At 40.6% G+C, this 279,275-nt stretch overlaps 4 protein-coding genes across 11 annotated transcripts; 2 read left to right on the forward strand and 2 right to left on the reverse strand.

The window, feature by feature from the left end:
* Positions 1–3,462: 3,462 nt before the first annotated feature.
* PHF21B (PHD finger protein 21B) lies at positions 3,463–137,365 on the reverse strand. 3 transcript variants are annotated; one of them, XM_063153929.1, is made up of 14 exons: positions 137,200–137,365; positions 136,642–136,674; positions 136,286–136,351; positions 39,727–39,819; positions 30,394–30,744; positions 28,421–28,543; positions 23,502–23,553; positions 17,932–18,008; positions 15,458–15,512; positions 11,319–11,341; positions 9,814–9,972; positions 9,057–9,132; positions 7,865–7,968; positions 3,463–5,705 (listed from the first exon to the last, which is right to left on the reverse strand). In XM_063153929.1, exons 1-14 carry the CDS (start codon positions 137,251–137,253, stop codon positions 5,481–5,483), a joined length of 1,491 nt encoding a protein of 496 aa, XP_063009999.1. In that variant the 5' UTR covers positions 137,254–137,365; the 3' UTR covers positions 3,463–5,480. The 3 variants fall into 3 exon arrangements, with proteins under 3 accessions (XP_063009999.1, XP_063009997.1, XP_063009998.1); XM_063153927.1 differs by lacking the exon at positions 136,642–136,674; XM_063153928.1 differs by lacking the exon at positions 137,200–137,365 and having other exon boundaries at positions 136,642–136,852.
* Positions 137,366–178,607: 41,242 nt separating this feature from the next.
* NUP50 (nucleoporin 50) lies at positions 178,608–192,297 on the forward strand. Of its 2 annotated transcripts, none has more exons than XM_063153930.1 (8): positions 178,608–178,799; positions 181,108–181,186; positions 181,507–181,590; positions 183,574–183,766; positions 185,205–185,867; positions 187,134–187,212; positions 187,666–187,784; positions 188,465–192,297. In XM_063153930.1, exons 2-8 carry the CDS (start codon positions 181,118–181,120, stop codon positions 188,665–188,667), a joined length of 1,410 nt encoding a protein of 469 aa, XP_063010000.1. In that variant the 5' UTR covers positions 178,608–178,799; positions 181,108–181,117; the 3' UTR covers positions 188,668–192,297. The 2 variants fall into 2 exon arrangements, with proteins under 2 accessions (XP_063010000.1, XP_063010001.1); XM_063153931.1 differs by lacking the exon at positions 178,608–178,799 and adding an exon at positions 179,205–179,247.
* A 1,505-nt stretch (positions 192,298–193,802) lies between these two features.
* Positions 193,803–245,515, reverse strand: KIAA0930 (KIAA0930 ortholog). Of its 2 annotated transcripts, none has more exons than XM_063153932.1 (10): positions 245,389–245,515; positions 222,642–222,790; positions 214,856–214,963; positions 213,481–213,558; positions 208,541–208,642; positions 207,979–208,119; positions 205,753–205,947; positions 202,995–203,157; positions 200,218–200,373; positions 193,803–198,638 (listed from the first exon to the last, which is right to left on the reverse strand). In XM_063153932.1, exons 1-10 carry the CDS (start codon positions 245,513–245,515, stop codon positions 198,598–198,600), a joined length of 1,260 nt encoding a protein of 419 aa, XP_063010002.1. In that variant the 3' UTR covers positions 193,803–198,597. The 2 variants fall into 2 exon arrangements, with proteins under 2 accessions (XP_063010002.1, XP_063010003.1); XM_063153933.1 differs by having other exon boundaries at positions 214,856–214,960; positions 245,389–245,510.
* A 21,409-nt stretch (positions 245,516–266,924) lies between these two features.
* Positions 266,925–277,976, forward strand: FAM118A (family with sequence similarity 118 member A). Of its 4 annotated transcripts, XM_063153939.1 has the most exons (9): positions 267,611–268,799; positions 270,174–270,229; positions 270,796–270,857; positions 271,465–271,717; positions 272,940–273,161; positions 273,700–273,828; positions 274,581–274,866; positions 276,480–276,512; positions 277,754–277,976. In XM_063153939.1, the coding sequence occupies exons 3-9, from the start codon at positions 270,847–270,849 to the stop codon at positions 277,849–277,851; spliced, it is 1,032 nt and encodes a 343-aa protein (XP_063010009.1). In that variant the 5' UTR covers positions 267,611–268,799; positions 270,174–270,229; positions 270,796–270,846; the 3' UTR covers positions 277,852–277,976. The 4 variants fall into 4 exon arrangements, with proteins under 4 accessions (XP_063010006.1, XP_063010009.1, XP_063010008.1 ...); XM_063153936.1 differs by lacking the exons at positions 267,611–268,799; positions 270,796–270,857 and adding an exon at positions 266,925–267,167; XM_063153938.1 differs by lacking the exon at positions 270,796–270,857 and having other exon boundaries at positions 267,611–268,776.
* Positions 277,977–279,275: the final 1,299 nt, after the last annotated feature.

Below are 279,275 nucleotides of genomic sequence, written 5' to 3' on the forward strand. Positions count from 1 at the left end.
TGGAAAGCCATTTCAGTGTATGGAATGTTGCAAAGGATTCCAGTGTCCTCCAGCATCATCTGAGAGCAATGGAAGATTGCAGTGAGGGGCTACAAAAACTCTATTCTGTCTTCCTTGAGAATAGACTGCCTTGAGGGTTGGTGATTTGTACAGTGAATAGGGCTGGAGACTTGTAAGGGAACTCAAACAGAACCAGGAAAAATGTCCTTTTCCACAGTGGGTTGATCAGCATCTAAGAACTGTCACCCAGAATTGTCACTCTGAGGGAAAAGTCTTTTGATTTGGTACATGAGTTCTCATGTTTCTTCCTAACTAGTGTCTTAGTGCTAGGAAGGCTGTGGAAATTGTGCACAATAAGACCATAGACCTATTATTCTGGCTGTTCCTCCCTACAATAGTTGACAAATGAAAAAACTAAAAATAAGCTGATTGAAAAATTATTTCTGCTAGAACATGACAACTCAACAAAATTTACAAGTGCTTTCTTAAAAGGCTATTTTTGTTGCAATTCTTCCAGAAATTGTGGAGTCCTTCTAGAAAGCCGCCTATGTCCCTCTGAGCTCTGGGAAACTCAATTGATGTTTGGAGGTGTGGAATTCCCTCCCTGAGCTCTGGGAAACTCAATTGATGTTTGGAGGTGTGGAATTCCCTCCTTTTCCCTGGCAATAATTGCAGCACCACGTGCAGGAGGGCAATGCCATGTCAGAAGTGCATGAATGGGAAGCAGAGATGTTTGTTCTCTGGCTCTGGAGCACTGCAGATGAATTGAAACCCATCTTTGTGGGTGGAATTTGGGATCTGGTTTGGGTTTTTTTCTTTATTTTCTTCAGTTGTGATGTAATGGAGGAAGGTAAGAAGAACAAAACACACAGTCAATGGCTCAGCACATATTTTTTTATGATGAAGTTTCAAACCACTAGAAAACTCTTTAGTTTTGCAAGTGCACTTTAAACCATAACATAATATCTACATCAGAATTTCATTTTTCTCAATTCACTGCTTTGTGAATTTATTTCTAATGTCACCCCTTCTTCACAATTGAAGTTTCCACCTCAGCAACTGGAAGAGTGTCAACTACAACAGGACTGCTGTGTTTCTAGCATGAATATTGAGGGGAAAGGGGATTTACTGCAGCCTTTTAAGCCCAAAGATGAAATGCAAAAGTGAATTAAAATATCTGTGGTAACTGCTCAATCAGTGCAGTATTTCTGCTGCATTTAAACAGCAAAGAATCATCTGCAATTTACCAGCACAAATTGCAAACAAGAACTTCAAAGGGCAGTGGTATCTCTTTATTTTTGTTCTTCCTTCTCCCTGGCTAGAATGTGTTATAGCAAGCTTGTGTATGCTTTGTAGTACTTTTTCCTGTCATGAAAATTTAGTTTTTGTTTGTTTTTTAAGGGAGAGAAAAAATCCCAACTCTTGCTATAATGATCTTCACTATGGTGAACTTTAAAGTGGCTTACAGCAGGGAAGTGTGGCATTTTCTGTTTGCATCATCAGTCACTAGTGATGGACCTCAGAAGTCAGCTTTCATTTTCTAAGCAAAATAGGCTGCAGTTGGATAAACCTGATTAGGGTGAGTAGATTTTATCTGATGTGCCTATTGCCACTCATTTCAGTGTAATGGCTTTCTTTCCAACTACGGAGGACATGCAGAACACAGAACAAAAAGTATGTGTCAGTTTATGATGCATTCTTCTTAAAGTTTAAGTGATCCTAATAGGTCATCAAACCACTAGAAAACAGCTTGGCATGTGGAATAAGCTCCTGATCAGGCTGCTGTGGTTTGTGTTGCCATCCTTCCACAGAAGTCTGCCATGAGAGAAGCTGCTTGCAGGCCCGATGTTACTGTGAAATCATCTTCCAACATCTTGCAAAAATTGCTGCTCTAATTGTAAACTACATACTAAAAACAATGGGGTGGTCTTGACTTTGCTTCCTGACTTCTGAGTGTTTGGGTCCTAGTGGCTTCTTTGCTAAAAGTATGAAACCTGAGAAACAAAGTATGAAAAAAGTATGAAACATCTGAGATCCTGACACAAAAATTGCCCATTCTGGCATTGCTCTGTGTTACTTCCCAACAGAGAGAAATGTTCCTTTTTCTCTCATTTCTGAGGGACAGGGGACAGTGAAGAGGAAGAATAGGTGACATTACGTTTGAAGAGGTGCAGATACAAAACTGACAGCCTTGGAGAAAACAAGTTTCATTCAAATGGCTATTTGCAGAGCAGGTCCTCTGCAAGATAACTTATGGTATGAAAAAGTCCTGAGCACAGAAAACAGTCTGTCATAGTAAAATAAAGAGCACTGAAGCTGTGAAGTCTGGCATAGCTGTGAAAATAACTTTCACTTGAGAGGGGAGGCTGGGAACCCTGCAGCTCCTGGTTCTTTTCAAAAACGATGCCTGTACCACAGCAAGGAACAGAGCCTATCATAACTCCTGCAAATCTGCACCAAAACCCCAATTTAAAATCCTACCAAAGATTAAAGGCTGCACTCTCTTTCAAGTGCATTAATTATCACGGCAGCATGCAGAGCTCTGTAAATGGCTCCTGTCTGATGGCACAGCACTGAGTTTAAAGGTTAGGGTGGTGGCAGACAGATGATGGTGACAACAACAACAACCTGTGATTTGCAGAGTTTCTGCCATGGGGGAGAGGTGTCTTCTCATCCTGGAAGCAAGGTTAGGAAAAATCTTCTAATACTTCTCATACTGGAAGCAAGGCTAGGAAAAATCAGCCTGCCTTCCATGCAGCAGGGGCTGGGAGGGAGGAGAGGGCAGCTGAGCTGTAGGGGAAGCAGGGGCACAGTGCTGAGTTCCCCTGCCTGTAGCAGCCTGAAATTAAATGGTAAAACTGCCAGGAGGTGAAGACAAGGCATCACACTCCCAGACCAAAAATACCCTTTTTCCTGCCCCTGACAAGAAAACCCCAGCCCTGTTTCTGCTCTGCATAAGCACTAGCCACTGTGGCAGGCTTTATGCAGCTGTGACAGTGCTCTTCTTTAATTTGATTAATTTTATTGGGAAGAAGTCCCATCCCTACCACCAGCCAGAAACCAGCCAAACCCTGTCAGGGCCTTCTCTCCCTGTTACTTTACTACAATTATAAAGCGATTTATAAATTACTTTACAAAATAGGGTCACCACACATTTGAAGAGCACCTGAGAGTGCAGGTGTGAAAGGAAAGCCCAGGCGGATTGGCAATTATTCCAAGAGGTGGGAAGATGATCAAAGGACTGGACAGGGTGCCTGTGCCTGGGAGACACACTGGCCTCAAGGAAGAGGCACCTTCCTGACAGAAATCAAGCAGAAAGTATTGTACTTGTTCTTGCAGGGTTTGAGTTTGAAAATGGGACACAGTGGTGGAGAAATTTCTTTCCCCCTCCCCACCCCAGGAGAGTCTGGCCAGGGAGGGGATCCCTCAACAGGCCCTGGGCAGCAGAGACCACCACAACAATGCCAGGAAATTCTCAGTCAAGTTTAATGCATCATAAAGAAGTAAAACTACATTGGCATATTTAAGACAAACACTTTTTTTTTTTTTTTTCTATGCACACTATCCACTGGACAGCCCCCTTTTCAAAATAACTACTTTTAACAGTTGAAGACAGTTTTTCAGAAATTCTTCACATATTCAACCTTCTACAATTTTCCTTTATTTTTTTATTTGTCTGAGAAGGAAAAAAAAGATTATGAAACCTGAAAACATCTACATTGCAAGCCACTCAGAATGCATAATTGCATACATTAACCAATGTATAACAACTGTGTTTTACTTAGTTCACTCTATTCATCAATAAAAGAATATAAAAATCTTGTTCAATCGAGAGTTGTGTATTAAAATAGATTTGTTTAGTACTGCACAGTTTCTCCCGGAGTTGTGAAAATGGTTGAAGGGACCTTGTGCTTTCTGGGCAACAGAAAAAGCCAGTCCCTCGTGTTCATTTTTTTTTTTTAATTAAAAACAAAAAAGGCTATTCGGCACCACGTGATATGCTGATGTGAGGGACCAGCCTTGTGTCCTGCTCTGGTGGCTTTCCATAATTACCTGTTTGTGCTAATTGATGGAGAACTCACAGGGACAGGGACAATGGCACAGGGGGTGGGAGCTGGGAAAAGCAGGGTGTCCATCAGCACCTGCCCAGGCAGCACCTTGCAGAATCAGGAAGACCAGCTAGCAAACAGGCAGGTGCTCTGGGATTCTCTCAGGCCAATGCTTTACACTGCCCAAATATGCTAAAATCCAAAAAAATGTTAAAAAGGAATCAAGTTTCCAAAAACAAAATCCTCCCAAACCTTTTTAATTTTCCATGCCCTGTCCCACCCCTAGAAGTCTTGTGTCTGAGTCTCCAGTTTAAGAAACAACCCCTTGAGGCAGTTTTTATTTCCCTGTACCATTTCAGCAGATATTTCTACAAAAAACCCCTACCAACCAACCAAAAAAACCCAAAGCAACAACAACAAAAAAAAAAACCAACCCAAAAAACTCCAAACAAAACAACAAAAAAATCATGTTGCATATCTTTAAAAATGCAGTACAAAAAGGTTATTTTTTTGGCATATTATCTGTACTGACAAGAAACAAAACCCAGAATATTTATTTGCTTTTTTTTGTTTAAAAAAAAATCCAAAATTAATAAAAAGACAGAAAACCACAAAATAATCACTTCAAAAAATGAAACCCAAACTGTCAAAGGTATCCACTGTTATGGTTGACCTTGCACAAACACTCCATGAGAAAAATACACTGATAGCAGAATAAGTAAAAAGGACCTGCAAAAGGAGTTTTACAGTCGTATTTTTTAAATATTTTGGAACGCATATACAGATGCATCAGCATGAAAATACTTCAATATTTTACTAGAAATGCTAACTTCATACAGTTTCTTTATTTAAATATCTGCAATTCTCAAGTCTAATAATACGGAAAAAAAAAAGATATTTTGTTTCCAAGGCTCTGTGAGTGTCCGTGATGCTGTTCTGGTCACAAAGACCCCATATCCAGGTCCCCTGAATCAATGGGGCCAAACTTGTTCCTCTGACATCCATGTCAAGGGCTAAGTAGCTCAGTTTCTGGTTATCTCACCGATTCCCCCCCACACCCATAGCTTTCAGCCCAACTACTTCTCTAATGCCTCACTAACTCCTCTCCCCTTGGAACAGAAAGCCTGTCTGCCACCACAAAAGGCTCTCCTGCCTCCTCTACCAGCCATGCTCCTCTGGTCCATCCTCAGTCATAAATACATTAAGGCCAACATAACAAAACAAAATGTGATAAGCACTGAAGGTCTTGGCAAATACAAAACTGCAGCACAACCCGCCCTGTGGGTGCCACAGTGACCTACAAACTGGGCTGCCTGCTCTGAGAGTCTCTAAGTGTATCAAAACTGAGATTGCTCCTTCTGCCCTTGGTTCCAGTCTCATCTCTCCTCTGCTGATGTGCATAAAGTTTCTCGTGGCCATTCCCACCTGCTGTCAGTTGTTGCCCTGTGATGGCTGCAGAGCTTTGTGCATGGCAGCAGAGGCAGCAGAGGGTTTGATCCAGGGGATGGAGAGCAGGGAGGTGGTGGTGGTGGTGGTCATGGTAACCTGAATCATCTGCTCGTTTTGTATCAGTCTAATGAGGGTTTTGAGACGTTCCAGTGATGACTGAGTCCCTTTCTGCTGGGCCATCAGGCTGGTTTTCAGCTCTAAGCATTTCTGTCAAATAAAGAGGAGAGAGAAGGAAAGACTGAGAATACATTCAAAATGGTGTCAAACATCTCTCCAAACATCCTCTGGTGCCTTGGGTGCACATTCTGCTCAAATGAAGTATGTTCTCCTTTGGGGAAAGCAAAACCACAGCTTAACAAATGGAGCAATCAGCAGTGCTGCACACACTGCAGCAGCTGTCTGAGGGAACAATATCCTTCCCAGGCCAAATGCATTTGGAGGGTGTTTCTGATTCCATCCTGTAGACAGGAACACCTTCTGCACTCCACAGAGATGCCTGGCACAGGAGGGCAAGAGCTGTGTTACTGAAAATACAGAAGGCACCACTCAGGTCTCTCACTCTTACCAAAGAACCCTGATAAATGCTCACCAGGATCCATTTCATATGTGCCACACATTTCAGGGAGTTGGCACTGTGAAGACACATTAATCTCACTGATATCTCAATGATATCAATATTTTTCCAGCAGAAAACTTTGCTCCAAGACACAACTGTCACACCAGAGCACTCACAAGAAAGCTTTCATCCCTCAGGGTGGCCACATTTCTCCCTGTGATCTCTTGAAATAAAAACCTCCATGCAAATGGGCACGAGAGCAGGAGCTAAATAAAGGCATCCCAAATCCTCCATTTCTCCAAGAAGAGGTGGGAAGAATCAGTAATTCTCCCATAAATTTCTGCATCCAGCACCCCATTCTTCAGTGAGGGACAGACCCACACCCTGAATCTGTCTCCACAATGAAAGGGGACAGTGGCCTCTAATACCTGAAACCTGTTTTCTTTCTCCCAGAGCACCCAGGATTCTGACCAGACCAATTTTTTCTCTGCAGATTGCTTCCCTTTGGTAATGGTCCACATTGCCCAGGGGTGGGGATTCTCCAGTCCTGGGGAACTGGGAAATGCTCACTTAAATATCAACCTGTTTGGAAAGCAACTGTGTGGAGCTGCTCAGAGGTTGGTTTAGGTACATGAAATTTCACATGAAAGATAAATTATGGTCTGTTTTTACCATTGCAGCTGTGGGTGTATGAGAGTGTTCTTTTTCACATAAATCTCTGTTAAAATATCAGAATGAAATTGCTCTGTGTGGGACACCTTTAATTTATTTTCTTCTTTCAAGTGGATACATTTCCAATAAATATAATCATTGGCTGATATTACCATTTAAATAAGACAGTGTTGCCCAGTGGAAGAACCTGATTCTGCTTAGGTTTCTTACTGATTTTGACAGCTATGACACACACCTGATAGCTGACAGCTTTTCTTTTTCCAAATTCCTCAGCTCACTGCACTCTCCTACCTATTACACACACATGTGGTTCCATTAGTGCTGCACACATGTACAGGGAATATACAGTGATGTCTTTTAACAAGTTATTGCTTTTCCTTCTACTCTGTTTTACGCGATAAATATTTTAACACGCCCCCTCTGGATAACTGCAATGGTGAAACACGCAGTGAGCAGTTATTCCTGCAGCTGCCACTTGGCTTTTTCCAGGGTAAGGAAGTGACAAATATTTATTGAGGCTGCCCTGCAAACTAACAGCTGCCTCTCAGGATGGAAGTAGCCCCAGATAGTTCCTTCGGCCATGAGGGGTAGGAATTGGGCTTTGAATTCAGCTCCTCATAGCACAATATGAGTGGAAGACACCTCCAGACAATATTTAGCTTTAAAATCAGTTTGGAGAGACAAAATAGTCATGGAAAGATGATACAACATTCAGTAAAGATGGTTATTTCTACTTAATACCAAGAGGTTTGAGCTAATGGACAAGCAGCTACCACCTGAGGACACACCTGTGACCAAACTTTTCCCCTGGAGGATGGAAGTGCCTTGAAGTCATTGGGTACCTCAGAGCTATAGATGCAACTACAAGGAAGGCAGCCATGGCTACCTGTGGAATTTTGTTGTGTGTATTTTGCCACAGAAATTCAAGTGATCCCTCCTCCTCTGCCTGCCAGAGTGGCTTACTTTTGTGCATAAAGAAAATGCACACGTACTTCCTCACAGAAAAACACATTCACACTTGAAAATCTACTGCTTGTGAGCTTGAATCATTTTCTAGCCACAAAATACAATTTTTTGGGGCTTAAATTCTTGATAAGCATCTCTTCAGGAGATTGTGTGTCCCCATCAGGTGTCCTACCTTCACTGCACTGTTGAGAAGTCGATCTTTTTCTTCCAACTGTCTGTGCTCACTCTTCAGCTCACTGCTCCTCTTTAATAACTTTCTCTTCTCCTCTTCTTTGACTGTGGAACAATAAGATTAAGGATGCAGAGGTTAAGAAAAGGATGTACTGTGCACTTGAGGACAGAAAGGTATTTTGCAGGGTGAGTTTAAGGTCTCATTAGTCTTTTATCAGCAGGTACAGCCAAAAAAATCTGGAGTTTCTGCCTGCAGGAATTTCTTCACTAAAAGGGTGGTCAGGCATTGGAAGGGGCTGCCCAGGGAGGTGGTGGAGTCCTCATCCCTGGAAGTGTCCATGGAACAGCTGGACATGGCACTCAGTGCTCTGGGCTGGTTGACAAGGTGGGATCAGGTTGGACTCAATGAACTTGGAGGGCTTTTCCAGCCTCAATGGTTCTGGGATTCTGTGCATGAGTCTGTGTCAATGGTTAGCACACAGGAGGACAACCCAAAAGGTACAGGGCATCCTTAAGGTGAATTAAAATTAATCCTTAGATTTCATGTGATCCTGGAGGTCTCCTAGAAAGAGGTGAGTGGCATTTAGGAAGAGGCCAGCCCCTTGGAATGGCAATAGTTAGTGACCCTGGCAGAAAAGCACAATTATAAGTGTGCCAGACCTCCATAAAGGTCCTTACAAATATGATCTAATGCCCCAAACAGGCTGTTGTAAGAGTGCAACAGGGAATTAAATGAAAACAATGCTCAATGCAGAGCTGTCACACATGACTCAAGTGGCTGCCATACCCTATAACACAGAAACAATGAGAAGCTGGGGTTGCTGTGGTGTCAGGGACACTAGCCTGGCATTGTGTACACACCCAATTCCATTGCTCTGCTTAGCCTGACTCTGCCTCAAAATCCTGTTTTCAGCACTGTTCCAGGGAAGGCACCCTTTGATGACAGCTTCCTCCAGCAGAGTGAAGTTCCTGAGAGATCACTTTCAACTTCCTTACAGAGAGAAGGCAGCAGAGGAGCAGATCAAGGGGAAGGGGACAGAAAAAGTCTGCTCTCCCCAGTCACTCATGGTCCCATGACCTACACCATCAGATCTGCCAGCATTGTAATGCTATTTGATATTTCAGCTAAGGACTCACACAGCGTTGCTATCAGGAGCAGGGAATCCCTTGTCAGAGGCTGAGTTAATCCCTACCTGTTTTATGAGTGACATAGGAGTGAACAATAGCCAGAGTTCCAGTCCATGGCACATTTTCATCTTTCTTTAAAACCTATAAGCTCAGGAAACAATAAAGGGTTAGGATTCCAAAAAAACATGCATTAATGTTTGCTCCAGCCTTACAGTTTGGCAGGACCAGAACTTGGGTCCTTGTCTCAGAACATAAAAGTTATCTCAAAGCTAAGCACAAGGAACTCTGTGGCACAGAACCTATACTTTAGTGTTTTAATAATTTTTTTCTTACTTGTGCAATCAGCATTATTCACAGCAACTAGACAGTTTAGCATATCTCACATAACTGTGATAAACAGTTGTGTGTAACAAATGTGATTTAAAGAAAAGGAAGTTTTCTCCTCACACCTTTCAGATCCACTGGTGAAGAGTGTCTTCTTCTGACACTGCCTCCCTCATCTCTAAGATTGACAATCTTTTGTCTGGCTGCATGCTGGTGGTGCCACTGTAAACAATGGAGCTGAAGGAACTGAAGGGACACCTTAAGAGGACAATTCTTAGCAATTACAGGCAAGCTACAGCACTCCCTGTATGTTCTAACTCTAGGATGGTGAAAAATACCATAAATAAATACTGCAAACTGTACTAAAAGCCTCTCAGTGCTTCTTTATCTAATGTAGTCCACTGAGCTACCACCATAGGTTAGATTTGTTTAGGGGTACACAAATCCGAGGTGTCTCCCATTTTCCCTTCTTGGTACACCATGCTGCATGTAGCTTACCTTCTGTTGGCACTTTGGGCAGACCCAGAGCCCTTTGGGGGCAGTTTTGAGGGGTGGGTCCAAGCAGTTGAGGTGATATGCTCTGGGACACGTGCCACAGGGCTGCAGGTTAACACCACGCTTGCAAGCAGTGCAGTGCTCATCATGGTGGATCTCGCTCTGCAAGAGAAGGGTGCTCTGGGTAAAGTCAATCCATTGAGAACTTCTCTCTACACAGCATTCAAAGCCTCTACTGCAGCAGACAGGCTCCTTCAAACACGAAATCTAACTGTCAAAAGGACCCTGACAGACACAGAAGACAGAAATAATAGATATATGATAGCAACAAATACAAACAACAAATGACCCAGAAGCAAGTCATAGAAATTGAAACAGAAACATAAAACCCTACTAATTAAACACAGGAGAGAGTCAACTAATACAGCCAGATTGTGACACAGGAATTATTTCACTTTTTTCTCTGCCAGTGCGTTACTACAACACATGTATCCCCATGCATGACTCTGTCCTGGATCAGAGTTAATGTGGGCATCACTCGTCTGTCATGCCCAAAGCAGAGGGAAGCATAAAGGAAAAGGGTTCTGGGGAAGAAGCACAGTTCCATGTTTCATTCCCATTGCCTCAAAGGGCAGCTGGGGAAACAGGAGGCTGGAGCACAGCCTTGGGCTATAAACCCTCTTTTGTGAACTCCTCTGGCCCCTTTCTCTCTGGCACTAATTGGTCTCTGCTCAGACTTGCTCTGACAATCTTTCTCCAACAAGACTGATTAGTGCTTTGTGTGAAGCAACACACAACATGAACTGAGACTCATCAACAGAGTTACAATGTCATGTAGTAGATTGCTATGCTAATCTGGTGGCAACATTAATTACTCTTTTTAATTAAGGAGACACTGATTCTGAAACTCTCCTGCCTTGTGAGCCATTACAAAAAATAAAAAATTTCCTACTGCTTTTCTAGGAAGTCAAATAGTAATTTTATGTTTCTCAATTCCAAAAGTGTGCTTTCATTTTTTGGAATACTAATTTAAAAGTTTCATGGCAGTTTTAGTCAGGTTTGTATCCTGAATTCTAAACGTGTCCTGTCAAAAAATCACTCTCCAAAATATTACTCTTCATAAACTACCTGCTCAAAGAATCCTAATTTTAACCCCAACGTAAGGAGATCTTATGAAAGAAGATCTCCCAATGTAAGGAGATCTTAATCTGTAGGAACTAGAATGGTTACTCATTTTTCTTACCAAATTTTCATTAAACTCATAAATCTGAACTAGCAATTTCTCAAGCAGTGGAGTCAACAAAGGGACTAAACTCAAGCCTTGCATGTTAAAGCCCAAGAGTTCATCTCTTTAAAATTCTAGCTTAGGGACTCAAAGATTTAGTTAAGTGGGAGAAGTGAATACTGCAATCAGGTACCTTGAGAGTGACTACAACAATCAGGGGCAAGCACTGAATACACAGTGATGAGAAAGATACCTGCTAATACACAAACTTTGCCACACATACCTTCCAGAACGAATCCTCATTTGCTAGCATGTAAAAGAAGGGCAAAAAACAGATCAGTGGAAAATACTATGCTGCAGTGGTTGCTAGTTCTCAGCTGTGGGAGTAATTTTAATCAAGATGTGGCATAGGAGATCAGGACATTGCCAAAATTAATGCAGGCAGTAAAGAATGTAACAGCAAGCAGTGAAGTTAGCATTTGAGATTTTAAAATGTACATTGCAGGAATCCCATGTCCAAAGGTCTGATGCTAAAAGATCATAGTATTTGGAATGTTCAGAAATTTTCATGCAGAGCTCCTCTCTACATGCCAGTAGTCAAAAAAGTCTTCCTGAAGGACAACAGGATGCTGTGTGTTGAAAAGGCTGGCCCTGAACCAGCAATGCACTCAATGTGGAGTGTGAAATGGGTGCCTCCAACTAATCCTTAACACAGATTTAAATGCTGAGCTGATTCCTGGACAAAATGGTCAGCTCCTGTAGGAGTGAGCGTGAGGGGATCACCAAGTCCTTCTCATCAGACTCCTCCCACCCAGAACACCAGTGACCTCTGGATGAACTGAGTCTGCACTGATTGTATTCACAGCCTGACAGGAACAAGAACCAGCAGAGCTCACTGGAAAGCAGGCCAAGCCTTCCATAAAAAAAAAAAAAAAAAAAAAAAAAGCCAGAAAAAATAAAGAGCTTTAATAGAATCACAGAATATCCTGAGCTGGAAGGTACCATCAGGATCATTGAGTCCAGCCTCTGGCCCTGCACAGACACCCCAAAAATCCCACCCAGTGCCTGAGAACATTGTCCAAAGTCTCCTGTAGCTCTGGCAGCCTTGGGGCGGTGACCGGACCCAGGGGAACCTGTTCAGTGCCCCTTCACCCTCTGGGGGTAGAACCTTTCCTGATATCCAGCCCAATATGGCCCTGGAACAGATCCAGCTATTTGCTTGGGTTCTTGCAAGGGCTGCAGCACACTGTCCCAGTGAAAAACACTTCATGGACAGGGATTTCTTTGGATTAAAGTGGAGGCAACCAAACTGATACCACTCCTGCAGAGTGCAAGAACAGGGCAAACACTGAGTAAATGCAGAAGCATCCTTCCAATGCTGGCAGTTTGTGGCTTCCCTAATGCTGAGCTTGCATCTTCATTTTTATATCTAACAGCCTCTGATAGATTTTTTTTTTTCTTCCATAAATTTCTCTCCCAAGAATTCTAGTATACTTTGGCAATGAGGTCCATAAATAATCACAGACTAATAAAATGTGTAGATGTTACTTCATATCTAAAAATACACACAAAGGTCCACCAATGTATGACACCATGATTACTCAGGGGATATAAATGTTATTCAGATAAACAGAGGCTTGATAATTGATGAATCTTTTGTACAAATGATACATGTCAGGGGATGTGACCTCATTTCAGAAAAGACATTTTCATTTAAATCAATCCTGATCAATTAACATTTTGATCAAAATTTACAAGAATTGTCCTCTTCTGTATATCCAGAAATGACAGTTGCTTCCTGGACATCATGGGGATTTTTTTTTTCAGTTTGTTTGTCTTTTCAGCTCACTTTTGCTACAAAGTTTTAAACTTCCTAAAACATGTCCACTTCCCTCTTTTAGTTGCTGAAAAATTAAACTGAAGACAATATTTTTAAAGGAGCACTTTATAAGAGAAGGGCAGCCATCTCTGCTCTGAAGCTGGAGAACTGCATCACTGCAGAGCCAAGCAATCTGGGACAGCACCTGCCTTCTGCTCAGTGCTTGCACAGCATCCAGCAAAACAGGGCTGGTGCCAGAAATATCCTTGCAGAGGTGGGGATAAAGAAGTCCATCTCAACATTCTCAGAATATGCAGAACTCCAACAGGTGTTCTGGATTCTGGAAAAACCAAAGATACAGGACTCAAACAGGAATTATGATTAAGGAGAGAGGGTGCTGATTTCCAGGAAGCTCTGAGACAGCTGCAACAGTAGACATCTGTCACTTGCCCACTTCCTTGCAAATAAAATGAGAAACATGTAATGAAAGGAAGGTCAGCGATATCAAAACCTAACTTAAACCCACCAAGGGGCTGAAGGCACAACTTGCTAATAATGCCATCCTGTCCTAATTTCTCACCTGTTTACATGGGGAAAACAAGTGCTACGATATGACAAACAATATTTACAATTTTAATTTTGAGTATAAAACTAAGCCAGGAATAATATTCTTTCCAGTGGGGCTCACATGCTTCCTGCTAAGAGGCATGTCATCATAACTGCTTACTGTAATAACCTCTCCTGTCCTCTGAGACCCAATGCATTAGAGGTAAGTAAAGTAATGCATATGGTAAGTAGGCCAAGTGTTTGTATCAAAAATGTGAAATTTTGAGGGCAGAGAGAAGCATTGCTGCCTCTCACTTGGTGCTCCTGTGGTGCAGGAAGTCAAGGCAGGGGCAGAAAGGTGAATCTCAAGCACAAAACATGACACTTGACAGTGAGATCAAGCAAACACTGAAAAACTGTCAAAACTTCATGTCTCAATTATAATTACCCCTGAAAATGCTCCTAATACTGAAATAATATTTGACTTAGATAAAGGTCTCTCTTCCCTTATCTCTATAGCTTCTCAGTAGAGAAAAAGTTATAAAGGCAAAACAAGGGCAAGGACAGAATTGAATTTCTTTACTGGCTTCTGAAACAGAAGTTTCTCACTTTCTTTCTTAAAATAGTACATGGGTCTTGTCTAAAGAATTAAACTATACGCAGCATTCTCTGTGTTTCACTTCTCATTCCCAACTCTTTGTCTTCTCTGTGTTGCACATTTTTTCCTGAAATGTGCTTCTTCCCCTGAGCTAATCATCAGCATCCCGAAATGGCTCCTCTGAGTTTGTTAATTCTCAAGGCATTTGCTATTAAGTTTCAGATATTAAGTTCTTATGTACAAGTCTGGAAGGCATCTTGAAGGTCATCAGGTCTAGATTTATGACTCTACCTCCTGGAATCATAAAAACTGGCTTTCAGTCCTTGTTACTGAAGCAAAATTTGTGGAAAATTTCTGATGCTTGAGGATGGAGAGCAGTTTCTTAAAGCCAGTCGGAAGAGGCAAAAAAAGTCTAAAATAGTAATAATTTTTTAAAATGTATTTTTAAGTACTTGGGGTTGGCAACACTACTTTCTTCAATCAGTTCTCTCACTGCATGGTGCTTAAAGTGCCTGGTTTAGGTTGCAAGATGTGGCTGGGGTTGTGTAATCTATTGCCATCTGTTAGAGGTGAGGCAGTTATCTGCTGTTAATTGGGCCAACCATTAAAACCAGGAGGGCCAGTTTTCTTTATCCCCTGCACAAACAATCCTCCCTCTAAAAAATGTCATCTGTTAATGAGCCATTGAGTCTCACTGCATAACTAATAAAAATTACACAATCCCATTATGAGACACTCTGCCCAGGGGGAGGAGCCAAGCATTCCTACCTGGATATAATCTGAGATTTGGAACACCAGAGACAGCCTTTTCCACTTCCCAGAGAAGCAGCTTTCTTCTCCACTGGATTCCCAGAGGAAGACCAAACCCATCTACAGCACCACAGGACCTTCAGAAGAAAACTCCACTCTTGTACAGGATCCCTGCTCCAACAGAACTACCCCTATCACTGCAGGAGGGCTGAGCCACCATTTAATGGGACTGTGCAACCATCACCCTGACCCATAGGGTGTCAGGGCCTATTCTGACTCTGTCAGTGTTGTTTTGTATTACTACATTACTATTTTTCTTCCCCCTAATAAAAAACTGTTATTCCTACTGTCATATCTTTGCCTGAGAGCCCCTTAATTTCAATATTATAATATTTCAGAGGGAAGAGGTTTACATTTTCCATTTCAAGGGAGGCTCCTGCCTTCCTTAGCAGACACCTGTCTTTTCAAACCAAAACAGTGCCAGGGATCAGATTTCCCACTGATTGCAGAGGTTTTGGATCCATCTCTACAAAACCCTTCCATTGTTTTTGCAGGAAAACAATTTCTTTTCACTCCATATTAAAAAATACAGTGACATTACACAAAGCAATGCTCTGTAGTATCCTAACAGTAACTCATATGAAATCCTACTAATAAATTTTCAACACATCATTAGAAGAGTAGTATATTCATTCAAAAATATGCTTACCTGTCGTTGAAAGGAACAAGGGATTATTCAAATAATTCGATGCAAGGCGTTTCCTCTGGAAGGGAAAAGAAACCAACCCCCATATCATTGCAGTGCTCTGGTTTTCTCTTACATTTCACATTATCAACCTCCATGGGCTTACCTCATACCTAACCAGCTCTCCAAAAGCTACTTAGAGACCACTGACACAGTCAGTCAAACAGGTGCATGATTTATCTTTCTAACAAGTTTTCCATACAGCAGTTTTTTGTTAAGAAGGGAGAAATACAAATTGTGAATGTTATTGATGGGGTTGCAGGATATGTGGTATGGATTAGTAAGGGCAAGACTACAGCAAAACTAACTCCAAGCCAAACAATGTCCATAAGGAAAAATTGTTGCTGTGAGATGACATTTTTATTTGCATATATAGAAATGGTGATGGGTTTCTCACCTTCATCTATATATATGCACTGAATATATGAGATATCATTTTATTTTCATAGCCTCAATAGCCTTTTTTTTTTCATAGGAAAGGGTTATATATATAAAATTAGAGGAGTTTTGCTACTGAATTTTTTATTCTGTAGTGAACAAACTATCCTCTTATAGTTGGGTGCCTGAGAGTCTGTTAATGAACTTTGAATAGATGTTTCTTTCTGCAAAAATTAACAAGCACAAAACATAACCATTTCCTATGGAAACAAGGCTACTGAGGCTATGAAAATAAAATGGTATCTCACTTTTTTAAGGAAAAAAGCTTTGAGAAGAAAAAGCACACCATTCAAGTGAAGACATAAGACTGTGATCATATTTTTGTAGTCAAAGTATCACTACTACAAATGCTGAGCTCCTGCCATTTTGAGGGGTGTTGGCAAATAAAAGGTCTAATTTACATGCAATTTCAATTTAAACAATAATGAATTAAAGATCATTCAGTAGACTAAATTAAACTGCACCAAAATGCCTGAAATGCCACCAATACCTCAACTCCCTGATTAGCAAACCCGTCTGAGCAGCTAATTGATTAGAGAAAAAACATCTGCCTCCATTTTACTTGGATGACAATCCCCATGGTCAGTAGTTAATGACAGCTCCTAATGAGGACACAGCTGATCAGCCACAGGAGTCCTGTACAGACATTTCTTTCTCTGTGCCATCCTTCATTCAAGCATATGCTTTTGAGAATAGATATTATGAGAAATATGAACTAGGGGTGCAGTAGACCTAGGCCATCTTCTCTTCCACATATCCAAGGTAGTAGAGTTTGTCACAAACACCAATCTAGCTATAGCCACAAAATTCTGCTACAAGTATTTTAATAATCAGGACAAAAATGTCTAAAAAGCCACAGATTTAATGCTAGCAAGGCTAAAGTTCCTACTGTGGTAAATACTGCTCATTTGGACATCAGTATTTGCACTGAAAAAAAATAGTTGAGGAATCCTGAAGAACTCAAGTGCCCAGAGCTGTTCTGGAGTATAAAAATCTCCAGTGCTTTCAAAAAAAGAACAACCAAACAACTCAGCAGTTTGACTGCAGCAGTGTGTTTCTTCATAGTCTCATCTGTTTGCTATCTGCCAACAAAGACAGGAATCTGAAATACTGGCATAGCAGAAATTCTGCATCACTTATGCCTAAATAAAGAATAATCACTTTCTTTAGTCCTAGAGAACTCAGAACACAGAGAGGCCTTGCTTAAATGGAGAGCTGGCTACAACTGAGTTTCATCCCAGTAGAAAGTTCAGACAGTAAACCCAAATAGTGCTGAAATTTTAAACATGAAATTTTAATTAGCTGAATAAATGCATATATGCTAGTTTAGAATCAAAAAAAAAAATCTATAAAATGTTAAGCCTATTTATATGCTGCTTTTACACCAAGTTTGCAATCCAATATTAGGCAGGACCAAATTGTAATACTTCTATAAATGCAACAGTGTAAGTGTAACAGACAACAGAGATTATCCAGAGCATTTAATTTTTAATCATGCATTATTATATTTATTATGCAGATTTCTATACCCTCTGCAGACCACAATGATTCATAAACCAACACACCCCTTTTATGAATGTGACAAATTGAAAAAAGATAATAACAATAACAATAATAATAATTTGGGATATAAGAAAAGAGAATTTCTTATTTGGTAAGAAAAGAGAAATAGCAATGCACATTTGAACATAATGCAGCACTTGTGTTGTCCAGTTATGATCTAAAGGGACTGCCTTTGTAGATAAAAGTAATTACGTCCCACACTAATTTAGTTCTCTTGGACTTTATTAAAACTAAGATGAGTTCTAGTTTGGAGCAAGTGACGTTGTGTGGTGAAAACCTATTGCTTCGCCACTGAGATATTTTCTTCTTTTCTACATCAGGATCTCTTTACAAGTAGCTGTGGTTTTGCATTCATATATATTTTTGTAGTAAGACACACTTAGACCTTTTATTGATATGAATTAGAGCTGTGGTAAAAGAAGTGAATGATGAAGTACCTCTGTTTCCAAGAGTCCACTGTAGGCTGGATTTGCTGTGCTTCTTCTCTTTCTTTCCTGACGCTTGCTCTGGATTTCTGTAACCATGGAAAGGAACACGAACTGTGAATTTCTCATTCATCGGGGACAAATGTAGATATAACTTGTAAAGCAAAATGATCTTACCCTCAGCCCCTTGATCTTTGAGTTCTGTTTCATTTTCTAAAGTACAATTGTGTTGCATCAACATTGATATTTGTTGCAGTTCAAGGTTTGACATTAATAAGCTTTTCCTTGTGAGATTCACAGGCATTTTTTTATTTTTTTCTTCTTTCAAGGTAGACTTCTGCTGCCCTACAAGAATTTTATTATGATCTCTTCAGACACATATTCAGCAAGCATCATCAGAGAGCCTTCAGAGTACTCTGCTCCATGAAGGTTAGAAAAAGTATAGTTGAAAAGGCACAGGTGGATTCAGTGATGATTTATCCACCCAGAACATAACTTCATAATCCTGAGCTTGCAAAATGTCATTTTGAGTCATATGTGCATGCTTGTGTCACTGCAAACACCAGCACACAGATGGCTCTTTGGATTGCAGCCCATTTTATTCCTTCCACTAAACTTCCACAACTCCCTTCCACTAAATGGTGACACCTACTGAAGATGACACATGCTGAGGGCTGTGTTTAGCAACCACCAGCCATGTGCACAACTCTGGAAACACAGAGAGATGGAGCAGATTATTCAGCCACAGAAATCTGTAGGTTTAATGTACTTTGAACTGAGCCAGGATTCCATTTACATCACATGGAATTTCTTTCTCCAGCTCTTGATGTCAGTTCAGAATGCTGAGATTATTGCAAGCATGTCTTTTAGAGCCTATTATTTTGATAAACCCCACACACATTTTAGCAAGGAGAACCACAGCATCCATCCCATGACATGAAGTGTGTGCTCTATTCCAAAATATTTCCGGTGTGAATATTGTAAGGTCAATTTCAGACTTGGCGCTGAGGTACCAGAGGGTATTCTAAATGCCCCCATGGTGGTGATACCTCTTTTCTATCTTGCTTTGTCTCAGAAGGAGAGGAACTGGCAGGAGGATCTTCTCCAGCCCAGAGGACCTGGAGCCCACCCAACAGAAACTCAGGACACCATCTGATTATGCAGGAGATCTGGTGTCTTTCCTCAGCATCTGAGCTGAAGAGGTCTATCTCAGAACACACTCAGCACCAGAAAATGCCCTTCAGGGTATTCAGCAAGATCCCCCACCTGTAATCCAACAGTAAGATGCAGGTGAGCTTTCAGGGTGTTTATATACTTGGGGACTGGATCCCCAGCATTTAGTTCTGGTTTCCAGCAAGTTTCAAGTGTTGATCATTCCCATATACCATTTTAAGCACTGCTCCAGTACAGAGTGTCAGTATTTTTGGTCATGTCTTGGACATAGTGTCCCTGGAGATGAGGCCAATACTTTACATGGGTTTTGTACTGGCCTAACTTCCAAGATTGGATTTAAAAACTTCCAAGAATGGATTTAAAACTTTCCCTTCACAAAAGAGTATTGGCTAAGCTGCTGTGCTTGGAGTGATGGGTGCATCAGAAGGAAACTGATGGACAAGAAAAACAGGAGAGTAACTACTAGCTGGGCTTTCCTGTGGCACAGGAACTCTCATGTTCAGAAGGTGTCTTCCAGGGCACTTCAAATAGCACAGTCACAAGCTGCCATGTGACTCAGGGGGCTGCACAGAATCTCACCACCAAGAAATGTGTGATCTGAAGCTGCACTAGGATGAGAGCTAAGTGCTGCAGCTGTAATCACTGTAACATCACATCAACATCATTCAGGCTATGCAGACTCCAAAACACAGGATCTTGTCTGGGAAACAGTTCTGTCCTGCCGTGAAAATATTTCCTATGAAATGCTCAAGTGTCTATGCTGAAATATCCATCCTGAAGCTCCCAGGCTCTCTGAAAGCCTCTAAAGGGAATTGTGCCTCAGCAGCAGGGTGAGTGCTACAGGGATACACAACTGTGACTTTCAATGGCCCAAAAAAAGAAACAAAGAATTCAATGCAGCAGAGTTTTCTTTGTAATGTAACTGGGGCAAGAATATAATAAAAGGACAGTGATGGATCTGTTGCTCTTGGTCCTTCTTAGTCCCAAGTTAAAGAGAAAATTTCTTTGGTACATGCTCTCACCAAGGCAACAGAAAATATCTGGTGGGGTCTGAATCACACAGATGGCAGATACTTGGAATGCAGCTTTTGAAGAGGCATTGCTATGGTACAGAGATAAGAGCTTGCTGGGACAAAAAGTAATAGCAGTTGGAATAGATGGAAAAGAAGAGAGAGAGAGAGAAATAAATGGAAACACCTCGAGATGTACAATACCCTATGCAGCCATCAGGGAGGGAGAGCACTTCCTTAGTGGAACAAAAATACCATACATCTATGTACATGTGGAGTGGTTCTGTCAATAATTACACCTAGACAGAGCAAAAGCATACACTGGTGTGCTGTCTTTTGTTACTTGTTACTTCTCCTAAAAAAATATTGTGCACTTTTCAGACCATGACGCAATAAAGTTAAATTAAATTTGTCTCAATTGATGAAATCATAAATATTTCAGTAATCTAGATGGACATGCATTCTTAGAGTGACCTGAACTAAAGGTCCTTCTTTTAAAGTTTTGCTTTCTATCTTTTTTTTACAAAATTGTAATGCTAAAAGGTGTTTGTAATAGCCTAGAGAAAGAGATTCAATATGTTACAACCATGCACTTCATCACAGAATTAAGCTACCTTATTCCTTAGCTTATCAATTTAAAAAATAGAAACGAAACAGGAAAAATTAAATGGTAATACATTTGACAAAGATGAATGAATTTAAAGATAGCTTTATGTTGGAGGCCAAACTCCAGTGAGCTGCTGCCTTCACCAATCAGCACTCTGCATGGTCATTCTATGAAGCCTGTGATGGCAATTTTCCTTCAGGGAAAGCTGCACCTTGCAGACTGTCAGTTAGTGGAAGCAGCTGTGTTTATTTACTGGTAAAGATGCCTCACACTCAGGCTCTGCAGAACTGAGCTCTTTCCCCAGGCAGGGAATGCTAGTGTGGAGGTCAGGTGGAAAAGCTTCTGGGCAGATAGAGAAACACACATAGAAGTGGATCACAGCCCTTCACCAGAAAATTAATGAATAAAATTGAAAAAAACTGTAACACTGTGAATTAGAGATACTATATGAATAAGCTTTTAATGATCCAATCTTGATAAAGTTAAATTCCAAAAATGTGAAATTGAAAAATAATTAGAAGTTTTAAAAATAAACTGAACTGTGTAATGACTACTGCTTCCTGATATATAGCAACGAATGATAACTGTAAACATGACACAGTAAAATAATAACCTTTAACATGTGAAAGCTATAAGGAAATCTCTGACAGTTGTAATCACCAATTCTGATGAAGAAATACCCTTTCCATAGTAAATAGCTCTTGGCTGGAACCGTTTATTTAATGCTAGTAGAAATATAAAAAGTGAATTTGTCTTCAAGAATTGATTCTGCATGGTGAGTGTTGCAGCAGCTTGGTTTAAAATGAGCATCTCCACACTTGGTGTAGAACAGAGAAGAGCACTTCTGGCATTTTGAACATAAGCAATAAATCCACACAAACAATTCATTAGTTTCAATAAAATCAAAGGGTACAGAATTATTCAAAATTAAGTCTTCTCTATTGTAAGCATAATTTGTATTTCTGCATAATTTCAAGTATTGTCCTGTTTTCCTTAGACAAAGAAAAAAAGAACCAATCATCATTTGCACTTTTTGGATTATAAATCTTCTCCCCAGATTGTTGTAGCTTTTTGATTTCCATTTCAATCCATGACCATTAAGGGATTAAAAATTATGAAGGCTTAAAATTTCTTTCAACTGCTTTCGAATTCTCAGTCACTGGGACATTAAATTATTTTTTTAAATGCAGATTTAAAGAGGAAAAACACTGAAAAATAGAAACAAGACGCACAGGAAACCTGCTGCATATACTGAGGAGATACTACAATTCAGATATATATTCTCACTAATTCACAACTTGTCTTAAAACCAAAGAACTGGAAATCTGAGTAAAAAGAAATCAAAAAAAGATAGATACCTTGAGACAGTGAGGTAGCTAAGCATGCTCCTAAGTCTAAAGCACATAAAAGTTAAACTCAGTGCACTAGAAATTCCTAAGTATTTTGTTTACTATGGTCCATGGGATGGGTGGTAAACATCTATTGCCATTAACACTTTTTGTGATCAAGAATCACTGCCAGCTGACACAGATATTAGTTTTCTCCCCTTTTACTGGTGGAACCACACCAACTTGTTGTAGCTGAACTTGTAACTAAAACCATCAGGGTGCAAATCTTTTCTTCAAAATACCTGCATCATCTTGCCCATGAGAACTATTCTGCCACCCCAACTTGTCTCATGCCACTGGAAAATTTGCTTAACAAACTCTTTTCCTCCCCCACCTCATCTCTAATTTCAGAGCAACAAAGCTGAGGCAAAGAAAGATACAAATCTGCTAAGTTTTGCAAGCTATATTTGGAAGGTTGGAGAAGGAAACTGAAGAGGATGCAATGCTGATTTTAGCTTATGTGCAATATTTGTTTGAAGTCATATTCAGGAGCCTGAGAAGACATGCTAGATGCTTTCAGGCAAACACAGGGTTTGATGGGAAGTTTGTTAAGTTTTTGGCTAAGTGGGGAAAAAGGAGGGAAGGAATTCTTTGAGAAGTAGTCTTAAGTAAGTAAAATCTTATGAAACAAATGCCAGATTTTCACCTCTGTGAAGTTCACTGTGGAACTCTAGAGGTGACAGACAATCCACCCAAAAATGAAAGTCCATCTCACATGGGAGAGAGCAGAGGGCACTTGCTGCATATCTGGGCAAACATCTCTGAACCTCATAGATCCATCAACCAGATCAGTGGCAGTCAGAGCCCTGGCAGGATTTTTGTTTCACTGTTTCTCCCAGGTCTTAACATCTTTTAGAGGACCATGGTGACTGAGTGAGCCCAAACACCAGCCTGTGCCAAGCAGGGCCAGCCCTCGTGCCCCTTGAGCTTTGCCATGGGGTGGGAGGCACAGCTAAGGTCACCCACTACTGTGACACTGAAAGGCACAACTGTGCAAAGGTAACCTTTCATCTGATTTTTTCATTTTCATTTTTTTCAGTTTTCATGCCCTTCAGAGTAGGAGAGAAGGAAAACTGGGAGGGAATCTTGTTGATGTGTATAAATATCTGCAGGCAGGGATCAGAGCATGGGCTGGGCTGTGCTCCTTGGTGCCCAGCAGCAGGACAAGAGGCAAAGTGAAGAAACTGATGCCCAGGAAGTTCATCCTGAACATGAGGAAGAACTTCTTTTCCAGAAGGGTAACAGAACACTGAACAGATTGCCCAGAGAGGCTGTGGAATGTCCTTCTCTGGAGAGATTCAAAAGCCATTTGAACACAATCCTCAGTAATATGCTCTGGCAGAGAAGCCAACAGAAAAGATTTCACTCAAAAACTGAACTGTAAATCAACATATGCCACCTTACCTTCCAAATGTTCTGTTGTAACCAGTCCTAGTGCTACCATGAAGGCAATTTTCTGAGGAAAAAATAAACAGGTTAGATTTTCTACTATAATGATCATGGTAAGAAAATAAATAAAATTAGCATTGACAGAATAAACCCAGTAAAAATCTTTTAGAAATGTATCTTATTTGAATGCATAGTAATGTAAAGAATTTTAACAGAAGATTTGTTTGAGATATGCCTGGTTCTCCTTGTATGATTACATAAACTCAAGCAGTTCAAAGATGTCTGAAGCAAATGCTCAGTGCCTGCTGATCATACACAGCACATGACCAATATTCAGTCAATTCAACCAGTTCAATTTCACATTGCTGGCTGGATTTTTACTCAATTCTGTAGTGAAGTAATTTTGTATTATTTTTTACAATCTGGTCATGACACACTGTTTTTATTGGATATGAGCAAGCTGTATGAAGTGAAACAAGTATGAACTGTACAGCACTAAACAAGACATCAGAAGCATATTGAAAGTCCCCTCCCACTAAAAAAAAACAAACAAAAAACTAAAACCAACCAACCAAATATAAAAACTCCCAAAAATTAATCTTCCCAAGTTTTAAAAATAACATCTTGGGCATGGATTTTAAGATATATACTGATCCAATATTTTTCCTCAATGGGGAGTGAACAAACATCTCCCACTGACACTGGTGAACTAATTTTGCAGCGTGAAATCTGATCTAAAATATTATTCACAATCTTCTAAACTATACATGCACAAAACATATCTTCATACCCAAAAAATCTTCAGAACATGCTGATACAGTGACAGGACAAGTATTTGAGCAGATTCTAAATTTTCTGTCAGTGATTTCTCACTGGAAAATCTTTCCTTACAGAAAGGTCTTCCTGAAGTTTTTATTGCATGTTTTTGATGAAAACTGAAATTACACTGTGTTGTTCCAAGCCCAAACTGAACTGAACTCCTTGGTTTTTCAGTCTTTGGGGCTTTGGGGGCCTCCTCTTTCTGCTGTGCAGAACAATCTTGTTGGATTGAGGTTCAATTCCACAGGAGAGACAATCTGACTGTGAAACTCAAGCTCTTGGGAAATCCAAGCCAGCAAAGCCCACAGTCCAAGGAAGTGTACAAAGACCATAGGAAAATGTAATTATCATACCTCAAAAAAAATGTATAGATTTAGGTCCAACTAAAACACAGTGTTTAAGCACTAGAACGTCAAAACATTGTTTTATTCAAAGAGTGCCAGGATAACATGTTTCAACACTTCCAAGCCAAAATTAGTCTGACCTTCCTGTTTTGTGAAAAACCTGATTTAACATTTCAGTTCAGGATAAAATCAACTAGTAAGTCACCAGAACTACAATTTCCTTTTCAATTCTGACTTTCACTTAGTGAAATTGTGAAAGCAAAAACATCCTCATTTTGTAGATGAAAATGTCTAACTATTGGATGGGTTCATCAAAATCAGAGGGTTAGGATTGGACATCTCTACCATTCATGCATCTGTGAAAATACCTTTGTCAAACAGGTGAACTAACACCCACATCAGACAGGAATACTTCTTTTCCACAACCTCAAGGGATTCATACTCTGCAGGTAGATTTAAAAATGGTGGTATAATGGCACTGGCAATTTAGATATATTCACACTGTATTTCTGCCTTCCATATCTGTGGTAATTACGCACACGTGTTCATTTGCAAGTCAGACCTTGATTTCAGTAATATTCACTCCTTACATGCCTGAAACACCAGCCAGGCACAGTGGGGCCCCACAACTGAAGGAAAATATAAATATTTGATCCACTGTGCAGATCTGAGAAGAAAATTATTCACTGAGTAGGATTACAAGCCTCACCTCAGCCCTGTCAAAAAGTAACAGGGGCAGTTTACTTCTCAGCACTGTGAGCAAAAAAATAACAATTTTAGGGATAGAACCAGGAAGCTGGAATGGTTAATGTGTGTTTTCTCAATGGAGTGCAGAATTCTTGCATCACCCCAACATCAAAATGTGGAGAAAGCACATATTTTCTGATACCTGAACTGGAATTTGTGTACTGGAATTTTGCTAGACAATTTTCTCTTTTCATGCTAAAATTGTTTGAGTATGTATCTAACTAAATGCTTGCTTGCATACTTGCTTAAAATACGAAGAGCCATCACAAGTGGACTTGATCATTATCTCATGATTAAATGCAGGAAGTGTTAGTTTTTATAGTTCCTTTTAAAGGAACTAGAAGATGGTTCCTTTTAAAAAAATCCTAGTACAAGCTGTATGTATTCTTTTGAACAAGCATATTACATTAACAGCCTATTTGTTTTTATGGGTTTTGTTGTTTCACACCTCTGCAGCTGATTGTATTCAACTCAAAATCTGACTTCCACTGCAAAACTTTTGTTTCAAATATCACAGAGTCTATTGTTTGTCCTCTGTAGAGGAAGTTACAAAGCCAAGACTCCATTTTCTCCAGATTTTCAATCCAGGCTTAATACTAGCATTTAGTTCACAATGGCCATGTGTCCCTCTTGTGCTCAGGAAAAATTAGAACACCAGTAACTAAATAACCAGCATTTATGGCAGTATTTTTTCTTTTAGATAAAATCATTTTAGAATAAAAGTGTTGCCAGATAGTTTCCTACTATGAATTTTTAAATTACCAAAACGGTTTTGGCAGAATTCTGTTTCTCTCTGTGTTGAACTCAGGTCTCTTCAAGAAAAAAAGAAAATATTAACCCCCCCCTAAAAAAATTAACAAAAAACCCACAAAAAATAATGTCCAGGGTATTTTCTCCCCAGAGGAGCAGCTCCCTTCTGTAATTAGCCCATTTCTATACAGAAGTCATCCTGGTGGGAGAAGGCCCACCACTGGATCCATCACCATTGTTCTCCATCCCCAGCTGTGCCCTGCTGATGAGAATGAGTGGGTGGCCTCCTCCTCCTCCTCCTCCTCCTCAGTCATGATCAGCTTCAGGGCTCACCAGCAGGATGACCAAACCAGGAGCTAAAGACAGTAATTATCTTTGCTTTTCTCAGTTTGTTCAGGTACACTCAATAACTACATGTGGGATTCCTGGTTATTCATAAGTCTGGTTATTTCTAGTTAGCTCATTTCAAATTTATTAAATCCCAGTCTCTCCCAACTAAGTTCTCTACAGAGCCATATTGGAGTTCCTGCCTCAGTTTTCTGCTTTGAAAATAAATAAAAGTGAGAAGTGCCTTGAGTGTCTATTTTCTTTTTAAAAATACCATGCTGTTTTTGCTTTAAACTTAATCATCTGCTTATGAGTCGTGAGTGCTTTCAGAAATACACAGTATGTCTTTTCATGAAGCAAAACAAAGATTTTCATAAAAGCATTTCATTTTGTAATTACATGTTCTATTTATGTCATTACATGTATTTATACTAATTATGATGTTAGTTCTAATTACACTAATTGCATAAATACATGATAATCAACTAAAGTTTACTTTCAAAGAACAAAAGAAATTAACTCTAGACCTACCTATTTATGGCTGTGCCACAAATATATGAAAGGAATTGTCATAGTTTAGGGCACAGTGTCAGCACCCTACCCAGAAAATTAAGGTTTTTGAGAGCTCCAGTAAACAGGGTAGGAACAGTGTCTGTGGTTAGAAAAAGGTTGTTGAGATATTCTAGTTTGCAATGTAATGAAAATCTCACATTTCTGAATCCCATACCAAAAGTGTGCCCATTCCAATTGCCTCCTCCTGCATCTCTCTGGAAGGCTTTTATTAATTATTTTTTCCATGGGGAAAAGTTACAGACAAAGAAAAATGGAAGCTTTTTTCTAGCATTCTGTTTCTAAGCAGGGCCTACTGGTCTTTCTGCCCATAAGGTGCTACAACATAAAGAAGTTTTTGGAAATACCTGCCTAAACAAAACAGAACTCTTCAGTCCCATCATTCTGTGGTAATGAAGATTCATGTAAAGGTCAGATTTTAAACTTGGGAGGTTTTCCCAAGCATAGTTTTGCAGAGCTTCTACATAGAGCAGTGATATTTTGGGCTAAAATATTTATCCTTAATACTGTTTTAACTTATGAACTTCCTAAAATGGTGAAAAAATTGACAACATGGATGCCTCAAGTAACATAATTTATATTGTAATAATTCTCCTAAACCTACAGCTCTAAGGATGCTTTTGTGCTACACATTTATTAGACCAGTGAGGTTTAAGATTTCACAGGAGCTGAGCATTTCCACAAAAGAAGTAGATTCAGTCTGTATAACTTCTCAAACTGCCCTAAAATTACACCTAATACAATGTAAACATATCCAGTCAAAACCCAAAATGTCTTTTAAGGAGACCCCATTTTTACAAAGAGTTGCACTTTATATTTCCAGTTTAAATCAAATTTATAATTCCAAAAAGAGATTTAGTCTCATTACTTGTTTTCTACTCTCTTACTCAATTTAAAGGATTTTAATGTATTTCACACTAGAATCTTTGTACATATGGGAAGACATATACCCAGCAAATGCAGGAAACTGTTAATACAATCTAAAATTTGCAAGATTCATTACAAAGATGTTAAAAGCTCAGCTTATAGGAGAAATGTTAATTCCACCTCATATACAGCCTCTAAATCTGATGCTATATGTTGGATAACATAAAAGAAAATATCTTAAGTTTGTGTACACCTTTCACAAGAAATCCAGCTAAGCCATGGGGTGCCCAGATTATTATGAGACCTTTAGGTATTATGAGACCTCCAAGTCTTACATTTTGTGACAGTGGAAGGTTTGAATGCAAACCAAATTTGTGCAAATTTGGTGCTAGCAGAACCCCAAGCACAAATAAAGGAATCACATATGCACAGAAAATAATGTTTAGATTTGGCCCCCATAACTTAACCACATTGTAGCTCATTTATTAAAAATTTAAAAAAAGAAATCACCTCTGGATTTTCCTCCTTTTTCTTTTTGGTAGCAGGCAGTCCCTGAGCTGACTCTTCAGGAGATTTCTTTGTCTCCAGTTTACTTTCTGTCTGGGTTTGGACTTGAGGTTGAATAATGATAACCTAAAAGACAATGTACAAATAACAAAATTCACTATATGAAACTGGATTTTTCTGCCTGAAACCTTTGAGTCCTCTTTGAAGGGTTACTTGATAGCCTACAAATAAGAAATGTAAGTCACAAGCCAAAAGCATAAAACAACAGGATACCTAGGTTAAGGTCCTAAATCCATACTTAAGTTTCTAAAAATTAATTATTATTGGTGCATTATAAACCTGCTGCAGCCTAAGTCACTTGATCAGTGCCTCTGAAAATTAGGACACTTTCTATTTAGAGGACTGGTGAAGGTGGCAGAGAAGGCATGCTTTAGCATTTTTGTTAGTGATCTTAAGGTCTTTCCTTTGATTTTATTTTGTGTACAAGTAGAAAAGATGAGATAACTAAGCTTTCAAACCCAGTTTGATCTCAGTCATACCAGTGTTTTCTCAGAGTAAATAAATGGGGATAGTAAAGAAGGTATTCCTCAGGCAACTGAGATCAGACTTCAGTCCTCAGCTTTACTCGTTAATAGCAGTGGATATCCAGATTTCCATAAACTAAAAAAAATTAAATTTAATTCAAATTAAATTTAGGTCTTGTTTAGAACCTACAGGAATTACAACACAAATCTCATTCACACATTTATGGTAGCATATCCAGCTGCTTATGCTTGAATTACCACATGAAGATTTACATGATGTAGGTCACATAATCCAGGATCTATTAAATTAAAAGGAATGAATTTCTGCCCACAGAACTATACATATGATTTCATACCTATAATCAAAAGGACTGTGGAAGCTTCAAAAAGACTTCCCAAGGACTATCACCTTCTAGATAAAGATTATTAGATTTGAACACTAGGCCTTTTCCATCTACTTCATTGCTAATTTTCAATCAATGTCATTTAAGTGTTAGATACATTATCTCAACTCAGTCACTCTAGAAGATTCAGGAGCATAAAAAGGGATGGTTTTCTGAAACAGCAGTCATTTTAAGTAAGAGAAAAATAATTTATGTCAAAGAAATGGGGAAGAGATGTCTGCCTTTATTTACCTCAAAAGCCATCCTACATCCTATATATTTTTTTAGCACTGTATGAGAACTTGTGCTGCCAACAAGACCAAAAGTAGCAGGATCCCAGTAGTAAACTACAGTGAATGTCTGCTTGGTACATTAGCAGCCTGTATGGAATCTGACTCTGGTATAAGAGTGGCGCAGTTCTTGCATTCCAATGCTGAAAAGCAGTACAAAGATGAAAGAAGTAATTCATAGCTTGAATTTTTTCTTTTTACTGATTCATCTCTTGGTCAGTTTTGAAACCCTGAGCTCTCATTTCATCTGATCTTCCCCTGAAAGAGCAGAAGGGAATCTCTGATTTTTTATGTACTCCCTGGCGTCAGTCAACAAATCGAATATCACTGTATCATTGAAGAGGGAGTCCTTAGGAAATCTGAGCCTGTACACAATTCAGGGATTTCATTAGTGATTCCCTTCATTACTGAAGGGAATCTCTGATTATTTTATGTACTCCCTGGCGTCAGTCAACAAATCAAGTACCAGTGTATCATTGAAGAGGGGGTCCATAGGAAATGTGAGCCTGTACAGAATTCAGGGATTTTTTTAGTGAGGATTGGCTTAAGGAAAGAGAAGTTCATATTAACAGAGGGTCCTGTTAATACCAGTCTACATAATGATGTGTTTTTTCCCCAGTAAAAAACAGGCTTGTACACAGATAAAAGTCCGCCAGCTTCTATGTGTCCGTGTAAGAATTCTCCCGTTGCTTTCTGATTATTTCCTTTGAGAAGAACCACTGCCAGCACTCCCAGGGCAGTATTTGCTCAGTTCCTGTGTCTGCTGCCCGGGCACTCACCTTGCTGTCGGCACTGATGAGGAGCGGCTGCACTTTGATGCCGTCGTTGACCACCGAGACAGCGGCGCTGGTGCTGAGGGGAGCAGCATTGCTGGGGGACGTGGAGATGATGGCATAGGCCACCCCAGCACCACTCAGAGGGGACGACAGGGCTGCGGGCTCGGTGGCACTTTGGGCCGGGCTGCTGTGCGTCTGTCCATGGCTGACGGTGTTGTTGGCGGTGGGGAGGGCAGGGCTGGGGTTTTTGATGCTCACTATGGTTGCCTTCTGGAAGGTGGGAGGCTGCTTGGAAGGTTGGTCTCTGCACGGGGAGATTGGGAGGCTGTCTGGAATCAGGGTCTTTGGCCTAACCTACAAACAGAGAGCCAGGTGTTATTAGTGAACAAACACTGCACACCATGTGGAATCTCTAATTGCATTCACCATGGACCAGGAGCATCTAGAAAAACAGAATGGAGCAACTGCAAGTAGCAAACCATTCATTTACTTGTAGATTTATTCCCAGTTCTTCTCAACTGGGTAATTCTGAAGTTCTTAACTCATTGCAATGCTAAACAATAAGAAGAGAAGAAAGTCAAATCCTTATTTTGATCAGCACACATCCAAACAAATGCTAGTCAAGTCACATCCAGTTCTCATTAGGGATTTGTAAGTCAAAGCCTTTGCGAAGAATGGAAAACCCAGATTCAAAAATTTCCTGTTCTGAAGGACACAACATTTTAACTATGAATTAAGGAGAGAGAGATGAATCTTTAAGGGAGTTGTGGGAAAGCATTTACAGGGACAGTAAAGTATAAACTAAAGTATTTGCTTTTATACTGGTGGATTGGTCAATAAACATCCTCATATGTTTAAGACATGCCATGTCAAATGGAGAGGAGATCAGTCACACAATCACTTAACTCACAAAAAAATAAATAAAATGAAGAGAGGCATACAAGAAACCCACAACCACCAAACATCATATTTGGTGGCAGTAATTAAAGAGCTAACTTGCAGCTGTGGGTGGATGCAGGAGAACTTCCATGAATGGAAGAGGACACTTTGCCCTGTTTTGCAACAGCTGGAGCTCTACCCACAGCCATGAATGATAGCAGGAATCAATTGTTTTCAGCTGATGTGATGTGTTTCCAGTGGTGTAATTAACGTTACCCAGTCAACACAGCTCTGCCTTAACAACATGTTAAGTACAGTTCCAGGACTGAAAATAAATAATTTAGAATGCTTGACATGGAGTTAGCTTCACTCCCAGCTTATTGGTTAACACAGCTGATAAAACAGTCAGTTCCCTCCGTGCTTATTTAGTCCTGTCACTTCTTGCACCTTCCATACTGTGAAACAAAATGACAAGTTCTAACAGACAAACACGGGAACAGCTGCCTGTGTCACCACGCTGGAGTCTACAGCAGCCCTTCAAATGGTGCCAGCTTCAATCTTCAGCCTAAGTAAGCAATTTTTTTAAAATGCAGGGATTTACTGGTGCACAGAAAACCATCTCTTAAGGTTGGCCATCATCCCTATTGTGTCAAGAAGGAACCATACCCTTCATATCCCCACAGCAAATATTAAGGGCAGCAACATATATGTTGCCAGCTCTCTGTCTCAGTAATTTGTCCCATAAATATCAATAGCACCCCTGTGGACACCCACAAGCCTGCTGGGGAAAGGCATCACAACAATGATGCCCTGGAGAGAAGCATCTTATGTATATAATTATCTTTTCTACTGCATGATGTAATAGCTCAGTGAATCCTACACACACCCATAATACACATCCTGCAAGTCATGGATGAACACATCTTACTTTGCTGTAAAATAAGCTCTTCCTGCACAGATAACTAAACAAACTTAATTTTCCAAAATACTAAATTCTTTATAAAACCATACTGAAGTTATCTGATAGGATGTACCAAACTGGTACATCACAGAGCACCTGCTGGGCACTTTCTGCCACCGTGTGATACAGAAGAGGGATAGCTGTTTTCATGGACTAAGCCTCTGAAAACTCCCTGCCAAGTTTACCTAACTGTGGGAGACCATATTTATTTGCAATAACAGAACAATAAAAAGGGTTGACTACAGAAACAAAAGTTTCAGGTACTCTTGAGTTACAGTTCAAATTATTTAAAGTGAAAAAAACATTTATTTCAAGGACCTGCAAGTGTGCATCCAAAACAGAAAGCAAATGTAGAAGCCCCTTGTGCTCCAATGCCTATAAATGTTTCCCTCAGAATATAAACAAAAAGTGTAAACATTTAATAAACAGCTACATTAAATACCTTTGGCAGAGTGTCACCTAAAATTCCAAACTGCTACAGTTGTTTGTGGAGATAAATGGTATCAGCTAGGAAGAGAACAAATAAGAAGGGAAAAGGCAGCATAAATTCCTTTTCCTCATGGCAAAACTGTAGCTTAAATTTGGGAGATGAAAGGCAGACAGTGGCACTAGGAAAAGTCTGGAAGCTGGCAATCACTGAGGAAGAGGTAGAATAAAACGAGAGCAGGACAGGGAGTGCACTGTGCACACACAATACCAAAAAGTAATTTTCTACTGAAAGTAGCACAGGTTGGATTACACCAGTTCCTGTCATAGAAGTTACAGAAAAAAAAGGTACTAAAGTTGAGCAAAAGAGGAGAAAAGAGAAAGAGAGAGCATGTATGTTACTAAAAGAACATTTCAACTCTTGGCAAGTGCTGCAAGTAACAATTCCCCTGTAGGCTCAACCCTTCTTTCCCCAAGTATCTTTCATTTAACTTGTGACAGCTGTCAAAACAGAATGTGATACTAGCAGGGCTTGAAATGCAGAGGAGAGAGCTGCTTCTTGAATATAAAGATTTCCTAAACCTGTGTTGTTCTTGAGTTTCCTCCATACCCACACTAACAGAAACATTTCATTTCCTGTGGCAATGCTCAGACTGGTGCTTCTCAGACAGCTGCAGGTGAGCACATTTTTCAATGAGATATTCTCAAATCTGAGCACTCACTAGATGGCAGCTCTCTGCTTTTCAGACAGGGAAATAAGAGAGTGCTCAATCTTGTGAGATGTACAGAGTGCTCTTTTGTTCAACAACTTCTAATTTAATATATTTTAAAGAGTTTCAGATCAGGAAAGAATCATCTCCTGTGACTAACATGACTTCTTGTATATCCCATATTATTAAGCTCCATGCAGATGTCCCTATATGCAGCTCAAAAGGCTGGGACTGGGTTTGGGTTCTGTTTGTTGTTAGAGGCAAAGTTGTTGTTGCTGTTTGTTTGTTTTATTATATATACTAATAAAGACCTGTTATTCCTATTCCCATATCTTTGTCTGAGAGCCCCTCGATTTCACAATTTTGAAAATCCAGAGGGAGGGGGTTTACATTCTCCGTTCCAAGGGAGGCTTTTTCTGCCTTCCCTAGCAGACACCTGTCTTGTAAACCAAGACAATCCCAACAGGTGAGCCACTCACCTGCTGTAGAAAATTAAAATAAGGTAAGAAAGAAAACCTCTTACAAAAGAAATCCTCAAGATCCAACCTATACAGGTATGGGGAAAAAGGAGAAGGGAGGAAAGTCACACAGTTCCTCCAATCTCTGTGGGCAAACCTGTGTAGTCCTAAAGGACACAATCTAATTAGAACAGTTACATCTGTGAAGATCTGCAGGTGATATGAGAATTTTTAAGGGCATTTCTGGTAAGTGTATTCTCCCTCAGGCCTGGGAAAGAAGGGAAGTTAATGCAGGGTATTTCAATTACAAAACCAAAAGGGATCACTGTGATTCTCCAGTTCACAGGCTGGACATATAATTTCTCCCAGAAACTGAAGACTGATTTTAAAAGAAAATACTAAAGATTTCTTAATTATGAGCTCCAGTAAATTGTTAAAATGTTTTTTTTTTTTTATGCTCGTGACTGGCATTTTATAGCAAGGTTGAATTTGCCTAACTTCAGCTTCTAGTCCCTGGATCTTGTTCTAGCTTTGTCAGCAACACTGAAGAGCCCTCCCCTTCCCCTGTATCAGATATCAGCTGGATCATGCTCAGCATCCATCAGCCCCTCACACTAGCAGGGCCCATCTGTATGAAAGTAAGTTCTTCAGCTCAACACAATATCACATTGCCTTTGAGAGAAAGACCATTATTCACACTTGATTTTCACTTCATCCTTGTACTCAGAGCTTGAAAACAAAAACTCAAAATGGATTTGGCACAATTCATATGTCACAGAGGCAAAGTGCTGGGAACAGCAGCCAGAGCTTTCATTCTTGAAAATTTTAGAGGATTACACAGAAAACATTAGCAATGGCTGATAAAATGAGTGCAATATGGGGTAATCATATCCTTCACCAGAATGAACAGATGCACACTGAGTTCAATAAAGCTGTGTCTATTTATGCCAGCTGAGGACCGACTCCCTCCCTCTTCTTTTTTGATCAGTAAAAATTAGACAAAAAAATTTTTCTCCTTGAATTTACAGCGATGACACTTCCTAAAATCCAGGTCGCCCCACTCACTCAAATACTTGAGTTCAGTTTAGTTCCTTTCCCAATAAGCTCCTATTATCTTCAGCCTGGTCTAGGACCACTGTCAAAATAAACATAGTTTATTTCTTCCCACAGGGAAGATTTCTTTCTTTTCTTCCTTCCCCTTGATAGGGCTACATAAAAAAAGAAGTTACTCCTCATTGTAGAAAGCCCAGGCAAGATGACCCAGAATAAGTGAATCCCATGTTCACATACAACTTAGCCCTCTCTTTAGCATATCCCTGGAATATAGCCTGTGAATATACAGAAGGACATTGTGAAATGCAGGGCAAAACCCAGGGAGCAGCTCCAGCCCACATTTTCAGTCCTCCTACTCTGGATGGAGTAGACCAGGGAAGAGACATTAGTTTGATCAAAACCAATAGCAAAAGTGAGCAGACTTCAGCAAGGCCAGAACTGCAACAAGCCCCTAAACAAATCCTGGTCTCAGTTCACACACAACACAACCCAGGAGTCACACAGCAGTATTTTCACATGTGTTCCAATTGCACGCACTCAATCAGGCATCTCCCAGGTGCTGTGTACCTGCCATGATTTGGTATTTCAGTTGTTAGTCATGGACTACCAACTTATGTGTAAAGGAGGTGACATGCAGCTAATAGAACTCCTGGACAGTTTTTTTAAGAAGGCAAAACAATCTAATTTAGTTTTCTTCTCCTTCATCTCTGCTTGATACTACAGAAATGGATGTTTTGCTGAGAAGGATGTTTGAATGGGAATCTGCCAGCTCTGCTTTTTGTGGATGTTGGCATAAGGCAGTCAGGTGGGAGCTCTTTATTAAAAATGTTATCAATGTTTTGAATAGTGAGTTGGTTTTACATGGCTTGGATTTTTTGGTGAGGAGGGAAGAAGCCAGCCACAGAAGTGATTTTTCTGTGGGAAGCTGCTAGAAGCTGCAAGCCTGACAAACCAATTGCAGGCTGGCTCTGAAAGCAGACATACTGCTAAGCCAATTGATATAGTTAGTGATACCTCTGTGATGACATATTTAAAGAGAAAGCATGTACAATTCCTCTTTTTTCTTTTGAGGTGTAGGGAGGCGGCTGCTGTAAGGGCCATCCCAGCACTGGGGGCAGCAGACCAACTTTGCCACAGACCAACCTATTTCCTCTATAGTACACAGTGGCATCCCAAAACTTATTTCTGTCTCTAGGAGTTGTTTTCCTTCCAAGAAATCTTCCAGAAGCCCTACTACTAAGGAAGCCAGGAGCACTACCTGGGTTTGGTACACATGTGAAGAGAAGCAGCAACTACCAGTAGAAATGTGACATGAAACTATGAGAACTATGAGATGAAATTTCATGAGAACTATGACATGAAATTTTAAAATGGGACTGTTTTTAACATTTGGGAACATGTGGAGATACTGGCTGGGCTCACACGGTACCCAGTGAAGAATAAACACAAACCAAGATAACAGAGCTTGTCCCAGGGCAGACAAGTGACCACATTCAGACCCTACTGAATTAAAGTATCAAGGTTTAAAAGGACAGGTGTCTGCTGAGAAAGGCAGGAGCCTCCCCTGAAAGGGAAAATGTAAAACCCTCTCTCCAAATTGTTATAATTTTGAAATTAAGGGGGCTCTCAGCAAAGATATGGGAGCATGAATAACAGTACTTCATTAAAGAAAAAATGAAAATAAAAATAAAATAAATAATGTAATAATACAAAACAACACTGACAGTCAGAATACGACCTGACACCCTGTGGGTAGCAGTCCAAATGAAATGGCGGCTGCAGCCCTCCTCGAGTGCCTGGGGTGGTTCTGTTGGAGCAGGGATCCTGTAAAAGGGTGGAGTTTTCCTTTGAAGATCCAGTGGTGGTGTAGATGGGCCTGGTCTTCCTTAGAATCCAGTGGGAAAGAGCTGCTCCTCTGGGAATCCAGTGGAAAAAGCTGCTGTGGTCCTCCAAATTACAGATTATATCCAGGTAGGAATGCTTGGCTCCTCCCTCTGGGCGGAGCATCTCCCAATGGGATGTTGGGATTTTATCAGCCATGCAGTGGGACTCAATGGCTCATTAACAGAAGATATCTCCCAGGAGGGAGGATGGGTTGTGGAAGAGATAAAGAAAACTGCCCAATTAACAGAAGATTACTGCCCCATCAGATAGGAATAGAATACACACACCCATTTCCAACCTAAGACATAAAGTTACTGCAAAAGATAAAAACTAAGCAGTGTCTGACAGCAGAACTTGGCAGAGTTGACTGAAACACACATATTTCACCTAAGGCCCTGTGAGTACCTGTTTGTTTTCACCACTAACCTGTGTGATCCCTCCAATGCAGACACTGCTCTGCTCTAAGCAGCAGAGTCATGAGCAAAGCCATCCCAAACTTTGCCTTCAACCAGCACTGGAAAGATAGGTCAGAGAGATAGCATTGTAATCTGATTTAACTGCCATTCAAAATGTCACAGTTCCTCCATTAATTTGAATGAAGATTGCACTAGGCCCAAATTACTGACAATAAAACAGGGGATTTATTTTAATATTTTCACCTTTTCACTTAAAATCTTCCTGTTGAAGCACAGAAAATCACATTTCACATTACCTCTAGGTGGCTACAGTGCGACTTAGATTTGTCTGTAAACCAGTTTAAAATAAACAGAATATTTGCTCTGCAGCTGGATATTGGAACTCAAACTGAGAGAATGCCACTCCCTCCTTAGAGCAGATGGTGCCATAAGGAAGAGGAATAGCTCCAGAGTACCACAGTGTTTAAGCAGAGGACCTCTAGGATTTTCTTCTTAGAGTGCAGTGGAGAGTCTGCAGTTTCAAAGCATCTTACTCAGCTGGAGACCCCAAAGACCAAAGTAAGAAGAGAAAGGCTATCTGGAATTAGCTTCTCAAACATCACAGCTCACTTATTTGATGAAAGCAAAAATACCTTCATATTAGGAAAAAAAAACAAGCAGCAAAAAATCCCAAATGAAAAAAGAAAAACCAACCCCCCCCACACACACAAAACAAGCCAAAGAAGCTTGTTTTGGTAAATAATGAATGCCTAAAATATTGTTTGTATTGTGCAAAGAACTTGTAAGTAATGCTTGTTTGCTCACCACTTAATTAGCAGTTCTAAGTGATGGGATTTTGCTGCCATTTGTGAATGTGCAAATTTTGAAACTTCATTTCCCAGATGGAAAAGCTTCCAGGGGGTCATATCATAAAGCCATTTAAATGAACAAAACAAATGACAAGTATCTGTACTAATGTGGAAACTGAAGGAAGCTGTATGCATTATTTTATGTAACTCTTGTTAAATGTCTCGTTTTACTTGTGTGGTATGTTTTTGTTTGCATAGGGGTAAATCAAAAGAGGCTGTCAAGATGAGGAGCACAAAAGTGTTAAATATATCAAACCCCTTTAGACATGATGAGGCCTCAAAATTGATGAGTCCTCTCGTCCTCTCTTTCTGTCCAGCCAGCATGGTAATATTTATGCCTAAACAGAAGCCTTTGCTGCTCTGGTTTCATTGTCATAACTAGACTTGTCACAACTTCACTGTCACAACTAGATTTGGCAGAGATGGACATTGAGGAAGGTTCCATCCCTTCCAGATCAATATTGAGCCATAGATAACATCTGAGTCTGGACACTGCTTTCATTCCCTGAGAAATATTCCAAATTCTTGGTAGAAGAGTGATGAATATGGTTCTGCTGTCCCAGTAATTTGATGTTACATGGGGAAACAAAGTAAAGGTTTTAGCAGGTGCCAAAACCCAGCTGGACTCAACTTGTGGTATGCTTAGGAGATGGGAATTTGCTTATCCAAAAGTCAGTCCTAGAATGGCAGGACTGTCCCAGTAACTCAGAGCAAGGTGTGGGGCCTTGCCTGTCACCTATGGTGACAAAAGGAGGTTAGTGGCCAGCCTGGTCAGTGACCAAGTCTGATGAATAAAAGAATAAAAGCTGATGACATGGACTGTGACTGGATTTAATTCTGCATGATTTCCAGCTCCTACTGGAAGATAATATGCGCCTCTTTAATTTCCAAAATAATTTTTTATTAGGTGCTTGTTTTCACAACACTACAAGGAAGAAGATGTTTTTACCATAACACCTGTGTGGTATCACATGGCCTTGCTTCCGGGAATTTTTATATTTCCATCTGAAGTTTCCAGTTTTCCCGGACCAGAGCAGCGAGAGCCACAGTGGGAGAAATATATTTATACTTAATAATCATTAATGTGAACAGCAAACCATAGAATTGCAGCAAAATGCCTATTGAAAATGACATCCAAAATTTTTGAGAAAGAGGATTGAAATGGGGAATAAAGTGCATAGTTATAGAAACAGTGATTGGCGTTCAGAAAAGAAGACATTTTGAAACATTTTAAAAAACAGTGAGTGCAACTCTCCTTTCACTCTTGCTCAGAGAATCTTTACTCAATCTGGCACCTGGGTTAGCTGGTTACAAAACTTTGTATTGGGATAGACAAGACTAATAAGTCAGTGAAACAGAACATGGGGTTAAATCTTGAACAGGAAGGTTAACACTTACACCAGTTCTTTTAATTACAGAATTGCAGATTTTCACTTCTTTGGTTTGTGATTCAACTTTAAGGCATAAATTTACATTTCACATTCATATGTATTTTGCTCTCCCACGATGAATCTGCATTACATTTTATAGCTTTTCATTGTGCCATCAGTACACACCCAGAAGAATTATTTTTTTCATGGACTGAAGAAAAACACAACTCTGCAAAATCAGTGTGCTGATTCACCCAGGCCTGGGCAGTAGGCAGAAGCAGAGAATATGTGCAAAATGACACAACCCCCTCTTTGAAAGTGTATTTTGTACCTGAGGTAGCACTGCTGGTCCTTGTCCTGCCAACCTCTGCAAGGAGCTGACCTGAGGAACCTTAATGGGCACTGCAGTGATAGTTCCCAAAGTCTGTTGGAAGAAAAACATTTGAACACAGCTTAAAACAATTGTAAAGGTTTCCCAGGCAGAATCTCTCTGTTCCCTTCCAGCTCTTTTTTTTTCCTTCTCAGCTGCCCTGGCTGGAGGCTCTCTAGGAGGCACCAAACTGTTTTCAAAATAGATCTGAAATGCACCACAGTGATGTGTATTGGTACAATGATGCATTTCATGGTAGCCAGGGTCACAAAGAGATATTTGCTGTGCCTCAGGAAATAGTAAATACTGAATTATTAAAATGGAAAGCTGCCTATAAATCTACTACAGCACACAACATTCAGCTGACACCCATTTGGGCCAACACAGCATTTATTACTATCCATGCTTATTTTTGTTACTCACCCTTTTCTTAGTTGAACACCAAATTTATTCAAAGCTTATTTAAGATAGGATGGAACAAGCAGATAACTTATAAATTTATGATTGGGCCACACATGTAAAGAAGACAGTTAACTTTTCCCATTCAATGTCTTTCATCCCTGATTTCACTTCACCAAATCATGGACTGGCTTGGATTGGAAGGGACCTTAAAGATCACCCAATTTCACCCCCAACATGGGCAGGGGCACTTTCCACCAGACCAGGTTGCTCCAAGTCCCATCCAATATGGCCTTGGACATTTCCAGGGATGGGGAAGACACAGCTTCTAACCAAAAGTTCTAAAAATACTTTGGTTAACTGGCCAATATTCTTAAGGCAAAGTTTTGTAACTTTCATCTAGCATTTTGTTATCACTGTTGGGATGATACAGAAATAAAAGCAAGCATATGACTGTCATTATAACAGCAAGAGACACTTAGTCACCAAACAGAAAATCTTACCAGGCTGTTAGAAATAGCTAATAAGGAGAAAAATATAGATTCAACTGAATTTCTCTAAATTTAACTGTGGATCACAGCCAGCAAGATAAAATATGCTATTATTACCTCAATCTGGTAATGAAATTTGTCAGTAGAAAAGAAACTATAACATAATCAGCTCAAGGAAAGTGAAACTGTGTCATATCCATACTGATATGTTCTCCTCAGACCTCACCCACAGAGTGGCAAAACAGTCTATTTCATTCTGTCTCCAGTGTTTGATAAGAAATAACAAGTGTATTCAGGCAGAATATTCTTAATAAACTTCTCCTACAGCATTTATATTTTTACCTCTACTACTCCTGTCAGAGACATTTGGGGGTGTGATGCTGCATATTCAGGAAAGATTAACATTTGAAAATTTGCCTATTAAAACAACAAGGAGAGCTGAACAGTTATAAACATGCAAGACAATTTTTCTTGAGTACTCATGGATTACCAGTGCCCTGGATTATCCATGGAAAAATATACTCCATTAAAATTCTGTCTCAAGCCAAGAGAAGGGGGGCAGAGAGAGCAGCATTTCCATCCCTGGATGATAAAAGAAGTAAGTTGCACCTTCCTTTAGAAATTAGGGATCTGGCAGCAGGGAGAGGAACAGAAGGGGGTATTTCTGCCACAGTTTCCTTATAGGGTGATACAGGGACTAAAAATAAGGGGAAGGATCTGATTAAACAACTTCATTGCCCTCACACATCAACAAGAATACCATGATGAACCACTGCAGTCTGGGGAGAAGGAGAAATTGAGCTGGCACCTGCTGCTGTGGGCATTTATTAGACTTATCACAACTTCCTGCTTAATATTGGCATAAACTGTAATCAATTCAGCCAGATTCAGATTTTTTAGGGTAAATACCAAAGTGAACTTTCCAACTCATGCTACAGAAAGCTTATCACAAGTAGGATCTATATTTTCCTACTGTCCCAAATGAGATTTCTTTCACCACCAGTGATGTCCAAGGTCTACTTGGAAGTACCAGGGGCATCACTACTTCTCCTGGGCTGCATAGATACCCTCTACAGAAAGTTAAAACAAAAAGTTCTGCCTTCTGGAAAGTTGTACTTTAAAGGCTGCTGCCTCTGACCTTGCAAACACACATTCTGATATTCCTACAGGTACACAAGGATTTGCAAAGATTTCCAAACTGGACAACAAAATACACGGTGGTTGGCATGGTGGTGTTCAGTCCAAGGCTACACTTGATGATCTTGGATGTCTTTTCCAACCTTAATGATTCTGTGATGCCATTAAAATACAAAGAGCTGACACTGAATGAAATTGGAAATTGATTATAAAGATAAGAGTCAAATTACTGAGATGTTAAGTAAGATAGAGTTATCAATTGTTAAGATACACAGTAAACTCCATGTCTGAGAAAAAAAGCTCTTCTCTTGTATTACCTTAAATATCTCCAGGAAATAAAATCCAACCAAGTATCCAGAACAGAATGAATGTCTGTCCTGTGAGGAAGGAGGTCATGTCAGCCCCTGGGTGCCTCACTGGGCCAATTATGGTTCAGGTTTCAAAACAGTGAATGATTGAGACAAAAGAAATGAGAGAACAAACAAGAAACACCACAAAACTACTCTGCACTGTTTCCTCAGCTTCACTGGAAGGCAGAGTCAGGAGGAATCATCTGTCGGTAGCGGAGAAAGGAACTACTGTCACTTCTGTCACCTGCACTTTCAAAAATTTAATCAGATTTATTTTCCTGAAGGAGCAGTTCTGCAGCAAACACAAAAGTACAAAACCAAATAATGGCACTCTTAAGTTATGAAATTTTCAGTGACAAAGATGCAACCTTCCCTTTACAAATGATTTTATAGTAAGGATCTGTCATTGAATATTCAAGGAAACAATCTCAGTATAGAAATCATATAGCCAAGGAAAAAAATCAGAACTTCAATTTCATGTTAATATCAGCACTACAGTATGTTCAGATAGAGAGAGATGTAAGAATCTATTTTATTTTTCACTATTTACATTGTTTTGTTATTCCTTCCCAGCTTGGGCAATAAATGGCGCCAGCTACTCAAGAATTCAATGACCTCTGTACTTTTCCTGTAACACATTTCATCTCTTATGTTTGCTGAGGTCAGTATTATTGTCTCCCTTTTAGTGATTAAAAAAATCTAGATTTAGAGGTGAAATGATAATGGTCAGAGCTAGACTTTGTGCAGGTGGAAATTCCAGTGTTCAATCCATGTGACTGATTAACTTCATCTCATCCATGCATGGAGACCTCCATCCAAATGGCCTAATTTTTAGGCAGACCAGGATGTTTCCATGATGACAGGTGAAAGAAGTGAAGTATGAAACAGGGAACCCCAGTTGTGCTCTCTGCAATGAAGGAGGTGCCAGAATGGGTGGGTGGGCAGTTTGTCTCTGGGTACAATTTACACTGCTTTGTTCTTGTTCAAGTTGTACATAAACAAGAAAATAAATGGGAAATAAAAACACAAGTGTCTTTATCTGATGCCTTTGGCCACACAATGAGAGCTGGACAAATTTCCCATGGCTCAGGCTATGACATATCAAATCCTGTTCACACTCCCCTTCATACATCAGCTCAAGCTGGGCCCTCAGCTTCAGGAGGTAACTAATCAAGATATCTCCCCAACAAACAGAAAAATAAACTTTTGTTCCTCCTGTTAGCAGAGCCACCTGTTTTCATGCCCTGACTGTCCAGGCCATGGTGAGACTGATAGAGCAAAGACTTGCCACTCACTAATTCCACACTATCGTTTTTATCCATGGGGACCTTTTTCTTTTCTCCTTCTTCTTTTCCAGTTTATCCAAAGAGCAGGGTTGTGCACATTCTTATAAACTCCTAATTAACAAGCTGAAAAGACATTTTTTCTGGAAATGCTTGACCTTTAAGCATTTTGTATGGATTTATTGATACAATCAGAAACAATAATTTAAAAGACTATTTTAGGAGTGCCGAATAGCAGCACTTTTGTAAAGATAAATGAATTTCTTATTTCTACATTTACAGCTCTAAGCATTTTAATGAAAAGGTCCATAAAAGTCAAAGATATTTCTGAATCTCTCCTTTGTCTAGGGCTTTTCTGGTGACTCCCTGAAACATCTATAATGTGAAGGGATGGGGAAGTGAAAAGCCAAATTTCACTTTGCCTCAGGTTTGATTGTATGCATTTAAATCAGACATTACTTTATACAGTTGGGGTTTTTTTCGAATAAGAACAAATACATCCAATATATTTTCTACTGTCTAATTCACTAAACTTTACATCCAGAAGCATTTTGGGAGTTCAGGATCTTTTGCTAACTCTCACCTGAACCTCCAGCCCTGGACTGGGACAGAAAGCTCAACCACTCCATCCCTCAGCTCAGAGTTACTGGATAATGAACATGTGTGACTGGGACACAAGACATTTCCCAGCTCCTGTCTCCAGCCACCTCCACGGGCAGACAGGGATCTGGCATGTCAGGGACATGGTTTTATTCAGCAATCCACAGGTGCTCTCAGACAGGAATGCAGCAGGCCCACTGTGGAGGGGACCTGCAATCCCTGTTGGGTAAATGTCATCCAGCAGCACCTTCCAAAGGGTCGCATTCAAATTGCAAAAAGAAGTGAAGGGATCCAAAGGAAATCATCCTTTTCACTGGCCAGTTTATTCACTAAAATAACAGGAATAACTTAAAATAGGAAAACCAGCCCAAGTCCCCAAACAAGAGGACACAGTTGCATAAAAAGAAAAATAAACAACAAAAAACAGTTCCTCCCATTCAACCAAAAGAAAATGAAAAATTTAAGAGATACTGCCAAGTGCAGTTATTAAGGATGATGACTTATCACTGCCATTTCTATTAATGCCCTGCATTGTAACCAACAGGAGTTGGATTCAATGATCCTTGTGGGTCCCTTTCAACTCAAAATATTCTGTGAACCTCCTATGATTCTCCTGCAATAAATCAACTCCATCCCAGGATAAAGGCTCTCAAAGACAACTGAGGTATAGAAGTGTGAGGAGAGTAGCAAGTGGAAGACATGAAAAGTGAAACAAAGAAGTATGGCATGGGCAGAGAATAAGAATTCAAAGCATGAAGTCTAGAGATGCTCAGAGGATAAAAGAATGCTGCAGTGGAAACAAAGATGAAACTACATTATCAGTGATCAGACTAAGGGCCATACATTCAGTTTCCAGCTATTATGTTATGACTTATTTAGTCAATGCCTGAGTTTTCAAATCTAGGACCATTTGTGATTTAAACAAGCTTTTGCCTTTCAGTCCTGAATGAATACACACACACATACATATATGTATGTATCTACATATTGTATCTCTATTGAAAAATATTTGCATTTTACTGAGTTTGGGTACCTACATTTGTCAAACCATTGCTATGGTCATTTTGAATAGTAAATTGCCTTCCCTCCTCCTTTAGATGTAGTAACAAATGCTTAAGGACTTATTGCTACAATTAATTATCTGTACAAACTCATTGCAGAGCTTGTGTCCATGAGCAGTTTAAGATTACATCACAGATGTAAAGCTGTTAGGAGACATAACTGTTCTCCCACTCCAGAATTACACCAGGATAAAATCACTCCAGTCAATCACTAAAGAGAATCAGACTCAACCAGCAACAGAAGGTTAAAGACACATTCAGTTCTACAGCACGTTACCAAAATAAGAGTTTAACTCTGGAACATATGGGTTTGTTGTATCTCAGCTGAACAGTTCAATTATTTGAGCTCAACTGACACTACATTGCTGGATTATTTGCAAATTATTTTATACTGACATCAATACTGCAGTACAAATACTGTGTTCCTGCAATGAATTATGGAAATACTAATCTTCTTTTTAAAGAACATATGCATCTTTTTAAGATCTAGGTCTTCTTCGTGTTGAACCTAAGCTATTAAAAAAAATCTTTTTGTCTGTTATGTGTTCAATATTGGCAACAACAGTTTTACAGAATGGATTTTTAATGTGCTAGTGACAGGGGAACAGATTGCTATGGCAACAGCAAAGACGAAAATTCTTAACCTGAATGGATCATCGCTGAAGTAATTGCAGGGGTTTTTTACCCATTCTACATCCATTTTACAACTTGAATGCTGCATTCAACATTAAGCTTGCTTTATATAAATGCCAAGCACTGTGCGCAGCCTCCAAGTTGATTTGACCTAAAACTTGCTGCCCCTTTCCTCACAAATCCTGGATAACTGCTGTTCTCTAGCTCGCCTGAACATCTGAATATGATCATGTTTTCAGAGTCCACCAATAAAAGCAACAGGCCTTTGGACAGAACTTTGATGCTCCTCTAAGACATGTTCAGATACACATTTTTTCTTTCCTTCTAGACTCAACTTGCATAAAAATCAATGGCAATAATTATTCATTCTCCAAAATCTGGTGAAATCACTTTGCATGGTATTTCCAATAAACTGATGGAATAAGGTATCAGTTTCACATTTCATGGTATTCTAAAGAGGCTGTTACTTCAGATACATATTTTGTGTAAACAGTAATTTAATTGGAATTTCATAGAAATGTAAAGGTTTACAGGTTTTAAAAGTTTTTGTTCTCCCCACTTCCTTTCCCTTTACTCAGAATTCATTAATCATGTTTGCATATGCAATTTATGATTGTTATGAAGTAGACAATTGAAAACATATGTCCTGTTGCTTTTTCAAAACATCAATATTTTTGAAACTATCCTTTCTTTGGGCACCAAAAATACTATTTAAAACAACTTTCCTTACAGCCAATTATTAATGACTTGGACTTTTGTCCTGGAACAGCTCTCTCTGCATGGGGGTAGGCACAAGCAGTAGGAGGCAAAGCATCACCTTAAATTCCACACCTGCTTTGAAAACCAAATTCTTAGTTATTGCTGAGGTTTTTGTACTCATCCCTTTCATCACCACTCATTTGCAAGGAAGCCCAAGGTGGTAACATATCTCATGTAGGTATCAGAAGAGAATATGCAGAGATGAAGCAAGCAATGTTCTGCTTTTCCTGTGTTTCTCAGGCTTTCCAGAGAATAAATAAATAAACAATATTAAATTAATATTTAATATTCAATATAATAAATAAAAATATTATTATATGAATTATATTAATATAACAAATAAACCAAATTTATCTCTGCTTTTACCATGGGATTTTCAAACCACTACCTATACTTCTTGCCACTTGCACATTGCCATCTGGGTGGACTGAAAAATACAAACTCTGAACACACTGTAGGTATGTTTTCTGGAAAAAGGAAAACACAATGAATACAGCCCACATTTTTCCCTGTTCCAGAAATCCCATTGATTACTTACACAAGGAGACATCTGTGCCAAATGCCTATTCCTAAACACAATTTGCACCATAGTATTTACTGGTCAGTAGCTTTTTTCTAATGCACCATTTTTCAATCAAAAGATTTATAAAATATTTCTAAATATATTATAAAAATATTTTTATATATAAGTATAAATTATTTTTATTACGATTTTTCCACGGGCATTAGACCACACTCCGAATTTCTGCATCAAAATAAAATAAAAAAGAAAAAAAGAAAGTTTGGGTGTGCTAAATGCATTAGCATGCACATACCTGTTCTGTGATTTGTAGCCTTATTCAGAAACCATATTTAACTAATTAAATCTCCACCTCCTGCACAAATGAGCATAATGCCAATGAGTTGAAGCAAGACTCAGCATCTGTGATCACACCTATAGTCTCTTGCTCAGATGATTCATAAAAGGTTTTCTGTTTAACTACTCAGCTGTTCCAGGTTGATCTGGTTTTTAATGACTAATGTTTTCAAATTACTTAGTCTGCATTCACAGTTTGCAGAAATATTCCCAAGTAAAGGGAAAATGTATGAACAGTGTCACACAAAGCAGTTTCACACCTCTCCCTCAAGTGAGCTCAGGCAGGAGTGAAAATCTCCAACAGACCCAGCAGCTACTGAAGCACCACTGTCCTACCACAGCTGCAGGATGTGAAGATTACAGTATGAAAACATCCTTTTTAAAAGAAAATATAGCAGTAATAATAACAACAACAAAAACCACTAGTAGCTTGCCAAGCCTATTGTACAGTCATTAGGAAAATAGTGAAAGACATGCTAGTGATATAGATTAATTCTTCTGGTACAAATAAAGCTTCTCTAGACCTGACTTCAGTGGAGATGTTCCAAACTCACACATTTGACAATGCTCATAGAATTTGCTGAGAAATACTGTGTTATTAAGGCTTATAAACTTAAACTTACTGAAGTGTAAACACGTCATGATATGCCAAGATATAAATTAATTCTGCATGTAATAACTTCTAAATTCATGTAATAACTTCTAAATTCAAAACCAATTTCTGGATTCAGGCTAGAAGAATGAGAGTTAGAGCTCATATTCCTCAAGACTTGACAATTCTGAGCCATCATAGCGATGGTTCAAAGCCACTTACTCTGGCTTTGAAACCCACTCAAATCCATAAATACAGCAGAAACCTGGAGCTTTTTATCTTCTCATACTGATTAGGGAGTTTGGGCAGTCCTTTTCTAGCAATAATAACAAATGCAATATCTAATTTCCCATATTACAGGAAAGGTTAAACACTACATGTTGACAGAATATGGAGGATTGGCTTATATTGTGAAAAGTCAAGTGTGAGGGAAAATAATATAATGCTTCACCCTAAAAAAAAAGTGAAAACACCAAATTGGTTTGTGGGGTTTCATTAGAGCAAATGCTAACTAATTACCATACACAGTCTTCTAAAATCATAGTATCCCTGAAGCATTTTTGTCAAATTTCTACAGTATTCTTATTACTGCTAGTCTACAATATCCTTCTTTAAAAAAATCTTAGTGTACTAAGAGATTATTCAAAGAAAAATTAATATTATATTAAATTAAACAATGCTGACTTGTGGGTTTATTTCACACCCAGAAGGATAGTAAATATTTCAGGTAAAACCCTTAAATCATCATTACCAGTTCAGCAAACTACAGGAAGCACAATGTTGCTTTAGTTCTATCAAAGCTGTCATTCACATTCTGGTATTACCTATTCAGTCACTGCTATTGCAGTGATCCTGCAAATAAAAAGAAACACATCTCCAACCCAGGCAGTCTCATTGCTTGATTCAGTGAGGGATGCAACAATCAAATTGTTTGCAATATCCTACATGTGCAAATTTGATGACACAAGTCATTGAACTGGGGTTGTAATAAAATAAAACAAGAAAAAGAGGCTAAATAAATGTCTTTAATAAAGATCTCATGGAGAAAACCCCCCACACAAACAATCATACCCATTAACAAAATGCCTTGCACAAAAGCAGAGGGGATGGTCTTGCCTTAACTTGTCAAATCTCCAAGGACAATATTTAGCCAAAGAATTAAAACAGTCAAAAGATTAAGACCCCAGCATAGAAAAGCAGGGAAATATGAACTCATACATGGATATGACTAATGTTGTTGAAGACATTGAATTATATACATGTTAACTCAGGGTTATGCTCAAATAGAGGATAAACTTGAAATAGTTTTCTGAAATCACTGATATTGATGCCTGATTGTAAGATCAACAAAAAGAATTTTGGTTTGTCTTACCTTGCCTGGTGCCTGCCTTATTTTAAAAGGGTTTATATTTCAGTTTTCATAATGACAAAAATCCAATTCCAATGCAAGTCTTTCTACTCAAGAGGACAAAAACACGACTCAAGACCACAGCATACCATCTGCACAAGAATTGTCTGCACAGAAGAAACATCAAGCCCAAGAGTGATTTAAAAGCAGCCAAAGAAGAAACAGGCTCATGATAAGTAAAAGTAACCAGTCTTTTCCCACCCATACACACATATATGAGTATCAAAAACACACCCTATAGCTTTTAACAGGCATCCGCCAACACTCTGTCCTTGTCACTGATGGAAACTGAAATATATCTGTCTTGCCATTCAGCTATTCTCTAAATTTAGAGATGAACAAATTTGGTTAAATTTGGATCAGGCACTTTGTGACTCACATTACCCTCCAAGTTGGCAGTCCTTCACATGTCACACAAAAAGGCCATTTAACATAGTGCACAATCCCACTCCTGAAGAGGCGCTGCCCACAGTCAAAGCAAGGGATACAAAAACACCCCGTTAAAAGGCAGGAAACCCATCCAAGCCACTCTTATATGAACAGCAAAACAGTGCCTGTGGGTTGAAATATGCATTCAAAGAACCAAATTTTTTAACTAGTGCAAACAGAATCCATCACTTGGAGCACAACTCTCTTGTCAGGGAGGGTCTGTCCTTCTCCATACGAATATCTCCACACACAGATTACTTCCTTCTCTCTCTCACACACACAAACACTTTTAATTGCTTATTGTGTAGCAATTTAACTTGAATTTTAATGAAATGGCTGTGATGTGAGGAAAAGAGAACAACTAAACCCTAGCATCAATAAGTACTAATAAATATTAATATAACATAAACACCACTTATATTGCGAAGTGAAACAAGTTTATTATCTACTCATTAAATCCATAGATGAAATAGAATTACTGCCTTTATTACTGTCAGGAGTTACTTCTAAGATAGTTCTATTTACTACTTGAGTATCCATCAGCACTCTGTGTTTACAGCATCTACTGTCTCACTCATCTCTCTCACCAACCCCTCCACATTTATACGTGAAATAGCTGAAGATCAGTATTTCCTGATACATTTTTCCAATCAATTTCAATATAGACATAAATGCACATTGTGAGATTAGCAGCAGACCAATTGCCAAATCCTGATATACTTAGAACACCAATAGGAGATCTTATCATGCCTGTATTTACAATATGAACATTGAAAGAGGAAAATACAGAATTTGCAGTCTGGTATCAAACAGATTCCTGCAAATTATTCAACTATGTCACAAACTCTGAACATAATGGGAAAACCTCACCTTTAAACTATAAATGGAACTAAGACATTTAGCAATATTCCAAAGCCTTTCATTTCCTTAAGTGGTGCCTTTTATTAAAGTAATGGCATGTGTAGAATAAGTAGACCTATTTATGCATCCCGTAATTTAGAAAAATACCTAGGAGATGACTTCTCCAGCCCCAAAGCTGATCATCTTTCACTATTACAAACTGCACTTCAAGTTTGAATCACACAGTCCTCAAATTTTCTATCCATCCCCTCACATTCTTGGTCCTCCATTTTAAATAGAAATAACTTGAAAATTCTGACATTTTCAGGAATGCTTGACTGATAATTTCTGTGAAGCACAGACAGCCTCCAATTACAATGAAATAGCTACAGTGTATTATCATTTTTAGAGCGTTCTTTGCAATTCTGAAGTGAATCAAAGCTCTCCACGGGAGCTACTCTGATTAACGTCAAAACAATCGTGCTACAAACCCTCAGCATCAGAATAAGGGACTCAGAATTTTGTTTGTATGGATAATATATAAAGATGTATGAAAATACCACAGAAACTTCCATAAGGGGCCTGCCTATATATTCACAGAATCACAGAATTCCAGGAAGGGTTGGGTTGGAAAAGACCTTTAAAGCTCACCCCATCCTACCTCCTGCCATGGGCAGAGACACCTTCCACAGACCAGGCTGCTCCCAGCCCCATCCAGCCTGGCCTTGGGCACTTCCAAGGATACTGCAGCCAGAGCTCCTCTGGGCAACCTGAGCCAGTGCCTCACCCACCCTTATGGGGGAAAATTTCTTCCCAGTATCTCATCTAACCCTCTGTCAGTTTGAAGCCATTGTCCCTTGTCCTGTCACTCCACACCCCTGTCCAAACTCTGTCTTCACCTTCCTTGTTGGTTCCTTCAGACAATTAAGTCCCTGCAAAGCTTCTCTTCTTCAGGCTGAGCAATCTGGATTCTCCCTGGGTTTCATCACAGCAGAGCTGCTCCATCCCTCTGATCATCTTGGTGCCTCCTCTGGACTTGCTCCAGCAGCTCCAGGTCCTTCCTGTGCTGGGTTCCTGGGCTGGAGGCAGCTCTGCAGGTGAGATCTCACCTGAGCAGGGCAGAGGGGCAGAAAACCCCCCTCCCCTGCTGCCCATGCTTCTACATTTTTATCTTCCTAAATTTTAAGACTTTATTTTATAGGCATTTAGAATTGCTCCCAAGAAAAGGCATAAAATTGGAGCAATTGCATTTCCCTCCTTTAACCTGGTCTCTTCTGTTTGGTTCTCTATAGACAGGACAATGAAGTACTTCTGGTTATAAGGAAATACAAACACACTGACAGCTCCATCATTCTTCTGCAGGACCAGGAACCACTGACAAAACTAAAGCAGTTTTCAGTTAATCTCCTTTTGCTTGTGTTGCTCAGTTGAGACACTTCTCAGACACTCACAGGAAGAAAATCCATTCCACAAATACTTAGCAGCATGTCCATTCCTACACCCCACTGCACATGGATCTGCACATGGGATGTTCAGTGACACAAATGCTAAGACAACAACCATTGTCTGGTCTCCAGAAACTGGGACTCCCAATTATTCCCTTCTGGAGGCCAAAGAATCAGTGACTAAACCATCCCTCAACTTTGGAGGCATTACAATAAAAATGCACCCCAAAGTTAGGGTGAGAAAAGCCTCTTTCTCACAAGCCTTTGCATTCTTATGTTAATTCCCTGTGAGTTGTGGTGTCCCATTGGCCCTGCCCCCTGTCCAGCCCCTATTTCCATTTTTGTATGTCTGCTCGACTGTTCTCCCTTCCCTGAATCCCCATTGGCCCTGATTTGTCACATTGCTCTGCCCAGTCAATCCCCAAAGGCTCTCACTGTTTTTAACCACACCTTGCACCATTTTGCCCCACTCCCATTGGACCCTGATCCTCTGAACCATCCCCTCTTATCCCACATATAATCCTGGACCCTCAGCCCATCTGGGTTCTTGTCTCTAAACTGTGTTAAAAGTGGTATCCTGTTTTCAATAAATCATCATTTGGATCCCCAAACAAGAACCCATCCTGACACCATTCCTTATCAACCCCATATTCCCTGGTCATTCATTTTCTTCCAGCAGGGTGTTTGTTTGCCAGTTCCCACAGAAATAGATTTGGAAAAGTTGCTCTTAGATTTTTACAACAAAGTATCTGACAGTCAGTGTAAGTCCACTTTTACCTACCCTTTCCTGCTGAATATTCTGCTGCCTTCATTGAAAATTTTTGGCTGGGTAATGAATACTATATAGGGCCTGATGAGGTCTTATTCAGTTCCTGAATTTTGTCTTTTCAGTCTTTATTCAGTCTTTGGGTGTCTGAACCCTAATGCAGACCAAATGGGAATGCAGATTGAGCAGAAAAGAAATCCACATGCTTTGGATGCATTGACACATACGGGATATTTTAAAAGGAAGCCATTTATCATCAGGAAGCATAAGTGCTTATTGTGAGTCTGACATTTAAATATACCATCAACAGCAACCAGCATTGAGAAATGGTTTAATTAACCTGAAAGGATGTAATTTTATGCTATTTAGCAAGAAATACAAATTTTAAAGTGCTTTTATGCTGTATATATCAGAGTGGTAAGGCCAAATCCTGCTGTTAGATACCCACATTTAAATATGGAGTAAATTAATGAACCTCCCTTAATGAACCTGCAACTAAGAGGGTGCAGATACAAGCAGAATCTCTCACACACACTCTATAACCCACTTCCTAAAATTACCATGTTCTTTAGAACATTCTAATGGTAGAGTTAAAACTTGGGCCCCAATGGCAAGAACTGATCACTGGATGGTGAGTGGAATGGTAAATCCTTGGAGTTCCTACTCTCTGGGTGGTTTTCTTCATTATTATTCTGTCCTGGGGTGACTTTATTATGCTTGTATCCTCATTCATCTGTTCGGCCCAGAAATAAGTTTTGCACCTTTAAGATGGTTCTGAGAGCAAGGAGGAGCGAGAAAAAGTGCAGAGTTTGTTTTCAGGAACTGCACTTGCTCCATCCTGCTCCTGGATTGTGTTGTCTGTGGACAGACAGACAGCAGGACAGGGCTCTCCTTTGCTTTAGTTAGTTTTTGGCTAGCTGAGGCAGAGAAGTTCCCTGGACTGTGGTTTTTCTTTTCCTTGGGCCTGTTTAACCCTGCTCTGCACAGAACACCCAGCAGAGCACCGGCAGCTCCAGCTGTGGGCACCGGGCCGGGCCTGGGCCGGGGCATTTCCAGCCCTGGAGGGACTGACAGAGACTGAGTGAGCTGAGCTGCAGCCCATGGAGGGGCCTCCTGAGTTTGGCATCTCTTTGGAGCAGCAAGAGGTTTTATTGTTTAATAGTGTCCATTTTTTTTCTTGTGCTGGTGAATGCTTTGCCTGTTAAATAAACAAGTTTTTTCCATTTTTCTCCAAGGAAATATTTCCCTGAACCACTTAGATGAGGGGCCACTTGAATCTGCTTTCAAGAGGAACCCTTTTGGAGGTTTTTCTCTCAAATTTGCCCTAAACCAAGACATAATTTAATTTGGCTAGGTCACCTTTCCTCTATTTTCACGTATCTCCTGAAGGTACACTCTAATAGGATCATACTTCAGAATTCCTCCAGAGTTACAACAACTTTGTGCCCATGATGGCATGGTCAGTACTTACCTGTTCAAAATCTCCACATCCCTGCTTTTCTGTGGAGTTTTCTCCTCTGTTGTTACTTTGAACAGAACACTGTTACCACTCCAGGTTGCTCTCATAGACCAGCAAAAGCAGAAAGCTCGGAGTCCTGATAAGGCCCCAGCAGGAAACCCAGCCTTGTTTCACATTTGAGGAAACCATAAAACCCAGAACAATATATGGAACATCAATGGGAACTGTTACCCACACAGAGCAGTCATTGCTCTGTTCCTCCAGGACAGACATCCAGAATCCAACCAGTGACCGATAAAACAAAGCTCAAGTAAGCCCCCAACAAATCTCTTCAATATCTTGAAATTCATCAGCCATCCCTGACCAACACAGATCTAAAGAAAAATACAACTGAGCAGCAGTAGTAACACACAGTAAGAGCAGGAGCCATGGACTTCAGAAACACAACAATTTTGGCAATCACAGATAACCTGGCACGTGTCTGATGCCAGAGAGATGCCAACATGACCAAGGCTCTCATAACCCATAGAAAAATGTCTTTATTTTCCCTCCCTTAGATCTGTGTGGAGCCTCTGGATTGTTCTTTTATCCTTGTGCTCAGTAGTTATCATTTCCACCTGCATTTCAGCACATGGATTTACATGGATAAGGAACAATAAGTATGAGGCAGAGGTACACAGAGCTACAGCAAAGGCTAAATGGGGCCATGGCATGATCCAAGGACTTGTTGGACAGTTCTCATTCCCAAGGATGCCTTGTGCAGCGTGGACATGTCTGAGGCATTTTCAAAGTTACCAAAAAGGCCTGTAGTGTGGCTGCCAATACAGAGATCCTGCCTAAGGCAGCCCTCGTGAGCTTCCTATGGAGAAGCACAAAGGGATCAGCGTAAGTGGATCCTTTATTTTTCAGTTTTCCCACAGTAAAACACGGAATAATAATGCCTTAGTCATACTAACTCCATATTGTGAGGATAAATTAACCAGTGCCACATTTTCAGGCACTGTAGTAATATGAATTCTAAAAAAAAAAAAAGCTATATATAGCCACATAACCAATACAGGTAAATACCTCTATAAATAAAACCTTTAAGTACTGCTGCAATACAAATAATAAATAACAACCAAAGAGGACTTAGTCATATGCACAGGCAGATTTACAGTTATGGAGGAAGTACTTTTACAAAGAGCATAGTGAAGCATATAAAGTAGGATGGTGAAGAGAAATGTAATAAATCATTCTACAAATACATTATTCTGAAAAATGGCCATTGTAGGTAAGAGTATGTTCCTAAAGTTCTGGGATGCATTTTTTTTTTCTGGTAAATTGAATATACAGATAACTAACAGGTATAAATGAGCATCCTCCCACATGTATAAAAGCCACATTTCCTGAAAAAATAAATGGATACCTGTGTTGTGTGCTCAGTCTAAACAGGGACACAAGTAGTTCTGTGAGCTGTGGAGTTAATGAAGTATTTGTGGACAGTTTACTATCTTACCAAGAGTTTATAGCACTATAAATCCTCATACTGCATTTTGCTTTGAAAGAAGCCCTCTGTATAGAAAAGCCCTGGGACACAAGAGTACATGTGCATGGGGAAACTCCCAAATTTCCTCCAGCTGACCCAGGAAATACATGTGTGGGAAGGGAAGCACAAAGAGGGGCAGGAGGCAGGTTTGATTCTGTTTGTGGAGTCCTGAAGGACAGCGAGCCAGGGCCTTTTCTTTACAAGGCAGATTGTTCAAGCACAGAAGATGGGACTTCGTCCTTCAGCAAAGCAATTTCAGATCTTGCTTTCAGTCAGGAAATTGTGGTGAGGATAGGAAAGGGTAAATACCACATAAATATCATTGCAATAAAAATAAAATTTGAGAGGCTTATATCAAAATCTCTTTATACCAAAGTATGTTGCAGGTACAGGCATACCACTACCTACCCAGTAGCTCCAGGCCATTCTCTCTACACAATTCTAGCAATTCTCTGAAGGCAAAGCACACCTATCATGTATACGTCACATGCCAGCAAAATTCAGCTTATGCCAGCAAAATTCTGCTTTGGCCAACATAACTTGCTCCAGACCTTCCAAATGAAGCTCCATTTCTTGCAGTGGGAGCAAGGGCTGCACCCATGATATCCCTGGCTGTACCCTTTCCTCAGTGCAGCTCTGTCAGTCATGTCCTCACACATGGGATTGGCACTGGAAGGCTGCCAGGGAATAGTGTGGATCACCACTGATTCCTGCAGCTCACCACTCCCAGTGCTTACACATCTCAATCCTTTTTAATCTCACAATGCATCCTGCTTCTAATAAACCATGTGATATGTATCTAAACAATCCTTTAGCATTGTTATGCATGTATTTACGTAGATACTTTTCCCCATGCAGATATGGCTTCCATTAAGTCAACAGCATTGCAAAATCACTTTAAAAATTGGCTGGGTAAACAACAGCCTAAAATGAAAGTGATGACTTGCTGCTGCCCAAATGAACTTTTTGTAACAACCTTACATTTAATCCTATCTGTATTTGAAAGTTCTGTATCTAGACAGTGTTTGATGCCCTATTTTTTTCTGCTGAGTTTCATTTAGCATTTCATTCTTCTTGCTAGATACCACATGACATGACCATATACACATCCTGATCCTTTAAATACTTCCAAGCACTGTTCAGACACTCATAGCATTACATTTCATGCCCTTGCCCTTTCCCTCACTTTGCAGATGCAGAAGAAGCTACACTACACCAATAATCTCAGTTACAAATGTCAGATTGTCATTTTAGCCCAGTTTGCAGAGATCTGTTATCCTCCATCTTACAAACTACATACACTCCTCTTGAAAAAAAACCCAAACAACTTTACTGAGCAGTAATAACACTACAAAAGAACCTCAAAAGAAGGCATAGTAATGAAATTTCCATCCAACTCTACAGTGCTTGTAGCTAAGGTTTTACTACATTGATTCATTATAACATTCCAGAAACAATCAAGATACTGAGCATGAAGCAAGAACAGATTTTTTTTATTTTCCTAGAAAAATAAATTTTGCAAAACAAGGTTAATTTGGGTAGAGGAGGGATAAATAACACGCAATCTGGCGCTAAGCTTGATGACAGTTTAGGACTAATGGCCAGCTTGCATTTTTTGTTTTTGAAATTCAATATTTCTTATTGCTTCTATCCATGCTTGCTGACTAATCTCAAAAAGATAAAACTATGACAGTCCTCTGATTAGAAACCTGCCATTCCTCAGCTTCTTCCTTTATAAATTACAAACATAATCAGAGCTAATTAAATCACAAAACGACAAGTTTTCAACTACAAGTTGAAAGCTTGCTATGTGAAGACATCTCTAAGTAAAAATACTAGAGCTTTTTCTCTAGCAAGACCAAGGCAAACCGCAAATGCTGGCCAACATACCCATGCCATTCCAACAGCTTTTGAAATGAAGCTGCTCCTTGCAAGGAAAAGTTGCAATGGCAGGACCAACACTCTTTCAGGTTTGAGAGCAGGCTCAATACAGCACTGAGCCCAGCATGCCTGGGGATGTGCAAGGTGGGACTGGGACCCATTTGCCCTTTTGAAAGGATAAATGGGAAGGAGCATGGAATATTCAGCACCACAGCAGCTTAGAAACTCTTCCTCCAACAGCCCTTGAAGAAGTGAAAAGTTTGCAGCCAAATGTTCTAACTCACATTGCTCTCCAGCACCTGGGACTGTTGCTTCACTATTTGGTCTAAACACATTAAATTATATTTCAAGCTTCTTCTCTCACTGCTTTGATTATTTTCTTCCAATGGCTTCTGACAGTGACAGTAAAAGACAGTCCTTCACAAAATTATAGACTGTTGTAATATTGAAACTATTATCTTTCATATTATTATCATTTATATAGTTATTTTCTGGGATTCTAAGAAATATCTACTAGGATATCATCAAGTATATTTTCAGTAAAGCATAAACAATACCTTCTAAAAAGGAAATTACCTAGCATGAGATACAAAATGGATATTCAAAAGCCAATTCCCCAGACAAATACCTTACTGTAACAGCTAAAGAGAACACTGTTTCTCCAGAAAACCTGACAGGACAATTTGGTTTTTAAAGAGGCTGGATGTGCTTTCCATTTGTTAGTGGATGCAGTAGATGAGGGTCATGCCCCAGATGTTTAGGAAGAGGCTTCCTGGGTATTAGTAGCAGTAGTAGTAGTAGTATAATCATCCAAGCTAACTTTTCTCCATAGCACCATTTAAACTCTCAGTTCTCTGTTTTTCTTAAGAGTTGTTCTTTTATATTGCTACAGAGTGGCTATTCCATCATCTGTAATAGGAATATTTTGATTATGAGCTTGCTATAGGATCTCTGGCAAGATTCTTATTTGAGATTTCTGTAGGTACTGTGAAGATGCATATGGTAAATAATAGTGTGTGCACAAAATGCTCACTTTTGAAAAGGAAAAAAACCCACTTTTATAAAGTTGCTGCATTTTGAGTAATCTTGGGAGCTTTTCTTATTATTGCCATTCAGGCAAGCTAGGTGTATGTGGAAAAAATATGCCGGTTCAAGCCTGTTTTGATACCTTTAATTATTAAACATCTTGTCAACTAGAGTTGACATCAAAGGCACTTAATCCTGCAAGCAGTTCTGCCCATGTTTAACTTTATCCACTGACCATACCTTTGGACTCCAATGCAATTACATTTATGAACAGCCTTTGGGAAACTGATGGACTGCTGTTAAAGCCCATAAGAGTTTTGCTGTCAACTTTGCTTGTTTAAAATATGATGTGTGTATAGAAGTGTGTGTGTGTGTGTATAAAGTGATAGACATGCTTAGTTCTTTCCAGAATCATATATGAAAACCTTACTACTGGGCATAAAGTAGAAACCTTGTATCACAAAACTTAAGTGATTTCTAGGAAAATATATCCTGTCTTACCTTTAAATCCATCATGCACTTTAAGATTAGAAAGGCTTAGTGGAAATATATGTGTGCTCTGGGAACTATAGTTTTTGTGTTTATATGAAATCACAAGCATATGCTTTACTAGAGATATTAGCTTCAGATTTTAATATACAGAAATTACTTATTTTTGGTCAAAGGTTGGACTCAGTGATCTTTAAGGTCTTTTCCAACCTTACTGAATCTGTGGTTCTGTGATTCTAATGTCAGCATTACTCTAGCAATTGTGACTTTGTAGAAATTGTTTTGAGTTTTCTTCATTTTTGTCTTTGCCTTTTGTTCTCCATTATCCTGACAATCATCCCAAGGAAGCATAGGCAATTGTTCTCTATGCTGTTGTGTGTCATAGAAGTTTTGAAGAGAAAAGAGCTTTCTCTGATGAAGTGTCTTTTAAAGTTTGTTCTCAGACACGAACGTGTGGGTTACTGAATAAAAAAACTTCTCACAGAAACACTCAGTATTACTCTGATTTCATATTTTCACTTAAATTTCTAATAAGTAATATTCTTGTGGTATTAGTACAGCTTTACTTTGTTCTCAGACAGTTCAGCAACAGAAAACACCTAAGCAAATAAAAGTTCTTGACTCCAAAAGACAGAGTATCCTTGGTAGCTCAGTGGAAACAACAACAACAAATTAAGTAGAAGTAGATTATGACTTTCTTGACTAACTTCAACAGCAACTAATTACTTTTTGTCTTGTTTCAAAGGAGCAAATTAGTGGAGAAGTACAAAAGCAGAAATTCTGTAAACAAGCAAACAAAAATTCACTATTCAAACCACCATTCATCCCTTCCTCACTGTTCTCCCAACAAGAATTAACAGTGGGTCAGTTTTGGGTCTTTGCATGTGATGCATGTTAACATTTCTCCTAACAACCTCACAATTCTGTCTATTCATGTGCATGCCACCAAAAGAGCTAAGGAAATAAAGATTACTGCTTGTTCCAGTCTAAGTTGTGATAAATATGAAATGCTTGTAAAACTGGAAAAATTTTCATTTGAATATAGGATTTGTGGCTTTTCTAAGTAAATACAAGGAAAACATTATGTCCTTGGGAGAGGCTTGCAAAGACCAATTGTTACATCTGTTACCTTCTGAGGGTGCAATGTTATACTAAGTTCATTTAAATAACTGAAAATTTTAGAAACTAAATATGGAAGTATATAAAGAGGATCGGGTACTTAAAATTAGCTTCCAAAATAGAGGTACATTTAGGGAAAAGCAGCAACAGCATCTCTTCTGTGTCTCTTTTGTTAATTTTCTAAAATGCACCTATCAAACTTTAAAACAATCCCTTTAATCAAACTGTGTTAATTAAGAGATGAGTTTTTTTCATCTCTTTGTGTTTTTTTCCTTTGTAACAGCCATTTTTACATTATAACCCTGAGAAGATGTTGGTAAAGGAGTGTTGACAAGAAACAGATTATGATATGAGAGATTAAAATAATCCTTAACAAAATATACACCTGCTGTATTCTATTTCTGCCAGATTAATTAAAAGAATAATCTGAGTTTTTAAAGAGAAATAAAATTCACATTTTGAGAATCAGTCAGCATAACATATTATCAGATACTTTTGGAGTTATGAACAATAAAATACTAAGCAAGCTTTGGACACTGCAGCAGAAAACACGTGCTGATACAATGGAAGAGCCAAAAGAGAGGAAAAGAAAAGAAAAATAATTTTTGCTATAAATGCTGGAAAGCAGGTCTCTGCTTCTCATCCACAGCATAATAGGACACACAATACACCAATTTTGAAGCAGCATCTTTTCAATAGCAACATGACTTTCATTTTCACTGCAGGATGCCACAGGCAGTCCAGAGTTTGAAATATGTATGCTGGTCACATGCAAACATGCCACAATGTGCTGGAAATCTGCCACTTGTTTATGATTTCCCATCTTGTACGTGGCAGGATCTCAACTATTCAAAGCAGAGTTAATGTTTTTTTCCATATGTATCAAAATAACTCTGGCCTTCCTATTTATTAGTGCATGTAAGCCTTGTCCCCATCCCCTCCTTTCCAGCTAGGTCTGTGTTGTAAAGGTTTATAGGTAAGAAGGTAGCTGTCCCACAGTTTTAGCCTCAAATTTGATTACTCCAATGCTACTTCTGCTATCACAAACCACAAATCATTCTGTTTAGTGAACGAAGCAATGGAAAGAGCAAAGGGAGAAACTGTTTGCAGGTGGCTGTGCTGCTGTGACCCACACACTGTGTGCAGTGGGGCACATGTGCACACACACAGCACTGCTCCTGGTGCTGGCTTTGTCTCCTTCATTGTCACCTTGCTGCACTTTACATCATGCCTTCAAACCCTTACTGATCTGATGTCAACATTACTTCACACATGCATCTCAAATAGGAACACGGTCATGCTCCACAAGGGAGGAATTCTCAGCTCCTGGCTGCTGTCTGCCACAGAAGTGATTTAAAACAAGCACACACCTTTCAGCAAACCTTCATGTTTTCCTAGTAAAATATGAGATCTGTTTAAAAGGGACCTAAATTCACTGTCCATCACATTTATATTTTAACACCTACACGCTGTAGATAGAACCCTCAGTCCATTAATCTTTCCAGAATGATGCTCTGACAAAGCAGTCTGGTTGTGAAAAGCTGCAACAGTTTACAGAGCAATATCATTTTTTTTCCCTTAGTGGCCCCATGGCTATGAGAAAACACTTGGCATAACCCTGAGAGTTTACTTAGCTTGCAGAACACTGGGAATCCACTTTCAAACCAAAATTATGTCTCTGTCAATAATATAACATTCCACACTAATCTAATGCCATGCATGCAAACCAGCTGAACAGACTTCTCCAGCAATGAGAGCCATGGCCTCTCTTCATTTACCCAATAGTCGCAATAAAATTCTCTTAAACAACAGAATATTTAATATTCAGAGAGCGACAACACACAAACTCACCGTAAACACAGACACCAGCTATGGCACTTTAGTACATTGTCTGAGGATTTTGGTTCAATCCTATGAATTTCCATGTATTTCTCCTGTATTTCCAAATTGCTACTTATATACATGGCTGATCCTGCCCGATCTGAACCTTAGGTCATGGGCCAGCCATCCTCATAACTTCACACACTGAAACAAAGAAATGAGCAGGGCTAGAGCCAGGCACATGTGTGCGCACAGGCACCCAGAGGAGTTTGGGCAGTGCTTATGGAGGCAGAAGGCTTCATAGTCTGTATTTTATCCCTGCAATCCCATAAAGAATGGTTCCTTTTGCATTTATGCCTTGGGCACCAGGTTACCTGTGCCCAAGGAGAAGACATTGAAACAGGTTCTCATACAAACAAAAACGAAAAGATTGCATGCAAAGATTTTATGCGCTGTTTCCAAAAATGCTGCGCTTCATGTCAAGGCGTTCAAGACGTGCAACCAAGGAGGAGGAAGAGGAGTAAAAGGAGGAAGAGGAGGTGGAGGGAAGGGTTTTAAAGAAGGTTGGGCAGTTCCTCCTGCCAATTGCTGGTAAATGACCTGTCAGCTTGATGCAAACGCTCTGCCCAGCTTGGGCGGCGACAGGGGTGGGGAGAAAGGAGGGGAGGGGGATGGAATTTCTCGACAGAGACATTTTTAATGACCCCCAGGGAGAGGTCACCGTGGCTGACGTGAGGTACCCGGGGGCAGGCAGCCTTCCTCCTCCTCCTCCAGTCCCCCTGCCCTTTCCTAAAGGAAGCCCCCAAAAGCACGATTAATAAACAAGGAAGTAGCGACTATTTGACTAACTAACTAACACTCGAGTGTTAGTTTTTGTAAGAAGAATTAAAGAATTTAAAAAATAGCAGAAGAAAATGTGGGAGTCAATGGAAACAGCCTTTCCAGGGCTGGAGTGTCAGCCAAAGGAAGATGAGTGTTAAACACGGGCAGGAAGGTTTGTGTGTGCTGAAGTACAATCTCAGCATTTAGTTTGTCGGGGTTTTTTTTACAGCTTCTTTTGTCTGTTGGTTTCATCTCCTTTCTTTTTCTTTTTCCTTTTCTTTGACAACTTCCTGCCTGCCTGTCATTAGAAGTAAGAATGTATTTCTTTGTCTCTGTCAGATCTTAGTTAATTAGCCATCACTGCGGCAGGCTCAAGGATTTAAATTCAAAGTGAAACTCATTCTAATCAAAACTGCAGCAAACTGGGGGTTTTGTTTGACTTTAACCTGAGAGTCAGTTATTGTATCACTGATGTACATATTGCATTACCAGCTGAGTGCTTTCAGCATCCCTCTATCAGTGTGAAATATTTAATCGGCACAAGGATCCAATCAGCACAGCAGAGGGGAAGCTGGTGTGTGCATTAATTTACTTCAACTGAAAAGCAGTAAAGCAGGTCAGAAACATATAACCTCCTCCCTTTCCCCCTCCTCCTTCCCCTCCCAAACAAATACACAGCACATCAGAGGAGTTTTGTCAGGGGGAGGGGGGAGGGATTGAAAGCCACCCTTTATGAATCCAGATAGGACAGTCAGACAATAAATTAGTCACTCCTGCCAAAGAATGACAAACACTGCCTGAAACAGAAGAGGGGAACAATGCACAACACCACCACCACCCCCAGACATGCCCCCCAAAATCCCTTCTCCAATTAATTACATTGTGTAATTGTTTGGTTTTTAGTCTTTGACTATTTTAAAGCTGAATGATTACCCCTTCTGTGTATGACATTGATCAGAAGGAAAGCACATGCCAGGAAATATTGAAACAGTCTTTCTATTAAGGTGCAAAACAGCTTTTGATTTTCTAACCTGCCACATTCTCCAGGAAAGGCTTCCATTAACATTACTAGTATTAAAAATCTGGTTTAGAAGCATTCACAAGCTCTTCTGCACATCAGCAATTTTATACACAGCAGTGCACAACAGCCAAACTTTTCCCACTTCTAATTCTACCCTTGTATTTTTTTTCAAAGACAGTAAAGTTCCTTGTCTCCTTGGCATCATAATGAGAATACCAACATGCCATTTTCTTTCACAAGGGATCACATACAACCTGAATGTTACATGAACAAATTTGTTCAATCCTCCAAGCAAAACCATCGTGCAGAAATGTGATGGCAGACGATGATTAAAGTTGCATCAAAAACATCCACCCCAGCTTGTTAGTGGGAGTGACCAAGCTCTCATTGTGGTTGCTCTCCAGGACAGGGCAGCAATAAAGAATTAATTAACAGATTTATGCAAAAAGAGAATTTTCCAAGCTGGTAAATACTCCAACAATGGTAACCGTGGGCTTAGAAATACATATATTCAGTCAAGTGCAATTAGCCTTTAATTTCTGAACCCATTAAACATCTTGCTGACTGCAAAAACCAATGCATTTTAAATGGTATTGCTAACTGGCAATCCACTCATCAAAGCTTGGAATTAGCTGCTTAGTGACGTGTAAACAGCACTTTTTAACTAACACAGAGTAGGGAGGAAGAGGATGCTATTAAATGAGAAAAGTCAGACTGATACCATGGAACATACTGGTACTGCCTGTGCATCTTGAAGGAGAGGAGGAGGGGGAACAAGGGTTGGGTTTTTTTAATAACCTCACAAATAATCCCTCATCCTTTCTCTCTCTCAAACCATGCCAATGATCAAGGAAATGAGAACAAGGCGCTTGATTCACAGCTGACTCTTTCTTCTTGTTACATCAGATCAAGAAGGAGCAGTGTAACAGGGAGGGGGGAGCTGATTTCTGCCTAGGAAACAAATCTACAAGCTGGCATTTTGTCTCCTTCTCCTATTAATTAGACCAGTTTTCTGTCAAAAACAGAGCTTTAAAAACTTGCAATGGATTTACATGTGTGCCCACTCACACACATGCTGCATATATGCATCCAGAAAATTAAATATTATGTGTGTGGGATAAACTCTTCCCCAAAAAAAAAATCTTCAAGGCAAGAGTAGTTGGTTTTCCATTTTATTTGATAGATGGATCTGTATTATTTTCCTTAATTCCAAGTGTGAAATGTACAATGAGTTGCTAATAGTGAGACACAGCCAGTGCTGAAGCCCCAGTAATGACAGAGCCTTTAGAGAGGGGCACTGTGTTCTGCAGCAGGTCTGCAAGGCTCTGACATGCTTCTTTTAAACCCAAACTCACCACAGAGGAAAACTTTGGCTTGATCTCACTGCAAATAAAGCAGAAAGCACACAGGCATCCTCCTGGCAGGTCAGAGGAGGGCTCCCTGCTATGTAACACAGCTGTGTTCTCCCATAGCCCCAAAGCCAGAGTCCTGCTTTCCATTAGCAGCTCAAAAGTTGCACTTTTGCTGTTGCCAGCTTCAGTTTCTCATGATTTTCCTCATCCCGTGCATTCAAGGGGACTGCATTCATATGGCTTATTTGTTGGTGAAAAACAAAACCAACTCTCTACAAACAAACATACAGAAACACCCCGGGTGTAAATCATATAAACACTAATGTACTTCTAATTTAAGTTTTAAGAAAACAAAGGCAGAGTGATTAAAGGCCAGGAACATGCAGCCAGCATAAGTTCTCTAGAACAAGCTGAATGTTTCCATTGTGTGAAACTCATTCATTATAGCTATAAATGCAGGGCAGACATTTGCATTTCCAGAGTGGCATTTTGTCATTTTTAGATAAATCACGGGACACAGACCCTTTCTAAATGGCATCAAGCTCACATTTCTTGATAATTTGCCTCCCTTTCTTTCAGTACTCTACCTATTTTCTTCTCTCCATGAATGTCATTTAAGTTTGTATTATATGTGTGTAGAACCCAGGAGCTTGCTATTTTTGCTTAAAAAGGCACTGTTTCCTATGACCAAGCACTGGAAAAAGAGATGTAACTGCATGCAATCAGAAAAGTTAACAATAAATTAATTTATTGTATCCAGTTCCAATGCTGCTGCCTCCTAATTCACATTCCCTGTGCCTCATTTCTCCCACCAGTCCCAATCCAACCCCATCCCAACCTGATAATTATTTCTTTGATTACTGCCTCCTTCACCTCAGTTTAAAATCAAATTTGGAAATGCACATCTTCTTTGGAGTGCCAGGAAGAATCAGCAGTACAATAAACCAAGCCAAATCCTTTTTTCTCCCCTTTTTTTACTAGATAACAAAATCCTCCCGAAATGAACAAATGTAACTGTGAACAGATACAGACTTCCCAAGGGATCAAACCATCAGTTCCTCAGTATACACAGAAAGAAGACAGAAGTTAAATGGCTGCATTTTCCCCAAGGGAAGGCAGAATTTCAGTGCTGAAGTATTCCCATCAGAAATTCTGGATAAGTTGCCAAGAAAGGAAAAAAATTCCCTGCCTTCTCTCCAGACCTGGTGTAGACATTTCTGCAGCAATTCTACACACACACATTTCATCCCAGGAAGCTGATTTTATCATGGAACCTGAAGAGTGTGCTTCCTTCAGAGGATAAAGATGAAGGCAACTTTATGAACAAGTTTGTTGTAAAAGCCATCAGCTGTTAGGACATTTTACTAATGAAAACTCCATGGCTTGGTAGCACAAAGAGCCAGGCTCCTTCTAGCCCAGCCTCTGAGTTTGCTTCTGGCTGAGCACACCAGCACTGAGCTGCAAACAGAGCTGCTTTCAGGATAAATCCCCTTGCCTCAGTTTCCCAACTTGATAACATGTTTTCCTCGTTGAGGTATTGTGAAAATGAGCTTGTTGGCGTCCATTAAATACTGCTTATTTATATTTTAAGGACAAGTTAAATCATATGATTTTATCTTAACCCCACAGGATTATGACTGTCAAATCAAAGGTAGTGAACTATTACCCTGTTTTCCTGAAATATTTTCTCATGTTCTCCAAAGGAAACCTGGTGGAGATGATGAGATTTCATAAGTCCAAGCATTTTCCTCTGTGTGTGCAGGCTTGGCCTCCTAATTCATGAAAAGAACTATGAACTTCATTAATGAAAACTTTCATTCATGAAAAGAACTATGCAGATGGCAGAAACTTGATTTCATGTCTTTTCCTGTCCACATGTTACATAAAAAGCAATCTACAGACCAAAAAATGTGGTAAAGCCCATGACCAGAGATAGGAAACACACAACAGTTAACTACACCTCTAAAAAGAGGTGCTACAGGTCTGAAGAAAAGTGTTCTAAGAAGCTAGAAGGGATGGCAGGAGAGACATACAGAGACAAATTTCTCTCAACAGCACTCTTGCCATTCTGCCGTCAATGGAGTGAAAATAGTTGAAGTAGAAAACCTCTGAGGGATTCTCCTCCTGCATCATAAAATAACTGTTTATTACAAACTATGGAATGACAATCATGAACTGTTGTGCAGGTGTTTGCAGAAGTAAAGGATGCAGAGGGATGAGTTGACAATGAACTTCCATCTCAAGACTTCCTACTTTCTCATAAAATGTATAGAGGATGACAATCTCAGTGATTCTCTCTGTTCCTTCCCAGGATGTCTGAGCATCTGTACATCATCCAAAGAAATTCCCATGACCCAGGAAACTCCTCCAGAGGTAGGAACTCTGAGTATACATGTGGAAGGAAGCTGCAGGAGCTAAAACTGAAGTCACAGAAACACTCACATGATGTATCAAGTCAAAGCTGGAAACTGAACCTCACACCACAAGCACAAAACTTTAGTTATTGAGAGAGCACCTTCACTCTTCATTTAATTTTTCCCTCACTTGCACCGCTTCATTTGCCATGTGGAGCATCACAAAACATAACTGTGAATGATCCCATTGCTCTCTTTATCCAGCCTCAGGGCTGATGTGCAGGCAGGCAGCAAAGGCACTGCTGGGGTTTTCTGCCTTTCAGGCATGTAGGTTATCAAATAATGCCTTACCAAAAATATAAGGCAGTGTCCAAAACCCGGCTGAATGACTACTGCCTGATCAAGTAACACCTCCTACAGAAGAGGGAAAAACTGAAAATTGGGGACTCCAAACCCCCATCTTTGCTCAGACCACTATTCAATATATTACTTTTTTTCTTACTGAGGGCATATAATAGCCTAGTTCCTCTAGGGACATGGGTGGTTTAGAAAGATTTGAAAAATTAACTTCCCCTTCCTAGTCCTTTCCCCCATGACAAAGAATGGTGTCTGAGTACACATATGTGAAAAATCAAAAGCCAACTTAGTTTGAGAATCCCAAGGAATACCACTTGACTAGATACAGATAATTGATCAGTGGAGGATAATTGACAAGAGGAGGATACAGCATGTAATTGATAAGGATTATAAGATAATAATTGGTAATATTAAGACCATAATAATTGATAAGAGATAATTGAAAAAAGGAGGATTACAGCATGTAATATTTTTCTGTTAATGAGACTTCCAAGAATGCATGAAAAAACTATTTAGAATGACTGAACTGTACAAATACATTAGCAGATGTAGAAAATACTGTGTAAATTTAAGAAACAAGGGAATTATATGCTTTCACACTAAATCAATAGAAATGCAAATGATTAGACAATGCTTAAAGGGAAAGAAAGGTATACAGCAGAGTTGGGAAAGAATATTAAAGAGATAAAAGAGCTGCTAATGAAGGACTGTGTAGATCCTTGGAACTAAGAGAGTACACAGCCATTATTGTGGAGACCAAGGAGAGTAACAAGGAAAAAATAACAGAGATTGTGCCAATGATAGCAAATAAAATGGAATGCAGAAGAGAAAATGACATAGAACAGAAAGCACTTCAAAACAACAACAGGAGAGGAGCACAATGGCTAAGGAGAAGGCAATGACACACCACATTGCCACTGCCTTCACACATCAAAATGGAGATGCTTCTTTAAAGCATCTATAAAATGGAAATTATCTGCAAAATTTAGTCCCTAGTCTTCAGTTGTGTCTGAGCTAATTTCTAAACTACTCCCATGAACCCCATGAACAGTAATAGGAGAAAGAAAGACATTTGTGTGTTGAGTTTTTTGCGATTGTAGTGGTAAGCACTTTGGCCATGAGAAATCTACAGGAGGCTGCAGAGTGGCACTGATCTGTGTATATTCTCAGAAAGGGTTCAAGGACACAAAAAAGGTGAAAAGTAATCGAGAGAAGCTTCAGCAAACTTTTCCCCTAACTTTTTTACATTTCAGAATCAGAAGAAACATTTTCTATTGAGTGCAAAACATCACAAGCAGTTAAACACCAACCTCCATCAGTCAACCAGATCCTTTGCCTGGAACATTTATCCCAGACAACAGCTTTTCTTCTGATAAAAGTCATTTTGCAAAGATGCTGAGTACAAAAAATGACAAAGTGGTCAAAAAGACCTGGTGCTCTAGCTTTCCAGTTCTGTAACGCACCCAATTTGTTTTACATTCCCATTTGAGTTAACTTTTTCTTCTGCAAGAGTGGAATACCCTTCAGAGCTCAAGGCAAGGGTTAAGTGGCAGGTTTGTGCAGCAGCCACCAATGAGTTGAGTTCAAATACAGGACAAGGCATAAGTAGGAATGAAAAATAAAGTCCTTGTTCAAGTTCCAAAATCATCTGTTGTGTAACGCCCAATTTGGAATAAGATTGGGCTGCAATTGTGTGAACTGTAATGGCACAATTTAGGAAAAGAATGGGACAAATAAGAGGCAATATCAAGTTTGCTCATTCCAGTGGATTCCAGCTGAGCAGGAGGTGTTAACAACACTCAATGTGGAAACAGTAGCTCTCCTCTCTACACACCTTCTCTGTATAGATGCTGCCCCACTCCTGCATTTCCCTGCTTTTATTTTTTTTTTCATAAAGGATTGAAGCCTTTAAAAGTAATTGGGAAAAATAAAGTTTAGCAATAATGGCCTCATCCAGGAGGTGAGGGAAACAGGTCACGTTTTACAGAACACAGTGTGCCAGCATGAATTCCCAGTTCTTCCAAGGGAAACCATCTCCTGGTCCCTGAATCCTCCTCCTGTGATACACAGACTAACATGACTACACCAGCATTCAGATTGCTGTGCAATAATTAAATTTATTAATTAAAGCTAACCTGTCAAAGGAAACAAGCCCTAGCTTTTAATACAGATGAATTTCCCACTTCAGATCCCACCCTTGCTGCAAAAACAACTGTACCTGAGTGGTAGAAGGAAGCCCTGGGGAGGAAGAGGGAAAGAGGAGGGGGAAATGCCATTACAGGAGAGTTCTGATGGTGTTGGGGCTGCAATGGGCACAGGTTTGGTGATTTCACCACAAACTGTGAGGAAAGTGGGAAACAGAAAGGAAGGGATTAAAGAGTAAAGGAAGGAACATGTGCATGAGGACAGTGCACTTTGGCCAAAGGAAACAAGTACAGAGCCTCTGTGCCTTTCCCTGCTAGGCCAGAAGTTTAGTAACAGCACTTCCAGTAGTGATCAACACTCACTTCTCCCACAGTTTTGTGTGGAAACATTCCATTTCCAGCAGACTGCTGCCAATGATAATATGCAGACTCAGCAAAGAGGCTGAAGGCTGCATGGACACAATGAATAAATTACCCTCAGAAGATTATAGGTCTCTATCAAGTCATTTAGATCTAAAATCTGACCTGTCTGAAAGCATTTATAGCTTGTCAGGGAATATGTTCTGTATATTCAACAGTCATTTCAAGTAAAATACATCCCTTTTTATAAAAATTATTATATTTTTATACTTAATAATTCTAACTAAAATTTCTTTTAACAAAAATCCTTCATCAAAAGAGCTTGTGCACTAAAAGTTCACATCTCAGCTAAACAGACACTAACATCCCCACATAGGCACGTCCACCTTGCAGACACTGCTCCCAGTCTTTTGCTGACATGATGAATAAGAAATAAATCACAGGAATAGGAGTCATCAAAAAAAGCACCTCAGTGGAAATTATTAAAAAAATAAATTAGTCAAATGCAGAGGGATAGATGAGGCAAAGGAAAAAAAAGGATATTGAGAGAAAGACATTTGAAATTTTATGTTTCTTGACAGCATTCTTTCCAAAAACCAAAAGCAGGTTGGGCTGGAATGCAGTGCTGTGGTAAAGGCAGATGCATTCAGTTTTCTTAACTAAAAGTTTCAGGAAGAAGCAACTACAGCACCAGAGATGCTTTCTTAATGTGAAGGTGGACAGAACAGCAAGAGCCAAAGACTGCTGAATTCAGCAGGAGCCGAGTCTATAAATGGGCCAAGCAATCTGTAAATGGAAACTTTTCCAAGCTGGAATTAAAGCAAAGCTCCTAAGTATTTCAGCAGTGAGCATGACTGAACCTTCTGCTATTCATGTGTCATCCATTAACCTCCCTCAATGCTATCAGTATCGTCCATTAACATCATTGCATTCCAGGGCTTATTAGCATTCCCACTCCACAACATGATGGAAGCTTATCAGCTGATTGGTTATCTGAGCATGGAGTGGATGAACAGAAGATATGTTGCAACAGGGCACAAATGCTCTCAGATGAGAGATTGGATTTATTGATGGGCTCTAAGACATGTGATCAATTTCCTAAGAGAGTTTGCTGGTTACCATGTAGTCTGTGAGTATGACAGGACTTGCCACAATGCATGAGCTGCAGAAAACAGGGCAAGTCCAGTCTGGAGTGACTGGAACATGGAGGGGGAGGAAACACAGGCTTTTGATGCTGACACCTGTCATAGCCTAAATGAGGGATGTGAGACTCCAGGCAGCTCTCCAAAACGCAGTGTATTCCATCCAAGATGTCACAGCAGTCCAGGGTCATGGGTGACAGAGCTGTGCCCACAGCTGTCAGCTCCAGCTGCAGGCAGGCCTGGAGACCCTTTGGTTTTGGTTACAGTGCATTATATACTTTTCTTTGCTGAGCATCTTAATACAGTAGAACCAATCTATACCTTAACTATTATCTACAGCCTATAATAACTACTGTAATTACCATGTTTGTGTTACTATTCTCCAATCACTAAAAGTCAGTACATTACAGTTTAAGCTAGAAGTTGTTATTCAGTTTTCTTGCAGTAGAAAATTCTGAGACATTTTTTCTACTTGCAACTTTGCTGACTTGTTTGCCTGTGCCATCTTTCTGCTTGGTATAAACATCTTCTTGTTTGAGGTGAGTTTATCCTTTGCTCTAAGCCATAAAATCCCCTTCTAACTAACACACCCTTTGCCTCCTTGGTTATCCAGTAAGACTGGCTCAGCAATTCTTTTCTTCTATATCAAAACTTGATTCCATCTCTATTCTTTCATCAGAATCTACAGTTAAAAATCTTTCTCCTAAGCATACATATCTGTGAGACTTTCTTGTCAAACTTTCATCTTTCCCAACAGACACCTGTGGCTACAGAGCAGGCAGTGCTGTTTCCAAGAGCAACTCTGTGTCTGAGGAGAACAAAACTCAACCCAACTGTTCTAGACTGGCACATGTACATGTCCAGATGAGCCTTGCTGCTGCGATAAAGGGGAGTGATCAAATTTTGATAATTCTAGCCCAGAAAATTAAACAGTGAAATGTTTGGTGATGCAAGTGCACTGTTCTTTGTCTTGAAACATGTGTTTGTATAAAATTGCAGTCTCAGTGGGGACTATCCCAGTTTTAAAACAGTTGGATAAGAGTGGGAGTGAGCTGCAGGAATTATATTCTTAAATCACAGAATGGGCTCACCTTGCCTTAGCCCAGGCCTTTATGCCTTAGACCTTGAACATCTCCTGATGTTCAGACAGAACTCCTCAATAGCTGTTAACATTTCATCTGGCTTCAAACATGTTAAGAATGTTAAGCCTGAACAACACAAGCAGGAAAATTTGTGTACTGATCTCAGGAACAGTCCATTTAAGTAGAGCCCTCACCCTCCAGTTGTTCAGGACCCAGACAGACACAGTCAGATGGTCTTAACTTGCCATTTGACAAAATATCCTGCCATCCCTAAAGAGGATGTGCTGTCACCATCACCTGCAGCAACCATCTAACCCCTGGAGATAAGGTGCTGATAGCCAGCATTCCCCAAAGCAGGCACACATTGGCTCATCTCCCCCTTGCCAAGACTGCCAGTTATTGCTCCTGCTTTTAATTTAAAAACAGCTCCTAATATTTGCTCTCCTTGGGACACTGGCAACATGCACAGTCCTTTTGGCACAGCCTTGGACAGAAATCCTCCTGCCTTGGACAGTTCTGGCTTTCCTTGAGAGGCTGCAATGAAATGTAAGAGCAGTTTTGGCTAGGGAGGAGGCTGATGCTGCTGAGATTGCTCATGCTGAGCAATGAAGCTTGGATGTGACATTATCAACAAGGATTTTTACAACTATGCAGGAGACAAAGCAAAATGACCTGGACAAACTCATTGTCCTGGCAGACAGCACAAGAACAAGCAAAAGTTGACTCATGGCAGTAGAAATCAGCCCTCATATCATCGTTACTAAACTATAATTAGACACCTCAATTTTTTAAATTCACTCATGATTCTTTTTAGGGCCTGGAAAAAGGAAGGAAAATTTCCTACAATTTCATACAGAAATACTTTAAAATTGACTTTTAAACCATTTTCACGTTGAAGTAAAAAAAAAAAGTTCTCACAATATTGGCTTTTTTAAACTGGCCAATAACTGAAAGGACAAGAGTTGATAATATCACTAATTGATAAGACAACAGCACAATTATTCTACATTGTGTTGTATTAAAATATCAAGAGGCATGTGTCATCTCAGCCACAAGCAACCATGAAAAAGTCATTGCTTATGAAAAAGACAAGCCCTTCAAGGGCATTTACAAACTTTCCACAGCATCAGCAGGAAAAAGGATGTATTTAACCACCATGCCTGACTTCCAGCAATAGAATGCTACAAGAGCATTTGTATTTTCCTTGCTCTTTTGCTATGTTTCTTCACACATAGGCAAGAACAAATGAGGGCTGCACATCTTCACTAGCACCTCCAGGAATTGCTGTCCCTGAAAAACAGTCACATTTACCATGGAGGCTGGCCCAAGCATTCCAAACCTGGTTCCATTTTTCTGTGGACAGGCTCCTCTGAAAAAGCATTTACAATGACTGCTAAAGCCTGTCAGGTCTGTAGGGCAGTTCCATCAGTGCCTCAAGTCACAGATGTGAATTAACTTCCAGCCCATGCTGGAAAGCTGCAGCCAGACATACACAGTAATTGAGGTCTAGCAGAAAATCTCTGCAGGGATACCCCAAAATTCCAAGGGATAGTCACTGGTTTCCATCTCAGAATGGTCAGGACATGACTATCTGCAGAGCTAAATGTTTTAAGGCAACTTTAGGATTATGTGACTATCAGATCACATTGCACCATTCAGAAAACCCAATTCAGGAATATTTGAAGTATTGAGCATGAAGTTTATAATTTCTTCCTGGAAGCCACTCTGAAACCAAAGTGAAACCTCAATTTAAGTATCTCAAGTAATAGTAACTTACTATTTTACTAAGTTTATGGCTTTCAATCTTGAACATCCTCATCTTATTTCCAGTTTAACTTCCAGCCACTTACACCTTTCTCCCAGCTACACAGAACAGCTGCCTCCTCACTCAGATGTTCCTTTCCTGAAAGACAGGGACAGTGATTCTGGTTTCATCAATACTCACAGCAGGCACTAAGTTTGGGGTAGAATATAACCCTGGTTTTTGACTTGAATTGCTCAGGAGTTTCACCTGCAGCTGTAACCAGGCCTGCAAGGGCCTCTGACATGGCCAGAAATTTTGATGGGTGCTTCTCTGTTCTAGGATTTTTGTATTTTAATGAGATTTACGGTGCCAAAGTGGGCTCAGTGTGCAGGAGCTTGTGTCATTCACGTGCAATGCAGTTGCAATCCAGTCTCTCACCTTCCCAGCTCCTAGCCATTTGCATCCTGGCAACATCTCACTTTAAGCCCCCAAATATCCCCAGCCCAACAAAGAACAAATACCAGCTTCTCTGAAGCTACAGCAGAGAAAATGGCAGCTAAAAAAAATGCATAAGGCCAACTTCAAAGTTGTTGAATTCAGTGCTTGGGCTTTGAAAAACCTGTCATTTGGGAGGAAGGGTGGGAGGCTGCTTTTTCCCCCACTCCTTTTCATTAAACAGCTTTTCAGAGCTTGGGAGAGCTACAGCTCTCATTATGCATTCCTCCTTCTGGAAATAAATACCTGTGTGAGTTGTCACATTAGTCAGCAGATAGATGACAAAAACAAATTACATCCTGGCACAGAACCATGCACTGTGTGTGGATGTGTTACAACAGAATATCTGCTCTTACAAAGGTGGTTGAGTCTCAGAGGGTGGAGACTTTTCCAGGAGCAGAAATCCAATAATAAAGGACTTCCCAAAGAAGAAGCAGAGAATCATGATTGTGTTTCATTCCTTTCCCCTCAAGGAGATATTACACACACTCCCCATATGGCTCAGTGCTACAGAGGGAAATCCTACTCCTGCAATGCTTATTCCAGCTCCTGAAGTCAAAAACAAGCTAAACAGTCCCACAGCTCACTTCAGCCTTTAAATAAGCTGGGGCTCCCCAGAGGGATGGGAACAAAAAATCTATTTCTCTTTTCAAGGTCCACAGAATTTGTCCCCTCTTTCTCTCTCATTGTACATGTTTCAATAATTTTTTGTGTCAGTTATGATAACTAAATCAAATTCTTTTTCCAAAATTAACAAGATTTAAAAAACATGCTCATAGTCCAATGCTCACTGTGAACAACTAGTTTTTACAATCCCAACAGGATCAACATCCTGGATTGGTCCTACTGCATTCCTGCTCCCATGCATGTGTGCAAATATGAGCCAGGGGAGTTATTCAACAAATAATCAAAGTTCTGCCCTAACCTGGATAAACAGATGATTGTTTTTGAGAACCTAAGGCAGAGGAGACTAAGTTGCACAATCAGATTTTTCTGGTGAGGATATTTCTGTGAGTAAATGGAGTTACTTCAATTGTTCCTGGAGCAGCTGGAAGATCTGTTGCTCCTGTGAATGCCTTCCCACTGCTGTGCTGCCATAATTCTGGAGCTGTAGTGGAAACTACAGTGTGGGACCTACAACTGCATCATTCCCCACCAGAGAGGGATGACAAAGAAACTCATAGCCTGCTTTCCATGCATTTCTCTAACCTTAAGACACCTTTGTGTTTGCCTTGTCTCTAACTTAATGATATTTTTACACACCACAGTGTAACAGCTACACATCACCATCACCAGTGATGTCATTGTTCAGATATTTCTGAACAGGTCACTGAATGCAAATGAACAAAATTTAAAAAACAATCAAACCCAAAAAACTTTTTACCATTTACATTCAGAATATTGACAAAGTAATGTATTCAAATGCTGTATCCCCAACTAATCACAGAAACAACTTAAAAATATGGGACTTTATAAAAGCAATAAATTGTGGGGGTTTGTCTCCTTTAATAATTGTGTAGGAGTGGTGTGGTCAAACTTCCAGAAATAATCACTAGAAGTTCAATTATTTGTTCAAATTCAAGTGGAGAATTTATGCAATCACATGATTTCTACAGCTAGGGCTTTAAAAATAAAGTCAAGCATTGCATGACACACAACATCCCTGCTATGGCTGGCCTCCATTTTTATGCTATAGACTCAAACTGGGCAATGAAAATACATTTTCCAGCACCATTTTACCTTGTGCTGCTGTTCAAAGCTGACATTTCAGTCCTTACTCATTCTTGGTGAGTCACAAGCTTTTCAAGCTTTCGACATTTGGGTACCAAACCAGGTCAGAACTTCAATCACTGTGAGCAGTGACAACGCATCAACGTTCCTCTGAATCATTGTGGGGACCCAGGACATTCCTCTGACTGCCCTGGGTGATTTGAGACCCTGGCAAGGGGCTCAGAGACCTTGGCATGGAGTCAAAAACACCTGTGCCTTCAATTTTAGCCCATGGAAACAATTACCAACTTTGTGTGAAGAGTTACAAGCCACAAGAGTTTGAGTAGAATGGTAGTTAATTTGTTGCAGTGTGAAAAAGTAGAATTTTGGGGATTTAGAATGGGGGGTCAAGAAGCAAGATGGAGGAATCTGGGCGTGTCCTGTCCTCCTTGTCCTCCATCTTCTGCTGTGATGGTGCCACTGTTTGATTGGTTTAGAGACAGACTGCTAACGTAGGTGATAGGTATTGGAAAATTATTGTAAATAAAGTACACATAGTTCTTACTATAAAAAGTTAATATCACTCCAAGGGCAGACACTGTGCCACAAACCAACATGCTGGACAGATCTCAGCAGGTCAGAGAAGGAATGTAAGAGATAAGAGAAAATAAACAACCTTGAAAAGCAGAACTGACAAATCTCAACTTCTTCAGTTGCAGAGCTGGGACAAAAAGACTTTCTAACAGCTGGGGGGTTATCTCAACCACAGAAACCTGAGAAATCATCATTACCACTCCCATGTTTGAAGAACTCTGCACAAGGGCTAAGGACTGGGTATAAATGTGAATATTCAGGTGAACTGAGCACACTGAAGCCAATTTTGCACCTCCTAAGGATTAATACTCACACACTACTCCTGATTTTAGAGACTCCCTTGGCAATGTTTGCCAGCCCATGCCAAGAACACGTGTTCTAGATTCACATGGCTGGCATCTGAAATGCCCTAAGTACTTTTGTGACTGGGCCCAGGTTTTCTTACAATGCTTAATACAAGCAATTAGGTGTTAGTGCTGTTATAAAATACTTGTATTATGTGATTAAAAACACCCCTCAGTTTAAATCACCTCTTTGCTATGAGACACCTACACAGCACTGCTCAGAGCAACACAGAGGTAGTTATTTACTTGAGGGGGTTTTGCTTGCTTGTTTGAACAAAACTGCAACAATAAAAGAAAGCATAGGCAGTAACGACCTTTTCTTTACAGAGATATAATATTGCCAGATTTTATGCTTTACAGGATTTTGCAAACTGCAGCAGAGCTCAGAAATAATACCCAACAGTTTTTAAAATTCCTCTCCAAGAAAACAATAACATCCACATCTAACATCCATGACAGTGAACTTGGAAATACCAGGTAGGAAAGTATCTGGTGTGTTCCTGATTTTTGTATTTTATTTTATTTATAGCCCATTGCCAACGCAAGCACACCCAAACACACATTTAACTAGTGCCCTTGATGGCAGCCATGTAGCTCCTTCTGTCTTAATGATTGGTCTGTAATGAAATATTTGAAAGCACTGGGCTGCCTCACAATACACTTTGCACATAAATGCAAATCAATAAGAAATATGAGCACTGCCTTTCAGACAGCTTCAGGTCACTGTACAGTCTCCTGTATTTTGTTTTGTTTGGTTTTTTTAACAGTAGTTAATGATGGCTGCTTATAGCAGGCTGGAAATGATCTTCAAGCTCTCTCTTTTCTCCTCACTATATCCCTAGAATGTTGGCCAATAGTTATTCTCAAAATCATGTGGTTTTAGCCAATATTGTCACCAACAGCCATGAAGAGACAAGTTGGCAGCATCTGCTGTGCCTATCTGATGCAGTCACATCAAGCATCAGTACATATCTGTGAGGTAAAATGACTTCCAGAAAGTGAAAGAATAGAAATTCATGGAAAAGTGTGAAAAAGTTTGCATCATGTTTCTCAGAACATCTCTCCCGGATACAAAAGGCTTTTCTAGACTGGTAACCACTTCAGTTATCTGGGACAACTTAAATTTACATCCCTTTGTACTTACACAGGAGTACACAAGATATAACAGACACCAATAATGAAATCAAGGAGATAACTACACACACATATATATGAGGCCACACAAATTTTGAATACTTAGTTGTATGACTGTATATACATAAAAGTAAATGCTGAAAAGAACCACTTGACTGATGTGCACTGTACTAGGGATTGCTTTTTTAAAGTACTTTTTTCTCTACTACATTACAAGCAATTTGTACAATGGAGCTTGACATGATAAGTATCATTTCAGTAATTAGGTAATAACTGTGCCAGTTCCTCAGCAAATGACTCCTCAGTTTGTTTTTGGCCAATTTTCTGATATTAATTTCTCACTTAAGCACTTTAAATAGCATTCATATGAAAGGAAACTGAAAGCAAAAAACCCCTTGGTCTTCAAATAAAAACTTTTTTTCCCCCTCGTATATTCTTCTAAAAGTACAATGTTTGGATATGTGGAATAAACCAGTGAGACTCATGGAGGAAAAGTTCATATTTCTATGTATGTCTCCACTAGAATATCACAAAAACAATACAGGATAAACAAACTCTTGATTTTCCTCTTTGCCAAGCTACCACTTTTTTAAAGGGCCCATTGTATGTGTTATTTCCGATTCAGATCTTAAACAGTGCTTTGAAACCAGACTGCACATTTGAATCATAAGACTATTCCAATTCAGTAAAACAGCTGTCACAAAAATAGGAAATGCAGTATGCCATTACACTTCCCAGTCTTCCTTTGGATACTACTGCTGGTGTATCAAACTAAAGGGATTGATTTTAAAGAGTGACAGAGTGTCCCTCTGCTCTTTTAAATCTCTCCTTGGCCATACATTCATGTAAATGTAGCAAGAAAGGGGAAGGAAAAGGGAGAAAGTAGCTTCCAAATGCCATGCCAAGAAAAATACCAGGTTCACCAGTTTTGGAAAAAGCAGCTGCAGTGTCAGGGCAGTCACACACAAGCCCTTTGCCTTCCTCCTTCAGCATCCACCCATTATTTTAAGCTTTACCCCATGAAAAGGCACAAGCCCATTTAAAAGTCCACACTGAACTTTTCTTGAGCCATGAATTCAACTATATTGCCAGTTCCAAACAGCTTTGACAGAAGTTGCATTAGTAGCAGGAGTTGTGCAAGAAGCCAGCTCCTGCCCAAGTGGGACCAAATATCCTGTTTCCCTCCTGGTCTGTATTTTTAGAAAGAACAACATGTTTTACTGAAAATGTATAGTAAGCTGAAAATCAGCTTCATATTCTAACCAAGGGTAAAAAAAAATCCTTACAATGTGAAATGTAGTTAAAGATTACTTTTTCACTTTCAGTTCTCCTGAAATTAACACCTTGGTTTTCCCTCTGCCAGAATGAATTCTTTGGGCATTTTTTCCAGGGAGATATAGAGCTGCAATGGCTGAGTCTTCCACTATTTTCAAATACTACATAGAAATGTCATTGAGGAACTTTATGAGAGAAAAAAAAATTAAAAATTACACCACTGTGCTAGAGGTACAACCAGAGAACGCAGTAAATGATACACTGATTAAAAGATTCCTTGTTGGTTTATTTTTAGGCTCTAGGCTCGAATCTGTTTCTTCCACTCTGGAGACCAAGACTTCCTGTGTGCATTACACACAGGAACAATAAACACACAATGTTTATTGCTTCAGAAACATGCACCTAGTGAGACAGTGTGTTTTGCAAATGATGCAATATAAAGACCTCACTTTGCAGCCTTATTTAGGCAAAAAATTAATGTAAATTCTAATTTTCTCATCTCATGCAGAACATCACTCTGCTTCTGTGCTCCAGGGCCCAGATTATGCTCACACTTAAATCTCACTATCTGATCTCCCACAGGAGAAACCTGCACTAGAGCTGGAAATTGTTTCACAATTCAAGAGTGCTGTGTTCCTCTAATGATACTATCAGAGATTATTTTAACACACTCATTTTATGCCTTTTAGCTTCACTTTGACACCAAGGAATCAAAAAAGTACATGAGATGGGGACAATACTAAATTAATGGCAACTGATCCAAACCAAAGAGTGTAAAAAACTCCCTGCTGACTCTGGATCACAATTCACTCACATATGCAAGGTAATAATAGATTGATTACTTTTTGGCCTCTTGGCACATTTACAGTTAAATTGCTTCATTTGTAACAGAACCAATATTTCTAATTATGTAAATTATAGTATTAAAAATATAATGATTTACAGTGGAAGTTAAACAAGAATATGACCCAGTATTCTGGATCTATTCCAGTAGAGTTTTCAGCTCAAAATGCAAATGAAAAAAATATATGTTTCTTTATGCAAATAAAGAAATAGAAGCACAACAATGTTGGGTCCCAGGGACCTTGGGCAGTCATCTCACTTCAGCTCAGTGGCAGGCTCAAATCCATTCTTGTACATCCAGACATTCCCAACAGGTGCACTGATACTTTTTAATGCTCATTAAAAAGATTCTTCATTGCATTCTTCTAAGGCCTTCAAATGTTAATAAACTAGAACAAAAAAACTGGAGGATAACAGTAGGTCTGAGTAGGGTGATAATATATTTCAAGTTAAATGTAATGCTTTCTAGTAGTGGGGGACACCTGAGAACTAATTTGGGGTTTACATAGGCAGCTCTCTGAAAATACTGAGATTTTCTGATCACACAACAAAGAACCTGAGCTGAAGGACAGAAAGAATGAAAGAACAAAAGAAAGAAAGGTAGAGATCATCAACAAATTTGGATTAAAAGCAGATACTTGTCTCCATACAACACGAAATTAATGACACTCACACACGGAGATGTCTGAGGCAAAAAATGCACATTGATTTCTAGACCCCAATATATATAGAATTCTAAAAGTGACCATGGATTGGAGGAGGAAATTGCCACATTTCCAACCACACTGGTCAAACCAACATCAATTATCTCCTCTTCCAGAAAGGAATGCAAAACAATCATTATTTACATGAAAGTGCACGAGAAACTCCATTATAAAAATGTAAACATCAGAAGGCTTAGAAGAACTTTAGAAGAACAAGGTAACAGAGACTAGAGTGCCACTAAAATAAATAAGACACACTCCCTATCCTCCCTCCCTGCTCTTTGCCAGCCTTTGGAGTGGTCTGCATACCACCCAAGAGACACTCATACCAACTTTTAGGTGCCCCAAAATCCAACAGCCAATGAAGTCAAATGGAACACAAAGCACTTTTGGAATTTGTGACAGTCAAGCCTTAAGGTATGAAAGTGCACTAAAGGAAATGCAATATAATTCTGGTGCAAATCAATAGAGTCCAACTGCAGGGAGAATTTTAATGTTATTACACAGTTAATCCATGGCTAAATTTGTCTTAGTGAATTGTTGTCTTTCTAAAACAAACAGGCCAGGTAGTTTTGCTCCTTTTTTACCTTGGCAAGCTCCTTTCATTACATCTCCACATCTCTCTGAAAAAAGACACACCATGACTAGCTTTTAAATCTATAAAGCTAAAAACCCCTACAGTAGGGAAGAGGAACAGCAGAAAATTATACTTCACTTGAGTAAAATACAGCCTGCCAAGAGGAAAAATATTTTAATTTGTCAATGCTGGGTTGTGGATTTGGAGTGCTAAAATTAAGGTCAAAACACTGCAGTGAGTGGCAGGTGTAGCATCTACTCAATACAAACTCCTGCATCTCACTGATCAAAGGCAGCCTGGAGAGGGCACATAACAATGAGATCATCCTTCAAAGAGGAAAAAAGAGAACTTGGGAAAAGGGACTGGCCATTACCAACAAGAAAGAAATTCCTGATCCTTCCATGACAGGCTACTTGAACTGGGAGGGAACCCAGAGCTTCTGCAGTGCCTTGGGAACAATGCTGCCACTTCTACTCCCCACCTGTAGAACTCAGGATGACCCAGACACCTCTGGGGACAGGGAACACTGGATAAAACCATACCTAATAACTTGTGCTGACCCTACCTCAGTCCTTGCTGAAGTGCGTGGTATTTTTGGGGTCCCCCATCATTGCGAGGAATGATGAATCTGACTCCATGTTCTTAGAAAGCTAATTTATTATTATATTATAGAATGCTATAATAAACTATACTAAAGAATAGAGAAAGGATACAGACAGAATGCTAAAAAGAAAATAATGAAAAACTCCTGACTCTCACCAGAGCCTCGACACAGCCTGACCCTGATTGGTCATTAAATAAAAACAAATCACATGAAACCAATGAAACAATCACCTGTTGGTAAACAATGTCCAAACCACATTCCAAAGCAGCAAAACACAGGAGAAGCAAATGAGATAATATTGTTTTCCTCTTTCTCTGATGCTTCTCAGCTTCCCAGGAGAAGAATCCTGGGCAAGAGGATTTTTCAGAAAATATGACTGTGACAGAAGTGATTTCCAGCACTGGAACTGCACATTCAGTCCCTAAAGCAGCTTCACACAAGCCATGCCTGGAGCCTCATCCTGGACTAGCTGTGAGTGCTGCCTTAAGAACCACCAGCTGACAATCCCAGAAAGGAAGCTCAGTCCAGAAGACTAGAAAACCTGGTGAAGAAGGAAAAACTAGGGGAAAATATCCATCTGGGAAATTTCATTTGTCCTCATGCACTCTGTTAATATACAACTACTGAATGGGAGGGACAGGGTAAGGCTGTTCTGACATGCTTTAATTGGGCATCTCTGTAACCAAATAAAGCTTTAGCTATTCTTTGAGTTGACCTTGGATTTCTTGGTTTTATTGGTCTTGTTGTCTAAAAGCAATGTTGTGACTTCAAGATTACTTACGCATGCTTTCAAGATTTAAACCACTTTACTATTCCCATCTGTAAAGAAATAACAGAGGGAGAAAGTTCACACTTCAAAATTCTTGATAAAAAACCATGAGTATATATTAAAAAAAAAAAAAGTCTACTGGTGTCCTTCCTGTCCCTACTCCCATCTCTTTCCTCTGCCTATAAGTTCTAACATTGTCACAGGTGTATAACATAACATATTGCAGCTCATGCAAACAAAAGGAGCACAAAGAACACAAAGAAAAATAAGCAGAAGTTTTGAATCATTATTCACAAATAACACAAACAAATCATCTTCCAAATGAGCTTGATTTTCACTGGCACTTTGCTTACCTATTATGTCAGGTGGATTTTTGGATTTTGGCTCTCCAGTTGTTACTGAGGAGTCACATGGACACTGTTGTTCAGCATTTACACTGCATTGTCTTCCCCTGATACATTCCTCTTCCTTTTCTCTTTTCCCACTCCATAACACTCTTTGTTCTGCCTATGCCAAGGGTCCAGGCACACAAAAACCCAGTGGGACATGCCTGGAGGCAACAAGGATAGCAGTAAAGCAGCAGGGCTCTGTGTAGCCAAGTCTGCTGCAAATTCTGTTGCCTACCCAAATGCCACTTGGATTGGCTCAGAGAATTCCTCTCTCATCCTTAAGAAATCTCAGTGGCTCTCAGGAAGCTCCCAAAACTCACCTGTGGCAGCTTTGGACTGAAAATTGATGGAATTTGCTTTGATAAAGAAAAGGGGTTTAAACTGCATTGTAACAGTCTTTTAATAGGGTTTGAAGACCTCTTTGATCATTTACAGAGGGGTGTAAAAGCAGCCCTTTGTATAAAATAAACACCTTTTCTAAGTGCCCAATTTTAACTAACAATGCCTGCATTAACCACCACATGCTCTTAAAACCTTAATTCAAAGCAACAGAGCTTTTCCTGTTTGTGCAGTCCTCACATTTCCCCATGCAACTGTGAATACCAGGACTATAAACTTGACCATAGCAATAATATGGCTTCCAGTAATGTGACTTCCTGAGCCTTTTGTTGTCTCTCCCAGACCCCTCAGGTCATACTGCAAGCCATTAATCCAGTTATATTCTTTTCCATGGAGAAGTGGAAGAACTGGTCACCATAAAGCACCTATAATAAATGGAGTCCTAATGATGCCCATTTATTCCTGGAATCCCAAAGAAGTCCTAAACCACTAACAAATTACATCACAACTCTTCCTTTAAAAAGTACACAGATATTATGGTTGTTACTTATGTAGATACACAGAAAACTAGGTTTGGGAATATCAGAGACAAAACATGTAGTCATACTTGTATTTTCCAACCTGGTAGAAAAAGTTGGTGTCAGAAGCAGGAATTGAGTCAAGACTACAGAGAAGTTGGTTTATGTGAAATATACTATAGAAAATGGACCTGGAAAACCCATATCCAGTGGAAAACATTATTAAACTAAGGATGCTTTTGCAAGACTGTTTCACTCATAGACTCTCATTTGGTTTAAGTGAAGTGAATGGCTGGAGTTCAGGCTGTATATCAGGAAAGGTTCTTTCCCCAGAGGGTGTTTGGGCACTGAACAGGGTCTACAGAACAGTCACAAGGCTGCCAGAGCCCCAGGAGCATTTGGACAAAGCTCTCAGGCACAGGGAAGGGTTATTGGGGTGTCCTGGGCTGGGCCAGGAGCTGTACTCAATGATTTGGATGGGTCACTTCCAGCTCAGGATATTCTGTGATTCTGTCATTTAATGAATCTCAGGTGGGATAAATTCTGCCAATGCATCTTAACTAAAGCAAAGGATCAGAAGAGGTAAACTGAAATTTGCTCCAACTTCTTTTCTAGACACTTCACAGTTATTTACCTATTGTCCTGAAAATATCATTAAATATCTGTACTTTCCCTGCCTAAAGTCAGGAAGGCTAATGAGTGAAAGCTGATTTTTCAACTGTTATGCCAAATCAGAAATTATTTTGGACTCTAACTGGAGTCAAACTGTGACAATTACAATAGTCCCATTCCCATGCATAACAACACAGCTCCCATTAACATCACTGGAAAGACAAATGAGCTTGGAAAAGGAGTGTTTTCTTCAGCCAAAATAAGATCACGTAAATCTGCTGCCCATAATAGCTGTAAGCAAAGCAACACCAGTGGAGAATTTTTTACTTTAGATGTTCAAAATTACAACTGAAATAATACCTGCACAGCCATTTGACAAAGTAAGATATTTTCCATGGTTTTAAAGGTGTTTTTCCTATTTGCTCCTTGCTGCCTAAAAAGCTATACTGCCCTGTCTTTGAGAGGCTCCATGGCTACTCTCACTCCTTCATGTTTGATTCCCACTGTCAGACTTCCCAAACTTAGCCATATTAATTTCTGCTAATTAAATTGGAATATTTACTAAAGCCTGAGCTAGCAGCTGTAAAACCTGTGTGCTGAGGAGGGGGAGGAGAGGCTTGTTGGCAGCTGGCATTTTATTCTGAGGCATTCAAAAAGCCTGATAGGTAATGAACTTTTCTAAGACACTGTGAACTACGACATACCTTCAGAAGAAATTGTAACAGCTACTGAGGTTTGGGTTTGCTTGTACATTGTATTCTCTGCTTTCCAGGGAGATGGATGCAGCATTTGATATATCCTCTTTGTGCCATATGAATTCAGATGGTGGCTGACAGGGTAGTTTTAGAAGGAAGATTTATCTCAAAGTGTGTTTCCATGTTTACACACTCAGCATCATTTTTCATATCCACCTTTAGCCATTATTCCTTCTTGGCAGTAGAAGTCGGGTTCTTAATTATATGAAATTTTTCATTGTAATGAAAGGAAACATAAAGATCCTTGTGAACATACTCACATTTATAACTTATTTACAATGTGTTTTCAGAGTTCCAATAATTCATGGTGCTAACAGTGGAAGACTCCACACACTAGCTGTAGTATTAATCCTTGGAAAAATTATTAGCCAAACTAGGAATTTTATTAGTCAGCTTTTCATGTTAGATGTGCTCTGCTATGATTTCTCTAAATCAATGCTTACTTCATGTTCTGACAATTTTTCTAACTAGCCTAAGATATTCTTGTATTAGATGATGATTTACTCATTCTATTAAGCCTTGACATTAAATGCATTTAATGCTAAATTAGTTCTTTCTTAAAAGGACTTTCCTCCTGTTCCAATTAAGAGAAAAAAGATCTGAAGGAGAATATATGTATTAATTGTCCACCCTTTTCATGAAAAGAACACTTTACTTTTTTAATATGATGAAAAGCTGCTTTTGAGGAAAAAAAAAATCACAAGAGAGTCTATGGATCTGTAAGTTTTTCTGCCAAAGAGCATAATGTTGCAGGAAAGTCTAAGTGCCTCTTTTGGGTTTTGTTTCTAATGTAAAAAGGATCAGTTGTGCTGTTAGCAAGGCCATAAGAAGTTAGAAATAAAATTCTTCACACCCTGGGCAAGCCCATCAGGTCCATATTTGCACTGGGCTCAAGAATTGTTCAAGTATCACAAAAAACCAAGGTCCTAACCTGCAGAAATTGGGGCAGAGCTCAGCTGTGGTATCAGTGATTGTGCACAGAATCCTGCCTTTCTCACAGACAAGGGCTTTAGCAAACATGGAATTGAATGAAAACACTATTTCCAATCACACTACTCTTTACTTAAATTAAAAACTCCTGACTGCCATTGAGAACTTGCCTAGGTCTGAGTTCAGATTCATATATGTTGATTGTACTACTGCAGCCAGGTCCACTTGTGCTATGACTAAAAACATAATGAAAATGAATTTCTGTAAAGAAATCAGTAAAAAATCGCAGTTACTTGTGAACTGTTTTCCTAAGTGACAGAAATAAGTGGCTACTTCAATTGCATTAATTGCATCACTTTCATGAGGAAAGCTTTACTGGCTTCTTGTTTCAGACTATTGGCATGTGCATTCACATTTCTTCTTATCAAATAAAATATGGGTCAGTAACTTTTTAATCTTAAAAAAAAAAACCCAAAAAACCAGAGAATGCTGTGAAGTATCTGGCAAGGTATTCATCTTCCTATGAAATTAAGGTTTGGAAAGGAGACTTTCATATCCTGCTGTATAACTTCTACTTTTGAGTGATGGTTACCCAACAGTGGATATAACATTGCTGCCAGACTGCTTGTATGATGAGATTTCATTTGAACACTGAATTTCTGAAGACCTAAGGACTCACTTCCCCTTCAGCATATTTTGGCATGAACACCTCAAAGCCAAGCACAAGAAACACAGATCCTTGTAGTTATTCTTTGCATCCTCAGATGGGACAGACACACCTGTAGCCATGACAAAGGAAGGGTATAAGATCTGATTTGTACAAAGTCAGGCATATCAGAGAACAGAATCACACTACCAGAATTTAAGGATAATTAGAGCAGCCCCTTGCTACTGGATAAATCAGTACAACTCCACTGACATTAATTTACAGCTGTCAGTGTCCTGTTTATTCTCTTTTGATCAATTATGACACAGAAACTTCTCACCTATAATTCTTGCCTCTGATCCTGGTTTACCCTCACAACCATGAGAATTTTATAATGCATGCTGGCCAGATCAACAGATACTTCCAGCAATTTATGATGAATGTTAATCTGCTCTACACACAGAAATGACAACTATTTAAACTAAATCAGTTTCTAATTCAATTTAGTTAAATTGGAGCAGCTTCCAAGCAAGAACACATAGATTGGTCTAAGAATAGCTAATATCATGTTAGCTTCATTCAGTTTAAAGAATGTCTGCACAACAGGATTGCAATGCGTTTATTAAATTGATTTAGAAGCCAATTTATTCCAACCAGTGCTATTTGTGTGTAGGCCAGGCTACAGAGACAAGTGCAAACTGCAAAATGCAACATTAATTGTCAGTATTACTGCTCCCAGAAAGTAAAGAAGTAATTAGCTTGAACAAAGTTTTCATTTGTCAATGAACAGCGCACATGCAACAATAAAGCTAACAAACAGTGTTTTGTTTACATTATAGTTTTCCCCAGGCAGCTGTTATGCCATTAGTGATGAAATGTCATTGCTGCATTACAGTCTTAGTGTGAAAATGCTAAAATGTAAATATATTTAAACATCCTGGGAATATTGTGATTATTGCTAATTTTTACTTCTATTGCAACACAGATGGAAACGCCTTCACTTTCCATTTACAACCTTTTCCCCCCCTTTCTTTCATTTTAGAAAGAATTTAATGCTTACTTCTGTCAATAGGCATGCTAAGACATTAGCCCTTTATTTTCAATATAAAACCTACAGATTGGTAAATTCTGTGGTGATAAAAGATTGAGATGATTCCCTTTCCATCCTAATCATCCAGCTAAAGGCATCTGAGTAGTGGCTGAAGATGTGTGCAAACTGAATGACATCCAAAAGTTTACAGTGCTAATTCCCAGGCAAAAGGCAGAACTCATGTTTCCTGACATGGATTCAGTCCCCTTAGTAAGAGTAGCCTGAGTTTGAAGAGAGGGAAAATGTTTTTTGATCTGAAGGATATCAGAAAATAGCCAGATTAGATTTCTTCTCCTTTGGTCACTGGGGTGTAATCATGATGTCATCTATGAGTAAGAAGACATTTCTGTGAAACACTGCTCCACTCTCCCAGGGCCTTCAAATCATTTCTTACCAGGAAATTGGAAGTGATTGCTGAAAAACTCATTTTGTACCTCTTTCTCCATAATATACACTGAACAGAACAGTGATGATCAGAGGTCACTGGAATAGCCTGGACAGATGGGTTTTCCATGGGGAGATCAGAGCATGGCTCTGTGTCCTGGGGAGGGAGGTAGGCAGGGGTTGTGAGCACACACAGTGTCTCTGGTTCAGAGAGAAGTGGCTCTTGTTCCTTGCTCAAGGTCCTCACCTCTCCTCTGGGAACATTTTTGACTCACAAATTCAGAAAATTTCTCAACAAGCTCTAGGACAGTCTTAGAGATGAACAGCTCTTCCCATCAGTCACAGCATTCCCTCTTTCCTTTCCACCAGCCTCTCTTATTCCTCCTCTCAGGCACTGCATGTTTCCCTATATTCCTTCCTTCCAGTGCAAGACATGTCCCAAACTGTTCCCTCCATCCCCTACACCTGCCTTGACCTGCCACTGGGGCTCTGCTGCAGCAGCAATTCAACCTGCAGTCTGCCTTTTCCCCCTGGTGCTTCCCCTGCCTCTTCACTTCATTCCTTCTAGAGCTGTCCAGCTTGAGAATTCATCCTCTAGGTTGAAGAATGATAAAATGCATGAAGGGAAGTAAAAGACAAAAAAATCTCAGCAAACAACTTTACAAGAATGTATTGGTGCAAAATTCCTCTCAATTACATTATTATTAAGGACACGCTGGAAGATACTATAAGAACAATTCTTTCTGAACACTTCAATAAATGAGCATGGCTTTCCTTTTCCCACTTCAGAGTGGTTTTTATTAACTTTTTAAACATTTTAATTGTTTCTAATATTTCATCTAAGGGGAATCTTATAGCGGAGAAAAACTGTTAGGCTGGATTTTCCTTGAGTAATTCTCAATGGAAATTCTCATTAGCAATCTGACCTCACATTTAAAGAACTGCGAAGGAAAAAAAGTAGAATTAATTAGTCGCATTATTTTTCCTCCAGCGTATTTTAAATATTAGCAACTGGAGCATGAAGGAGAAGGGGGCTCATCCTGCGTCACATTCTCTGAAAATCCCTTTGCCAGGATTTCTTCTCCTGGAAAGCTGAGAAGCCTCAGAGAAAAAGGAAAAGAATAGTATCTCATTTTCTTCTCCCTGTTTTGCTGCTTTGGAATTTGGTTGGAGATTGTTTATCCAACATGTGAATTGTTTCTACTTAATGACCAATCACAGTCCAGCTGTGTCAGACTCTGAGGAGAGAGTCACAAGTTTTTCATTATTATCTTGTTAAGCCTTCTGTAAGTATCCTTTCTCTATTCTTTAGTATAGTTTTAGTATAGCATTCTTTTATATAATATAGATCATAAAATAATAAATTAGCCTTCTAAGATCATGGAGTCAGATTCATCTTTCCTACCCACAACAGGGGACCCCAAAAACACCACACTGCAGCCCTTCCACACAACAGCTGTCACAGTAATGCCTCTGGGAATGCAGAGAGGGAGAGCAGCATCACACCCTTAAGCATAAGCCAGGCATGTGGAGGCACAGCTCAAGGCTCTTGCTGTCGTATCCCGAGCACTCCTTCACCACTGAAGTCAATGGCAACACTTGAGGCATTTTGTGGGTACCAGATTGAAAATTATCAGTGTTCTATGGTGTTGGGAGGATGAAAGTTTGACAAGAAAATGTCACAGATATGTATGCTTAGCAAAAAGATTTTTGCATGTAGAATTTGAAGAAGGAGTAGTGATGGAAGTAATTTTTGATATAGAAGGAAAGAATTGCTGAGCCAGTCTTACTGGATAACCAAGAAGGCAAAGGGTAGGCTAGTTAGAAGGGGGTTTTAGGACTTGAAAAAATAAACCCACCTCAAACAAAAAAAAAAAAGTTTTTACCAAGCAAAAAGATAGCACAAGCAAACAAGTCAGCAAATGTTGCAAGTAGAAAAAAGGCTTCAGAATTTTCCACTGCAAGAAAACTGCAAAACAACTTCTAGCTTAAAGTGTAATGACTAACTTTTATTGATTAGAAAACAGTAACGTGAATATAGTAATTATAGTAGTTATGATAGGCTATAGATAAAAGTTCAGGTATAGATTGCTTCTAGAGAACTATTTAGTACACACAAATTTAGCATTTTATTCTTCTGACATTTCACCATTCTGGTTGCTATCTCTCAAACCACGGCTAAGATTTTGATCTGAGCCTCACAACTCAGTTGTTCTGTCTGCTCACTCCTAGCTCACATGTATGGAAACACCTTCTATCCTTCAACAATCATCAGTTTTGAGATCTCCAGCTGCCATTTCAGTCTCACTGCTATTACACAGGTAGAATACAACTTCATGGCAAAAAAAAAAAAAAATCCCAAACAAACAACAAACACAAAAGTTTGCAACAGCGATCCACATTGAACAAAATACCCTGTGTGAAGATCATAAAAGGAAGATAAATCTAAAATCATCATTTCAGAATCTCTGATTCCAGCAATCTGCTATCAAGGAAATAAGACTGACAAAAAACAGCTGCAAACAAATATTCTAATTATCTATTTTTCCTTCCTCCCTCTGGTGAACCTGTTTTATATTTTCTTTCTTGACACTAGCAGTTTATTCACAATTTTGAAGAAACACATATTTGTTGTCTGAGATCCTATCTAGCCAATTATCAAAATGCAAAGAATAGTTACAGAATTAAGAAAAAAAATTGATTCCCTCTGAGAAACAGGAAGACATAGATGATGTTAATCAGTGTAACTCCACTCACTCAAAAAGAATTGCATAATTTACACCAAATCAGAATATGGTTCATGTTTTTAAATTAGGATCCTGGTTATTTAATAACTTACTGCAGAGCTCCAAGACTACAAAGACAGTCTATCCTTATCCTTTTTTCTATTTCCTGATAGGCATGTTTCCTTAAAACAACTTCAACTGTTACAATTAAAATCTTAAAACCTGCTTAGGTCTAAAGTTGTTACTTCCTGCTAAGTGTGTCTGAAAGGAGTCAGAATATTCATCTTCTTGAATAGGTCTCCTGGGAATATATAATATACATATATATTTAAAAAATATATAACTATATACATAACTATATATATACAAACTACATATATATAACCATATATATAACCATATAAATATATATAACTATATATATATATAATTAATATATATAATATATAATTTTTTTCCTGAATAGCATGCTTGCTGTGGAATTTGATAATCTTTGGCATTTTCAGCATTTCACACAAAGCATAATTTTTAAGGGGTGTCTCATTATACCCAGCTTTAAAATGTTTGGAAAGGACCAAGAACCAGTTTAAATTTTTGTAGCCACTCAATTTGCAAGGTACCATTTTCTCCACAGAAGCTGGATTATCATGTTGAAAAAAATCTAAGTTGTGGCATTGTGGTCAAGCTCAAAAGTGCAACATGCAGAAGATTCACTTAGAGCTGCTAAATACAGGGCAGGGGGACAGTCTGATCCATCTTTTCATAGATGCAGGAATTAATTATTTACCTGTTACACTTGTAAACCTTCTGTCTTTCTATTTTATTCCTGCAGTTGTCACTAAGTTCCATTTAAATTGGAGCTGTCATTTTCTAATGCCTACCTTTGCAAACATAATTAATTTACTTAGCAAACTATCTACTGGGGCTTTTCAAACATTTTTTCTCTCTAGGTGATTAAACATTTGCCAGGAGCAACTTTACAGAAAGCACATCACATGGATGACAGCTATTTGAAGATCTCAGATTCACATTCCTTTTTCCAGAACCCACCTGGGTGAGCAAAGGCAAGGGAAGCAGAAGTACAGACTTCATTTGGCACCTTTGCTCATAGAGTGGGGTGGGATCCCCACACTGGACACTTCAGGGCACTCAGTGGAACACAGAGTTGACCACCTAGAACTGAAAATCTTACTTGAAGGAGAAAACAAATACTGCAGCCACGTTGAAAACCCAGAAGGCAGAAAATGGTTCTGTTTGCCTTTTAACAGTTCTTTCTGTGCTTGCCTGTACATGACAGATGCTTTTTCAATTTAACCATCTTAGAGCAGACTTCATCAGACAAAGTAAGGATGGCATTCACCTACAGAGAGCTGCTAGTTTGAATGCAGTGCTCAGAGACAATCTATGTCATGGAGAAATGTGAATGCAAGGGAGAAGAATGTCAGCATTGGGCAAACAAGAACTTTTGTCTGTTCCACACTCCAGAAATATCCATTCAAATAGAATGATAATAAGATTTTTAAAAATAAGTTCAATTAAATTTTTTTTTTTAATTCTATCTGATCTCTGGGCTTTAAACATGGCATAAGATCAAGTGTCTATGCATTGTTAAGAATGAACTTTGCTGTCCCTTAGAAATCCAATAATTCTGGAAGAGCGAAAGCTGGGAAATGATTCTTTGGATGCTAAATAGTGCTGAAGTCCTAAAATGCCACTGATTTCACTGGAAGGTAAAAGGCTTAGAGCTCCATGGGAACCAGGCTTTTCCCTTTTTAAACAAGAGATCACTTCCTGAGAAACAACAAAGATTCCTGCTAAGGAGGTGAGGGTTTCAATGGGGTTGGCAAAGTAGGAAGCCAAAAGGAAGAAGAGAAGACATTGTGTGTATACCTGAGCTGCCAAATATACCATCCCAGGGAATCCAACAGGGCCTGTTACTTTCTAAGCTCAGTTTGAGAAGACAAGATGTTCAATGGAAACTCTACCTGGCCTGGCAGAGCACAGGCTCCTGGAAAAGCACAGATTCCCTTGGCTAGCCCATACAAATATTTCTGCTGGAAAAAGTTGGGTTGGATGTCATGTAGACAGACTGTTGAGGAACCCAAATCCTGCCATAGTACCAAGGAGCAAAGCTGCAACAACAGCTGTTCCCAACAGCTTTGTTTTAAATTTATGAAGTCCTAACACAGAAACTCAAGATGAAGTCAACTCCCTTATTCTGTCAAGTGGATATTTTTCTCATTATTCAACACTTAACAGGGATGACAAGATTAAATAGTCACTCATCTTCTGTGCCATTATACCTCCTGCATGATTGCTTCAAATTAAGCCTAACAGTCAATGAAATAGTCAATATTTAATTTACTCATTGCAGGTGGTGATTTAGCTCCAGTTACGATATCATTTAGTAACAAATATTGGTATTTATCAGTTTTTATGACTCTTCAGAAGATAAGGAGTTCCTTCATTAGGCAAAATATCCATGCAACTTTAAGTCACATGTCACTCTCAGAGGGTGGATTTTGAGCACCAGGGGCCATTTCCTTTTCCTGCTTCCTCACTATCAGTGATGATGTACAAGACAACTGTGAGTTTCCGGAGGAACCAGTAAGGTAATTGAGACATCTCTATTCTTCTAGGATCACCCACTGCCAGCTGGTGGTGCAGAGCATTTGGATTCAGGAGAAGCCAATATGCCAGTGACACTCCAGGGCAATGAGGGTTAATTCCCTCTCCTTTGACGTAGCTGGCTTACTTACATAAAAGGCTTTACACAGGTGGGAGGGTACCCATAAACATTGTGGTGACATTAATTTCTGCCTTTTTTACCACACAAGAGTTCATCAACTGAAGACAGATAATTTTTGCCCTGTTTCTAGAGGAGAAAACAAGCAGCAATGCTATTGCTCCCTTTTGATCATGCCACAATATTTGGCTTTTTTTATCACTTTTTGTTTGAGGTGAACAAACATATGCGCTTCAACTCCCTGATGAGAGAGACTTTACATTGAAACCCCTTCCTCTTGAAAAATGGGGCTTTTCCATATACCAGCAGTTACTGAAATACAGGAGACCTCAATACTGTCCTGCCATGGACAGCTCAGCTTTTACCTAAAGGTCACAAATTAGAAAGAAAAGGCACCACTAGGCTGAGAATTCAACTGTCTCTCATCCCCTCTCATGCTGAGATAGTGTCACTCTAGAACATAAAATAAAATTATGTGGACATTGGAATCACCAAGGTAAAAAGAGGGGAAGTTTAATTCTGACTCCAACAATTATAGATTTCCAAAAGTGACAGTGGATTGGAGGATGACAGTGCCACCTCTCCAATGACACTGGACAAACCAACAGTTCATCACATTTCTCTTCCTCCATAAAAGAATGCAAAACAATAAGTATTTTCAGAAAAGCCTGTGAGAAAGTTCATTACAAGAATGTAAACATAGAAGGCTTAGAAAAACTCAAAAGAACATGGCAAGAAGGTGGAACTGGGGGCCAAGTTTGCCTTAATCACCACACAGCTCAGAGGAATATTTGCTTGTATATAGACTGGCATTGAAGTGACTCCTCAAGAGGTGAGTGAGGAAATATTTGGAGGAGAAGGGGAGGCAAGTGAGCACCAGCTGAAAATTGGAACAGAGCATCAGCAGGTGAACACAAAGACCTATGAAAAGCTACAGAAGCTCATCTGTGGTTTGGGACCAAGGCAGCTTTGTAGGAGTGTGCCTCTGCATGGCTTCTTCCACTCATTTTGCTGGGAATTTCTGCCTGCAGAAAAATGCAGCAGAGTTGTTCCTGCATTGCCCTGCTTAGGGTTCCTCCTGCACATCCCTCCTTCCTTGCTCCCTACTGAGTGCAGCCACAGCTTCCAAACACAGATGTGAGCACACAAAAAGTGTCTCCTCTACCCACCTGCATAGCCAGAAACAGCTCAGCCCCCAGGCAACAGCACAACATGTGAAATTACACAGCGGATACAGAAAGTTTTATGAAATGCACTTTGGTTTAGTGAAAAATCTGCTTTTGGATTAATTTGGGTAACAATCTGCTTTGTTAATCATGTGTTTGCATATGCTTGTTTGGAAATCCATGTGTTGTGTATGTCATTGCAGAGCACACAGTTATCATACTTTGCTATCTGTTCATGTGTAAAGATCTAGTTGAAAAACAGGCACACTTACACAAAAATATCTCTGAATTTTTGTCTCCATTTTCCATCACAATCTCTTCAATCCATAGGTCCTGTCATAGGCATTTGTGCCAAACAAAAAACTTTTCTGATCTTCATTTAGAAATTTCTCTCTGCAAATTTTTGAACCAGACCAAAAGCATTTCTAATCTTTATTAGATAGACATAGTAGAATAACAAGTACTACAAAGATTTTAAGCTTCAAAACACCAGAGAATTCTAATAGCTTTTATGGTGCATTGAATTTCCAAGGTCTAAAGAGAAAACTGGGGGAGACAGTACTGCAGAATAAGAGATTTCATAGCCATATGCTTATCCTCACAAAGCTGAACAGTCAATTAATGAGTTGAGTAATTTCATATTTGTAGCCATTTGAAAACAAGGTTGTGCCCATAGTTGAAGAGCCTCCTTTCTGCTAAGAGATCAATTTTTATTTACCTGCACTTTGAATGAGTGCCTGTAAATCCTGGGTCTGTTGTTTACATTTATGTGTATATTAATGGCCCCATGTGGAAACCCCAGCTCTAACAATGGAGAGCCAGATTGGATCTTTGCCCCAAGCACTGTGGATACTCCTCAGCATCCCTGTTGGAAGAGAATCAAATCTCAGCCCCTCCTTTGCTGCTGATCTATGGCAGCAGTAAATCACACTGCATCAGCCCCGCTCCCGAGCACCTCAGGTGACGAGGAAAACCAGGAAAACTCCTCCATCCATCTGGCCATGGCCATGAGAAGAGGCAGGAGGAGGTGCACCACACCTGCATGGTTGCAGAGAAGCCATGTGATGATTTAGCAAGGGTTTGCCCGACATTTCTCCTGTATGCATTTTTAACCTGACCTGATGCTGTCCCACAGCTTGTCTGTATGTGGACATTCACTCTACCTCTGGCTGTTCTGTCACCTCAAACTGCTCCAAGATGCACCCATGCTTTGCAAATCCCTGGAAAATCCCTCAGCAAGCTCATGAACATTGCACAGAAGTGTAAGAGATTTGAAAATAGTTGGGCAAAAGTGTGCTTTGAGGATGGTGAGCTGTAATGTGTCAGCCAGCTCTTCCAAGCTTCCAGCAACAGATAACAAGAAAAATCCCAGTGTGAGGAGAGCACAGGTGTCCAAGCAGGAGCAGTGTGCTTTGGTTGGGAAAGCAGCAGCAGGAATCCCCTCCCCTGGTGAGGGTCAATCCCACACAGGCTTTACTTCCTCTGCCTCCAGCTCCCTCCCCTGCTCTGCCCCACTCTGCCACCCACCCTCACCACCACAACAATGTGAAGCTCATTGGAAGAGGCCAAAGAGCACAAGAAATGACTCCTGAGCATCTGCCAGGGCTCCTCAGCCTGCAAACCTACAGGCTGAGCATTCAGAAACCCCTCACTGAGGGTCTAAGGCAGATTTTTTAAAAGGTTTCACAAGTAGGCATGGAGCTGCTCAGAAAATCCAACTATTTAGCAGTGTGAGCTTGGAGTATTGAGTGCTTTGGAAAATCTGGCTGTAAATCCACAGCCTACTCCTTTTGTTTCATTAATTGGCTGTGGGGTTTAATTTCATCTCACTTTTTCCCCTCAAGTGTAATAGTGTAATGAAGGCAGCTGATACAGGTTTGTGTTTCTGGGCACTGATATGCTACGTGTGGTGATTCACACTTAACATTCTGACTTATCCCTGGCCTCCAATATAAATATGCCTCCAAAATTATTTCAAGTCCAAGTAGGCAAATGATTACTGGAATTTTAAATAAAGGCAGTGATAAGAACTAGTACAGAGATGTTAAAGAAAGACCTCCTCTGGCTCAGGAAGGCCCAGAGCCACAGATTGTGGGAGCTTGAGTGGAGCTCACTCCCTCCTCCAATGCCTTTTCCCTGTACCTGTTATGGGCCACTCCACTCTCAAATTCTTATTAATAGTTTTGCATTTAAGAAGTCAGCACCAGTAGGAAATGAGGATTGAAAATTTTCATCCTTAATACTGTTTCAAGTTACCATGGCCAGAATAAAAACCACCAACTTGGCAGGGACATGATGAAAACTCTGCCAAAGTTCCCACCTGACTGGCACCAGAAAGGATGCCTAACCTTGACTTTCCAATATTTCCTAGCATTCCCAGAGCCAGAACCACTGCAGACATTACAAAGAATACTCTGGAAATTACATCTTAAAAGGAGTTTGTTTCTCCAAACATCACAGGCAAAAATATCAAGCTGGATGTAATAAATTGCTATGGCAATTTGAAAATAAAAAGCTTCCCTTCATGTCTTCTCACTAACTTACTTCCACTTCAGGGAAACCTTCAGAATAGACAACATAGATGATTCTAAATTCTTTCAGGGATTTTAGAAACTTTTCTTTCCCTTCAAAAAAATCTTACACTTCTTTCAAAGGAATCATCACATGGGCTGTGAAGCACAAGCTGGTATGAAGATAGAGATCAAATTTTGAAAGGAGCTTGTCCTCTCTTTGATTTCATTGAGAGTTAAAAGCCAAAAAACCTCAGATTACAGTCCTGCAGTGGTACATAAAAAGCAACACTCGCAGCTCCAAACATTCAGAAATACAAGACCAAGTCCCTTCCCACACACAAGAACAGAAATGAGCTTGAAAACTTTAAGATGTGAGCACAATACTTACAGGATGGCTTCTGCAAAGGAACTGAGTTTTTGAGCTTCTCTCTACCACCAGATGAGCTAAAACCTTTTCTTTATTTAAAATGAAAGTTTAATGTTTGCTGACAAAAGCTGAGCCTTCATCTGAAAAGTATTCACCACTGTAAGATCTGGGATAAAGCCATGATGGCTACAGCAATAAAATCCTCAGAGTCCCAGCATTTTAAACAAGGGCTTTGGTCTGGGTATGACACTTGGGTTAAATCACAAGCAGTAAAATATTTGTTTCATTCTAATCCCTGTTTGTCAACAGAGAATCACAGAATCATCACAGTTGGAAGGGACATTTAAGACCATCCAGTCTCTGGATCCAGTCCCCAGTGATCAACCCATCGCTGCCACTGTAACTCATAAATCACTAAACCATATCAACCAAAACATAGTGGGACAGCTTGGAGTATCCCCCCAAGGAACTCTTGGATTTGCAATCACAGAATATCTGAGTCCACATCAGGACAGAACACTTGCTGCACATATAGCCACGTCCAAAGTAAATGTGATTTTTCCACTAATTTCACTTCAATAACCAAGAGACCTTACAATGAAAAAAAAGTAAAATAAAAAAAAACCCAGAAGGTCTTGTAAACTATAGTAGGAAAAGACATGTGGCAAATACGTGAAAATGAAAGGCAGTGCTTTGTGTGTGCACAACAAGAACCCCAGCAGCACCACTGCCCAATACTCCAGCAGCTGATCTTGGGTCAATGCTGCCCCTTTGCAGCAGGGCAGCTCTGCCACACACAGGGGGGAGGATGTGGGGGGAGTCACGGGGGAACCACCCCCATGACAAACACAAGCCAAAATTTCTCCAAATGAATTTGGGATGAGCAATGAACCATGGCAGAATTTGTTCTGTTCCTAGTCCTGCCAAAAACTCAGATTAGAGATGCTTACTTCTGGAACTGACTCTGAAAGTCCAGAGAGAGGCAAAAGCTGATTCTATTTTCACCAACACCAATCTCTCGCTCATGCCCCTACATCTCATCAGAATCCCCAGTAATTCTGCAACTCATGCCAATAGGAGACAGGATAATAATTCCACAGGAATGTCTCCAAAAGCAAACCAATACATTCAGCAGAAAGAATGACTGAACTCAATATGATTAACCAACACATTAAATTCTAATGATCAAATAGCTTGGACCAATATTTACCAGCACCTGCTGTTGAGTTTATCAGAATACAGAACTCTTTGTGCATGGAGGAGATAGTCTGTTATCACACTGCAGCTTGTCTTTCACACCACATGCACCACTTACTACACAACTGAAGCACAGCTTTGCAATTTTAGTCAGCTGGTCTGCCACAAAAAATCAATTTAAAAACTGCATTATTGTAACTTGTGGATATGGATCCCTTGTCACTTCATAGAAGCACTGTTTCTTCACATTTAAGGTACAATTTTAGTAGGTGCTTTCCTTTTCTTCCCCCCACCCCCCAGCCTTCTCTCTCCTGTATTTTTTCAATCTGACTAAAGTTTTCCTATCTGCTTCTCAATACTTTTGTCATCCTTCTGGCATTCTAAGACCGGTTGTACATTTTTAAAACCTGTTCAGTCACTGGAGAGGCACATCCTTGCTTTATGTGAAGGGAAGAATAGCTCCAGGTACCATGGAAGGGGTTTAAAGGCGTTTTGTTGCTTTTTCTAATTCTCCATAACTCAACAATATAGCATGAATGCTAAATAGAAACTTCAAAAGCTGGCTTTCTAAGGTCCTCAGTTCCAGACAGAAGGTGAGACATGAGTCTCCTTGAGCACTGAGCATCCTCTGCAGTGAGGAAGTGTTTATACCTTGCTGGATCCCTTGATGGTTGTACCATCTTGTTACAGCCTCTGCTCCCCTGTCACCTACTCATCTACCCAATCCTTTTATGTAAGAGCTAAAGCTCAACTCCATGCTAAGGCCATTGTCAAAACTCTGCCAGCCTCTCCCTTCCAAACTCTCTCTTTTTCCAAATCTGAAAGTTCTATTTCAGCTGATTTAAAAACAGACTTAGAGCTGAAATCATGGGAAGCTTCATTGATCCTGTGATATTTCCACCAAATCTTAGCTTGTTTTATATTTTGAAAAATGCACTTCAGCACAGTTCTGGCTTGTACATACACTCAGCAAGGCAGAGTCTGTGCTTTTTTCAGTTTCCAGCCAGGACAGTGAAGGCTGCTTGAACTTGCACCACAGCCTGAAAGCCAGAGAGAAGGGGAGTGTCAAAGTGACACTTTATTATGACATTTTTGTCATAATTCCTTAGCTTGATGGAAAAACAGCCAGTCTTGAGGCAGCATCTCAGAATCCTCTGACTTCATTCTGTGCTCTCAGAGACCCACAGTGCTGAGTGGAGAATATTAAATAAGCAAAATTGCTCTGAAAAGGGATGTCCTGGTAGGCAGGTTGCACAGGCTGGAGAGTTTGTGTGAGGGGCAAGACTTGATGCCAGATGGGACTTAGTCCCTATTATGATGCTGTTGGCATTTTTACAGGATGCATATGAAACTAAAAGTAATGGAATAACACAGGTATTTCTTTGTAATATAAGATTACATTTGCAAAACAAATACTGTTAACTGAAAGCTGTGTGGTTATGGGGAATGCCTCGTTCATCCTAATACACTAAGATAAGAATCCTAATAAGAAATCAATTCTAAGTCAATAATATCCATTCTTCCTACCATTTGCTTCTGTTTCACTCAGTTCAAGCACTGACAAATCAATTTCTGGTCACTGATATGCTGTCATAATGCTGCTGGACACTGGAACACAGCACTAAAGCCATGCAAAAACATGCCAATTCTGGTAGTTAGTGACACTTCAGTTCCAAAAGATCATGATATAAGAAAAAAGTCAAAGTCTTGACTCTAAACATTTGATCACTTTGAAATAATTTGAGTAATACCTACCTATGCTACTCATGCTCATTTTTGAGGACTTATACAGCTCAAGAAGGAATTCTGAGTTTGCTGACCCAAATTTTCTCCCCTAGTATTTGGCTTGCATGGGTAAAATTAGTGTTATGAACTGGAACATTCCTAATTTAATAAAATTGAAACCAGAACCATACATTCTGTTATGGTCCTAAGAAAACTGTGCTCAAGCAGTGAAGAGGTCACATATGGTGTGTGGCACACTGCAAAAAAAGACAAAGCCAACTCCTAATTGTTAAAGGTCATGAAATCATGGTAGTATGTATTTATAATTGCTGATGCCACTGAAGAGCTCCTGAAGATCTGCACTGACATTTGATAGCTGACTCTCAAGTCTTGAAATTCCAGAAGTTATTCAGATATTAGTTATTCATAAGAACACAGCTGAACTTTTATTTGTCCAAGCACCACATCCAACACACCAACAGGTTTACCATTTGTAACATGGACAAGTCACAGCTTCCAAGTTGCCATTGTGATTACCTGAGTGCCTTAACCAAAACATCTGAGTGGAGCAGCACACCTCAGCTTTGAGGCAGAAAATGCAGAAAACAATAACTACTGTGACACACTGTTCAAGGGAACCTCTTCCTTCTCATATCTTTGACCTCTCAGAAATATGAATTATTGATTTCAGCACTTGGGATCCTTCTTTAAAAATGCCAATGGACGGAATGATGCAGTCAAAGCCATATGTGACTTCTTGCTGAAGATTAAGAGAATGCCTTCTCCAAGAACCAGACAAGGACCACAGTGCACACAAGGCTGCAGGAAGAATCCAAGATTCCTGGTTCCCATCCCATACTCTACTGCTTAAACAGCATTTTCCACAAGAAATCGAGAACAGAAGATTTAAAGCATTCCAGCCACAGCACTGCAAGAACAAATCCTGGTTAGAGTGGAAAGTAAAATCAGTTAACAGCAAAGCACTGCACAATTGAAACTCACAGCAAAGTCCTTATCTCTCAACCTCATGGTTGTAATTACTTGACATTTAAGAGGTTACTTTCATAGGGGATGACTAAAGGAAAATATTTTGTGGAACAGAATTTGTAAAGTCAAGGTTATTGATCCCAAAATAGACCCAAGCAAATCAAATAGGCTTCTAAGTGATCACCAGCTCCTGGAATACTACAGCTCACAATGCCTGCAAGATTCCTTACAGGTTACAGAAAAGATTCCTTACAACAAAAACTCCTGCAGCAGTTGACCATCATGATAATGTACCAAGGTCTCCAGTACATCTGCTCGAGTCCTCCTACCACCAGTCTGCTTGGAATAAGCTGCACAACAAGCAGTGGTAATTATTAGTGATACATGTACACAGTTGTCTTACTCCACACAATTTTCTTTCATTGAAAAAATACTCTCTTTCTTGAACTTCATTTGCATTTAATTTTCATATTTAATTATCAACAGTAGGTGAGATTAACTATTTTCTTTAAAGACGAGAAAAAACGACATTGTATTTTTAAAAAGAAACTATCAGGTCCAAAAGACACTTTTTGAGCATAAATATTGGTTTCTGCTAAGTAAGAACTGCTTTGATCTCTTTGCTGCCGTTAATGGATACATGTCTGAGCAGGAAGGGGTGGGAGAGAGGGAGGAATCAAAACCAAAAGACAAACAGCCTGAAATTCCAACAGAGCCCTCAGAAAACCATTTATTCTTCCACATCCCATATTTCTTTCCACACTGGTCCTGAAAACAAAACCCCAATTTTCAAGGCAAAGAACACCTAGGGGGGACTTCAGAGGTAAACTATTAATCTTCTTGAAGTCCCCTCCCACAGCATTAAACCAATGTGTAATATTAAGTAAGCCATACAAATCCCCCTCCAAATCTATTCCTCCTCACCAAACCACTACAAAAATCAACCTTTGTTACATTCCACTAATCTTTATGAATGTACACAAAAAGGCTGAGTCTTGATACAAAGTTTGCTGAGATTTCCCCCGTGTAAAAATTGCAGGGCTGGAGGCTCAGTTATCAGTGAAAATGCAGTTTGGAAGTTAAGAACATGCAGGTTTGGGCTCCTGGAGGGAACATGCCCCAGTAATCAGACTAAAGAACTGCCAGGGCAGACAGATTGCTCTGCCAGTGAACCCATTTAGCAGTTCTACCCTAGCCTGTCTCTCCACTGAGACACTTCAGAAAAGGAAATATCTGATTTTATAATCCTAATGCTCTGGGCAGTTAAGAGGATGCATAAAAATGTTGTTCTTTAAAAAAACAGAGATTCTTTCAATTTGGCTATTAATTAATTAAAGGAGAGGAGAGTGTTAGATGGGAATGGAGCAAGCCTGTGGGGATGTGGTTGGGAAATTGGCATCTCCCATGCACCAAGTCAGTGGATGGGCCATGACCACTGGGATGCTGCAGCACTGGCCTGATTTACTCTGGCTTCTGCTTCAAGTGGTCGTCAGAGCAAGTTCGGGCATGGTACATCATTATTATTTCATCAATTAAATGCACTATGCTCAGCTGGCAGCCAGTGAAGTCAGCCGTCACAGATGCATCCGAATCCAGGTCAGAGGGGGTCTTTGTTCTTTAATAAAACAAAAAAAAAAAAAAAAGCCACTGTGGAATGAGATGTTCCATACTAATCAAAACAGAAATGGTGGAAAACCCAAAACCTTAATATCTAGCAGAAGTTGACCAAGGGGAAAAAATAGCTTGCTTTTGTCTCTCTTGTTGTTTACTAGAAACACTTTATCTTCTTGGATTCAAGGAAACTTCCATTAGGCAAAAATTCAATACTCAGCACCACTTCAGCAAAATGCCCTTGTTGCAAAAGGCTCTGAAAAAATCCCAAGCATTTGAGGAATTTTTTTCTTCTCCAGAAATCTCATTGTTCTGTTCTGAATGCAGGAGACAAAGGAACAATGCTGCCCAGTCTCTGGAATGGCCTCTAAACCTCCAAAGCCACTGCTCCCAGCAGCTTTGCCCTCCCAGGGTGCCGATGGAGGTGCAGTGATCTCAGCAAACACAAATCACAGGGGTTTTCTGCTCTCAAACAGCCACCCACAAAATTCCTTTACAAGCCACACCACCACAACCAAAGAGTGACTTGGACTCTGCTGCTGTTTTTAAAACACACATTCCCTTTGCTCCCTAATCTGTTTGTAAACAACCTTGATCTTACAGATGTGTGGAATGCTCAGTACTGCCAGCTGTTGAAATCACAGAGACTTTTTAAAGGAGTTTTGTGTATTTTATATTTCAGTTTTGTTAGCTCATACGATGATACTCTCATTTGTTCCAGGTCATTATATGCATGGCTTTATACAACATTGATTGTAGGGGTGAGTGACAGATACGTTTCCTTTTCAGTGGTTATCAGCTGACAAATAACCATTAATCTTGCCTGTTTATCTAAGACAAAGATTTAGCCCCTTTTTCTTCCCAGAAATTTATATTGGGAAGCAGTTCAAAAAAGAAAAGGATGCATCCCTTCTGGAATGACAGCCAATGACCTCAGATGCCATGCAGGAGGTGGAGAGCACAGCCAGCAACACTAAACTGAAAGCCCAACCCACAGAGCTGACAGGGCTCCATTTCATCATGAGAAGCAGAAAGACAGACCAGAGGCTCTGCTCAGCATTCCTGAGGAGTTTCCAGACTATTTTTTTCCCAAGCAGTAAGATAATTGATACTGAAAATGACAACAATCAATAATGGTTGCAAACCTACTTACAAGCCATTCTCCATTCATACTGACCTGCCAGGATTATTAATAAAAGCATAAGTGCTCTGGCTTAGCTCCCCTTTCAATCAATAGATTCCCAGCCATAACATGTTCTTCATCCTTTATGAAGAACACATCCTTTTGTATAAGAACATATATTTTTGTGTAAGAGATGGAATTGACTACCCACAGAAATGGTGTGCCCACAAAAACTTGTGATACACGAGGAATCTCCCATGTTTAGAGGGAAAGTGGAGCATGCTGTAACAACTTGGCTTTTCTATGTAAGCATCTCAAAGCACTTGCACACTGGGCTCAGGAAAAATTTGCTTTAAAACATGCTCTTTCCACTAAGCTTATCCAGCTAGAGCTTGCAGCACACACTGACTGCAAACTGCCCAGTGGAGGGACAGGATGATAAAAAGTCACACAGAACAATTGCCAGTCATGGTTTTCAGTGCCAGGCTGCTACTCCTTAAAAACAGACTCCAGAATGCTCAAGTGTAGTGGGTTGACTGTTGGGCAAACACCAGTGCACTCACAAAAATCACCTACTCATCCTCTTCTGCTCTAATTGAGCAAAGAAGGTATAAAGATCAATTAAAAATTGAGCTCATGGGGTGAGATAAGGATATTTTAAGGGCAAAAACAGGCTCAAAACTTTAAAAATAAAATAAGGAAAATTTTATCAAAATAAAAGAAGAATGATAGGAACTAAAATAAACCTTACACCACCTTTCCTCCCGCCAGCCCCTCTTTCTTTTCCACCAACAATGTAAAGAGGCCAAACCTGGGATTTGAGTCAGTAACCAGGTCTAAAAATAAGTTTCTTCAGTTCACTTTGGGAGAGGAGTCTCTCCTGCCATGCCACAGGAATAGTTTCTCATGGCTTTAATTTCATGGCTAAACAGTCTGCCCAGCACCTGCTTGCATGTGGAAACTCTCCCATGCTCTGGAATTCTTCCCACAACTACCATTTGTGGCCATTTTGGATTATGGGGTACAATTCCTAAGGATGAGCTGTTCTAACACAGAAGCAGAATCCTCTTCTATCTCTGAAAGCAGAAGCTCTCTCTCTCCGTTCAAGTCAAGATCACAGCTTTTTTAGCATCTACATTCTCCAGTTCTCATGGGCTGTAGGTGAACACTGAATTCCCCTATAAGATTTATGAATTACAGAGAAACAGTCTGGTGTGCTACAGCCTTCATGACAGCTTGCAGAAGAATTTCACCTCTGAGGCCCTGAGCATCTCCTCTTCCTCCTCCCTCTCCACTGATCTTGGTGTGTCCATGTTGTTCTCTGTTACTGCGATACTTTATGAAAAATCCTTTTGCCAGGATTTTTTCTCCTGGGAAGATGAGAAGCCTCAGCTTGTCCGTGTTTTGCTCCTCTAGAATGTAGTCTGGAGATTGTTTATCCAAAAATATGAATTGTTTTTAATGAATAGCCAATCACAGCCAGCTGTGTCAGACTCTCTGGTCCATCACAGGTTTTTATTATTCATTCTTTTCTAGCCTTCTGTCTGTATCATTTCTCTTTCTATAGTACAGTTTTAGTATATAATTTCATATAATATAATAATAAATCAACCTTCTAAAAATTTGAAGCCCAATTCTCATCTCTCACCTCATCCTGAAAACCTAACACCACCACAGTTCTCCTCACATGTCTTCACCTTTTTCTTTTTTCTGGGAGAAAATTGATGCCTGTAGGTTCATCAGCTTTCAAGCTCTATTAATGGAAAAGACTTTATAGAGTTCTGCAGTGCTGAAAAGGTAAATCTCACCTGAGCTCTGCATGGGGGAATTCCTCTTGCTGTTGGTGCTGTGATCCCTGCTGAGCCCTGGGATTGCTCCTGGTGCTGATCCCAGCCACATATCTCAGCTCCCTGGGCTCCAGCCTGGGGCTGAGCCTCTAAGGCAGGAAAAAAGGAACTTCCCACAGCTTTTCCTTCTTAAATACAATTCACAGAGGTGTGTCCAGCCTTTTGATTGGCTTAGCTATTGGTTTCTCTGGGAAACCAATATTGAGTTGATCGTATGAAGGCACTTGAGATAGTAATTCATGTTTGGACTCAGGTGTTGATTATTTCTTATCAGTAAAACAGTCTCACTACTGTGAGTTCAGCAGCACAAAATGGCCAACAATCTCTTGCTACAAGGTCTTTTAAGACCAAACTATCCAATTAAGAACTGACACCTGGATTATTTTCTCTTTTAACCCAATAACTGATCCCAAAGAGCCCCCAATGGGGACTTTTCTGCCCAATTACAAAATGCCACCCAAACCCAAGAAGAAGAAGGAAGAAGAAGCATGAAGAAGAAACCCAGGATGACACCCTGTGCCCTCCATCTTGCTCCCATCCACAACACACTAAAAATCCCAAAACCTAAATTTCTCACCAAGTGATACACCTACACTGCTCTCTATAATCCATTTCACACTTTTGTGGATTCCAGTCTATCTTGAAGTCCAGGAAACTTTCTCCATGAATGAGGGTCAGAGTCAGTGCTGCCCTGGGGGTCAGGGCACCCCAGAGCAGACAGAGAAATATTCCCTGTGCCCTGGGTTTCCACATTAGCAGTGTGCCCATCCTCAGAGCCAACCTGCTGCTGGTCTTGCCAGGCACAGCGGAAGTTGCTAGTACTCCTCACAGAAAAATCACTTCTGTGGCTGATGTCTTCCCTCTTCACCAAAAATCAATTATTGCAAAACCAGTATGCCAAGGCTTTACTGGAGTTTCAGTACTGGTGTTTCACAACTGCAAATAAAACAGTTCCATTTTCTTGTTTTAAAATTAATTTTATTATTCATACAAAATTTATTATTGCACTTGCCTAGAAGTCAATTCCTTCTAAAAGTATGTCATTGTATTATTTCAGACCATAATAACCCTGCATGCTGATTTTTAATATAAATTAAGGTAACTTAGACTGTAAGATCTTGGCACTGGACACATGCTTTTTTGATCTGTATTTCTGTAAAAAGCAGGAGAAAGAATCTTGAGCTGTGACTGACATCCATAGGAATTATCACAATTCCTAGGAAGTTACAAAAAGGAAGTAGTGATTTTGTGTTCCCATTGCCACTGCTAATGCTGTCACAGCAGTTGCAGGTGGTACAACCTCTGTTATGCATTCTAGCATGGTGTGTGACAGAAAATCAGGTCACCTTTACTCTGTCCTGAACTGATAGCACAAACACAAATACAAAAATAAGAAAGGACAAAAGCCCTCCTGTGTTTTGAAACAAACTAGGTCAATCAAAACCAGAGCTGCAAACAGGAAACTAGAAATCCCAACTGGATGGCTAAGGCCAGATATTGCTTGAGTACAAAGTTAAATGTGGCTAAATGTTGCAATTCCTTATTAAGACATGCTTGATACACTTCCAAACTTTAATATTCTAACTCTATTTCTGCATATGCATAATAGCTATTTCTGGGATAATTACAATCACCCTGTAATGCTTTAGTGATTTTGAAATAAGCACAATATTATAATATAAATGAACTTGAAGTGGAAAATACTAACATAATTCATCTGCATGGACACACTGAATTTTGTGACATTTAATAGACACCCTCAACCTCTAGCATTAGCTAAGTAGCCATGCACATGCACCCAAGATGGTAGAAGATAAAACAAGTATCTTGTCAGCTTCTCATTTGATTTCTGTCTAGAAAAAGAAATATCTACTGGCTCAGAGTTTAACTGGCTCCATGTTTTTCAAATCTCACAACAAACTATGTAAATGATAGTCTCAAATCAGAATATTCTGTCTTTTACCAAATTATTCAAACTCCTCACATATTCTTTTTTAACATAAATGAATTGCCTAGTGCCCATTATTTTTTTCAAAAGTAAAACAAAACTGAAACTCAATATAAAAATAACTGTTCCAAACTTTTAAAATAAGCAGACATACAATATATGGAAATTGAAATATTGCATATTAAACACAGAACTGGAATGAAAATGCACACTAAATGTTCAACAAAATGGCTTCAAGGAAGCAACTTTTTCTCCTGGGTGAGGATACTCTGGTGACTACATTTAGTTAGGGATTCTGTGGGTTTCCTGGGCAAATAATAGGCTCCAATCCCAGTTATTCCTGATGAAAAGAAGACAAAATCATAAGATGGCATTAAAGGCACATTATCTGCCAATACAGCCTGCTCCAAATGTGATTATTACTTGTAGAACATCAGCTTTAACAAGAAATCCATTTGAAATCACTACATTTGTTTCATTAGTGTTTGGTCTGGGCTAAGTCCTATGATTCCTGCATCCATCTTGCTCTTAATTGCATCAGAAAGGCAGCTGTGGAAGAGGAGACCTGGGTGTTACAAGCCCTGACAAATAGCTTGGGTGATCCATGGGGTTCCATTAATGCATGGGAAGAGCTTTCCTGAAGATGGGTCAAATTAAAGACTAATTCAAAAGTGCCTGTTACTTACCAGAGAAGTCTCTTGGCTATAAAAAGGCACTTTAAAAACAAAAAACTCAAGAGCATACATTTATCAGTCTTCCATATACTTATATAAATACATATTTTTAGTATTTTTGTAGTTATTTACACATTTTCAGGCATATATTTAATTTTGTTTACCAAGGAGCTCTCTCTACACCTTCTGATGCCCAGCACTGCAGTCAGTCTCTTACCAGACAGGAATGGGGCAGAACTGTAAAGCTGGGGCTGCTAAAACCCAAAGCTCTGCAGATCATCCTCACACCACACTGCTGGCACACCCTGAAGACAATAACACAGCCATTACAATATTTCAGCCACTGGAACATATTTAGTTTCATCTCTTTCCAAAACCCAAAGGGCCAGTAGACACCACCATGGGCTGAATGTTTCCCAGGTAAAGCACAAACCAAGGTTTTGAAGAAAAAGGAAGACCTGAGAAGAGGAAGGAGCATTCAGGTGCTGACAGACTTGGCTGTAGCAGAAACTGCATAAAGAAAACCTTCATTAACAAGGCATTCAGAGTTCTGACAACCTAAGAACTCTGACCAGACCACGCCACTTTGGGAAGTGGAGGATTTTTGGCTCAGGCTTACTGAGTGACACCCATGGGTGCAATGGCACTAACCTTGCCAGTAAATTCGAGGAGCTGCCTCTGCTCATTTGACAGCAGAAATATCCTGGGTCTTACTGACACAACTGAATTCCTAAAATAAAAGCCTGCCTGCATGGTTACATTTTGGAAAAAGACATATGGTTTTGGGATGGTTGCTGTTAGTCCTCTGCTTAATTTTCACTTTAGCCAAAAGAAAAAGACAAAATATAAAATGCAGCCATGACATGACAGTATGGCTCTTACTTGCTCCCCTTTGCAGCTGTACCAGTCAAAGAAGCAGAACAGGAGCTGAGAGCCTCTTTGCTGTCAGAAAATAAAAGCACTGTCTATTGAGACAATTATCCTACATCAGGACTGCATTATTTTAATGAAACAAGACTCACATAGAAATAGTCCTTAACAACTACACTCCTCCTCATGTCTCAGTGCTGTCTTAGAGCAGATGAAACTCTGAGAGAAGTTTAGAGGGTTTCACTCAGGATCCTCAAGCACTTTGTACACATTGCATCCAGCAAAGGAAGGGATGTATTCTGTGGGAAAGCTGCAGGAACGCAGGCGCCAGTGCTCCACTCCACACTGACACCAGGGTTACTGTCACTTTAACAAGCTTCTACTACAGTGCTATTATCATTCAAAGCTCCTTATCATGCCAAGTGCAAATATTATGACTAGCTGAACATCTAGAGTAATCACTGCTGTAACTGTGTATGTGTACTTGTGTTTAATATTGAGGGCTGTTGCTGTCACCAGGCTATGAAAACCAAGCTGGCATTAACATCAGCACTGAGGATTTGCATACAGCTGACAGGAGCAGAGCCTGGCACACTGCTGGGTGGGCACAAGGCAAGGGAATCTGACCACCATCTAGTGTCTGACCAACACTAGCCAGGACAGAGGGCTCCTCTGCCACTGTCACAGCCAATGGAGTAAAGAGGGGCACAGCAAACAGGCACTGTGCAAAACACAGCGATGGCCCTTTGGATTTTGGAAAGAGATGAAACTAAATATGTTTCAGTGGCTGAAATATTGTAATAGCTGTGTTACTGTCTTCAGCGCTTTGGGTTTTAGCAGCCCCAGCTTTTGCAAAGCCAGAAAGTGTCTTATGGCTGCCCCACTCTACAGAATCCAAGCTGAGGCTCCAACATGTCAGGTGGTAAGCAAGGAAACTTTGAGGATGGGTCCCTATGAGATGGCACTACAACTTCCAAGATCTGAGACAATACACAGCCAGCAGCTCAAAGGTGAAGTGCAGGTTTGTGTTTTCTTGGAAATACCTACCAATTGGGCTTTGGTAGATTTTCACAGCATGAAAACTTCCAAGTTGTACTTTGTCACACAGACTGACCCTGGTTCACCCTTGTGAGGTTACTCTGGACTCAAGGCAAGGGGTGCTGTGCTTGAAGCTTCATCTTCCAGAGTGGCCAAGGGTTCCCACTGATAGAGCAAGGGAAAGAGCTGGGCATTCCTGAAAAACTCTCCATTGATTTCTCAGGGCCTCAATGTGTAAAATATTAACATCTTACTGCCTGGGAGACTGCAAAATTCAGACAAGGTGGGAAAGGAGAAGAGGTACAGTAACTGCAGTGACCCCCAAATATTTGTGTAACAAAAACAGTGCAAAACTGTCCTAAACATGCAGAGGTCTTGTTATTACTGTTCAAATGGTGAAGTATTGCAGAGGCTTGTGTCAAATTGATGGCAGAGTTAAATGCACCAACTTAATCAGAGGCAAACCCAGTGTCATTAGGCTCTGCTCCCAAACTTCTGGATTTCAAATTTCTTACAGAACCAAGGAAGCAGAATGTTCTGTTAACTAATACTTAATAGGATCACAAAAAGCTATTTAATGGGCACATGATCACTTGGGGAACACCTTCCATTACTGACAGCAGTGTGCTACTACAGCTACATGGATTTTCAGGAACTTGCTCTTTAGCAGGAAAAGGGTACACAGTGAAAGAGCTGGACTGGAACAGGGAGGAAGGAGCATGTGCACCCTGGGTATCTGTAACAAAACATGGGCTCTGCCACAAAAACACTTGTTTTTGCTGGATTGCTTCAATCTTGCTTTTCACTGGCACCAAATTCATCAATATGAATGGACAAAGTCAAGAGCCCTCATCAGCAGCACTAATTAATTTTTTTTTCAGAGATATTAAATCCTAAATCAGATTTTTCAAATTGCTACTTGGATCACTTGTGCTGGCACCAAACAATCTGAATTATTCATAACAATGGTGCTAATCAAATTCTGAAAACCCTGGTGACCCCCTGCTCTTGCCTGATAACTGGGAAGCAGTACTAGAGAGGGCAGGAGGTTGCAAGATTAAAGTTAAAGAGGTTCAGGAGGAAATTGAAGCCAGTGATGCTTTATGTGGCTACATTGTGCAAAGAAAGTAAGCCAGCAGATAGGCTCTCCTACAAAAGGAGAGGGAATTTGCAGAAGTTTTGAGTGCACAACATTTAGAAAGGAATTGCTCAGGTGTAATATATAAAAACAGTTACATTTTGCTAACATTTTTATATAGACAAATCTTTGGGGTATGTAGTTGGATATTCACAGTGCTAAAACACAACTGCATTATTTCCAATGACTTTGGGCACATAACTCTGAGTAAAGCAGTAACAAGCTCTAAAAAACAGTTACCATTGCTATATTCCCTATCCATGAAGAGTAGCACATGTCCACTCCAAGAGGTAAGGTCAGGCACTTCTAGGGAATTTTTCATTTGCAAATGAATAAATAAAGCTGCATTTCAGTTTCCTAAAAGAGCTGCACACAGGCACCATAGAATACCTGGCTGCACCTCTTTATGTCATTTTAGTTGTCACATCACACAGGGTGACCTAGCAAAGGACACTGGGTATCAAACAAGACGAGAAAGTGCAAGAGAAAGAAAACTGTCTCTTTTAAATACAGGCAACATTCCATTCCATCTAGAAAGGCACTTTAAATCATAATTTCCTAACTATAATAGTAATTGAAATTCACCAGGACAAGTATTATATAGTGAACACCACTAAGCATGTTTTATATAAAGATTAGATCTAACAAGACACTTGTCATATATTGCACAACCACCACATGATTTTTTAAAACAGAGTTATTGAGGGTGGCCAGCTGTATAAGAGACAGTGTGACCTGTATTACTGTAGTTACAGAAACATTATCAGCTTCAAAAACCAGTGAAATTACTGTATCTGTTATGGGTACAAATGGTGACTAACTGTGATAACTAAACTACATCAGCAAAGGGAAAACTGTCCCTTTTTTAAATGAGCTCTGCTGTATATTTGACAGCAGCTTTTGTCTAGATGGGTTGAGAGTTTTGCTTTTGATTAGCTGTCACAGGCAACAGCTATCTGGGGTAGTCATGCTCATATCCATTTACTTCCTCTTGGCAAAAGAGTTAGAAGCATCAGTGGGAATGCAGAATAAAGTTTTTATATTTTAGAATTACATATTTTAAAATAACTCAGTTGGGGTCTCTATTTTAAGGATGTTCTGTAAGTCAGATTCAAAGACAAAAATTTGCAGGGATGCTAAAGCTCTGTTGTGCTCATGATGAAATTATATATATATATATATATATATATATATATACACATAGAGATTACACACCAATAGACACATATGTGTATACACAGAAGTTAATAATCAAACAAAAAAGTGCAAATTTAACTTCAGACTTTGGTTGTTAAGACACCATCCTGAGTGCTAGGGGTACTGTCATTTGGCCAAGTAACTAAGAGAAGATGTAGCTGTGAAGTTGGGCTCTCAGCTGATTTGGGTTCTCCAGGCTTTTTGATAGCTTCCTGCAACAAGTACAGCAGGTCAAGGCAGGCCCTAAATGCAGCTTTCTGATCAGTGCAAGAAAACAAGTAATGGTTTCTAAAAAAACCGGTTTTAATAGCTTGGTATAAAGCTGTCCTACTTCAATTTTTAGGCATGGCTCTAATTTTTTTTTTCATTAATGAAAATTCATGGTCTTAGTTTTCATAGCTTTCAAAGAAACAGTTGCCAGTGTTGGTTGCTATAAATGTACACTGTCAGCATGACACCATTATCACCTTTTCTTAAATTAATATTAGGGAGTTTACTCCATCTCTAGCATATATCCCAAGACAATCAGTTTAATGGCCTGTGCAGGTGACCTGCCAAAAATCAAGACAAATTGAGCATGACAGCCAGAAGGTTACCTTATGTATCCTCTAAAGCCTTTTTTAAAGTTACATTTAATTCTGAAAATCCATTTTTTCCACATTCAAAGCTCTATGATTAATTTCACCTACTGTTTTTCTCCTTCACTTAAATTTCCTGTTTCAGCTGACCAATGAATTTGCCACCTTCTATAATTCCAGCCAGTAAAGGAGGTTTTCTATGGACTGTCGTCATGACATTGTAGTTTACATACAAAGGCTCTGAGGAAGCCATGCATTCACAGATGGCTTTCCACTCATCATGACAACCAGCTCACTTCATAAGCTTATAAAAAGTATTAAGTTGTAAGTAAAAAGTGTGAGCTATAGAAAAGCATTGGGAACATGAAGATCCCATGTACTATTTAAAGAGATATTGTGCAGTTCCTTTTTCTACAGCTGCCAAACCACATGGGCATAATTATTTCAGTGAAACATCTGCTGCCAAGGTAGATACCACAAAGACAGTGCCACTGTTCAGAATAAGGTCCAGATCCATAAACATATCTAAAAGCTTTTGATTTTAAGGGGCTATTAGCTGCAAAAAGTCTCTGTGAGTTTGCCTATGAGTAAGATGTCTTCCCACTCTGGCCACAAACGTTTATTGTGACTTTTGTCACACCACTTAAGCCCCATATTTTTCCTCACCCATGTGTGAACAGAAGAAAAGGGGACAAACCTTATCTACAATAAGGGCTTGGGGAGTTTGGTATTAATTTGTGCTTATTAATTGCTTGGAGAGCTGAGGAAGAGAGGGAAATGCAGAAGCAGTCTTTTTATTAAAGGAAGGTGGATGACAAGAAGTGGGACACCTTCTGTAATCCTGAAGGAGGACTCCCAGCTGGGAAAGGGTGTTCAGAGGGAGCAGCACCCATGGGAGGCAGAGCCATGGTGGAGCTGCCATCAGGTTTGTAAGTACTTCAGCCTCCTCTATTCCTGCCTTTTGCACAGTCCTCCACTCTCTCTTAGGTATTCCTCAAATTCATTTCATTTGACATTCTTGCCCCAATCTCTGTGATGGTTCTCTTGACCTCTGCTCACTGCAGGCTCTGGGCTCTGTCCTGACACGTGCTGAGCTCCCTTGGGAAATGCCACACAGCCAGAAAAGCCAGAAAGCACCAACTCAGGTTGCCCAGAGTTTTGCAGAAGGGCACAATCCCACCATCAGAGAAAAAAACTCAGCAATCAAATATCTCCTAACATTTCTTCACGAGTTAGTTTAGCTGATCCTTTCCTACTTGCCATACAGTTTACCCTGATTTTGCACTGCAGGTTAACTACAATCCCTAAGAAATGTACAAGTAACACAGTGATCCCTAGGACATCAATATGTCAGACAATACAGGAAAATGACAATACAGGAAAACCCTTCAGAGCTCAGTATTATCATAGCAGTGACTAAGGATTGGTGAGCTGTCAAAAGAAACATCCAGAAATACAACCTTATTGGCAAAGGACATAATCATCTCATCTCCAGAATGATAAGACAGACTCTACATTTTACCTTTTCTATTTAAAGTTTGCCTCATAAGTTCATCCAGCTGGAAATATACAAATATTTCTAGAAGAGTTGATGGCTATGAATTGTCCACTCATGTAGTTTTAGCATCCAAGACCTTTCTTCCAGAGCTAGCTGTCTGGCAATCTTCAAATGTTTTCCATGGGCAATCCCAAATGTTTCACCTGTGGCATTTTCTGCCATACTAACAAGTAACTGTGTCACACATTTAAATGATTCCTTTTTCTTTGACTTACCATATCTGCCTAGTGATAGAAGCACTTCATAGCCTGTGAACCACTATTTTAAAGCAACAAGCAAAACACATGCACAGTGACATAAGATGTATGTTTTGGAGAAAGATGGAAAACATTTGGCTTGCACAAATTCATATTTCTGGCTTATATGTCCCCAAATAGCTCAAATACAGTGCATAGATCTATAATGCTCTTTATTCTGGATGACTGATAATGGGATTATTGCTCATACACCAAAATCAGGACATTCAAAATTGTATCCTTTTACTCCTAAGGACCAGAATGATTGTCAGAGCCTAATGTGTTTATCAACATGAGGCTGAGCCAGTGAGGTTAGCTAGATACAGCTCCTGGACAATATGATTGTGTCAAAGGATCCACAGTCAGATTCAGAGTTCTAGAGAGTGACTGTCTATAAAAGGGACACCCAACCTGAGAAGGGATTCTCTTTGAAACAGAACCTGAAATTTATAGGGATGTAGTGATTGAGCAGTGAATCTGAGATGGGTTATAGACCATGAACTGTAGCTCCAGAATGCTTGTTCTCCTTCCTGTTTGCTCCTCAGTCAGAAAACAGCAATTATATTTCCATGTTTCCCCACCACAGGAAGCCAGTAGAAGAGGTTGTTTCTGCCCTGTGGGATACACTCCACCCAAAGGGTTTTATTCTCCCTAATCTGATCCTAAGGAGCCTCTTTGCTACAAATCCTGACACCAGTAGTCCCCACAGACTGAGGGCCAAGCAGGCAGGGAAGCCAGATTCTTCTGTCCAGTGGAGGCATCTGATCCAAACTCTTCTCCAGTCACAGAAGCAGCTCTTATTTCATGAAGGTTTGGATCAAACTTGAAGGACAGGGCTGATGGGCACCATAAAGGATGATGGGCTGGCTGTGACCATTTCCATAGAGAACAAGAGGCCTTCTCTAGGACTGTCAAGCATCAGTATGAGCACATCCATCACTATTTCCCAGTTCAAACTTCACTTTCAAGAGAATATTTGTATTGCCAAGCCACAGATTGCAGCAGCCACAGTGGAGACTTCATCAGCAAACAATGACAAGACAAAGATATCACGAGAAGGGAAGGCAAGAACCACCACAAGGGTAAAGCATGCTCCTCTTTCAGGAGTGCACCACAGAAACACATCTGTCAAACAGTGCCGAGGCTGAAGTAATCAGTGCAACTAATTACCACTAATCGTAACATAGTTTCTGTCTTGCTGCTAATACATTTAGACTTGCTAATCAAATCAAACCATTCCAACTTGCTGTGCTGCTTCCAAATAAATATTTCATCAAGGATAAAAAATGAAGCTTTGTTCTTTTTGCTTTTTTTTTGGTGGAGGTTTTGGTTTGTTTGTGAGTTTTTTTTTTGTTGTTGTGGCTGTTTGGAGAGGCCAGTGGCCTTTTTTTCATTTCACACTGCAACAAAACTAGTAGAAAATGCCATCAGGAAGATTATTTAGCACTCTGAATGTTTTCATTTAAGAGCCAGAGCATGCTCACATCCCTCCCAGAAGAAGTGCAGAACCTTTACAGGATGCCCATGCAGGTAAACTGATAAACTACACATAGAAGCCCTGGCTTCAGTTTCCAGCTCTGCTACAAACTTCCCAGCCTGCTAAATACCTCTGAGCCTCAGCTGGCACTCTGTGGAAGTGGAACTATAATCTCACTTTTTCTAAACTGAAATCTCTTCAGACAGAAGTTTTCCCCACATTTCTGTGCTTGGGTTAACACCAAGAGACTCCTGAAAGGTTTCTGGAAGCTCCTTTAATAGAAAATAATTGACAAGTGGTTTCCAAAACTGTAATTACATTTGCAAATATATTATTTTCCTTCACACAGAAAAAAGAGAAAGTAATGAAACTTCTTCCACTAAAAATTGCACCATTCTATACATTTTTAATAAGTTCCCTTCTACTGGGGACTTTCACATGTGCCAGAGATCTGGGTGTTCTGGAAAGGAGTTTCACACAGGTGAACAGGCAGTTCCAGATGCTGTTGGACTGAAATGAACTTGACTGTTCCACCCACAGTCCTGCACAACAGAGGAAAACTTGCTATAGGCACACACTGAACACTGACAAACGTTTATTCCCCAAATTACCAACATGGCCTTTGGAAGTTTTTGGAGTTTATTCCCCAAATTACCAATACAGCCCCTGGAAATCTTTAAGATTCCTGAAAGATCAGACTCTAAGATCCTTCCTTGTTTTTGAGGACTTTCTCCCATCCTAAACCCAACCACTTCCACTTTTGCAGCAAACCACATTCTGAGGGAAAACCAACAGCCAGTACTTTGTCTTGTGTCACAACAGAAATGAGTCCTCAAATGCTGTGAATCAGTCCTGCTCCAAAACCTTAGCCACTATTTTTACAAATTCAAATCCAGAAAAGACCACAGTTAATGTAACAATGGGACAGGATTTCAATATTTAGTGGTGCCTAAAAACAATAACCAAATTAACTTGCAGCTATCGTTAGTTGCCAACTGAGAACAAACATCTGACATTCTAAACAAAAAAGAAAGAAAACAACTTAATATTTTATACCAAAGAGGGCCTCAGATTTTAATTAAGTTTTAGACTTTGAACTTTGCAAACAGCTACTTGTAACTGTTTGCAATTTACAGAGTTTACAAAGGCCATTTGTAAAACAGAGTTTACAAAGGCCATTTAAAATTGTGGTGTTGATCTAGAAATCAATGTATTTTCACAAAAAGCAGCTCATTAGCAGTGAACATTCATAACTGCCAGGTTTTCCACATACAAGAAGAAGCATCTGGAGGCTACTGAAGCAATCACAGAGATTTAAAATTGAGACAAGATGGTCAAAATTAGCTCAATATAGTAATTTTAAAAAATCTGACCTTCTTAAGAAGACTTCAGTAGCAACTTTTTCAGTTACCATCAAGACCCATTTTTGTCAGGATGACCTTTCAGTGTATGTTGCACTAAGATTACATCACAATTGCTTTCTTTTCCCTTTTTCCCTCCCATTTTCTGCACCATCCAAACTCAGAGAAGGATAGAAAGACAGACTGACTGACTGACTGACAAAGAGATTCATCAATAGATAATTGATGAATAATGACTTTACTGCTGTCCCTTACTGGCAGAAAGAAGAAATAAGAATTAAAACACTGCATGTTGCTGCTTTTCTTTACTACAGTGTTAAACACTCAGCCCAAGATTATTAATAGCAGCTTCACAAGCTCACTCATTCACTTTGCAGCACGCATCTGTACAAACCATGCCATCTTCTGGTGCTTCCTGGCAGCTAAAACAGAAATTCCAGTGTCAGAACTGAAACTGTCACCTCTATTTCCATACAGGGAGTGCTCTCCTTATCATCCTGTATCTGAGTGGAGCACTGTACTCTGAGAAAATGTTTCATGGCTCTTCAGGTATTTCATGGCTCTTTCACGTACCACAATCCCAATGAAAAATGAAGTGCCAGAAATAGTATGATTTACTGTGAAATAACAATTCTCTCCTACAAACTGAGCAATCTGTGCCTTGAAAGTCTCTATATTCAACTTACTATAGAAACACTCCTATGACTGATACCATAAGAACTAGAACAGAAAATAATTTTGAAATCAGTTTCTTATGAGAACAAAAGCATCTGTCCATCAAGAAGTTTATGACAGCTGGATCCAACTCCCCACATGATATAAAATACAGATTGGATAATACAGATGTTGAGCTGCTCTTTCAATCTTTTATCTTGTTTTTCTGCAGAAATCGTTTCAAACATTATGGCCCACAAACAAGTAGCTGCTATGTGTTTTCTTCTCCTGCCAAGGCTTCTCAACATCTTTGCATGTCACAGATTCACCTTTTATTCACTGAATAATAAAAAAGACTCACTTTTATTCACTGGATAATAAAAAACTGGTTGTTTGCTTCCACTTCCTCTATTGGAAAGTTGTTCCAGTGTTCCAGTGTTCTTGTCATTTTGAGACAAACACAATGTCCAGCTTTCATTTCTACTGTGGTTGCAGTAAGAGGACCACAGCACAATGTAACTTTACACACCTCGAACCTCACAAGTTTTAAAGAAATGTTTATTACCCCACAAGATCCCCACTACACACTAATCCCTCAGCATCCACAGTTCTCCATTAATTCTGTGATGTGTTTCTATGCAGACTTTTTACTGTGGAGAAGGAGTGCCATGCCATTGAAAAACATGCTGACAGCAGGAAATCAGGAAAGTGTGTCAGGCAAGAATTGTATAAGACAGCTACACCTGCTATTTGGTATAGGAGGAATTGCTGGGTAAAAACCAGTAACTTATCATAGAATCACAGAATGGGTTTGGGTTGGAAGGGACCTCAAAGATCATCTCGTCCCACCTTCTCCCATGGGCAGGTTGCTCCAATCCCAATCAAACCTGCCCCATAGCACTTACAGGGATGGGGCAACCACAGCTTCTCTGGGCAACCTGTGCCTCACCACCCTTAAAGGGAAGATTTTCTTCCTAACAGCTAATCTAAACCTACTGTCTCTCAGTATTAAGCCATTTTTCCTTGTTCTGTTACAGCAGCCCCTTGCAGTCTCTCTCAATCTTTCTTGCAGGTTCCCTTCATTCAGGTGGAAGGCCACAATTGGGTAACCCCACAGCTTCTCTTCTCTAGGCTGAGCAATCCCAATTCTCTCAGCCTTTCCTCACAGCAGAGCTGCTCCAACCCTCTGATCATCTTAGCATCTCCTCTAGACTTGCTCCAGCAGCTCCCTGTCCTTCCTGTGCTGGGTTCCAGGGCTGGAGGCAGCTCTGCAGGTGGGGTCTCACCTGAGCAGGGCAGAGGGGCAGAAAACCCCCTTCCCTGCCGCTCATAGCACAAACCCTGCACCATCAGCTCACAACCCAACCTGTGCAACCCAACCCAGACCAGTGAGAGGAAACACCATTGGCATTTTGGCCCCCTGCCCAGCTGCTACACAGCTCCTGAAGGTCAGCAGTGGTAAAGTTCTGCATGGAAGAATGCTACTGGTTTTTTAGAGAATGTTGGAAGACCACTCATTTGTTTCCTTGTTTTGTAACAGCCAATATTATTTAACATTTTAAAATGGCACATCTCTGCTCTCTTTCAATTGTATTTGCTGACTTTTCTATAGTGAGCAAAACATTCAGAGTAAACTAAGTCAAGTTTCAACTGTGTTTATGAACCTCATTGAGTTTTTGGGTCTTGTGTAATGGACAACACTACAAACATTAGGAATCTGAAAGGAGAGGCAATAATTCCTAATGAAAAAGGGAAGTGGTGGCATTTTCATAAGAAATATAAGGAGTTCCAAAGTGCCCCTCTAATGTTCTGTTCAAGAAAGATATCAAAATCAATGGACATGAAGTTCTGTTAACATGGACAAATTAAGTGCAGACTGCAACCCAAAATACTGTAATGTCATGGAAGAGGCTCCAGCCTTGAGGGACCCTGTTCCCACCCATAATGGGATATAAGTTTTACATCCAAGATAAGAAAATAAAAGCTTTAAGTAGGATAAGGTCTTCCATAAGACCTGAAGTGGCCCAGATCTTAGGGATATAAAACATTTCCAGCCCTCAGAATAAAGTGGGAAAAGATAATAGGGGTTGGTTCTTCATCCTCATTATGCAGAATAGAGAGGAAAGCACCTGATGTGCCCATGCCCACAAGCAGGGAAACTGCCTTCCTCCCTCTCCCCTCTTCAGAGCCTGGGATATCATTATAAAGACAGAAGGGCCAGAGATGAGAAGTGCTGTTTTAAGTGTCAGAGGAACCCACCAGCAAGGAACACATACTGGGTAAATCCACATTAAACACTGCTTCCAAGTCAGGAGCTCATTTCTCAAGCAGATCACCCCGTAGATCTTGTACTTTGTTTTACAGTGCAAAGTAATTCAGGAGTGGACCAGGTGGATTCTGTTGGGGTTAAACTCAGGAGCAGAGCACACTTGTGGAGCACACAGAAACAGCCATTCAGTCCTTGGGATCAGCCTAGGGATGAGCCCTTGGGATGGATACAGTGTCCACATTAGAAACTGATTATCTTAATTCTAAGGAAGTGACAGCATTAGATGCCACCATCTCTCAGCACTCTGTATTTTCCTCCTTTCCTAGCTAAGGTGGGTGTACCTAGCTAAACAAACAGAAAGAGAGCTTCCCTCATGTATTTTGCTATATCAGCTTTATGTTACACCTCCTGGAACACAAGTGAGGGAAGCAAAGTGATGCATCTATTCTGGGAATTAAAATATTTCAATATTGAAATTATTGAGCTTGAAATTACCACTTTGAGGTGGGACACCATCATTCTAAATTTTGTTATTCAAAATTTTAACAGTTGTCCATACACATGGACAACTGAATACAGAAATGCTAGTAATGACATTCCAGTAGAGGAAAATCAATCACACCTCCAGTTACAGCTGGTAATTAAATATAGATGTAGTATATTAGCCTTGAGATATAAAAATGCACAGCATTCTGACAACTACTGATTTGATATTGCTGATTGACATTTTGACATTACTGATTTGAATCACATTAAAACTCAGCTTCCAGCACATTTCCTGGGTACACATTCAGGAAAAGCTTGTTCTATGAAAGACTGCATCAACTCCAAGCAAATAAACAAAGAGTGAAAAGTGCGCACAGGAGTATCAATCCTCATCTTAATATCCCTTCTAGCATCAAACCTGTAGAAGAGAATTCCTGCATATCATCATTAGCTAATTAATCTTAAAATGTTCTCTCCCATTTCTCCTGGGAAACAAGGAAATGTGGGAAAAGGAGACTGCTCAGACCTCTTCCAGTTGTGAGTATCCATAAAGTCACAGTGTGCCTGCCAGCAGCTCCTCCACAGAAGCTCCACAGCCTCTGCTTTGCCAGGAATTGGGAAAGAAAATCCTGTTCCATCTCAAACTTTGACCTACCTCTCTATTTCTCATCAAAATACTGAGACATCCCTGCTGTTTTCACAAAGAACTGGCAAGTTCAATTTTAATCCCTTTGCTCTAGATATCACCTCAAATTTGTTTTCTCAAGCTCTTTGTGTGTTTTGATCTCTGTACACATTGTACACCTCTTCCAGGAGGAGGGGATTTTTCTCTTTAAAATCTGAAGGGTGTTTGTGCCAACACCCTTGGGTTTGGCAGAATCTGGCCCTTAAAATATAAATCCCTGTGTCAACTTTGTCTTCCAAGCCATTTCCACTAAAAGCATTTGGGATGCTCTCAGACAACAGTCAGTTCCCTCAGAACAACACTGGACAGCATGTAAAGCAACCAAATTATTTTTGTTTAAGGCTGATCCATTGCACATTCAGCACAGCAAATCAAATTCTCACAGAATTCCAGCATCCACTAATTCAAATTTCAAGACTTTTTATGTTGAAAATAGTGCAATTACTTGGGAGGATCCTTAACCAGAGAAGGTAAAATTCCTTCAGTGGATAATAACTCAACAGACTACAGGAGTGCTGAGTTAGTCATGTCAAGAAACTGCATTTTAATAAATGCCAGATTCTGTACATGCCCAGTCTGCTGAGAACTGTGCATTTTGAAAATTTCATGTATTTATATGATAGGTTGGAACAGGCCAGCTGATGAATACATAACTATCTGATGATCAAAAGATCTTTTTCAAGGAACAGTGAATCATTAAGTAAATATGTAGCAATTTTAAGCATTATTATTCAGACTTTGTTCTGGAATAACATTTTTAAAGCTATTTTTCGACACTGAAATTTAAAGGTTTAGCCACAGACTTTAGAGAAAGTCTACCAGCAAACCAGCAGCTGATGCTAACTTAAACTGAAGCTAGCTTAATGAAAGAGCAAGAACCTGAGAGATCCAGACAAATGTTGTATGAGTTATTGGCCAGTTTCATAGTTTGGGGATGGCAAGAAAACTTAAGTGCACCTGGGCTAGATTTTTGAGAAGTATAAACAGGCACAGTTCAACTGAACCCAAGGAAACTACAAAATCTTAACATGAAGATCTCAGATATTTTCCTTTTTTTTTTTTATTTCAAACAGTGAAGCAAATAGAAGACTATCAGAAATTCTAATTACAGACAGAGCTGATGCACACCACTTTGCCCAGCTAACACTAGTAGAACTAATAGGAGCCACACAGTAGGAAGATCTTTAGAAAATACATTAGTCCAGCTTTCAGGACATTGGATCATCTTACAAAATCATCATCATTTGACAGCACTCAGTTTAATAGGAGGCAATTTCAAACAGCAACCAGGGACTGAACTGCAAAATAACCCAACAACTCAACTTTGAGAGAACCACAGAAACACAGCATGGCTTAGGTTGGAAAGAACACCTTTCCTTAGGTTGGAAAGAACATCTTTCTTTTATTTTTCTATAAAATAGGGTAGCAAATTCATAACAGTGGGTGAAATGGACCACCTCAGGCAGCCCAAGCCAGGAAAATGCCAGCTGACTTGCTCTGTATTTGTAACAGTTGGTAAAGTCACTCAAAGATGAGTTTTGGGGGAACTTTATTCTTCCACTGTGTATGGGAAACTGTCAGCTACTACTGCTTTCACTGTTTGCATTACCTTGTGGTCTGAACCCTGGAGAAGAATCTCATTAAGCCAAACCTAAATACACACAGGATAAAGACAGACCCAGACCCAAAAAACTTCAGCATATTTAGGAGAATTACTTTATTAAGAAAGCACAAGAGGAAAAAAAAGATAAAATAATCAACTATGGCCAAAGTTCTGCAACCAAAAGGCCTGAAATCCAGATATAGTCTCATTTTAAAAAAATTATCTATCTAAAGATGTGAGAAATAGGAATTCATGCTGAAGGCCTCATAAACTCTCGGACTTAAAAATACACAAATGCAAACAGCCTCCCAGCCAAGGATACAGACAGAAGCTCAGACTCTGTTCCTAAACCAGGTCTTTCACCTTTGCTCCACCTACCTCAGGCTCAGTGCTGGCCTAGATCTCAGCCCAATTTCCACTAGTTTTATGAATTTACACCATTGCTGGGAGCTGCTGACTCCCCTCTTTAATCACCAGTACCAGGCCTCTGTGTGTATGTTTGCACACACACATGGCAGGGAGAAGGGATGACTCCCCAATGTCAAAAAAATCAGCAGAATGCTGCACTCCCAAACTGAGTTTGGCACACAGAAATCACAGGCTTCTCACAATCCTCAGTTATATTATTCATGCAGAATGCACTCAGCATTCTATTGTTCCTGCTCTCATTGTTTATAAATGAGTCTTTGCTTCATCTGGGGATGGAAGTTCCTTTAAGCTTCCTTTACTAAAAGTACTTCTGTAATGAGATACAGCACTAGCACTCAGAGGGTTAAAGAAGTTTCTGGAAATGTTTGTGCTTCTGGAAAAAAATTGTTTTTTTTTTCCTTTATTGAAGGAAAAATGAAACACTGGTCTTGCTGGTTTATTTAGCCAATCTGACACACAGGTTCCTATTCCTTCCTAAATGTTTCAGAAAATAATGAAGTTCTTCATTTTGTTCTTTCTTACTGCAACATTTCTGAAGGAAATTTTGTCATGTGTTAAGACTCTTGTTTTAACACTTCACTTAAGCATTCCCAGCTCTATCACATTAAAATATTAACCAAAGAAATTGTCTTTAAATGCTGTACCTGGCATAAATACTATTTCTCATGACAGGACATGAATTGTTCCAGGTCCCTTTTTGTAGGGATCTACAGCTACAAAAAAAGATACAAGCCTTTGTCCAGCAATATTGCAAATTTCATGATTTAGCTTGTTTGACAGTTCGGACTACCATCATGTGCAAGATTCTAGTGCATTCCCCCAGATTAGAGTTTTTTCAATCCAAATTAAGTTAATTAACAGTGGGCTGAATTGTGAAAGAAGAAGTAAGTTAATCAGATGGCAACTAAATCACCTTTGGCTGAGGATATGCTTCTGTTTTAAAACCAGTATCATCATGGTTTAAGGGGAGTGGGACTATAACATCCTTTACCTCTCCACTGCTCACCTCTCTTACTGCTTTTAAAGTTCAAAGCATTCCTTCATGCTGCTGCTAAGGCTGAGATATTGCAGATCCAAAAGGGACAAGAGGCAGGCTGTCAGCCAACATACTGAAACCTGAAAATTGGAGAGATCCATCCATCCATCCATCCATCCATCCATCCATCCATCCATCCATCCATCCATCCATCCATCCATCCATCTTTTGGAGTGAAAGGAAACTGGGTTTTTTGAACTAAGCACTCAAGAAATATAACAGTTTGCCAGTTAATGGAAATGCATTTATATTTCACTACTGTTAAGCAGAGAAAAAATTCCATCTCTTTCAAAAGCCTTCTCCTGTCTACTTGCAAATATCAATGGACTTTATGTAATGGATAGGTTTTGTCTTTTTCATATCAACCCCTAATATATTAGCTCTTAACTGAAGTTTAATGAAGCCATCCCCAAGAGCAGCATCTTTAAGCCAACAATCTCCATCCTCTGTAGTTCTCCCAACACTCTGGACTGCCTTCATCTGCCCTCTCCCCTCCTACCTGCTTTGCTCCCTTTGGTAATATCCGGATTTTTATCACACCAGTGCAAACTTTGGGTAACTCCAGTGAACTCCAGGGAAATATATTTCTGGACTTACACCTGCCTAGCCAGCAGAAAATGTAAATTTAGCTGAATAGTATTTAGTTTGCTCATTAAAGGCATTTTTCCCCTTTAATTTATAAGAAAGAAATGAAATCTGGATTGCATTGCTCATACTCATCTTCAGTAATACCACATTCCTCAAATGATCCTATTGAAAAAAGCTACCCACTTTTTCACTCAAAACATATGAGGAGAACTTAGTCTGGAATTAGTAGAGGAGAGAACAAAAAGTATTTCTTTCAACAAAGATCAGCCCTGTAGGTCATTTGAAGGAGGGACAGTAGTGCAGAATTTCAATTGGTTTCTGAAACAGCAGCTTTTAAAAAATGTATTTGCAGTTTAAGTGCCAGGTTTTGTCAAAGAAGACAAAAAAAAAAGATTGCAAATACTTCTGTCACTCCTATATTCCAATTAGTTTTGAAGGGGTGAAAGATGAGAAATTAAAACAATTCCATCTTACATGGGGAGTAAATAACCTCCAAATCTAGAAACTCATTGGCGTGTGCAACCAAGGACGAGCGCTGAATGCAACACATCCATGGATAAAAGTGCTCTGGAAAAAGCTGGGGTTGTTTTCCATTTAAATCCATGCCTATTCAAAACAGTCATATCTGAATTTCTAAGAGCACGCAAAATCAGTATGCATTTACCATAATAAATGCCTTTTTCATCAACCAACAAAACAGAACAGATACAAATGAACCAATCAGGGATTTCCAGTGAGCTATCGGTGTTAGAAAAGCTACTCTGCAGATTCCAGTTGAGTCACCACAGAGGAGAAAAAAAAGGGGGGAAAGGGGGGAAATAAATTACTGTGTGCAACTCCATCTGCAAACTGCTTCTCCCGCACTGGTATGTAATAAAACGTGTTGCTAAGATACAAGCTGCTAAAGAAGTTCATTAAAGGACACTTTAAACAAAGCTGCCAGACTCTTTTCCCTTTAAAGACTGCTTATTTGGTTCTGTCCCTTGTGTTTATAATTAGATCCTCTATATGAGAGATTGTGTTCCATTCAAGCCCACTCAGCAAAGAATGTTAATAAAATAATGTAAATAAGGCACTGGTTTAGGTTGTACATATTTATGGGCTGCAGAGCTGTTGATAGAAATGCATCTGGACTCCACCTGTATTTTTAAATGCAAAATAAATGCTTTTTCAAGTAGTTTATCCCTAAGCAGGAGAGCAGAAACATTAGCTTCTGCACCCAGCACTCTGACCTAACTTTCAGAAAATACTTTCAAGCAAAGAAAACTGGCTTCTTGCCTAAAGTTTGGAGTTTATGAGGTGCCTCTCATATAGGCTTTTATATGCAAGCCTTTGTTATCTACCCTGACATAAAGGACAAAATTGTTCATGCCTTTCCCCTGGCAATCTTTCTCTTTTTCCATCTGTACACAAATTCCTAGATGTGTGTTAATGATTTAGAGAATTTCCTTGATCTAATATATTCACAAGTAAATCTGTTTTGTAATATTTTACTGCCAAGAAAGATGTGCTATCAGATAGGTCTTTATCTGACCTTATATACTAAAATACTTTTAGTCCTCCTAGTAACACTTGGATGGTAGGGGTACTCAGGCTTTTGTTTTGGTTGAAGGGAAGAGAATGGGCAAGATGTACTTTGCTTTCAGTCATTGTGGTGAAACAATGCTAAAGAAATAATTTCAGCATTTATCTGTTTGGCACTTAATAACACACAAGATGCATAAATCCCAGATGAGAGTCAGTATCAGTGATTATATAGGAAATGTTACTTGTCACTTTATAACCTGCATCTCACACTAAATTCTGTGCTGCAGTCCCCAGTACGTATATATATTTTTAATTACATTTTCAGGCTCATTTACATGCGCATATTGGCTTTCTGCCTGAATGATATCAAAGAGAAAGACCTTATGCTCACACCCAACCACACACACCCACACACACACAGACACAGAAGCAAATTTATACACAGAGACACTCTGTACATTTCTGAGAATGGAAGCTTCTCTCTTCGTCATTCTTAGAAAAGCTTTGACTCACCAATAAATCTTTAGGCAATCTTAGCTGATTTCAAGCACTTTAGAAAAACAGATCATTATAGAAAATGTAGGTTAATCTGTGCTGCATGTCAAAAGTATCAATGATTCTCACTTGACTCAATTATTTGAAATGTAATATACAATTTCACTTTCTGTAACCTTATAAGATTTGTCATCAATAGCTGAGTTGCACAGAAAGGCAATTCCACTCCTTCTCCCCAGATAATACAGAAGCTACATCACAAAGTACCAACAGGATCAAGCTAAATTAATGTGGAAACAAAAATAACTTATATGCAATATAGACTTAACTTCTGTTTCAAGGCCAATGATATGCTTCTCTCAATTAAACACAAGCAATCAGACCAGCCTTGAGGTGAACACACTGCTCTGGCCAGAGCTTCAATACCCAGGCTCTTAAAACAGAATTACAGCTCTGAAAATAAGATTGCCTCTCAAAAGCCTAAATTAACACCACCCATCATATCTACAGAGCTCTCAAGTACTTATTGTTTGGATTTTACTGCAGCTGCACTTATGGTCAATACCCTGGTTTACTTTAATTCAGTCAAAGGATTGTTTTATAATTTAAACTTGGACATATATTTAAGTTCTCCGTGGGTTAAAAAAGGAAGACACATGCTCCTATTTCCTAGTTCTCTGTCTATTAAGCAGAAGGGTCTGCCTGTACATGTGCAAAAAGCCCTGTGGTACATATTAGATTTCAATAGAGCCTTACCATTGGCAGTTGCAGGTTGGAGCAGGAACTAAGCCACATCAGCAATTTCATATGACACTCTGGAAATTGCAACTGCATAACAATAAGCAGCTGATTCAAAAAAGAGAGCAGTGGGGGAGAAAACATTTTTCATGAAGTAGATTTTAACTCAAGAACAATTCCAAATAAAAAAGTAGTACCACCCTAAGTAAAAAAAACCAAAAATTATATAAAATATATGTATATACAGACATATAAGAGAAGTGTGTGATGAGGATTGGATAGACCAAATATGAGTCTATTACACTGAAATAACTGTCCACTTTAATGGCAGAATGACAAATTTTCATTTCAATTAGTCCAATTCTGGTTCTTTTTGGCTCTTCTTTGTTCTTATATTAAACTTGCAGCCTATTTTCATACTTCCCTTACCTCCAACTCCTCTGCATGTACCAGTTTCCATCCTTGGCACTATGGCCTCACAAACACCATTTACCGTGGCCTTGTCTTATTGATTTGCAAATTTCTATCCTTTATTGCCTAAAAATGTTGTTGGTGCTTCAGATTTTGTTTTGGGGGTGGAGGGGAGGAGGAGGCAGCATCATTTTATAACCAAGTACAAAAATACTGCACATAATATCCTTGATCACAAAGAGAAAGGCATAGAAGGAAAAGTTAAAAGTAACTTTGTATGAACATTTATATGCCTTCATGCTTTCAACTTGACAATCAAATCTGCAATGAGATGAAAAGGGATTTTCTCTATTTGAGCATAGCAGAAGTGTTTAGATTGGTGCAGTACCCCATTGGAAATGTTATTTAAAACCACCATTCTAGCATCATGCCAAGGAAAGCAGACATTCCCCTTTTCTTCCACAGATCCAAGGAGTCTGTGCACCAGATCCTGAGACAAGAGGAACTGGTTCAAACATCTGCCATGACTCTGCTCTGCATGAGCCACACACAGCATGAGCAGTGGAGATTTGGTTCCATCAAACCAGAGCTCCTGACAAAGACTCCTCTAGAAGCACCACTTCACAGCTACCCAAGTGTCTGCTCAAAAATTAAAACAAATTCTAACTCCAAGAGGCAGAGTTCCTACAAAGAACTAAAGTTACTTTGAAAGAGTCTCCCTACTAAAGTATTGTGCACATCTGAACAAATACCTGTTTGCTGCAAGCATAAATTAGATATTTTAGTGTGTAACAGGTAGCAAATGTCTTTAGTGTAAAACCAGAAATGAAATAAGAAGGCATTGTTGGCATAATTCCTTTTTCTAAATAGACAAAAGCATTGTAGGGAAAAAATTGCTAAATCACAGGGATAATCATCATAGCCAGCTCCTCTAATGAGGCATCATGGGATTACTGGAGTTATTATAAGAGTCATCTTATTGAAGAAATTCAAAGTTAATTGAAATCAATTGTACTGTTCTGACAGCAGGTGTTTTAAGTGGGTAAAATATCAAAGTGAACTCTTTAAAATGGTTAGAATGAATGTAACATTCTCTTTTCAGCAGTTAGCCCTGCCAAGTGATACACTGTACAAGTAGAGAAAAGTGTGCAGTCAAAGAAAAATGCTGGAATGAAATAGCATTTCCCATGCCAGTGCAGCTACCAAACAAAATGGGGTTCTAACCCCTCCAGTAGAAATTATTGTTACAGATGTGTGAATTCCATGAATCTTTTTAAGGGCAACCTGATGGCAAGCTGAAAGCCATATTTCCATTCCTTCATGAAAATGTCTTTTATTACCCTTTTTCTCCAATATGACATGGGAATCTCAGTATGCTGTTACTGAAAGCACAAACAGAATGCCAGGATTGTCATTATGCAAACCATATTCCTAAGTTTCTCCTCCAAGAAGCTGAAGGTAAATCCTTCCCTAGTTTTCCCTCCTCTTTCTATAGATGACAAAACAAACAATACATTGCCACCTGATTTTGGAAAAAAAGAAAAAGAACTGGAGCTTTCTGGGAGCTGGAGCTCTCTGAATTACAATCCAGAATCTTTACTCTGATCCAGCAAGTTCATTTTATTCTGCAATTGTCCAGGATTCCCAGCAAAGTCAGCAGGACCTCATTATACAGAAGAATGGCAAAGTCAAGTTCATGTTTAATGCCTGTTGTCTGTGTGTTTACAGACTCAGTGCAGTGATAGGAAAGTTTAATGCTCCACCTGGGAGCCCATCACCTGCCTGCCCTGACACCCAGAGCCAGACACGGATGCAATTCTTGCCACAGCAACAGGGAGGGCCGTGCATGCCTTGGGTCAGAGTTTGACATCAGGTCCAACTCAATCTGGAAATGCCTTTCAGATTTTACCTGAGTTTTCACTGAAGCTTATAACCCTTATTTTACCTTAATAATCTTGAAAGAACCCAGCCATAAGAAATACTGAGCTCTGGCAATATCAATAATTTACTCTTTACCTTGTGTAAACAATGCTGCCATTTGCAGCATGAACTTCAACAAACCCAAAATCCACTTCCTCCTCTTCCCCAAAACAGAGACAGTATCAGCACAATGAGACATCTGGAGCTAAACCATCTCCAACAACTTGCACAAGAACTCTACTTCAATTTAAGAAGTCTAACACTTTCCACAAGCAGGTTTTGCTGGTGGTCACCACAGGCAAAATACAGTCAGTGATTTCATTTCAGGTGTAATACCCAAAAAAACCCCAAATAATCAGCTATAACACAGGCTGGGAAAGTCTGCCTGAAACTGATGCTTATTTTCTGCATAGATAGTAAATTATGGTAAAGAAATGAGGCAGCACACAAGTGAATGGCACAATGTCTTTCAGGAAGGCATATTTTTATTACTGTGCTACAGGACAGGGTGTCTGAATTCAGAGTTCATCATGGTCAAAAATATAGTGAGCCACACAAGTTCAAGACATGGCTTGCCACCTAACACTTATGTCAGTAAGGAGGAACAAGAAAAAAAGAACTTCCAATGGAGGTTAAAGATTTGCTTATTTTTTATCCTGATCTATTAATTAATAAGAGACAAGTTTCTAGAATTAAAAGACTCTTAACAACTCTTTAAGGACATAAAGAGCAAGAAACACATGCAGCAGAGCAACTCTGGTGTGCTATTAAGGCCAGTGCTGGCTCTTATGATGGCTCTTTTATTTCCATATAAATGCTTGTTGCTTGACAATTTAGATAAAAATGTTACTGCTGCTCTGCATGTGCTGGAGACTGAAGGTGTAAAACCACTGGACTAACTAATGGAGTTTCACACACCATATCTTGTTAAAGAAGAGGTAACCCATCCTCAAATGTGATGACAATTAATCAAAACCACAGCATCTGAGGGATGTACTTGTGACAGAAGTCTAAGCTGTCTTTCTGAGTTGGATGCCAAATTAGCAACTGATTGAAACTATTGCCTTCCAGTAATGAAAATGATGGCTCTAAGTACTTATTTGCACATACTGAAAAATATTAAAACTATTCTAAATAAAGGAAACATCAATGACTAACCAGGGATCCTTGATTGGGATGCAACTTTAAATCCAGCTGCATATACAAGTCCACTTTGTAAATTTCCCTTAAAAGCTGAGTTTGTCATTCAGTTCTTTCTTGTCTTCATTTGTAAGTTTCAAGAAAAGTACACATTGCCACAAATGCCACTGTAGCCATCTACAATGGAAAGTGATGAATGGGGGCACTGGGAGATAACACTTACTCCTGCTATGTTCCTAACAGGTGTAGATGGGGATTTTTGTTTGTTTTACTGTTGCATCATTAACATGTGCAGTTAAATTGAAAGGCAATTTTAGGGTCTTTTGTATTCAGTGTACACAAAATCAAAGGTATTCATTATTGAATTATGAATTAGTTGTGCCTAAACAAATCTTTGGTGGGATAAAGGAGGAAAGAGTGTAAATACATATGTAAAAATAACCTCCCTGCTTGAACTGCCTCTTTAAATTTACACTTGTGTTTCCATGAAAGTGAGGGCATGAAACCACCAAAGAGCCCCACCCTGAGCCCATCTGTGGTCTCAGGGGTCTCACTGCTCCTTCTCTACACCCTCAAGGACATAGAGCCCATTTACAAGCCACTCCTAAGGAGCAGCTAATAATTATAGCAAGTCTGCAAAGTTACTCGATGGGTTTGTGACCTGGTCACGAGCTAAGACCTCCAAACTCATTTCACTTGTGACCTGAGCAGGATTTCAGTGCAGACCTCTGGAGGTGGCAGCCTGGAGCATGAGGACACCACAGCACCAGCCAGACTCTTAATTATGAGTTCTTGTTGCACAGCATGTTGAAAACAGCAAAAGAAATCCAGAGTTTTGCCTAAAAATAGGACGTTTCTTGCTAGGCCAAATTTCCTGTTTAAAGAATTTAGGTATTTTATGTTTAATTATTTCATGGTCTATAGATTTATTTACAAGATTATGAGAATAGCAAGTCATAAATATACAAGATATTTTTACTAGTTAGTTTGGATAATACATAAATATGCTGTGCAAGCGTAGCAAAAACCATTTTCCCCAAGCTGAATCAGAATGTTCAAACTGAATTTTCAAATGTGTCTCTCTGCCTTATCTAAATTCCAACATGACATATAATAAATAGCTTCTCATTTACCACGATCATAAAAATTTAAACAGCCTTGAAACAGTTGCTGCAATATAGGGGGAAATGATCAAATCTACGTTCCAAACACCCACTTAGAACAGTAAAACTATTTTGATATTTAAGAAAGAGTACATAAAGATGCAGGAAAGGGTTTTACCTTATTAAAAAAAAAAAAAAAAAAACAAACAAACACAGAAACAACAAAAAATAAGGTTCTACCAAATATAGGAGTATTAGAGTCAACAATTTGCTGTTTTACACTGCACAACAAGGACTAACAGCCCCTACACATCATGTAGTGTCAGATTTGCTTTTTAAAAGAAACTATCTGGTTTGATTCTATACAGTGATTAAACATCTTTGTGCTCTGCTGAGTAGGGCATTCTCTCCCCTCCCCCCTCCAAAAACGGCATCAAAGCAATCAAAATGGTAATGTTCAGCATGAATGGGGCCCCATCCCCCACCGGCAAACTCCGCAGACTTTTCTCCATGTTAGGAGGAACCAACACCCCTTCCTCACAAAATGGAAGCTTCCACTACCAAACTGAGAGTGCTGACCAATTCTCATTACAATAAACCTGGGAGAAAAAGGGGTGGCGTGCAGCCGTGGCCCGCAGGCACGCCGCACGCAGGCACTTGGCAACTTTAAGCACAACTCCGGCAAAGCAAAACAAAACACAATTTAAAAGAAAAAAGGGAAGGAAAGAAAAGAAAACCAAACAAATAAAAACAAACAAAAAAGAGGGACGGGGGAGCAGCACACGTGTCGCCTCTCGCCGGGAGGGTGTGAGGGAGGCAGGGGGGAGGCAGGGGCGGCTGAGGGCGGCTGTGGGCGCTGTCCCCGGGCGCGGTGCTGAAGGCGGAGGCCGCGCTGGGCCGGCACGGAGCGGGGAGCCCAGCAGCCCAAAGGCCACCCGCAGAGTTGGACAGCGGGGAGGCTCGGGCCGGCAGCTCTCCCGCTGCTTTCCCAAGTGCCTTTCCCAAGCGCCTTTCCCGCCGGGAAGTGCCGGGAGAAGGGCCGGGAAGCCGTGAGGGCGGCGGCGCTGTCCGCGGTGCTGAGCCCCCCGGAGCCCCCGCCGCTGAACTTTCCTTGCGGGCCCCGCTCGGCCCAGGGGTCACCGGCACAAAAACAGAAACTTTGGCAAGGGCGGGAAGGGGAGGAGGCAGCGGGGAAGATTCCCGGGTTGTTTTGTTTCACTCCTCCGTTTTTGGGTTTTTTTTTTCCTCCCCCCTCTCCCTGGCTGCTGAAGCGGGTTAATCTGGTTTTATTCGTATTTTTTTGGAAGGGGTAGGAAAAAAGTGAAAGTGCCTAAGTGAACTCGAATCAAAAGGCAACACGTCAGATCAGACCAAGGGAAGAGAAAGGCAAGTGGGGAGGGGAAATAAAAAAAAAATAAAAAAAAAAAAGAGAAGAAAAGAAAAGAAATAAAAATAAAGTGATCAATAAAAATCAGTTTTGTAATTAAACCCAGAAATGGCTCCAAACGGGGCTCCAGCCTCCTCCTTCCCAACTCTTGCTCTGCACATTACACAGAAGTGCACAAAGTAGCCCAAGACAGGAGAATTTTCCATATTCCTAAAACATGTCGACCAACTCAAAATGGACGCCTCTTTTTTTTTCTTACGTTTTAACTACTGCTTATCTTTTTTGCTGCTAGTACTGAAATAATTCTTTCCCCCAGCAAGACATCAGAGAATCCGACCTCATTATCAAAACATGCATTTTCTGACTCTATGCAAAAGAAAATGGATGTTATATCCCCTGCCGCCAGTATTTTTCAGCTAACGCAGACACTTTTCGGATGTTTAGATAGTGCATCATAAAAACAAGAAGAAAAACCAAGCACAACTGAATCGATCTGTTCCTTACTTGTTTCTCATTAAGAGCTGCTATTCTTGATTGCCTTTCATGGATTTGTTTCTTAAGATCCCCGTTCTGCAAAAACGGCAACAAGACGCATATTAAAGGCAAAGTGCAAACTAACCCCGTGATGAATAAACTTGCGAGCTAGAAATTGTTCAAAGGCAAAAACCATTCCACCGAAGCCGTACAGAAGCATGCACACACAAAACACCCTCCTTAGCAAGAAAGCTCAGTGCAGACTACAAAATGAGATCTCTTACTGATAAAGTTTCTCATCCTGCTGTCCCAGCACAACTGCGCTTATTACGGCAGGGATAAAATACTGAAGAAGAGAGAAAAAAAAAAAAAGGATCTGCATTTACCTGTGGATCTTGCTTCATCTGTGCAACTAGTTTCTATTAAAAAAAAAAATCGCCCCGCAAAAAAGGAGGAATTAGAAACTGTTTCAAGTTTAATGGATTTTTTTAAATGTATGTATGTGTGTGGACGGGGGAGGGAGGGGGGTAAGGAACAAAGAGGCAAGTAAACACTGCGAGTCAGTTTCAAGCAAAGCTCATAAATATTCAAGTCTCGTCCTAATCTCTCCAACACACACACACACGCACACACGCACTCTCTCTCACACTCACGCACACTCACACGACTGCAGCGTCGACTCCGCGTCTCCACGGCACCCACACACACAAAAAACTCAGCCAAAGAAGCCGCCAAAGTACTTTGTGGGAGTGCTCGCCATTGCGGCGGGGAGCCGGGGGTCCCTCCCCGCCGCGCCCCCCGCGCCCCCTCCCCGGGCCGCTGCGGCACCGAGGCTCGCTCCGAACATGCAACCCCGCTCGGTGCTGCGAGCCCGAGCCAGGCACGGCCCGGCACGGCTCGGCACGGCACGGCTCGGCCGGTGCCTCAGCATTGCATTCTGTTACCTGCTGACATGGGATTTCCACTTTTAACGCCTCCCGCAAGCTGTGTAGCTCCATCCCTGCAACTTGCCAGGCACTTTCCTGCCACTTTCAGATCCGAGTGAAGTTTGTTTTTTTTGGTTTTGTTTGGTTTGGTTTTTGGTTTGGTTTTGTTTGGCCTTTTCTTTTTCCCTGCCTTTCTTTTTCTTTCTTTGCTTTTTTTTTTTTTTTTTTTTTTTTTTGTTTTTGTTTTTTTCTCCCTCGCTTTTTGCAACAGACCGGCCAGCCAGCCACCCCTCCCTCAGCGGGAAAATGGAAGAAAATAATGTTTTTAAGTAACCAAAAAAAAAAAAAAAAAAAAAAAAAAAAAAAAAAAAAAGAAAGAAAGAAAAAAAAAGAAAAGACGGAAAAAAATAAAGTAAAATAAAAAATGAAAAAGAAAAGGAGTGGCGGCACCAAGAACAACAATACGTGAGGGAAAGCGGCAGGACAGCGGGCAGACACAAGTACTCGGCGTGCACGGCAAGTTGTTCGCCTCTTTGCTGGGGACACGGACTCATCACTCACTTTCCGCCGATCTGGGGGGGCCCCTCCCCGGCCGCCCCCGCCCGCGGGCCCCCCCCGCTGGCCCCGTTGGCCCCCGCCCCGCCCCGCGCTGGCCCCGCCGCCCCCCGGGGGCCCCCTCGGGCCGCTCCGGCGGGGCCGGGCCCGCAGCCACGGCCGGCCAGGGACTATATTTCCTGGCAGAGCGCGCGCGCGCGCGCCGGGATCCGCCGCGCGGGGGGGGCAGAAAGTTGTGAAACGGCCTCGGCGTGCGCGCGCGGGTGCCCGGATGGAGCTGGGAGTGGGGGGGAGAGGCGGGGGGGGAGAGGGGGCGTGCGGGGGGTCTCGCGGCCCCGCGCGTGCGCGGAACGGCTCCTGCGGCCACCGGGGCCGCCACAACAAAGTGGGGAGGGAGGGACGGGGAGAGATAACGGAGTAGGGTCTGTAGATAGGGATAGGGGATAGGGATAGGGATAGGGATAGGAGATGATAGGGATAGGAGATGATAGGGATAGGGATAGGGATAGGGACAAAAACAGGGGTAGGGGATGCACAGAGGGATAGGGTAGAGGGATAGAGATAGGGATAGAGATACGGGTAGAGATAGAGACAAGAATAGGGGCAGGGGATACAGAGATGGATAGGGATAGGGATAGGGATAGGGATAGGGATAGGGGCAAATAAAGGGATCGGGACGGGGACAGGTACAGAAATAAGCACAGGGACAGGGACAGGCAGAGGCTTGTACAGGGATAATGAGAGGAATAGGGGAAGGGAAAGGAATGGGGGAAAAGAAAAGGACAGAGGAAAGGACAGGAGCACGGGCAGCAGATTGGGCTTCCTTTCCTTTCCCTTTCCAACCCACCCCCAGTGTGTCCACTGGGGCCTGCCCTGGGGTGAGGGAGCTCAAGGGGGAAGGGATGGGAGTGTGGGACATTTGGATGTTGGATCTGAGGGATGGCAACACAGATCCTTTCACTCTATTTAGTTAATAAATAACAGCAGTGATACTTTAAACTGGTTGACTCAAGAAGCGTTGACTCAAGAGGATGCTCCAGTTCAGCCAAATCAAGTCATGGTTGCTGACTTGACTTGCTGCATCAGTGAGGGATCTCAGTGCCACCAGGTCACCCTGCAGCACAGATGTGCTCCAGATGTGGACACAAACACATCACCTTGATGTCACATGAATATGTGACAAGGCTCCAGGTCCTACAGGCAGACCCCACCTGATGCAGCATCAAGCCAGCTGCCAACTTTTTAAAAATAGATTCAAACCAGCAGCATCAATGTACATTCAGTCAGTGTTATACCATGCAGCTGCAGTATTTTCCATGCAGTAATGGGAGCTGTGCAGTTAGATTTACTGTTGTCTTGATGCATGGCCGGAGTAGGATTGGAAGCCAAAAACAATGCTCAGAATAATTTTATTGATGACAGTCAAAATTTAGGGCACCTTTTAGCAAGAACCTTTTAGCCAATGGAGTGCTTGGGACCAGAATTTGGGTGTATACATACTCCACTCCTGCACTGATTGAACACTGATATTTTATTCAGTCTGCACTGAAACACAAAGCTGAAACTCAGCATAAATCATTAGTCAGTATTTAAAACACCACTGTGCTGTTGTACTTGGATGCCAATTTTAATAACTAATTCATCTCAAAACTATTTAAAGGCACCAATGTATAGCAAAACCAGCTTACATCAACTATACTCTAATTAAAACTGATTTGAGATATAATGTGTTGTGAATCCAAAACAATGTACCAAATTCCCAATAAACTTCTCAAACATATTCTGTTCAAGCATAGCACAACTTCTTACACTAAAATAATTTGAAGATTCATGGTGAAATATTCTTAGCCTGCCAAAATTAGGAGTACAGTCTAAACAGAAATTTTCTATTAATGTTACAATGAAATGAATTATTTTGGAAGAGCCTTATTTTAAAATCTAAATTCTACTCACATTTATAAAGAGAAATCAGTCAATCTTGCAGGTACTGATAAGTATGAAAATCTTTCAATATTGAAACAATGTTACTTCTCATATGTTATGTACAAAGGTATTTTTTAGTGGTATACACAACAAAATTAGGGCTTTGCCAAGTAATTTTGTAAATTGTGAAGGTTACCTTTGTAACCTCTGGTTATAGAAGAGAAAAGCTTCTGTGAGTTCAGCCATCAACTAAAGATGATTTAACTAGTAAAGTATGATTTCTTTATGTGTTAGTGATTAATTCACTGACATTAGGCTGGTTGATTTATTTTAATGCATAGAGCAAAGAGACTTTTTCTTACCATTATAAAATAGTCACTTGCTGACCACAACAAAACTGGTGATTCCTGCAAGCCTGACTTCCTGCAAAGATGTCTATGGGTTCATGAAGTAGAAATTTGATTTTAACTGGCAAGGGGTGAGGATTATCATGTCATCCTCCCCACAGCACCGTGATGTCAACAGGAAAAGTTCAGAAATTTGTTTAACCTGCCTACCATTCAAATATCAGTTTATACATCTTCAATGCTACCCTGATGGGCCACAAATTTTAATATAAATATAAATTATCAGTGATAAATTATAAATTATAACCCATAATGAAGTGCATTGCTTTTCATTTATTGATGCTGCAAATATTGTTTTCTAGTGAAGTTGTGTGAAATACATTAATCTGACAAATACATTTATGCGATAACATTATGCAATCACCTAGGAAAATGTTAACAGCTTTGTGCAATTTACTTGAGGATTATGATGGCAAAAATCATCCTGCTTGCAAGAGCTCAGGGGACTTCCCTTCCATCTATTCCTCTGCATTAGGAACAGCCACAGTTTGTCTGGGAAATGATTTCAAAGTGAATTGGGGGGTGAGTTGGATGGCTGGCAGTGTTGCAGGTGGAAGTTTATGGTCAGTGCTAAACACAAAAAGATAATTTTGAATGAAATGTCATATGTCGTGTGATTAAACACATTTTTCATCGTGTCCTGAAAAGATTATTCTTGCTCCAAGAACTTGTGGGGCTCCAGAGGTCCTCCAGAAGGAACTGCATCCCTTCTTTCTCCTGGAGTGGTGGAGAGACACAATTCAGAGCCTCTAAAGGGACTTTTACAAACAAAACTACTCTTCAGCGCTGGAGAAAAGATGTGTGTTTAACAGCAAAATATAAACATAGCTTTTTTGTTGCCAGAAGGTATTTTAGTTTCTATATGACATTGTTTGGATGAGAACAAAGAGGCCAATTGTCACATTCATATTTTCTGGAAAAATCCCTTCCCCCAGGATTCTGCTCCTGGGAAGCTGAGAAGCCTCAGAGAAAAAGGAAAACAACAATTATCTGATTTGCTTCTCCTGTGTTTTGCTGCTTTGAAATGTGTTTGGAGATTGTTTACCAACAGGTCATTGTTTCATTGGTTTCATGTCAATTGTTTTCACTGTTTGGCCAATCAGGGTCAAGCTGTGTCAAGGCTCTGGAAAGAGTCATGAGTTTTCATTATTTTTTATCCTTCTGTAAGTATCCTTTCTGTATTCTTTAGTATAGTTTAGTTTAATATTCTTTCATATAATATAGTATCATAAAATAATAAATTAGCCTTCTAAGAACATGGAGTCAGATTCATCATTCCTTCCTGCCACGGGGCACCCCACAAATACAATAGCCAATTTACAAGCACTCATAAAAAGTTTAATGTGTATCACTTTTACAGTCCTTGGTAATAAAGTTACTTATGTGCTCATACATTTCTAAATCAGAACCTTTATCTGCTAAAAGTTATTGCAGAAATGCATTGACAGATTGACCTGTCTGATGAGATTACCTAAAAAGGCACAGTACAGCATCAATAGAAGAGCAATGAATAACACTTGTAACAATATTCCCTGCATACAGAGACTCAGGACCAATTGTTGTATCAAGAGCAGAAGACACACAAAACTTTTTTCTTCCCATGCATCTAATTACAGATATCCAGGAATCAGATACAGGAATCCAACATCTGGGAGTCAAATCTCACATTTCAAGTCCCCACAAGAGCTGATGATGTTCCTCCCTTATGAGATATTGTAGCTGATTCAGAACAAGACTTGCAAATTCACAGAGGAGGGCAATGCATTAAATTATTTTTGGCAATACTGTTTTTCATTACAGTTAACTTGGAAATTCACATTCCCACATACCATTGTGCAATATTCTCACTTTCCTATACAAAGTGCTACAAAGACATGGAGGAATTAAGTACTGAAAGGCAACTAATGAATTCATGACATTGCAAATTCCATGTCCTGTATTCTCTGGATACCTCCATCCTGCAATATATTTCTTCCCCTTTTAGGATCATCTCTCCACCTTAACTGAGGAGATGCTTTAGAGAACAGGAAATATTTTATGGAAGTAACGTTTTCCTCTTCTCAAAAGACTTATCTGGAGAGTAGAGGCAATGGTTAGTCATCTTGGTGAAACTGAGAGATGTAGCCAGCTCTTGTCTCTGGTGGAAAAACCTTTGGGAGAGGGAAAATGAGTCAGGAAATTAATTAATTCCCCATGATTATCAGAGGGAAGGGATATGAAGAACAATGAAATGCTGAAGGCTAAGGTATGCAGGAGGCTGAAACATTTGTCTAAAGATCTGATCCTCTGGATTATTTTCTGAGTCTTTGACATCTTCACTGTCTCATTACCACGAGTGTCCATATTCCCACAATTCCTTCACCAGAATTCTGAATCAGTTATTCCTCACTGGTTTATAAGGTAGGTCTTGCATGTAGTTACAAGAGGCATTGTGGGCATTGTGTTCTTTCCCCTCCTGGAGTAAAATCAGGGTCCCAGAAGCAGAATTTATTCTCCTTGGATCATTTCTACAATGTGCACTTGAAAGCTGACACTACCCCAGCTATTAATGACACAATGCTAGGCAAAAAAAAAACAAGAACAGACTGCATTGCAATTCTTTTGGAAATTCAGCATGGGAAAAGAGAGATTATGCCTTCAACCATGAAAAAAATCTCTGCTGAATTTTGGCAATCCCCTCTTAACTGGAATTCTTTAAAATATTATTCCTTAAGTGCAACTATCTTCCAAATGTAAACCAAATTAAAAGAAGTTTAAGTACTGATAGGCTTTAAAGAAGTATCAAGGTTTTTCTGAACATGTTTATCTTCTTGCTTTACTTCTTCCACATCCACCAAAATGATTCACACATACTGACTTCACAGAAATATTCTTAGTACCAGTCAGGACAAACACAAGATCCTTCCTGACTTGAAGACTCTAGAGAGGTGTAAACACACTATCCTGACCTTCTTTATGGAAAAGGATTACACTGAAAACTCTAGAAGCTGCAGTACCAATCTAACAGGAGCTAGCATGCTGTTCTAGGATATTGCCATAATGTAAAAGCAGCTACAGATTTTCAAGTGTAATCACAAGACTCACTTCAGCCCGTCTCAAAAACTTACTTCTGCAAAACTGGCATTTATAACAGAACATCTTGAGGTTTTTCTGCAGTCTTCATCCTATCATTATTAAAGGCAAATTTCCTTGTCTGTGTTCTAGCAAGGCATTCAGGATTTGCCTCACCAGACTTTTCTGTCATTCTACTTTGACTAACATTAGCTGCAGCCCAGTTCTGGAGCACAGATTTCCTCAACACTGAAGGGCTGAGAGTTTTGGGACTAAATTTGTAAAGATATTTATCCCTCTGACTGGACCTCAAACAACTTTAGAGATCTGGCTGGTCCTCCAAAGCATCAATTTCTTTGATTTCAGGTGTTAGGTGCCTGTTTAGGCTTACATTCTGGCTTTTCTCAGGAGGTAGGAGCTCTTCTTCTTGTCCTCTCAGATCCATTGTTTGCAATTAAATGGTTTCCTTTCCACTGTCATTTCTGAGCATTTCTCTAATTATAACCATCTCCTTGTTCTCTCATTGTGTTATAAGAACTTTCCTGTTCTGCCTTTCATCCTGTCCTTTCCTCTCTCTATTTCCCCTGATTTTTCCCAGCTATCTCATTTTAGCCTTCTGTCTGAATCACAGAATCAGAGCCCCCTAAGGAGACTCTGAATCTCAAGATGGACAAAATTCTATTCTATGCATTAACAGCTCCTACTGACTTCAGTGGAGAATGCCTGATTCCATCTGCTGAAAATATCTGGCCCTTTAAATGCAAAATGCTACCAGCATTTTTGTGCATTTGACAAACTTCCAGTGGGTTATGTGCCAGTGTAAACTATCAGCTGGGCTTTTGCTTTCATTTTAGACCTTGAAAAATGCCTCTCTGTGTTGTCATACCCACAGGTAAAAGAACTTCTGAAAAATGCAGACATGCCAATGCAAGGGAAAAAAGTCTGTTCATATCAAACTTTTTTGTCACATTTGCAAGCCAAGCAGCACTGCCCTCATGCTGTTTTTTTTGAAAAACAGCTGCATCAGTAAGTATAATGTAGAACTTCAGGTAAAAGAGAAAAAATACATTCCACTCTAGTCAAGAGTGAATGTGAAGGATTGACTGAAGTTCTTTTACTCATCCCTCCATACCCAAACACTAGGTACACACACTTTATTTGGGGGCAAAAAAGTAAAATCACCTCCATTCCCTACACAGTTTATTTTTATTCTAAATGCAAAACTTAGTTTTTGGGTGCTGCTGCTCACATATCACCTACTCCACAGTGTCTGGTAAAGGGAATGAGCTGCTTTTTGGAAGCATGATGCATTACTGGGAGATTTTTGTGTTCATTTTCCCTGGCAAGAGTTAAAACAAAAGAGTTTTCTTCTGAGTCAATTATTTGAGTTTTTAAAGAACATTTTGAATCACTAAACACACTTTTAAATCCAAGTAAATGACATACAAAGTGTAGTCCTATTGAAAACCCAAATTCTAGTATGGTCCCCATATGATAGAGCAGCCTGTATGGGAAGGGAGCTAAACTCTACTTAGTCTTGGATATTTGGGAAAAGCTGCTCAAAAAAATGTTTCTTTCTGGAAAAGGCTCCTACTGGAGCTCTTTCCTACTGAGAAAGAATTCCAGCACATTACTCCAAAAGCAGGAGCTGTGCCTGGGTTGAAGCAAGTCCTGAGAGTGTTACCCAGCCCTGATTCACATTCATGATGTCACTACAGGGCAATCACCACCCGTGAGATCTAAATCAATGCACTGTGATTTCCTAAAGCTCTCATGCTGGGCTAACATCACTAATTTTGAAGTGAGGAGTAAAATTCTAATGAGATATAATAATGCTGAACACTTCTGAAAATCCCTCTGAGGACCTTGACGCTCAAGGAATATTGTTAAATTAGATCAGTAAATTCTGGATGTTTCTCTTCTCAAATTGGAAAGGGTGCTAACATTTGAATTTTTTTTTTCCTGGAGAATCAAGTCAATTTGAGATGTACTAGGTTACATATATGAAAACAAAGAGTAGACAAATTCCCTGTCCTTCCTTCCTTCCTTCCTTCCTTCCTTCCTTCCTTCCTTCCTTCCTTCCTTCCTTCCTTCCTTCCTTCCTTCCTTCCTTCCTTCCTTCCTTCCTTCCTTCCTTCCTTCCTTCCTTCCTTCCTTCCTTCCTTTTCTTCCTTCCTTTTCTTCCTTTTCTTCCTTTTTTAAATTTAGGATAGAAGCATAAGAACAGGGGTATATAGGTAGTACAGCATAACATTGTGTCAAAGTGTCAAAGGTTCAGAAAATAAAAGCTAACCTCCAAGTGAATCACTCATGTGGACTTGCAATTCTTCAACCCTTCCAGGATGTGTGCACTCATACTTGAGCCCCATTGAGACCTTGAAACTGCTCATGTCCTTTGAGAAAAGAGCCCTATCTTGGTGCCTTCACCTCTTTTTCAGGCAGGAGGTAATGAGCCAACTCTTTCCACAGAATGCTTTCATCTCCCTGTGGCACCTGGGAAAACATGGGCAGATTGATGGATAAACCTGGCTGAAAGTCACAGTAATAGAAAAAACGTCTCATGCAAGGCCTAAGGTTTCCCAAGCTGCCAAGGAGATTTAGAAGCCTCTTTCAAACAAGAGTTATGAATTTGAATCTCTTTAGCAGTTTGGGAAATACTTTCTTTAAGCTTTTTAGTAGGGAAAGGTAGGAAAGAATAAGCAGCTTTCAGCCCAAGCCTGATTCCTAATTCAACCACACTGTTATGGAAGAGGTATCTGTGCCCCTAATGTCTTCACTCCAACCTGTCATGGAGGAAATCTGTGTTTGTCCTACTACTCCAAAAACCAGGCCTGGCTCTGGCAGAGGCCACAAACTTTCTGTTCTCTGTCACCTCTCCTTGTGGTCAAGTGAAGAAGTCATGGCTTTGCATGGGAGACACTTATGTGTCCATGCAAAGTGATGCAAATCTTTTAGCCAATGAGTGCTGTACACACCTCTGTGAAAAACACATGTTAAAGATGAAAGAAACTTATCTCACAGCAGGAATTGAGTGCACTGGTGATTAGCCAGCACCAACCCACCCAGCTCTTTGGTGCGTTGGCTGGGAAATCTAGAAGTTGGTGAAATTTCTAATTGGCAAACTAAAACCATTAAACACAATTGGTGTTTCTACCTGGTTTTGAACAGAAACCACCACAGACACCAATCACCTTGGCTTCATCACAATTGACTCACTCAGCTGCCTCATGCCACATTTTGCTCTTAGACAAAGTTCATGCACATCTGTTCCCAAGCTTTTGATCTCCCATGCGGAATTTAACCCAAACCCATTCTGCTCCAAAGGAAAATATCAAATTAATTTCCGTGGCAGAAAGCAACAGGGCTTTGTAGTGCAATGAACAGAGAGTGACCCAGCAGGGAGCAAGAGGAACATTACAATGAAGCCTTCACCTCTCTTTGGCTCTATGCAAAAGTTCCCAGCAGTACTGAGACATATTTTCACAGGACAGTTAAATTTCTGCTGAATGGGATGAGAAGATGAAGCAGCCCATTTCACTGTGTTCAGCAGGCTCCTGCACATAGATGTCCTGCTTAACATTTCTGCTGAACAAAGCCCTAGGGTAGAAAACATATTGAACGCCCATAGTGGAGTCCCAGTAATGGCTTTTTGAAACTATATCAATTGGTATAATTTGCACACCACAGATATTTAAAATGGTTTTAATTACTGAAGCCTCCTAGATACTGTATTTCTTTTCTCTCTTCATCCCCATCCTCTTTTTCAATTTTGTTGTTGCTGCTGTTGTCCTTCACTTCCAGCCTCGCTGTCTTACAAAGCTGATCCAGTCCCCAGAATCCTTTTATCACTCTCCTTTGAAGAGGAGAATTGAATTTCTTTTGTACATTGAGGTGAATTTGTTCATAACACTCATTCAACAAATCTTGCTCCAAGGATCACTCTGGGAATATATTCAGATCAATACCATTCCTGTTGCTATCACTGGAAAGCAACACTGCAGAGCATCACAGAGTGAGGCTGTGGGAATATCATCTTCAGAATAGGAGATCTGAGAAAGTCAAATGAGAAGTGTTGAGCAACAGGATATTGTTCATGCAGCCCATGCACTCATTCTCTGGAGCAGGGCAGGGTACACTAATTATCTCCTGCTATTGCAGCAGCACACACACAGGCTCCTCAGTATGACAACTGTGCTAGGAGCTGTACAAGCTGAGGTTAAAAAAAATGAAATTGAAATGAAATGAAATGAAATGAAATGAAATGAAATGAAATGAAATGAAATGAAATGAAATGAAATGAAATACTTAGGATAGAAAGTTTCCATGTTCAATGCAATTATCGGTTGTCTTACTTAAACATGCAATCATGGGGAACAGCTCCAAAGAATATTAGAGAGTACATTCTGCATTCTCAGATCTTTCTTCTCTTCTTTAAATAAACATAGTGAGTTTCCTTAAATAGTCCTCTCTGCCCTAAGCATAAGTGCAATGAAAGATGTGCAAAGAAAAAACACAACAGGTTATCAGAAAACAATGTATTAAACCCTTGCATGAGTGAGGCTTTCTCTCCTGACCACCAACATTTCTCTCCTGACCACCAATATTCTAGTAAGGCATTAAAGTGTTCTCACTCTGCTTGTGAGAATATAATAGAACTCTATTCTAAAAGATGGCAAAACAAAAGGCTTCTGAGTGGTTTCCAAAAGCTGCTGGGGCTGTCAAAATAAAGGAGGAAGATGGGCACTGGGTATGCTAACACTGTGCTCATACTCCTTCCCCAGGTGAATACAGAAAGTTTCAGGAGCAGTGTTGTCTCCCATGGGAGATTTGTGCCCCAGCCATGGCCACACTGCCCGGGTCAGAACAAGCAGATTGAGTGACACACAGCCCAGAAATGGTTGCTAATCTCCAAGCTGCAGCTCATGCAAGTTAGCCAAAAAGGTCACTGATCTCCTGATGCTTTCTGTTTTCCACACTAAATTCTCAGCCTAAATGCTTTCCCTGCTTTTTTTCTGGGATAAACATCAGCCTCCCTGTCCTTGCCCCAGTTAAATACTAGGTGAGTTGTGTAAGGATGCCAAGCAGTTCATCCTGCTATGTTCTGTGATGCCTGTTTTACTCTCTTTATGTCTCTGTAGAAACCTTTTTTGCACATTGGCCCATTCTTGCAGGACTAGCATTTGACTTGCTTTTCAAATGCCCTTTGCTTAGGACTTAAATCCCCTTGTAGTCCTTTTATCTATAGGGAAAAACTTGGACACATATCCCAGGCATAGAACAAAACCAGAATCCAAGGGCAAACAAGAGGAAGCCCAAATTTGCTTTGAGAACAGCCCATGATTTTTTAATTCAGTCTCATGACTAGGCAGGAACAGGCTGACTCATGAGGTTTGAGTGCCCTGGCTCAGCAATCCTGAGTTTGCTGTTGGAACGTCTCTGTCCTCTGCTCCTCACAATTCTTCATCTCACCCTTGGCAGATTTGCATTGCTGGGAAATATATGATTACAAAATTTAAAGGCAAAAAAATAATTTAAAATAACTTGGACCTAAATAACATGACTTGGAAAGGTGTCTCCTGTACTGCCTGGCTTCTATTCCTACAGGTTTTCCTCTTAATTCCCTCTTAATTTCCTCTTAATAAGTATATACTGTAAAAACATATCACAAAAATAAATGTGATCTTATTAAAAGGGCTGGTCCAGCAACTTTCGCTCTGCCAAATCAGCCAGAGAAGTTGATGCAATTTACAATTTAAAATAAAACCCAATCCTATATATTGACATTATATTTCTCTCTTATCACACAGACAATTGTGTATATTGACATGATATTGATGCCTCAGGTTTTAGCTTTTATATTTTTCAGATTCTGTACTGCTTTAGTGTGTGGGTCTGGGCTTCATATCAGGGGATGGTGAGCTCTCTGTACAGGGTGGGAGACAAAACAATTCCTCCTCTAGCTGGGGACCAGGGACAAAGGATCAAATCTCAGGCCCAAGAGCAGAAACAACAGCAGAATGAAGAGAGAAAAACAAACTTCATAACCTAAAGCTATAATTGGGCAATTAACTCCAATGTGCTAATGGACCAGAAGTTATAAAAGTGAGAGACCCCGCAACCGCTCGTGCATTTTGGGACCATTTTGGTTCATCTTGGGTGCAGCCCTGGCTGGGCTCTTGGGCTGCACTAGGTGGAACCATTGAGGCCTTTAATAAATCCCCGCTTTATTCTGTAACTCTGTCCAGCTTCTGTTCTAGGTCAGCCTTCACAAGGTCTCAATACCACACAGACAATTGTTACACACTGGATATGCAGTATTTATAAAGCTATTTATGTCTACATGCACACAGAAATACCTAGACACTCACATATATACCCAAATCCCCATGCCTGAGGGTAAGGTCTACTCCTCAGCTTGCTTTAGTCATTTAAATTCAGTTTCCAAACACATCCACACAGGGCAGCACTCAGTGTGAGCAGAACCATCTCTCTGAGGAGCAGAGCTTGGCATGCTTCTCCCAGAGTTCATTATAATCATCACTTCCAAGCTCTTCTTGAAAAGAAACTCTGAGGCTGGGATTCTTCAGAAACCTGAGACTGATAACTCTTAATTTAAGCAAGCATTGCTTTGCTGAAATCAAAAGAATAACTAAGAGAACAGTGTTTATAGGGAGACCACTTACAACCAGCAATTCTAATTCTAATTCTAAAAGTCCTGATAAGATTTCAGCTTCCACTGTTAGCAGTAATCATTTCACACCAATGATATCAATTTTAAAATCTTCTTTATCCCTAGCATAAAAACATAGGGACTAAAAATAAATCTGTTACAGAATATGCATTTTGTTTATACATATTTACACAGACCTCAGATCTGCATTTATGCAGTACCAGAAGGAAAAAGCCATCTGATGCACAAGATCAGCAAAGCAATCTGTAGCCTCTACAGCGGCCAGAAAAAAATATTTGTATGGTGGCAAACAACATTATGCAAGGCATGCATGTGCTTTAGTTGGTGATGGAGAAAAGATTGCCTAAATTTGTGTATCCAGAGAGACTGGTCCTGCACACAAAAAAAGTCTCACCTCTATTAAGATTTCAAAGCTCAGGGCTACATCCTTCCTCCTTCAGGATTTAACTGACTTCCTGCAACCTTGCACCTCGTCTTCTCAAAGCACATGATGTGTCAGCAAAGTGAGTATGGTTTTTTCATCTCACTGAGGAGGGATGAAATGGGGAAGGAAAAAGGGTAGGTAAGCCTTTCTCCCATGCTTTCCCATCTCAGCCTGCTGGGAGATGCAGTCAAGCCACAACTGCCATGGAGCAAAGGAGGAAATGAGGATCCCACAGGAGAGCTCGTTCCTGCAAATCCCCTTGGCCTCATTGTTCTGGGGCATTGGCCAACTTGGTGGAAAAGCCATGTGCTGAGGGATGAACTGGGACGGGGAGCAGACATGTCACCCCTCTGTGTGCACTAGGGCTTGGGCAATGGGAATTGTGGCTCCTGGGCCTTGGAAAACTTCTGCCCTGCTGTGTGTTTGTATAGGAGGTCATGAAACGGGAGCAGGAAAAATCCTTCCTTGGATTTGGTATTCAACTCAACATTCTTCTCAACATCTAACACATTTGTTTTAATATTTCTACATGAAAAATTAAGGGGTGTTCTTTCTCCAGTGGTGTTGACATTTTTAACCTACACCTCCATGCACAGTTACCCCCTACACCTCTACTGCCACTCCTTAGCTCTTTATTTCTGTATTTATGCTCTAACTGGGTGGGGGGGGGAAGTGAAATAGGTTCTTCCTTTCAACTGTGAGAATAGAAAATGCAAATTCTTGGAAATCCTCTAGGCTTTTTTGTTCTTTTTTTTTCAGAAGTAAATCAGGTGCTCAGCCTCGTGTTTCTAATAGGAGAGGGGAAGGGCTCTGGACCACACAAAGGCTTTTGCAAATGCTCGCCAGTTTTCCTGGTGATTCTTTCCAAGCTATAGCAGCACAAAGCAATAGCCTGGATCTCCTTCTTTCGCTTTCTCCTTTGCCTGGGTAATTACTTTAAGTTCCAGCTCCCTCCCACAACCACTAACCTCGGATCCACAGCTCCACATGACAACCCTCCTTCCCTTCAGTACACCAGCTGTTACTTCTCATTTCACTTGTGAAACTCTTGAGCTCTTTTTCTCTTTGCATGTCCAACCTGTTTCTTTCCCCACGTGCTTCTGACTTTCCTCAAGAACTCCTCTTTTATCACATTAGAGCCGCTGGGCTTGTGTATTTTAGCGGGGTGAGAGGGGGAGGAAGAGGAGGAAGGACAGCCAGAGGGGGATGCCAGAGGGGGATGCTAGGGAAGGATCCGGAGGAAGGGGAGGGATGCTCCAGCTTCTCTCCTTGCCCTCTTGCGAGACGGGGGAGCAGGATGCGGCTTCATCCTACTCTCAAGGCTGGTAAATTGCGCCCAAGTTCAGCCCCTTTACGCACCAGCAGCTCAGGAATTATGCGGCTCAAAGAAAGCGGAGAAAGGCAAGCTCCACCTCCTCGCGGGTCCGCAGGAATCTCGTACAGCGCTCGCCTCCCCATCTCCGCCAAAGCCAGCGCATCCTGCACGGTGGTGCCTGGGTTTGAGGGAGCTGCTGGGGCTTTTTTGTTTGCTTGTTTGTTTTGGGTCTGGTTTTTAAATTTTTTTAAAAATTTTTGTAACCGGCAGAGGCTACATGAAAGGACAGATCAGCAGGCACTCCTCGCAGCCGCATCAGCAGCCTCATCCGGCTGGTTTGATGACTGGCCGGGGAAAACCGGCTTTGGCTGCAGAGAGAATCTGTTCGGAGGGCAGAGAGAAAGAAAGGGGAAGTGTTGGGAAACGTGAAATTTTGACAGGAAAGTCTCACAGATATGTCAGGAAAGTCTCACAGATATGTATGCTTAGCAGAAAGATTTTTGAATGTGGAATCTGATGAAGGAATAGAGTTGGAAGCAAGTTTTGATATTGAAGGAAAGAATTGCTGAGCCAGTCTTACTGGATAACCAAGAAGGTAAAGGGTGTGTTAGTTAGAAGGGGTTTTTATGGCTTAGAGCAAAGGATAAACCCACCTCAAACAAGAAGATGTTTTTACCAAGCAGAAAGATAGCACAGGCAAATAAGTCAGCAAATGTGGCAAGAAGAAAAAGGGTGCAAGAAAACTGAATAACAACTTCTAGCTTAAACTGTAATGAACTAACTTTTAGTGTTTGGAGAATAGTAACATGAATATGGTAATTATAGTAGTGATGATAGGCTATAGATAAAAGTTAAGGTATAGATTGGTTCTACTGTATTAAGATGCTCAGCAAAGAAAAGTATAAAATATTTTTTAAAGCAGATTTTTTCCTCTCCCACATTCCCATGCCTTTGAAGTGCTTACATTAACACTAGCCATGGAAAGGTGATCATCTGGGCAGCCACCAACTACAGGAAGAAATTATTTGTTTCATTGAGGATGATATTTTCCCTGTTAACGTTAAAAGAATTTTGATCTCTTTTTTGTTGGTTCCTGTTATCCAGATGTGTAAAGTTGCACATTTCCACATGCCAAGGTGCTACTGAGTCTAATGTGTATTAGCAACCTACAGTACCTCATTATACCTTATTCTAATTCTGTAGCACCTCCAAGATACAGCTGTACTTTCATGATAAAATTAAAATCTCTGAACAGTGTTCAGTACAATCATCTACAGCATTCCAAATGGTGACAGCAAGTGCAACTTCTCAGCTGAAATAAAAAACAGATAGCTGATATTAAAAACTGATATGAAGCTGATACGATAGCTGATATGAAAAAAAGACTTCTCATGATTATAACTTAGAGTTAAGAGAAAATGAACAATATTGAATCCACTTGTCAAATGGGTTCAATAAAGAGTATCTCATATTTTTTAAAGGGGCAAACCCCACCTAGTAGACCTGCATGCTCTGGAAATAAGTGTGAATATGATAGATCTAGAAATAGATCACTGCCACGGTAATGGATGCCCAGAATAACTTGCTACCCCTTCTGCCTCTCTGCTTTCCTCTTAATCTCCCACTTCCTGACCCCATCCAGGACTACCCTGCTTGCAGAACTGCATCCTAAAGGGTGACATACTGGCAGAGAGCCTCGACTGCCCAAATTAACTGGGTCTGAGCAGAGATCGATCAGCCTGGCACAGCAGCCAAGGCACCCGGAGCTGCTCTGCTGGACGAGCGCTTGGTGGCAGCAGAATGGCTGGAGCCCGGGTCAGGCTGACCAGCCCAGCCCCTCACTGCCAACAGGGCAGGACAAGGGATGTGTGCCGTGGAAACAGGGGGGAGGAAACCATGGAACAGAGCACTCCATTTCCTCCAGCAGTCCTAAAAACATTTTCCCTATTCCAAGACAAACTTCAATGTGTAATCTTTGCATTTTCTTAAAAAAAAAAAAATCATCCAACTCCTACTTCTCTCTCTCTCTTTTAAGGATATCAGTATTTTTCAGTCATGAAAGAGTCTTTGTAATGTATTCATTTTGTGAGTCCTTTTGTTACCTCCATATAATTCTCCCAGACAATTATTAGCACAGCCATTGTTACACCATCCAGTTAAAGTAGTTCTTCTGTGCCTCTGTCTCTTTCTCCTGCTATGAAATGAAATGTTTGAATGAAGAGCTACATTCCTCAAGAAAGGAATGTAATGGAAAAAGGAAAGTAATGGAACCAAAAGGAAGGTAATGGAAAGTACATATTAATTAACAATGCTAAATTGTGGGCTGGTATTTGTATCACATTGACAGACTAGGAATGGAGAAAAAGAAAAGAGTTTATTTTCTCTGGCACAGGCTATCTTATTAGCATAAAATAAAAATAGAAAAAAAAATTCAAACTAGGAATATATGACCCCTTTCTCTGAACTTAGATCAAAATTACTAGGTGATTATACAAAACTGGTGAGTTTTTTCTTCTTTTTTTTTTTTTTTTCTTTTTTTTTAAATCTATTCAGCATTAAGCAACTAGCCATTACATTGTATAGAAAGTTATTTATATCAGGTCATACATATAAGTATAAAAGTTATGATTCAGGCTATATAGGTATCAGGTTACATAGATCTATAAAAAGTGATTTAGGTTATATTGACATCAGGTTATATAGATATACCAGGATATACTGATACCTTATAACTCAAGCTATATAATCACCTTGTAACTTTGATCTAAGTTCAAAGATTGTGACATTTCTGACACACTGTTAATGATGGGTCGTTCACAGCTGCTGCCCAGTCACACCCAATCTCTCAGGCTGCAGGCTGGGTGTTAAATGAGATAAGGGAGAAGAGGCAAACCTTAGCAAGTCAAAACACTTTCCCGATGATGCCTTTGAAGCCAAAGTTGCCATGTTTAGGGCACTTTTAAATGTGTTTCAGTTTCAGGTGCCAGGAGCTGTTGCTAGCCATCTCAGCCTGAAGGGTTTTTGGACACTGACAATTTTGCTACCAAAGTTGTGTTAGTTTGGGATACACTTTCAGATGTTTCTTTTTATTCAGGTTTCCTCCCTAAGTTCTAAGCAAGCTAGGTTAAGACATAAGTCTATAAAATAAAAGTCTTTAGAAGTCTCAATGGCTTCTGTACCTAGCCCTTTCTTTTCAAAATTTTAGGAAACACTCATGTGCCAAAACCCTGTTTTTTCAATCATTCTTAACAAAGATGCTGTGTCAACTTTATCTTCCATTGCCATGCTGCAGCACTTTTTGCAGAGGCAGGTCTGTCATTCCAGGGCTGCTGTAGGAGGCATTCACCCTCCAAGCTCCAGAAAAAAATCCAAGTTGTTAACCCCTTTCAGAAGGCACCAGGGTGAGAATGAACACAGGGTGGTAAAAGCATCATTATCTATTTGTAAAGGTAACAATTGCAGTTTCTGCCATCAGATTCCGGGGCTGTGCCATCTAACACCTGGCAGCTCCATGGCTGCACAAGGATGCACACATGAGGGGAGCAGGAAAGCCAGAGGAGGAACTGCACTCCCAGCTGAGATGCTGTGCTGCCCTGCTAAGGAAACAGTGAGAAGTTGACCTTAATGGGGATGTTTTCCACTGCCCAACTGGCATCACATCCCTGCTGCCATGACAGGCACAATGACAGTGCAATCCTGCTATAACACAGGGCACAAAGCCATCCTAGGAGACAGCACTTCCAGAGACTCCTTCAGCAAAGCCATCCCTCAGCACCCCACATTGAGCAGCAGAGGTGGAAAATGTCCTGTCTGTCCCTGAACACCTGCAGGATTGGGACAACCCAGCCAGTGACTCACATCCAGCCTTCATACTTTTAAAAAACCATAAACAACTAATCACACTTTTCCAAAATTGGCATTTTTTAAAAATATCCAAGGCAGATGCTTTGTCTGTTCTGCAGCAGTGTCACCCAGCTTATGTAAGTGGGCAGAAACGGCAGAATCAGAAATTTCCAAAAAAAGGCCCTTTAGGGCCAATGTCACTCAGACATTTCCCTGTTTCCTCACAGTTTATATGGATTTGTTACATTTTCTAGTTTAATTTGGGGGAATTGCATGAAGAGGTGTGAGCCATCTTACAGTGCCATGCTCAAGTCAGTTTTGAAAGGGCCAAAGTGACCATCTGTGAAATCTGGAGAGACCAGGAGAAGCAGATTCACCTCACAATTAAGTGTCCCTTTCTGTGTGAGGAATAACAATACCTCTCAAAGCAGCCAGCTAAGGCTTAATGAACACTCACAAGCCAAAATAAACTTAATAAGCCTGAACTGATGAAGGCAAAGATAATCACAAAAAAGGAAGTTCTGCTCCCGTGGTGAGATGAACCTGGGTGTGATCAGCACCAGCACCAGCAGCAGGGACACCCCTCCCCAAAGCATCCCATGGGCTGGAGGAGAATCTCACAGCTCTGGGGAGCCAAAAGCTCCCCAAAAGGGCTGAAAACAGATTGTACTTAACCAGCTCACACTTAATGCCCATCCAAGTGAGAACCAGAGCTTACCTGAGTTCACAGTTCAGGTTATAAAACTTCATGCTCCTAACAAAAGTATTCCCCAGAATGATGCCTCGGGCCCTGCCACTTGACAGTCCTCAGGTGCACACTAAATAATTTAAGGATATAAGGGAAGAGGAAAAAGAGGAAATCTCTTCATAATGTTATATTTTTTAAGTGTTTCCTTATTTTAAACTGACCTGGTTCCCAAACAGGCAAGGATTAAAATGAAAGAACAAATCATCAGTCCCTCAAAAATAATGGTGTGATAAGATCCCCCTGACTTGCTTTTCTGTTTGTCTTCCTGGAGCTCTGTTCAGGTCCATTCCTTTGTCTTGTTATACTCTGGCAAGGTGTGGGAAGAAATAACCATGTCTTGGAGAGAGATCTTCCTCCTCAGTAATGCAGGCAAGGACCTGGTGTGAAAGTTTTAAAATCTTGGACATGGGAAAGGGAATTTCAAAGCAGTAACCAGTGGTTTGTTACATCTTTTTGCATTGAAATTTCTCTGAATGCTGCCCATATATTGCTAACAGCAAGATGGTTCCTCAAAACAAGGAGTGTTGACATGCAGAGTAACTGCAGCAATGCAAATAATTTTGTCTTGTCCTATATAAACTCTTCCACTACAAATAAATGTTTATATGTTTGCATGCTTGATTCCTTCACCTCAAACTTCTTCTCACAGCCAAAACCAAATTTTCCTTAGGGATCAAAACTTATTCTCTCTTTCAATTCACACCAAAAATGCAGCTGACCCAGTTACCATTGAGATGCTCAGTCAGAAATCAGCTGGGGAAAGCAGGATGAATGACATTCTGGATCAAATGCATAATTAAGGCATACTAAATACAGCTGGCCATAATTTTTCAGAGGAAGAGGATTTTATACAGCTTTTTGTACATCAACATCTTTCAGTATTTTTTATGTTGTCAAAATTTTTAGGTCTTTTACTGTCTCACATATTTTGAATATAGCTATTTCTACCAAAGCAGCTTGGAACTTTTAAGGAAAAAAAAAACCAATCAAAGCAAGTTTTCAACAAGAAATTTGTTTTCAAGTACAATTTTTTTTGTGGACTGTAACTTCTCTCCCTGGAATTACAACTTCATCAAAAATGGAAGCATTGAATTTTTCTCTGAAAACTTTCACCTAAACTTATTTGCTTTTTACCTCCTTATTTTTTAATCCTCAAAATATTTTTAAAGTAACAATTATTTTTCTGATTCGATCAATAATCTCTGCTTAACTGACATCTGCTTGCAAGGAGATTATTTACAATTTTGAGGTGATTATCAATACTTTCATTTCCCCAAAACTCTGCATTTAACTCTACTCTTCTGGTTGGAACACTCAGAAGTTTTCCTTGCCCTCCTTTATGTGTGGGTGATATTTGGTCACTTGGTTTTGCCATTTGATTGCAACATTAACAGAGTAGACTATTTTTATTAATTTTTCATTCAAGAAACAGAAGTTCACATTGACTGAAATGCTGATTACCATTAAGGTGCTTTAGAAATTCCAAACAAAACTTCCTTTAATCAGTTCAGACTGGTCTTAGAGTTTTGTTGGAAGCAAACTTAATCATGAAGATATCGAGTCACATAGAAATGTTTTCTCTTGTTTTAACTTAAGTATCTCCTTTTAGATACTTTTGTCCATCTTGACATTAACATTGTTTAATTTCTTTAACTCCAAACTATTCTTTTTCATAGCTTGCTTGCACTTTGAGAAGGAGACAAGTTATTTGCAGAGATCTAGCCTTTGTAGCATGTGTGTGTGTCTGCATGTCTGTGTGTTAATCCACCAATTTTCACCTACTCTGGGAAACTGATCTTGGACCAAATCACAGGAATGCACATGGCTGAGCACATGGCAATTATGTTCTTGCTAAGCTTCAAATTACTTTAGATTGGAAAGATTCTTCCATTATTATATATATTGTGTCATAGTAAAAGAGTTGACTTGTCCCACCTGAAACAGGATGGCATTTAGATCTAAACCTCATTAATAAATTTAGTCCAGTAGGATTGAAGATATTAAATATTGAATTATCTTTATGTGTTTTATGATCTTCCACCACAGCTTTATTTTACTATGAATTTAGAGAAATTGCTTAAACTTTACAACTTAGTTTCTTACTATTGAATATGATAAGCTACAAATTTTACTGTAGAGAATTCAGGTTCTTACACTATCAGTCTTACTGCAGCCCATATTGAGAATTAGTCACATCAGAAAGAAGCAAAAGTGGGACTTACAGTCTCAGATAAATTAGGGCAAAATTGCAGGAGATTGATATTCAAACCAAACTTTTTCAGAAGACATGGAAAATCCTGCTCATTTCTGTTTTCCGCTCTCCTGGGTGCAGAATAAACAAACTTCAGCAGCTGATACAAGAGAGAATCTGTTCAGATGCTTCTTTGGTGAGCAGAAAGCAGCAGAGTCCGATGGAAATTAAAGCATTTCTCTAGTGCTACAAGATGTATTGAGAAGGAATCTGGGAAACAGAGCACTTGGAAGCAGAACAAGGGGACAGTCAGGCTAAAGAAGTTATCAAAACATGACAGTACAGTAACAAGAGGGACATACACTAAGCTGATGAAAAGCAGCACAGAAATAGGAATGAAAGCTGCTTGTCAAATTTAACTACTCAGTAGGCAAGCATTTATTTGGGCGGAGATTCTCCAAACAGCAGGCATGTGCTGAGAGAGCATTTGAACTTCATTGCATGGCTGCAATCCCCCAGTGCTAACTGAGCTGGTCTGGCTCTCTGAACTGCACAGGGAGTGCAGGATTGCCAATATGAACTCTGAATTTTCTGCCTTTTGCGAGTTCCATTATTTTATCACTGTAGGTTTGCCATATTTTTTTCCACATATACACAGAGATTATGATTCTGCTCACAGAGCTACAACAAGGGAAGAGAAACCTGGCTGCCCTGGCAGTATTCCTTGATACACTTTGTGCAGCTTCTGATTGCATTCCCATCTCTCCCACAGCAGTCCCCTGTGCACAAGGAGAGAAAAATATAGACAGCAGAAAAACCACTGCAAGAGCACCAAGCCTTGACCTGCCCCTTAACTGCCTGTGACACGTGAGAAATAAGGAGAGGTGGGGGGGTAATCTAACAGTGACTGTTTCTGGCCAGTGAATATAAATTTCATTTTTTAAATAATTTGTAAATTTCAGGTTTTATTCTACAGCAAGTATTCTGCGTCCTCTGGCAGCTGGGGCAAAGCTGGAATAAGGTGCTCTGGCTAATTTGATGGAAACAAAGTGATATCTGTTTAGGAGCCTGCATGTGCTTGTTGTGGAGGCCAGTGGGCCTACACAAAACGGGTCCATTATGGTTCCTTGGAGGGACAGACCCTAAGTTGGAAAAATATCCCCTGTTCAGGGCAGCTGATCAGAACCACTCCCAGTATGCTTTGTTGTGGATGCAAATATGTATCAGTTCTACCTCCCTGCTTGGCCTGTTGGCCTCTCTCCGCCCCTTTTTCCTTATATGTATATCCCCTAGAATGTTCTCCCTTCCCTGCTTACCCATTGGCCCCATTTGCCACAGTGTCCCACCCCCTTTACCCTATTGGCTGCCACTGCTTGTCCCTCCCTGAGCCCCCAGCCCATTGGCTCCACCCCCCTGTCCCCATATTTAAACCTGGACGCTGCTCTGTCCTTTTGTCTTTGTCCATGGTTGCCTTTGTGTGTGGTTGGAATAAATCTCCTTCTCAAAATGCCACACAAAGATCCTTTCCATTTCTTTGTCAGTGATTCTACAAGAGCTCCCTGAAGTGTGTGCTTGAGTAATTGTGTGTGTGCCTGTGCCACTGAGCAGCTTTGTTGTTGGAGACCTTTCTGGAAGGTTCCAGCACCACTGCCTCTCACTCCATCACCAGCACCTCTCCACAGCTCTGCACCTCAGTGCTTCAGGTGACCAAGTCAGGCACAAACCCAGTTTTAGCTCCTGCAGCACTGATTACACCAAACACCCCGTGTAGCATAATCTGTGCAAGGCCACATCTAGTTTGATATCTTGTTAAGGGGCCCATGATAAGCTCCACTGCCCACAACACTCAGGATAAACCTCCAGTCTTGGCACTCGCAATGTCACTGAAAGAAACCAGGATCAAATGGATCATCCTGTTGGATTTGCTGCAGTCTCCAGTAAGGCAGCTCTCCAGCCCCACTGAACAGGACTTTTTGGCTCAGCTGTATCACATAGAGAGTGAACTTGCAAAGAAAAGACAAAAATCCCAGACAGGTTTTCCCTGGATACCAAGAGCTGCATGTTCCTGCTCCCTGCAAAACTGCTTTCCCTGAAGCCATCTAGTGGAACACAACCAGAATGTTCCCAATCAGGGAAAAATGAAGAGAGTGTTTCTGCACGCATTCAGAAGATCTCGGTATAAGTAGCAATCAAAAAGGCAGCAACCTTGCTGAAAGTCTTCCTAAAGCATCATTTCCAGCTACACAGTAGCAATTTTATTAGGCTAACTCCTCTCTTTAAGAAAAGATAACATCCCAAATGTAATGGGCTGGTGTGTCCTATCAGCTTGGCTCTACTTTGGCATAACTCTGTTCTGCATTAATGAGTGTGTTTCTGATTTTATAAAGGTAAATGATGGGAATGGGGCATATTATGTGTATATTGAGGTGCTTTCCTAAGCAATGTGTTTTTTCAGACCCAGAGACTGTATATTTGAGATGGGTGTAAAAAACTAACAGAAAAACTAACTCAGTGCTTGACAAATCCTGGGTTTGTTCCTACCATTAGCACAGCCAGAGGTGGCCCCAAAGAACTGAAATATCCCTGCTCTCTTAGGAGGGAAAAGGAAATGCACAAAGTGCTATAACTAATTAATAAGGAAACCATGAGGAACAAATTGGATATTTCTTAAGCTGACTAAAATAACTAAGTGAGGGGACAAAACAGGGTCAGGTCACACTATACCAGGCAAATATCTCTTTTTTTCCCCCACATACTAACAAAACAAGAATGCAGAGCTGCACTACCTTTTTCCCCAGTTCCTTCTTCACTTCAGTACTTCCATTGTAATTGCCAGCTGGGTTCACCAGCAACAAGTTACTCTGAAGGACTGTGAGATACTTTATTGAAGGGCAGCTGTGGCAATTGAATGTTAATTCTGCTCCTAATTTGATCCACTTTTCAGACCAGACCAATTTACACCCATGTTCCTCACACAGCTTTTCCACCTCTCAAAAAAGAAATGGCAGGATAAAAACATTAGAAGCTGGAATTCTTTTACTGTAAGGTTGGTCTCATCATGTAAATTTTGATATTACAGTACTGTCCTGCTGAAATACTTCTCCACAAGATAAACACTAACAAGTAATCACTTCTTTGTGGCTTTGTATAGTTTATAATTGCTGTGGACTCTGATGGTTTCACAGGTCTGGGTTATGCCAAAGCATTAAATGACAAGAAAATATGGTTGAACATTTAAAAAGCCTTTTGAGGACAAAAGGCATCCATAAACTGCAAAATGGGTGTTATTAAATCTATGCAGAGCTGAACTGGAAAGGTGGAAATACCAGCCTTACTAGTACAAAAATCCTCATTTAAACATGATTCCTCATGTTGAAAACTATATTTCTGAATGATGCTAACAGAACAAGAGGATAACCCTATACAGGAAATGTATATCAAGGTTTTAGACTGGGAAGCAGGAGGTTCATACTGCTTTATTCTGAGTTCCCTTTTACTCCACAAAAAGCTGGGATAACTGGACAGACTTAGATTGCCTGAAGAGCAAGTTACTATCTAAGCAAACCTAGGACTGTAGAAATTGTCCTTAAGTGGGGGACTTTTATTTATACTTGGAGCTCTTTATCCCATCCAAGATTGTCCCATAATAGAACCAATTACAGATTCTCAGTTATTTGAGGCTTTTGATTGCTAGAAACACAAAGGTCTTTGGGTGTTATTTTTCTGAATTCCCAAGGTTTACTTGCACAATTCTCATTAATATTGATGGGAGTAAAATATCTTAAAAATCCCAATGCACACAAAAAAATAATAGACTCCTAAGTGAATGTCTATTATCAAATGACAAAGAGCTGTAGTCTTTGCAAAAGCCAGCAAAGAGTATTATTCTGTTTAATGTGTAATAAGTGTCCTATTATCCATTTAGTCCAATTACATTGAATGAGCCTGGTTTTTCCAAAGCCTTTCACTTTGTCACAGTGAGTATGGGAGGCTGACAATAAAGATGAGCCACTCTGAGCTCTTGGATTGTTACACTGATCTCTCCTGTACCTCAGTAAGAGCTGGATCCACTCATTAGCAGAAAGGAAACAGGCATGACAACAGCCCCCAGTAGAGCCCTCAAGGTACCAATCTGACAATGAGCCCATTGTAAACCTCTTGCCATCAAAATGTTTTTATTCTCACCCATTACTCAATCTGCAGGGACTCAGAAAACAAGGATGAAATGGCTCCCTTCTGAACTGCTCTGAGGAATATAAGACAGTGCCGAAAATTTAAGCCAAGAGCTACATGTTTTTTATATGCTGCTTAATTCTCAGAAATTGGTCTTGCTTTTTTTCCACAATAGTGCCTTTTTCTTTATGAGGCATCACTTGTCCTTTTAGGACAAGCCCTCTGTGGTGCCACAGAATGGGACACAAATACACAGTGCTTTCCAGCAGAGAACATAAATTCACACTGCTCTCCATCCAGAGGTTTCTCAAGCATCAGGAACACCATCATGAGTCAGTTAATCTTTTCCTACCAAGAGGGTCAATATTTGAAAAGAAGGAATGCAAAACAAAAAATATTTCATCATATTTTAGTATAAGCTAAAAGGTGGAGTGGAGGGGCAGAGTTCTGTTTCATCACACCTAATTTTTCCTGTATCATGTGCTAGCATTTCATCCAGCATGCAGAAGACCAGAACAATAGAACCATTATTACAGACATTCTGCACTGGAAGGGACTCATAAGGATCATCAAGTCCAACTTTGACCAGTAGCAGAAAACTTATATTTTTTCCATTCAGTAAATCATCCAGTTTCTTTAATTATTGAAACCCACATGTATGCAGTGGAGTGTCATTGGTCTTTAGAAGCTCCCTTAATATTTTGGGTAATAGATATTAAAAATTTGCTGTCCCTTTTTTTTTTTTAATTATGTATACCATATCACTAACTTCTGAGACATTACAACATGTCTGGTAAACCACAAGAAACTAAAAAATTAATCACACATACATAAAGATATGGCCTACATATGTATATAAACACCTACATACCCGATATGGGTGTTTGAATTTATTGCAGGGATTGTATTAAAAGGTGCTGTCCCTACCTTACATACAGTTACTCTGACACCATCATGTCTTCTCCCAGGTACTACTGCCCTACCTTATTTGAGAAGTCACCATTTATTTTAATAGAAACAAATATTCAATAAATTAACTTCTGTGGAGGGACTCCCAAATGTGCAGGTTTCTTTTGCTCATTATAGCCAAGTGTTGTCCATGTGTTCTCATCCATGGAATGTGTACTCATCTCCCTGCTCCCAGCACAAAACCCACCCCACAGCCTGCACACAGAGTCCTGCTTGATTTCTCTCATGAGAAGTGTTCACCATTCTCCTCTGCCCTCTCCACTGCCTTTAAAACCCTCTTCAATATTCAGTTATTTAGACCAACTCTTGTCTTTATGCACATGATAATAATATAAAAGCTAGAGACTCCCAAAAGGTTGAAACTTTTGAAATAAATGAGTTTATCAATGAGGACTAAAACAATACACAGAAGTATAACAAGATCAAAACAACAAAAAAAACAAACCTCCCCAAAAGCAAAACCCAAAAAACCATCAGCAGAATTCAAACACAATTCCCAGTCTGGATAGCTATAACACCTCAAAGACAGCAGGAAATCTGGACACAAACAAGGTGTCAGGCCAGTTTTATGAGTGAAAAAGATACTGCTGCTTAGGAGACTGAACTCACGGAATATTGAAATAAATGCAAAGATTACCACTGTAATCAATGGGAATTGTATTGATCTGAAAATTAATGGCTGTCTCACTGCTGTGTATTTAAAAGTTTATCCTTCCCAATGTGTATTGGCCATGTCAAAATATTGATTTTCAGAATAAATATTCTTACCCAGATTCCTACTCCTTGTATTTTTAATCAGTGCCTACTAAAAAGAAATTACAGTTTTCTGTAACACATTCTTCACAATACTTTTAGCTGATTAAAGGAAAGAAATAGGGCTTAAATAACTATGTCAATAAATCAGAAGACTGAAGTCCCATGGTCATACAAGCCTGGACAAAGATTATCAAGCAATAACTGACACTAGCTAGATTGAATTTATATTTATATGTGTTTGGATTAAAACTTTGAATTTCCTTTTCTATCTTTCATCTGTATGAGTAGTGTTTATTATCAGCAAGTTGTGAACAGATTACCTGAAGTATTATATATTGAAATCAGGATTAATTTTGTTCCTTTGAAATCCCATTTTCTTCCACTCTTCCATGAAAGTTTCAATAGTCCACCAGGGGAGCAAAAGTAATCCAATACAGAGTGGACTTCTTAATACACATCAAAGAAGGCAATCAAGCATGTCAACTTTCCAGTGGCCCTTAATTTGACATGAATTTGAAAAAAGGACTCAGACAATTCTGGGTAACAAACAGGCAGAAGTACCACAACATATTTTTGAACAAAATTCTAACATACTAAAAGTAAATTACCTGCCAGAAGTATTTTTCAAAACTCTAGTTCATCTGGGGTTAGATGCAGAGAAAATTGCTCTGATCAAACTGCAGCACATTTCCCAGCATGGCTTCAGTACATTATTTGCTGAAGGAAACAGAGATACAGAAATTAAATTCCAGATCTCAAACTAGACTGAAATTAAAGACAGGCAAACAAATATGAACTGAGGAAACCTCACAGAAATAGGTGTAAACTGTTTAGGAGCAGATGTAATGATTTAACACCCCTGGTACTCCCCACCAGTTTTCCAGGAGGCTTTAGAGAATAAACAGAAATAAAGGCTTACTCAAACATAGTTTTTAAACAAATGCAATGCCTGACCCAATTTTCTGTTCCCTTAAAGACCATCTAAACAGCTGAAAAAGGCAGATTCAGCTAGGTTGATAGCCCATTGTTTTCTTTCCTGCGGGCTACACACTGAGTAATTATTAGAACATTCCTTATTGTCAGCATTTGAAAGGAATAACTGATTAGATAAAGAGTGTTAACGTGAGTACCATTTATTGATCAGTTGGCTTCTAAGTCGTCTTTGGCAGAAGGGTCACTTCCAGTCTTTCAGTATTCAGCTGAACACAAGTTATTTTGGCAAATAACATAAAAGCCTCTCCTGGCTATGCCTGAGGAACCTGTAGGTTTCACAGCACTTTGAATTTGATTTGGAAGCTTGTATTGTTATGGTCAGAATTGTATCAAAGTTTTGATAGAATTCAGAGCTTTAACAGTCCAGCTGATGGGGGCTATGATCCAGACAAAGCCTGGACTCCCAGTCTCGTGAAAATTATATGTGTGCCATGAATGCACAGGTTGAGATACTATATAAACTTTATGGAAAATTCTGGCTGAAGACAATAAATGTGAATTTCACCCATAAGAGAATTTCTGGCTGAACAGAATTACAAGAATTTAAGCCATATGAGAATTTCTGGATGAACAGAGGAACATGAAGGTCCTCTGGAAGGACATTGTCCTTCTGCATCATTCTCCAGCAGACTCCAGCTTGCAATCCACTCTTGGTGCTTCCCCTTATTCTAGAACTGCAAATGCTAAAAGAAATGGGCTTGTAACTTTTCACCATTCCAGTGCAAGTATGAAAAAGGTTTCTTTCATCTCTTTCATGCATTGCTGTCTGGCTTCTTGAAGGACAAGGTTTGCATTTCAGAAATCAAACCACCTACTTTGTGCTGTGGTACAGGAGTTGCCATGGGAGGTGCTTATTATAGCAAATCCTTCCACCCAAGTGCCAACAGCATAAAATTGATTTACTCTGAATATCTTACCAACTTTTTGAAAGAAATAAACTGAACCTCTCTCAAGGTAACATGAATATCACAGTATTACACAGTATTACTCAAAAGTGTAAGCAATAGGGGGAAAAAATTGAATTAGAGTAATAGGATATTTGAATCATTCTTTAAATCTGTTCCTAGAGCAGTTGTGTGAAAAGCTGCAAAAAATGGCTGTTCTTCAACCAATGAATTTGTTTTTCTTCCATTAATTAATGAAATTTAAAGTTTATTTGGGAAATTCCTTTTGTATTATTTCACAGGCAGTTACAGCACAGTTACACTGAGGATATGAAGAGACTGGTCTTTCTAAAATAAATGTACTTGGTTTTCAGACAAAGGAAAATAACTTTGCTAAGAGGCAACATAATATAATCCATAAATCTCTTCACTTTATGGGCAGACTCAGGTGTGAGCTAGGCTGCAGACTCTTTCTATCAAAGGAATACCCAGAAAATTGGCAATCATACACTGATAATCTTGTCTTTAAACCTTTCAGGATAGGAAAAAAAGAAAGAAAACAGCATTTCATACATTTCATGTTATGATTATATCATCACTTGATCTCTGTATAGGTACATAGATGGCCATTTTATCCTTTATTTCCTAGCAGAAAAAAATTTCAGATGATGAAATGGCCAGGACCCAGCTCAATACCTTGTGCACTGGAACATGCTCCTTAAGCTAGCCAACAGCCAGCAGAAATGGCCCCTCTACATATGTAGCAAGTGATGAAGACATGAGCCTGTCCACTTACAGTTTTGGCCTCTAAGATGAGAGCTGAAAAGTTGTAATCAATGTTTTTTGTTCTCTGCTTCAGATCCAAGACCTGGGTCCATTTTCCTTAATACACTAGGTATGTTACTCCATAAGGAAAAAAAAAAAAAAAATTCTTCCAGTCATGTCACTCAGTGGTGTTACAGTTTGACTCATAAAACCCTAACTATGGAAATTCTTCTTGCAATTTGACTAGTGAAATTTGCATTAGTAGGAAACATGCTCCATACACAAAACTCCCTGTTGCTTTCAGACCTGTTTGTGGACTGATGAGGCAACCCCACCAGTGACACTGAAAATTTCACAATTGCCAAAAAAAGGTAACATTTTCCAGCAGTTTATTGTGGGATATTTCATTAAAGGAAAAAACAGTCATAAACAGCATTCTGTAAGAATCCTCTCACCTTGAGAGAGGATGTTTATCACAACACAGTGGAAGCTCTGAGTAGTCCTTTCTCACTGGCACATGTAAGAGAGTAAGGACCAGGGTAGTCAGTAACTTTGCACTTTGCATAGGCTGCAAAGGACATAAAGTTAATTTTAAATTATTGGTTGTTGTGATACTGTATTTTATAGGTGTCCTGGTTTAGGAATGCCACTCCCCAGTTTAGTACACCCCCTCCTTGAAACTCTCCTGAACCAGGCACCGCCTGCTCACCCCATCCTTCCCCTCCCTCTTCCCACTCTGGGGATGGCATTGAGAATTGCAGGCACAAAAAAGTAAAAATTATGTGCTGAGATAAGAACAATTTACTGGAAGCAGAAATGAGATAAGAAAATGAACTGCAACAGCAATAATATTAATAACAAAAGATATAAGGCAAAAAAACAAATCACAGGGAAAAACCATGACAAAATAGCAACTGGCTCTTCCCCCTGACACCACTCTGGGTGGGTCACTGAAAGATCTTTGCACTTCCCTTGGATGGTGCTGCTTTCAAGGTGTAAATACATTTTTTCCTGGAAACAGTAGATTTGATGACTAGGTGATTAGTACTCACTCCTGTTCTAACTCTTCTGTACTCCTCCCAACATTGTCTTCATCAGTTTGAGAGGTTTTTGCTACTTTAGCAGATCTGAAAGTGCAGTCTTGGCCAGGTCTGGAGAAGGATCTAGCTGAAAATAACTCTCAGGGAGAAAGCAGTAACTACTGAAATAACATCCAGCCCTAACAGTCAAGTAATATATGTAATAATCTCTAACCTGTGACAGACTACAAGCAATGTTAACACAGTTGAATTTGCCAGTCTGGGAGCAAACTGATCCAAAAGAATGGCAACAGTTACAATCTGAAGTCAGACTAAAATAATCTCCCTAAAGAAATTCCACAGAGAATAATGCACAATTATTTTACTGTGAGATCTGAAGAAGCAGAAATTCTGTTACTTGGCACCACAAGGCAGAGACCTTAGGGTAAGAGAGACAGGCATGCAGCTCTTCTACTGCATCAAAACATCATTCTCTTGTGTTCTGCTCTCTTCTGGCTACAAAGATTAAATAAATTGGTTTAAGAAAGCTACTGGGCACTCCAGAACAAACTCTGGCAGGTTTCTGATCCAAAGAACTCAGAGATGATGGGAATCAGCAGGCTCTACACTTTAACATGCAGTGCTCGACCCCAAGGATGTGTGGAGACAGCAATGTTCAGCAAAATTAACATTTTTAATGTTAATTAACATTTTTTTTTGTTAAAGGTTTTGCATTAAAAACATTCAGTGTATATTTCAGCTATGGTTAATACAGACAACTGCCCCAGCACTAATGATCCCTTCACTTAGTATTAAACTCTCCTTTTATCTTCACAAGTACACCAAAACCCCAAAGCATTTGCAATCCCAGGTGTACTGCAGTATTTTTAGCAAGATTATTTAGGTTGCCATGCACTTTGTACAGGCATGACTGACCCAAGTGCATCAGCTGTCAGAGGCTGGTTGGGGAAATGAGGATTTCCGTGGAAAGGCACAACTGGCACATCAGCCAGGACCAGCTTCTAACATACAGATCACCACTCTCATGAGGTAAAAAGCACCATCAAGAGTCCTTAAAAAACGAATATTACAGGACTGATGTAGTCATGTTAATAATGGACAACACAGCTAAGAAGAGGCTTTTTATTAAAGCCTATTATTTGGCTAAGTGAAAATAATAGCTTAACTGCTGCTAAGTCTTTTTCCTAGCTGTAAAGCATATTATTTCAAGTATTTCTAGATGTGAAATAAGGGCTTTATTATCTTGGATTATGAAAAATAAAGTAAAAGATGAGAGGAAATCACAATGTTTCCTGACAGTTTTTATACTTGAATCACAAGGACTTAGAAAATATCTTGTAGAATAGCTATCAATACCATTTTCCTGAAACATTTGATTATGACAAAAGCAAACAGCAGTTTCAAATAATTCAGACATCAAATGTAGCACCCTTAAATGTTGATCTCCTTAGAGTTCTCATTTTAATATTTATTTCAAAGTTATTTTCTAAAAATGTTTCTTCGCCTTTTCTAAAGAATTCTGAAGTTTATAATTTGTCTCATTTTTGACACTTATAGGCACTGTGTTGAATCTCGAGCCAGTTTGGCTGCCAGAAGAGCATTTCTCATCTCTGGGGAAAGGCAGTGGAATCATGTTCTACCTACAGAGCCACAGCAGTGGCCTCACCTGTGTGGACAGAGAGAGAAAGAAACAGGTGTCAGATTTTGCAGCAGACCTTGTCTTAATGTCCTAGATTGCAAGGTAAGGTGTGCATTCTATTTGCCATCTGTTAGAGGTGGGGCAGTTATCTTCTGTTAATCGGGCAGTTTTCTTTATCTCTTCCACAAACCAATCCTCCCTCCAGGACATATCTGCTGTTAATTGAGTGTGATAAAAAATTCCATCATCCCACTGGGAGATGCTCCGCCCAGGGGGAGGAGCCAAGCATTCTGCTCTGGATACAATCTGAGATTTTGGGACACCAGGACAGCCTTTTCCCACTGGATTCCCAGAGGAAGACCAAACCCTCTATACCACCACAGGACCTTCAGAGGAAAACTCCACCTTTCTACTGGATCCCTGCTCCAACAGAACCACCCCTGTCACTGCAGGAGGATTGCAGCCACCATTTAATGGGACTGATACCAACACCCTGACCAACAGGGTGTCAGGGCCTATTCTGACCCTGTCAGTGGTTTTTTTGGGTTTTTTTGGTGATGTTTTTCCTGGTAAAGAACTATTATTGCTAATCCCATATCTTTGCCTGAGAGTCTTATAATAATGCCCTCATTCAAGGAGAAGATTGTGCAAGATCCCTGTTTGCCTATCAGATCAATAACCATGTAACTTACTGCAGAAAATAAAATACCACCAAGTGTTAACAGTAAGAAAAAGTGGGGCAGTGCAAGGTTGTGTTGTTCCTGGACTACATTGTTGGTGACAAAAAGTAGGTGTTGTATAATGCTGGTGCAGCTACAGCCAGTATATGAAAAAGGGAAATGCTTAGATGCATTCAAAACTAAAAGACATTCAGGACTGCAGCAGCACTGAGTATTGTTATCATTCATGCCTTCTACTTCCAATACAATGTCTGCATATTTCTTGTAGACAAGGCCTGGGGGAAGAGAGAATTCAAATGAGATTCACTGCAGTTTGGCTGTCTGAGTCAGTCTGATTAGACTTTCATATATTCTGGAAGATTTACAAATGGATTGTGTGCCTTTATTTTGAAAACATCCTTGTCTACATGACAACCAGCTAATCCAAAGCTGCTGCCCTTTCAAGGACACTTGTCCTGAGCATAGGAAGGTGTAAAAAATACTGACAACACAGTTCAAAATCTTCTGGCTTCTCTAAAGCTGGAAATGTAAGACAGCCTGGAGGTTTTTAAGAACTGCAGCTAAACAAATATTAAACATCTATTCTGTTTGCTTTGAAAATGGATTCAGTTATGAAAACTTAACCAGAACCAAACATTCACCTTTGCAATTTTTTCTGTATCTCCCTCACAACACTATCTGTATCCCTACAATGTAATTCAAAGTATTTCTACAGTGTTCACATGTCACATAACTTCACATCCCCTTCATATCAGCAGCCACTGACAAGCTCTGGGACCTTTACATCTGTCCCCAAGTGCCACAAGGAAGGCAGCAAAGACCTTCAACCACCAAGTTCCCTGCTGCCCTCTCACATCTCAGGAGCCTGGTATCAGTGAGTGCCATGAGCTGCTCTCCAGTTCTTTGTCCTGTCAGGGTCATGGTCACAGCCATGTCACCTCACTGCTGCAGCCACAAAGGTTTGCCTTGTGTTGAGCTTTCCTGTGGAAGCATTTATTCCTTGCTTCATTATAATCTTACCAGGAAATGCTGCCTTGCTCCCACTTTTCTTAATGGTTACATGTTTTTTGTCCTTGGTTTACCTGTCCTGGCTCTGGAGACATGTCCTGGGTGCTGAGAGGTGCCCAAAGGGACACAGGGTGGCACCTGCCAGTGCACTGGGCTCTGGGGGCAGTGAGGGTTCCCTGGGGGAGCAGGGCAGGCTGGGCATTGCCAGGGACAGCCTGTCTGGACACAGGGATAAGACAGGTAGCATAAGCTGCTCCTGCCTGCAATCATGTCATACTGAAATCTGTACTATCTACTGACTTTGCTTGGCTTTTTTCACTGAAATATTTTTGTATGCTGTGTGGATTATTCTACATGATGCATTCCACTAGCTTCTTCCTTCTGTAGCACAAAGAAAACTGGAATAAAAGGATTTTAGTAATGCTGAGGGAATTCTAAAGTACCCATTCCTTAATTCATGAATTTCCATAATCCACTTCCTTAATCCATTTCTCTCCACAAATCAGAATTAAAGACATTTTCTGAAATAATGCACACTAACATTACATGTGTTGTGGACAGAATCCAGGTCCATTTACACGTATCCTCTGTTACTTGTCCAGCTGAAATCTGTGGATTCATAATTCACATTCTTATATTACTAACCAGGGTGGTCTAAACAAAAATAGCTTAAATTTAGAGCTCTATCCCAGGCTTTGTGATGCCACCCCCCAGAATTGTTTATGCAGCCAGATCAGGAAACTCACCTGAGCAGTAACCATCCTGGCAAAGAAATAAACAGGTTAGTATTAATCCAAACCAGTTCTGCAATGCCAGCTGCAAAAAACATCTCCCAGCACAGAGGAAACAACACTTGAACTGGGAATAGGCAGTAGGACTACCATCTCTCTTCTGGCAGCAGTTGAAGTGTTTATAAAACTCAGCTTTTTTTATTCAAGAAGGCTTACAATGTTAGCTGCACACAGACAAGTGGTTGAATGTCTTCTTGAAGAAGCCCACAGAAAAGAACGCCATCAGAGGAAAATCAGATAAATTATCTTTTCTCATTAATTTATGATCAAAATTTTGTATTTCTTTTGTTTTGGCTGTTTGGGGATTTTTTAAATAGAAGTTTTTAACTGCTTCCCAGTGATCTATGTGATGCAACATGAGGCTAAACCATGACTTGGCTGAAGGGACTGAAAGGAAAACTGTGTTACAGGGGATACAGCTGACAATAGTAACTTCTGCTAGAAACCTCCTTTCTGAACTCCTCCTTGCCTCCTCAGCCTGAAAGAAGCATGCAAAGAAAATTACCCTAGCTGTGGAGAGATAAACAGTGAAACCCCACTATTGAGTCATTGAACAAACCTCACAAATACCTACACTTGTTTTAATTTTAAAATGTTCTAAGTTTTCACCAATTTAGAAACACCTCCTTAATGCTCCTTTCAACTTTTCCCCATCCCATCTTAACTACATCTCCTTAAAATCACACCTCTCAGCTAGGTTTGACAACAATCCATAATGCTTAAACAAACCTGTTGAGGGTATTTTGCAGACTGTTTGGAGATTCAGTTCAACTCAGAGTGATACCAGGAAGATCTGTCAGTTTTATCAGTGATTTCTTTTAAAGGAGGATTGTGTGAAACTGCAAGATCCTCAAGTGTAAATGAGGAGCACTTAGAACAATGAGTACTGCAGGGGTGAAGAACAGTCTCTCATCAATATAAGGTAAGATTTGCCCCTAAATGTGTGTAAAGTTGCTCTCCGGGAAGTGCAACAATTTAAACACAAAATTATTGATTTACTTTATGACTAAAGAGACGCATTTTCTCTTGCTCTCTCAGGGAAAAAATAAACAAGTATTTTTCAAAAATTGGCACTTCCAGTTCCACAGCTGAAAGTTTTTTCCACTATTTATTAGGGGGAAATAGTACAGAAATCATATGGGTATCCCAAACACACACAGGGATTTAACAAACACCCAGCACATATCTTCAGTACCATGACACTCTCAGAGAGCTGTAAAAGTTTAATATCTTCCTAGGTTGAAGTACATTAAAAGTCATCTTCCTTTATTAATCTGTTGCTCTGCTCTTCTGCCCTATTCACTGATCTCATAGTATATCATATTATAAATAAGCTACAAAACAGGACTGTATCTCAATAATGATGCTAGAGGAGCAAGCTTCCCAAGCATGGATAAAAATATTTTTAAACATTTTCTGTCCTTTTGAAAATTATTAGAAAGTATTTCCATTACATGCTTATGAATAAAATTAATTTACTTTAAAACGACCCAAGAAACAACATATAAAATCTCCCCTAATTGGTAAATGAGATTTCTTCCTCTGAGTTTCCTTCCTAAAAGATGACAAAGCCAAAAAGACATTATTCATTGAAACTAAATCCAGTAAAGTTGTATATAGTGTGATGCATTTAGATGTACTGAAATTCCTGCCTTTATATAGGTACATCATAAAACAAGTTAATAGCACAAACTTACCTTTTTTAAATGTGACATGTTCTGTCTGGACCTCCCCATCAGTGAATATTCTTAGAGCCCCACAATCTAAAGTGCTTCTGAGGAAGTTCAACATCTTCCACCTTCCTTTGATCTTCATTAACACCAGCCTGTGCCAGGAACACAGAAGTAATACAGGCTCTGTGATTCACCAGGAATCTTGCTAGGGAAAGCCAAGTTGGTGGCAAGGAACAATGGTGCAGAAGATGAGAGAGCTGAAAAAGAAAACAGGCTGTTGGACTGTTAACTATGTTAAAGGTTTAGAGCCCTTGGAAATAATGGAGAGGAGCCAAGATCTGCCAAACCTGTTTATTTTCTTGGGGTGTGAGACTAGCAGTGGTCAGACCTGGAGATTGCTGTGGCCAAAGGAAGTTGGAGATTGCTATGGCCAAAGGAGTGGCTAAGGAAAAGCTGGGTTAGGAACAGGGCTAGCTAGGATACATAAAATTCCATTATGATGGATATTCATGGAGAACTGGACTGACAAAAGGAGTCCTTGTCCTTCTTCCATCTCAGAGTTTTATGAATATGTCCAAACATGCAGCAATGTTTAATAAAAGACATAATAGTTCAACAACTTTTACTCAATTGATTGCAAAGTATTTGATGCTTCTGGAAGTTTGGACCATGAAAGCCAAGATATTTTTGTGTATTGTGAAGTCTACACTTGATTTACTAAGCATGTCTTCACCTTAATGACTATATAAAGTCTGCTTAATGTAATTTCAAAAAAAACCCTTCATGAGTTCTGTGGGTAGTAACTAGGGCACAATAAAAATCACAGAAACAAATGAAGATTCATAATTAAATGTTCATCTGCCTTGGCCAGCAGGTTAAATCACCAGCTATCCAGAGCACTTAATGCACAGTGGCATGAGTTTTTTGGCTCAGAACTGGCAGCAAACGCTGCCTAGAAAATGGAGGTTTCTGTTGATTTCCCCCCAGCTTCCTTCAGTCAACAGCAGATAGAATTTCAGTTTTCTCAAAAGACTATAGGCTTAGAATAACAACTTTTACATTTCCAAAAAAGATGATAGAAAACAACAAAAACAATAAAAAAGCCCACACAAACATTCTGGCCATCTGGCCACTGAAAAGCAGAAATGAAGCTCTACTTCACAGAGGCTCTTGTAATGTGCTCACAGTTGTACTGTGGGAGAATCAGGTGCTGTATTTCTACCAAATATCAGCTGTAAATTACAACATAACCTGATATGCATGAAGAAATAGTTTTCTAAAAAATGCTAATAAGCCTGATGGCTTCCTAGGAGTTTATGGAGATACAGGCAAAATGATGGCATCTGTTTCTGCAATGAGAAAAAGCTTACATGCAAAAATAGTTAAAGTAATTAGTAGTTTTTAAATTTGCTGGAAGGAGCTGAAAACTCGGTACAAACAAATCTTTTCTTAAAGTCTGGGAGAGGAGAATTTATATTATAGTCAGAGAATGAGAAAAACTGACAGTCCTGGCCTATTTTGGAACTAGAAAATGATTGGAATAGTACTGTAAGCACTTTTGCACTGCTGAGACACGTTACCATGACAAAATATTCCACTCTTTCAGAACAAGATTCACCTTAAAACTGTATTTGTATGTGTATTGGGTGTATTTGTAAATATTAATTAGTATTTGGTGTATTTTTAAATAAGAATTAGGGCTAATGACCCCAATTTGTAATGAGTAATTACTATTACAATGATGATAAAGTAGAATTCCAATAACATACACAAGAATCTTGAAAATGGCATCAAAGAAACCTCTTTTCACAGACATTTTTCCAACTGAGCTAGCAGAAACCAAACTGAACAGATATATCCCTGACTTGGAATTTTAACTTGGAAAACTGTGGCTTCTTGGGACAAATCTGTGATCTCTATTTAGTGATTATATATTAGTGGAATGTTTTATTTAAATTTTACCCCTTCCTCAGTGTAAGGAAGAATGCAGAAAAATGCTACATTTTCCTTTCCTTTTCCCAATTTTCTGAAAGAATTAAAACACCCCCCCTGATTACATTAGACAGCCACATTTGGTCATTGTTGTGCTGGAGATAAGCACAACACATCAGAAATGGTTTATGGCAAGGACCAACCTATTAAAAACAACAAAAATGACAGTTGTGCTTGTTCCTTTTATGAGTATTAAAAAAATGGGAGTTCTGATACATTTTCCAACATCCTCCTCACCGGGGAGAACAGCTCTGTTCAAGGCATCTTGATTTTAGGAGAATTGGAAAAAAGAAATTGAAAATACAGCAAAGAGGTTTCAGGCCTAACTTTACATAAATTAATTGATTAACAACTGGAGTCAACACATTTTATAGACCACTAGGAGGCATTTCCCCCTTTTTTATCCATATTAATAAAAAGTTTATTTTTAATGCAAACTTTAATCCTTTTGTAAGAACTGCATTTACTGTTATTTCCATCAACTATCAAATTTCTAAGTCAGTTGATATTTCAAAGTGCAGCTTGTGTAAAAGATTGCCCACATGACTTCTGACTTTGGAATTATGATTTTTGATGTTTAGGATATATTTGGTTTTGTTATTTAAGAAAAAGCTCCATTTCATTTCAACTCATGTTCTTTCCCACTGAGGACCAAGAGACAACATGGTATTTTGAGGGGCTAATTAAGAGATGGGTGATGACATTTTAGCAAATCCAATTCCCTGCTGGGAAATAGTAGTTCTCTCTTTTATTAAATTTTTGGGCAAGACCCAAAAAGCCAAGGAAACAAAGCCTTTTAAATATACTTATTTTGAGCTTTTAACAGTTGATAGGTAAATACTGCAAACCAGAGACAATGACAAAAGGAAAACTTCTAACAAAATTCTAACCCTGGATCAGCACTGAGTTTATCACCTGGTGTCTGCCAACAGAAATAGGTGCTGATCCCATATTACCATGCAGAGCTAAATATTTAAAATAATCAAGTTATTTTGCTTAGTGTGGATCAGGAATCCTTATACAACAGAACAGCCACGTTTCCAGTTAAAACACTTGGTAGGAATTCTTAAGAAACCTTCCCAGCAACTGGACAAACATAAAAAATATCAATGGGGAAATGCCTGGAATCCTATTAAGTGACCCTGGAAAACTCCTTATTGAAAGAACATTTTACAAATAGCCTTTCCCTTCAGCACTGTAAGTGCCCTACTTAAAATAAATAAGAGTTGACAGATAAAGCAATTAAAAAAGCTATACTTCTGGAATAACAAAATGTGCAAAACAACTGAGAAAATGTTTTATTAATTAATAATGTATTTTAAAAAAGAAGACCTTTTTATTTTCCTGCTTCTTACATTTCAGCATGGTATCTGTATTTGACTTTCTTTGGTTCTTTTCAGCAAACCACAGTTAAAATGCCTCACCCTGGTGAAAGCAGACAACCTGTCACAGCCTCGTAGCTCCAGCGGCCGTGGTGATGCCATCGTGGGCAGTGACCTTTTCAGCTCAAATCGAGTGTGTCTGGGCAGGACAGCGCTGCTTTCCTCCTTCAGCTGCTCTCTGCTGCTCTCTGACCCCCACTGGGACAAAATCAGCATCTTTATTTGCAGCATTCAGGCCAGAGAGAGTTGGATAGAGCCCCCTTGCAAAAAACGCCAAATCCCTTGGTTTTAGAATTTTAAAAGTTTAATAGTAATAAAGTGGTTATAAAAATAGTAATATAATTAGAGTTATAAAAATTTGGACAATAAGGATTTAGGACAATACGAGACAATAAAAACAAAGAGTTACAGATGTCCAGGTACCTCTTTCTGGGCAAAATAAGCCCAAAAAAGGACACACGTTAACAGAGGATTAACCCTTAAAAACAATAGCGTGTTGCATATTCATACATCTCATACATGATGCATAAATTCCATTCAAATACAGGATTCTGTCTGGTCATCGTCAATTTCTTCCTCTGAATCCTGACGGCGTCTTCAGAGCTGAGCGAGGCAGGACAAAGTTCGTTTCTTCTGATGAGTGAGCAATAAATTCTTTTTCTCTGAAAGATTCAGGTGTCTTGTGGCTGCTATCTTAGTGGGAGTACCTCATTCCTCTCTTTTAAAAACACCTATCTTACATAGCATAGCTTCTATTTTAACATTATGTTATAACCTAAAACTATATTTAACACACTACTTAAGAAAATTAATACAGCACAACTTTCTAACACAACACATATAACATTCATTTTAATATTTGCGAAAAGCCAATCATACAAATATCCATTTTCCACGCCCTGTCCCCGAGTGACTTTTACCCGGCTGCAAAGGTGTTTCCTTTGATCATCGGAACAAGCCAGCATTTAGCAGAGGGTTCTATGCTTTCCTACAGGCCTAGCACACTGCTTATAATTAATATCCTGATTAGGATTTCGATTAAATATTAATGAAGAAAACTAAGCAGCGGCAGGGAAGAGTAAGCAGGATAGCTCGTGGCAATCCAGAGCACGGCCGCCCCCTCAGCCGCCCTGAGGCGCCTCCCGTGCTGAAAATGATGAATTATATAATTCAGAACCAGCGAACATTAACTTGATTAAAATGTATAAACACATGAGAAAGCTTTTTTATCAGCTTCTGTGTGGAGGCCCGAATTTTTGCGGGGCAAGGCCCGTGACCGGCTGACACTGACAGGGGACGTTCGGGTTTGTTTTTCCCGACGAGTTCGGGAGAACTCGCTCAGACCGCGGCTCGCGCCGGAAGTCACGTGACCCGCGGCTTGCCTTGGGCCCGCCTTTCCCTGGCCTTTGGGGCGCCCCCCGCGGCCGCCGGCGGTACTGCAGCCCCGGCCCCGCCCCGCCCCGCTGCCCCCGCCGGGCGCACGCGCGGTGCGGGCGGGCGCGGGACGGCGGCGGCGGCGGGCGCGGCGTTCCCGCTCTGGGCCCCACCGAGCCCCGTCTCCCGGCGGACACCGAGGGGGAGGCCGGGCCGGGCGGCATCGGGGGATTGTGAAGACACAGCGGGGCGCGCTCAGCCTGCGAGACGACCAGGAGACCCTGCGTGCCGCCCGCCGCAGCGTCGGCCCCGCAGCGCAGCGCGGCAGGAGAGAACCGCCCGCCCGAGCGAGTGAGTGCCGCGGGTGGGGGGCGCGAGGGGCGGCCGGGCACGAGCGGGACCCGAGCAGGGGAGCGCGGGCTGGGCATGGAGGCAGCGCGGCGGCGGCGGCGCTTTGTGGGGCTCGCACCGTTCGCAGGGTTCGCAACGCGCGGATCGGTCTGTGCGGTGCGCAGGCAACGCGCGGCGTCCCCGGGACGGGGCGAGCGCAGCCGGGAGTCCAAAGCGGAACGGCAGCGCCGCGGCCACGGGGGCGCGGGGTGGCCCCGCCGGCATGCGGCTTCCGCTTCCTCCCGCCGGGAGCCGCGGCGACCGCGCTGCGACACCGCCGGGCCCGGCACCGGCCCCGCTGCCGCCAGCACCGCCGGGCTCCGGCCCTCGGTACCCGGGCGATGCCGCCCACAGCAAACCTCCAGGGCAGCCTCGGCTGCGCTAAATAGGGCAGCGAAGCGCTCTGTAGGTCAGCAAAGCATCTGCGTTGTGTTGTTTTTAAACAAGAAGTGTTTGTTAGTCGAACAAGAGTGAGGCTGCGTATCAGGGAAAGGTTCTTCCCCCAGAGGGTGCCGGGCACTGCCCAGGCTCCCCAGGGAATGGTCACGGCCCCAAGGCTGCCAGAGCTGCGGGAGCGTTTGGACACCGCTCTCAGGGATGCACAGGGTGGGATTGTTGGGGTGTCTGTGCAGGGATTGTGGGGGTGTCTGCAGGGCAAGGGTTTGGAATCGATGATCCTTGGGGACCCTTCTAACTGAGGATATTTTGCGATTCTTTGATGTGTTTCTCAAAATCATTCTCTCTCAGGCTGTTCAGAACATGTGCTCCAAAAACTTAGTGAAGTTTATGAACACCAACCAGATGTAGGCTTGTGTTCGTTCACAGGATAGAATACACTTCAGGTTCTCTGTTAGATTAATGTTAGATCCTCTACAATGCTTTTAAAGAGAAACTCTGTAAACACAGAGTGAAGAGAACCTGGAGCTTAGGTCAACAAGGTTTCCCCTCTTTTGGTGGGGGACAGGCTCTGTAGTTAAGGTGCTATTTCAGTAAATCAAATATCTAATGTAATAATGAAACGAATACATTTAAATAATACTATAGTATAGTATATACTATATTAAATACTATAGTATAATAATACTATAGTATATTATATAATATATGTTATGGTATAGTATATGCTATTATATAATACTATAGTATATTATATAAATAATACTATATAGATTATATAATATATATAGCATTGTACATATTATTTAATATATATTAAATACTCATATATATAATTTTATACATTATTATGTATACATATGTATATTATATATACATAATGAGTATATATATGCAGAACACTTTTATTTATTATAAATAAATATTTAAATGTATTACATAATGTAATACATTCTATATTAAAATTATGTAATAAAATAATAATAATTTATATAAAGGTGACTTTAAAATATCTTCTTATTTAGCTTTTCAATGGGTTAGATTGAAATGATCTCCCAGGGATTATCAAGCAAGGATGTCTACTTCCAGGACAGAGTGGATTAGGGCATTTAAATGTGTATAAACAGGCCAATCTTTGTCCCTCTATTTCCAGAAGCTCTAGTAACTTGACCTAGTAATTTGTGATGTGTGTCAGACAAAATTCAGGACTTGGATGTGTGATCTCCAAGTGTGCTGCTGGATGTACTGTTCTAGAATGTTTCAACATATAAACAAAATATCTTGTAATAATGTATTGTTACAATGTCTGGCTCTGAAATTCAGCTATTTGAGGATTTTTTAATCTTTTTTCTGGGCAGGTCTTAATCATAAACCCAGAGGGGATTTTGGAAGAGTTTTAGTTGTTGGGCTTGCTTGAGATTTAAATTGCAACAAAACTGCATGTTTCCTTTGGAAAGTTTTCATATTTAGTGTCAGAAGATACAACCATAGTTAGTAGAATACTCTTTTTTCACATAAAGTTCCAGTAGTGTGATTGCTTGCCAGGTTTTTTAGATTGACTCCAGCTACCATGTTTTCTTTCTTTGGTTTTGTATACAGCTCATAAGTTGTACTTTAGTAAAATGGGACTCAGAACAGTTACAGACATTCCTTGTGCAAAGCTGATTTTGCTCTACATCACAGAGATAACCAGAAAAATGATGATTGTTTTTGCTACAACATTTAGTTTTCAATTGTCATTCCAATCTTGACCTGCTTCTACATGAACTGCAGTTCCTGTTTTTTTGTTCTAAGAATACAAATTGAAGATCACTGACACTTAGAATTTATTTCTGTGCAATTCTTTCTAAGATTTTTTATTTCTTCCCCACAGGTGGGGAAAAATGGCCAAGAGAATTGCAGAAAAGGAGCTGACTGACCGAAACTGGGACCAGGAGGATGAAGCTGAAGAGGTAAAATACACATTAGTTCCCCAGAGTGCCTCAAACTGTGGATTACTGACAGATTCCCTTCAGCACAGAGATCTTAGAGCTGCGTTTTTAAAAAGCAAAGGAAATCTTACATTATTTGTTGTAGTAAAATGGAGATAGCACAGAGAGAAATGTAGTGCAGTACCAGAGTTTTCAAAGTATCAGCTCACAACCAGTGGGCTGGTTTTTAACTTCTTCCCTTGTTTGCTTGGTAGCAGTGTTAGAGTTGTGTTCAGAATGTGATCTCAGCCATCCCTTCATGTTGAACATTCCACTAATGATTCCATAACTTCCTCTTCAAGGTGGGAACATTCTCTGTGGCAAGTGAGGAGGTCCTGAAGAACAGAGCTATTAAAAAAGCAAAGCGCCGCAACGTGGGGTCAGAGGTAATGTGGTCACTGAGCAGGGGTGCTGGAGTTTTACTCACTTACAAAACACATCAAACTCAGGTTTTTGCTTCCTTGGGTTTGTAGTGATGCTGAATAAAGTTATCTTTTCAGCTCACTAGGTCTTATGTGCACATGAACTTTGGCTTTACTGTTCCATGCTAAGAATAAGGCTAAGGCAAAAAAAAGGGTAATACTGGTGAGCAGGGTGTTCTTGCATATTTCAGACACAATGTTGTTTGCAAATGGGTAAAACAGCATTTTTACTGCTTTACTTCCATTTTTTGTAGAGATGGAAGGATGGAAATGCAAAGTTATTAGTTATCCATACTGGAGGGCTGGGGGATGTCTCAGAAGCTTTATTAGTAAACGCCCAAATACTAAACTGCTCTAAGAATGAGAAACATGTCTTTTCTTAAGAGTGCTGCTACTTTTTTTCCTCCCTCCCTGTCAAGAGCTTTAGTGCCATCTACTCTTTGCACTAACAAATTAAAAATTGAAAGGCAGTTGGCCTTTGTTACAGGTTTAGTTCCTGTGAAAGCATTATCCCAGTGCAGCCAAGTTGTTGTCCTTTCAGAAATCCTTGACAATGCTTTGTTGTATATATTTTTCCCAGACATGTTTGAAGAGGCATGCATCATGTTAGAAATAGGCCTGGAACTTAGTGTTACACAGATTGCTTTAGGACTGGATGGGACTAGGCAGAGTTAGGAACTAGACAGCCTTCTCCTATGCTTTTGATTTTCCTTCTTCAGCCCAAGCACTATGAATGAGGAAGCTGTCTTAGCCCACTAAAGCCTTGAGTAATTTTAGCCACAAATGTGGTAGAGAATACAGCTAAATGAAGGATTGTACTGGAAGGTGATGCAAAACACAAACTACAACTTGATCAGGAGAGATTCAGGGACAAATGGGATAGGAAAAATAGAACAGAATGAGAAGGGAAACCAGATGGGTTGTAGAAGTAGTTAGGAGACTGGGAGCAGCTGTTAGAGCTGGTGGAAGGGCTGGTGACAACTAAGGACCATGCAGCCCCTCACTCTTCCTCCTTGTGGGATGAGGAGGAGAATCAGAAAAAAGGATAAAAGCCTGGGCTGAGATAAGAACAGTTTAATGATTGAAATACAGTGATCATGATGATAAGGGAACCAAAAAAAGAGAAAGAAAAAAACCCCAAGAAAAAGCAGGGATGCATAGAAGGTTGCTCACTACCCACAGACCTCACTCATCCCATGGCCAAGCAGCAATTAGCTGCTTCCAGCCACCCCCTCCCAGTTCCTGTGCTGGCCATGACACTGAAAGTTCACTTTGAGTAGTGAAAGTTCATTACCTCCAAAGGCCTAAAGATTGCAGTGCTTTATTTGCATGTTAATTGTACCTTGTCTTTTAGAAACACTTAAGAAACTATACCATAAAATAATATGGTTGCAAAGACAGTGATCAGAACTGGGTAATGAAAAGGTTGCAGAGATGGATATTTTGTGGTCAGGTACAGTCTGTCTTTGCATCTTCCATCAGTCACATTGGAATATTTTGGGTAAATCACAAGAGGTTTCATAGATGACTCCAGAGTGATGAGTGGATTAAAGTATTGGGCTCTTTACTGCCATTGTAAATGCTAAAAGTTGTTGAAAATAAACCTGAAATTACATAATCCTGTGTAGTTATTTAAAGAGAAACCAGATTACAGATTACCAAAATGTCTAATAGATAAACACATCCACAGCTCTGAGCAACTTCCACGTATCCACATCCTAGACCCAGTTTGTTTTCATACCAAACATCTGAGTCTTTTAAAAACAGTAGCAGTGTGTGTCATAAGGAAGTTGTTAATTTTGTTTACATAGCTGACACAGAAATGCATGGAATGACACACTGAACTAGGGAAAAACAAACCAAGGATATCAGGAATATTAAGTGAGGATAGGATTTGTGTGGATAAGATGTTTATAACTGGTTGTCTGGTTTTTTTTTTCTCCCCAGTCTGAAAGTGGAGGAGCTTTTAAAGGGTTTAAAGGCTTTGTATTGCCTTCTGGAAAAGGAGGAGGTGGCTTCAGTGGATTTGGGAATGGTGCAGGAATAAAGCCTTTGGAAGGGCTGTCTAATGGAAGCAGTGTCTCTGGTACTCCTCCTTTCAGCAGTTTGAAGAGCACCTCTGAAACACAATCAGCATTTGGTAAGTTTTAAATAAGCACACATATTTATCAACACCTTCAGTCACAAAAATTTTTGAGTCATTTTAGTAGTGAAAAAAACAAATTTAGACCATCTTATAGTTGTGTTTTAAGGTTTTGAGACTTTATACCTCTTTGTAAGATTTCTTATTATTTTAGAGTGCTGGAGGGACAAGTTTTCATCTGCTTGCAATTTAAAGAGGTGGCAACTAAATTTATATTTCTAATATTGGAGGTAAAAGTTTTCTAAGCACAGATGGAAATGGAAGGCACTGGCATAAGGCAGTCTGTAAAAAGTATAAAGCATCTGGTGACATGTCCCAATTCTTTGAATTTAAATTAAAAATACATGCTGCATAGCTAAAATCTTCATCTTTTTTCCTTGTACATCTGATGTTGCAGACAGTCTTACTAGAATTTATCTGTTACAGTTATACCTACATTTTAGGACATTTGAAATACTTCAGCATGTTGAGCTGTCATGCTTTGGAACTACCTGAGGAATATTAGTTCTGTCCCTTTGTGCTGGACATGCAGAAATGTTAACCCTTATTTTGGAGTCACCATGCCATAGAATAGAAATGGTGGAATTTGAACTTTGGAGTAATGTGGATTTCAGTGAGCTTGAATAAATTAAGGGAAACTGAAATATTCAATGAGACTATTTCTAGTTTGCTTCTTAGGGTTTTTTATACAGAAGTGCTCAAAAGCCTGTAAAATTATGGGCTAGTGCACTCAGGGTGGTTTAAAGTACATTTAAAGGACAAATGGCAAGAGATAAGTTGAGTTTTTCGATTTAATAAGCATTACAGCTTGCTGAAGTTGTTAGATTTTTGTAAGATTCTGAAAGTTTTGGCAATATATAAAACATGTATTTTTTTTAATGTTCTGTACAAGATGTCTTCGGATTTTTTTTTGTACACCAGTGTGCTCCATCTACTTTGTCTATCCCTAACTTGTCTAAATGAAAACATGGGTCAGCTCACTGGCATGGGAGTACCTGGGGCACAGTGTGGTGACTCAAAAGAAGGAGATCAGCTGAGGAAGGATGACTGATTTGATAAGAAATATTGCACATGTTAGGTTTTTAAGAGAGTTGTGCTTTCTGGGTAGGAAAAAGGGTTCTAAGCCACATTTCTCACTAGGTCAGCAAAGCATCTGTGTTATTTTTTAACCCACAGCTTGTTAAGCAAATGAGTTAAGCTGGAGATCAGGGAAAGGTTCTTCCCCCAGAGGGTGCCGCGCGCTGCCCAGGCTCCTCAGGGAATGGTCACGGCCCCAAGGCTGCCAGAGCTGCGGGAGCGTTTGGACAATGCCCTCAGGGATGCACAGGCTGGGATTGTTGGGGTGACTGGGCAGGGCCAGGAGCTGGACTGGGTGATCCTGCTGTGTCCCTCCCAGCTCAGGATATCCTGTAACTCTGTGATTTTCCCGTAACAGGATCCCCGATGTCCAACGGCCCCAGTGCTGCTGTGTTTGCTGAGAAGAAGGCTGCCAGCCCCACAGCCAACGGCGGCAGCAGCCAGCCCTGCTCCTCGGGCAGCACCCTGGGCTCAGCACCCGCCTCTGGCTCCTACCACAAACAGCTGGCTGCCCTCAACTGCTCTGTGCGCGACTGGATAGCGAAACACGTCAACAGCAACCCCCTGTGCGACCTCACCCCCATCTTCAGGGACTACGAGCGCTACTTGGCCAGCATCGAGCAGCAGCACGGGGGCAGCAGTGACAGCAGCTCCGAGAACGAGGGCAGCAAGACCCCTGCCCCCCAGGCTGCTCCTGTGTTTGGGAGTTCAAAGCTCCAGCAAGGCTCCACCTTTTTGTTTAACAGCAAATCTGAGGATACCGCCGACAAAAAAGCTGAAGCTGCATCAGAAAAAAGAGACCCGTTGTTAGGAGCTACATCAACTGTCTCGTTTAATTTTGGCAAGAGTGTTGACAGTCCTGTTTTGGGTTCCCTCGGTTCAGGAACGCTTAGTAGTTTCTCATTTTCTTCTGGGAATTCAGGTTTGTTTGGAAAAGATGCAAACCAGGCCAAATCTGTCACTACAGCATCCACCAGTTCATTGGAAGCTCAAACAGACAGTGGCAATAATGATGACAAAGGTAAATTCTACGTATTTCTATTTATAGTTATTTTAATGGTCAGCTGTGAGTGTATGTGACTTCAGAATACTAAGAAAATGCAATATTAGGTTCACTGAGATAATGGCATGGTGTAGTGTCCAAGGAGGTTCAGGCTGGATATCAGGAAAAGGTTCTTCCCCCAGAGAGGGCTCAGGCACTGCCCAGGCTCCCCAGAGAATGCCAGAGCTCCCAAAGAGCATTTGGAAAACACTCTCAGGCACTGGGTAGGATGGTTGGGGTGTTCTGGGCAGGACCAGGAGCTGCACTCCATGATCCTGGTGGGTCCTTTCCAACTCAGGAAATTCTGTATTCTGTGATCATCATCATTCTTCAATTTGAAAGTGCAGAATTATATAACATATACATACACACCTCTATAATATAATACAATATGATATACAATATATAATAGGAGATTATTATATAATATAATATCCCCCTTATTGGGAGAACCCAGCCCTTATGTAAGCAACACCAAAAGTATGTGCTTATCAAGACTTAGATAATTCTGTCAGATCTGTACTTTATATAATATAATATACAAAATAATCCCATATCTGAGGGCAGGAATTGATGAAATTTAAAGCAGCTAGTATGTTCACCTTTCAGCCTGCTGGACTTCTCAATCCCACTGCTTTTCTTAGTAGGTTTATCAAGAGATCCCTGCAGTAAAAAAAATGAGATGCAGAACAGTTCAGTCCATTTTACTTAATAGATTGTAAGGAGGCCAACAAAGTTGCATAGTACCTGACAGCTTTACTCTGGTCTTTGCCTGTGCTGAATATAATAGGCTGATAGAAATCCCAGCAGCTGAGGGGATGGAAAGGCAAAATGTGCCACTATTATCTGTCATTCTGCAATTAATTCCCTTCCCCCAAATTAAACCTGGCTCTTGGAAGTATTTATTGTGCTTTACTTGAACCCATTTATGGATAATACTCTGCAATGTGAAACTGTTTCTGTTCAAACAGAAGCTTTTGACTTACTAAGCTTTTTATTGTTGGTGTTTGATTGTTTGGTATGGATTGGGTATTTTCATCCCATTTAAACTGAAGGTGAGGATGAAGTTGTTTAAGAGCTGAATGAAAAGCAAGTAACCCTTTTTTTGTAGCTGAAGCTGCTACAGAGTACACAGGGACTGAAAGGTGTCACTGACCAGCCACATGTCCACGTTAACCATGGTGGGCAGAAGGGTGCCAAAATCTGTGCTCACAACATTCACATATCAAAACTTTCTATTTAAAGGAGGGGAAGAGGAGGAAGAAGAGCCACCAAAAGTCATTGTCAATGAAATAAAAGAAGATGATGCTTTCTACTCAAAGAAGTAAGTGACTTTAACTTGGAAAATAAAATTAATATCTGTGTATTGCTATTCTTCACCACCTAAAATGGCTTTAAGTTTATTAGAGCCTCACTTAAAAATGTTTATAAATTGTACATTGAAGTCCTATTATAACTTCAGAATGATACAACCAGTTCTTATGGCTTTCTGAGTAGGCCCTGAGTACAAGTTGCTGTGCCTTTTACATTTCCCTGAAAGTAATCCATTTATCATTTCAATACTGAAAGAAATTGTTCACTTTCTCTTTGATCTTCAAGTGCTGTCCATTAGCACATGAAACAAGGTCAAGAATAATAAAGATTTAGGTTACTCACAGCATGTTAAATCCTGATTACTGTTACTGTGAGTGAGATGGATACATGTACCTGGGAGATACCTTTTTGTTTCATCTCTACTGGCTGCACAAACAAGGATTTGTTTTTTTTTTCTCCACAGGTGCAAACTGTTCTACAAAAAGGATAATGAATTTAAAGAAAAAGGTGTAGGAACATTACATTTAAAACCAGCAGGAAATGAAAAAACTCAACTCTTAGTACGAGCAGATACCAATTTAGGTAAGTACATTTATCCCAGTAACAAGTCTTGATGTCAGAATTCCTTGCTAAGAATTAGGGGTTTTTTGGGTTTTTTTACACAGCATTAACAGATACAATTAGTGAAAACCTTTCTACTATTTTTTCCTAAATCATTTAGAATACTGACAAACACTTGGGTGCCTCTAGAGAGTATTACAAAAGACAGCACATGAAGCAGTGCAAGAAGTAAAAGGCTATGGTGTATGTTTGATAAAAAGTACCAGTTTTACCCTGGTTTGTCCAGATTAACATCTGTCTATATCAGAACATTTTGCTTCTGTATATGAACTGCATCTAGTGGTCAGAATGAGGAACTTGGTATACACTAAGCACTGTGACTGGATTCCTCATTTGCTGCTTCTCCCTTGTCCCCTTTCTCCTGTGTCCCCCTACTATCATTTGATATTCAGGTTCTTCCATTTAAAAAAGGAGGATGCAGTATTTGCAGATATTTTCTCATTTCTAGTGAGGAAAGAAATCTGAGACCAATGGCCATGAATGGATGCTTAGGAAAGAAGAAGACAAACATACACTGTGTTTGTGAATTGCCTTCCTTCCAAACACCTCCCTAAATTTCTAGTTACTATCTGTACTAACCCTGTAATGCAGTAAAAGCTAGAAAATGGCTAATGGTAATTTTTTCCCCTCCTCAAATGCAGGAAATATCCTGTTGAATGTTCTAATTCCACCTAAGATGCCATGCACAAGAACCGGAAAAAACAATGTTCTAATAGTTTGTGTTCCTAACCCACCCATCGATGAGAAGAACCCAGCTGTTCCTGTCACTATGCTAATAAGAGTGAAAACAAGTGAGGATGCAGATGAGTTGCACAAAATCTTACTGGAGAAAAAGGAGGCTTGAATAAGTTGCAGTCCATAATTTGAGGATTTATTGCCAAACTGCTGCTGCTCTTTTTTTCTTCCGTAACTTCATTTGAACATTTAATTCTTTACTCTGATATTAAGAACTGTTATAGGAATTCTGGAAAAATGATGTGAGGAAAAGCTAAACTAGCTAATAAAAGCTTTAATAGAACACAAGTGTTGGACTGTTCTCCCTCATTTTCAGTACCTAAATGCAGGACCTCTTCTGGATAAAGCACATGGATATAATTCCAAACAAATGTTTTTAGCACCAGTCGACCAAATGGACAGAAAGCTGAGTACAAAACCATGGTACCAGAGCTTCCTTACAGACTGTAATACAATGCAAGCACCTCCTGTTTTGGGAAGGGAGGATGTTCAAGCTTACCTGTTGCAACTGTTTCTAGACTGCAGATTTTTAATTGGTCTGTTGTATTCTGGTGAGACTGACTTCTTAGACTCAGTGGCAGAACTGCACCCCACCAGTGATGATCTCCATTGTGCTGGGTCTGTACCCTTGCAGACCTGTGTGCTTTCAGGACTCAGAGACTGCAGATATTTAAAAGAGAATTTGTTTGTGTAGCCTTGTTGGCAGCAGTGGTTCCTCCAGAGGAACTGTCAGTTCTGTTCTTACTGTAGCAACAAGAGAATGATGTGCAATATGGTACAAGCAGACAACTGGAAAACAGTTTTATCTTGGACACACTGGCAGCCCCTGGCTTCTGACAGGTCAGAACAAAGGGTTGCACTTCCACATGATCCTTCCAAGGTGTTTGTCCTTAGTCCCAAAACCCAGCTGAGGCAGAGCTGGATGTGCTGCATTGCTCCTGCTGCTGGTACTTTGCTGAAGAAAGCTCTTCCCACAACAAACTTCAGGACTTTTAAAGACCTTTCTGTTGCCTCTTGCCCTTGCCAGGAGACACATGCACAAGGGTGTGTATCAGTATTTCTCCATGTGATAAAAATGCTGTGCTGCAGTGCATTAAACAAAGCAGCAGAGTGCAGCTTTGCCAGAAGCTTTCTGTTGCATGTGGGGAGCATGGGGTAATTTGTAAACTTAGTTTTCAGCTGTGATAAAATTAACCAGGTGGCAATAATTTGGGGATCAGAGCATTCATTCTGGTCTTGGTTTCACTCTCAACTTTGTCAGACTGTGTTTGGTGGTTTAATCCTTTTCTTTTTTCAAATGTTGCTGGAAATTCCTTCCCTGGTAACTTTTTCTACTTTGCTTCCAACTCTGGGACTTCTCCAAGAGCTTGATGATAATATGAAACTTGAACTGCTCTCAGATGTGTCACACTGACCAGCTCTGGCAAGATGGAACAAACATGCTGTTTTGCCTCTGGCTAATGTGACACAAGAGGAAAAACCCCTTTCCTTAAAAAACCTCAGTGTGACACAATTCATACAGGGGACCTGGTGGTCCAGCACAGTGGTATCCTGTGGGCAGGGAACAAGGAATTCCTTAACACCATTTGATGAGGTGCAGCACATCTCACCTGTACCCCTGCTCTGGGGGGGAGCAAATGGCTGCCTGTAGGCCTAATTCACTGCACAATTCAGGTTATGGCCTTTTTTCCCCTCTTCATTAAAAGGAGGAAAATCTTGATTTTATCTATAGCCCTGTTGACCAAAGTTCCAAAATAAAGGCCTTTGCTCACATTTCAGCCGCGTTTAGGGTACAAGAATTGCATTTTTAACACTGGAGTGTGAAGGGAGCTTAGATGCCATTTGAGATATTTGAAAAATAAACTGGTGCCTTTGAGGATTCTTTTTGCTTCTGGCTAAATACTTAAACCATTAAAAGTCAGTGACATTGCTTTCCTCAAAATAAGATATACTTTTTTTTAATAACAAGTCTTGCTGCTACCTAAATTGGAGGCCCAAAGCTGACAGGGTGTGTCTAAATGTGTATGAATGAAAAACAGAATGCTGCCTAAGAGTTTAGTCCAGGCTCTGGTCCAAGGGCTCAGTTAATTTTGCATTTGTCTTTTGACTGTAGTGTCTTAACCCTGTCTCTGTACAGAAAGGTTTATAGACAGAGCTCTGGTTGTACATCCCATCAAGAACAGCTCTGGCTATAAAAGCTTGGCCTTTTCTTTGCTTACTTCCAAAAGCTCATGGATTTGGAACTGTTCTTTATCCTTAGAAACATGGACCAACAAGCTGAAGTTAACACTTCTTTCCTTATGCCTGCCTCTAAAGAGGGGCAGTTGTTAGGTTTTGCACACATGGATGTGGCCCAATTCTGACAGTACACCTCTGGCCTGTTTACAAGCAGAGGGCACAGAGTGAATGGAAAAATAATAGAGGAATAATAAATTGTGTTGGAAAGAATTAAACCTTACCCTAGTCATCATAGCAAGTAACACCTGAATTCTTCTGTGCTTGTATTTAATCAGTAAAGCCAGGAGAAGGTAAAAAATTGAGATGTCACCTTCATTAGAATGTCAAATATATGCATAAACATACAATTTTGAATATTTTACATGGGGAAAATTGCCTCTAAAAGGACAGGGAAGAATTTCCCTGCAAAGCAGATTTCAATCAACATCAATTCATGGTGTCTGTACCATTATGTGAACTATGAAGCAGGAAAAGATAGTCATACACTGACAAACTTGGTGCTCAGGTATAAAGCACAGCCTTTTCCAGCACTTTAGAAATTTTTGATGATGCTTCAGTTTCTATTTAAGGAATACTAAAATACAGAAAGGCTGTAAAAGGCCAGAGATTGTTAAATAGAAATAAAGGCCTTAAATGAAAAAGCAAATTTCACAGAGACCACAGACATCAGTGTACTACTGCCTTCATAACAAACTGGCACATGCTATCCAAGGAAAGAATTTTGGTCAGAATTCCAACTCAAAGAGGCATTCCTGTGTCTTAGTAATGTATTTTAACAGCTGGATATCAGATACCTGATATTAAAGATGCAAGTTTCTGCCCCAATCTGCATTGATGCCTTCGTTTTTCCAGGTGTATGTAGATGTTGGAGTGTCTTATCCATTCCTCCTCCTCTGGTTTTGAAGTTTCAGCTGGAAAATAAACATCTCTGCTTCTTTTAATTATCAGAATAATTTCTAAGGGAGATATTACAGTTGGCTTGAAATTTATTTTAAAATATTAAATTGCAGTATGCAAGGTTTAATTTGGGAGGGCAACACTGTGTTCCTCTAAGCCCTTTTGGCTGATGGATGTGAAAGTTTATATTAAATTTACAGTTCAGATGAACACACTGTAGAACATAAACCAATCAAGGAGGTTTGCTGTGCTATTGAAACTGAAGTTCAGCTCCCTTTGCAGCACTGTAACATTTAAACTGTTGTTAAAGATTGACTTTCTGATGCCTTAACTTATTTGCATTTGATAAAATTTTGTAGCTGGTGCCTGTGTGCAGAAATTACCTGACATTAAACAATTTAAAGTGGCATGAGCTAGTCTAAATCCAATGAAGATGCTGAATGTGATGATCTGTTAGTTGTTAGTAGATTTCAAAATGCTCTGAATTTTTCAGTGGATACTTCAGTTTTACATAACGTGTATGTTAATGTTTTCATTAGTTCTGATACACTGAGGTCATGTACAAAAATCCATGGAAAATGTGAATAAATGAATGGAAGTTTCATTTGTCTTGTGTGAATCACTTTCATTTGCAGTGTATAACATGGAGTAATAAAATTAATTGTACAATCAGTGGCTTGCAGGTGAATTCCTGCCTGGATAATTCTGCTACTAAAAGAAGGAATGCCCTGCCCATTCCTGACTGGGAAATCGGGAGCCAGATCAGCAAAATGCTTCCTCCTTGTGAGGTCAAGGAGCTGGGGCTGCCTTGGAGGACACAGGGAACACCTGTGCTCACACAGCAGTAGAGTGACTGACCTCTAAACCCTGCACAGGAATATTAAAGGATTTAGAAACCACATCATCTAGCTCTACCTGATGACCCTCACTGAATTTACTTCTTGCCTAGAGGCATGAACCTAAAGTCAGGCCAAAGTGATTATTTTTTTCATTGGTTTGTGACAGTTTGCAAACACAAGAAAAAAGCCCATTTGGATTAAAAACTAAATCCAAAATCAGCAAACCTTTTCCTGTCCAAACTTCCTGAATGACTAACCAAGCAGGGGGAGGTTTATTACCAACACTTGTGAGGTTCTAATGCTCTTTACCTTTTGTAATGATTTAAATACTGCTTCTCCCTTATGGCTGCTTCCAAAATCTTTCAACTTGAAGCATTCAAGGAAAAAAAAAATCAGTTTGTTTCAAAGCAATATTTTAGTATTTCCCAGCCAGCTAAGATTCCTGCCCAGTTGCATGAGCAGTCACAAAACAGCACTGCCAACAATCTGCTCAAACATCCATGTAAAGAACTGAGACATCCTGTTCTTCTTAAGCTCTATGTTTTATTTCTCCCTAATATCCCACACGTCTCTGAGCTTAGGATAAATGTTGTTACCTACCACATGGTTTCATAAAACATCCTGGTTTGGGATTCTTGGAAATGAAATCACCAGCACATCAGCTCATGGACATAGTTGGTAACATTTGTTCAAGGAGAATATACAAAAATCCCCTGAAGGTTTCCAAAATATCAGGTGGAGAGAGAGGATTCAGAGCCTTGCATGTCTTTAAACCAAGGCAGATCCCAGCCAGTACACACAATTCAAAGCAGTGCAGATCTAAATGCAATCTCATTTTTGTGACAGTGCACAAATCTGCATTGAAATTCTTCCTGAATTAATCAGGAAGAAACCATAACAGCCATCAGTCCTCACTATTATTCACTGCACAAACATAAATATGAGTACATAACCAAGTCGAAAACAAACCATAGATAACTTTAAAACCAATTCAGGACTCCACTGACTTTTACCTCCTTCCCCCTTACCTAATGTCAAGCAGTCAGGGACTGATCACTCAGAGGTTCTGTAGCAGAAGCAGCTTTGCTCCAAGTGCAGTCAGAATGAAGAGCAATGAGGCCACTCTGCCACATGAGTTTCCATCTGGCCATGCCTACAGGAGTGCCACAGAGCCTGTCCCACCACTGGTGCCTGCCACCAGGAAGGAACACATCCAAACTCCAACACCAGCAGGCACAGTAGAGAGAAAACACCACTAACAGACTTCATGGTCATTAAAGAGGTCTGTTTATTTGCTGCAGGGTCCAACACTTTCTTCACTGCTGACATAAGCACAGCCAACTTTATTTTTGGTGCACAAGCTTCTCCTTGCTCTTTGATCAAATGGCTCAGTACAGTGCCTGCACAATTTTCAACCCATCACCTTTTAAGCAACACCAATGATCGATGAGGCAAATAAAACCCGAACCATGCAACATGTGTTAGGCTGATAAAATTAGGCTGAGAATATTTATATATTTACATAGAGAACATTCAACATTGGAACCTGCTTGCAGACTTGTATTATCTTGACCAAGTATCCAAACAGCTACATTCTGGTGTAAAATACTCTTTTGTTTAAGGTTTTGTGTAAAAGCTACTTACTTCACAATGCCTTGAACTGGATAACCGTACCTGGTTCTGACACACAATTTCTACACACCAGCACCACACATACCTTGCAGAATGTGTAAGGCATTTGCAGACATCTGATTGCTGTGACCACAGGAAATCCACTTTCCAGAGCTTTCAGCCATGACCTTTGGAAACCATGAGAGTCTTTCAAATACAAAGAGTGAATTCATATGAGAGACACTGTTCATCCAAGAACTATAAACTTGTCATTTCTTGACACTGCTACATACAACACAGATAGAATTTAAGACTAATAAATTATTTTCCTAAATAAAAATTTGTTCTTAAACCCCACTGAGTAACAACAGGGCTTAGGCACTTCTGAAGATTTTATCTTACATCTGTCTTTAATATGGAAGCTTTAGACTATAAAATACAGGACAAGGAATCATCTCAAAAAGGAACAATTAGTGACTGGCAAGAAACAGGTCAATAGTCTAAGAGTGTAGTCTATTTCCCTGGATTCCACATCCACACAGAATTTCAGTGATCAGATGGGATTCTGTACATGAGGGTCTGCTGGAAGAAATCTGTCTGCAGAGCCAAGGATTCACTGTCTAAATAATGAACATACTTTGGGAAAAACATATTACTGTGAAAACCCACCTGTGCAAACAATTCTCTTTTCTGGAAAGCACATCCTGCCCAGAAATAGAAAAATATAAAAATAGTAACAGCAATCCAGAGCCCAACATGCCCAAGCCTTGTAAACAATGAAGGCCAGGAAAATAAAAAGAGAAGGAACAGGGACCAACACAAACTGGATTAGCCAAGACAGCTGAAAGACTCATAGAGTTTCTAAAAGCATCTTCTTTTTAAAAGGAGATTTGGAATCCGCCTTGTCCTGGCTGGCAGGACATAAGAGAACAAAATTTCACATACATGGTGGTCTCTAAGGCAGAGCAATAATCTGCTAGCACAAAATAATTGATTTAAGAGCTTTCTTAAAAAGAAAAAACAAACAACAACCCAAAAAAACCCCCAACCAACACAAAACAAAACATCCCAAGCTTTTTATACTGGTTAAATCAATAGCAGTGAAAAACTTGTTATGGATTAAAAGATTCACATCCTTGTATTTGACATCTATCAATATACAACATCTATGAGGAGCTCAAGTGGTAAGCCTTGATCTCCAGAGGGAGTGAATGGGCAGAAGGATGGAAGGAGTTAACTGAGCAATGAGGTATGGTGGAATTCCAAAAAGAAAGAAGGCTGTTCTGCCAAGTTTCCCAAATGTGTTAACTGAGCTCATCTTCAAACATCAGCATAACTAATGAAACACACTGTGCTCCAACCATCAAGACAATGACAGCCAAAAGCCTTCATGGCACTGCAGGACACACCAGCTCCATCTGCAGCAATTATTTCAATGCTGAATTATTTCAACAGGGGCTGAATCCAGTTCACTGCTTAGGAGCTACAGAATTAAACCCCTCACCCCTCTCAAATACTTGAGAGGTTCTTAGCAACCTTCACTTTTCTTTTTTGATGTAGTGCAAGAGCATGTTAAGGGTCCAGCTGTGCCATCCTGACCCAAACAGAATTTTTTGATCAAATTCCCTGTCAATCTGTCCACACAAAAGGACAATTTTCAGGGTTTGTTTAAAAGCAGAACAGAATGTGGAATTTGATAACAAAAAGTGGGAACCACTGGCTATACATAAAAAGTCCAAGACAGTTGTTTAAAGAAGGAATAACTGAGAATCTGGAACATTTTTGCTTCCAAAAAGCACTATTGACATTCAGTAGACTTTTTGACCTCTTGTTTTCCATGGATGTCCATGAGGGCATACTTGTGGTCCTTTTCTACTAGAAAAGGTGAGTCATCAATGTACCTACAGCATATCCCACTAGCAAGATACAAGAAATTAATTCACTTTTTTTAGGACATTACAGCCCTTCAAACACTAGACATCAAATCCAACCACATACATGTAACAAAGCAGATGATACCTCCTGAAACACAGATGTAGGATCTAAACTGTACCTTCCATAGCACTGCTTTTACACTGATGCACTAGCTTAGAATCATTCCTCATTTGCTTTGAAATCTTACACAGCAAGATTTTCTCAGTCTTTCAAAATCACACAAAGTTAAGCCACCTAAACATAATACACAACACCAAGGGAGCATTACAAATTCTTGTCCACTGAGAAGTGTTCAGGCACCTACAGCTGAGGGTCCTATGTGGATACACTTCCTTTTTACATTGTTCCTCTGACTGCCTGCCTAAAGGTATCAATTGTCATGATTAGTACAAATGGGAACCCTCTCTCCCTTCCCTCTGCAATGAAGATTTGAAGGAAAACCAAGCACTGATTTGCCCAGTCCAGCAGTATGAAAGTACAGAGTAAGGAGCACATTGAGAGGCTTGTTTTCTAGCTGTGGTTTAACCCTCAGCATGGGCAAAGTGAGAATATTTTACTGACTGATGCCAGGCACAGTACCTGCAGGGGATATCAGATACCCACCCAGGCTGCCTGGCCAGTTCCTTGAGAGGGCACTTCAGCTGCTGTGTGAGGACTCCACCTCTCCCTGGACTCAGGGGCAACAAGGTTAGATGGTGGAAACACCCTCACAGACCACAGGCAACATTCCAAGGTTGCAGCATGAAAAGTGGGTGTGCTGGTAGTGACAAAGGGAACATTTTCCTAACATTTTCTTGCAACACATTTGAAGCCAACTGAACAGGGTCAGCTGTCCCTGTCATACACTCATGCTGCCAGTGTAAGAAAGGCCACTGTGCTGTGCTAAGGTGACAGCCAGCCTCAAATTCAGACAGACCTCCTTACCATGCTGGAGTCATCGGGTTGGGCTCAAGGGCAAATTTGGCCTGCCTTTATGCTGAAGTGGAGCTACTTCCACGGAACCTAGCCTGAGGAAAAAAAGCAGTAAGTCCTATTTGAGAGGTTAAGTCATTAGGTGCTACTGTGAGAGTAACAACAAAGCACTTTGGAAAGACCAGGTACGAGGGAGACAAAGGTCCAGGCTCAGAGCACATGCCACAGCATCAGCTTTAGGTGCTCAGAGTCTGAAAAGTGACAAAAATGGCATCTTCTCTCTCCCTTTGTGCATGTACTGGAGTCTCACATGCCCCAAGGGACATGCCACCCCTCCCACTGCTGTGGGGTCCTAAATGGACCCAAGAATGTACTGGCTCTCATCAAAATAGCCAGCCACAGCACAGTAATCTCAGAATTCCATAATTTTATTTTCAAATTTCAAGGACAGCAGTTTTGCTGTTTAGAGAGAGCTGGACTTTATGTGTAAACATAAGGCTGTTTTCCTGAGAGCTCCTGACACACCATTTTCAGACCTCCCACTATGCAATTTTTAGTCACTTTTCAGAACAGAATTATGATTCCATCTTTTGTATTTCAAGAAAGCTCTCTGTGCTTCAGCATGTAACAACCAAAGATGGAAAATTCGGGCAGGCTGCCTCATCATAAAGCAGCTCTCACACCCTCCTTGCCTACAAAGGGTATCCCAAGGATGACTACAAACCCCCAAGTCCAGTGCATGCAGGAGGATGGGTTCCTGGTAAAGTTTTAGGCCTTTGGAGAACAATTAGAGTCTCCTGTTATTTCACTTTAGACTCAAAGTGGAATTGACTCAACTGAGAGGAAGATAAGCAGCATTAGTACTGGAGATGAACCTCAGCTTTACTATAGCAGCACATTTTAGCCTTCTTTTCACTGGCTCATTTTCTCAGCCAGCTCTTGAGGATGAAAATGTTGCTGTTCTTTGGTAGATATGGAAATCTGTCAGCAGAGTTCACCTGTCCTAACACTGACACATGAAAAATGGGAACATTTTCAGCCTCTTTGAAGCTCTGACCTGCTGCACATACCAAAACAGCAATGTATCTTTCTCCTTTTCTTCCCTTAGAAGGAAGCTGCTCTCTCCCTGCTCTGATCCACACGCACACACAGAGGCACACACACACTCACAAATGGCTGATCAGACGAGGAGAGGGTATGGCCAGAGTCTATTAAGGGATGTCCAACAGCACATCATTATGAAATTCTTAGAATGTTTCTCCCAAAGAATATAAAGTTTAGCACATTCTGTACATATTGTTGGCTTCTTAGTTATAAAGTAAACACGGTAGCAAACTGTCCATAAAGTGTTGACTCGGTTTAAACGCAGCCCCTTCTTATTTTGTCTTGCTGAAAGTCCTCTTCCAGTCAGAAACACTCCAGTCATGTGGGCATTCGGTGTGTGACAGCAGAGGAAGGAAGAAAGAGGCACTTTTGATCGGCTGGTATTCCTGGAGTTCCCTTTTTCCTGCGGAGGTCTCTGTTCCTGACACTAGGTGGTAGTGTTAGCACGGAACCGCTGGGATAGGCACTTGGCAACAAGGCTCCAAGGCAGTGCCCGCCCTCTGCTATGTCATCAGGATTGGTTTCTGCCGCACTTCCAGGATATCTGGGCAGGGGAGACAAACAGAGAGACACAGCCGACTGAAGAGGCTCCTCAGAGCAGCCACAACACCTGGAAGCATGAAGAACTGGAGACATGAGCGTGGACTGTGGCACAGCCTACCAGGAATCTAAAATGTGACAAGTCCACAGCTTTGCCTGTTAAAATCTGAGTTAACCAGGATGCAACTGGGAGGAATTGAAAGATGAAGAACTGCAAATATATCCCATCATATGGAGAGAAGAGCTGATTCACTTTAATTTATACAGGGATGAAGCAAAATACATTATTCCCTGGCAATATTTTCCAGGGAAACAAGGGTAAGTGCCATTAACAAGAGATGCCAAGGGGTTTCCCATTCTTGAAGGGACAAATGCAACATCCCCAAGTCCATTAGGGAGACTTCTCTACAAAACATTCAACTCTTTCCTTCATGCTATAGCCCAAAGCCTACATTTCTGCACTCAAAAAACTGCCATAAAAAATAAACATTCATCTTTTTGGCTCCTTAATTCCATATTGTCCAAGTGGGACAGAATATGAACCTTAAAAGTTCTGTTGTAATCATGGGCATCTTTCTAAACATACACAGTAAAACCAACATGGCAGGGCACTATGCAGAAACATCTGAAATCTGGGCTGTGATGTCCTTTTCTAGGCTACACAAAGAACAAGGAACATGGGAAAAGGGAGCACACAATTAAAAGGCTGATCAAATGCCTCTGCACAAAGAAGATGATGTGAGCAAAAATGATCCCCAGCTCCAGAAGGCTCCAGCCACACCTCTGTGAAGAATTAACACAGTGGAGGGAACGAAGGGCCACAGAGATGACTAAGGAACTGGATCATCTGACATATGAGGAGAAGGTGACAGAAGTGTGATTATCCAACATGGACAGAAGGGTCAGAGTGACATCTTATCAATAAACTCAAGACATTTTAAAAAGTACTTTGATCACTGTCACTGGGATTTTAATATCTTAGTACAGGTTTCCTAACTACCCAAGAAAAAAGAGCACCTTTCCTACTTCACCCTGCCCCACATGTAATGCTCCTGCTACCTGGAAAGCCACTGGCACAAATACACTGATTACAAAAAAGGCCTTGGAAACAGGGCCCACACAACATGTCCATGTGAGTAGGGAAAAACTACAGATGAAAATTCTGCCTTACAGTCCAGACATTTCTCAATATATACTCTAAGTATGTTCAACAAATTAGGTCTCAGAGGATGTTCAAGCTCAAAGCCAGTATTTGAGCATAGAAGCATTTGTGCCATTTGAGCAGATATTAAATGCCAGCAGAAACAATACATCTTCTGTGAATTCTAAAACGCCTGTGGTGAGAGAGTGAGTAAGCTTGGTAACTCCAGCTAACTTGCTGTAAGACAATGATCATAAGGAATAATTATATTCTTTGCTGAAACATTGTTCAAAATCCATCCTGAATTACAAATGGCCCATTTTTAACTGGAATCTAATTTCTTCTAAATTGAAATAAATTCCTATTTACAACAGCGTTACAGAGAAATACTTGTACAAATACAAGTATTTGGTGGGCTGTGCACAATGGATGTCAAAATTACCTGTTAAAATTCGATGCAATGGCAAAGTGATGTATGTTAAGTGTGCATAGAGTAGAAAGTTTTCATCAGTTCTGTTCAGCTTGAGCCACGAGCCCACCAGCGAGCGTCCTGTTCCCGACAGGGAGCGTGAGCGCAGATTGGTCGCGTTGTGCAGATCTGCAAAGGCAGGGAGAGACAGCAAGCCTCAGGGGATTGTACTTCACTGGAACACTTCTGAAACTCAAAAAAAAGAGGAAAGCCTCCCATTTGTTGCTTAGAGACAAATCACATGCAGGACACTATCATAACTGCTTTTTAAAAGCCAGGCAGACCTTGCCTAGCAGGGTTCACCATTTACACTGAAGCTGAAAACAACAGACAGGAGAGGGCTTGTGTTACCACACTGCACCAGCAGAACACTGACTCAGCCTTCCCTCATACACAAAATCATAGAATAACCCTAAAATTAAGTACTTACTCATGCAGAAATTCACCTGGGTAACAAAATGGAAATTGTTTCTTTTGAAGAAAATTGCTATCTAGCAGATATGGGGAGATTCAACATGAATACCTCAGTTTCCTGCACACCTCCATGCACACCCTGAGCCACACCTAGGACCCTTCAGGTGAACCACTGTTCTCAGAATTAGTTTAGATGTCCGCAAGCAACTTTAAAAACAAAAAGATACTGAGTCCCCTGTAGGCCAGAGGAGTTTTTTATAAGTGCAGGTCTCTCTCACAGCCACGTGCTGGATTTTTGGAGTGTTTTTAAATCTTTGTTCTATTTCCTTGTAAAATTCAGTCCCACAGGGCTAAAATCAGATAGTCAATAGATTGAATCTGAACCAGAGTGATCCAAGCTCTGGGACTGAAAGCAGATTGTAATCCAAAGAGGAAAATATGTGGTGGCAGCTGCTCTAGAAAGATGCATAGCAATGTGGGAGGAAAAAAACTGTGAAAATCTTTCTCTCCTTCCCTATACATGTGTATAGCCAAGCTGTCTATTACCTCTTCCTATACATGACCACCATGCCAGGAGCTCTGTGGTGATCAAGGCAGAAGGATCTGACTCTGGAAGCTGCAATAAGCACACCTCTCCTGGTGTACCATGGTTGCACACAGCAAAGCCACTGAAGTGGGCCTTGATGGTTTGTTCCTGTTCACCACAGGTCTGTCTGCACTGGGGCAACTCTGCAGCATCACTGGCTGTACCAGGGACACTGCTGATCTTTACACAATCCACATCTTTTCCTCCACCCACAAAGCCAAGATGCACCCAAATCTCTGCTCCTATCTCTGCATCTCCTGCATTTGCACCTGGCTTTTTCATGCCAAAAGAAGAGCTTCACCACTGCAGCTCCCAAGGAGCACTGGTAGGACACTCAGGTTTCTGAAATTTGTAAAAAAAAATAGCAATTTTACAAAATTTAGCAATTCTTTTTACTACTTCTTGCAGAAAACTAATTTTTGAATAAATCAATCTTCCTTAGCATAAGCTGTTAAAATATTCCTCTTTTCATTTTTCAGAAGAGGATCAATAAAGTCAAAACACTAAGAAACCATTTCTTGGTGTTTTATATGAATGCTATAAAATATCTGAAAAACCTAGAATTTGTTTACTTCCATAAATATATTAGAAGGAAAAGGATATTAAAATAAAAAGAATGTCCATCATTATCATTAAAGACTCTGGGATCAGACCCTGCAAGACAACCCTGAGCAGGCACTGCACAACCCATGAGGGCTGCCAGAGAAACACCTCAAACTCTGCTCTATCCTGGGCAACCTCCAAAATAAAGATACCAGAAACAGGACTACATGTGGAGAAAGCTGCCCTTCTCCCCACACCACCCTGTGTCCAGTAAAATATACTAAAACACATCTCATTTGAAATAACATATGTTCTGATTAGGCAAATTAGGGAAAAAGAGATGAGTGAAGGTTTTTTTGATAGAACCCTGAATTAGCTACCATCAGTTTAAGCTGCCACAGAATTTGCATTGAACATTGTCACTTCAGTTTGCTTTTTAATGTGCAATTCTTTATTATCTAAGGTGGTCCAGTGCTGCTGATAGGCAATTTCTTTGCTACTTTCTTTGCTACTTGTAATCTGGAAATTACCTTTGGGTTTATCTGTTAGAATGCTAACAGACAGATTTGTTGACTGAAATGTTTTTAAACACTAGGAAAGCAATTTGGACATGGATATTTTTGAGTTTCCTGCCTCACAAGACAGTGATATGACTGGGATTTATATACTATATTCTGAGTCAGGCTCCACCTTGCCAGTTGTTTCCTGCTGAGTAACTAGGATTTAAAGGCAGAGTTTCACAAGGCACTAAACTATTATGCAGACAAATTCATTATGTTTTCCTCTATAAAGTTTAGAATTGATTCAAAGCCAGCTGAAGTAAATGCCTTTTCACCAGCTTTAACCAACTCTGGATCAAATTAGAATTCAAAGAAGTGTTCCTCAGAACATGTCCAACCCCACTACACCTGGAGAAGTGCCCCCAGAGACTGTGGCATCTGGGAAAGGGAAGGATTTCAGCTGCTCCACTTTCTCTCAAATGGATCCACACAAAATAAATTTTAATATATTCAGGGCTTGTGGGCTCCAGCCTTCAAAGAGATGCTTAAGCCTATGAAAAATCTCATTTTCAGAGAGGCACTGGCTGTATGCAGAGCTCATGTTTTTCCACCCTGCAAACCTTCTTGAAAACCCTACACTGGGATCCCTTTCCACAGCTCTGTACCCTCTCCAGACAGGTCTGTTTGGCTGTCAGTACTTCTCTCACCTGCACCATCATCATCTCTGAAGAACTCCTCACTGTCATTTGCTGAATGGGACTTTTTCATCTCAGCAATTCGATTTCGGGGCACTTTTCTCTTGAGGGATGGGGAGAAGAAGGAGGGGCGGTTGTTTCTCTCTGGGGTTGGTGGTGTGCTGAAAGAAGTAACCTGAAAGGGAAATAAAAGAAATGCTGGAGAAAGTCTTGGCTTTCACTCCATGTGCCACGAGACAATCACAGGCATAAAAATCAGAATGATGACTGGTATCTAGCTCTATTTCATCAAAGTGGCTACAGAATTTCAACTGAAAAATCACCTCAAGTTGCTCATCAAGGGGAAAATATTTTGATATATCACAACCCTCAACTGTTACATGAATAATGAAAAACCTCTCTCCTCAGATGATCACTTTTAACAAGGATCTACAGTCATAACAGCATAAAATTAGTAATTTAGGCACCAAGAATGTCAATCTTATTTTTGCACGTTGAAATACAGAAGACTTAAGAATATACTGTGTTGGACACACTCAAAATGTTCATCTTCAGTTTTTGGCATGCACAAGGCAGCAGCTTCTCTACTGGGAAGGCTGTCCCATGGGATCCTTGTGGAAGGTCAATGTTCCTGGGGAGCAGGGCCACAAATTCCTGAGCCCAGCACACTGAGGCAGAAGTTAAGTCAATGTTCTCATTTATGTGTGTTGTGTTTCAATAATGGAAGGAGGAAGTGGAGCTGTGGTGCCTCAGAAGATTTGGTTGGTCCAAGTGATGACAGGGATGGAACTGTCTGTGGTGAAACTCAAGTTAGGGACAAAACTATGGAGACACCCTTCCTTCAGAGCAGTAGTTGCCACTGAGTAAATTACAATTAAAGCCAAGTACACCTGGTTTGGAGAGAACTGAAATGTATGCTGATGTACTGGTTTTGACTATTTTAATAGTTTTAAAATGAAAATATTTTAATAGTTTCATTTAAAAGGGAAGAAAGTAGGGATAACTACTTTGTTAATGGATGTGAGTAATTTTGATCTTGTCCTTCTTTCTTCACACACAGAATTTAACTATCCCATAACCTCCCTGAGCTGGTAAATGACACTGCTCATATCTGTCCAAAGAAATGAGAGACAGGTGACATGGAGTGATGATGGCAGCCAAACCAGGTTGAGTGCAAAACACAACTCACTCCATGTTGTACCTCTACCATTAATGCTAAAAAAAAAGGACATTGTAACACCCAACTGATCCTCTTCCCAGCACATTTCATTTCTAATTTGTGCTTGTCTCTGTATTTAATTTGGGAGTCATTTCATATCAAACTGTAGGGGGAACCAGAAACAGACACATCAGCATTAAAACCATTAGCAAAAAAGCAGCGGTAACACATTATCAAATCTAATTTTACATTTTCCAGCTGACACTGAAAGCCTTGGAGACAAAAAATCATGTTGTTCCTCCAGGCCTGATGTCTTCTGGCTATGTTTCTGGGGTACAGAGCAAGAACATCCAGTTAATGAGTTCTGTGCTGGTGGCTCATGTTGCCTTTTACTAAGTCAGAAACAAAAACCATACTGCCTGCATGGAGACCTCTAGAAGCTGTTCTGCAGATCTTTAAATGATACAGGTTAGCTGCACTATACAGAAAACCATGCTAGACTCCATCAGGTACTGACCCAGCCAGGTCTGTGCAGTTATTTTGAAGACATGTCACCTAATCCCCATTAACCAGGTAAAATGTCTCAATGGAAAAGAAGGCTCAGGATTGAATAAAGGCCAAACCAGCATCTGTGGTGATGGCATCTGATTCTGTTGGCATTTTACTGCACTTGCATTAAAATTAGGCATATGTATGACATATGATGCTGGATCTGGATCCATGATCTTTGCTTTAGCATTATATAGGCTTGGTGTTGGCAGCATTCCTCAGTGGCACAACCTAAAAGCACCACTTAATATGAGGTTTAGCAAGCAACCTATGTAATACACAAATTCCATGTTTCTAGGTAAATCCCACTTTGCACAGAAGTGGAATCTACTTTTTTTTTTCTAGAAAACAGGCAGAATCATTGGTTTCCCTGGCATCAAGACTGCTGTTGTTTCAACAAAGCACTCCTCCAGAAGTATGAATCATCCAGTCATCTCTGTATTCAACATTTGCTCAGGAGAAACTGTGTTAAATAATCCATTCCACATAGTGAGCACAACCAAATTACACACAGGCAAACCTAAGTGCAGAACCTGGATGAGAGTTAACCCCAGCTCCAGCCTGCTGTGGCATTCACATTCTCTGAAAAATACCTTCACCCAGGGTTTTTTTCCTGGGAAGCTGAAAGGCAGCAAGAGAAGCCTCAGAGAAAAGGAAAACAATTCTTATCTGACTTGTTTGTCCTGTGTTGTGCTTGTGTGGAATGTGTTTGGAGATTGTTTACCCACAGGTGATTGTTTCATTGGACTCTGGTGTGAGTTGTTTTCACTCATTGGCCAATTGGGGCCAAGCTGTGTTGGGACTCTGGAAAGAGTCACAAGTTTCATTATTATCTTTTTAGCTTTCTATAGTATCCTATCTGTATTCTTTAGTATAGTATAGTATTCTTTAATATGATATAGTATAATAAAGTCATGAATTAGCCTTCTGATAAGATGGGGTCAGATGCATCATTCTCTCCCCTCGTTGGTGGCACTGCATTTCCAATAGCCTGCCCTCCTGTCTTTGGAACAAAGCATGTTCATGCTTCACCTTAAGAGAGTGTTTCTGTTTGCTACTTACTCTCTCATGCACTGGGGAGTCTGGATTTGAATCTTCTTCTGTCCCATATGGTGAAGTGTCACCAGTGGAAACTCTGCTCACTGCCATCTCTGCGTGTCCTTTTCCCTGTGGTCCTTTCATTCGGACAAACTCCATGTTGTTGTATTTATAAAAGCCAAAAGACATTCTCTGAGCCATCTTAGCTGCAACACTCACCTACAGTGCATGGAGACAGGAGAGAAAAACATGTAATAACAGCTCTACCACTTGGAAACAACATCTTCTGAAAGCAGCTATCTAAGAAAAAGGCAGAACCACAGTGAATAATAATTCCTAAGAAACATTTTAAGCCACAATCTGAGGCGATCTCCAAAAAGAAAGTAATTTTACAGAGACAAAAACAGGTTCTGAGAAGAAACAACTCCTTCAACAACCCAAAAGGCACAGTAAGCAGTGGCACAATAAGAGAAAAGGTTTTTATTCAGGTCCACACACTGTGGCACATGAGAGCACAGGCAGGTGTGTGCTCAACTCAATGCAGCCTGTGCTGGGGCAATCATCTGAGTCCAAAAAGCAATAGACAGACACACAAGATTCCTCAAACCAGCAAAGCACACCCCACAACTGGGTCACTTCTTTGTCCCAAGTAATTTCTGGCATTTTTATGTTCCCACTGTCATGGCCAAAAAATGAGGAACCAGCCCCATGCACAACTAAGCTGCACTGCATGGCTCACCAGGACACCCTGACAGCTTTAAATCCCTTCAACAGACACAGGGGCTCAATTTCCAGTCGGCACAACTGAACTGAAAATTGAACTGAGAACTGAAAAAAAGGAACAGACCAATAAGAAAACAGTCGAGGTTTTGCTAAGTGAAAATGATGCTTTACGTTTTCAGCTTTTTTACATAAGTGTAAGTGATTTATTGCAATTTTCATTCGTTTATGAAAAGGCCAAGATGCTCATCAGCTTGTAATGTAGTGAGAATTACAGAATCCTAGAATAATTTAGGTTAGGTCATTTAAGGTCATTAAGTTCAGTCATCACTGCCAAGCCCACCACTAAATCATGTCCTTAAGTGTCACATCTACACATCTGTTAAATATCTCAGGGGCTGAGACTCCCCCACTTCCCTGGACAGCCTGTTCCAGTGTTTTACAACTCTTCTAGCAAAGGAATTTTTCACAGTATTCAATCTAAGCCTTCCCTGAAACAACTGATATCAAATAATCTTCAAAAGCATAGAGATTACTCCTGTTCCGTAAAAAAAAAAAGTAAAATTTCAAGTTTTGCCTCTGCCATGATGAAATATTTGAAGAGTTAACAATTTTACTTCATCTGATAAAATAATGTCAAGTAGCTGTGTGGTCAGTCAGGACATTCCTAGGCTATGGGGTGACTTTACCACATCAAATCTTATCTTTCCACTGCAGGGCTTTCTTTTTATGTTGTGTTCAGTGATTCTGCATTCCCACCTATTTAAATAACCCAGCTGCTGATGGTGTAAGGCCACAAGATGATGAAACAACTTTTGTTCCGTGTTCTCTCAGAAACCTGCTGGAAGAGTGTAATGGCTCACATTTAAAACAGGGAGATGGGAAATTATTCAGGAACTCTCCTGACAAGGGTAGAAACAACGAGATTTAGAGACACAGTAGATATTGTGAGCCTTTCTTTTGTTTGTCTCTAAGGATTGTCTTCATAATAAACCATTTGAGAAGTTTATTGGCTCTTGATTTCAGCACTAAGTACTGAATTTGAAGGTGAAAAAGTGCTGGTATTTCATGTCAGTAAAAAGGCAAAGAAAGTTTCTCTCAGTGGCAATGAGACTACAGGGTTTTTTTTAATACAGCCAAGTGCAAAATACAATGAAGAAAAATACACTTTATCACAAGGTAGTAACCAGAGTTTAAGATTTCCCATGAAATCATACTTTCTCTAAACACAGAAATATCTATGACTTTTCAAGAAAATGAAGGGGCTCCAAGAATGTTGTTCAGGTCCATTCCTGTGTCACACGTTTGTTTATGTATCCTCCCTTCCCTCCTCCTGGCAAACAGCAGAGGAACCCAGCCTGAATATTCAGTTATATGAGGCAAAATCAGCAGCTTTCAGCTAACTTGCAAAGCCAAAAAAGAGAGACTGTGATGTAGCTGATCTAACAGGACAAAAAGCTGACAGCCACAAAGAAAATCTAGTCAGAGCACCACTGCTGCAAAGGACATTGTCTTTGAGAAGCTCCTTACCCTGTTGTCATAGACCTTCTTGAGTGCTTCATAGCGGATGGAGCCCTGGAAAATCACCCCTTGGAAGGTGTTGCTTTTATCACTGGCCACCAGCTCCACACAGACCATTTCTCCTTCTCCCACAGTCATGTCACTGAAAACCTGCCAAAGATGCAAGATGAAACACTTTGATGCAAAGTTGTTCAAATCAAAATACATTCAGATTCCCAGGGCTGTCCTGACACCCAAGGAAACTTCAATATAAATTGAAAAGGAGGAGAATGTTCCATTTTCAAACAACAAGACTCCAGGCAGTGCACACAGCAAATCACTTGTTGAGATGAGCAGCTCTCACATCTACCTATCATGCTTTAGCTCATCATCAACACCAATGCCAAATCCAGCTTTAAGATCAGATTTCAAACATTAAAGGGAGAGGAAGGTTAAATAAAAATAAAATAAGATTTAGCAGAAAATAACCCTCGACTGGCAAAAACATTTGATCAAAAGGTACAAGAAAACAGCTAATCAGGACATAAGACTAGAACAGGATAAAACTTTGCTGCTGCAACAAGGAACTCACCTCCTCAAAACTGTCAATCATGAAGAATATATTGGGGTAGCTGATCTTTGACTCCTCTCCTTTACTGTCCATTGGGTGCTTGCTCGGAGAGGCAAACACTTGCTGAGAAAGATGCAGAAGGAGATGTCACTTCTCAGTTAAATGTGCTTGGGAACAGACACACCAAACACAAGGCAAGTAATTACAAAAGTATTTTACAAGGCAAGTAATTACAAAACACTTCAGGCTGGCACTGCTCACTTACACTAGAGATGCTGGACATCTGCAAGCACGGCTGAGCTGGTTTCTGACTAAAGCCAGATTTGCAATAATAGAACTTGAGAAATCCTTTCACATACAAGCAATTAAAAACTCATTCCTTCACAGTAAATGTGCCTGTGTGTACCTGACCTCTCACCATACTACAGTAGACCATGGTACTTTTTCATCACCACTTTCAGGTGCCTTTAAGTTGCTGCAATGCACTGCAAAGTAAAATGCCACAGTGCAATAAAGTCACCATGAAGCAGCTGACTCAACACCTTTACATTAATCTGTTGTTGTTTACTTAGTACCACACCAAGATCAACCTCCCTCAGTCAGGGTAGTGTGGCTGTCCTGGGGTGATTCATAATGTTATTTTATTCCACATCTACCTGCACCCCAAAACTGTTACTGTATCTTTTTGGTTTTTGCAGACCTTGTGTGTGGGGTGCTATCATGGGCATTTTTGAAATTGGTGCGAAGGCAGGTTCCAGGCTCTTGGCTATATAGTAATCACATCACAGGCTACTTGGTCTTTGTTCAGGCAAAGACTTTCCTTTCCGTTTTTCATTCTGTCTTCATTTTGATTTGGTTTTTTTTCCTTGTTTTTTCCTTGTCTAGGGGAGACTGCAGTTAGGATACTGGGCTGTCTGGGAGCAAATTCCACAGGGGCCCACCTGTAGCAGCCCTCACTTCAGTCCCAGCCATGCCAGGAGAGAAGACTATGGAGAATCTCTTTGTGGCAGCTTTAGGTTTGCAACTATAGCTACTTGTAGAAATTGCATTTTGCCACAAGAAACTATTTGACGTGAACTTTGAGAACTCTCCCTGCAGTGACAAAAAAAAGTGAGCGAGTTCAGGGCCCAGGCCATACTCAGCCATGCCTGGAAAGAAGACTATGGAGAATCTAATCTCTCTTTGTGGCAGCTTTAGGTTTGCAACTGTAGCTACTTGTAGAAATTGCATTTGCAACAAGAAACTATTTAAAGTGAACTTTGAGAACTCTCCCTGCAGTGACAAAAAAAGCCAGCGATTTCAGGGGACCCGGCCAAGCGGTGCCAGTGCCCACAGGCCGCTCCTTTCCCTCACCCCACAGCTGGGTGCAGAGCCCACAAGCAGCAGGAGGAAGGCAAAGGTTGTCACTGTCAAAAATGGGTTAGAAACTGTTGTAAAATAATTAATAATTGTTAAGCATGTGCTGTTAAAAAGTTTGGTTGTTGTATTGTGAAATGGTAGTTATAAGAAATTTGGTATTCAACATACTGTATTGCACTACTTAAGTAAAGTGCACCACCCCATCAAGGAAAAATGAGCCAGCCTGGACAGAACTGTGAAGGACCAATCAAGCACATTAAACCTTCATGCAAATGAAGGATCCAAAAAGAAACCAATCCAAAGGGACAAAAAACAGGATAAAAAGGGGACATCTGAGTCAGTGAGACTGTGGAACATTGGGAACATCCCTGCTCAAGAAGGGAAGAAGATCCAGCCCTGCTGCTGCAGCATCCTCACCCATCAGGAATGCTCCTGCTTCACCCACAGGCCCTTCAACCTTTAGGCTTTATAATAAAAGTTGAAATCACTTTAGTTCCAGGAGTGTGTTCCTGTTTATAACCCACCATCTTGTCACTTTATTCCTGGGACACACAGTCGCCTGGAAGGCACTGTCTTGGAAGGGAACAGTGTGACGCCATCTTCCCTTGGCCACATGGCTGCCTCCTGCAGGCACCATTTTGGGAACAGGCATTTCTGGCATTTTGGGGCTCTCTTTGCTCCCACCGGGTTTTGAGTTACAGCAGTTTGGTATCTAGCAGTTATTTACTTCTTCCCTCTGATTGCTGGTGTCTGTTTCATAATAAAATGCTATTTTTTCACTTAGTATTTCATTCCTTATTGGGGGAAAGGACTAGGTTGGAACCAAGGAGGAGTTTGCTCATTTCAGAGTGCCACCTCTTTTTAGACTATCTCAAACTGTTGGAAACAATACCAAGTTTAAATTTTTTTAATATAACTTTAGTCAGGGGTTTTGTTCGCCTTTGCCCTGGGGTGAGGGGGAAGAGAATTGATTTCAGGGGACTGCTTCATCACTCAAGGCCTGATGAGCCTAACATCTCAACAGAGTGGGAAGATACACAAAAGATAACCATTAACCAACAGCAACTCCAAACATCACCCCTGGCAGGACACCTGGTCTGGGAAAAGAGAGATAAGAGAATGAAGAATGAGAACCTAACTAACATCTAAGGTGAAGAGATTGATAACCAATAGGGAACCAAATACTATGAATTGTGTAATGTGCAACCAATGAACATTGAACTAATTATTTTCTATGGGTTTTGACTGTATAAGTATGTGAAAAATTGAGTAAAAATTATGTGTGATGGAATGATTTTCTCTGCACAATCCAGGCAATGTGTGGGTGAAATGATTTCTGTTGCACATCCTGGCCAGGACAACATCCTGGCCAGAATCAAGTAATGCTTTGATTCTCTAACACTAAAAAGGTTTTCGAAGAGTTTTTGCTTTTCCCGCAGTTTTGGTGACAAAACCAAGACAATGGCTCACTTGGTTTCTCATCTGTATCTTGTGTTACTATTTATTTCCCTATCACTATGCTTCCTCTTGCATGTTTCTCCCTCCCAAGGAGTTCCTGAACTCCTTTAGTGACTTTGTTTAAACAGATAAAGGCTTTAGGTTTTATCATTCCAAAAAGATTAATGAGTAGGTAAGGAGGGAGAAGGAATTCATACCAAGCAGATTTCTTTGCTTTCACAATTGTTTACAAACAAAGCCTTGAATTAAAGAAACCTGTCAAATCTTAGCCCACTGTGAACATGCCAAAAGCTATGGATGTGACCAGGTTGTCAAGTTCATGACATTCTTGCTCAAACCATTCAACACAAAACATAATTAAGGATATTAGATAATTATGAGAGGGTTGCTTTTCCTTATTTGCACTTATGCAGCCTTTATGCATATTGAATAGAATTAAAAACAAAGGTTTCTGGCCTTAAACATCATTAGAAAGCAATCAGACTCCTCAAAAATGCTACCTGCACCAATGCCTGAAACAAGGACCTTTTCCAGGCATTCTTTCCCTCAAATCAGCTAATGAACAACAAAACACCCTCCCAAATTCATCTCCAATCAGGCACACCTGAGGAAAATACAGTTTGTGGAGACTTTATTGTTAAGCCAACAGTTTGCAAAATAAAGTCAGCCTTTTTCATACTGGCTTCATGCCACAGGCACTCATTTGTGTGAGCAGAGTAAATTTGTCATAGGTCTCAAGTAGGACAGCAAATCTTAGGCCATCAACATCTGGCTGCATATGGGCAGGAGAAACATTTTGTACAGCAAGAACTATCAGAGCAGAAATGCAGATCCAAACCAGCTGGATTTTCTTTATCCAAAACCAACAGCCTCAATAGTGGATGTGACAATGAAATGCCCAACTGAAAACATGCTTTCACAGCATATGGAATTGCCTTTGCTTCTCTATATGTCAACACACTGATGTTGAAATGTTTCTGGTATGTACTGGTAAGTTTATGTGGAAAAGGGAAGACAACAATTCCTAAGCAGTCCCACAATAGGAGAGTCCAGAAAGGAGGAACAAAAAACTTCCTCTTCATTCTAAATAATGCTTACATGCAATAAGGGCATATCCCTCATCTTCTCCTTTCTAGTTTTCAAATCTGCAAATAATATTTACAGATTTTTCTCAAAAACATTTGCAGAAGTTCACTTGTGGTGAAATTTGGACTAGCCAACTGAGAAAAAAGCAATGAGAAATAACAGGCTTAAATCAGCAGTGCAAAGTGGCATCTCAAGAGCATCTAAAGAAAAAGGTTATGTGTAATCAATGTAAATCACAAAGACAAAATCAGCATTGCTAGTTCTGTTTGTAGGCAAAGCAAAAGTTCTTTTAAAGTGGTTAAACATAATTAAAAACCAAAGAGCATTGGATTGTTTAAGTAAAGCCACACAAGCAGCTGCATGAACTAAGGGAATGGAAAGCCTGGGAGAAACAACCATTTAAATGCAACAGGATCCTTTTAAAAGAAGAATTTCTGCTAGCTAGCAGAAGTTGTTGCAAGGTCTACATTGCAAATTGAAATTGAGTGGGGAAGCCTCAGGTTTCTTGTTCTTATCCCCTTTATCCTTGTTATTGAGTCTCTTCCACTATGGATAAACTGCACACAAAAGATAAAAGCCTGTGGAAGGAATGAGCAGTTTGACTTAAAATCTTATAAAATAATAAAAAACCAAACTGGTAATCAGTAAATTGCCTGCCATTTAGCAGCTCTACATTAGAAACTTGCCCTGAAGGCTCCTTATATTCCAGATCTCACACAATTTCAGATTAAGTCTCAGACTGGGGAACAGTTGGGCACCATATTCCTTCCTCCCCCTGGCACCTTCCCTCTCTCTCCTAAATCCAGCAAGCAAAGATACACAGCCTGAAGCATGCAGGGGTCTTCACAATCCTTTGAGAGGGGCTATAAAGGACATTTAGATCTCAAATCTAGACGACTATCAAGAAATATCACTATACAAAGACTTGAGCTGCTTCAGGAGGATGAATCTGTTAGACCACAGCCTGAGAACCACTGCCCCAGTTTTGGAGCAGTTTTTAGGATTAGGTAATACTGGATACCCACCTCTGATCCAAAGCAAGAAAAGGGGAAGCTCACCTGAGATTTCTTTTTGTGAATATGAATATCTCCTCCATCGGAGCGTGTGCACACAGCACAGGTCACCACATAATCCAGCTGGAACAGGGCACCAGACAGAGAAATTAACATTGAGAGTTGGGAAAACAAAACATTTGTGAGCATGTGAGCATGAAGCAGAACACATTCTGACTCCTTTTATAGTTGTCTGTCTAAAAAGTAAGATATTTTGGTGTTGCCATTTTCTTTACTCTCTTTACTATACTGAATCATCTCCAATTTTTTAATATTTTCATAATAAAATGTTGTTTTGTTTTTTTTTTTCACTTAAACCTATTAGAGTATTTCATTCATTACTGGGGGAAAGGAATTGGTTGGAACCAAGGGGTTTGGAACCTGTGTTTGTTCATTAACTCAGTGACACCGACATCTCTTGTACAGTTGCTTGTTGAAATGCTCAACTGATGGGTAAGGAAAAGTCCTGCCAATATTGTTTATCACGAGCTTAATTTCAGCTGGGGGAATAAGCAGCACACACACACACACCCCCACAAACCCCTAAGCACACTTCAGGATAGAAATGGAAAAGATTTCCTCCCTTTGAACAGGAAAAAGAGACACTAATGAACAGCAGTGACATGTTACAGAGGTCAGAAAACACTAGCACAGCCTTCCAAACAACCTGAAAAAACTTATAGGGAGCAAGTACAATAGCTCTGGACAGCAGTACCCAGCTGTAGTAACATCTCTGAATTCTGACTGTGGCAAATGCATCCTGGGTTTATTGAGCATCAAATAAAGGCAAAATCTGCTCTCTGCAGAGTTCTGCAAGGAGACTTCTGGGAGGAAGGAGAGAGAATGAAAACAATTTATTTTCAAGGATGTGTGCCTGAGCCAACAGTTTCCCATTCTGAGATCATAATGAGCAAAACCTTTAAGGGATCTCAAATGATTACAGTCATTTTCAGCTCTTCTAAGCCATAATGTAACACACACAATAACCAAACAACCTATAAGTCAATTAAAGAAATAATTAGTTCTAGCTTCATGTTTCTACCCCCAAATACTTTATCAAAGTTATGTTGTGAAGAGCGGTAACCCCTCAGCATAATTTATGACACTACATTTACACTCTTCTCTCTTAGCTGCACCAGTGAACTCCAAAGGAAATGTTGCTTATCTAAGTCTCATTCATTCTCAAAAAACATTAAACTGGATGAAGCCTTCCTTTTGCAAAACATTGTTACAGAGCATAAAACTCAGCCTAGCTTCACTGCATACAGTTAGAAAGCTATTAGGACTCTTGAAAAATAATGAACATCTCAGTTTAGGCTCATTTAGATTCTGAAAGGCCAAACTGCATAAATAGTGCAAATGAGATAAGCATCCCTGTTACCTTCTGCAGGATGAGGTTCAAGTAGACACTCTCTTCCCAGTCAATGTCAGGGTCTCCCAGGCCAGGAAGCTTCTTAGAATCTCTCCTATAAACTTCAACTTCAACCTGCTAAGAAAATACCACATCTCTTTGAAAACTATTACTCAGAGGTACCTATTTCCAAACATCAAACTGGAAGCAGAAGCTGCACATCACGTAGCTTCCTAGTTTTCTGTCAGGATCAGATTTTGCTGATGATGCAAGTCTTTGTGTGGAAATGTACTGGGGGAAATATGTTTTAAAAGGTTTGTAGACATAGTTCTTCTTTTGGCTTGTTTTCAGTTCTTCCAAGGTTCCCATCCATGATTTTTTATTAGCAATAGAATTACACAAAGCAATTACAGTTTCTGCAAAAAACTAACGATGTGAGCAGATGAAGGAAACAATCTTATTTAGATTCATCTCCAAAGAAAGGTAGTATTTGCAGATCTGTGCCTAAAAGCACAGAAACACGACAAGAACAAAATTCCAGAAATACTTTGTGAAACAACAGCCATCCTGTCTCTGAAGGAAAGAAGTGGTGAGAAAACAGGGTGAAGGCAGGACTGAGCAATGCCAGGGTAAAACCCCAGCTGTAAGTAACACCAGGGAAAGCAAAACCAAGTGCACAGCAGACACTTTTTCAGTCTCTCCTGCCTCTGTATCCACAGAGCCTTTATTTTAAGCCAAGAAGCAGTTAATCACCTCATAACACTGAGGTTCAAACCTCCCTCTGCAGAAGTCACTAATTCTTTCTGCTGGTGAAATTCACTCACACATGAACAACTTCTCCCCAGCAATTACAATGCCAGTGCTCAACAACACTTTCATGGAATGCCTTGCAAGTCCATCACAGATATTGACAGGAAAAAGGCTTTTTTAAACCATTTTTACCCTGTGCACTAATTCAGGGTAGGATTCCTTGGCATACAACCTGTGGGTCAGGGCAGAGTGGATCTCCATGAATCGCAGCTCTCCGTGGACTGGAGAACATGCTGGATTTCAAACAGCTGAGTTTGAAAAGAACAAAAGAAGACAAAACTGCCCCAGCCAGGCATCCAGGGGACGCTGGGCCTTTTCCAGGTCGGCTGCTGACTCACCTGGCCATGCCTTATCTCTGTGCTTTGTGCTTATCTTTGTGTTTACCTGGCTCTACATCAGACATGCACTCCTGCAAGCATGAAAATAGAAATAACTATGTAAATACTAACTATTTATTCCCGGTGAAATCCAAAATCCTTGCTCATTTAAATCAGTGACCCTTCTGGAGCTGAAATCCATGATGCCACCTTTGTATCAAGTTTTCAAGGGTTCCTGAGCTACAGCTGTAAAGGAGAGGGACCTCAGCCAGGCTCACCTCCCACATGCCATGGATATTTTACCAAGTTACTTCCTCAAAAACCCCAGTTAAATGACCTTTGGCTGGACAATACCTGGGAAAATACCTTGCTTTAAGAACTCATTCCAATGATTAAACATCCTCTTGGCTCCAAGTGTGCAACTTCATTTAATTCAGCTGCTTTCCTTTTGCCAGCCTCCGGATCTTGTCACACCAATTTATGTATTTATATATATATATATATGAAGATCTTGAATATTCAGTTTTGGGGTTTTGGTTTCATGTGTTAATCTTTGCTAATCTTTTAAATAAAGCAGACAAAATACTTTTAGGACACCTCTGAGCCTCTCATTAGGCATCACCTCAGAATTTGTGCTCCTTTGCCCCTCACCTCCAGACATGGAGACACTGGTCACTCCTCCATACATGTCAACAGCATGATGCAATTAGGAAAAAAGGCTATCTCAGGAGCTGCCTGGACCCTTTGGCACAGGAAAAAAGCATCTTCTCACACTGAGAAACCCCGCCAAACAGCATGTCTAATATCCCAGGACTTGTGATTCCTGTGTTTTAACAAGCTGGGAAGCCCCAGACATGCAGAACCCCATTTGGTATCCAGCAGTGCTGCAGAGTAGATACTCAACAGGACACAGGCTGGGCTGGCCAGTTGGCCATCAAAACCCATCTGCTCATGGCATCTGTTCTCCAGTGACACCCCTAAATGCTAAATGGGAAGGAAATCAACGGAGCCTGCTATTTTCTGGAGCCTGCAGAGAAGCCCTGTGGGAAGGGTGCACTCCCAGTCCTGTCACACAGGGAAGCTGATGTTACAAGATCCACTGGAATATTTATATCCGAGACAATATTTCAAAGGGCACAACTGTATTCAACAATGCAACAATGTCCTAAAATGAAAAAGATTCTTTCAGGTGTTATATGGAGAAGCTTTCTTAGGATTATGGCTATTGACATTTTCACTGGTGGTAACAGCAGAGCACAGTGTAAAGAATGGCCTCCAAGACAAAATTCCTATTCCATTTTTCTGGATACTATCAATTATTCAGAAGTTGCACCTGATCCTCCTGGAACACACTCTGGAGCCCACATAAAAGCAGGATAATGCCCAGTAGCTATGGCAACTCGACACCCACCACAGCTATAAAGCTGAAACAAAGCCCACTGCAATAAAGCAACTGCAAACTGTGCAAGAAGCAAAGTTCAGCTGCAGAAAAACCACTCATTTTAAAAAATTTGCTTCTGTGTCAATTGCTTGATTTCTGTGCCCACAACCCCTCTGTACAACCAAATGATCACAAACTTTGGGAACTTTTCCTTCTGCTAGTGTCTTGGTTTAGAGAAAAGTTTAGGAGAAGAACACTCTGGAATGAGTGTTTCCACTAACAAAAAAAGGGTTCCAACAATCCCTTTCTCCCAGTGAGAGACGAACACTAGTGGATGAAAGGGAAAAAAACCAACTGGCTATTGAGAAACAGAGTGCCAATATGGCATGGGAAAACATCTCCAATTCAATTGCATATTAATTTCAACACTGAACCCAGACCTTCACATACCTCTAATAGGCAAGTTGACCAGCCTGTAACCCACAGATCAAATCCACTAAGTGTTCTGATAAACCAGTGGCTTCATGTGGCTTTTGGGGAGCTCCAAGCAGACACTTTTAGCTTTTCCAGGATGCAAGTCTAGCCTAGCAGTGCCCTTCTGTCCCTCAAATCCCCAGCGACTCAGACAGATATGATGCATTTCTAATACTGAATTATTCAGCACATTTCAGCAGATAGGAAAACTGGGTTTGGGCTTCTTCCCTTCCCAGTGAAGTTGCTCTCTGTAGCAGAGAACAGAGCATCTTCTTGGCTGCCACATTTCAGTGCATTCATATTAAAATCACATCTGATTCTGGCTTTCTTGTCACCCTATTTGACTGCTTAAGAAGAGTTCTTCAGAGACTGGAAGCAATAGAAAGCAATTCATTAAAAATGCCCTTGCAGCCCACACTCCTTCCTAAGTCTGGAATTTTGTGACTGTGATACTGTGAAAGTATTTCAGCTGTACTTGCTCACACATTTAGACAATCAAAGTAGCACCAGAAAGCTCAGGGATTTCTGGCAAGGGGAACTGCAAAAGAACGGTCTTTACACTGCAGTTGAGCTCCTTACAAATAAAAAATAATCAGAGTATCAATCTGATAATGCCAGGGTTTCTTTTTCATGTTTCAAAATGAAAGCATTGTGTGGATGTTGAACTCTGCAGGAGCCAGAGAAACACCTCTGCAAGTTCAGCACAATGGAAGAGCTCAGATACAACAGCTGATTCTGTATCAACTTGGAAGTGTGGGAATAATTGTTCCCTCATACTACCCAGGAACAAGGAGAAAACCTTTTCAACAAAAAAAGATTCAATTTTTGGCTATTTGTTTTTCTCTTCAGCATTTGAGTGGTGGCATGGGACTGCCATGAAGTGTAGCATAGAGCTCCTCTCGAGACATCTTCTTTGCTTGCAGTGCTGGAAAAAACCTTAGCACTGGAACAGAGCCAGCAATGAAAGATTCTTAAAACTTGTATTTTTATTAGATGCTGAGTTCAGGCTGTTGAATCTTCCAGGCAGGCAGGCAGTGACTTACAGATTCAGTTAGGAAAATCCTGTGATTTTCTGTGCCAGTCATGTGCCTGAAGTAATTTAGGTTTGGAAACTGCCTGGTCACACCACAAGCAGTATTTGTTGAGTCACAGGTCCAGATGCACATAACTCTGCTCAGTTCTGTCTCTGAAGCTGCAGTCTCAACATCAATAGCTTGAGCTTTTTGCAGACTTAACAGGCCTAATGACTGTCTTGTGCATTTGCCAGCAACTCCACTCCTCCACATTCATAAGATGCTGAAGAAAATAGGAACTACTCCAATATCCAGGCAAGCTCAGAACATATGCCCAGGGTATCTTACATTTATCTTTTTTATTGCTTTGCCCTATAGATGTGGCACCTTTTCAGGTGACAAGGCACAATGAAAAGCAGAATACAACTTGCTGGTCTGTCTCTGAAGTTTTATCTTTCTTTGCTGTGTAACACTGTATACTTGCATCTTTTGGATTCCCAGGAGAAAGTAAAGCTGCTCTCTACAGAAAGATCAGAGATACTCAATGTTGATCTAACAGCATTTTAAAATCATAATCCTAAGTCCAACCATGTTAGCCTTTCAAACCTGCAGGGTCTTCCCTTTGGAAGTAAGGATCAGGGCTTACATCTTCCAATAGGTCACACCAGCTGGCATGAGAGGCAGCAGCAAAGCTGTTTTTGAGTCTTGACTTAATATAAAGTGACAAGTCAAAGAGATTCCACTTTACAAAACCCTGCTAAATTCCTTAACCTTGTGAAAAGCTACACTACACAGTGCCTTGGTCTGCAAAGAACCTGACACAAGACACCAAGAGAAGATGTATCTTCAAAACTTGGCAAGAAAAACTGCAAGAGTGTTACTGTGACATGCCAAGGCAAGACAGAACTAAATGTACATAGGAGTCTGTGTAGTGGATATAGCCCAGAATTCAATATGGAAGTTCTGCCCTAGCATTCACATATTAGGAGCTTAATTGCTGTTTCACCCATCTATGCTCAGTTTAGAAATTGGTGGGAAGGAAAAGAGAAGCAAATGGAAAGTCACTTAGGCCAGGCAGAGTGCAAAGCAGATAATTTAAAAGGTCTTTTAAAATAAAATTTATGATGGTAGAGAAGTTTACCACCAGCACCTACTGGATATATCAAATGGTAAAATTTATTAATTCAAGCTGTTGTGACTCATCCAAAGCCCTTCTCATTCAGTTTTAAAACTGAGCAGAACATCTAATCTCAATTCTATCAGGTTTTTTATGCGTTTTCTTTGTTACACTTCAATTGAAAACCAAATGTTATTGCCAACACTCCTCCAGCTCCAGTAAGCACAGAAAAACCCAAACTCACCAGCAGGAGCTACTTTTAATCAGACAGCTCAGGCACCAAAGCCTGGGAACCACTGGATTCATTGACACTTGTTTCCCACTGACACACACCATCACAGCAGGGCATGGAAATGACACAAACAAAAACCACCATTGTCAGCATTCAGACAAACAGCATGCCCCCACTCAGCCCCTTTTGTTGTTGTCATCAGCATGATGATTACTATCCTCAAAGCTGCACAAATCTTATTTTCATGAACATAAACTACAGCTAAGCACAGAGCACATAGGTAGTAGTGTTTGTGGAAGAACTACAATGACCTTGCTTCACTGTACACCCAGACTACAGAGTCATCCTCAATGTGGTCCATGAAGAAATCATCACCAGGCCATTTGGCCCAGCCTGGCATAAAGCAGGAGCCAACAGCACAGCTCCAGTTGTGGTCCTAAATGTCCCCAAACAACTCTGAACTCTCCCCTTCATTTGCCTTTTCAGTCTACCCCTGAGAGCACAGCTTGGTGGGGGGAGGAAAGCTTGCACTTCTATCCAGCTCCTACAGACACCAGTCTCCATCTCCCTCCCCTTTAACAGTATCACTTTGGCATCATTTTTCAAGGAAGAATGTCCAAAACTACAAAGTAAATTAAAAATCCATGTAGTCATAATTCGATGTGTAGGAGTAGTTGTTTGGTGCCTCACTGCACTGGGCAGGCTCAAAAATCAGATAAAAGAGGAGATAGAACTACAAAGCAGTTAAGTTAAATCTAACAGGAGGACAGCTGAACAAGTACCAATGAATCACCAACTATGAAGTTTCACAAAGCAATTGAAGCACTTCAAAGTCACAGGAAAGGTTCAATTCCCAGAAGCCATGGAAAATAGAGCCAGCCACAGGAGAGTTACAAAATGCTGTGTGTGCTATAAAGGCCCACTCCCCATCCCAGCTGTTACCCCACACGATTCACTAATGCTGATTTCGTGGTAACCACCACTTATGCAGCCTCCTCACAAATAAAAATTTTTTATGGTGCTTTTAAAAAAGCTTAAATAATGCTCTGAGAGAGAAAATACAAGGGTTTATGTCACTGTCACCTATCCACAAGAGCTCCAGACACTTTAAGCTAATGAATCAGTTAAATAGATTGATCATTGAATGGATTTAAGTAACTAGGCTGTCCCTGAGATTCACTTTCCTTGTTGAGAAGGACAAGAGGTTAAACAGCCCATGCTTTTATCAGGCTGCATAAAGCCATGATATCATTTGATGTGAAACAGAGATGCTTTTATAGTCACTGAAACAACCATCAGGATGGAAGTTTCCCCCATAAGTCCTAAACTCCAAATACACAAGCTGAAGACTAAACCACTCATCTGATAGAAAAAGAACCATATTTTTCCATCTTCTCCTTAGTGGTTGTCATGATGGAAGTTGTGCCAAGGAGAAGAGAAGAAAAGTCTGTCCATTTTCTGTACCTTCATCAAAAGTGTGGGAAAACCTTCTGGAATCTTTTTCTCGAGGGATCTGACAACTGTGGCTCTTTACACCAGCACACATGAACCCAGAGAACTCTTGTGCAGCTGGTCACAAACACTTTCACAGACACCTTGCACAAACACCTGTGATTCAACAACAGTGTTAATTATTTACATGTGTCAGGAAATCAATCCCAGTCTTTTCCTTCTCCGTTTACCTTCCTATAGCCACCAACCTTAATTCCCAGTAACACCATCCTACCTCTTGCTTCTGTTTCCCCCACCTAAGATGAAAACTACCATGGAATCTAAGAAGTTTCTCAGATCTCTCATGGGAAAATATCTGTGCAGCAGCACTAGGATACCTGACTGTTCTTGCAAGGAACAATAGTTCTTTATGAGGGGTACATTGACTTAAAAGTAGACTCAGAGTACAAGAGTTTCCCTGCTGTTTGTCACTGCTGTGTCCCAGCTCCAGGAGGCTGCGTGTGTTCTGCTGCTGAGTGCACCCAACAGATGTTCATTCCTGATACTCTGGTAATCTCAGCCAGTTTTCTTCTAGACATACCAGTGTCACTATCTTCTCCTTTTTTACTCTCTTCCTACAGACTTGTGCTTTTGAGTTTATAAAGTATCATCACTGAGAAGCAAAACAAAAGTCAGCTTTCCAAAAAGGCAAGCAAGATTTCTCATTTTCTCAAGTCCATAACAGAGCAGCTCATTTACACTGCTGCTGATGTTACAGAATCACAGAATCATTAGGGTTGGAAGAGACCTCTGGAGATGACCCAGTCCAATCCCCTGCCAAGGCAGGGTCACCTGGCATTCACAACCTTAACCATGGTATTTCCTCATGGACCAATTTTGTATCACATCTTGTGGTGAGCAGAGCTGGAAATTCCTCATCCTTGCTTTGCGGTTCTTCAGATATGTCAGGTACCCCACAACACCACCAAACCCCTAAGGTACTGCCTTAGGCTTCCCAAGTTAAAACACATTGTTACTCACCTTTTTCCCCTCCGTGCTCTCCCCAGTGACGTAGGACAGTTTCCGACGCACGTAGAAGAGCATGTCATCCTGCCGGGGGGCCCACTTCTCCATGAAATAGGTTGAGAACATCCAAGTCCAGAACACAATACGGTCATCTTTGAAACACCCTAGGAGGCACAGAGGAAAGGAGATATGAGAGTTGTAAATGAGGGTGTCACTTTTGTTGTGCTTAACACACCAGAACTGTAGTTATAAATCCTTCTGTGGTGCACATGACAGTAAAAGATTTTAAAATCAGAAAATTCAGGGAGCTAGAAAGAAAGTTAGGCTTAGTGGGCCCTCGGAAATGTTACACCTTGTATTTGCTAGATCATGTGAAACTGCACCTGTGTAGTCAGTATACGATAAATGATATAATTGTTAGATGTGATTAGATATAATTATTGTTTAAAGAATCATGAGAAACTATGTAAGAGGTTTGAGGGGATCACAAGAAATCCATGCTTGGATGAAATCAATGTATACAATAGAACAATGCAAGTTTAATAATTAATATGTAAGCTATATAACGATAGAATATAAAACATGTTTGGTCTGAAAGCATGTCGGAGTCAGGTTTGGGTTTGTCTATCCCTGACACCCAGAGCTCTCAATAAAAGCCCCTACATATAACCATTCCATGATTGTGTTCCTGAATGCTAACACAGACCCAGGGCTGTCACTTGGCCTGAGCCCATAGGCTGCCTTGGGACATTGTCAAGCACATTCCAGCAACCAATCTGGCCCTCTGCCCCACAAGCAGGGCACAAGGTCAGGGCCCAGGAGCAGCCCCTGGCTTGTGGCATTCACATTCTCTGAAAAATCCCTTCCCCCAGGGCTTTTCTCCTGGGAAGCTGAGAAGCCTCAGACAAAAAGGAAAACAATAATTATCTCATTTACTTCCCCTCTGTTTTGCTCCTTTGGAATGTGTTTGGAGATTGTTGCATTGGATTCTGCTGTGAGTTGTTTTCACTCTTTGGCCAATCGATGCCAGGCTGTGTCAAGACCCTGGAGAGAGTCACGAGTTTTCACTGTTAGCTTTTTAGCACTCTGTCAGTATCCTTTCTGTATTCTTTAGTATAATATAGTATAGTATTCTTTAATATATTATAGTATCATAAAATAATAAATTAGCCTTCTGAGAACATGGAGTCAGATTCACCATTCCTCCCTTCATTGAGGCCCTCCACAAATACAATACCTGGCTCTGCCTGTGCTGTGAAGAAGTGCAGGTCCTATGCCCTGAGGGAGAACATCACAGCCACACTCAAGCACTTTCAAAGACATGTGGTGACAGCAAATGCTCCAGTTAATGACCTGAAGCCACAAGGTGCCTACAGGTTTCTTACGGAGTCGTGGGGATTACAGCCAGTCCTTCAGGAACTGATGCCTTCCTTAACAATACACAGAAACAAGAATGTACCTGGGACTGTAATTCACCCTGTCTCTGACAAAGGAACAAAATCCAACTCAAGGAAATGATGAGCTCACAAGCCTTGAATCCCAATTACACAAAAAAAAAGTGGCAGGAGAAGGACAAAATTGGGAAGAGGAAGATGCCACGAAGTCTCACTCAAGGAGATGACATCAGCATCAGCAATAGCACTGCAGTTGGCCTCTCCCCAAGAAAAGGAGGCACAGCAGAGGTGACATCTCATTTTGTGAAACTCTCCAAAGCTCTTAGCTGTAATAAAACAGTCAAGGGAGCTGCACCTCTTGTATTGTTAGAGATAAGAAGAGAATGCAGTCCTGTGCCTGGTGACAGGGGAGCTGATTACCACTGTATGGAGTGACTGCATCCCCTCCCCAAAGCCCCAAGGCTGTTATAACCAAGCTGTTTTAAACATGTGAGGAGAGAAACTCTAAAAGAAATACAAATTATATTGCTGGCAAACAAAAACCTGAAATAGATAGTGGGGATAATGTATGGTTATTATGTACAAGATAGTAAGACAGGTGGAGGTGTATGTACAACCCCTCCTCCAGAACATCTACCCTTTACAGGACATCCTCAGCACATTTTCCTACTTCAACCCATGTGCAGCATTTGCCAGACAAATCTTTCTTCCAATCTTTAATTACTGAGGTAGGCAGGAGATTAGACTTTCAAAATTTTAGCAGATAGATGTGTGACTGAAAGAAAAAGATTAAGTGTCCCCAAACTAAATAAAAAAGCAATATTGAAACCACAATAAAAATCCACTGATGGACCATGCACAGAATATGTAAATCAACGTCAAGCAGGACAGCATTTGAAAATATGCATATAGCTGATTAAAAAAATAATTGAAAGGCTGAGGGAGAACAGAAAAAGGCCAAGGTAGTTAGTTCCCAGTGCAGGCTAATTCCAGGCCACACTGCAATTACTTTATTTGAATGACTGCAGTGAAGTAGCTTCAATTACTTAAGGCAGCATGGAACATAATGTGCAATCCTGAATAAAATCTGCACTAAATACTTGAGTACTTAAGGCCTATCCATTTTTTTCCAGTGGACAAATGGAATCAAGTGCTGGAGAGACTAAATACAGAATCCTGAGCATCTTCATCACAGGAATGTCTCCTTAGGGCACAAATGAACAGGACTGTGTACAGCAAATAGTTACACCTGAGAGCATGTAAGAGTGGAGTCCAGTGTGTTCAGACTCACAAAACCAGTCTGAAAAAGGACAGGATTATCACTGGCCTGTATATTCACACAGGAATACCAAGAAGAGAAAAGGAACTCTTCAGGTTTAAGGATAAACCTCACTGACACAAGGCCAAATGTCTCTAAATGAGCCACACACATGCAGGCTGGAAATTCAAAGCTGATTCCTAAGCATCCAAGCCAGGAAGTTGAGGAGCAGCACCCTCAGCTGGAATAGTGAAGGCAAAAATCCCTGCAGCAGAGACAAAGCTCAGCTTGGTTAAGAAAGTTCCTGTGGTACCTGTGACAGCTGAGGACACCATGACCCAGTCCTACCTCTATATTTAGCAAAGAGCAGAAAATGGCACACATTTATAGTGACTAACTAATAGCCTCAAAGAAACTCAAAATCTCGTGGGGTTGGAGTACCCGAATTCCCAACCTTAATGAGATAGGGAGGGAGGACGAAAGAGGATTGCCCTGAGTTCCTCTGAAGTTCAAAGAAAGACAAAGGAAAAGCTAAAAAATGAATGCACATTCTGTAAGAACCACCTCTGAAAGTGTTCTAGTGTTCAGAAATACTTTGCTTTGGTTTGCTCCATAAACAAAATAAGTCTAGGAAAGGCACTCCTAGATTTATAATGCAAAATCAAGTTATCTAAATCCAGCATTATAAAAAAGGGTTTATTGATCACTTCTAGGTTCTTACAGTACGTGCAAAACTCTGAGAAACTGTCCATGAGGTGCTGACACCATCAGGTGTGTTTTAGGCTATAAACCACAGGAATTTACTATGCTCAAATAAGTATTCAGGGGTGGTTACAGCATATATATTTAACAAATGCATTATTGGGTGGTTATACCTGCAGGAGAACAAACTGGGTAGAATACTAGGACTCTGTGTGTGCTTTTACCCTTGCTGGGGAACACAGAACAAAGGGATTCCACGGATTCAACCTTAGTCTAAACAGAAAACCTGGGGAGAAAAGTGCTGCAGCACTGAACCTATTTCAGCACTGCAGCACAATGCAGGGGAAAAAACCCTGGAAACCTTTAGAGCCACATTGGATCACTGTCAATTTCAACCCCACCTGAAGCTGATGAGATGTAAAACTCTTTTCCTTGCTTCAGAGATGCTTGCAGATTCTACTGTAATTAAAACCAGCCTGAGGATGCTGTAACTTGCAACTGCAGTGGCTACAGGACTCGTCTTGAAGCCAAAAAGAGCCAAACCACAGCAAAAGAGCTGCTTTTTTTCAATTCTAGTACAAGCAGCGAGGATGTGCAACAGCACACAAGAAGAAACAGCCTTTAAAAGCTACTACTAAATTGCATTACCTTGCAAAGGAGACAAAACATTTTTATTTGTAACCAGAACTTAAAAATTGAGAGGGAGAAAATCTATTACAATTTAAAAGCCTGAAACTGTCAGATCCAGTATGTCCACTCAGGCATGCCTTCCACTATTACATCCCCACATTACAGTAATTTTGGTCATTTACAGCTTCTCACTAGAAGCCTTCCAGCTTTGCCAAGAAGAAAATTGGAAACATCTATAGTTGAGAGCATGCAGTAAGTCAGCTTCCTGAAAATGCTCCTCCCCTAACAAATCCCACTTCTAAAGGAATAAAATGGAATTAAGAGTTCAGACTATAAATCTTAATAAACCCAAAGTAGGTTATATAATTATGAGACATTTGTCATGAACAAATCCTAACTACAACAATTACTGTAATTATACATTTACATGTATTTTATCCTCATTAGAAGCAAAATTTATGCCAACTGGTATGCAATAAATGTCTTTCTTCTTACCTATTAGGTTTTTATACTGAGCATTCATTTCAGGGAACTGACTTCATATCCACATAGAAAATAATGAATTTATTTTTTTAATGCCTTCAAAAAATGATTGGATAAAAGGAAGTGTCAGGTTATTATTTTGCTTCAAAAGAATAGAATAAAAGACTTCTCATTCAGTGGATAGTAATTCTTTTCAGCATGTACCACTCAGAGCTTAGAAGAACAATAATTTCAGCTAGACAAGGTTGCTTTCTTGCTATGCTTTTATTCCTTTAGTCTGCCAGGAGATTCTCCTCACCGTGAAACATTATAAAACTCATTTCATCCAACACTGCCACAGTGATCATTCTGTAAAATAACTATCCTTAGATGTTTAGGAGTTAATTAAACACTAATGAAGATCTTTACAACCCCAGCATGGTGACGAAATGAGAGTTCTAAGCAACTCACACTGTACTTAATTTTCTTTCTGAGTTTAGCCAAGTATTTTGCAAGGACAATATAAGAAGTGCTTCACATATATTAAAGCTACCTTTGATGGTATAAGGTTGCAATTATGCAATTATAAAATAAGAACAGATGTTCCCTCTGTAGAGACAGTTGTCAGCTAACCAGATCATCAGAAATCTGAAGTTCAGGTTTCTTCCCAAGACTACATACAGAGACACCACTTAATCCCTTCAGCTTGACCTTACAAAAATGGGACTCCAGTGAACTTCCAAAGTTCAGTGGCAAGCAATAGTTGGAAGGCAGGTGATACAGAAGGAAAACATTTTACTGGCAGAACTTTGGCTAAAAAAGGAAGGAAACATGGTAACAGAGCAACAGGGGCAAGACAGATGTCACAGACACAACCCTCCTCCTTACCCTTGTGAGAAACAATGCTCACGTCTAAAATCTCAAAGGTTTATTAAACCTTAACAAAAATACAACAAAGGACTGAATAAGGAAAAATTACAGTGCCAGGAGTCTCCATGACCAGCAGCCATGTGCTCTTCTGCAAAATGGGTGCTCTGCCTTCTATAGCCTGAGGTCCTCCCAGAGTTTTGTCAGTCAGCTCCTCCTCTGCCATCCATCAGTGGAGATCACTTGGTTAGATCTCAATTGGAGGTCAGGTGTTGTTATGCCACACCTCCGAGTAATAAGCTGACCCTCCTCAAGTGTCCTGACTACCAAGGCAATTACAAGGGGGAGGGGAAAGAGGAGTATGGGAAGACATATTACAATAATGTGAAAAATGCGTATTTTATGATTGGCTTTTTGCAAATATGAAAATGAATATTATAGGTGTTGTGTTAGAAAGTTATGCTGTATTAGTTTCCTTAAGCAGTGAGTTAAATATAGTTTTAGGTTATAACAATGTTAAAATAGAAACTATGCTATGTAGGATACTTTTTTCCTAAAGAAAGGACTCATACCAAGATAGCAGCCACAGGACACCTAAATCTTTCAGAGAAAAAGAATTTTTTGCTCTCTTATCAGAAGAAACGAACTTCTTCCCGCCTCACTCAGTAAGGATGATGCCATTAGAATTAAGAGGAAGAAATTTACACTGACCAGACAGAATCCTGTGTTTGAATGGAATTTATGCATCATGTATGAGGTGTATGAATATGCAACAGGCTACTGTTTTAAAGGGTTAATCCTCTGTTCAGGTGTGTCGTTTTTTGGGCTTATTTTGCCCAGAAAAAGGTACCCAGACATCTGTAACTGTTTGCTTTTATTGTCTCATATTATCCTAATCCAAATCGTCCAAAATTATTATTACTCTAATTATATTGCTACTTTTACAACCGTTCTATTATTAAACTTTTTAAAATTTTAAAAACAAGTGATTGGCATTTTTCACAAATAACATCACTATATATCCACAAAACTTCTCTTAACATACACATAATATTCATCTCTTAATTGTGAGAGCCAACCATCACATTATTCATCTATAACACCCTAAAGTAAACTGCTTTATTGCACTAAATAGTTATTTAGACACCAAGTTCTTACATTAAACTATTCTACCCCACCAAGTGTGGCATACACACACCCATATATTCCCCACATCCATATGCACCATATATTCCAGGAATTTAAATAGACATAACTCTAACTAGGTGTAACTACATATTATCCTGACTTCTAAAGCATGTTTTTTAATTTTTCATAATTATTCTATTTAAAAATTTATCACTAGAGAAGTATTTCCTATATCTCATCCATCTGGTGGTGTCTTTTGAGCTGCTTTGCTTTTTCCATTTAAATCATGCTTTTACCAAACTCAACAAAATTGGTCTTGCTATCCTACACCAATCTCTGAAACCTACAATCTGTTTCCCAACCTTTTCCTGCAGCTCCTACTGTTTTAACCACTCTCCTTCCTGACAGAAACTGCCTCTTCTCCATTAATCTACCCAGAATTAAAGTCAGAACACAGCAAGATTAATGAATACAATACCATGAAATCCTTTCAGGTACTGGTCATTACTGCTGTGCCTAAGAGCACAGACAGCCCTGCCAGTCAAAGTTACAAACACTTAATGCATGTCTCATGTATTTAAGGACTTTGCTTGGCCCCTGGGGTATTTATAGACTTCTGGAATGGGGAGAGCAGGCCTCAAACACAACTAGCAATTCTACAATTTACAGGAAAAGTTTAGGAAAAGGAAGGTCTCAGCTGGTTTTCAAAAGAAAATACAGGACTGGGATTAAAAAAAGGTGTGAGAGATGGCTCCAGCTCACCTAGGAAAGGGCTTAAGGAAGAAAAAGGCAGCCAGAAGAGGTTCTGGCCTTGCAAACCTGCCCAGCTGGAGAACACAAAGTAGAGGGCAAAGCATAGAGTGGGGCTTGACAACTCATCACCTGAAGGGTCTTTTTCAACATTTATTTCAGGGCCCTAAGGTTTAATTACTTCCTCAGCAACAAAGGGGAGTTGGAGGGGGTGCAAGGGGTGTGAGGCACAACAATTCTGCACACTGAAATCAGAGAAAGGAGTCTAATCAGGAGATAAAACAGCAAGAGCAGCCAGACAGCTCTAACCATAGCACCTGCCCATTCTGAACAAACTCTTTCACATTTTTAGACACTGAATTCAAAAAGAAGCATTCACAAATGATCCAGATTGTACAGAAGTCATGAAAGCTCAAGCCAAAAAACCACCAGAAGAGGGTTGTCTGCCCCCATCACCATCTCCTTAACTCTTTTGGTTTGAGTTAGTCACTCAGCAGCCCTGCCTGACTATTCCATGTGTCAGGATAAGGCAATATTGTCATCCTGCCACAGAGACAGATCAGTTAAATAAATAAATACCTTCCAAATATTTCACTTGTACTTAATGAGAAACATGCTTTAAGCCATTCTTTTTCAAAATTGCTCTCTGATATGTAGATTACTCTAGCATAAGCAGTGATGAGCCAAAGAGCATCCATGGAAACACAGGAAAGATACCAAGGAGCTATTTAGACACCAATTATCAATAGAAGTATCATCAAGTGTTCTGGAGTGTCCTGACAGGACACCACAGAACTGCAGTTTAACCTCTTGCTACACCATCCCCCTGCCAGCACTTGATCTGCCTTGGTTCATTAAACAGTGACACAAAGAGCTTATTTTTCTTGTCTCTTAGGAGTTCTTGGGATTAACACTGGGGTATTATTCTACAGCACAATGAAGTTTAATGATCAAAGTTATATATCCAGTAATTCCACAGAGTTACTAAAAGATCAGCACACAAATACCACAAAGTAGCTAAATTCAGATAATCCAAAACTGCATAGCATGAAATTAAAGAAGAAATTTTTCAAATTCCCTCTGTATTACATCTCCTAGAGAAACACTACTACTGGGCATCATCTCCTTGGACACACCTAGACTTTGACAACCTACAATTGTTTGTGACCATGAAAACCACAGCTTTTATCATACAGGAGCTGGTTTGGTTTGGGAGTTTTTTAGGGGCTTGGGGGTTTGTTGAGATATTAGGATATTGGGACACAGGAAAGATGATGGATTTTGGACCTGGTTAGCATAAGAGGTTTGATAACAAGATGCCTTGGCAAGAGCAAACAGAACTTTGAGGATTAAAAGAAGATTCAATCAGACTGGTTTACCAGAACAGTAAAATTTCATTAAACTCTGCAAGCCAGAGATGATGTAATATGCATAAGTTTGTGTATGTGATTTTAACCTAATCATTGCAGTAAACATTACCAGCCTTCCTAAAACAGTACATTAGCATTGGTAGTCCACAGTAAATTCAGATTCTGATCACTGAATCAGTTTTCCCAGTCTCTCTTCTTCACTAACAGGGGTTTTCTTTCCTACCAATTTCCAACTTTAAGCAATGGTTTTATTCAGAGAGGCACAGTGAGTGATTCCTGCCTACACACTATTCACACCAGCTACTTCACAAATATCTTGTGGCACACAGGACCTGGAGCATCCCTTTGCCAGGCTGACAAGTCCTATCCTGCTAGTGAAGTATCCCGTGTACAAAAGTCATCCCCATAGCACCTCTACTGCCCTTCTCTGAACCTTTTCAAGTCTACAATATTAAAAATGATCCAATGCCTCAGAAACTTTCTGCACTTTTGATTGCACTGAACACAGGAACAATTACAGGTCCCAAAGTAGGTAATACCAGCTTGCTCTGTGAAGATGATGTTTGCTAATCGGCTAAACCCAGCCACAAAACTATTTCCTCTTTTCCCTGCTCTTCAGACCTCATTGCAGAGCTGTAGCACAACTAAAAGGAAGAAGCCTTATGCACAGGCAGAAGAACAGTGCAGATTTCCAATGTGCTTGTGCACAAGTGGACACATTACAGACCTAAAGGAGATAACATTAGAGCTTTCACAACAACATGTGAAACTGCACAGCTTTGCATTAAGAAAATTCATCCCAGAGCTCCTCGCTTTTAATACATCTTTATCAACAACTGCTCACACAGCAAAGTTCAATATTTCATGTGCTTTAATTTTCCAAGATTAAATTTGTAAAAACCCACTGCATCAACAACAGAAACAATTCCACCCACCTGAGGAATGCTCTTAGCACTGAAGAGCAATCGACCAACACAAGTTTCTCACTTTCCTCCCTTGCCCTTAAGATCTTGTACAGATGTTTCTCAAGCCAAACGATTCTTTTCTGCTATTTTTTTTAACTGAATTTCACCCAAGAGAGAAGGGATTCACAGAAGTAAACTTGAGTGTGCCTTTAGACACATATGCAATGCACAACCCAAGGAGAACAATACACAACACAAAGGGGTTCTGTTAAGGACCAAATTGGTTTTTCTGTGGTGAATTGAGCACCTCCTTAAATAGAATACAGCTAAAGGCCAGTAGGACAACTCCCACAGAAAGCTGTTACCTTAGGAGAGAAGGTACACCATGGGTTAACAAGCATTCTCTCAGCTTTGGGGTTTTATTTTGGTTTTGGGGTTTTTCTACCTATTTTCTCACCAAACTAAGATTTTCTGTCCAGTACTCATCTCACCATTCTAGATATCAATAACATATCCTATCTACATCCCCAACTGCTTTCTGAAGTACTTGTGGTCACTTTAGAAAACTTCAGTTTCTGGAACACTTTCAATTCCACTTTCTGAACTTCACCTATAATCTGCCACTTTGATTACATTTCCCATGTTTGCTTTCCCTTTGTTTTCTCCCATGTAGAGGAGCACAGGATGACCTTGTGGAAGTCCAACACAAGTTCATGGATTATTTAAATTGAAGACACATTATTATTAAGTTGAAGACACATGAAGAGAACAACTCAGTTGATCCTGCAACTCATGCTAAGGTTGACACCACAGCCATGCAGTGACAAATATTACAGCACTGGAATGCACTTGATGCTGGCCACCAAAATGCAAAGGACACATAAATTTTTGTGTAGTACTTTGAAAGTCCACTAAAAGTGACAAAGAAAAGCATAACTGAACATGACTGAAGTTAAACACTGGTCACAAAGTCTAGCTGGGGTTTCAGAGCTTCCTCAAATTTGGACTCTGATTCCTCACATCCTGGAAAAAAAACCCAGTATTGCTTATTTGTCACTTCATTTCATGCAAGTAGTGAGAATATTGAAGGGAAATAAGTGCTCACTTGCACAAAAGCATCAAAAAATCTCAGTTTGGACTCCGGGCATTGCAGTTTTCTGCTTTACTCTCCTTGGGATGGTTTCTGTGTTACTCAGAAGTGGAAGGTGGGAAAGAGATTACTTTCTTTCATCCACATTTGTTTCAATTCTCCATTTCCATTTTTACCAGCACTTCTTCCACCACAGAAAATTGCTTCATAGCACCATTGCTGACAAGACAAACACAATCTCCTCTAGAAAAAAGATTTGTAAAATGTATTCCTAAAGCTCATACATCTTCCTACAGGTCTCTTCTTTACTATTACACCATATGCTGATGAAACCATCTTTTCAGTTAATACTCAAAAGCCAATCAAAGCCTGCAATAATTAAAAAGCAAAAACAACTGTGCGCCATCTACAGATTTGCACTTTGAAAAGGTAAAATTCAAATGGAACCATACTAACATGAGAAATATTTTCCAACATGTGTAAGCCTAGAAGATAAATTTAGAGAAAAAATCATCAAATATGACAGGTCAGTATGAAAGACCAAAAATAAAGACAGCATTTTACAGACATCTGACAGTTTACTTTGAGTACTAATTCTGGGAGCACAGTTGAAAGGATTTGGTTACCTGCTACTGAACTGCAGTGCACAGCAATAATAAATCCATTCTCATCCAACAGTTGTCAGCTCCTTTGCTGTACCTCAGCCTCTCAAAGCATGTGGTAGTTCACTTCTCTGGAAATGGCACCCAAACTCTCAAACTATGTGCAATTACCAAAGGACTGCAGCATCCCTTAAATCCACAGATTTAAATTACTCACGAGGGAAGCACCAGAGGAATCACCTTGTTATGCCTTTCCTAGAAACTGCAGAGAAGCTGCTGTGCTTCAGAGCTGGCTTAATTGGGGATTTAGTGCAGGTGTACACATTCTCCTTCAACAGAGGCAACCCCACTGGATGCAGACACTAAATCCAGTGAAAGAGGGACAAATGGTTACACATTTCCTACTGCTGCTTTCAGGATTACCCAGCAACAGTCCCAAACTTTCCAAGACCTAGATCCAAGCTGGAAAGGTCACTTGGCAACTTAGAAAGTGTGCTGGCCCTGCTGGAGTGCACAAACTTGTCTATAATAGCACAAATATGTGTTTTCACTGCTAAAATATATCCTATTTTTGTTCTCTGCCAAAGCAACCCCCCCTGATCACAGACTGCTGCTTCTGTAAATTTATGACATCCAAGGTCCCCATTTTCACACTTAATAAACACCACTGTCAAAGTCCTATCTGAGAGACTACTGTGGTAGGTCAGGTAAAACCAGCAAATTGTATTTTTAAAGTATTCCAGCCTTACAAAACTACCCAGACTGTGGTTGTTACTGATAATTTCATGTGTGTACCTCCCCCAGCACCTTATCTTTGCCCAGGCTGCAGCTTGCTGTCAAGGCAGAAGGAAGGAGCAGCTATCACACAGCAGCTGGCAGAGAAGCAGAGTTATTTCCCGGCCATACTTGCTCTCACAGACTGGCATTTTCCAAATTCAGTTTCTCTTCTGGTTGGAAACATCAGCAGCATCTTTCTGAGTGAGCACTTGGCAACCTTACAGTGGAAGCCATAATTCTCACTTACCTTCTACACCACAAACCCACTCACTTCTAGAAGCTGACAACCAACACTTTCACCTATCTTGCAGCCAAGATTTAAAAAAAAAAACTTGTTTGACACTGCCATCTCTTAGCTGAGTGCCCAACCTGATATGCACACATAAGGCAACCAGTCTAAAGAAGGATGTATTTCTTAAAAAAAAATAAAAGCACTTTAAAAAAACCTATTTAGGGTTGTTCAGGGTTGGGTTGTCCAACAAACTGAGTGTCTTTGCCAGTGCCTGGATATTTCAGGTGTTTAGACAGCACTCCCTTTAGCATTGATATTACTGTTAATGCAGGTTTCTAAGACAACAAATACAAATATCTGTTTAGATAGAAATAACAGTGAACTGCCTGCCCACTCACCTCCACCCCAGTGAAATCTCCTCTTATGGCACATGCAGGCCACTCTCTTCAAACAAATCACAGTTGTGCATGGAAGAAAAATGTTTCCTCTAACAGCTGCTCACTTAGCTGTGAAACCATCAAATTGTCAGGGAAGCACAGCCAGGCTGCCCTGCAGGGCTGGAGAGCATCAATGTCCTCATCAGCACCCCAGGTTTGCATGCTGCATGCACATCATACATGTGAGGAAACAGTTCTTGACAGTCCCAAGTAAAGCACAATTATTTCATTTAGTCCAAAACCAAACAACTGGAAGCAAGGAAAAAATTGTCTCTCTGTGGAAATGGTCATTATTGGGAGAGGAGAGGGGAGGGAATTTTATTAACAGATTTGACATACCACCTTCAGTCAGACAGAACCCAAAAACTGCCCTAAAGCCAGCACCCTGCTCCTTAAGGGAGAGAGCAGCTACTGCAAAGCTGCTGTTCTAGTTCATAAACAGAGGTTTAGTCTTGCATTAATATTTCAGCTACTGAAAACATGCCATCCCTTTCCATTGGTAACCAGCATCACTGCTCCAGTTCCTCATCCAAAGGGGAGACTTGCACAGCTGCAAATCCCTGCAGAACTGGAAGGTTTTGTTCATGGGTGTATTACAGCAACCTGGCCAAGGGAACAGAATCCTGACTAAAGAGTTAAGAGACTTTGAAGCTTTTTGCCTCCAACTACAACATGTCTATTGTTCAGCACTTCTGCTCTGCTATTTCCGACCTCCTTCCCCTCTCACCCACCACATCACCCTCAACAGGCTAAAAAGAGTTACAAAAATGGCTTATAAAACAACCAGAGAAAGTCACAACCTTTATCTCCTGAGAAATCACTTCTCCTGTCTCATGACAGTGACAAGGTCTCAGGCAGGAACATGTGAGCTGAAGAAGAAAAGTCTCCCTTAGAAAATTCCACACGCAAGCACCACAAGGTCTTTTACTGCCTCTGCCCACCACTGGGCTTGCAAACATCCTCCCCTGAGATTCTGATCACACAGTTTATTGCCTTTTAAAGTTGCAACTACTTTTTAGAAGTACATAATATAAATCCTAACATTCTTCTATTCAATCATTACAGCACTGAAGCACAGATCCTGCATTTGAAGAGACACACCAAGGCTTTAGATATAACCACTGTAACTCCAAATTCTCCCTATCCTTTCATTTTCTGTAAATTTTAGGAAATGCCCTCAACCCCAGATTTCACAGACAGTGACAAGCAAGGTAAGCATTACATTTTTACTTGCTGCATTCTTCACAGCATTTTGCTGAAGAAACATTTGTGATTTCATTCAAAGTTTCTTACCAAAAAAGGAGACAGAGGAAGGACATGTCTACACTTGATTTTCCCTTTTTGACCCATTCAGGACAATATAAGCTAAAAAATTCAAACCTGGAGTTTTCTTCATTTCTGGCAGTTGTAGAAAATAATTCAGATTTGAAAGGAACTCAGAGAATTCAAGTTTTGCTGCAAAAAAAAAAAATCACAGACAACTCCATGTATATGTTTTTTGTTAATAAAGCAGAATTTATGTTATTTACAGGCCAGGTGGAGCTCCTGGCCATGTCACAGGAGGGAAGAGAAGACAGAGAAGACAGCACAGTCTCCAGGAACAGGACACTGAGTGCAACTCTGCTGGCACCAGCTACAGCAGCCTCAGAGCAAAACATCAGAGTGAGCTGCAACACAGCAAGTCTAAACTTTTTGTCTCTTTATTTTGAAGATACCTAGAAATGTTACTTTAGAAATTAATTCAAGACAGCAAGATTGTAAAGGTGGCAAACAGAGAACTTGGGATCTCACACTTTGCCTGCCTTTCCACTTTTCCATTTGAGACTCACAAACACATTTTCCTTATTGGCTTCTAGGAGCAACTAGGACTTCTAGGATGGTACTCAAGCGTAGAACAAGTGCAAAAGGATCATTCTTCCATTCAAAAATACTTCTGTTGTGTCACAGGATTAATGCATCCTATTAAATATACACACACATATGACTACTTAGATATCTATCACCAAATGAGTTAGACTGACAGCTGTTGAACAGAAGAAAGGGAAAAATCTCATAATTCCATTCTGGTCATTTTTAAAGCACCTAATGCAAACATTTAAATTGCTGCTCCTTCGAAAGAAAAGCCACTGATGAAGAACAATCCAGAATGAATCTGAAGAGTCAGAGCAAAGAACTCAGCATAATGCAATCTATGATTTTATTTTCAAAGATCAAAGAGGATGAAATCAGTTTCTCTTTAATCATGTAAAACATGGGCTACTAACAATTGAAATGATGTTTTGAGTAGAGTTTAGTCACCCTTGTTATGAAAAACAAGGGTCATCTGTTCAGACCTTCATTATTTAGGCAGAATTAAACTACTCATTAGAAACAAACAAAAAAAGATACCTCAACATTCCTACAAAGTATATAAAAAGCTGGATCATCGTGATTCAGAAAGACACCAGGGTTTACAGAGCTTTATCTCCAGGTTGTACTGCCATGAACTTGCTGCTTTCCTTCTGAGAGGATGAGATGAGGCAATCACTAAGCAGGAGTGACTCCCTGAGGCAATAAACTCATCCCAAGGCTGATTATTTCTCTCATACTGCACACCCTGTGTGTTGTTATTTTATTATTTTATATTGCAGAGCACTGAGTTTTATGGAAATTTGAAACCCACCTCTCAGGGTCCTTTAAGGCAGGTAAGTAAAAAAATCTCTTATTGGAAATGTCACACTGCTAGACATCCAACATCTCCTGGATCTGCTCTCCAACAACATAGGGGAATAAATTTCCAGTGAAATCCTTCACAGCTCTTAGCAGAATGTTATAAATGCATTTCAAAACACTTCCCTCATTTTGTTTCAACATCTCCAGGCAATCAAATCAAGCTCTTCATAGTGCAAAGACAGCCAAAGCTTCACTGGCATTTTAATCCATTTCTCAAGATCCTGCTGACCACACCAAGCCCTGCAAGGTAGGACCAAGAACTCCCAACACACTTCTGCCTTTTATCCAAGGTTAAGACATGCAAACAGAGTTTGGAGCTAAAACTCCCTATGTTACTGCCAGACACAGCAAATCAGAAATAATCTACCTTCCACCTCCATGTGCTCAAAGGAAACCCCACCTCAGTGCTCACCCACATTCCTACAGAACACCTGACACAATGCAGCACCAACAGATTGATAAAAATGGGAGCAACACTTAAAACAATATTCCTGACACTTGAATTCACTCTGGGTGTGGTGGCAGGGCAATTCCTGCCATGGGAGCTCATGAAAAGCTGGGTCACTATTGAGCCACAAAGATTTTCAGCAAAACCAGGGGCAGCCTCAGCCTGAATCACTGAGCACATCTTGCCCAAAAAGGAGGAACAAAAAGCCCAATGATGTCATTTTCCACAGGGAAACACCACAAAGTTCAAGAGATCAGGCCACCTCAAATGCACTTCTGCACATCCAGCACACTGCTGTACCTGGAAACAACCCAGAATACTTCAAATATGGAAGGACTGATGATTGCCTGACATCTGCTCTGCCTTCCGAGATAAGAAAGAAAATTATGCAAAAAAATACCCTGAAAGACCAAATGCAGCCTCAATACCAGCAGCAGTTTCCTCACTGCTGTGGCAGGACAGAGATGGCTCCAAAATGATCTTCACATCACAGTACATCACCTGCCTGCAAAATACGCATTCACCTAAAGGGACTTAACTTGTGGCCCCTAAGAAAACATGTCTAGGGAACCCCCAGAGGAGGAAGATAAAGAATATTACTGTTTTCAGGGTTCAATTTCTGCATAGTACTAGCACTGTCTATCCTAGAGACCAGGTAAACCAAAACAACAAAATCTTCAGTTTTAAAGCCCTGAGATTGCAGAAAACCCTGTAAATCTTCACATAAATAATATAATCCACATATCTTTTGTCCCTTATAATTTGTGCCTTCACATAATATAATTTGCGCCTTAAACAGTAAGAATTCAGGGGGAAAAAAAATTCCTTAGGAGTGTTGGTGCATCTGATTAACTTCAGCCAACAGAACTAGTGCTGCAGTGTGCCCAGGTGACCACAACTCCACAGCAGCAGCAGGATGCTGTATCTGCTGCTCCTGTATCCTGACTGCATTTTATTTCCTGCACAGAGAAAGGCAATCAAAGCCTTCTTTATGAGCACACACCCCCAAAAAGAGCAACCTTGCTTCCCTGAAATTCACCCTGCTTAACCCAAGGGACTGGGTTAACAAAAAAACCCAGCTTGTTTCACACACAAGGCTCTCTGTAAAAAGCAGCTTCACTATTCAGTGGGCTCCTGACACCATGAATTGATTTTGTACAGACTTTCTCTTTCCATTTTATTGTTCACTTCCAGGTAATACTTTAAACATCAGTGAGCTGCTACATGATCCTACTGAGCCAGTTTACAGGGGTAAGCAGATGCAACAATCATCAGTCACTGTTTAACTGCAGGGGTTTGGTTTTCCAGAAATGCAGCTGGACAGGAGACACTGTGTATTTTTCAGCTATTGACATTGTGTATTTCAGCTGTTTCAGGTGTTGACATTGTATATTTCAGCTATTGAAAAGCCTGCATCCTCTGAGCTTTCTCTGTTGATCAGCACCCTGAACACTAACACATAGAGGGGAGACCAGCACACTTCATTCTTCAGGAAATTCCAGTTTTCTTTCCTTGGAAAGAATCCAAACAGATGGAATGTTAAATCTTTGAAAGGTCCATCCTGAAACTTACAGGTAAAATGTGTCCTAATCCCTCAGACAAATCTCCCATCCATCTTAAATTCCAAAACAGAACTCAAGACTCCCAAATGGATTTAAAATTTACTAAAGATTTAGAGCACACTAACAGGACAACAAAACTAAGCAGTTAATGTTGCTTGAGCTACAGTATTACATAAATAAGAGATGGGTGATCTTATTTATCTAAAAAGATGTCTTATTTATATAAAAAGGAGGAGAGGAAACAACAAAAAGGAGGAGGAAACAACAAAAAGGAGGAGGAAACAACAAAAAGGAGGAGGAAACAACAAAAAGGAGGAGATCCAGCAACTTCTGCTAGCATCCACAAATGAACAGCAGCAACATGCCATGCTTTAGAAACTTAATTGCTAATTTTGGTAAGGCAACAATGTTCTGGAAGGTATTTTGTGGGATTTTTTTTTTTTTTGGGGGTGGTGGTGTTGGATTTTTTCCTAGTTTTTAGAAAAATCTTGCCTCTCTACTTCAGCATCTCCAGTCTGAGTTTGATAATTTGAGCGTGTACACTCCTGAGCAGGACATGAGAAATCCCACAAGGTTTCATCTCTGTTAAAATGAAAGAACAAACTAATAACCCAACTGGTATAAAAAGATGTGAAAGCTGTAATAAAAGAGAATTTGGTATATTATCCATGTGGCACGGAGTATCTGTCACACTCCAGACAGAAGCCAACCTTCAGCAGCCACATGACAAATCCCTGAATACACCAGTGGGTGATGGAAACCTGACAGGTTATTAGTGACAGCAGCATGAACAAGGCTCTAAGGAACAATCAGAACAGAATTTTAAATGAATCCCCTTTAAAAAACAAAACCAACCAAACAAAAACAACTCACAGAAATAGGGATTAACCCTGGAGAGCTGCAGCCCTAGAGTTTGGCCCCCGATTGCTGTTCTGCATGGCCTGACCCCACAGGGAATTCCTAAACTTGGCTGTAGAAGTGACAGGATGGGATCCCAGGACACAAAACCCTTGGACAAGCAGAAATGCATTCCCATCCCCTGGACAAAGCCACTGGATGTGAGTTTGCTCCACCTGTGGTTTCTCCCACACAACCCCATCCAATGCTCATACACATCAAATGTCCTCTTGTATCGGATTGCAGAAATGTTTTCCAGACATTTTTCAATGTCAGGAAAAAGAAAAAAAAAAAAAGGCAAATCAGTTTTATAATAGTCTATCTTTCACACTGGAATTTCTTGGCTATTTGCTCATCTTTATCCAACGACAAATCTGAGGTTCAATACCTCAGGGTATTTACCTAAGGGTAAACTGGTTGAATCACTTTGAAATCAAAGTATCTACTTTGACTCTGATTTAAATAACCTGTTCTGGTCTTGCATTGTATTTGCACTTTCTAGAACTCTTCCTAAAAATAAATACAGATTCCTCTTGGTTCAATGTTGTGGGGGGGTATTTTTGGTTTTGACTGATAAGGAAGCTCCACTATAAGAACTTTTTTATTTTACTATTTGTAAGTTTCTTACATTAGTATCTTCTTTTTCTCCTCAGTATTTGACCATGCATTTTTTAGTGAACACTCCATATTCATTAGCTGCAAAGCACTTTATAAATAGGGCAAAAGGAATTGTGTAAATAATAAAGTAAAAATAATAAAAAATGTCTTTTTAAGGTGAAAAAATTGTTCTAAATAAAACACCCTCATTGGTGAATTGGGTTGTATACATGCTTCAAGTTTTTTTAGGACAGATGTGATTTTCATTGACAGATCAAAAGAAGAAAAAGCTTTGCAGCTTTTGTAGTTTCTCACCTTTGACTCCACAACTCCCAGAACCACAAATGCAGAATGTTTTGTGTCTGCTGGAAAGTGACTCCTGTCAAACCAGTTCTGTGCTGCAGCAAATCCTCTGCAGGCACTTCCACCTACTCTGTGGATACACTTTCTTCAAAGTTACAGACACAATTACATCCTTCTGGAATATTATAATTTAATTAAAAGTTACTACACTATGAAAGAATTAAGGGCTGAATATTTCAAATCCAAATTAATTCTCCTTCTAATTTTTCATTTTAACCTCTTTTTGTTTTCCAAAAAAATTTCTTCCCCTGTTCTCCATCCTTTTCCCCACACTGTTTCCACCACAGGGACCAGCATTTGCTGTGTGCCACCTCACCTTCCCTTCTCTCAGGAAGGATAAAGAATTCTTTCCAGGTCTTACTCATCAATGTGGCCCATGAATCACAGCACAGTTTTCTCTCACATGATGAGCCCTGAGGTTTGTGCACTGCTGCACAAACAAGCCCAGGCAACCTCTGGCTCTGAGGATGAGCATTCCTGTTTCTGCCGCCCCTGGGCCAAGCACACTCTGCTCTGCTCCAGTCCCAGAACATTCACAGGAAAGCAAGCAGAAGGAATTCTTCATGACAGGGAACACCACTGGGCCTCTCTGCTGGCACCTGGAACAGGTTCCTGTTGCACACCTCAGTTTTCAGCTGCTTGTTAAAGCCCCATGTGCTGCACTCACCTTCTTTTCACGCTCTCTAGGACTTCTCCATTTTTGACCCACCACATGTCCCCATTACAGACTAGCCACAGTTCAAGAGATTGTTCAGATCTACCCATTTATTTTTTCTTACTCATCCCAAATTCCAGCAGGAATAAAGCCACACTCCACCCAAACCCACTCTCCTACTCCAAAAGCAGGGCAAATTGTCGCTGAATGACAGGAAATTAAGTATCTGAAAATGTTACACATTAGTATCAGGAACCACCGAAAATAAAACACTCCCCAGCTCAGAGATTTGGCCAAAAGGAAACTTTAGACCCTTAAAAAGTTAAAAAAAAACAACTTTAGAGCCAGGAGTGTCTCCTGCAGCCTGGCTGAGGACACACACAGCACATCTGCCTTCCCTCAGGAGGAGAAATGTTTTGCCACAGAAGTGTTGCAACCAGCAGCATTTCAGAGGGGCCTCAGTGCACAACAAACACCAGAGCTGTCCAACTGGGTGACACCAGCAGCCAGCCAAGAGCTCCTGGAGAGACATCACCCTCCCCAGCCTGGTAAATAATGGCATGAGTCATTATTTTGAAGTGTTTACATAAACAGGACATTACAGAAAATCCCACCACATGAGGGGATTTACCTTTCTGAACAAAGCCTGTCCAAATGTTTATGTGACATTCTTGAAACAAAGCAATTCCTCCCGCCAAACCTCAGTGTCAGCAAAAATGGCAATTTCCTCCTCCTTGGGCTCACTTCTAGAAAATACAGAAAATGGGACCCAGTGAGTCCCATTTTATTGTTGGGGGAGTAGCAGCACTCAGGGAAAAGCCACTGTTGGAGTCTTTGCCAACTGATTTGAAGGGAACTGAAAACAACAGGTTTCACCTGCTGATACAGCTCAGAAGGACACGGCCACCACAAAAAAACCCCACCACAAATACAAAACCAGCTGTGGGTGTGCAGCTCCCAAAGCCCCACAGGTGATGTGCTACCCAGGCACAAAAAGCAGACAGAACCTCTGTGCTGAACCCAGACAGGACTGTGACTGCTTCCATGACTTCTGAAATTGAGGAAAATCTGCTGTGCTGCCAGAGCCCAGCACAGCCCAGGCTATTCCAGCTGTGCCTTGCAACAGCTTTGTACAAGGCAGACATACACAAGTTTAAGCTCAAAATCACACCTTGGCTTCATCTACAGTTTCTCCTAAAGATGTTTTTCCTAAAGGAGGTATTTAAACAGTTTACTGACCTGGCAGCAAATCACAGCTGAGGGGAAAGAGCTCTCATCAGCTGAGACCGATGATGTTGAGGATCAGGGAACACACTGCAAAATGCAAATCTCCACAGCCAGGAGCAGCCCCTCAGTGCCACGAGCTAAGCAGCTCTCCTGAGGTTCACCTTTCTATTCTTCACCTGGTAGAAAGGAGTTCCACTGTGCTGTTCCTTGTGTGACTGTCCCAAAGCCACTCAGCATGATGGGCTGCTGTGGATGTGTGCTCAAACACAAGCAGAGAAGAAGTATCTGCATGGTCCTACCAGCTGCCACAGATTTTCCCTTTCCTAATTTCAGCAGAAGAAAGTGATGGCGATATTTCTCTTTATCACACATTCAAACATGAGATGGCCAAACAGGACCTGACAGAAGCTTTCCAATGAATGCTATCTCACAGGCATTTAATTTTCATTTACAATTTCTTTGCCACAACATTTTACTTGCTTTATTAGGCCCTGTAACATTTCAACACTACATTACATCCCAGAGAGCCAATTCTATCAGAAAAAAAGGCATAAAGAACCAAGAATCATTTCTCTTTGTTCATATAAGAGTCCACTCTGTGGCAAAGCAAAAGGGAAGAACAGAGAGCCCATTCCTTCCAAAGGAGACTACAGCAAGCACTGACAGACAAACTGATGCACAAAGGCAGAGAACCAGAGATTCCCCATGTTCATCCAAACCTCAGAGCCTGTAAAACCTGAATAAGAACTTATTCGGAGCTTTTAACAAAGACTCAGAAATGGCTGAGACTTTTGGGGCCTTATAAACAAGCTGAGGAGGGAGGAGTCATTAATGAAGGCACCATGGGAGAAACAAGTGTTGTGCATCACTTTTCATCACTTGAAGCACTGCCCCTGCAAGAACTTCTGGATATTCACCCCCTTAGAACAGAGGTCCAGTTCTGGCTTTACAAAAGCTTTGAATAAGGTAGACAGAAATTTTGGATGTGGAGAACAATTTCCATGACCTCTACTGCTGCATATAAAAATAAGTAATTTATATTCATTAGCCTGGCCAGAAGAGTTTCCTGATGTGAACAATTTTGGTTAATGAGCTGCCATACCATTCTGTTGCCTAAAGTCGACCGAATTTCCACCTGAAACTTCTGTTTTGCAGCGCATAAGCTTCGCCAAAACCTAAAGACACGCTGGGTGAAATTGACATCAGTCGAGATGGAAACAAACAAGACAGAAAGCTCAAGAAATCCTCCACGGTTTAAGAAATTACCCGACCTGCAAGAGCCACAACATCCTGTGCTTACTAGAGCGCGGCGAGCAGTGAAGTCATTTAAACAGAGCAGGGAGGCGCCAGCCTCGCAGTCTCCAGAGAGCCGCACAACAGCGAGCGCTGCCCAGAGGCGCCCAAAATCGCTTGTTTCCATCCCAAAACACACGATACGCTTCAGAAATACAACACGGGGTGATGTGCGCGGTGCTGCCTGAGCGTTTTTCCCCACAAGGGCATTTCAGACAATGGAGCGGGGATGATCCCCAGGGCTGGGGCGGGCAGGAGGGGCCGTGCCCGTGGAACACAACAGGTGCTGCTGCTGTGGGTGTTGTTGTGAAGCGGGCGCGGTGCCGGCCCGGGGCTGAGGGTGCTGCTGCTGCCTCCGGGCTCTCCCAGCCCGGCTCGGTTCCCGCCCGCCCCGCCCGACTCACCGAGGCCGCCGAGGCCGTCGTGCCGGAGCCCGGCGCGGCTCCGCTCCTCCGCTATGGCCCGCAGCATGTGCCGCAGGGAGCGGTCGGGCTCGCCGTCCGCCTCGCCGTCCCTCCGGGCACAGGCCATGCTGCCGGCGCCGAGCTCATGTCAGGCCGCCGGCAGGCGGCACCGGGGCCCGGCACGGCAGCAGCAGGCGCCTCCCGGCCCCGCTGCCCGGCCGGTTCCCCCGGGATGGTCCCGCCGGCCCTCACGGGACACGGCGGCCGCTGCTGCCCCCGATCGCTGCCCGGCCGCGCTCGCCGCTTCCTCCTCCTCCCGCTGCTGCTGCGGCCGGGCGGCACCGGCAGGGCCGGCACCAGCCCCGGCACGCCCACGGGGCGGGCCCGCCGCCACCGTCATCCCCGGTAAGCCATCCTGCGTCCCCGACAGCGACCGGCATCCTGGGAAACCCGTCCTGTGTCCCTGACAATCCATCCTGCATCCTGGGAAAGCCATCCTCCATCCCCGACAGCGACCGGCATCCTGGGAAAGCCATCCTGCATCCTGGGAAACCCGTCCTGCCTCCCTGACAATTCATCCAGCATTCTAGGAAAGCCGTCCTGCATCCCTGACAACAACTGGCATTCTGGGATCAGCCAGCATCCTAGGAAACCCATCCTGCATCCCTGACAATCCATCCTGCGTCCCTGACAGTCCATCCTGCGAAACCCATCCTGCATCCCTGACAGCAACCAGCATCCTGGGAAATCCATCCTGAATCCTGGGAAGCCCATCCTGTATGCCTGACAATCCGTCCTGCATGCCTGACATCAGCTAATATCCAGGACTACTCACATAGTCCTGCGTTGTCATTACAGTGCAACAGTTCTATTGTCGTTACATTGCAAGGGTTCCCATATTGCTATAATTTCATACCTCCTTGATGTTTCTTGTAGGCAGCTCCTCCAGGCAATGACTCTTCCTTGTCCTCACAGCAGCCAAGTGACTCCAGTTCCCACCAATCCACTCTTTTATAACATTCTTCTTATTGGCTACATGTGTGGCCTGTTAACATCAGGCCTGCTCCTAATCCTCAATAATTAACCCAGCTGCAACTCTTCAGGGGTTAAGATTACTTTCTATACTTCCTTTATTTACTTATGTTCTATCCCCCTACATCTTCCTTCTTGCTTTCCTGTTCCTGTCCCTCTGTGGAGACAACACCCAACCAAAGGTGTCTGCTGAAGTCTCTGCCAAGATCTGTCACCTCTTCCCGAGCATTAGAACCTATTGTGAAAATCAGGAACTGATCTCAGGGAATAACCCAGCTTGTGCTGCAGAGATTGGATCCCACATTCTCCTGCAGCTGGGGGTGCTTGTCCACAGCAGATTCCAACAATGGCCAAAACTTCCTCAGAAATTTACCATTTTCTAAGCCACCACTGGAGAGCAATATCACCGCCTTCTCAGTTCTTCTGCTAACAATTTGTTCAACATTTTCTATTTACAATATTTCTTTAGCCTCTCCTTAGTTCCTAAAAATACTGTAAAGGCTAAGGCAGATTGTTCTTCTCTCTGAGTCCTATTTGAAATTTGGCAGGCCTTGCAAGTGGTGGTGGGGCGAAGCAAATGGATCAGAGGACTTCAAGCCTGAGTTGACAGCATTTGAGAGTTGGGCTTTTTGCCACAGCACAATAAGAAAGAAAAATAATTAAATACTGCATGTCCATTCTCTGCCATGACATACATTTAGCCCATTCACTTTCATGTCAGCTTTTGACACCAGTAAGTTAACAATCAGACACCTGATGAATGCATGTCTTGGTTTGAAAAACAGGTGTCTGCTAAGGAAGGCAGGAGCCTCCCTTGAAATAGAGAATGTAAACCCTCTCCTTCTGAATTATTATTATTTTGAAATTAAGGGGCTCCCAGGCAAAGATATGGGAGCAGGAATAGCAATTGCTTTTTAGGGAAAAAATAAAAATAAAATAAAAATGCAGTTATACAAAGCAACAGTGACAGAATATGACCTGACACCCTGTGGGTCAGGGTGGTTGCACAGTCCCATTAAATGGCGGCTCAGCCCTCCTGCAGTGATAGAGTTGGTTCTGGTGGAGCAGGGATCCTGTAGAAGGGTGGAGTTTTCCTCTGAAGATCTGGTGGTGCTGTAGATAGGCCTGGTCTTTTGGAAATCAAGTGGAAAAGAAAGCTGTTCCTCTGGGAATCCAGTGGGAAAGGCTGTTACTGGTGTTTCAAATCTCTGATTATATCCAGGTAGGAATGTTTTGGTTCCTCCCCCTGGGCAGAGCATCTCACAATGGGATGATGGAATTTTATCAGCCATGCAGTGGCACTCACTGGCCCATTAACAAAAGATAGATATCTCCTGGAGGGGGGATTGGTTGTGGAAGAGATAAAGAAAGCTGCCCCACCTGGTTTTAACAGGCAGACAGGTGGTCTAATTAACAGCAGATAACTGCCCCATGTCTAACAGATGGCAATAGAGCACACACCCCCAGCCACATCTTGCATTTCCAGCCTAAGACAATGCAACTTACAGTCATGAACTCATTTCCCATGACACCAACATGTAGTGGGATAGAATATAAGAAAATAAAGGTAGTGTAGAAAGTAATGTTGCCCCTAGGGAGTTGCAGCTGGGCCAATTATCAAAGATTAGGAACAGGCTTGAGTTTAAGAGGCCACAGCTGTAAGCAATGAGAGGAAGATGCTATAAAAGAGTGGGGTGGCCCTTTGAGAAAGGAACTGGAGTCAGTGGCTGCTGTGTGAAGAAGAAACAGTCTGTGCCCTGAGGACCTGCCCATGAGGAACACCAAGAAGGTATGGAACTCTTGTGGTAAGGAGACAACAGTATAGAACCCCTGCAATAAGATGACAACACCAACACAGATGAGTATTTTCTGTGGAAGGTCCTTCTGCTGAATCAGATAGAGGAGGGAAATTTGAAGCTGATGTAGCAATTTGCTAGTAAAATATCTAGTTCTTTTATAAAGCAATTGAAAATGGGGATATGCAGTCTCAGGATTTAAGCACCTCTTTCCTGGTTAAATCTGATAGTTCTTTTTCTTGGAGAGAGTGAAGTTTGCAGTCACATGTTAGCCCTGTAAATGCAGTTATTAGAGTTATTTATCCCATGGGGAAGAGCAGCAGAAGACTGTCCTGTACTGTTACCCTCCAAGCTGCTTCTGACATTGCCAGAAGGAAAGACTCTCTCTGCTGTTGGAGGAGTGACAGGATTGGCTTGGATGTCTTTTTCCTGCAGATTGCATCTGGATCCTAACAGCGGTGTCATGTTGGGGGCACACAGGAACACTTGTGTCACTCCAGGAGTTCAGCCCCTCTGCTGTGCTCTGAAAGCTATCTGTAAAGTTCCAGCCACCTTGGTTTAAAAAAACCACCAAGAAAACCTGCTGCTGCCCTGTCCAGGCCTTTTATAAAATGAAAAGGTATTCCTGCCCCTTCTCAGTTTCCCACCCTACCTTCTACTTTCTCTGGTTTCTATCAAAACACATCCATGGCAAAAAGTGCAGCTGTTTTCCTTCCTTTAGGATTCCATAGCCAAATATACCTCCTAGCAGATCACAGCACTTGATCAGAAAACACAGGAATAAAGTTTGTTTTCTTAAAGGGACTATTAATTAAGTACCCTTAAGATAAGTTAGAAACCTGTTAGAATGCTAATTGCTTTTGGTTTTTAAAGATCTCATGGTACACTGTAAAACAAGAAGCCACTCTGTCTACCCAAAATCTTTACAGAGAGGGGGCTTTGTATCTAATCTTTATATATTGGTCCTAAAGATCTTCTTCATCAACACTTAACACTATATCACTATAACAACTATATAATTGTATAGTGATAACTATAGTTATCACTGTAATGGGCACCAGGAGCACTGTCTGACCATACAGGCTCTCACCCAACTCAATTATACACAAAACTCACTGCCTTACAAAGGGGTAATGAGTGTTATAGCCCTAATCACTCTTACCTGGGCTCCCCTTCCCCAGCTGGGTTCTCTATTTAACAATGGATTCCTGTGCTTTCTTATGTAATAATGCACTTCATGTCCTGATGTAAAATATGTATATTGATCAACAAGATGGATAGGCTTTGGGGCAGAGTCTGGGCTGAATTATTTTTTGTACCTTAGAATGCATGTTCTGTACAGGAGAAAGGTAAATACAAAGGCTTTAGGCTTATTAAAAATATCTATATAATAATGTTGTGTGGTGTGCCTTTTGCACCAGTCAATAGCTGTCACCTTTGCTATGTGAAAGTCATGCAAGTTATTTGTATGAGGCTGTATTTTTTTTTCTATATTTATTTTAGTAGTAGCTGATAGTGGTAGCCTGCAGTGTGAACTAATAGGACCACATGGGGTGTGAATATCTAATGGTGAAAATGAGTTTGCAAGTTGGAAAATATGAGCTTACTGAATGCATTTGAGTTTAATGGCTGAGTCCTAGATTACACACCCCTGACAGTCCTGACCCTGGCAAACCTGTGTGGCCTCTTCCAGCCTGTCAGAGCACTTGAGCTCTGCATTTCTTGAGCACTTCAAGCTCTCTGTGTGCATAAACTATTGCAGGAGCAGACTTTGTAACTCTGAAGCTTTGGAAGTTCTATTCAACCAATTATAAACATGTAAAGTACCCCCATTTTTCTCATGTGCTCTTTACTGATAATAAGAAACCGAGATCAATAGCAGCTGTATGTAGCAAATTAATGTTACATCTAGCTTGAAGACATGGGGCATGAAATGCTTTTTTTTGAGGAAGAGATTAGGCAATTTAAAAATTGAAATCCTATTTTAGTCTCAAATTGGGGTATTGCCATCTTTGGTAGTCTGCTGCTCTGCTGAGGGCTTGCCTATGGGTCAGTGGCCATCCAGGCAGTTTATATGCAAAGAAGAATTCTCAATCTCTACTTAATTGCTTTTCTAACTGCATCAAAGCATTCTGACTTAGGACGTGGCAGTTTGGGGCCTCCCATTATAAACTGTGTTAAGTTGGCCAGCTTGAAAGATAACCCAGAGTTACTTCTAGAACTTCAGCACAGGCCTGACTTTGCTTCCAAGATTAAATATACAAGTTACTGAAAGTTTTATGTACAGAATGTTACATGATCTTTTTCAGCTAAAATAACTCTTTGAAGTTAATCTCTGAATGCACAGCAGAATACTTAAGGTCATGCAATTTTGAAGTTAAAAGTGTTCTATGTTTTTAGTTTTCTTTTGCTCTTCCCCCTTTCTTTGTCTTGTTACCTCTGCTCCCACTTTAATCTGTTAATTGCTGCAGGTTATACTGAATGGAGGCCAGAAGGCTCAGCCCAGCACTGCAGGAGTAGGAACACATCTGAACTTGTATGTAGAGCTTTGAGCCCAAACTGATCCCTCTTCTCTTCAGCCAAAACCACTGAGCCTTCTGCATCTGAGCCTTTTATCCCAGGTTGTTCCTGAAAGGATAATTATCTCAACAGGAGTGACATATGAACCACAGCCTTTGTGATAACAGACTTCTGAGATTAATAAGCCACTTACACAGAATCCATGTCTCATTGTTTTATTTGAGCTGTACTTGTACCCAGAAATCTTTCATCACTTGTGAACCAACCTCAAGCTCCTGACCAGCCCAGCAAGTCTGGAATCCATGTAGGAACTATTTTTTCACACTGCTAAGCTCTTGGATAAGAGGAAGTGGGGAAGTCCCTGGACAAATTCAATTTCCTTTCAGGAAAGGAGCCCCTACCAGGCTAGGTAGGGCTTTTCATTCAGGGCATGAGATTCTGCTGAAAAAACTGAATTGGCTGGAAGCCACCTCAGAGAGCAGAGGTAATCAGGACTCAGGTAATCAGCACAGGCCAGGTATCTGCTGACAGGTCTGTCCCAGAGAGTGACACAGCATTTCTTTCCACAGGACTCTTACTTGCTGCCAGTCTATTGCTAAATTCCTTGTGATGTTACCTTACCTGTGTCTCACCTTTACATGCCTGTGCTCTTGAGCCTCTGTGTGTTACAGGCTTTGAGTTCATGGGCAGCAGCTGATAAATAAGTGTTCGGCACCTCTTGGACACAGGATTTCAGAAGTGTGAATGTGTAACTCTGGCTAAGTGTTGTCTGTGTCCTTTGAGAGGACAAAACACAGGTGGGTGCTGGGGCCACAGGGGCTCAGTGAGGTGAGCCAGGGCTGCCCTTGTGTCACACTGAGCTGTGGCTGCCAGGAAAGCACAGGAAAGTGTTTGCCATCCACTTCAGGAGGTGCTCAAGGCTTGTGCAAGACCTGTTTGTAACCACACAGAACAGGTTTCAGCCTGCTTTAAAGAGAAAATTCCCCAAATGGTGCTTTAGATGAACTGTGTGTGTCAGAAGTAAGTTTCTGTACTGCTTACAGAGAAGCTTACTCTGTGCTGTAAGGCATTTGTGTCTCACCAGGAGGAAAAAGTAAGACATTTGAAGGCTTGAGGTGTTCAGTGCTCCTCCTGTCAGTGGCAGGCATTTCCCTGGCCAGTTGCACCCTCCCACACTGTCCTGGGGAATGTTGATCACACTGGTGCAGGCAGAGCAGGAGGAGATGGAGTCAAGCCAGCCAGCGTCTGGGTGTCCCCAAGCACAGCACTCCTTCATGTAGTGCTGTTCTTCCTTAGCCAAATATTTTATAGATTATAAAAAGTGCTCCCCAGATGAGCTTAAAAAGTATCTGTTAGATTTAGGGAGCTTATGAAGTGCTTGTTTCAGGCAGGAGGCTGTGAGATTTCCTTTCCTCAAGCAATTTGATGAAGAAGAGGCAGCTAAGGAGCAGCTAAGGAGGTGGGATGTGTCTTTCCACTGAAGAAAGGCTGTTTTTAGCATGTTTGAGATAAATAAGCTGAAGAACATAAATTTGAATTTCACAGCTCTAATGGCTTAGAGAACACAGAGGATTACTTGATTTCATGAATTTAGGCAGAAACTCTTCACTCTTGAAACACGAATTTGGTTGCTAAGGCCAAACGAAATGCTGTATGGCAAAAATCTCTTCTGTCTTCACACCTGTCTCTGTCAGCATACCCAAAGTGTGGCTGTCAGGAAAATCCTTTCTCTGTCAGTGTTGCATGTCAGGAGGGCAGGGGGTGCTGCGTTGCCTGCTCTGAGCTGAACTGCACCCTAACACACACACAATCCTGCCTGCTTACAGCTACTGGGGAAGCTTTATGCACATAGGGTGCCAAATTCTCAGAATTATTTCCTGCATCTTACCAGCTCTTTGTGGAAACATTAAGGGAGAAAAGCCATCTCCTGTCAGGAAGATCTAAAGTCTCTATGTGCAAGCACCAAGTCCCTGCAGAGCAGGGGTTTCACATGCTGCATCTCTGGGCCTGGCACAATCAAGAAAATGGGAAGATTTGGGAATTAATTGGTGAGTGCAACCCTGTCTGTCCATGGATGTCTGGCTGTGTGCTAGCCCTGACAAGTGTTTTCATTCAATTTGCAAATATTAACCTTATTTTTTTTCATGCTGCCCAAAAAAGAATATGGTTTTCTGAGCATATGACACTGCTGACAGTGTCATGAACAGCTGCCAATTTCCCTTGATGAGCCAGGGTTGATGTCATGCTTTGTTTCAAAGGCCTTCATGTTCAGGGGAAATACACCTGTAAGGCTTTGCAGAGGGTGGAAAGGGACAACTCCACTTGTGAAAATCATATTCTTTTGTTGGGCAGTATGAAAAAAGATAAGGCTAAATGTTTTCAAATTAAACTAAAGGAAAATGTCATGCATTTAGCTCTGAATGCTACAGTATCACACACATGCAATATCTAGAGGCTCTAAATTATGCTAGGTCTAATTACTGTGCAGGGACAAAAGAAGAGATTAAACACACAAGTTATTGCTTATGAACAAAGGGTGAGAAATTAGATGTCACAAGTCTTTCAAAAATCACATATGGCAGCAGTCAGATAAGAAATTATTATAACAAAGGCATCCTGAACTGTCAGGTCTTTTCTTTAACTTGGATGTCACCCAACATTTCATCATCATAAAAATCTGCTTTCTCTTTAGCTGGTTGCAAGTCTCCTTCCTTATTTTGTTTATTTTTTCTCTTTTTTCCCCATCCTCCAAACTTTCTTCAAACCTAGATGATGGCAATGCCAGCTCTTCCTTGCTATCCAGCTTCCAGATGTGGCTGCCTTCCAGGGATGGCTCAGCACTTGCCTCACATCTCTGCAGGGTGTTCTGAGCCTGTGGGCAGCACAGGAAATGCCTTTTCCTGCTCTGCTATTCCTCTTATGATAAGCAGCAGCAGCAGTGTTCCTCCTGACAGGAACAGGGCACTCCAAGCATGGCTGGAAAGGAATTTCAGCACCGGGCTCTGCAGCAGCTCAGCTGCCACAATTAAGGCAGAAAACCAGTCATGATGGCCTTCGGGTTTGTGTTGTTTCTTTTAATTTCTGTGTGTGCAACAAAATGAGCCTTAACAAACAAGCCAGAGCTTTTAATTTTAGAGGTATTACACTTTTTCAGTGGTGAGACCTTCTTGTTATTGATGTTTGGTTTAAGCCAGCATCTTAGCTGGACAGCAAAAAATGCAATGCTACCATGTATTTGAAATTATTTCTTCAAAGTTATAATGTACTTGTAGAGTGACTGGTGTTTAGGAAAAGTCAGTGAAAAGATACAAAAATCTTCTAAACTTTCAGACGTATGCATGCACACTCATGCCTTATTATTCAGGTGATTTAGGATTGTGTAGAGAACTAAATTGAAAGAATATCTCTAGTTTAGAAACTAGATGTCCCTGGTTTAGAAACCTCTTCCAGGAGAAAAACTCAGCTGAAACAACTTTCAATATTTTGTCTGCCTGGACAAATGACAGAAAATACAATAGATGTGAAAAATACATAGTTCTTGCTTTATTACACAGATATTCCAGAGGACTGTAATTTTTTGTGAGACCTTCTGTGCCTCAGCCTTTCAACAATCAAATGAGTAAAGGTTTTGAAGGCTGCATTCCCAGCTGGGGTGTATTGGCTATGTACCAGTGGAGCTGTGCAAGCTAAGGATATGGCCATGTTTTAGTAAATATCATAAATCTTTAATATAACTACCTTGTACAGATATATCAGATAGTCATACACTACCTGCTTTTCATGGCACGCAGTGCACTTGGGTTTTGGCTGTTAATGAAGGTGGAGTGAAATTTCACAGCTGAATTTCTAAGAGGCTTATGAAAGTGAAACCTGAAAGGACAGCTACGGAACAACATATTATTTCTGAAATGAAATCCACATTCTACTGTAATCACAGTTTTCATTCTGTGGTTCTCTGATTTATGTCAATCCTAGCAAGACCCCCTGCACTGTAACACAGACAGGTCTGTCTGTACCACAGTACAACTCAGCAAATACATTAATAAATCAAAATAACATCAGCTGTGGGTTTTGCGTTTGTGCACACACACAGAGGTTTCAAAAAACAGGTGAGCTCATTTCTCCCAGCTACTTCCATGCTTTACATTTTCCCTAAAAGATGCTGCAGGACTTGGCACTTTCCCAGGTGTGTGTGATTCTGCCTCCCCACAGGCTGCTGCACTCTGTGTGGGAAGCTCTCAGCTCCATGCTGAGCAGAGGGCCAGGGCAGCTTGTCCCTGGTTATTCATTCCCAGGGCACAGCTGAATGGACACAGGAATGGGGGCCATAGGCAGGGAGAAGTTTGGGCTTGAAATGAATAATGACCAGGGAGCTGCACAGATTCTTCTGGTCTGTGCGAGGTCCCTGGTCTGTGCGAGGTCCCAGCACACATCCTGGTGCTGTGCTCTCTTGTTGTTACAGCCCTGACTCATTAATGACCAAACTTCCTTATAGTTGTCACCCTAAGTGGCTCTTTGTGGCTCAGGGAACCCGTGACAAAGACTCCACAGCAGTGCTTCATCTTCTCACCCTTTACTCCATGAGTAAAAACTTTCAGGGCTTCAACACACCTCACTCCTCACCCCCCTTCAGTCCTGCTTACACCAAGTGTTAAAATCCTCTTTGAACCCTGATCTTTGAACTGGCATGGGGAGCACAAGGCTCCAGTGAACAGACTGCTGACCTGAACTCTGGCCAGCACTGAAGGAACGTGGTCAAATAATTTCATTCTCTCTGAGTTTCTCCTCTGCTAGACAAAGCTACAGTGTGTGAAACCAGTCAAACTTCAAAACATATCCAGTGCTTGCATGAAACTACTAAGCCTTTTCTAAAACTGGGAAACACAAGGAGAGCTGATTGTAGTGAGACTTATGTAAGCAGAGCAAGGTACAGAACAGTCAGAACAAAGTGATGTCACTCAGTTTGCACAATGTGTGGTTAAATGTAGGCACTGCACTGATTTATGGGTGTACCTGCTGGACTCTAAATTTAGAGTATGTTCTTGGGGTTTTATAGGGGGCAAACCATGGCTGCAGACATGTCCTGTGATGGTGTCATCACTCCTGCAGGAATCCTGGTCTGGCCTCTGTTCAATCCAGGAATGATTCAGTCTGCATGTCTGTCTCTCTGTCTGTGTGTGCAGGAGTTTGTGTGTGCTAGCACGGGGGCAAGGTCTATTTTATGAACATATACACTCCTTCTCTTCGGTGCCTCTATGATACTGCACAGTATTAGGACAGGATGATTTTTTTTTTGTTTAATGTGGGATTTATTGCTTTATCTTTAAAAATATTGATTGCTCTATTGCTGCATCAGCTTGCTCCTGTCTAGATGAGATTCAAAGTGCTACAATGATTTCTCATCACATCCAGTGGAAAATGAATGATCTGGTTTTCACTTTCACAACTGTAAAGATGGATTTAAATGGCTGGAGAAGTAATAACATAAAGCCAGTCAAATCCCCCAGTTCTCCCCAAGAAATGAAAGCGTGTCTAAGAGTCATATTTTGAGATAAGAGCTGGCTGGGTATGTGCTCCCTTTTTATTTGGAAAGAAATTCCCAGATAGTGCTGTTTTTATGCAGCTTGGGAAACGTGCTCAGCCTACTGCTGTGCAGCTCTTGGATGACTTCAGTTTCTATAAAAAGGAGGTGATCTCATCTTCACTGCTTAAAGATGCATCACCCTATCTTTTCCCCTTGGCCCAGCACAAAGGGGAATTTGAATTTATGAAGCCTAAAGTGGCTATTAAAGGATTGACCTGACTGACAAAGGCATTAGTGTTAACCCCTTCAGTTCCAGGCTGTCCAGGCTTGTGCCCTGGCACGGAGAGCAGCTGGGAATTGAGATCCATGCAGGGAATTTGTGGTGCATTCCCTGTGAGCTCAGGAATCACTACCTGGGGGCAGACAGTGTGTGCATGCTCAACTCCAGGAAAAGAGATGGGGATAGACCACACCATGCATTCCCTGGCTAGACTGGGAGAGAACTGGCAGCCCCACAGAAGGGAGAAATGCGATATTACAGGCATTTACCAGCATATTTGCCATTAGCAAAGTAGGGTTTGAGCCCTGAAGTTACATTTTGGCATGTCCACTAGGATTTGATTTTCACTGACATGTTTAAGTCTGTGAGAAATGCTTCAGGTCAAGCTATATATTTGAGACCAAATACGAAAATCTATTTAGGCTTCAGAAAATTCTTGTAGCTAAATTTAATTTGAGGATTTCAGAATTAAACCCAAAGCATTTGTCCTGAGGTTCTTTTGTTTTGTCTATGTGTATGTAACAAGGCAGATTGGTGATAATCTGTTTCACCTTAGCTACTGCTTGCATTTTCATGACACAACAGTGCTTTTTTGCAAAATCATTTAGTAAACCTAGTCTAATCCCAAAGAAATTTTTTAAAACTGTAGAAGGGACACATACTGTGTTGAGAAAAAAATTTGTGCAGAATGCTGCATTTGATGTATTGGTCTTTGTGTATTCTACAGAGGTTTTTCATTAAACCAAAGCCTAAGAGGAGGTGGACTGGAATGCAGAAATGGTCAACAGTGCTGTACTTAGAGCATTTCATAGCAAAATATGCAGCTTTTTCTATCTTACCACTACTTTGTTCCTGACAGCACACACCTCAATGCAATCCAGTCCTGTATTTACATTTCAATCCCTTGTATTGCATTTCTTCTTAAGAAACTCCTTAAATTCATCCAGTGGTTTTAAAATAGGCTATAGCAGATGACAAGTTACTGAACACAATAGGTGTCCTAACAAGAAAGGAAGGTTTCAAAATCCTTCCAGTGCCTTGTAGAATGGTATTACAGAATTGCTTGCATTGGAAGGGACCTTAAAGTTCATCTAGTTTCAAACCCCAGTCATGGCAGGGGGCAGGGACAGTCTTCTTTTTTTTTTCCTTTGGTTTTGTTGGTTTTATTTTGTTGGGGTTTTTTTAAGCATGAATCTTTCAGACTGATTCTTGGAGAAAAAAAAGTGGAAAAAATTGTTTATTTAACAGGTAAAGCACTCACCAGCATAAAAAAAAGAAAAAATGAACAATATTAAACAATAAACTCTTGCCAATCTGTAGAGATGCCAAACTCAGGAAGCCCCTCCATGGGCTGCAGCTCAGCTCACTCAGTCTCTGTCAGTCCCTCCAGGGCTGGAAATGCCCCGGCCCAGGCCCGGCCCGGTGCCCACAGCTGGAGCTGCCGGTGCTCTGCTGGGTGTTCTGTGCAGAGCAGGGTTAAACAGGCCCAAGGAAAAGAAAAACCCCAGTCCAGGGAACTTCTCTGCCTCAGCTAGCCAAAAACTAACTAAAGCAAAGGAGAGCCCTGTCCTGCTGACTGTGCGTGCTGCTCAGTGCCCAGCAGAGGCCAGGGGCACACTCTGAAACACAAGAGGGTCCCTCTGAACATTAGGAAATGCTTTTCTGCTCTATGGGTGGCTGAACAGTGGGCACAGGTTGCCCAGAGGAGCTGTGGAATCTCCATCCTCGGAGACATTAAAAAAACCCCAAATGGGTACAGTCCTGGGTAACCAGCTCCAGGTGAGCAGAGGGACTGGAAAAGATGATTTCCAGAGGTCCCTGCCACTTCAACCATATTCTGAGTCTGGGTTAGTGTTGAAGATAAAGCTTTAAAATGTATCCTTTTGGATTTCCAGCTCCCAGACTGATAGTGATTGATCAGTTCCATGGATCCCACAAAACTGATTCCCTCTTCATGACCTGGCTGGCTTCATCTTGGATGGCAAGCAGGATTAGAAGAAGTCATTCTGAGTTTGTATTCCAGGGAGAAACAAGGGGTAAACCCTTATTGAAAGATGAAATCAAGTCTTTTGCTTACGTTCTACCACTGCAAAACTGAAGTCTACACTCATCACATAGTGATGCTGACCTAGAAAAAATACTAATCTATATTCATTATGTGTTAAAATCAGAAGTGGGGAGTACTATGAGTCTGACACTTAAATGTGAGGCCCAAAGCTGTACTTAATCCATCTCTCCTGTCACCCATACTGTTTGCAAGGAGGAGTTCAAGGATGTTTAGCTCCTCCTGGGGGTTTAGTCTCTCCTCATAGTCTCAACAGTTGTGTTTGTAAGTACATGGAAATATCAAGGGAACAGCTAACATCTTGTTTTTAATGTACATTGTAGACTTACCTATGGCAGTGTGTATAGAAGGCATTATTAAGCAAGAAAATAATATTTGCTCACCAAATTAAAGGACACTCCTAAGGTAATCAGGTGCAAAAACTACCTTGCTGCTCAGGTCTTCCTCTAGCCCTTTCTCAGTTACATTTAACTCAGATTATTTAATCAGAAATGGAATGTGTTTCTCAAGCCTGTAATAATTATTTCTCTATGATGAATATAAAATACAAGTTCATCACTCAGGACACAATGTACATATCCCAAGTGTTGCCCAGGGATTAACAGGATTTATGAGCAGATAGAGCTCTGACTGGATGCAGCCTTTAATATGCCTGCAAGTCCAAGCAGTGATAAACTGCAAGTGTTTAAGCTGGGGAAAGCTCTTGTTGGGCTGCCTAATTAAACCTCTTCTGGTATCACCTTTTTTACTCTTGATATCTTGTAGACAATTAGAACTGCAAATTGGAGAGTTCTGCCTTGATTTTGGTAATTGCTAACTATTAAAGCTTTTTTGGTTCATATTGGAGAAGGTGTTTCAGTATCATCAGCAAAATACAAATCATTCTTGCTGTTGTTAAGCTATCTGGTGCTACATAAGCCAAATGATAAATACTTTCTCATATAATTCTCATTATCCCCTCTCATAATGAAGCAGGCAGTGACATAAAGGTGAAAAAAGACTTTTTCATTTGACACTCAGTTCTGTTAAAATGTTCCTTGAAGCTATGCTTACCTAAAATATGAAACTATGCCTTGCTAGAAGAGTTTTCATGTCTATTATTTTTCTTGGATTTAATAAAACTTCAAGATGACATTGATACTAAAGCCTGTCAAAAACTTTCTTTAAATATGAGAAGTTTGGCGGCTTTTGCTATTCAATTATCTCTTTGATGACTATTCTTAGGATAAAAATTGGTTGGGGCCTTGGTTTTCTGGAAAGGACCATATCTTGATCTTTCTTTACTTTCACCTTAGTTCATTAATCCTTTTAAAGTAATTTCTGTCTTTGGAGAAGACTGAAGGAACCCCAACGCCTTCAGAGTTTGTGCAAATGCTTAGGTCATCCTTAGCATTTTGAATGAAGTGCTGCTTTCAGGTTGATAAGAAACCTTCCCTGTCTCATAGGGTTTTCAACCTCACAGGGTTGGTTTGATTTTAGTGATAACCTCACCAATTCTAGCTTTTTCTGACTTTTTTTTTTTTTTTAGAATTTTTCCTCTTTGCCTGAAACTACAGTGGTTTTGCATTGTATAAAGCTTTTTCACAGCTCTGTTTGTGATGTGAAATGATTTGGGCTTTGACTACAACTGCTGACTGACAGCAATCACTGCTTTTCCATGCTGCTTGCCACTGCTCCATCTCTTAGGCATGATTTGTCCATAGCTTTTTTTCCCTATTTCTAAATTTTTCTTCTGTTTATTTTTAACAGGTTATCAAGTTGATATAAACTTGTCACTCAGAATTTTGCTTTTCTCAATTAAGTGATTTTCATTGTGGCTTTCAGCAGCCATTTCAGTTTCTGTGATAGTGTGGATTCATGTATTTGCTTTTTTCTCTCAATTTTTTCCCCAATATGGAAAATGAATCCCCTGCTTGGCTTTGCTTGTGTGCATGACTTTTGCTTTTCAAATGCAAATAAAAGTTACCTTTTAACTACAAAACTACATTTACCACATTATTAAAATGTTAATACAACATTAGTGATCAATACAACATAATACAAATAGTAAATATCTGCGTAGAGGCATATAATATGCACTTTTCACAAAACTCATCATTGCTCTTGTCCTTGCATGTGAGAATCAAGTGAGGAGGGCAGAGTCTGTGTCAGGAACACCTCCCAGCAATGACAGAAATCTTCATCACCCACTTCAGAGAGGATAGGACAGAAACAGCTTGGCAAGGCACACACACAGAACAGCTACCAAATGCTGACTCAGGCATGAAAACAAGGCAAAAAAAAATTTCCCTGAATTATTTCAGAGAAGCTGACAGAAAGTGGCTTTTTTAAGCAACAGCTCAGTCATCCAGCTGTGCCAGAAATGCGTGTCTCCACAACAAGGCACTGAAGGGCTGGGATATTCCATTACTGGAGATTCCAATTAGCTGAAACGGGGACAAAATTGGTTAATACTTAAGCTGATTCAATCAACAGTCTTTAAATTTAAATGCCAGACTAGTAATCATTTCAAGCATGTTCTCAGCTATGCACTTGTGACAGCCTGAGGATGAGCCAATTCAGAAGATGCATCCAGTGAAGATCTGGTTGACACACATAATTTAATTTCTATTTTTGCTTCTCTCTTTTTTTGTCAATCACTCATGTGTTGAGAATTCACAGCAATTTACCCATCAATGCCAAGACTAACTACAGTTAACACACATAAAGATATTCCTTATATACCAGTGGCAAAATCTTTTCATTTACATTTTTCTAGAAATCTAGGCATGTGACCTCTCTGCTAGTTTTTGTAGCTAGCTAACTGTGGTTATGAACTCACATAGCTGGAATTGTCCACTCGGTTCACTCCATGAGTCACCTTAGTTATTTAGTCTGGCTTTACTGGATGAGCCTGAAAGAACTGGGAAAAAATTACATTGAAAAAATTACAAAAAAACCTGTCAACTGTAAGACTTTCTCTAAGTACATGTTCTCATGTTTTGGGGAATATTTGAACCTCAGGATTTGTTAATCCACAGACAGCTCACTTGCTCCTCTGTGATTAAAGTGGATTGTAACAGCTGGGAACAAATTCTTCACTAAACCCTTGATTTGTTTCCCAAACATGAAATGTTCTCTTCTGTCAGTTTTACTCATGCCTTGCCTTCTTTGCCCACAGCCAGAGAAAACTCTGCAGCTGCCACCTCAGCTCCTCTGTCATCCCCTCTTCTGCACAGTCATGCTTTACACATCACTTGCTATTACCACATCCTCCTCCTTCAGCACAGCAACAGATCTGATTTCATAATCATATGAAATCCTGAGTGAGCTCCAAAACTAAGCTCAGGAAGGAACCTTTTCCATCTGCTGTGGCAAACATAAATAAAACACAAACATACCAAAACCTTGCTTGTAGCAACATAAAATTTATATACATACTGAGAAGACATTAAAATGCAATAATCGCTATTAATAAAACTTGACATTATTTAACATCTTAACAATACTGATGAAGATTCTTAACACCACGCTGACAAACTTAAGTTAGAGTACACAGCCATCCCTCTGAGACCTTCTCAGTATTGGAAAAATAATTCTTGCTTTAGAAAAAGTAACATTTCATTTACATAAATATGCAGTAATATTTCCTTTACAAGAAATATGGTGGTAGCAAATAAAAGTGCCATTTCTATCCATTTTATTAAAGAAATAATCTCTACTATTTAGACTTTTCCACCAAAACAAGTTTAATGCTTGTCAAGTATCAGTGGTTAAATAAAATAATATTAGGAACAGCTACTAATTTCTGAAGCAGGATTTTCTTGTTGTAGTCACAGACCTTTGAGATTGTACAAACAGAGCAGAATAAGACATCTACAAAATTCACCTTTAACTTAGCAAGAGCCTTACTACGAATTGCAAAAGAAGTGTAAGTTGGAAGTGTTTCAGGCCAGGCTGACAGGGTTGGAGCAATCTGATCTAGCTGGTGTCCCTGCCCATGGCTGTAGGTGGGCTGGATGAGTTTTACACTTCTTTCAACCCAAACCATTCTGGGATTCTACACCACAGAAAATTTTCAATCAGCAATTGCCATTTTTTGCAGAATCCACTCCTAAATGTTGCATTAGAAATGTGGACATTGTGGAGCTGTCAGTGCCCTGATCAGAAGAAGCAGAAAGTGGTACCAGGAGCTAAAATGGTAAATGTTCTTTGCAACCTTGGTTTAAACTCACAGAAGCTGGAAATGGTCAGGGCCTGAGGATGTCCTTGTTCTTCCTAGTTTTCCTAGTGGAGACTTCTACCACTTTCTATACTGTGTTCCTGTAGTGTTCAGCTAGCTTGTGCTTTCCCTCAGAATCTAATTCCATTACCAGCACTAACATACTAACACCAATTTTTAATATTACAACATGGATTACCCCAGTACTGCACTGATGAAATTCAAAGAAGTGGGATCTGAAATGACCTATGGTTATTATATATGACAACAAAGATGAGCACTTAAATTCTCATAGCCTGCTTTAGACCTCCACCAGAGTCACTTTTACAATGCTTAACTTTAAGCATTTTTTTAGAAGTTAAAAAATTGGCAGATGAACTTCTTTTCTCCTTGGGAACCGATCCTGCTAGATAATAGTGGAATCAGATTGTTTTTAATATCTGCTTTCCCCAGTTACACAGCACTTCTTCCTGCATGACACACTGCTTCAGCATTTGAAACAGAAAACAATGTCTGCTTTTATGATTACTGTTTTCAGATCTAATTTTGGTTGATCATTAAATCTGTTATAATTTATCTCCATTGTTCACATTGCTCTTTCTTCCTGTTCTTAAAAACCCACAAGAATTAGTTTTGACTCTACCACATATAGTCTAAATTTTCAATTCCTTTTTTTCTTTTTCCATCCAAGAGGGGATAATGTGTAGGCATGATTCTAGGATTTGACATTTGTGGCCACCCTAGCAATGTTTTTCAGATTATACATTAAAACTGACTCTCCATTTTAGCTTGTATGACTGACAGAAATAGGTAAAATACCATTGTGAATGTCAAATAGCATTATCTCACCATTCAATTTTTATATCCCACTTTCCATTTAAAACTGATATAAAACCAAGGTACCAGAATAGCATCATTACAAATTTTACTTATCAACATGACCTGTAAAACTGATAATAATGGAAAAATTCTATTTTGAAACCTGTGATATCAGAATGAAATATTTTTCCAGGTGGCTGCAAGCATGTATAAAAAATTCTTGTTATTTCACACCACCAAGATTCTTTCATGTGAATGTCAGATGGCAAAAAATAAAAACTTTAGTACTGGTATGTGCTTGACCTTCATATTAATAAAACCTAATTTCCTTTTGTAAAATTCCACTGACAAAGGCAGAAGACTATATCAATCCAACATAACCATTGCAAAAAATTCCAGTATTCATTAAAGAGTATGTTAAATACCATCCAAGCCCATAGGATATAGAGGCAACTATCAGAGCTAGTTAGATATGCTTCTTTTAAAATAATAAAGGATGACAGCAGAGTAGAGCCTTCCACTGTGGAAGGACTTGCTCAGTATCTCCACCATAACACACAATGTTTAGATTTTCTTTGTGCAAGAAATGCCTGAAGGATCTAAGGGAATGTGTAAAATCAATGTTCCACCATGAATGCTTCTCTCCCAACCATTAAATTTCCACAAATTATACTATATAACCCATCAAACATCAGATTTGTTTAAACACCTTCTGCAATTCTTTGATGCTGTATATAATGAATTTGCAGAATATCAGTGCAGTTACTCATGTTTGTGTTTTCAGGCTACTTGGAATGCAAAAGATCTACGTAAATCTCTCCTCCAGCTGCACCAGATGTAAATAAAGAAAAAATTATAAGGAAGATAAGAAACTTTGCTTTGATGATTTCTCATTAGAATTTTTGCTTACTAAATGGGCATGTCTCACCATCCTCCTGGTCTTGTTGGTGGTGTGGGATACAGAATGCTGACTCAGGTGGATGTGCCCCAGATTCTCATGGCACTCCTTACTGCCTTTCTGCTTCCATCTCATTCTTGCTTTGCTGCCATCCCAGAGCTCCCAGTGTTACTCAGCACCTCTCTCGTGGTGTGACAAAAATGCTGAAGCAATATGAAGAACAAGAATTCACAGCACAGCAAGTCCTTAGGTGCACTAGGCTGAGCAAGGCAGAGCCAGCACCACTCCTCATCCCTGCTGCTCTGGTGCCCTCTGCTGAAGTGTCCACCTGCCTGGATTCTGAGTCACTGGGCAGGGACAGGAGCCTCTGCCAAGTGCCAGCTGCTGCCACCTCTTTATCTTGATATATTCCCATTTCTGTTCTGTCTCAACAGAAAAGCAGAGTATGACTCTTCACTTCCTTTCCTTCCTGCGGTGGTACTTAGGCTTTGTTATTTTTGAAATTTGTTCTTTTCCTTCCTCACATTTTACAACAGCCTTTTATTGAGCTTTGGAAGATTACATGTGAGTTGAGATGATAACAACAGTAAGAACTATATTTTATAAGAACTCCTGTTTGTGTGTGTGTATAAAAGCATTAATCACTTAAATTAACAATGTCATTTTTGTTCCTTCCTGGAAGATTTTCTCATGTGCTGTAAAAATGGGGGAAAACAAGACACAGGTAAGTCCTATCACTCAGCACAGCTTTTCTGCAGTAAATCAGTACTTTTGTTTGGCTGCACATAAACAGCCTTACTCTCACTCGGCAGGGATACCTAAATTGTAAAGGCTGTAAAAACAACTTCTCAGGTTCACATAACAAGCAAGATGAGGAACTGTCTGGTCTCCTGTTCCAACCACCAGACCTTGTACATCCTCCATGCTCATGCAAGTTACAGTGATTACATAAGGACCAAGGAAGGAATCAGTAAGTTGAGTGAAAATTAATAACTAGTGCTGGAATTAGCTCTTATTACCAGGCAGAAAGAAATAGTGCTTGTGGCTTGACTGTTTAATTATCTTTTGATCTTATTTTCTACATAAGCTAATGACATAATTGCTAAATAAACAAAAGGGAAAGGATCAGAACATCCTGTGAGCACAGATGGAGCATACAATGTTCACACATTTTTAAGATATTAAATTAATTTAATTTTAGCAAGAGTGTCATCAATCTCTGAGATGAATAGGTATTTTTTGCATGCTCATTGAGGCTCATGGAAGGCTGTGGTATGAGTACAGGTTTTGGTCTCTTAACAAACTTCAGCTACATTGAGAAGCAAACTTTCTTGTGTAAAGTGCATGTATTTTATGGTTGGCTTTTCTCAAATATTAAAATGAATGTTATATGTGTTGTGTTAGAAAGTAATGCTGTATTAATTCTCTTAAGTGCTGTATTAAATATTGTTTTAAGTTATAAAAAATGTTAAAATAGAAACTATGCTATGTTAGGATACTTTTTTAAAAGAAAGGACTTGCAGCAAGATAGTAGCCACAGGACACCTAAATCTTTCAGAGAAAAAGAATTTATTGCCCTCTTTTCAGAAGAAATAAACTTCTTCCTGTCTCGAAGGTGCTGTTAGGATTCAGAGGAAGAAATTGACGATGACCAGACAGAATCCTGTATTTGAATGGAATTTATGCATCATGTATGAAGTGTATGAATATGCAACAGGCTGTTGTTTTTAAGGGTTAATCTTCTGTTAATAGGTGTCCTTTTTCGGGCTCATGCTGCCCAGAAAAAGGTACCCGGCTGTCCGTAACTCTTTGTCTCTATTGTCTCATATTGTCCTAATTCAATTTGTCCAAATTATTATTACTCTAATTGTATTACTATTTTTATAACAATTTTTATTACTATTAAACTTTTAAAAATTTAAAAACAAGTGATTGGCGTTTTTCACATTTCTGCTCTGTTAGGGAAATTTCTTATTCTGACAGGGCCTCACCACCCTCACAGCAAAGAATTCCTTCTGCACATAGCCTTGAAAACCCCAGTTATGGAATTAAAACCAGAGAATTAGGCATTTTCAACAGAGTTTTGCAACAGGAATTTGGGGGTACAGGTCTGTTACAGCCTCCTTGGGCACAATTAGAGCCTTTAGTTATCTGACTGTAAGATTTAAAGCGAGGCGCTTCAAAGGGAGGGGGAACTGCTGATGGGAAAAAAGCTGCAACTGAGCTTTTTTATTGTTAACCAAACACCAGAATAAACCATGCTGAAGGACCTGGTTACACTTCGGCTTTAAGATATTAAAAGCTGGGAAAAAAAAAAAAAAAAAAAAAAAAAAAAAAAAAAAAAAAAAAAAAGAGAGAGAGAGAGAAGGATTGGAAGTGGAAGAGGAGGAGGGAGGCGCTGTGGGTGCTGCGCTGTGAGTCGCTGAGGGGAGCCGGGTGTGTGCAGCGCCGGGCTGCGCTGCCCTGCTCTCCAGGCAGGTTAACGTGCCCAGGTGGCCTGTGCCACTGCTGTCACTGCTGTCCCAGGTGGCCTGTGCCACCTGCTGTCTGTCACTGCTGTCACGGCCTCACAGCACCGCGCCTCATGCACGATGCCCCGGCCACCCCCGCCAGCCCCACCGTGCCGTCAGTAGAGCCGCACAAGGTAACGCCGCCGTCTATGCCTGCTTTTATTTATTTATTTATTTATTTTAATTTTTCGTCACTGTAGTGTTTTTCATCTCTAACATCTCTATCGCCAATACGTTTTCAGAGCACCAAATGCTTAATACGCGGGTTAGCCAGGTCGCTTTCTGCTGCTGTGCTTGACACAGACCCGCAGCTGGGCGCTCTTGCCTCTCAGGGGTTTCTAGTGAGAGGAGCCGCTCCCATGCCCCATCCCAGACCGGGACCTAGCGGACAGACCCGCCGCCCACCCTGCTGGGGATTTGAGCGGAACGGCCGCGATTTGGGAGCAGATTCTGATCGCAATCGGCATTTCCGAGCTGTGCGGAACCTCGGCGGCGGGGTGGCTGTTTCCCGGGCGGCGGGAGGCTCGGCTCCGCAGTGCGTCCGGGGCGCTCCCGGAAGCCGGCCGGCAATTGAGAGCGGCGGGAGCGGCTTTCCCGTCCTGGCAGCCGGCAAGGAATTGGGAGCGGCAGGAGCGGCTGTCCCGGCCCGGCAGCCGGCAGGGAGTTGGGAGCAGCTGCCCCGGCCTGGCTCTGAACCCAGCAGCCGGCAGGGAATTGGGAGCGGTTGTCCCGGCCCAGCTCCTGCTCCCGGCAGCAGACAGGGAATTGGGAGCGACTCTCCCGGCCCGGCAGCCGGCAGGGAATTGGAAGCGGCTGGCTGTCCCGGCCCTGCTCTGAACCCAACAGCCCCCAGGGAATTGGGAGTGGCTCTCCCGGCCCGGCAGTAGGCAGGGAATTGGGGGCGGCTGTCCCGGCCCGGCTCCTGAACCCAGAAGCCCCCAGAGAACTGGGAGCGCCTGTCCCGGGCCGGCATCCGGCCGGGAATTGGGAGCGGCTGTCCTGCCCCGGCTCCTGAACCCAGCAGCCTCCAGGGAATTGGGAGCAGCTGTCCTGTCCCGGCCCGGCTCCTGAACCCAGCAGCCGGCCGGGAATTTGGGAGCGGCTGTCCTGCCCCAGCTCCTGACCTCAGCAGCCCTCAAGGAATTGGGAGCAGCAGGAGCGGCTGCCCCGGCCCGGCTCCTGAACCCAGCAGCCCTCAGGGAATTGGGAGCGGCTGGCCCGGCTTGGCTCCTGCTCCCGGCGTTGTTCGTGGTTCTTCTCAGCGGGAGCTGGCGGGCTCGGGACCGGGCATTCCTTTAGGGTTGAACGTTTTAGGCTGTTTTCAGCTATCAGAGTGTCTGGGAACACTCGCTTTGTTGAGTCAGCGCGGTGACCCGGAGCTCCAGCCGGTGAACGGAGCTGTTATTTCACCGATAAGCCCGGAGTGTGCAGGGCAGGAAAGATGCGAGGTTAGAAGTTGATCCGATGTCCCCTCGCTGTGCTGGGAGTAAGGAGCCAGCTCCCATCCCGGCTGCCGGGCATCCCACAGTGAGCTCCCAGTTCCAGGGGAAGCCAGGTTGGCAAGCGGCTGTCCACGCCTGCGGTCAGGCCCGGAGGATGTCCCGGAGCGGCTGGCAGCGCTCGGAGCACCGGGAGATGTGACCTGCATCCCCCATCGCAGCCATTCCTCGGTGGGATCGCTGCTCCCGCTGCGCCTTCCCGGAATAACTTCGGGAGCTAAAAGGAAACAGCGAGGCCTGAAATGTTGGTATTGACAGCAGCCCGTGGTGAGATGTTCTTATTAAATGTGGGGATTTTAATAAAATTATAATAATATTAATAAAGCTTTTTTGAATGGGGTTATAAAATAAGAACTGTTTTTTCCACAAAAATAAGTTGCGCTCTCTTGCTGTCTTGTTTTTGCATTGCGTATTTTTTGGTTTTGCGTTTGTTTTGTACATTGTTTTTGTATTTTGCCTTTTGCACTCGTAATGTTCCCATGTATGAAGGGGACGTGTTTTAGAGGTGATTATGGTGACACTGGGATGGTGGCCTTGGTGATCCAGAAGGTTTCTGCCAGCCTGTGTGATTTTGAAGTGCTTTGCCTTAAACAGATTATTGTCCTGATTTTAGGATGTGCTAATGACAACAGTGGGGGCACCTCCATAGGGTACAGTTGGTCAGGGAAGGGAGTACAGAGAAAATAAATATTACAACAAGAAAAGATTTTTCTGCCTTAAAAGACACCCTGGGTGCATTTGCTGAAGACATCTGTGGGGTTTTTTGTTTGGGTTTGTTTTGGTTTTTTTTTTGTGGGTTTTAAATTTTTTTGGAGGGGGGCTTGTGATGGTTTTTTGTTTGTATTTTTTGGTTTGGTTTGGGGTTTTTTTGTTAGTCAAATCATCTCCAAACTTGGAGCTTCTTGCTTCCAAATTAGTTTCCAGCACATGAATGAGAGAGCTGGCAGCTATCTTAGGAGCCCTAGGCTCTGGCACAATGTTTATTTAGGGGATTAGGGACTGCAGTTTGCCATCACCATCACCAAAAACTGTGTCTCAAAGCCAACCAAAAATTACATTCTCATAAAAAAATAAACCCCTGTAATGAAATTTGGGGCTTTCTAAGTAATGACCCCATAGCCAGTTCTCCTGCCAAGACAAAGTCTTTCCTGTACTTCAGGCATAAGGCATAATAGGTGATACAGAAATAAGTTATTTTTTTCTCAGCAGGTATTTTAAATAAAATCTCTCATACCTTGCAGTCTGGTCCTGTAGCCAGAGGGCTTTTTGTGAGCAGGAAATAAAAGCAAGAAACTCATTAATTGACTTGTAATGACTTTTAGTTTTAGTGGGAGTGACAAATTTTATCCTGAATTTAGACACAAGTGTTTTTTAGCTGCATGAATAGCTGCATCTCTGTTACCCAGTCCTGTGGCATTTGGAAGCTCAACTGGAGTGTGCTGGGTTTGACACTTGTCCTTTGGCAGGTTTGTTTCCATCAGTGCCTGGCTTCACTGGGACGTGACACATGGAGCCTTGATATTCAAACACTTGGTTTAAGGAATAAAGAGAAAGAAAATCAACAGTAATTCATCTGATTTTCGTTTTGGCTTTTTCTAAGGTAGAAGCATTAAGAACTCTTTTGCTTTTGGTTTTATACAGGGCTCAGAGATGGATTCACCAGAAGGGGCTTCCATTAGAAGTGAGCAGAAATACAGGTAACTTTATTAGAGTTGATACAAAACCATCTCTTAATGAACATCTGAAACCACAGTGGGAATAAACTACTGAATATTGAATACAAGAACAACATCATGCCAGAAAACTTGAAATTATCCCCGGAGCTAGTTCCTTCACTGACCCAAGTACTTCTCTCACTCACTCAAGTTATTTAGTGAGGAGTAAACAATAAGAGGAAAACATTTGGGCTAAATGCAGCAGGAAGGCATGGGGGTATCAAACATATTTTATTTGTAGGCACTAGCTGGCAGCCATACCTGCATGTTTAGTGCTTTGCCTGAGGCCATTTCAAGTTGACCATTATAGTTTGACCTGCATAGTTTCAGATGATTGTGAAATAAAATGTGTTAATCATCTTTATTACCATGTTGCCAGGAACTGAAAATCTGTAAAGGCTGTTTGGACAGTCAGGGGAGTTCTGGGTTTCTGTCCTGCTGAAATCCTTGTTTGTACAGAGTGATTTTGCTGTATGCATTTTCACTTATTTGCTGAGTAATCATGAAAGGCAGATTTTCCTCACATTCCTCTGTGCTGGTTTTTGCAGAGACTGTGGATGTAACACCAACACTCCTCTGAGAGGGATCTGTGGGTAGTAATGTCAAAACAGTGAGTTGGATGAACCCTTGATCTGCACCAGCATGGCTGCTATGTTCACATATCCTACAGTGTTCAGAAATGAGAATAGAATAGTCAACTTTTTCTCTGAAAAATACTGAAAGTTTGTTTTCTTGGAATAGTGTGGCTTGTCCCTTTGAAATAGTTGTACTTCTTCTCTATCACATATGTATTAGTTCAGTCATTGGACAATCTTTTGCCTACTTTTTTCAAAATTTCATTGGAAATGGTGTTTGGCTTGCCCTGGAAATTGGCAATTATCAATTTGGATCTCAGAGATAGTGGTGATTTGAAGTTGTTGCCTTTTTTTGGCTGGCATTAACCATTTACCACATTTATTTGTCTGAAATGGCAAAAAGGCATCAAGGCTATTTGTTGGTTTGGGGGAGGCCATGAGCTTCTGTGGCTGGAATAGAGGAGAATGTGTAGGAGTGGAGAGCTGTTGTGTAGGAATGGAGAGCTGTGTTCCTGCAGGTTTGTTGGTTTTTTGGAGACACTTCCATGGCTCAGGTGAACTTGTGGAGTCGGTCCCTGAGCTCTTCATGCAAGCCAGGAAACGCGCTGTGAGCAATGAACGCTTTTCTTTTCTGTGTTTAAGGAAATTCCTAAAAAGCCTGATAAGAAAGCAGCCTCGGGACCTTCTGCTGGTGATTGGGACGGGGGTGAGTGCTGCCGTGGCCCCAGGAATCCCAGCACTGTGCTCCTGGAGGAGCTGCATCGAGGCTGTGCTTGGAGCAGCTGAGCAGCTGGAGGTGCTGCACCCCGGGGATGTCGCTGAATTCCGCAAGAAGGTGGCCAAAGAGAGGGACCTGCTTGTGGTGGCACATGATCTCATCAGGAAGATGTCACCAGTGAGTATGTTTGTTACCTCTGTTCATTTCTAAGCCTACTATGTGGTTATGTTCTAAGGGAACATTTCTTCCAAAGGTTGATTTTTTTTTAATGGTGAAAATAGAAATTTTGTGAGTAATCATATTACTGTAAATGCAGGGCCACTGATGAAGGAAGAAATGATGAGAAGGACTACATCTTATCAGAAGGCTAATTTATTACTTTACTATATTATATTAAAGAATACTAAACTACACTGAAGAATACAGAAAAGATACTTACTGAATGCTAAAAAAATAATAATGAAAACTCATGACTCTTTCCAGAGTCCCGACACAGCTTGGTCCCAATTGGCCCTAATGAGGCAAAACAACTCACAGCAGAATCCAATGAAACAATCCCCTGTGGGTGAACAATCTCCAAGCACATTCCACATGAGCACAACACAGGAGAAGCAAATGAGCTAAGATTTGTTTTTCTTTTCTCTGAGGTTTCTCACTGCCTTTCAGCTTCCCAGGAGAAAAACCCTGGGCAAAGGAATTATATTCAGGGAATGTGAATGCCACAATCACACAGCACATTGTACATGTTGGGGAGACTAAAAAAATCCCTGGGTTTTAGTATAAGTTAGCATTCATCAGAATTAATGCAAACAGGAGTCCTGACTATTAAATATTTGCTGTAATGTTTTTGAGATTGAAAGAGGAATTTCTAGATCTGTGGCTATAACTGGAGAGACCCTGTAAGTACAGCTAGGCCTTGATCCTGCTGATGGCCTTGGGGCCAAACATTGTGAACACCCAGTGCAGATCACTCTTCCCTGAGGGCAGGCTGTGCATGCCCAGTCTCACTCATCCATCTGAGTTTCCAGAGGTTTTCAGTATTAAGACCTTTGCCAAGTATTGCTTCTAGTTTAAATAATCTGGATGACAGACATAGTGCTAAATGTAGGCTGGGGTGAGCCTCTCAACAGCTCTAGTGTGACAGTAAGTCTGCATGTGTTCATAGCAGATTTAATCATATAAAGTTTTATCAGCCAGGAATGAAAACACAGAAATTGCTATCCTCCCCCAATCCCTCTTTGTACTATATCCCAGGGATATTCAGGATATACTGAATAGCTGAATACTGATAAAATACTGGTGTGTGAATCCAGGGTGAGTTAATTTTAGTGTTCTATTGTACTTGTATTACAAGCTCTCTTGAGAAACCCAGACAACTGTTCCTCTCCTCTTTCCTCAGCGTACCGGGGACACCAAGCCCAACTTCTTCCAGGATTGCCTAATGGAGGTGTTTGATAATTTAGAGCAGCACATTCAGAACCCTGTGGTTCTGCAGTCCATCCTGAGGCTCATGGAGAGAGGCACGATGGTTCTGACTACAAACTATGATAACCTGCTTGAAATATTTGGTCAGCAGCAGGGTAAACCCATGGAATCTTTAGACCTTAAAGATAAGGATAAGGTAGGATGAGAGCTGTAAAATTATTAGACTTAATTTATGACAAGTTGGCACATAAGCTGCACTGAAAGATGTTTTCCTGTTTAATGCCCAGACATTTCTTTTACATATCTCTTTATTCTGAATAATCTGGTAACAGTTACCAAGGAGAATTTCAGTGACATGTTTGCCAACTGGAAAAACCCACAAATTATTTAACTTGTGTAAAGTCATTGTTAAAATGCCAAATCGAATTTCACCTGGCTGGTAGTTAATTTGCTGTTCATACCTTTCTGTCAGTGCTGCTGGAACTTGCTCCTTGGTTGACTGGCTGTTTAACCCAAAAAGCCAGAGACAGCTGCTGTGTCAGCCATCACCTCTTTGTAATTACTAATTACACAGCTCACTTTAAATCATAACAATCTCTTGCTGTAGGAAAGTGCTAAAGGAGTTGTTTCTGCTTTAAGTGGTTTTTAAGTCAGTTCAGCTGTATAGTTTTGCAGATTCATGGTGAGTGTGGTGTATAATAATAAAAGGATGTATCTTGCATGATGTGCTTTAGGTTCTTCAGTGGGCAAGGGGCCATGTAAAATATGGAGTTCTTCATATTCATGGCTTATATACAGATCCCTGTGGAATGGTGCTCGATCCCTCAGGATATAAAGATGTTACTCAAGATCCTGAAGTCATGGTTTGTATGACCTTTAAAATTTTGACTATGTTTTGCCAAACAGTTTTCTTGTAATCACTGCAGACAAGATATCTAAGGTTCTGTGGGATCATATAAATTAAATACTTGGGGACCAGAGGAACTATTCAGAATTATTCAGGAAGATGCCTCTGTTGCAAGGGCAGTCTGTGCCCTTGGCTGTGTAAATCACAACCAAACCCCTCAGCTGGAGGTCACAGTTTGTGTTTATCTCTGGAAAGAACAGGAACCTCAAAATACTGGACACCAGGACAAGGATTCATCATCATATGATTGCTAGGTTTCTAGGGGTTTAAACCAGTACCAGGATCCTGAATTAATGTCATGTTAGCTGTCATAGGAAGTCAAACATTTGGTCAGGAATACTCATTTTCCATATTTAGAGGTTGATTTACAATATTCTGTCACCCCAATTCTTTCATTTTAAATTCCGTGTCTGGCAGCACTTACATGCCTATTTAAATTAAATGGAATGGCTTGGGCTGGAAGGGACCTTAAAGATCATCTTGTTCCTACTCCCATATTTGTATTATAAATTTGTCCTTTTTTATGTGTAGGAACAATGCCTTTGAAATGTCAGTTTGGCCTGGTCCTAAAACATTTGCTTTTTTCAAGTCACAAATGAGGTTCTGCTCCGCTGAACCTTTTCTGGCTGATTGTATTTTAAAAGTTCTGACCTTGGCTTTTGCCTGCTGAAGTAAATGTGGCTCTTCTTTCTTTCTGTTCCTTCACAGGAGGTTCTCCAGAACTTGTACAGAACCAAATCCTTTTTGTTTTTGGGCTGTGGAGAGACTCTGCGTGACCAGATATTCCAGGCTCTTTTTCTTTACACAGTAAAGAACAAAGTGGATCTAGAACATTACATGTTGGTGCTTAAAGAAAATGAAGACCACTTTTTTAAGCTGCAGGCAGATATGCTGCTGCATGGAATAAAAGTGGTGTCCTATGGGGACTGCTTCCAACAATTCCCAGAGTATGTCCAGGATCTGACTGCTCAAATCTGCAAACAGAGAAGTCCAGGTAATGTGGCCTCTTCACCAGCACAATCTGCAGCAGGTCCTGGGCAGTTTTCCCTGCCTGAACTCTGCAGCTGATCCAAGGCACTCACCTCATGTGCAGCTTTGTTGCTTGTGAGGGACATGTGGCCAAACTGTAACTAGATGTTTTTTATTTAAATCTGTGGATTTCAGGGGTCTGTGGATTCTTGCAAATTTAATCTTGAATTCTGGATTTGTGTCTTTGTTAGTATTTGGTAAAGATGTTCACTTAATATGTATTTATGATGTGAACTACTTAAGCTTATTGAGTATTACATTGTCAGAAATCTGACTTGTCAGGAAAAGAGATTAAGAGAATTGAGGGGATTAGCTGGTGGGATAAGCTGGTTGAGCCACAATATCTGACTGAGCATAGAATGGGAAATTTAATCACTGCATCCAGTAAGTGTTTGGCTTAGTACCCTTAGGGTTGTGAAGAGAATGAAGAGAAACAACAACTGTATGTCTAAGGAGAGAGATTTCTTTAATGTTTTCCAAACAAGGACAGTTCAGTTTTGGTTTATCCAGAGAACAGAGGAAAATAACTAAATGACCTTGGGAAGAATCACTATTTGACAGCTCTTCTATTTATCATTTCAGTGAAACTGTTTTGTCTAAAATTATTCCCAGTTGCTGCATAGGAGGAACCTTTCCCTGAAAAGTGTGTGTCCAAATTAATATCCTGGGTTTTGTGACTTGGTGAATATTCCAATTAGACTGCATTATGTTTTTCTTTCCATGAAGGGTAGAAAAAATATTTATCACACCACTGAGGTTTCAGGAAGTTTGTCTGATTTGCAGCAGACTTGTAAGAAGAGGGACCTTACTCAGATTTGAAAACCTTGTGATCTCATTTACAAGTCAAGATCCCAAACAAACCCATTTTCAGGTGTGCAGAAGTGCTCTGTACGTCACCCAACTGTCAGGATTTGGTTTTTTTGTGCCTATTTACAAACTCTATCCTAAGATGTAGCAGGGGGAGTTGTTAAGAGGGTTATATCAAAGAAATGAGAAATGCAAAACCAAGATAAGCCTGATGCAGACCGGGGACTACAGGAAAAGGAACACAGCAAACCACAGGCAGCCCAGGAATCCTGGAATGCCTTGAGGACCAGTTCCTAGGAGAGGTGAAAGAGCCCAACAGAGGAGAGGCTCAGCTGCACCTGAGAACAGGGTTGGTAGTAACCTGAACTGGAGTAATCCTGTCCTGGTGGAATTCTCAATCTGTTAAACCATGAATGAAGTTGCTTAGCCATATGATTTGAAAAACTCTGTCAACTGGGGAAGTTCCCACTGACTGGAAAAGAGGAAACACAACCCCTACTTTTAAAAAGGGAAAAATTGCAAACTTGGGGGATGTAGGTAAAAAAATGGGCTGGATGGTCACCAGGCTGGACAGGTTTAGAGCAGCCTGGCATAGTGGGAGGTGTCCCAGCCCTTGGCAGGAGGGTGGAACTGGATGAGTTTTAACATCCCTTCCAACCCAGACCATTCTGGGATTCTAAATACAACCTTGCTGTTTTGGGATGGTGCATAAAAGTGTAAAAACTTCCTGGATGCTCCTGTGTGTTGCTGATGTCTCTTACGCTTCTCTAGATGCTGACCGGGTGGACAGCACAACGCTCTTGGGTAAGTAATGTTTTTATTTTTACAGAAAGTTCCATTGTCCTACCCACACAAGAAAATTATTTCCAAAGTAATTAAGTGATTACTGTGCATTTAGCTCTGAAAGTTTGCTGAATGCTCTTTTTTACTCTCTGGTTTTCTTTCTGCTTAGCAGCAGGTAACTAATGGCCTTTTCAGGTCTATCAAATGACAAATTATTACCTCAGAGTACTCTGGTGAATGCTAGTAACTTTTTATTTACATTTTCTGGAGCTTTTACATGCTAACATCAATGAGATTTTTGCCTTAGATTTCCAAATACATGTTTCTGTTCCAAAAGCCTCCCTTAAGGGGGTCAGGAAGAGTGAATCTCAAGGGTGTGATACTGAAGGTGATTTTACAGCTGAGCTGTTCAGGTTGCTCTGTGCTATTTCTGTGAATAACCCAAGCAATAATACATTCCAGTTGATGGAGAAGATCTAGTGAAACAACTTCAAAAGGTTCCACTCCTGAGAGCTCTGTGCTGCTGCAGCCAACATCAGAGTTGTATAGAAGTATCATTTGGTACTGCATGTGAGGGCCTTGGGCAGTGCAGGAGGTGCAAACCCTGCTCCTGACCAGTCAAAAAGCACACAAGCTCCAAGGCACTTGTGTGCAAGTGTAAAGGCAGAGATTAATTTTGTAATTCCAATGAGATTTTAAACTTACCTGTCTCTCAACTAAGTTCATAAATCCCAACTTCAATAAGTACAATTAGGCAGTACAGAAACCAAGAGTACAATTTATTCCAGTTCCTCTTAACATTGCTTTCAAGTCCTCCTTTACTAACTTGTTTGCATCATCTTTAGGTAGTTTCACTTTACTCTCCAGTTATGCTGTTTATGTACTTCCAACAGCAGCTTACACTGAGGATTTTTGCTGCAGACTTCAGGGATGGCTCAGGTTAGGACCACTGGGGTAATCTATTTCAGCCCTCCAGCTCAAGCTGGGGCCTCTGAATAAGGGATCCAGACTCAGGTGTGAACTTCACAGGTGTTAAATTAGCTGTGGCAAAAGGCAGCTGAGTCCCTGTTGTTTGTGTCAGTACTAGAGATCAGTTTTGGGGGAGAGCTTGAGCCCAGACATTTAGCAGAATCCAAAGATGAGAACCTTGGGGGGAACCAGGATTGTGTTTATCTTGCTAGCTGGTGCTTAGAATAAAAAGTACACCAAGCACATGGATATGGCAATATTAATGTGTTTCCTTTCCCCCTCTCTCACCCCAGGAACATCATGTGTGGACTGTGCTAAAAGGAAGTTAGGAGAAAGTGGCACTGATTCTCCTAAGAGGATCAAAGAGTCAGATATGCCCACTCTTGAATGAAAAAACTCCAGACACCAAAGGCCCACCCCAGAAGCTTTTTAACAGTAGGTGTTTAACATCTGCTGCATGGAAAGTTTTGAGATGGTATTTTCATGATTTTAAATTGAATAAAATTGTACATACTAGCTTTCTCTCTTCTAAAGCCATAACTGTGTCATGTGTAAAGCTTGAGAGTAAAATGAGTCACTCCCCTGGCACTGCCAGACCACTCAGGGAGGACCTGCAGGGTCAGACAGAAGCAGATGCAACTTCTCTTTGCCTCTATGTGAAGCACTGAACCAAGCTCCTCCTCAAGTGAAGCTACCCAACATTTGAATCTGTCAAAAGTGCCTTTGAAATAGAGGGGTTTCAGTTCTCCCATCAGCTGAACTGCAGGTGGGTTTCTGGATTCTTGCAGGCTTCAGTCTCTGATCCCCAGGTCCTGAAGAACAGTGCTGTTCCACATTTATGGAACCACAGCACAGTGACCCACTTGCTTTCCACTTTTGGCATGAGGATTTGTTTTTTCCTTTGATCACCTGGGGAGGAAAGACTGGAACACTGCTGCATCTGCAGGAACAAGACTGCAGGGCTGGCACTCCCTGAACTGTGGAAATGTTTTAAATATTGCAGCATCACAGGTGGCGCTGCCTTTGGTTCAGCAGGTCTTTACCCTCCTGTCACACAGCCACCTCCTGCAGCTGCTGGGAAGTGCTGCTTTGGGAAGTGCCCATTCAGACTTTTGTGGATCCTGGTGATCAGCTCAGAACCTGTGCACCTGTTGTTTCAAGCCAAGCAAAATCCATCACTTGCACTGAGGTATTTATGACCCTCATTAGGGTTTAAATAATGGTAGTAAAGTCTTGCAAATCCTTATCACAAGGATTTGATTTGGGTCCACAATAGGAAATGCCATCCCTCCCCTTGGTAAGGATGAGCTTACACCCAGCACTGGTGACTTTTCCCTTGTAGACACTGCTGAACTGGAGCTTGTCCAGCAGCCTCCTGAGGGCCATCTGCTGTATCCTCAAAAGCAAAGGAGTGAGGGGTTGTTTTATCTCCTAATGCATCTGTTACCAGGTCTGAAATAAGGCACTGATGCTGTCTTATGCCTCAGAGTAAATTATTTTATTCAGTGAACTGTGGCAACAACACAAGTGTTCGATGAACATCTGTATCCTGTGAAACATGTTACACTCCTGCTCAGACCATCTTCCTCCCTGAGGCAGGATCCTCACAGGCCCAGCACAAACTCAGGGCTCACAGCACATGACAAGGTAGGTGTGTGTAAGCAACCCACAGGACAAAAAGAACCTCCTCTGTGAACGCAAGATAAAATTATTAACAGCCACAAACCAAGGGAAGCTCTTCAGCACACACAGAGGTGGAGCATAAGCCAGATAAAGTGATTCCAGCTTTCAGTTTTCTTCACCCAACTTCGTTTT

This window comes from Melospiza melodia, chromosome 4 (assembly GCF_035770615.1).
Source record: "Melospiza melodia melodia isolate bMelMel2 chromosome 4, bMelMel2.pri, whole genome shotgun sequence".
Taxonomy (NCBI): Eukaryota; Metazoa; Chordata; class Aves; order Passeriformes; family Passerellidae; genus Melospiza; species Melospiza melodia.

Bases quoted from the DNA above. Each gene is read 5' to 3' on its own strand.
- NUP50 (XM_063153930.1), top strand. From the start codon at position 181,118: ATGGCCAAGAGAATTGCAGAAAAGGAGCTGACTGACCGAAACTGGGAC. The intron at 183,767-185,204 runs GTAAGTTTTAAA...TTCCCGTAACAG, and splicing joins TGAAACACAATCAGCATTTG to GATCCCCGATGTCCAACGGC. The intron at 185,868-187,133 runs GTAAATTCTACG...TTCTATTTAAAG, and splicing joins TGGCAATAATGATGACAAAG to GAGGGGAAGAGGAGGAAGAA.
- KIAA0930 (XM_063153932.1), bottom strand. From the start codon at position 245,515: ATGGCCTGTGCCCGGAGGGACGGCGAGGCGGACGGCGAGCCCGACCGC. The intron at 213,559-214,855 runs GTAACAGGGATG...GCCCTGTTCCAG, and splicing joins TGAACCTCATCCTGCAGAAG to CTGGATTATGTGGTGACCTG. The intron at 205,948-207,978 runs GTAAGGAGCTTC...CATGCACTGTAG, and splicing joins AGAAGGTCTATGACAACAGG to GTGAGTGTTGCAGCTAAGAT.
- PHF21B (XM_063153929.1), bottom strand. From the start codon at position 137,253: ATGGAGCTACACAGCTTGCGGGAGGCGTTAAAAGTGGAAATCCCATGT. The intron at 136,352-136,641 runs GTAAATGCAGAT...CCGTTTTTGCAG, and splicing joins AGATGAAGCAAGATCCACAG to AACGGGGATCTTAAGAAACA. The intron at 7,969-9,056 runs GTAGGGATTAAC...ATTGTTCCACAG, and splicing joins CTATGTCACTCATAAAACAG to TCAAAGAAGAGGAGAAGAGA.
- FAM118A (XM_063153936.1), top strand. From the start codon at position 267,108: ATGCACGATGCCCCGGCCACCCCCGCCAGCCCCACCGTGCCGTCAGTA. The intron at 267,168-270,173 runs GTAACGCCGCCG...GGTTTTATACAG, and splicing joins CGTCAGTAGAGCCGCACAAG to GGCTCAGAGATGGATTCACC. The intron at 274,867-276,479 runs GTAATGTGGCCT...ACGCTTCTCTAG, and splicing joins CTGCAAACAGAGAAGTCCAG to ATGCTGACCGGGTGGACAGC.